We start from the raw sequence: 247,570 nt of genomic DNA, 5'->3' as shown, positions 1-247,570 counted from the left end.
GCATCCTTGGAGTTGTTGAGGAAGGCCTTGAAAAAGCTTATTGCTTGCTGCAAATTGAAGCTGTAGTAGCTTTGCTTGTGGCTATTGTTATGGAGTAGAACTGCTGCTGCCTTGTACCTGCAAGGGGATCCAAATAATTTGGTATGGTTGCTGCATGTAGTGGAGGATGTTGGAGGGTGCTTGAGAGCTCCTGGTATGTGGATCTGCACATACAGATAGCCAAGGAAGCAAGCAGTGAAGCTTGCTGCAGTCCTGTAACCAGTTTGTTGTTGCCTCTGTAGCTGAATTGGTAATATGCTTGTTGTAGATCCCTCTTTTGGATTTGAGATACCTGCATAGACAACCAACAACAGAGAAATACACAAACAAGCAAATGTGCATCTCCTTGTTTCTTCCTTTGTGATTAGGTTGCTTGTTGGATCAGGTTCAGCTTCTTGGAGTACATGCACAGCCAAACAAAACCAACAAAACATACAACCAAAGAAGTGTGCAAGCTGCTGTAACCAGTACTATTAGCTTGTATTTGTTCCTTGTCTGCTGCAAGTTGGTGGAGCTGTTGCAGATGTTGATGGAATGCATCTGGTATGCATGGAGAGGTGATTGGAGTAGGTGAGGCCCTTGCATGTGTGGTTGTTGTCTCCCTTTTTCTGAGACTTTGTGTACCTGCACAAACAATTAACCAAAGAGCCACACAAGTATGGGAGCTGTGAGGGTTGTTGCAGTCCTGTAGGCAGCTTCTAGTTGCCTCCAAAGGGGAGTTGATCAGCTCCTTTGAAGGTACCTTATGTGTCAACCAGGATGGGCTTTGAGTACAAGGTTGTCTCCCTCTGTTTGACTCTTTGTGGAACTGTACACAGCTTCTTGTTGCCTCCAAAGAGAGAGTGATAAGCTCCTTTGAAGTGTTCAGCTCATTAAAGTACCTGCACATGTCCACAAAAACAAGACAACATGCTAACAAGAATTGTAGATGGTCCTTCTGAGTTGCAGGGTGAAGTTGTTGAAGTTGTCTAATGCTGCTTCTGGGGCTATTGTTGTGGAAGAAAAAGGACTGAATCATAATGCTGGTGATGCATCCCTGGCTTAAAAGTTTGACTGAAGGTGGCTTGCACTTTGGAAGGATCCAGTGTTGCTGTTTGATGTGCCTGTATACAGCTTCTTCTTTCCTTCTTAGCTGATGTGTTCGACTGCTTGTTGTTACATGTTTCTGTTCCTGCACATAACAAGTGGACATAGCAAGGGGCTCCAGGAATCTTGAGGTGTAAGAGAGCTGTTGCAGGTGCTTCATCAAGGAATTTGGCATGAGAGTTGTGTTTGTGTGTTGGTGAATTCCTAAGCTGCTAGGTTGTTGTCTCCTCAGTTCAGAATATGAAATGGTGAATAAGTTGGTGGGATTATATGGTGATGAATCAATCCAGCAACCTGCAACAATACAACAAACAACCAAAAGCAAAAAAGAATTTGCACCAGCTATCAAAAAAGAAAGTTCTTCCAGGAGTGCTTTGGAGTCTGTCAGAATTTTCAACGACGCTCGACTAACGTCTCCAATTATCCGATTGAGTTGAAACTTCTTGAGATATATCCAAACAGCCCTTTCTTTAGTTCTGCAAGGTTTGGAGATTTTTTTTTTCAAGTTGGAAAAAAGGCCCTCCCTTTAGGCTTAAGGCAGCTGAAATTTTCGATGTCGCTCGCCTAACGCCTCCAATTGTCCGTTTGGGCTGAAACTTCTTGGGCCTTGTCAATATATTATTTTGTAAAACCCTACAAAGATTGGAGCCATTTGGACAGGTCCACATGCTGCATCTCACCCTACACATGCTGCCCTGCTGAAGCTTAGATGTTGCAGGGTGGTTGGAAGTTGTATTTGTGCTTTTCTCTATGTATTTGTTGTTAAAGAATGTTGATACATCACTCCAGGGACCTGAAATAATACAACAACCAAAAACAAACAAAACAAGGCTTGCACAAACTAGGAAAAAGGAAGGGACCTCAGTAAGAACTTTGGAGACTATTATCTTTTTCCAAGTCGCTCGACTAACGTCTTCAATTATCCTTTTGACCTGAAACTTCATGATGTTTGCATATATGGCCTTTTCTTTATCCCTGCAAATTTTGAAGGCTTTTTGCCCAAGTTGGAAGTTCCAAAAGGCAAAATGCATTCTCTTTAGACTTAAGGCAGCTGAATTTTTCAATGTTGCTCGCCTAACGCTTCCAGGCTTTGGACAGGTCCACATGGTGCAACTCACCCTGCACATGTTGCCCTGCTGAAGCTTAGATATAGATGTTGTAGTTGTAGTGTTGTTGCTGTATCTTCTGAACTCCAAGATGCTGTGAGTGATTGCAACTCCTCTTGTGGATGATGTTTGTATCTGCTGAATTCCCTGCTTTACTTCTAGCATTGTGTTTTTATTTCTACTGAAGCAATAAACAAGGGAGACTATCCCCTTACAATAGGAAATAACTAGGTGGAATAAGAAGAAGTGAAACAAATTACAGGTAAGTAGTCTATTATACATTGGGAATGAGATCAGTCAAGAGGGTAGTTTGATTCTTTTCAGAGTTTTCCTTCTGAAACTTGCCATTCCTAGCTTGTCCATCCTGATGTAACCTTTTGTTTCCTGTGGTAGCTGCTGGATGTTGTAGAAGTGTTGTGTATCCTTGAACCTGTGGCTGCATTTTGATAAGGTATCTGCAGGATGGTTTGCTTCTCTGAATATATGTTTACACTGAAAGAATTCCAATTGTTGGACCAGGGATTGTAACTTTGTAACATATCTGTGAATGCTCCAAGGTGGCTTAAGGTCTTGTTTCAGCCACTTAGTCAATAGTTGAGAATCAACTTCCAATATCACTCTATTATGTCCATGTTGAATACACCAAGTGAGGCCAATAGTTGCTGCCTGCACCTCTGCTTGGTTATTAGTACCCATTCCCAATGGAGTTGCAAAGGCATATATTAAGTTACCATTGTGGTCTCTTAGTATTCCCCCTGCTCCAATTTTCCCAGGGTTGTCTAATGCACTCCCATCAGTATTCAATTTCACAATGGAAGATGGAGGTCTGATCCACATAACTTTGGACACTCTCATGTCTTGTTGACACTGTTCTATCATAGGGACCAGTTCCTTCCAGCTCTGTGGCCACTTAATGTAGGGGAAAGCATTGTGTATCAGCATGTAAAGGTCCTTGACTATGGAGAATTTAACTCTAATAGTACTAGATTTCTTTCCTCCATACTTACTTGCACATCTATTCTTCCATATATGCCAACATACAAAGATAGGAGTGGCCTGCAACATGAGCTTCTGAGCCTCATTACTGGACTTGGCAGTCCACCACTTCATTAGTATGCTTCTCAGTGAGCAGGACCCTTGCATTATCCCCCATGATCTAGAGAAGTGTTGCCAAATATGCTTGGCAAAATTTCCTGAAGCAAATATGTGATCTACATTGTCCAATCCTGGCCTGTAACAACAAGAACATGCTGCTGGTACTATTCCAAATTGGACAAGTTTATCATTAGTAGGGAGTTTCTGTCTCAGAGCTCTCCATAGTAGAAAAGACACTTTGAATGGAATGTTAGTGTGCCAAGTGCACCTATCAGTCAGGGTCTTGGCTCTTTTCTTTCTAACTAATTCCCATGCTGAATTAGAAGTAAAGTTGCCATGTGAAGTCAACTTCCAGCATGCTTGATCAGCTGTGTTAGGGTGATAGTCTATCTCAGTGTCTAGTATCTGCTGCACCAGCTGAGGTGGGGCATATTTTCTGATTTTCTGCACATTCCACTCCCCATTCTCAATATATTCAGATACTCTAGTATTGTTGAGTCTAGGTAGATGGTTGTTATGGTAAGCTAGGGGGCCAATACCCAACCAATCATCCCACCAGAAACTACTTGTACCTGAGTTGATGTGCCAGTGTATATGTGGCTCAATATCAATTTTATTAGCCATCATGTGCTTCCACATAATAGACTTACCTGTGTGCCATTTTTTTATCACGGGATGAGCCCTCTGGCAGTACTTAGCCTTCAGAAATTCTCCCCATAAAGTCTTCTTAGACCTGAAGGTCCACCATTGTTTGTATTGCAAAGCTAAGCACACATCTTGTATTTTCTTCATACCAATACCCCCTTCTTCCACAGGATAGCTGAGGGTCTCCCATGATGCCCAATGATATTTCTTCTTCTCCTTGTCCCACCCCCAGAAAAAGTCAGCTATAAGGCCCCTGATCTGATTCATAGTGGTAGCAGTAGGTCTGATTGCAGACAGCAAGTGGATTGGTAGTGATTGCAGGACTGATTTCACCAATGTTGCTCTGCCTCCATAGCCCAACACTTTAGTCTGCCATCCTCTGATTTTGCTTAAAACTTTGGACACCATACTTGTATAGTAAATGATTCTCTGCCTTCCAATGTAGAGTGGACAGCCCAGGTAAGTAATGGGACCATGTGTCCACTTGAAGCCTGTGATCCTGCTTATCCTATCAATAACATCTGGATTGGTATTAAGAGGAAGCATGAACTGGCTCTTGTCCTTGTTGATTAGCTGGCCTGAAGTTGTTTCATAAACCTTCAAAGTCTTAGTAATAAGAGTCATGGAGAAGTTGTTGGTAGCAGTGAAGATGATTACATCATCTGCAAAGCTCAAGTGGTTCACTTGGGGGCCCTTTCTTTCCATGTGAAATCCAGTATATAGGTAGTGTTGGTTAAGATTATTCAGCATCCTGGATAGTACTTCTGCTCCTATAATGAATAAGGCAGGTGACAAGGGGTCTCCTTGCTTGAGACCTCTTGTGGAATGAAAAAATCCATGCCTTACCCCATTGATGATGACTGAATACCAGTTGTTAGACATGATCCTCCACACCATATCAATAATGACTTCTCCAAATCCCATCCTTCTCATGACCATACAAGTGAAGGACCAGGAGACCCTGTCATATGCCTTAGCCATATCCAACTTAATCACTACATTGTCCCCTACATTGGGTTTCTTAATGTTGTGAATAATTTCCTGTGCTAGCATTATATTTTCTGATATGCTCCTACCTTTAACAAATCCTGACTGATTATCTGAAATGAGCTGAGGTAGAATAGGAGCAAGTCTGAGACAGAGTAGTTTAGATATGATCTTGCTAGTGAAATTGCTGAGGGAGATGGGCCTGTACTCTGACAGTTTGTTGGGGTGCTCAGTTTTAGGAAGTAGAACCAAACATGCATGAGATATGTACCTAGGAATACAGTGTCCATTGAAGAAGTGTTGCACTAGCTTCAACAGATCATCACTAATGATAGTATGACTTTGTCTTTCAGTACATTCCATCAGGAGAGGGCAATGATCAGAACCTGTAGAGGCCAAGTGATTAAGAATGCTCACAGGCATGACCTCCAACCAAGCATCATTGACCATGGCCCTGTCAAGTCTCTTCCATATTCTGGCATCTGCATCTCTCTTGTTGCACCATGTGAATTGTTGTCCATGAAAACCAAGATCAATGAGTCCACAAGCTTCTATGACACTAATGAAATCAAGGCTCTTCTTCATGTTGTAAGGTTGGCCCCCCATCTTCTCTTCAACATGAGTAATTACATTGAAGTCTCCAATGGTGCACCAAGGTTCTTCCATATCAGAGAATTGTAGCATCTTGTCCCATAATTCTCTTCTCATGTATTCTTTGCATTTGGCATATACAAAGGTAATGAGATATTGTTTAGGCCAAGCTGCATGTCTGATCTTATAGGTAAGCTGTTGTTCATCCTGATCCACAAGATTGCACACACAGTCTTTGTTCCAAAATAGCCATATTTTGTTGTTGGGATTAGATATGGCATTATCCATACCTAACTGAATTCTGTAGAAGTGGAGTTGAGATTTGTTGGAGAAAGGTTCCAGCACTGCAATCATAGAGAGCTTGTGATAGTCTTTCAACCTTTGTAGTCTGTCTAAGGCTCCTTGAGTATCAATACTCCTTGCATTCCAACAGAGTGTGTTGATCATCATAACTTGTAGGATTTAGACCTTGTGTTGATGTTGCTTTTGACTGCAACATTATCTGATCTGCTGATTAAGCTTTGTTTACTCCTCTTCCTTTCCTGCTTACTTTTGGAAGGTGGCTCTTTCTTCTTCTTTTCTTGCTGAGTTTCCTTCTGCAATAAGGCTGCCATATTAGATCTGAATGTCTCTAATTGGTTTTCCTGTTGTTCATCCTCCCATTGGTCAGGGTCTTCCTCATCTTCAGAATGAGTGACCCTATATTCATCAGATAAGTTTTCTGTATTGTCTTCTTTACTAAGCTCCTGCCTCTCATTGGATGCATCATAAATTTGCAGAGGTGTGTCATGGTCAGTAACTGTGTACTCCTCTTCAAAACCATCTGATATGGTTTTCTGACTAAGTTTACTCTGTTCTGCAGACTGCATCTGGATTACTGCTTGTTCTGGTATCAGGACATAGTTCTCACTTGTTTGCTCTGATTGTCTCTCCTAGATAAGTTTCTTGTTAATAACATCCCTTTTCTTCTTGCTTAGAGATAATGTGGCCTTGTTGTTGAGTGTCTGAGAATGTATACTATTGTTTGTTATACTGATATTAGGAGTTTGATCCTTTCCCATATTTGGTTCAGCAGCCTGTACCTCAGTTTGTTGCCTCTGACCCTTATTGGCCTGAATATTAGCCACCTTACCCTGTATTGTATCATTAGGCTTGTTCCTTCTGATCTCATCTTCTTGTTGGGTATCAATTTGCTGTTCTTGTACCCTAGACCTGCTAGTATTTGGATGAGTGGTTGCATTGGCTTTATAGTCTTTCCTAGGGTCAACCAACAGAGGTTCCCTCCCCCTGGTATCCCCTTCCTGCATGTTAGTAATTTTCTCCTGACTTGCCCCTTCCTCAACCCCACAGACTTCTTCAGCCAGCACAATAAAATTGTTTAACACATTTAAATTATTGGGGGAGCCATGGGGGTGTGGGATTGGTAAGTCAATACCTGTGCTTTTGACATTGTTGCCTTCAACAGTATTCAAGCCAGAACTTGGTTCTTCTCTGGCAGTAATATTTTTATCTTTTTCATTGTCTGCAGATCTGCTAGTTCCAACCTGCTGAGTGGGATTATGGGAAGTGGAATGTACTATTTTTTGGAGAAGGGGGGGTTGAGTCTAGACTCTAGATTCAACATTACAAGTTTGGACATTACAACTATTAACTTTGGAGTTATTAGGCATACCTGACTGTTGCTGGTTTCTTTCATCATTGCTGTTGGTGCCATTGTGTTGATGAGGTACTGAACCTTCCCCTTTTGACCTGTATACTTGTGTTTTTTGCTGCTGTGTTTGATGCTGTTGGTGTTGCCCATCTTTCTTGCCTCTTCTCCTTTGGATTTGCCACCCTGTATGCTCTTGATTTCTTTTTTCAGTTTCAGCCTTGTTAGTGTTTTGTTGTTCCTTAATGTGTTGGTCTTCTTGGTGCTGAGTTTCCTTGTGCTGATCAGTAGCAGGTTGCAGAGCCTTTCTCTTATCAGTGATGATCCTGTCTGTGTTCCTGACCTCCTCTTCTTGATCATTCTTTTTCTTATTCTCCTCATCTCTTTTTTTAACAGTACAAACTTGTAAGGTGTGACCCTGATGCTTGCAGTAAGGACAGTAGTCTGGCATTCCCTCATATTGAATGGATTGCCACCTGCCATCTCCATTTTCATCTTCATCAAAGCCCATCCAGATGTGCTGGGGTCTTTGTTTAGTTAGATCAATTTGGATTTTGACTTTGGCCACACTACCCCTAGTTTTTTTGTATGTGGCCAAGTCCAAGAACAAAACCTTGCCAATAGGGGATAGTAAAGGGGTTACTACTTTAAGCCTATAACAATGCCATGGTAGCTCAGGTAATATAGCCCAAATAGGGACCAGAGGGGTTTCTTCTTCTGGCTTGAAGGTGGGAGTCCATAATTGAAGTCTCATCAGCTGCCCATTGATATGCATTTTCCCTTTGGACCATACAGTAGAATGGTCATATTCATTGTCCAAGTCTATGTAGATGTGTCTAGAGTTAAAGTGAGTAAGTTTCACTCCTCCTCTAAGTTCAGTTTGAATGATGAATTCCTTTCTGATGATTTCCATCTTAGGCATGGTGTTGGTGAATTTGCCAATTAGTGTATACCTACAGTCAGTGGCTAGATTCACCATGAAGTCTTCTTTTGTAAACACCACAGCAGGATATCCCTATTTTGTTGTGATTTTTGGAGGAGTAATATCAATATCATCAGCTTTCATAGCCTCCTGTGCTCTCAACTTGGTAGCTAAAGTGTGGGGGATGACAGGGTTAGGAGGGGCCAGGTTAGGATTTGTGTGGCTATCGGCTTGTTTCTAATGTTAGCCCAGGCTTGAGGTATCACATGATTAATAGAATTAGGGACAGTTAGGTTGGTTCTATTAACTTGGGTTCTAGTGGGATCAATTCTACCAGCCTTGGTTTTCACAGGTTCAAAGTTGTTGGAAACTACCAAAGGTTGGTTATTGGGAATGTATGGAGTATGTTTGGCTTGGTTATGAGACTGCTGTTGGACAGTATCCTGGTGTTCTTGAACTTGGCCCTTGCCTTTTAACTTAGTTATCTCAGCAGCAGCTGTTTGAGTACTAGGTGGTTGATCATTTATATCAACTTTAGCCATGTTCAGCTCACCACAATCTTGAATATTATCCAATTCTATATGCTGCAGCACAAAGTTGTTATGAATAATATCATGATTATTATGAGTAGTCAAGTTAAGAGACTTACCTGTTGCTCCTTGTGCAGACAGTCTGAAATTCTGAAAGCTGTGGTCACTTCCTGTAGCCTTGTCACCTGTAATCGAATTATTTCTCACATGTTCCTGATTATGTTCATCATTTGTAGTTTGAGAGACAAGTCCATGCAGTTGAGCCTTGTCCTGAGGCAGGTTCACTTCCTCATCTGCAGCACAGTGTTCTTTCCTCCTTTGGTCGTCTTGACGACTTTTCGAATTTGAGCTTTTTGGGGAAGTTTCACTATAACCTGGATATTTTGTTGGGATTGTAACACCAATATGAACATTTTGGTCTGTTTGTTGCTGCAATTGATTCAGTAGAACTCCGGCAAGCCCACTTTGACAGTCGTCTTGACGACTTTTCGAATTTGAGCTTTTTGGTTGTAATTCGAGGCATTCAGTATGGCTGGGAGTCCTCTCCACATTGTTGCCTACCTGTTGACATTAATTGTGCCTCCATTGGATCTCCGGAGCTCCGGCGACTTCATGATTGTCAGGGTTGGAAGGTAAATTCGAAGCTCCTGGTGTTGATTCGAAATGGCACTCCGGTCCTGGAAGATGTACCTCAACATACAGATCATTTTGGCATTCAATTTGATCAATTTGGGTTACCGTAGTTCTGTCGACACCATTGTTGTCAGCGGTTGACTGGAAATTCGAAGCTGCTGGTAATGATTCGAACTGAAGCTTGGTGCTTGAGTGGTGCTCCTCATCATGTTGAACAACTTGGCATTGTTTTTGTTCCATTTGGGACGCCGGAGCTCCGGCAAATACCACTCTCTCTTCGCCGGAGATGGTTTTTCCGGTGAACGTTGTTCCTATAGCTGCTTCAGGTGTTTGCGAACAAACCTCAGATGGTACAATGGATCGAATCTCGCCGGAGTTGGTTCGAATTTGAGGGCGGACCGACGAAGGTGCTACGGCTGTTCTTTCAGATTGCGCCTCTTCATTGTGCACACTGATATCAATTTTTTCTTCTGAAATTTGGACTGTATGTTGTCCTGATGAGGATTCATTTCCTCCAATTCCTTTTAGTTGAATCAATCCATGACTTTGAAGATAATTGATTTTTTGAAAATTTTTTATTTCCTCGGTAGTGAGACAAATCGAACCAGCTTCACTTGAAATTGCCGTAGTTTTTTGCAGATTCAGAGTGTCATTAGCTGGCGATGTTTGTTGATCTATATTCGGTGGCCACGGGAGCTTCACCGGCGGCGGTGAAGCCATTTAGAACTGACCGGAGATGAACAGTGTGAGATAGAGAAGTAGGAGATGACCGTTAGAGATGAGAGCTTGTGCCCTAGGCTCTTATAGTTAAATTTAAAATCTAAACTTAAATTATCATTACTACTAAGATGTGAAATGACAATGTTGCCATTATTTTCTTGATGCTCTATTATAAAATTGAAAAGGAAATTTTTTCCCTATTACAGTGTTCTCCCCTATTTATGCTTTCCTAGTTTTTTTGTGTCGAGAGGAGTCCTCTCCTTTAGGTGCATAGTTTTTAGGTTTTCTTTTCGTATGCATGTATCGGGGATGAGTTGGCTGACCTTAGTAGGATGCCGGCTTATGAACCACCATAAGATTGGAGGTTAGGTCTATGCCCCCTCCTTATAATTTTTCTGTTTTATGTATAATACAGCTTGGGGTGAGCGGCTTAACCCCTGGCCGCGCACGAGAGGTGGGAGCCTCGTGTAGGGTCTATTCCCTTAAAAAAAAAAAAAAGGAAAAAAATATTATATATTTATGTTGCGGAAATGAAGTTGTCGTCACGACAAGATAGGAGTTACATATAATTTCGCGCATGCCCTATGGTATCTACATATGCTTAGCATATGTTAAACATGGCAATTTGGAAGACATTCCCTCAAAGAGGATCACACCTTAATTTACCTTGATACAAGTAAGTTTTGATTCATTCAAACATCTTAATTGATCTAGTCAAACAAATATTTAATATAATCAAATGGTATGATTGCCTAGTTTAGTTATTTAATACATGATCTATGTTGAAGTCAACTAAAAAGTCAAAATCAAACTCACATGAAACAAAACTCATGTCACCTATAACCCCATGAGTTTAAGCATATGCTTAGCTTTTCATTTTGAGTCAATTTAAACGTTAAGATCAACAAACTTGCAAGGCAAAATCACAATATAAACTCAAAATTAATATCAATCACGTTTTTAAATGTAAATGAAACCTCTTCCAAACCTGTCAAAACAAAGGTTCTAAGTTCAAAACGCGAAAAAATAAAATAAAATCACAAAACTAAATTATGAATATTATACTTATTTTTGACATTTATAGTGGATTGTGGTTTGCAAAACTGACATATCGTGTGATAGTCCTACACTGTGCACCTAACAATACGCCCAATCTTGTGCAATGGTTGCATAACACATGTACCAAAGCATGCCTTGCATTTTTTTTTTAAAAAATCCAACTTTATCTCATAATGCCATAATCTATTTGAGTGGGACGAATCTCGGATGGGCAAGGCCGCAAGGGTGTTCATGCAAACTTTCTCACTAAAAAATTATATTATATATATAAGGTATTTTATTTATTTTTAGTGCGTATATATAGAGATTTTGAATCCCTTAAAAGCAAGATTAATGGTTAGCTTAGATGTTTAAGAATCACCTTGAGGTTCCAAATTCAAATCCAGGGTACTATATTTTTATTTTTTGAAGTCTCTTAGTCAAATTTTTGAATTCGCCAGTGTAAAACTATATATTTTTCTTTTATTTTTTTGCCTTCGCTACTTCCGTCGGGAACCAAAAGCCATGGTTTCTTTCGATTTCTTCTCTTATAGTTCTTTTTTATTCGCTGGTAAGGCATGACAGTACTTTTCCTTGCAGATCTTACATATGGTGTTAGCTTACAGCAGGTGTTTCAAAGGTGGTGCAAACATTTTATTTTTTATTTCTTTCTTTCAGAGTCAAATTAGTAAAAAACTTTTTTGAGCATATTTGGAATGGCTAAAACTAGGTATTTTAAAACATTTTTGTAAGATAAATAAATGCTTTTAAACACTTGTTTTTAAGTAAAAATATAATAGAAATAAATCAAAAGTCATAAATATTTATTTTATGCTTTATGTTTGTAAGATTAATGCTCGCTTAATCTTACAAAACATTATGCAATCACACTCTCTTATTTAAAAGATGTTTAATCCCTATTAATACTACACAACACTACTTGATGCTATTTATCATAGTTAAGTATCCTAATGTACTTACAAGTACACGACTTTGGGTTACCTATTCTTTGAGTGTCCTTACTCATCATATGTGTGGAGAAAGTTATTGAGTTGGCATAGTGACGGAGTCAGGATTTTCGTCAAGAGTATTTATATTTTAGGATAAGATTAAAAAAATGTCAAATTTATCAAAATGTCTTTTAATCTTATGGTCCAAAGGATGTTCATACTTTAGGACAAAACGAAACTAAAAAGTTTAAATAAAACAACCTAATCAAGGCTTGAACCCAAGACTTTAAGAAAAATTTGCACACCTTTAATCACTATGCTATCTTTCTTTATTATATCAAGGGTGTTCAACAATTAGTATATATCCGACGATATCAATACTTAATATATATACTCGCAAAAAAAATTTGTCGAAGATTGTTCATCTGACCACCCTTAACTAAGTGTAGCTTCGCCCTTGGCAAGGCATAGATAAACATCCCAAGGATTGAAAGAGGAGCTAACCTGGATGACCAGATGGAGAGGGAGATGTCCAATATATAAAGGTTTTTAGAATGTGGCCACGACATGTGTCCGTCACAGAATATTCAAACCCAAGCCAGAGACGTTGATGAACTGATTAAACAATTACAAATAAAAGGTCCCTACATAAAATTTGCCATAGAGGATGCATCAAGAGAAATGTGGAGTTGAAGCTCGACAATCTAAATTTCTATCATGTTTGAGCTAATGCTAATAAATAGATTGTGAGATAAAATTGTATGTTTTTTTGTTTTTACTATACTTCTTTTGAGTCGAGGATTTATCGAAAAGATTCTCTATACCACAGTGATGGGGCCAATTCTAAGTATATTATACCTTTTTCAGACCCTATGTGTGGATTACACTAGTGTGTTATTGTTGTTATTGAAAATCAGTGTTTGATCATGAAAATTTCTAATTTCAACTTAAAGTTATATTTCAGATTTGAAGAATAACTTATAACATATTTTTTCAAATGGGTCAAAATCATCTCCTTCTCCCCACCGAAGTTTGGTTTAAAAATCAACCCCCCCCTCTAATGTCATGATCTGATTCCTCAGGTCATGACGACAACTACTATAACCCACCAGTAAGTAAACCAATCCATCACCCCGAAACTCCAAGTAATGGGTTTGAGGGCAGAAACTAAATAAGAGTGACGAATTATAAAAGTAAACAGAATGAATAGGCGGAAGTAACCCAAAACATGATATAAACAACTAAAGATCTCTTCAAAAACCTGAAAGTCATAAGTACAGAAATGTTACAAAGTAAAAGATGAGTACAAGTCCCGAAAGTGGATCGAAAATATTTACAACAACTGGCTAGTCTCAAAAAGGCAAAAAATGGGTCATACATACTAAAGGAGACAGAAGTGATCCAAAGCGCTAAGTTCTCACCTTGGTCTCCGAAGTTGACCGCAATAAGCTCGATCTATCCACAGTGATAGCTGGTGCTCAGTGCTGCATCACGAAAGTAGATGCAAAGTGCAGTATGAGTACCAAGACTACGGGTGCTCACGGTTCGGTTTGGAACGGTTTTTATTTAAAAAATAATCAAACCAATTGAGTCGGTTTTTAAAATTGTCAAACCAAACCAAACCAAACTATATCGGTTTTTACTATTCGGTTTTTGTCGGTTTTTAAAATACCTTGTAGTCACTATTTGAATAAACAGAAAATAAATTTCAAAAGTATTTTCTTATTACAAATTTTATTGTAGCCAGTAGCTACTAGCCAAGATTGACGCATACATGTTTAATAATAGAGAATGACTCACCTAAAGTTTTACTATTTGTAATTGTGAGTAACTTTTCTATGTATGAAGTCTATATTTTATTTATTTTTACTTTATTTAGTATAATTCAAAAGAATGGCGCAAGATCAAAAATATAAAAACTCAATATAAATTGTATTTTTTTCATAAAAAAATTAAAATACACACACATATATATACAAATTTAATTTTTAAAATATGTATATATAAAGTCGGTTTGGTTCGTTTTTTTGGGGTTTTTTTAGACTTGAAACCAAAACCAAACCAAATATAATCGGTTTTTAAATTTTAAAACCAAACCAAATCAAACCAAATAAATATCGGGTTTTTTTCCCGGTTTGATTTGGTTATCGATTTGGTTCGATTTTTTGATTTTTCGTGTTCAGCCCTAACCAAGACAATAGGTAACCAATATGCATCATAAGCCAATTGAGCAGAAGAGGTAAAAACAATATGAAAATAAGGAATAAGCCTAAATAGGAATCAACATAAACATCTAAAGTGAAAAGAGTACTATCTACGAGAATTACAGCTAACTATATTCAATTGGACCCCCATAAGCCCAACAGGGACACTCGTGCGCAGGTTAAATAAAAATTCAAACGAACTCCCATAAGCCCGCTGAGTACACAAAATAACTACAACTATCAAAGCTGGGAATCAAGAATATGCGATGTCAGGAACCTAAGATCTGCATTATTTTCAATTTTAGAATCTCCAAGAGTCAATGAACTAGGGGTGCCTTAGGGGTCGAGGCCGGGACTAGGACCTAGATGCTCTCCCGAATGTCCAACGTGGCTAAGTCCCGGACTGGATACCCAAATACTCACCATAATACATCGATGCAGTTGAGATCGGGATTGGTACCCGGATGCTCACCATAATGTATCGATATGATCGAGGTCATGACTGGTTACTCGAATGCTCATCATAATAGCAAGTCGACAGAGGCCGGGGCTGGGTACCCGAATGCTCTACAATAATTCAAAATAGAGACCGGGACTAGGTACCTGGATGCTTGCAAATAATTTATCCCATGGTACCAAATATTCTTCTTTACAACTAGACGACAACAGTACCGAGAATATCCTCCCCAATATGCTAACTGATATGCCGTCAAAACTTGAATCGGAGCCAAAGCCAAATGATTACGAAATCTAGTATTGTCGATGCATCTCGAAGTCATGATTACACCGAGTTAAGGATGGGGGTGTTATTAAGAGCACGAGTATCGCCTAGCTAGGGCCAACTACCAAGTGTTATCCCGCTACACCATTCTACAAGGATCTAAGTCTATCGGAGCGACGTTGGGGCAACTAAAGCAGGTATACGACCTATACTAAGGCCAGCATACTCCATAATATCAACAACATGCTTATTCAACTCTCCTAACAATACCGATGAACAATGCCAAGATACACATGCTCCAAATATCTGAAAATTTGATAAAAGCCTAAATATGATTTCTAACACTTAAGATATACTGATAAACTACTCAACCCAAATTTCATCAATCTTAACATGATTTCACACATTCTGACTCAATCTAAAGAAGGGAAAGCTGTAGCCTATCTGTAGGCTGAACGCGCAAGCTCCAAATTACTGTACCAGCGCCTTTTCCTTTTGAAATAGAATGACAATGTTGTTACGATATTTTAGACACTAATTTCATGATTTTTAAAGACAGATCAATTTCGGGGTTTAAAATGGAAAATATGAGACATGCATCTGAAATTTCGAATTTGACCTCGAAAAAATAGGTCCTAAACATCTCCCTAAGTTCACAAATCAATTTGGTAATTGATACGGAGTTGGAAAACTACGCAAAATGTTTATGCAATGAAAATTCACAATATTCAAACTAAAAGATAAAAATGACAGTTTCTTGATTAGTGAATTTTGAAAAAACTAGACTCTCCCAATCCAAACAGATTACACCATGACGTTCCTCGGGAAAACCCTCACAATCTATCCTCAAAAATCATTAAAAATAGAGTTCAAATGATCAAGATACAATCTTTCAAAATTTCACACAATTTCAATCTGACAATGGCCAAAACAGTAACTAGATTCGTAAATTTACCTCACACGAAGCCTCCCCACATGATTTTGAGTTTACCAGCGGATTCTCCATAAAATTCTCTTGAACTTAGTCCCTTGAAACGTCAAAATCAGAGATTTATATAGATCAATAAATAAATTCGCAAAATTCTTCAAAAATTAATTCCAAAAATGGACATTAAAACAACTAAAATCAAGATTTTACCTCAATAGAATGGCCCAAATCAGTTTTCAAGCTCTCCAATGTGTTCTCCTCGAAAATTTTTACAAGTTTGCCTTTTAAAACATCTAATTTGGAGCTTTATAGCTCAAGATATGGTGTTTTAAAGCTGAGAAAAAAATAATCTAAAAATGGGTTTGCACCACATTGGTGCAAAATCCGATTTTGGAAAAATCCAAACTTTCATATGGGTGCTCGGGGTTCGTTCGGAATCTGATAAAAAGAAACCAGATATGCTACTCCACTAAATTCGATGTTTCGGACTCAATGACACTTTTAAAATTCTCATACGAAGTCATTTTAATGAAAAATGGATCTCACACCCAAGCATTATTTTAAGCCACATTTCATAAAGAGCCTCGAGATTAGACTGGAAACCTAGAAAAGCGAACGAAGGGTCGTTCTAGACCAAACTTGACATTTCGAAACTAATCGCGCCGTCAGAATTTTCATCCGAGCGTATTTTCCAAAAATGTTAACCAGAATCAATCATAGTCTAACTTGCAAAATTAAAAAAGCCAAATGGCCCCAAACTCGTATTGATTACCTCGATACTTGTGCCGACCATGCTGTTAGCATAATTTGATTATTTCGGAGCTGATGGAACCTTCACAATTTGAAATCGAGGGCTCCTGACTCAAAACTCAAAAAGTCGTAACTAAATCAACTTAGGCCTTCAAAATACCAAAACGAGCTCGGGACTTCTAAAAATTCCATCAATACTTCTTCTAGACCAAAAATTATCTCCCGAATCCAATAGAGTCATCGAAATTCCATTATGAGTATCGAAACTTCAAAAGTTGAACAAAGTTAAAATTCCTTAAATTTTCAACTCAAACCTCAAATCTTTATTAAAACTGCAAAACTGATTTCGTAAACCCTTTTAGGCCTATTTTGACATTTCGGAGTTGCTGCAATCGACAAAATTCTATTCCGAGACTCATAGCTCCGATTGGCTCTAAATACCACTTTAAAACACTCAAAACTTATGAAAACTCAAAATTTTGAAGGACTTAACTCTAATAGTATTTCTAAAAACCAATATCCGGTACCAATCAGTAAAAAATCGGGGCAACTAAAGGGAGGGGTAAAATGGTCATTTTATAAAGTTTCCAAAAATGACCTTCAGAGTCATTACATCCAAATTCCAACTATAATCACCCCTTCTTTATCCCATGAAATATCTATTTTGCCCTTGATTTTCTATCTTTTATCACCTATTTATACAAATAAAAATAATAGGTAATATAATAACTTTTAAATATATTTCAAAAATAATATAAAATATTAGTAAAAATAATGGTATATCCTATAAAAAATTAAAAGATTATCTATTTGTATTGTGAGTAAATTTTTATTTTTTAATTTAAAAAATACTTAATTATTGACAAACAAAAATCATTTATCTATTTAGACATTTACGAATAACAGAGAATTGAAACATGCATTTATATACATTAACATATTAAATGCATGTAATATTAAAATAATAATCATAAATAATAACATAAATTTTAATGACAAACTAATAAAAAAATGTTTTACCTTTAATTTTAATGTGCTTAAATAAAAATGTATAAATATTTAGATTAAGAAAGATAAATAATATACATTAGAGTTTAGATTATTATTGAAATATTCATTTTTTACTCTACTCATTTATTTCATTATAGAACGTCAATAATTTATATATTCAATTAGGATTTTTTTACTTTAGTTTTTTCGAATAAAAAAAAAAATTTGGGTATTTAATAGAAAATTTGTTACCTAGAATAAAAAATAAAAATAAAAAATCATGATTTTAAAGCAGTAAAGAGAAAAAAGACAAAGGTTGATAATACAAAGGGTAAAATAGACATTTTAAAAAATTAATTAGGATAAAGAGACGGAAATGATTATTGTTGAAAGTTTGGGGGAGGGGAGTTTGATTTTTAAACCAAATTTCGAGAGGGGTGGGGGGGGGGGGGAGAGGAGTGATTTTGATCCCTTTTCAAACTGTCTTTCACCTTTAAAATTGTATTTAAGTACGTTCAATCATGAATATTTTTTTAAATATTGTTTACAAAAAGTATAATTGTAAACGTATAACTAAACACAACCCATCTTCTAACTCCGTAAATTTCAAAAATGATAAAATATATTTGAAATCTATAAACGTCTACTAAAAGTGTGCATGTTTTAGTATATATCAAACATGTCATATTGAAATCTATTTAGTTATTCAAATTAAGTATGATATTTGATATATATTTTAATTATTAAGTGTTGGATATATATTTTTTTTCAAATAAAGATTTTGCATTAGCAGTGAAGAATTACAAAGCAAAAGAAAAAAAAAACCAAAATTACAAGCCAATCTTAGTCGAGCATAGTCTCACTACAATAACAAAACAAACATGATATTATTATGAAAAAAAAAAAAGTGAATAAATTTTATGACCAAACAGACCGTAAAGTCGAGTGAATAGATTTAAGGAGCAAATCATCAAAAACAAAAAGATATGGTGCAAATTAAAGAAATTGAACCAAAGTTAAAGGTGCAAAAAAGCAAAGTACTCTCATCTTAAATCAATTGAACGGCGGAGATGTAATCTGTGAGGAAGAAAGGGGAAAAAGCCCTAACTATATATACATAGCATTCACCACAAATCGTTCCTCTTTATTAGTAAAATCGGAAGAAGCAGCAGCCTTGGCCATTTTTTCTTAGCTTCCAAATCTCTCAGAGTAAACTCTCTCTTTCACCTATTTTTTCTGATTTAATCTGTTGTTGTTGTTGTTTTTGTTCTGATGTGTGTAATTATTATTATTATTTTTGTGTGTATTTGTAGATAAGAAAATGAAGGTTATTGCTGCTTATTTGTTGGCTGTGTTGGGTGGTAACAAATCCCCATCTGGTGCAGATTTGAAGAAGATCCTTGGTTCTGGTATTGTCTTTTTTCTTTTACCTCCTTGTATACACGTAAATTAGTTCATCTGGGATGGATGGGATGGAGGTAAATGATTCATATGAATGCGAATATTCAATAACTGTTGAAATGCAGTATAAGGTTACGTACATTAGATCCGAAAACTTAGTTAATATAGCTGCACTTTATCGTTCGGGGTTATTCGACCAGTGTCGTATGGGAAGGGTGGGATGTATGCAGGGAGGATTTATTGAACACCCATTTCATTTTCATAATCATAAGTTTGTTTTTTTGATGTATGCAAAAGGAATAAAGGAATGGCCAAGCACTCTAATCATGAATAGAAACTCATCTTCCATTGAGTTTTCTGCCCTTGTTTCTATTAGAAACAGTCTCTCTACCTACCTTATGTGGTGCTGTTTTTGTGTTAGTTTATAGTACTGGATCCTTTGAACTTGTTGACACATGGGATTGAAAAGGCATGAAAATTTTATCAAGTTATTGCTTATAGCTATGAAGCACCTACCTGTTAAACTTGATATTAAATTTTCTGGTTTGGTACTAAGAGTAATGAGGGTTATTGTAATATTTAGGTTTTCCGAGCCTGCAGTAGAATAAACACATGTAGATGTATGCAATTGGTTTATTTCTGGATCTAGTTAGAGATGTTTACATGTCTAATGGAGTAATGTGGGTTATTGTAATATTTAGGTTTTACGAGGCTGCAGTAGAATAAATACATGTAGATGCATGCATTTGTTTTAGTTGGGATTGAAAAGGCATGAAAATTTTATCAAGTTATTGCTTATAGCTATGAAGCACCTACCTGTTAAACTTGATATTAAATTTTCTGGTTTGGTACTAAGAGACCTGGTCTTTCTATATTTTCTCTACTGTTTTTTTTATCTTGTCATGTCCTCTTTTAAATAATTGGGGAAATAATGATCGACTACAACAAACATATCCAATGTAATTACCCGAGTGTGGTATGGAGAGGTTGGCGTGTTCCCAATCTTACCTTGGGAGGGTAGATAGGCCATTTTCAATGGACTGTGTTATATAATATCTTGTGAAGGTATTCATGTGAGACTGATTGACTCGATTATGATTACTTTCCTTACATAGAGGATAATCACGTTGTGGATTTGTATTTCATGGATAAGAAACATCATAAACAATATCCCCCTGTTATTAACCTTGACTATTACTCTATGTTGTCTTTAGTATTGCATTCTCAACTTTTTAAAATGCGTGCTGCAGTTGGAGCTGATGCTGATGAGGATAGGATTGAACTCCTCTTGTCCCAAGTCAAGGGCAAGGATATCACTGAGCTGATTGCTGCTGGCAGGGAGAAGTTGGCTTCAGTACCCGCCGGTGGTGGTGGTGGTGTTGCAGTAGCTGCATCTGCTGGTGGCGCTGCTGCAGCACCAGCGGCCGAGGAGAAGAAAGAAGAAAAGAAGGTGGAAGAGAAAGAGGAATCTGATGACGTAAGCTTAATATTTCAGGAGCCTTGGCTTTTTTCTGTTGTGGATAATGTTTCTTGTATATCTACTAACATGGTTGTCTGGTTTTCAATATTGCAGGACATGGGCTTCAGTCTCTTCGATTAGAGGGTGGTTTTACTGGTTTCTATATGAAGGGCCCTGTTCCCCATTTCCCCCCGAGTTTATTCTGGGAGTCTTTTTGTCAACTTACTGATTTCATTTTTAGTTTAGTTAATGAAACCTATATTTTGCTTGGTAAACATTCTAAGGCAATTGGAAATTACTACTAGTATTGTTGGATTTGATTTGCACCGTCTTTTTTTTTGATGTATTTGTTGCCTGTTTCAAGTTATGCTCAACCTATAATGAGGGAGTCAGTTGCTTGTCAAACAGGCCATAACTTTTTTTCCCCGTGTTAATCAGAGATGATTAAAAATAGAAGTTTATTAACCCGCGATATTTGATTAAGAATGAAGTAATCTCATCAAGATAACTCCTTTGGTGGTACAAGAGGAGTTCAATCTTATAAAGGAAGTTTGCATGTTCTTAATGGAAAAAAAAATAGAAACAAGAAATAATATGATATCAAAACAAGGAAACAAGTAACAACGAATAGTTATCTACATTGGGAACAAAAGCAAGAACTTGCGAAAACAGGGCATCAGAAGGGAATTGTATTACTTTCTGAATATTTGAATGCATACTGGTCTTATAAATAATTAAGAAGAGAAACTTAAAAATTGTCAAAAAGGTCTACACTTGTAGTTTAGGCGAGACTATGCACAAAACAGCACATTACAATTGATGCTAGTTTATTGGTATTGCAATGCAATACTAGGTATCAACTCCATAAATTATTGTCCACAACCCCAACAAGAACATTGACAAAAAGCTAGTATTGCTCTGTCCAACTAATGAATCTGCAGTGGAAAAACGCTGCCAATGAGCTAATATATCCGATTAGCCAACAACTCCCAGTCGCTAATCTACCTTTCAACTTGAGTGAAGCAATTCAAGTTCTACATAATGGGTTTGATAAAAGTACCAGAAGTCATAGATTGTGCAGATACATGTCAGAACAGGGTCCACGAGGATTGCAATACTTCCCAACATAAATCGTTGTAATCCTTTCAATTCTCCAGAATAAGTAGATGTAAACCATCCAATAATGGAGTACAGCCACAACAAGAACCCATTTAAGACTTTGGAACAGTCACATTTAATATTTTTACATCCTGGTATGGCTTGTCACCTTTGTCTGTCTTCACTTTCTCTAAAGACTGTCATAATCCAAAAGAAAAGGAATGGTTAATTAGGTCCCAAGAAGTAACCATACATTAAATATCACAGCAGACACACTGCAGCAATTATCATTTCAATTTGAACCAACAGCATATTCACCAACTTTCTTCCTTTCCGGTAAAATAACTAGATATTCTGCTGAAAAGGAGAGAGCTTTGAGTGCTCTATACATTCAGTAATCAATCCATAGCAGAGACGGGAGGGGGAAACTTTAAAAGCTAATACCTGTACAACATCCATTCCTTTCACTACTCTGCCAAAAACTGTGTGCTTATTGTCCAACCATGGAGTGGCGACAGTTGTTATGAAGAATTGGGAGCCATTGGTGTTTGGCCCAGCATTAGCCATTGAGACAGTGAAGGGTCTATCATGTCGCAGACTGCACAGACCAATATAATCATTCAGATAACTTCACTCAGAGAAGCATAAACTAGAAAATGTGTTTATCAGCTATATGTAGGAATTCAAGTTAAAATTAGATGTTATGAGGCTGTGCCAGATGTTATTTCAGGTAAATGACTAAGCTATCCACTCCCTAGACCGTAGAAAAATCTTCTCATTGCCAACAAAGCAAGCAAAATGAATCTCCAGAGTCAATCAAGGAAGAAGACTACAGCACATGTTAATTATTATGATGCGCTCCAGAAGTACACTTGTGGCTTCATAAATGGAGTACAAGCTTCTGATTAGACTCGATCAGAATCATTTGCTTTCATAATCATAAGCATTAGAATTGTATGTTAATATCAAAAGCACAGAAATGCAAGACCCTTCTCATTGGTGGGGAGGAAGGAGATTGTTGGGTCATCTACTAGTTAAAGTCATGGATGGCTCCACCGCTGTTGCCAGGAAGTATTAACAATATTATTATTTGCAACTGAATTTAAAAATTCAAATACTGACGAAATCATGGTCATCAGCATATTAAAGACGAGTAAAGGAAGGCAAGCAAAAGAGATATAATTTTTGGCCAGTCATTAGCTCTAATTTCTAAGCTATGCATTGGCAATCTTCTATTGCATTAGGTGCTGCAAAAGCTGCAGCAACCTTAAGGACACGGATAAAAAATTACACTGTACTATTACTATGAATCTATTTACGCCATGGATTGACTACTTAATGTGTCTTGCCATTTGACTTGGGTTGTTAGTTCACTTTTACTGCTGCAGACACTTAAAAATGGACCGATATTCAAAGAAAAATTAAAAAAATGTGCTCGATTAGACCTAAAACACATTTTACACCCAAATGGAACAATCCTTTATTATGAGCCTAGACTTCCGGTTCCCACGGCCCACCATGTTCATTATTCCAACAAGCAGCATCAGTAAAACAATGGCCCCTCACATGAAATATCTAGGAAGGAGGGAGTCGAGGAAATAAGTTAAGCATGTACAATTATGCTTTTATGCATAAGTATCTGCAAAACAAAACATGAACATACCTTTTATGGAACTCATCTTCAAACTCCCTTCCCCAAATAGATTGGCCACCCGTGCCATCTCCTAGTGGATCTCCTGTCTGAACCATAAAGCCTCTGATGACCCGATGAAATATCAAATTATCATAGTAACCATTTCTGCAGTGTGTTGTAAAGTTCTCCACTGTTTTTGGACACTCTTCAGGGTATAGCTTCATATGAATGTCACCCATACTGGTATGCATGATCTAGGTCAGAGCAAAAGAAAGAAATGAATCAGCAAATTTCTGTCCATTTCTCAGGATTAGTACAAAAAAAATAAAAAGGAAGGGCCTCTACCACTCTATGCAAAGTGGTAATGGAAGAACATAGTTGCTCGGAGCCTCGGACTCTTTAAAAATCCCACCAGGTGCGTGTCGGATGCTCCAAAAGTAGTGCATTTTTGGAGGATCTGACACGGGTGTGGCAACATTTTTGGAGAGTCCGAGCAATATAGACTATAATCTTTTAGGTATACCACAATAATGCAGGAAAAAGTGTCATTCTTCAGTTAAGAAAGGTTGCCCAAGAGCACAAAATAGGTTTGTCCATCTCGTTCCAGCTTATGAAGACCATTCTCAAGGTAGCGGTTTTATAACATGCTATCCTGTTATCTCATTCATTAATTGGTCAGGAATCAGAAATCAGAAGCAGAAGAAAGTAAGTCCTTTATTCAGGATTCATTGACTTGGTGTATACGGACCACAAAAATAAATCTTACTTAAAACTTTTGCACAGTCAATACCAATCATTGTAGCTCACATACAATTCCGTTCCCACAAACTCATGGACAAGGATATCCAGTTTAAAACCTATCTGGAATTTTCTATTTATTTGATACATGCCAAGTAAAACCACAACTTACCACATTATCTGGAAGGGATGTAGTAACGGACTTCCCAATGTCAGATACAGCCAAAAGTTCATCAGGAGATGGCTTTTCATTAAAGACATCTCTTCCCTTGGTAGGATCATCAGGTTCCTCAGGTTCTCTCTGACTGTTATAGAATCACATATGAGCTGTTAATAAGCATAAAATTGAAATTTAAACAAGAAAATGTGTTTTTTCATTCAACAGATGAGATAATAAGACGGTGAGGGCTGATACTTCATGCAAGTATGGAACATCAATTTAAATCACCCAATTTCGAAGAGCGCAGCAGCCAACTGAACTTTTGAACTTTTTCACGGCTCAAGATAGTTTTCATACAACTTTAAAGCCTAATTCTAGTAGAAAAATCGATATTTAAGCATCTATTGAACAATTCATGTTTCATCATACACACGTTCTAGATCTAGTTTGACTAGTTTAGATAAAGCTGTCACCATGTTTCCTTACCATGCCACTAAAGTCTAGACTGAACAGGTCAGTGCAGTGGAGAAGGTCCAAGTTCATCATTGACCAATGGATTGAAAAGCAACAAAGTTCAAGATAGCCTTCTTTTCATTCTCTGTATTATATAACATATCCAGTACCTGAACAAATAGATTCTATGTTTCTTGAAAGCACAGCAAAGAAGAGTGGGATCTATCAGGGGCTCCTTGCTTTCATTTGCATTTGCTGCCGCAGCAGGGATTTTTCTTACTTTTTTACTAGTTCTATCACCTTGATACAAAGCAATTCTTAAAAATCTATCATTGCTCTCCACCTTCCCCAGGATACGAGATACCTTGTTGGTGTGTAGATTTATAACCTGACAATAAGAAAAATTAACCCAAAATAAGAAAATGAACATCAAAGTAGCATGAAACTTATAATAACTCCAGTAAGGCAAAAGTACAAGGAACAGAAATATAATGCAACTTGAAAGTCCAATGAACATTTTCTTACTTTAATTCCTAGGAGAGTTGCATATATAATGAAGTTGGAACTTTCATCAAAAACAGCATTAGGTTGTGGTACATGTTCTGTTTTCTCAATTTCTTTTTCCACAGCCATTCTTCGTCCAAAATCAATAGCTTCAAGTCGGTATAAAGGAACATCACTTCTCTGGAGATCTTGTGCCACCTAAAAGATGGAAAATTTGCGATTATCACCCAAAAATAAAAAAGGAACAGAAGAAGACAAGAACCACATTTTTACATACATAAGTTAATAGATTATTTAAAGGAGTAATCTTTTACCTCAAGAGATTCATCATACACACGTCTTAGTTTACCTGTCTTGAACCAAAATATACGAATCCTGCGATCTGGTGAAGTTACCGAGAACTGTTTACCATCAGGACTTACCTGGAAACAAAGAGAAAAGGATAAAAAGTTTTAGAAGACTCTGTCTACTAATTGGTAAGAATAAGAAATTTGAAACTGCTTATAGCTAACTTGACATGTACATAGTCGACGACTTCTTGTTGTTGTTAAGTAATAGGGTCTGAAGTACACATAATTTCCAGCAAAGGTTTTCCTGTAATACCTCTATAGAAGAAACAGCAGTTTTGCATTTCACAATTTCAAAGAGATCAGTATCACTCTTCAATCTAAAATTCACCCTGCAGGCAGAACATAAGAAGATAAGCATGAGACGTGATTATTTCAATTAGGAGCAAGAGACAAACTCTTGAATATAACAAAGAAAATGAGTGGACATACATATTATATAATCTATGCTTATCTTCTTAGATAGTATAAGATAAACCATAAGCGGTAAGTTTACTACTACTCCATGGAAGTGAATACACACTAAAACAAGATGATCTAATACTAAATGCCATATACGGCCTTTTTTGACAAGGCTCTATTTTAGCTTTTGAAATTGATACTCTTCGCCAACCCCAAAATCCCCCATCCCCAAAACAAAAAAATGTAATAGAGAAAAGGAAAACACAAATTTCTTGGATTCCATACACAGAAATGTAATACCAATATTCAAATGGATCATTCTAAAACTCGGATTGGGATTTGAGCTTCCTGAAATCAATGATTATTGTCTCCACCAAGGGACCAGATACAAGGTAAAATTGGTTTTAATACATGAACACATACACATTCTCTGGGAACTGAAGTGTGGCAGGACTCCAGTACTCAATGATCCCTTTGTCATCTGCTGATATCACAGTATCAAAGACATGATTGTATTTCATGACTTTGATGGGGCACAATTGTACCTGATTACGAGGAAACCCAGTTAGAGATTTGATTCATGTGAAACATCATATTAACATGACAAAGAAGACGAAAGAACTGCACAACAGTCATATCAACCTTCAGTATTGAGTCCAGTACAATGAGAATACCTCTTTAGATATTATAGGATCATTTGTACCAGCTCTTGCATCGTATATATGCACCAATGAGGAGTTACGATCACTAACAGCAAGTTTAGCCTTGACATCCCCTTGTTTATATACCCATTCAACACATCCAGGTATGAATGGAAGACGAATCATGGACATCATGTCAAAATTCACTACGTCATATATTTTCAGAGACTTATCACTTGAGATTGTACAGCAAAGCATACCATCAATACTAACCTGCAAATAAATTTAGGTGAAATTGGGGATTGCTCTGATCAAGCATGCTGATAATAAACCGGAGTAGAGAATACTGCTTCCAGTGAGACTATGGCTACTTACGGCAAGGCCTTCAATTGGTCCAAGATGAGATCTAAAATGTTTTGCAAACTCGATACCAATAGACTTTTTCTTCCAAAATTTTAGGTGACCTGGACAATGAAGAAGAGAAAATTTGGTGAATTAAGCAATATCAAGAATTCATATGTCCAGTCTTACCATCAGTACTCCCACTAATGAAAAAATCTGCTGCTGAAACAGCAACATGAGTAACGACATCTCGGTGCATGTAACTTTTTTCATACCTGCATTAAATAATATGTGGTTTAGTAATATTTCCAACATGATCATATACAGCCTTCCAAAGTTGAGGCGTCATTATCCAATTCAAAGAAAAAATTGAGGAGTCATTATGATAATTCATCTCTTTTTAGTTAATATTTTGGGTTTATTGTCATGCCCAGCCAAAAGAATAGACTGTTCGTGCACACCACGAGGTGGCTAAACAAAGAAAGACAACCAAAAGAGGCCTGGAGCATACACAATACATGTTGAGCGATGGTAGTGTGACTTGTGGTTACGACCGGCAATCGGGTCATGCAGATATGTGCGAGCGTGACATGGAACATATTAGGAGGTGTCTCAACAAGGAAATGTGCCTAATAAATTGGACGAAGCACAATGGAGCACGATAAAGTCAAGTTAAAAGCATGCCAAGATCACTAAGCACACTACACTGCCGGCCCGGAGTTTTAAGAATGTTCCCGAAGATTCACGAAGATAGCGGAAGTTCCCATGGATCCTAGAAAACTCGAGAATATTAAGATATCAAAGAGGATCCAGAAAATCAAGGAAACGCGGGCAAAGGACAGCCAAAGAAAGCTAGCAATTTGAGGAGGATTCTAGAAAAACCTAGAAGGACTTGCCTTGGGTACATGAGATAGCCCTAAGCCCACCAAATTTAGGGGGGTTTCCACCAACTTTGAAGGTTCCAAAGCCTTCCTTAGGATCCTATAAATAGCAGGAGACGGAAGACCACACCTTAGAAGGCATGAGCAGCCAGTTATACAAACCAACACATGACACATCAAAACCCTTGTTCTAGTATCTTAATCTTGTGTGCAGTTTTTCTTGTAAAACTTGTAAGCGCATTAAGGTTTTATAATCAATAAAAGGGGCGTTTCGTTCACTTTCCAAGCTTCTCTCTTGTCTTCCCTTTGCGTTGCCAGACACCACAACCATTCAGCAAAAGCTCTGCACCATACTTGAGGCATACTTCGCCAAGGTGTTGGGGCTTGCTTGAGTCAAGGCAATATGCCTTGAGGAGAGTAGTCGAGCTAAGAGCCACATCGACACTAGTAAAGGACTAGGTCGGTGACATTATGATTTTGGTTTCAACTTGAAGGGTTTCAAATCTTGTTTGTCAAAATCCAAAGTATTGGTGTCATATTCCTATGTTAATTTCGTGTACTTTTACGGTTTTACCTTTGATCTTTTGTGATTTTATTTGAGGTTCAACATTTGATATGCCTTGGGTTACTTGTGAATCCACTTTTTCCTTTTTTTTCTCGTTTATAGTCTAGCTTTAGTATGATTTTCTTTCATTCCAATTTCTATCCTCATCTTTAGTGCTACTAGATATGCTATCAGTAACGATGAAAAGTTGATTGATAAGAGGGAACATGTTGAAAAAAGATCAACTATATAATGATATCTATCATCACAATGCTTACCTCTCTAAACAACTGTTAGAATAGGAATTGGAACAAGAAAAATATATACCATCCTACTTAGAATAGGAATAGAAATACTATATAGAATCCTACTTGGAAAAGGATTATAATATAGTGTCCTAGTTAGAAAAGGAGTCTAATGTAGTGTCTATAAATAAGGTGTCAATGTAATAATGTAGATACACAAATTCAATAATATTATTTTTGATATTTCTCACATGGTATCAGAGTCTCTACGATCTTGGTAGATAATCAAAGAGATTCCGCTGCCAACGGGTGGCTATTACCTATATATGCCGCCCGTTCGGCGAATGGTTATGTTAACAAAAGTATGGCCAATGATATATGCATGAACCTCATATTCAGGGGAAGAAAACTTAGACGAACAGGTCACCGTGCGTCAATTTTCGATGACTTTTTAGGGTTGTTTTGTATCAACCACATATCCATCAGTGTTTGTGTAACACCGTGCGTCCGTGCCATCTTTCCGATGACGATTTTCTTATATCTAATTTGTGTAGCACCATACCATCTTTCAGGTGACAACTTTCTCATATCTGATTTGCATAACACCGTGCATCTTTTCAGTGATTACTTTCTCATATCATATTTGCATAACACAGTTCATCTCTCCAGACTACTTTTCATATTTAATTTGCATAATACCATGAATTTTTCTGAACTACTTTCTCATATCTAAATTGCATGGTACCATGTGTCTTTTCAGTGATTCCTCAAATTTGATTTGCGTAGTTCCATGTGTCTTTACGATAACAAATCTAATTTGCATAGGATCGTGCATCATTCTGACCCTACCTATATAATTTTATTTCTCAGATTGTGACCACTTTCTGCCATCAAATCTAATAATTCAATATATGAGCATGTTTCGGCCAGTTTTACGATGACTGTCTTGTTCAAGATCTACTCATCTCTTGATTTCGAGACGATCCCTATATTTTGTATCAGTTTTTGAGCACTTTCCAACGACTATTGCATTGTTTCCGACAAATATGAGTTTTCCGTCAGTATTTTCTATTTGTTTCAGATTTACTTTTGCCCCCAAAAAAAGGTATACTCAAATATTTGTGCTAGATTATAGTGATAATTTCTCTCCCGTGGCTAAAATAACACATGTCCGCCTTTTTTCTAACTATGGTTGTCATTCTCCATTGGCCATTTAATCAGTTGGACATTAAGAATGTTTTCTCCACGATTATTCGAGGAAGAAGTCTATATGGAGCAACCACCTGATTTTGTTGTTCAGGGGGAATCTGGTAGTCTTGTATGTCAATTGTGTAAGTTACTTGATGATCTGAAACAGTCTTCTCAAGCTTGGTTTGGGAAGTTCAACACTTTAATTCAAGAACTTATCACTTTGCAACATTATGCATCAAATTCAGTATTTCATGAGAAGACCAAGCACATTGAGATTGACTGACGATTTTTTGAAGTCGAGTGATCAACTTACAAATATCTCACCAAACCCCTCATTATTCATTGTATTAATTACATTTGCAACAAGCTAGGCACATAAGACTTATATGGACCAACTTGAGGGGGAGTGTTAGAATAGGAATAGGAACAGGAACAAGAATAATATATCTAATCCTACTTAGAATAGGAATAGGAATAGCATATAGAATCCTACTTGGAAAAGGATTGTAATGTAGTGTCCTAGTTGGAAAAGGAGTCCAATGTAGCGTCTATAAATAGGGTGTCAATGTAATGATGTAGATACACAAATTCAAAAATATTTTTCTCCAATATTTCTCACAACAACATTATCAAATGGGAAGTTGATTAAAAAAAACAAAAAAATCACATAAGAAGATAAGATTACATTGTTTGTCCCAGCTAATAAGCAAGAAAAAATTGTTTCCATATGCTCATTGCAAATTAGAATAATGCCTTTGCTAAGCACTTCATTGAGGTCCTAAGACTTAGAATTGTAACAACCTCGAAATACCAGAATTTGGAAACCCCCAACAGAACAATCTCTGTCCACCAACATGTGTCCACTATATTAATCACCTAGAATATTTGGAGTTGTTTGGTTGGCAGCATAAGAAAAGATAATCCTAACATGAAATTTTGCATAGCTAATTTACATTGGTATACAACATTGCATACCTAATGCTGCCTAGTGTTCAGGTTGTACAGTATTAACCTCCCTTGCTAATATAGACATACCTTATGTAGAACTCTTCCAAGACCACAGGACGGGATAGGGTCCAGTTGAACTATACTTACCCGGTAAACCACCCCACATCGATCTACTCTCCCCGCCTTAACATAGGCCGATTCACATAGTTTTTATAGGCTAACTCAGTCTTCCTTGCAAGCCCACCTACTAGTAGAGTAAGCCCTTCCCACGTGTCTAACTTGATTGTGAATAAATAAATGCACCCTCAACCAGAGAGATCAAACTGCCTCTGGCACATCAACAAGATGTTAAATTTGTGATAATGATGGCAGATAAACCAGATAGCAATATTCTTACTTGTCCCCAAACACGCATTTTCTGGCACTAGCCTCCTTCCACTCTTTGCATTACTTTAAGCAGGATAGAAAGGAACTCTACGAATATACTACAACATACTCGGTGTAATCCCACAAATGCAGTTTGGGGAGTGTATTTGTCTGGGAAGTGTAGAATATTCGCAGACCTTACTTTTATCTCGTAAAGATAGCGTTGTTCCAGCTAGCTTAAATAAAGCATTTCCAAACAGTTTGAAAAAAGTAAATACAGAAATAAGAGTAACAAAAATGAAATAATGCGAAATGGAGCCAGAGTGAGATGATTTGGGCATGTGAAGATGTCTTATCCGTAGTATTAGCACTGTTCTCGTAAAATGTAATAAACCCTAAACCCCCCATAACAAACATTGTGAAGTTAAAACATATCCATAGATGATAGTACTACTACTTACAAGTTAGCTGAAGGAAGTGAATCGAGATAAGCTTGCTCAAATTGGAGAGGGCGTTTCGCACGAGCACGAGGAGCTGGACCCGGTCCAATAACTGCCGTCTCCTCCTCTGTTTCCTCCACCGCCACCGCCGCCGCCGGATTTCCGTTCTCATTCTGAACTGGTTCCTCCATCTCTCCGTTCACTATAAAGTTGATGCTTCTTCTAGGGTTCCGATCTCACTTCTGATTTGTTGCAGAAAAATGCTTTCTGAGAGAAGGAAACTTTTTGTAGTTTTGAAAAGTGCTGAGCATATATAACTGAGTCACCGCCGATTTGACTCGGAACTCTTGGCTCAGCAAGTCACAGGAACTTATAGAAATACCAAGCTAATTAAGTATAATTTGCAATATTACGAATCTTACTAGATTTTGATACATTCTGATATGTGTACGTACATATATCTCGAGATACATGAGGTCAAAATTTGTTCTAAATACACTGCATCTAATTGAATTTAGATGTATCTGATATACATAGACAAATCTCACTCGTCACTCTCCTATATATCTGGTATCGAATCATATCATATACATTATACATTTATCCAGTGTGATTCACATGTATTTGAGATGCGTGACTATCTCGCTCGTCTCTCTCTTTATTTAGCGTATCTGTTAGCAAAATTATATATTTCTAAGTGTATCTTCCTCAATATATAGTAGGAAACTCTTAATTAGTGATAAGATACATAAGTATTTGAAAAATATAGTTAAAATTAGTATATATGATATGGGTGTATGTCTAATAAAGTAATTATCCCTTTATTATATGTGCAAAGTGTGTACATTGACCCTCCTTGACCAAAGGTCTCGGTTAAGAAGCTTTTCCAAATATGTCCTACGTGATGTGAATAAAAATTGATCGGCTTCAATGTGGGTATCAAATATCAAAACCGTATGAAAAAAAATAAATCATTTGACGATTGATTAGGAAGTAAAATACTCATATATTAAAATTAACATAATTATTATCATGTTTGGTAATAGCTATGTACAAAAATCAACATAACAAGTACGATGGTTGATTGTCGATTTACAATTTTGCATAATTAATATATTTATAAAGTTATGAGAAAAATCTATGCATGTCTCTTATATAGGGTAAAAGATGAAATAACTAATATGTATATATAACTATATTCTTGAATTTTCTTGCATTACTAATATATGTATTACTATAACCAATAATTAAACGACCCTTATATATTCCATAAATATACACTTTGAGTTGGGTATCCATTCAATTAAAGCCCAATTTCATGGGCTAATAGGTTCTGAGCCCAGTAAACAAAACCCCACCATTTTCTTCTGAACAATATCTGGTTAGTTCATACTCCATTAGTCATAGTAATTTGTGGTTGATGTATACAATTAAGTTTTTTCTTCTATGATAGTTATTTGTAACCAATATAACTATGGATGTCAAACAAGCGAGTTGATCTAAATTTGAGCACGTAAAAAATAAATTGAGTTAATAAATAAAGAGAAAATTAAAAAAATGACTATAATTTAGGCTTAATTAGAAATCCGTAGATATAGTTTGTTTAGTTATGATTCATACCTACATGTTAAAAAGAGGGGAGTGAAATTGAAAGAAGGAGGAGAGAGACGAGAGAGATTAGGAAGAGAGAGGATAAACATATGTTGTATTTATTGTATCAGGTTGTGTCACGAATATAATTGGTTTGTATTAACGAATACAATTGATATATTGATTTGTATTTACGAATAAAATTGTATCAAGTATATCTATACCTTGTATATTCATTCTATATGAAGTTGATTCGACATCATTATTATAACAAAAAGAGATAATATTTGATAATTGAATAGAAATGAACAGGAAAAAAAAACTTAATAAGTTTTTCACATCTTTTTAAATTTTTGTGGACACATTGTCAATATTTATACTAATAAGAAATAACAAATACTTTAAAAAATTAATCAAAATATACATAAATTAACCCGAACACCATATAAGAAAATATGTGATAATCGAATGTGTACACAATTGATGTGGGAGCTATTTGGGAGTGGTTCATACATCCCCTTCTCCAATTTTGTCTCATTCCTTTTGTAGGAAACAATGACCCTCATGCATAGACCCAACCTTGTCAATTGTAGTAGGCCATTCCTAATTACATCTCCGTTTTAAAATAAGTATCGTTTTAATAAAAAAAAATATATTTTAAAATAAGGATTGTTTTAAACATTTAAAAGTAAAAATATCAATTATTTCTAACTATACATTATATTTTTTTTTTAATAAGCGTAAAAAAAGTTAATAAAACGATAGTTATTTTGAAACTAAGGAAGTAGACATCCTCAAAAGTTAATGACCATAATAACTTCCAATCAAACAGCTCAACATTCCAATTAGAAGCTACAAAATATGTTTTGTTCTCTAATGAAAGCTACAATGATCACAATTAGTCTAAATTGCCCAAAAGGAGCTTTATCCCTTTCTTTTAAAAGTAATTAGATAAGTTGATTACACTTTCCCTCCATAATTAACTCTTGACTCAAGACAGTCAAAATACTGATCATAATCATCAAGACAAACCAATTTACCAAATCAAATCAAGAAAGCACATCAACCACCAATAATAAACAAAACTAATCCTACCAAAATAATTGCCACAGTATAAAAAATAATAATATATCTTTAAGAACATGCTTTATGTCTTTGCCTCTATCTCCACACGATAGATATAAGACTGTTTACATACTACCCTCTCTAAACTTTACTAGTGAGATTACATTGGATAAGAGGATAATGTTTGAAATCCAATCAGCGATAACGAAATAAAGTTGAACAAAGGACTAATAATACCATGATAATTATTTATGTGAAAAATATTTTTATATAATTTATAAAATTCACAAGGCGCCCATGACTATCTACTACCCTACAACCTTGCAAGATACTAAATAAATAAACAATTCACATGGAGACATCATGCTTTTCCACAAGGAAAAGAACAAGATTAGCAAAAACATGATGCTGTCCCATCTCCTTAACCCTCCACCACCCAACCAACCAAATCCTTCATGCCACCAGCCCCTTTGCTTGTGTATCAATTGTCTACATGTATTTTGTCAGGATCCAACGTTTCAGACAAAGGCATTGACTTATAAAAGATTTAGAAAATGAACCTTCCTTCCTTTGTCCACCTATAATAATAACAATGTACAATAGAGCATTGGCTAGCAAACATTTACAACAAAAACTAATGTCTTAGTTGTATTTCAATACCCTCATATTCATTTTGGTGGGTCAATATTGTAAGATCCAAGAAAAGTCCACCACAAATGATTTCTTCCATTCTTATCTGGTCCAAAAATTGTGACTTCTTTGAGTCTTTATTCACACTAGCTAGTAGTAGCTATGTTGCTTCTTTTGAAGGATCTGATACAAGTGCAACAACATTTTTCGAAGAGTTTGAGCAATATAGGCTAGTAGTATTCCACTGGGGTATCAGGGCAACTTCCATCAGATAGAAATTCTTTACTGAATGGAGGAGGAATGAATGGTGGTGATGTACATCTTAGAAGTGCCCAATTGACTCCTTGGAAGAATGGATGGTGTTTGATTGCTGTGGCACCCATAGTTGACCCCATTCTTCGAGCAGGATCCTTAGTAAGGAGTTGTGATATAAGGTCTTTAACTGGGGCTGGCATTGCTGGTTCCTTTGGGAATTCTAGGGCTCGAGCAACGATGTTAGCTAGAGTTAGTTCATGGTCTATTCCCTTAAAAGGTGTTACTCCATATAACAATTCAAATATGAATATCCCTAGTGTCCACCAATCTACTGCACTACCATGTCCTTCACCTGACACAATCTCTGGTGCCAAATACTCGTGAGTTCCAACGAAGGACATTGAACGAACATCGACTGGTTCAGCTACAAATTCAGGGCCACCAAGATGTCCTGGCTTCTTCTTTCGCTTTCTTTTCGGGTGGAAGCATGAAACAGCAGGTACTATACAGTTTGGGAGGATACATGAAGAAGATGTGAACTTTGGTGGTTCAATTTTGTACTCATTTTGTTGAGGTCCACCATTAGGTGTATTTTGGCTTGAAATCACTTGAGCTGGTGTTGATGTGGAGGTATCGCATTTTAACGAGAGATCAAAGTCTGTGAGCATGATATGACCATCTGATCGGACCAAAACATTTTCAGGTTTCAAATCGCGGTAAACTATTCCCATCATGTGAATGTACTCCAATGCTACCACCACCTCCGACACGTAGAACCTAGAGATAGCACCATGAGATTAGTAAGTGACAGACGAATTCAAAATATAAAAAAATAAATACATAAAGATAAAGACTAATGGATGCATGAGGGAAAGAAAGAAAAGAACCATAGTTAAATGAAGGTACAATAGCTAGGGTCGGTCAAAGGGTCAAGCCACAAAAGCAAGGACTTTAGGACCCAAAATTTTGTGGGGCCCACTTTTTTTAATTCATATTCAATATTTGAATTGATTTTGAGACATACGAGGCCGATTAAAAAAGAAAGTGCTTCCTAGCAAAATTCTTTTCATTCTAAGGTTCGAACTCAAGAAAAGATGTGGTCCAATTTTTGCTCCACAAAGAACTTCGTTTCAACTCTTATTATATGGGGAGGGGGCCAATATGCTTCTTTAATGATAGCAAACTACTCTATACTTTAGTTTGTGGAATATATCATGCCCCCTAATTGTTTTCCCATGCAACGTAGCAAGACTAAAAAAGTAGGTCCTTGAAACATTGTCCCTATATTATGGCGCAACTTTACTGACCTCTTCTCCTTTTTGTGCTCTTCGTTTGGTTGCTTTCCACAAGTGCAACATCATTACATCTTGTACTAGATTAATTAAAATAAAAAAAAAGTCTGGGGGATATCCACAAAAGAGGAAAATATCAAGGACTTTTCATATTATAGTTTTTATCAAATTCTTACGGAAACATATCCGCTCTAATTTTACAACAAGTGGGGTCGTAGTAGAAAGAGTTTCTTTCAGCAGATCCTAAGTTCAAAGAGAGTGTAACCAAAGTAGAATTAAAAGAAAAATGGCGACAATAAAATAGCTAGACGAACAAAGTAAATAAATCAACAAATAGTAGTAAAAAAAGGTTTTTAATAATGGTGGTATCCGAATTAACTTGAGTACACACACCAACTAATTCTACTATATATTTGTTATCTCCCACTGGGACGTGTATGGACTATCTTGGCTGAAAATTTTACTTGAAAATATTATGTGCAATTGAGCAAATTGAAAAGTTAATGCAAGAACATGAGAATAAACTCACCCACAAATTAGTTGAAAAGTATGGCCTACACAAACATGGCATATCTTTATAGGCAAAATATATCCTTGTACTATGTAGGCAGAACAATGAACATGGGAAACAAGAAGGAAAGACTATGTACCCCAATAATTCTGATTAGTTCATTAGGTAGTATTGCATTTTGACAAGAATTAAATTATTACGGGGCATTATTTTCTGGCTGCTATTTTAGGTGTGAATAATTGATCTTTTGGCTCTTACAAACTTGATAGATAGAGTTACCTGAAATATGTGCTGGTATAAAATACTCAGTGTAATCTCATAAGTAGATCTAAAGAGGACAGAATGCATGTTAATCTTATCTCTATCTTTTTGTGGTAGATACGTTATTTCAGATAGACACTCAACTTAAGAAAAATCGTTTTTCAGAACATGTTTGCAAGAAATGTACTAATAAAAAGCTAAGATGAAATAGTAAAAAAAGAAAAGTAATGATAGTAGAAATAGTATTGATAATCAAAGAAAAAGGAACAAACGTAGTGATAAAATTAAAGAATAAACTATTGCTAGCATCTTAATAATAACACTAATAGTTGCTCCACACTATGACTCTGCTCTACCATTAGGAGAAATTGCTTAACTACTTACTAATTATATACTTAGTATAAGATAATAGATATTTTATAAAATTAGTTGAGGTGTACACAAATTAATTCTAATTCAATAGAAGATTATAAAAAAAAAAGAAATTATCCTGAGAGGTCCATCCAAATCATAAAAATCCAAATGTAGGCAGTGAAATGTCAAGTCAGAAAAAGTAATAAGCTTGAGGGCAGGATTTTCTGCACAATCAAAAATTACTTTCTAAACAAAGCTAGAGAAATTAGAGTTGAATCATTACAACTAATTTCCTTCTAAGTCATATTATTATTTTTGGTCTAGCTAGGTTGTCATTATCTGTATAACTTGTGTACCAACATGGCATATTTGTCAATTATAGAAATAGAAATAGGAAAATATATGTATATAGGGCCTCCTACATAATCAATTTATTGTAATGTAATATGGGACCACTTTGATAAAGAAAATATTTTAAGAAAAAAAAAGCTTTCAAAATTAAAATTCCAAATCCCTTATATTAAGGAAAAGTTAAGGCAATTGCAGCTTGATTAATTTTGACAGTTTGACTATTCCTTAATTTTGGGAATGATAACTGGACAAGCTAAAAAAAATTGAAAAAGTTATTTGACAAATTAACTTTGGACTCTTAGTTTATAGAATTTCACCAAAAATAGAATTTAAATATTTGAAGAGTTAACTATCTTGATTTCATCAATAAATTTATACAATATCTTCGAAGACTATCTTTCTTAAGAAAGAAATAAGGTAATAATCTTTTCGAATATGATTCCACATAATATCAATGAGGATTATTGTCGAGTGATAACTAAGTACTTTTTCGTTTTAATTAGAGATAATCATTTTTATTGAAAAGCTTTTTTTCAAATATAAAATTTTCTATCATGAATCTCAATTTAATTTAGATCTCAATATGAATGCACAAACAAACATAAAATCAACACAATTACTCAAAGGGTAGGATATCCCATTTAAGAATGTTCTTGTTTATTCCATTCCGTATGCCAAACGATCTTGAGATCATAAATTTATAATCGATTTTAATATTATAAAATCTTAGTATAAAAAATAAAGATTGAGGAGACGTGATTAGCTCCTTCCTTTTTTCACATGCACCTCATCAAGTCAACTATTAAACGAATTAATGAAAAATGAATAGACAATTAATATATCCCACTTCCATCATGGTCATTAAAAGCTCAACACACTCCGACTAAACGATGATTAATACATCCCAAAACAATTATGACACAAAAGTTATTTTTCCCAAATCAATATGCTTTTAAAATCGACTAATTCGAATTCACACTCACTACTAAATGGTGTAGTTCACATGATACATGTTTCAAATATTATGTGATATAAGCTAATTTAAAAACTTTTTAAAAATATCGATAGATGAAGAAATTTAACACACTTCTAACAACATTTTTGAAAAAAATGAGGCAACCTAATTCTCATTCTCGTAGTATTGTAGTGTAAGTAAAAACCTAGTATTAATCCACGTGTCAATTGCTTATTTGCCTGAACTTAAACTATGACTTTTAAGTTTAAAGTCATATTAGTAAGCACGTGTGGATCACGACTTATAATAAATTAATCATAATTTTATAATTAATCTTTCCTAATTAATTAATACTCTTAGTCTCAATTGATACCATAATTTTCACATTTTGAGATTCAAATAACTCTTTTCCTGGCGGAAATATTTTTATATATCTTTTACATATTTTGAATTATTAAATATTGTGACCTATAATACTTTTAAAATTATTTTCAAATATATATATGAGCTTTATTCCAAAAAACTTAAAAATTTCATCCCCAAATCCACTATCAAAACTAAGTTATTTGACTATTGAAATACAAATGGTATTACAAAAATTGAGATACAGAAAATACAATTTTATTCAATGATCCAATGTGCACAAATCCATCATGGATCCAGTGTTCCCTCAGTAAAAAGAAGAAAGAAGATGACAGAGACCAACTTAGATGGAGCCATAGTACTGACAACAACCAGCTCCTCCGCCAGGTAGTAGGCCCCACATATTCAATGGCGAAATCAAAAATTTTATTATTAAATTATTTTTTACTTGTATATACTGAAATGTTGAATGATTTTAGTTTTTTATTGTGTTTGTTTTTTTATATTTTGAATTTATTAGTAAAAATTTTAATTTTGCAACTGATTACACAGACACGTCACTATCATCATCTTCGAGTTTTACAGAAATTTGAAAAATAGAAGAGATTAGTGTACCTGACAGCGGATTCAGGGAAGCGTTTCGCCGGTTGACGTTGCCGGAGTACGTGTAAGTCACCGCCGGGGCAAAACTCCGTCAACAAACACGACCATTTCGGTGAATCAATAGAAGCATAAAGCGTTGGAAGGAAAGGATGATCCAACATTTCAAGTATTTCTCGTTCAGTCCTCGCTCTTCCTTCCTTATTACGACTAGCAAGTTCCTTCTTATCCATAACTTTCGCAGCAAAGTACGCCGCCTTCTCTGCCGTAGACGACGACTTCGAAATCTCCGTTACTGGAGCTTTGATTTCCGCGAGGAAGACGGAGCCTATATCTCCGGATCCTAACCGATGGAGAAATCGTAGATCAGTTAGAGAAATTGCCGAAGAAGTAGAAGCGGAAATAGCACGTGTAATAGCGTCCCAGTAAGGGTCACCGGAAGGAATGGCGGCGCGTGGCTTAGTGATATGGTGGTGAAGAGAGTTGGAGGAGGAGGAGAAAGCCGTAGCCGTCCATGTGGCTTCGGAGCCGGAACTAGTCGACCGGTTAATGTCAGTCGTGGTAGTAGTGGTGGAGTTGAAGCTGATGCTTTGAAGATCATCGGCTAAGTCGTCAAGCCACGGCTCCATTTTTTTGGGGGAAGAAGAAGAAGAAGAATTGTGAGAGAATAAGGAGATGTAGAGAGCATTTTTATGGTGAATTTTTCTTTTCCTCGGGGAGGGAAATTGACTTTGGGCCGTAAAAAAAGGGGGAATTGGGCCACGTAAAGTCCGTTGTTTGTGTACTAGATTTTGGGTACCATTGGGCCCATAAAATATTTTCTTATTCTGTACTTGCGATATAAAGTCGTGATTTTAAAATCAACGTTTTAATATATAATGTGGGATCATGATAAATCTCAAATTCTCCCGAAAAAAAAAATGATTTTGGATCCTAAATCAATGTGGTACGTTAGTTTTTTGCGCTCATGAAGAAGGATTGCTTTTGACCTTTGCGTTCGTGGAGAAGTATTATTGCTCTTGACCTTAGTGTTTGTGAAATCCACATCTAGTTCGAGAATAAGGTCCATTTGGGATAATTTGTGTTTGGGTCGTGATCGTGATGTGGTGGTCGGGTCAGATGACCGTATTTTGCGATAGCTTATTTATAAACTATGATTTACTTATTTTATAAGATTGTATAAGAATTGAAAATTTTGGATGGTTTAAGGGGGTCTCATGTTTATGGAAATAAATATTATTTAAGAAACTTAAATTGCATGTCCAAACAAAATTTTAACGTTATATCAATATGATTTCATATCATGAATTTCATATTGCATGTCAAAACGGGTCCTCCTAAATCAAGTTTTGCATTGATTCCCTTATTTTGTGGTGGTCTTTAGTTTTATTTTATTTCATTACTTCTCATTTAATGAAAATTTGTGAGTCAAAGTATCTTTAATTATGACATAAGTTTGCAGGGATAAGGTTCAAAGAACTTTTGCCTTGTCCGACATAAGTTGTGTAGTATTTAAATCGCACGACATAAATTTAGAGAATTTCTGCATTGACTGACATAAGTTTTGTAGGAATAAGCTATGTCTTTTAAGATATAACTTTGTAGGTTCAAAAACTGAACTTATGTTAACTTTGTAGGTTCAAAAACTGAACTTATGTCTCTATCAGCTTAAGTTCTTTATGAACTAAGAGGAATAACTTGTGGTTTATGAACTTTTTAAGGCATAATGCTCTTAAACTAAATGTACGCCTTATAATGCATAACTTAAGTTGTGTCTTGCGATTTTTTTAATCCAGTAAGACATAACTTGTGTCTTGCAATTTATTTGCCTAATAAAATTTTTAGTTTTAGTTTTTTTCTTTTCCAGAGATATTTTTTTACCACTTTTTTATTAGTTCGAGTGCTACAGAAAAGATAATAATTAAAAACCATCAATTTAAGAGGTAAAAATTAGAAATCACCCAAAATAAGAGCATTATTATATGTTAAAAATATTGAGTTCAATTGAACAAATAAATCAAAACTCAATCCCCTATAAGTAGGCTTTGTGGTTATACTTATGTCTTGAACCGAAAGCATATTTACACCAATTTTTTGAATTCACGTGATCTAACAATTTTTACTCAAACTATGTATATATATCAAATCTTTTTACTATATATCTATAAATATTAAACCTTAAATTCATTTTTATCGCAACGTCGATTGGTCGTGCTCTAATCAAACCATCAAATTATTCAAATCAAAGGAGAAAATATTAAACGAGAAAACGATAGTAAGAAAGAGTTAAAAAGGATAAGGGAATAAATTCGAAAATGAGTATGATGGATCATACATTTATTAGCCCCTTAGTTTGAATTTTGAAATTGTTGCATTTATTGTTGTTCAAGGAATAAAAATTAAAAGTGTGGAGATGTTGGTTCAATTTTTTTGGTGGTAATAATGGTGTGAATTTAATAGATATTTAGATGTGAGTTGAGTGATTTTTTGGTGCAGGAAATAAAGTCATTAATATAAAATAGATATTTAGATGTGAGTTGAGTGATTTTTTGAAATAAAATAACAATATTTGAAGATAAAGTTGAAGTTGGATATTGCAAGTTAAAGTTTTGATTGAACATGCAAGGACAACTCACTAAAATCAAAGGCGTAAAGTTGATTTTAACGAAAACTCTTTTTTTTTGTGCTCAATACTTCTTAAAAGAAAAATAAACTTAGAAATCTATTATAGGTAAAAAAGATTGAGTTTCACTGTTCCTTAACAAGAGGTCTTGCGTTCAAGTCTCAAAATAAAATAAATCTTGCTAGGAAGCTCTTTTCGTTTTTAAGCGTTCTTGTATGTCTTAAAATCGAATTAATTAAAAATTTCAATACAAATATCAAACACTAGATGAAAATGTAAACCTCTCATTTTGGTCTATCAATGTACATGCAATTCACTTGAATTATTATCCTTTTTTTTTTGGAAAAAAATCACCTTCAAAAGCTAACCAAAAAATCATTTCAATATATGACCAAACAATATTTTGAAAAAAGGAATAATTCAAATAATTCCCTATCTATTCAGTCTTGTCCTACTTCATATGTCCCACAAATTTATAAAGATAGAAAAAATGCTCATCTACCTAGAATATATATCTTGTTACGTGGAGTGTCCACATATAAGTGGAATGCCCACCACATTTTTATATTAAAGTGGGGCCCACTAAAAGTGGGCATCCCACTAAATTAACACCTATATATACATTGCCATGAATTGGCAATTGACAGTCGTGAAGAAAAAAAAACAAATATTCTGCTTTGCTTCTTCTTCTGTTCTCCTATTTACTCTCTCTTTCACTATTAAATTGTTAATTTAGTCTCATTTTACAACACGTTATCAGCACGAGGCTCCGGCTAATTTTTCAAGGTAACAAAAAGTGGTAAGAGTTTTATTTAAATTTATTTTCATAAAATGGCAAATATTTCAAAAATTGAATTTGTTGCTTTGGATATCTCTGGAAAAGATTACTCTTCATGGGCACTAGATGCCGAAATTCATCTTGAATCGATGGGTCTGGCAGACACCATCAAAGATGATAACAGGCATCTAGTCAAGACCGTGCAAAAGCTATGATTTTCCTCCGCCACCATCTTGACGAGGGTCTTAAATTACAATATCTTACATTAAAAGATCCCTTGAAATTGTGGAAAAATTTAAAAGAAAGGTATGACCACCTGAAGTTGGTCATGCTTCCACAAGCACGTTATGACTGGTTAAATCTGAGACTGATGGACTTTAAAAATATAACTGAATATAATTCTGCTTTATTTAGAATTATAGCTCAGTTAACTTTATGCGGAGATGAAATCACGGAACAAGATAAACTTGAAAAAACATACTCCACATTTCCACCCGCGAATATGCTCCTGCAGCAGCAATATCGCGAAAAAGGCTTTACAAAATATTCTGAATTATTATCTCACTTACTTATTGCTGAACGCCATAATGAATTATTAATGAAAAATCATGATAGTCGGCCCGTTGGTTCTTTGCCACTCCCTGAAGTGAATCAGGCAAATTCTAACCAACGAGAAAGAGGCCATGGCCCAGTCGTGGTCGTGGTCGTGGTCGTAATCAAAGAAGAAATTTTAATCATGATGCTCGGCTGGCACCGAGAAATAACCAGCAATATAAAAGGCAAGGTAAAAAGCCAGAAGCTTTACCGAAGAATAATTCAGAAACAATATGTCATAGATGTGGAGGTGTGGGGCACTGGTCGCGGATTTGCCGGTCATCAAAACGCTTGGTTCAGCTATATCAGGCATCGTTAAAGAGGGCAGAAAATAATCCAGAGACAAATTTGATCTCTGAGGACAATATTGAGCCCATGCATCTGGATGTAGCTGATTTCTTTAATTTTCCAGAAGTAAATATGAATGTTGATAAGCCAGATAATATTTAAAAAATTATCTTTGTTGTTGTATTTATTAAATATTATGTTTGTATTTTTCTAGATCCATGTAATAAAATAAAATTTTGTATAATAAATTATGTATTAATTATAATATTTACTTTATTTCTTTGTGAAGAAAATATGGAAATGCGTCAAATCTTGTTTGGATCAATGATAAATCACGAGGATATTTGTGTAATTGATAGTGGAACAACCCATGCTATATTTAAAGACGAGAAATATTTTTCCAATTTACTTAGAAGAAAAGCTAATGTTACTACAATTTCTGGTAATTCAAAAATGATAGAAGGCTCCGGAAGAGCTACTATAATTCTGCCTAAGGGAACAAAAATTGTTATAGAAGATGCACTATTTTCTTCTAAATCCTCACGAAACTTGTTAAGTTTTAAAGATATCCGCAGAAATGGATATCATGTTGAGACACTAAATGAAATGAATATTGAATATCTTGGTATAACCAAGAGTGTCTCAGGCCTGAAATATATTTTGGAAAAATTACCAACTCTGTCATCTGGCCTATATTATGCAAAAATTAGTGCAATTGAAGCAAATATGATCGTAAACCAGAAGTTTACTGATCCAAATATATTTGTGCTATGGCATGATCGAATAGGTCATCCTGGATCAATAATGATGAGACGAATTCTTGAAAATTCAACTGGACATCCGTTAAAGAACCAGAAGATTCTTACAAATGATGAATTTTCATGTGCTGCTTGTTATCAAGGCAAATTAATTGCCAGACCATCGACCCTGAAGGTTGGCATCGAATCTCCTGGCTTTTTAGAGCGTATACATGGAGATATATGTGGACCTATTCATCCACTTAGTGGATTGTTTAGATATTTTATGGTCCTAATAGATGCATCATCTAGATGGTCTCATGTGTGCTTATTATCATCTCGCAACCTGGCGTTTGCGAAATTGTTAGCACAAATAATAAGATTGAGAGCGCAATTCCCAGATTATTCAATTAAGGCCATTCGCCTTGATAATGCTGGAGAATTTACATCCCAAGCATTTAATGATTATTGTTTATCAATTGGGATAAAAATTGAACATCCTGTTGCTCATGTTCATACTCAAAATGGCCTTGCAGAGTCATTTATTAAGCGCCTACAATTAATAGCAAGACCTCTACTAATGAAAACAAAATTGCCAATTACTGTTTGGGGTCATGCTATCTTACATGCAGCAGCACTTGTACGTCTCAGACCGACTCATTATAATAAATACTCCCCGTCACAATTAGTATTTGGTCATGAACCAAATATAGCCCATTTAAGAATTTTTGGTTGTGCGGTATACGTGCCTGTAGCACCACCACAACGTACAAAAATGGGCCCTCAACGAAGGTTGGGCATATATGTTGGGTTTGACTCACCCTCCATAATTCGATACCTTGAACCGTTGACTGGAGATTTATTCACTGCTCGATTTGCAGATTGTCGGTTTGATGAAACAATTTTCCCGCCATTAGGGGGAGAGAAAAAGGAACCCGAAAAAGAAAAAGAAATTGCGTGGAAAGTTTCATCACTATCACATTTTGATCCACGCACCAGCACATGTGAGCAGGAGGTCCAGAAGATCATCCACTTACAGAAAATAGCAAATCAAATGCCAGATGCATTTACTGATTTGAAACGGATAACTAAGTCACATATCCCTGCAGTGAATGTACCTATCCGAATTGATGTCCCAAAAGGATCATCTACAAGTATCATAGCTTCTGAATCTCAAACACGCCAGAAGCGTGGTAGACCGTTGGGTTCAAAGGATAAAAATCCTAGAAAAAGAAGCGTAAGAAATAATAAAGATGATACTACACACGAACTTCCTGAAGAAGGTCAAGGTTTGAGTGATCCTGATATTCCTGAAGAAATCAGTGAACCCGAGACTCAAATGAATGAGGAACTTTCAATAAGTTCTACCGGTGATGAGATAAATTTAGATCGATCAAAAATTACGGTGGATAATGTTTTTGCATATAATGTTGCAATTAACCTCATGCAAGATAGTGAAAGTCTTGAACCTAAATCCGTCGAAGATTGTCGACGTAGATGTGATTGGCCAGAATGGCAAAAGGCAATTCAATCAGAATTAGACTCACTTGCTAAACGTGAGGTTTTTGGACCTATAGTCCAAACCCCTGAAGGTGTAAAACCAGTTGGTTATAAATGGGTTTTTGTTAGAAAACGAAATGAGAGAAATGAAATTGTAAGATATAAGGCACGCCTTGTTGCACAAGGATTCTCTCAAAGACCCGGAGTCAACTATGAAGAAACATATTCACCGGTTATGGATGGGATAACATTTCGATATCTCATCAGTTTAGCTGTACATAAAAATCTTGAAATACACCTAATGGATGTGGTTACAGCTTACCTTTATGGTTCACTTGATAATGAAATTTACATGAAAATTCCAGAAGGATTAAAATTGCCTGAAGCATGTAAAAAGTCTCGGGAAGTATACTCAATAAAACTCGAAAGATCATTATATGGTCTGAAACAATCAGGGCTTATGTGGTATAATCGCCTAAGTGAGTACTTAATAAATGAAGGTTATATTAATGATGTTATTTGTCCATGTGTTTTTATTAAGAAAACGGAATCAGAGTTTGTTATACTCGCCGTTTATGTTGATGACATAAATCTCATTGGAACCCCTGAAGAGGTCCAAAAGGCAATTGAATATCTAAAGAAAGAATTTGAAATGAAAGACCTTGGAAAGACAAAACTTTGTCTAGGTCTGCAAATTGAACATTTAGCAGACGGAGTTTTTGTCCATCAATCTGCCTATACTGAGAAAATCTTAAAAAGATTTTACATGGACAAGGCACATCCATTAAGTACTCCAATGGTTGTTCGATCACTTGAAGTAGAAAAAGATCAATTTCGACCTCCAGAAGAGGATGAAGAAATTCTTGGTCCTGAAGTACCATATCTCAGTGCTATTGGTGCACTTATGTATCTTGCTAACGCAACTAGGCCTGATATAACATTTTCTGTTAATTTGCTAGCAAGGTATAGTTCTTCCCCAACGCGAAGGCATTAGAACGGTATCAAACACATTTTGCGATACCTGAAGGGTACGATTGATATGGGTTTGTTTTATACTAACAAAGGTTGCGCAGACCTTATTGGTTATGCAGATGCAGGTTATTTATCGGACCCACATAAAGCCCGATCTCAAACAGGCTATCTATTTACACACGGAGGAACTGCTATATCATGGCGATCTACAAAACAGTCCATTGTTGCTACTTCTTCAAATCATGCTGAAATAATAGCAATTCATGAAGCAAGTAGAGAATGTGTGTGGTTGAGATCGATGATACAGTTCATCAAAGAAAGATGTGGTCTAGAAAATAATGTTAAAATACCCACAATTATATTTGAAGACAATGCCGCGTGTATAGCTCAATTGAAAGGTGGCTTCATAAAAGGAGACAGAACGAAACACATTTCACCAAAATTATTCTTCACACATGATCTTTAGAAGAATGGTGAAATTGATGTACAACAAGTTCGTTCAAGTGATAATCTTGCAGATTTATTCACAAAGGCATTACCAACATCAACTTTTGAGAAGCTAAGGCATAAGGTTGGAATGCGCCGTCTCCAAAATATCATATGAAGCTTTCATCAGGGGGAGTAAATACGCGCTGCACTCTTTTTTCCTTCACCAAGGTTTTGTCCCATTGGGTTTTCCTGGTAAGGTTTTTAATGAGGCAGCAATCAAGACGTATTATCAGATATGTAGACACAACATCAGAATAACTTAGTATATTATTTCTTGTAAAGTGTTTTTATGTAAACACATTACACGTGGACATCCAAGGGGGAGTGTTAAGTGGAGTGTCCACATATAAGTGGAATGCCCACCACATTTTTATATTAAAGTGGGGCCCACTAAAAGTGGGCATCCCACTAAATTAACACCTATATATACATTGCCATGAATTGGCAATTGACAGTCGTGAAGAAAAAAAAACAAATATTCTGCTTTGCTTCTTCTTCTGTTCTCCTATTTACTCTCTCTTTCACTATTAAATTGTTAATTTAGTCTCATTTTACAACATATCTCAATAATTATATAAACTTATAGTATTAGAGTAAACAAAAACTTCTAACTTGCCTCCTAAAGTTATATCAAATCCACAATAATGGCATATACCAATAATAGAGGACCACAACTATAAATTTAATTAAAGAGTTTCTAGCTATTACTTTATTATTCATAATTAAACGTTGTATAAATAAGGATCATGTATACTTTATTTTTTCAGCTAGTATTGTTTTCCAACCACCAATAATTATTTGTTCATCTGTATTAATTAATTCAAAGAAATTACTATTTTTGGGGACATTGAAAAATACATTATCAATCAATAAAGTTTATTTCTTTGTTGTTCGAAAGATCAAACATGAGTCTAGGAAGTATCATCGAAAAAGGTTCTAGGAAATATCGTCCCATTTTTATTTATCTAAACTTAAGATGTTATTTCTTAAATCATGTGATATATTATAGATAATTATATCATTTTTATTTTTACAAAAAAAAGGTGACAACTTATCTCATCATCATCTTCAAGAAGCTCACATCGAAAAAAAACTTCCTTTGTCATCAAGTTAGTGATGCAACTTCGCGGTAAGTGATAGTGAAGAAGCCCCTCTCTCCCCCATAATCATCGTTATCACACTCAATTACTACTAATTATTAAATTGTTTATCTAAAATTGCATGTATATATCAATAACCTAAAATACATATTAAAAAGTGGCCTTCTAAAAAAAATAAAGACATTATTTATGTTATCTATTTATTGAGCAAGAGAATACAAAAAACACACAAAATATAACTTAATGAAAAGCTTTCATAATCTAAAAGTAGTAACTTGGGCTAATTAGATTGGGCTGTTTATTTGACTTGAGAAAAAGAGTGGGCCTCAACTCAATAAATCAGAATAGAAATTGATTGATAGGCCAAGCCCAAATAGCTTTCAAACAAAATTATGTTTTTTAAAAAAGGGCCGGAGCCCAAATAGATTTCAATGGGGCAAGGGCGGAGCGGGTTTAGACATATGCGGAGAGGGTGGGTTTAAACATATGCGGGTGCAAAACGAGTTAAAACTAAATTTTCTAACCCCTAAATGGGTGCAGGGCATGGGGATCGTGGTGATGGTAGTCAAAGAACCCATAGCTCGATAGGGACAAGAAAGGGCATAAACACCCATAAAAGTAGAATTTGGAAATTGTAAATGTAAGTGAGTTCGACTTCGAGTGAAGCTTTGGCACGACCAGGCTATTTATCATTTTAATTTCTATTTTTTTTTGTCTCTCTTGAGACCCAACAAAAGTAAAAGCTTAAAATTTAATTAACTTTGATCCTATTACTATTTTATTTTCAATATTTTTGATACTTGTCAAAGTAGAATATCTGAATAAAATTGTTGTAGAAGGGTAATTTTATTTAAAAAATCGTATTACTATGATAAATTTATTGCTATTATAGGTAGAATATTGTTATAAAAAATAAAATATAACTTAAAAAATAATTTTTTTTTTTAAAAAATATATCATTATAGTGAAATATTATTATAAGAAGATTTGAACGTCAAATAATTTTCTTTTACTTGGGCAAGTACTCAAGTTTGAGTTATTGCGAAACTTTCCCAAGTGAATCTGAATTTAGTTAGATATAATACAATTGGATGTAACACCGCCGATTGTTTCTCGTCCGCCATTTTTGAGCTCCTCAATACAAGAAAAGCAAAATATAGTGTCACTTCTCGTGAAATTTTCCCCACAAATACAACTCTTTCTTCCATTTTTTCCATCTCTTTCTTCATTCAATTTCACCTTTCTTTTCCCGTGATCTCCAAAGTTTTTGTAATAATCACTTGTGGGGTTTCGTTATTTTCAATTTTATCCTTGTACCCACTTCAATTTTCTCTATTTTATACGTATTTACAGTTGAAAGAACCTTACTTGTTTCCATTTTAATGGAGTTTTGAGCTCTCCGGTTGCTTTTGATCACTTTTTCAGGTTTCTGCTTCTACCCTCTCTGTATCCCTTTATGTATTTTTTTTTCTTCAAAAAATTTATGCACATATATCTTTTTCCTCATTCAATTTTACCCCTCTTTCTTCTGTTCCCTGCAAAGTTTTTGTAATAATCACTTGTGGGTATTCGTTATTTTTTCATTTTTTTTTCAACTTTATCTTTGTGGGTTTTCGTTATTGTTTTAAAAAAATCATCTTTTTCCTTGTACCCACTTCAATTTTTTCTTTTTTTATACTCATTTACAGTTGAAAGAAACTTAATTGTTTCCATTTCAAATGGAGTTTTGAGCTCTTCCTTTGCTTTTGATCCTTTTTTCAGGTTGCTTCTTCTAACCTTTATATTTCCCTTGTATGTATGTCTTTTTTCCTTCAAAAAAGTCATGCAACTATATGTTTCTGGAGTTATTATATATGGTGGATTAAGTTTAGGTTGTTACTCCTTTTTTAAATATTTACAAGAAGTTGCAAATTCGTCCTGTTATATTGTGTTTTTTTTTTGCTCTTCTGCTTTTTGTTAATTGCTGATGAAGGTTATTTGGTGATGCCATGGTGCATCTCTAGATTACTGAAAGACATGACCTAAGATAGGAAGTTATGGAGCTCGCGGATTAGGGTGGTAGGTTAGTAGGTAGTTGAGCATATCTCGTTGTTCCAGTGGGATAGGTTTCTCCTTGCATACAGGTTGTCCAGCATTAGTAAGATATGAGCTAACTAATTTATCAACATTTATTTGCTTTTAACTTGTGAAAAGCTGGTTGTTCATGCTCTAAAAGATGAACCATGGTAGACGAGATTAATCATGTACTCTACGGACTTGCAATCCAAGAAACTGCATGATGCTTTTATTCAGCTTTTAATGCAGTAATACTAGCAACAATAATGGAGAGGAAATAACTTATTGCAATCAATAATGTTGACGCTTACAATGTTTTAACGTGCCCATAGTATTTCTGACATTCATCGTTTGTATCAGGTGTTGGATGCTGGATTCAAGAAGCAAGTACCGAGGACGGTCGTTCTTGTTCATCTTTGGAGTTGAACATGATCGCTCTCCATTTCGGAGAGTTTCTGATGTACTGTTTGATTTGTGTATTGCTTCCTCTTCATATTGCTTTGTTGGAAATGGGTTAGAGAGTTACTGGCGGACGCGTTAAACTTTGTTTTTCTCGGTCTTATATATATATATTTTTCTAGGAATAATGGCTAGACTGCGTGGTAGTAGTGAGATTACAGAGTTACTAGAGGATCATGCATCTAAAATTAATAAAGGTGCACAAAAACATCATAACGTGAAGCATATAAAAAAGTTTTGTATTGAAAATGATATTAATAAAATGTTTGAGGCGATAGAGATTAGGAATTCCAGTAGGGGTGTCAAAGATGTGACGAGTAAAAGTGCGATGAAGAGGCCAATGAGATCTAGCCCCTCTCGTGCATCTGGAATAGGAATTTCTGAGCCTGTAAGTTTGAAGCAGGCCTTGAGAGGATTATGCATCTCTCAGGCATCAGAGCTGGCTGCTGTGAAGAAGCAGTTGTCAAAAGCATCCAGGTTGTCTACAGTTTCAGAAACAGGAGCTGTGAAGAGACTGTACAGTGCTGTTATAGTTGAGGCCAATGATTCTGAACATCACGATGATGGAGGTATACAGAATCTGGTGGAGATATCCCTAGTCCCGGAAAGGAGTATGGTGAATTCTTTGCATAAGAGTCCCGAATCTGAAAATGTTCCAGGGCAAGAACACTGTACTTTTGAAGATGTATTGAAACATCCGGAACGGAGTATGGTGAATTCTTTGCATAAGAGTCCTGAATCTGAAAATGTTCCAGGGCAAGAACACTATACTTTTGAAGATGCATTGGAACATAAGGCAAGTGAAATAGCAGCAGAAAGTGATGCCCTTTATCAGTCAACTGATGGTTACGAGTACTTAAAAGAAGTGTCTGGCCAGAAAACGACATTGGAGTTGCCAAATTCTTCAACTGGAAAGTGTACTGATAAAGTGGAACTAGTACTAGATCAGATGGTGCCTTCTGTAAATGAAGCTGCAGCAGCTGCAATTGTAGCAGACAAGGAGCTCAAGCAAGATTTAAATTTTGTGTCTTGCTCCTCCTTTTTTGGTGCAGGAAATAAAGTCATTAATCCTACCTCTAACAGTCCCAGTCTGATGAAACCAGTTTTCACAAGCAAAACCTTTTTTAAGAAGAAAGGTTTATCTTCTTTCACCAGCCGTCCGAAGCATTCTAGTGGTGGAATTGATAGTGATTTGTCTTGTAGCACAAGTGAGTTTCCTCGTCAGACACTTGCATGTGCTCCGAGGAATAATCAGAAAGAAGAGGTAGAAGTTAGTTCATCTTCTCTGAAGTCTGGTTTTGCCAAACTAGGTCTGAGCTCAAACAACTGTAACAAAACAAGAAGTATACTAACCCAAGCTGATGAAAGATCAAGTTCAAAGGAAAAGGGGCAAATGTCTCAAAGTTCGAAGAGTAGTATTGGGGATTATAGCAGCACCACAAGCCTAACTGATGAAAGCTATCTCAGTGGGTCTAGTCGCAGTGGTTACCGGCCTCATATGTCAAAAGATTTGAGATGGGAAGCTATTGCTTGTGTTCAAAAGCAGCATGGAACTATTGGCTTAAAGCGTTTTAAACTGCTCAGAAAACTTGGAGGTGGAGATATTGGGAATGTTTATCTTTCTGAGCTAATGGGCACAAACTGTCTGTTTGCTGTGAAAGTCATGGATAATGACTTCCTGACCAGCAAGAGGAAGATGACGAGAGCTCAGACTGAAATAGAAATTCTTCAAATACTCGATCATCCGTTTCTCCCAACTCTCTTTGCCCATTTTACCAATGACAAATACTCATGTTTAGTGATGGAGTATTGTCCAGGTGGTGATCTGCATGTACTGCGACAAAAACAACCAAGCAAGAGTTTCTCTGAACAAGCTGCCAGGTAATTTTTCCTAAATAGTGTACTTATCGCTGAAATTGTTTCTTTTTGCCCAATTCTCAATATGGATTACGAAAATAAAGGTAAATAAATGGGCCTATGAAATAAAAAAAATTCCAATAAAAACATCAGTCCGGCGTTTATTTTTTCTCAAGGTATAGAGTATTCTCTTTTGGACTGAATGGCATCGTGCACATGTTGGAGCCAATATGTTAAAAAATGTCTATGCTCACAGTGTAAAGGAATCTCATTCCATGTACCACAAAATTACTTTTACTGATAATTTGCTGATGAATATTAGCTTGGATTTTGCTATCACAATTATTTTTATTCAATAGATAAGAGCTCCAGTTGTGTTAATGTGCTGTTCTAAATCGTGTTTTATAACCCAGCACAAGCAAGAAAACAAGACAAAATTGGAAACTCATCTATTTTCTTTGAATTTGAAGAGGTTAAAAACTTGTAGTAATTGTTAAAATTGCTTTTTTTTATAAGCGAAATTTTTTCTCCTTAATCCACAGGGCTTGGATAAGTGATTAAAATTTTTTCAAAATCCTCTTTGCCACTTCTATAAAATAATTGGTCAATCAAACTATCAAAGTAATTAGTTTGTGTCACAGCTATATGCTTTTTCTGCTATTTGATTGAATCAAAAAGTGATTTATTATAAAAATGAGACGAAGATATTCATTCCCTATAATTTGGATCTTCATACAAATTGTGACTTTGTCATGGGAGGTTAATGAGACTATAAAGTTCAAACGAGGGAGTTTCTCCATCTTTAAAATTTGTAAGGGCCAGTGGGCAATATTGAATCCTCAATGTTCCAACATTGACTGCTCCTTCCCTTAATGTTTTCACTTTTGTATCTTCACCTTTTTGGTTTTCCCGTTTTTCTTCCTTTTGCATTGATCTTATGTGTTTGGCAAAAACTCTGTGAATTTCTGGTAAATGTTGCTCTCAGTAGAAGACGATAACTAGAGATTGCTAAATGATAGCTAATGACAGGGTGGGTGCATACTATCAGTTGATTCAGTTCGATGTAAAGAGGGGGAAAGGATGAAAATGTAGGAAAACAAATGCTGAAGAAGTGTAGTGAATAAATGGAAGTAATGAAAATGAGCTTCCATTTCACTTGCATCCCTTCTTATAACAACACTATATAAGGAGACTTTTCTTGTTAATTAATTTGGGGATAGATGAGTTGGGATATGCAACCTTTGTTTAGAGTCTATTTTGTTTCACATTTTAAGACGAGATATTCAAAATTAGTCTTAATATTTTAACCTATGGATGTTATTTCAATTTATTGTGCAGATTTTATGTTGCTGAAGTTCTTCTTGCGTTGGAATATCTTCACCTGCTTGGAGTTGTCTACCGGGACTTAAAACCCGAGAATGTGTTGGTTCGAGAAGACGGTCATATCATGCTCTCTGATTTTGATTTATCTCTTAGGTGTGCTGTTAATCCTACCTTGGTGAAATCATCTTCTCCCATCATTGAGCTTCCAAAAAAGTCTAGTCCGTGCTCAGCTAGCTGCATAGGTCCCTTTTGCCTAAATCCATCGTGGCAAGTATCTTGCTTTGGCCCCAGGTTTCTATCTACAGAAGCAAAGACGCGTAAAGCAAAGGCTGACCTAGCTGCACAAGTCTCACCTTTAACGCAACTTGTTGTGGAGCCAACCAGCGCTCGATCCAACTCATTTGTAGGAACTCACGAGTATCTAGCTCCGGAGATTATCAAAGGTGAAGGTCATGGCAGCGCTGTAGATTGGTGGACCTTCGGAATCTTTCTGTACGAGCTTTTATACGGAAGGACTCCATTCAAAGGGCCAGGAAATGAGGATACACTAGCCAATGTGGTTTCTCAATGTCTTAACTTCCCAGCTAGTCCTACAGTTAGCTCTCATGCAAGAGACTTAATCAGAAGGTTGTTGCAGAAGGAACCCGAGAATAGGTTAGGAGCTGTGAGAGGGGCAGCAGAGATAAAGCAGCAACCGTTCTTCGAGGGACTTAACTGGGCGTTAATTCGTTGCTCTACACCTCCAGAAATGCCGAGATCCTATGACTTGACAAATGTTGTCGTTCCAGATGCCAATCGACAAAATAAGGAACGCGACAAGTGTCAAAATGAGTTGAAAAACATAGGAGAGGATACTGAGTTTAACATGTTTTAGCAACACTAGTCTCTAGTATGTGAAAGGATAGGTTTGGTTTTACATATAACACAATGTGTCTGATCTATGTAACTAATAGGTTGTATAACATATATTATAGTGTACATGTTCCACAAAGTGCAACACATGAAGAGCATATAATGTAACCATGTTTCATAAAATTGTTAATTCGTGTGCTATGTATCAAAGGGATATAACCTTATCAGCCCAATTAGAATTGAAAACTGGAATATACAAGCTGTGGTGGTTAGGTATATCTTGGGAGATAGTTGGTCTTTCGTGAAATTAGTTTAGGTATATGCAAGTTAGTTCAGACATCACAATTGTAAAAAGAGAAAAAATGAAATGTAAAGCAACTCCAACAAGTTCTCAAATTTTCCATTTTGGTCAGTAGACCAAATGCAATCAACCATTTACACCCCTTTATATTGTGGAAATATTAGGCACATATGAGTAGCAACAACAAAATAACAAGATGAAAAAGTAAATAAAACACAAATAGTAGTAAAAATTGAAGACTATATTAAGACACTCCGCTATCTGCTATCCTTTTGTCCTAATTCTCGATTTTCATATCTTTTTTTTATTTAAGATCATATTCTTGAAAACAAAATCAAATAACTAAATGACAAATCAAATATCTTTTAGCTATATTCTTGCATTACCTGAACCAACCACCATTGGGGTTTTGAGTGATGAGGTCCTTATTCTATAGTACAGTGACAATTCCAACCCCTTCAAAATTACCAAACTGCCATCACTCCCTCCATGCTGCTCACTCTCTGAAACTCCCATTTCTCAATTTTCTTGTTCCTTCTAAATACCCATTTCTTCTAAAAGAAAGCCATAAAAGAGTGAAAATCAAAGCTTCAATGGAATCAAGAACGGACCCAAGTACAAAACCATTCTCTGTTCTCTTTGTGTGCCTTGGAAATATATGCAGAAGCCCAGCTGCTGAAGGTGTTTTTACAGATTTGGTCAAGAAAAGGGGTCTTGATTCTAAGTTTAAGATTGATTCTGCTGGTACTATTAATTATCATGAGGTATTTCCACTTGGGGGTCTGCAAAATTTGTAATTTATGATTGATTCTACTGGTACTATTCATTAGCATGAGGTATTTCTACTTGGTTGTCTGCAAAATTGGTAATTTATGATTGGTTATGCTGGTAGTATTGATTATCATGAGGTATTTCCACTTGGGGGTCTGCAAACTTGTGATTTAAGATTGGTTATGCTGGTAGTATTGATTACCATGAGGTGTTTCCACTTGGGTGTCTGTAAGATTTGTAATTTATGATTGATTCTGCTGGTAGTGCTGATTATCATGAGGTGTTTCCACTTGGGTGTATGTAAAATTTGTCATTTATGATTGATTCTGCTGGTAGTATTGATTATCATGAGGTATTGCCATTTGGGTGTCTGTAAAATTTGTAATTTATGATTGATAATGCTGGTAGTGCTGATTATCATGAGGTGTTTCCACTTGGGTGTCTGTAAAATTTGTCATTTATGATTGATTCTGCTGGTAGTATTGATTATCATGAGGTATTGCCATTTGGGTGTCTGTAAAATTTGTAATTTATGATTGATAATGCTGGTAGTGATTATCATAATGTATTTCCACTTGGGGGTCTGTAAAGTTTGTAATTTATGATTGATTCTGCTGGTGTTATTGATTATCATGAGGTATTTCCACTTGGGGGTCTGTAAAGTTTGTAGTTTATGATTGATTCTGCTGGTAGTATTGATTATCATGAGGAATTTCCACTTGGGGGTCTGTAAAATTTGTAATTATGATTGATTCTGCTGGTAGTATTGATTATCATGAGGTATTTCCACTTAGGGGTCTGTAAAATTTGTAACTTTTTAATGGCTTTGGAATTTCTTGGAGTTGATCATGTTAGTATTGGTGTTGTTGTTGTTTGTCTTAAAGGGGAATGAAGCTGACCCAAGAATGAGGGCTGCTGCTAAAAGGCGTGGAATTGCGATAACGTCTATATCTAGGCCGATTAAGCCTTCTGATTTCAAAGATTTTGATCTCATTCTTGCTATGGACGAGCAAAACAAAGGTGGGTTATTTCACAATCCTTTGTCAAATTCTGTGTCGTGGTCTTTTAGCTTTCTTTATATTAGTTCTCCTCTTTTTTTAATAACCATGGTGTCGGGTCAGTTTGCGCATACTCGGACTAATTCCATATGTACCCGTTACCTTCCACCAACACATATATCTGGTAATCTGTCCACCAAGTTTTGCTTCCGCTGGAATTTGAACCAGAGACCTCATGGTTAAGGGCCTATCTTGTTTTTCCTATTTCAAGTACAGCTTCACAACTTCTTGGTATAATCTTTGATGGTTTGAACATATGTACTGTATCAAGAACTGATTTGTTTTTTTAACTCACAGCTGATATACTTGGGGCTCTGGAGAGGTGGATCCACAGAGTGCCATTGCCAGCTGATGCAGCTGAAAAGGTTTTTTCATCTATAAGTCTAATACTGTACTGGTTATCAAGTGCAATTCTTAAGTCTTCTATCCTCATAGTGCATTTAACATTCAGGTCCGCTTGATGTGTTCCTATTGTAAGAAGCATGATGAAACTGAAGTCCCAGACCCTTACTACGGTGGAGCTCAAGGTTTTGAGAAGGTAATGTCTGATAATCTCATAATCCGTCTATCTTGTCACGACATGACAAGTAACCCAAAAGCTGCCTGATTTTCACATTTTAGATGGCGGAAGTCTTCTTGCTCCTAGCTATACAGGAGAATCTCAATTCTTACAGTGCTTATTTTGTTAACTTGAGTGTTGAGCATTATGATAGTTATAGCACAAAGGTCATGTTCTGTTGGCTTGAATTAAGAAGTTAATTTTACAAGACTGCCAATTTATGCCTCAAATAATACATCAGCATAATGGTTTTAAAGACCCAATGTTCTAAATACACACTTACTAACCACATTTTCATGGAAAGAATGGATAATAAACAGGAGAGATCATTGAGTTTGTCCTCAATCCTTTTGGAGAATGAAGAGAAAACTATAGTTTATGTGTTATCCAAATTTATGAGCCAGTGACGTACTATGTTTAGTTTATATATTTAATACAGCCTGCTGTCCTTTTCTTATACAAGAAGACTGTTCTTGAAAAACTAGTTCCATTTGAAAGGTGCACACAACAGCCACCCTACTTATTTTTACATGCATTAAAGCCCAATGCATCGAAACTTATCCAGCTTCTCACCTCATATTCCCTTCCCTCTTAATATCTTAGGCCGCACAGAGGTAAAAAAAAACAAGGAATGGTTTCTCGAGTTATGGCCCTCATAGCTAACTCTCCCTTCACTTTATACCTCCTTTCCAGTCCCTCAATCTCCCTGAAGTCATTCATTAACTTCCTTATCCTGACCTCAACCCTCCCCAACAGGTCTTATGAACTAAGTCCTACATATGAATCCTGATGTTTGTCTTATCATCAGCCTTAGTTATAGGTATCTTCAAGAAAGTACATAGGACAAAATAGTCCTAAAACTTAGGCTATCAACAAGGATCATTTTGGAATATTTGGTTCGGAAAAAATCCAAGGAGGTATTTTGGAGAACTTCTGCTAAGTCCTTGAATGTTGTAACAAGTACTTTATATCTAGAAGAATATCTTGAATTTGATGTTGGGCAGTGCATGGCAATTTGGATACCTTAGTAGTTTCCCAAGGTCTTCTCAATAAGCCAAGCACAAATTATCTTTTAATTCCTGTTGAATGATCTCTACAGAAAATGCTAGAAAAGGTCCATCTTAAAAAAGCAAAGGCTCTTTTACAATGAGGAGTTTCTGCAAGAGGTCATTTCTGAAGTTCTTAGAAGACCCTATTAATTTACTAAGATGGTGTTTTGCTGCTGCTGCCTATATATTATGTGTCGACACTATCCATTTTGGATGAGTCATAGTTTGCTTTTGTTCGCCATTAATCTTGTGCTTGATGCTTACTTTCCGAAATATGCATCTAATACTCAACTCCATCACTTCTTGCTCACAGGTACTAGATCTGCTTGAAGATGCTTGTGATTCACTATTGGAAAGCATTGTGGCAGAGAAAAAAATTTAGGTTCATAGATTTACTTTTATCACCAGTTTTCTTACTGCCAACTAGGCAATTGGTTATTCATAGCATATACCATGCACTCTACGGCTCATTGTTTCAACTACTGCGACTTGTATAGCCAGTCTGGTTCTGGCCCATGGTATGCACTGATGTGTTTATTGTTTACCTGGCAAGTTAAGCAAAGATCTCTATAAATACAAATTTAAATGTGAATCATGAACCTCCTTGACATTAGTCCATGTACTTTGTCTTGTTTCCCACCTCCCTCCTTCTTGTCTCTTTCGCAAAAAAGATCTTGAAGAAAAAATGATCCACTAACCACCTGCCATGAAACATTTTCTTTGCACATGCTATTTTCTTATGTGGTAGGAAGCAGTGGCAAAGCTAATGAATCCCTCTTGCTGAAAAGTTAAATTGTGCAAATAGGGTAAAAATTTGGTTGTATATAAGATGTTGAATCCCCTCGACATGCGGTAAAATTCCACTGAAGTGGCAAAGGGGGTTAAAAAATTGCTTTTGATCATAGATTCCAGTCCCGGGTTTGACATTGTTGAATCCCTATGTATAAAATCTTGGTTCCGCCATTGGTTTTAGTAGAAAGCCCCATGTTGAAGAGGTGTGCACTAACTGGTTCAGAGACCACGTTATTTTTTTTAAAAAAGTAGACATGCTGTAAAGCTACTGAACAAAACTATCAGAGCAAATGTATTTATGAATCTTCTTATCCTGTCAAGAGAGAGAGAGAGAGAACTTCATCCAGGTGGCAACATTAGCACAATGTTTCTTTTGTTTTATTATCACAGCTTGACCATCTTTATGGTAAAGGAGTTAACTCAATGACAACTATTAAGTTTGTGCTTCAGCTCCCTAGCATACTTGCTTGTTATGAGGTCCTTATTTCACTTGAAATACCCTTCAAACAAGTTTTAAGACTTCAAATCCTATATTTCAAGTTAATGTTTGGAAAGCGTTCGAACTCCAAATAGCCGCGTCAGAAGTTCCATGTAAATTACTTCTCAATACAATTTCTTTCAAATGCTGACCTAATCGAGGCTTGTCTATGCCCAATCATGCCTTTCTTGGTCAGACCAACCCAACCGGCGATTTCCATGAATAGGTATCCTACAAGGACCAAACCAACAAAAAGAGTGGGAGAAAAAAAGGAAGAATTTACAAAATTTAAAGCAAGAGACCATCTACAAGGACCAAACCGTCTTTGAGAAACTAGGGGTCCCAAGCGGGATAGAATAAGACATGCTTTCATTTGAATAGTTTTTTTTTCTGAATAGTGGGCAAAGTTATCAAACAAACAATTTGCAAATAATATTTTCAATATTTTCACATAATATATGTCTAAACACCTACTTAAAGATTCATGTAATTCTTATAGTAGAGGGGTGGGTGGTGTGTGTGTGGGAGGAGGGAGGGGGGGAGACTATAGCTAATTTTGCATGATGGAAAGTTGATACAGTACAGCACCTTCACATGGCATGCTGCTACAAAATTTTCAACACTAGTATGTATATCACACAGAGTAACTACACAGAGGCTTTAAGTAACAACAGGTATGCTTCAATCTCAAGCATTTTAGAGTTGACTATATGAATCTTCATTGACCATATCGTTCAATTTGAGCTCATCTCAGGCCAATATTACACACAAAGGCTTAAGTAACAAAAAGAAAACTTTCATATGATGAAAGACTGCTTCAATCCTTTTCGTGAACGTTTTCGCCTTGGGTTTGAACTCAGTATGCTTGAAAAGGCACTTAGAAGTTCTGTATCCTCCACATTGATTACCATCTTTGCAGCCTCTGGATTGGCAATAAGCAGCTTTGCCACTAGATATCCTGCAATAGTCCAAGTCTGAAAGAGACGTGCCTGTTTCCCGATGAACCCTCCTCGCCTTGTATCATAGTATTCGGGCCACCTGTCTCTGGATAAGCGTCTTTCTGCAATCTTAATTGCTTTTTCAGCAATTTCGGGCCTCTTCATTTTTATGCATGCCACAGTGAGCTGAAAACGGTTCACATTTAAGATTAATCAACTCATCTTTTCTGTTGTCAATGGATCTCTTCACATGTTTGATTCTACTCTATGTTGGAACATTTCTGTGAATGCGAATACGAGATAACATCATATTATTTTGGTATGAGTGCTTCTTATATTACATCTAACAAATGTATAACTCATCTATTGCACAAAATGACAGAGCATGACTTCAGTGACAAAAGATTCATTTCAAGTAGATAATCCAAAAGGACATGAGATCAATAAAATGAGTAAATACAGTACAATCTGGTTTTTGTCACTATAGTTTGATGCTTATTCAATTTTATCATCTATGGATTTATCGCAAGATTGTTGATAACTCTATCTGGTGCTAAAGGCATCTTTAAACTTAAACCTCTAACAAATAGAACAGACACTTACCACACCAAATTTGAAAATTTCCTTCTAACAAAATGCAGTATATCAAGGTTGTGAACGTCATGCTTGTACATTTGTGGCTGAAATTCATATTGGTTACTCCTTAAATCGGAATAAATTGACAGAACACACGCGGAAGAAGTGTTTGAGACGTCGACACGAGTTTTTGATATGGCGTTTTTATGGATTTCACCCCTATAGATTTTAATGTTCGCGCCACTCCTCTCTATACTAAAGTTCACCTCCAATATTTTAAAAGGTGAAGCTAAGACTCATCTCCAGGCTCACTCGATTGTGACACCACGCTCTAAATGCCACTAAACAGTCATCAGGGCAAAAATCTATGCTGTTAATGCCTCAACACGTTTTGTGCATGGGGGAATCTGCCTCTTGCACCCGCGCCAATTTTCTGTCTTAAAACTTTTTTTATTAGATATTTAAACACACACAAATTATACTTATACATATACACAAGTATATACATGCACTTTTTTTTAATGGTAACGTATATACACTTACATGCATTGTTATATCCATACAAACATATATTATATTACATACATACATGTGTGTGTGTGTGTGCAATACAGTTGTATGCAATTAGATTCGCATAGGAAGCAACGGAAGCTATACATGCTGACAGCATGAAATCAGAGGTCTGCATAATGAATAAGGGTAACGTACCTGCCAGAGTAAAGTTGGCCAGGATCCTCCATTATGGTAAGACCAAGGCCTGCACCAGGTATTCAAAAACATCAGCGAGGTAAATTACGATGAGATAGAAAACAATATACACATTAGCAAAAAAAGGCATTACGTGTTTTTCGGATCACCACCAGTAATAATGCGCCATTCCTGGCCCTCAAGAGCAGGATAACATATCTTCAGTGGCATATCAGCTACTAAGTCCTCCCATTTGGCTTCAATAAGATCTAAAATGGCATGTGACTGATCTATATTAGCAAGACTACTTACAATGGACCAAACGTTCCCAAGTGAAAAGAACCGGAAATCCATGTGAGCTGGCTGCAGGTTTCCTATAAGATAACCCCCTTCACTAGGCATCCAGTCCACCAGCCAGGGAGGAATTTGATCTGGATATATATTAAACTTATTGATTGCGTCATAAGAATATTCCTCTGTTTTGTATCTATATATCTCGTTCAATTTTTTTACATCGATCCAGTAGTATTCCCTAATATGAAATGACAATGCTAGCAAGCGATTGTTAAGTGCCCTAACAAGGTCTGTTGATGCCTCCTCTGGAGCAAGCATCTCCCGTGCACCAAGTAAGGCTGAATAATATAACGCCTGCAAAGCATGAAATGTCATGCGCATAATTATGCAGAATCTTTTTGGAAGAAAAGAAGAGACACAAACGATGGAATGAAAAAAAGAGTTTGTAACATATAACCAGCATATGTACAACCAATAGACATTCTGTAGTTACAGCAAGACAACCTATCAAGCTTTATTGGGTATACAAAAAAAAGAGTTTCCTGAATGCTCTCCTTATTAGTTGCTATGGTTTCTTCCCTGTTGTTTTTCCTTTTCATAACTACTTTGAGTTGCTGCACTTCAGCTGAGGATCCTTCGAAAACAACCTTTCTACCTCCACGAGGTAGGGATAAGGTCCGGGTACAGTCTACCCTCCCTAGACCCTACTTGTGGGATTTCACTGAGTATGTTGTCTTTGTTGTTAATATGATTAGCTTAGAACCTACAGTGAGTATCTTAACATGAATAATTTCACCTTTCCATTTGTCTCCCCATCCGCCTTAATTGTTAATAAGGAGTTGCACTTGTGTATATATTCCGGTGATAAACTTGAACTCTTTGTTGAGATCATTCAATGATGGTCCCCTCAACAATGAATATCTTTACCCGAAGAAAGGATAAGGAGAAAAAAAGAGGCTTCGTTGACAAGATGATATAAGAGAAGCAACGTAAAATCAGGCATCCGCTCAATGGGAAAGTAAAATTAATAAATGAAGAAAAAATATAAAAAAAATGACAAGCTTGTTGCAGACAGGAAAAGGAAAAGACCTGAATTTCCAGAGGGTGGCCATGGATTCCCATGCGACGATCTATCATGCAAGAACCATCAGTCACCAACAAAGTCGGAAACATATCAAAACCATCTGCAAGACATAGCCTGAGTATCATCTTCATTCCAGTTTGGACATCAACCCTCTCCTGAAGAGAAAGATCTCCAGAGCATTTCCCATATGCTCGCAGCAATATAATCCACCATAATCCTGGAATCAGTACATGGAGTCAAAAATCTTCGGATATACATCAAAATTTGCTATAGAAAAGACATGCATCAAAAGTTACCAAAGATCACCTGAATCAACAGGAGCAACTCGACCAATTGCTGCCTCACCGAAGTCTGGATCCAGTACATCTTCTGTTGCAGATTCGTCATTATCAAGTGGAACTGTACGCACTTTGAAGCTGGCAGGCATAAGTCCTTGACCTGGACTATAGCAATCCATTGTTTTCTCCCAACTCTGTTTGAAATAGAAGAAGATGCTTAACAGGAAAAAACTAATGGCGGTGAGACTTTTTTAACTTCACCGAGTTAAGAAAAGTGAATCTCATGAATGAGTTCACATGTGTCAAATAGCATTTTTCTTACAAATTGTACTGGAGAACTATTTTTAATGGCAACCTAAGGTTCAAAAACCACTTCTCACAGGAATTATCAAATTTCAATGCAGCTAATGACACAACATGCAACGCATGGAAGTTATAGACTATGTTGCTCGGACTCTTTGAAAATATCGACAGGTGTGTGTCGGTACTCCAAAGTAGTGCATTTTTGGAGAATCCGACGTGGGTGCAGCAATATTTTTGGAGAGTCCAAGCAACATAGGTTATAGATTATGCATGTTAAAAGAGTATGTGGGTACAAACTAAGTAACTAGGGAAGAGCTAAAAAAGTTAACTTGTGCATACCACGGGCCAGCAGAGTGGAAGATATTACACATAATTGCTTAATTGGAGGGAAATTTGCCCGCAGAGACTCTGCACATCTTCTATAATAATAAGGGGGCTATTTTGGTGATCATAACAAGCCAAAATTGTTATTATGAACACAAACATGTGATGCTACTGAAAGGAATCAAATCACATGCTGAATCACCCTCATAAGTAAATAGAACAAAGTTATGTGCATTACAACAGACATGAATTCCATTATGAAAGCAGGCGAAACTGAACGCGGAACAGAGTAGTTGTTTGAGATAACTTGAGTCAGTTTACCTGCAACTGAAGTGTGTGAAGTATAAAGTTCCTCACGATATCATATTCTCCTTTTAGAAGGAATGCTATACCAGAAGGTATAAAATCACGTATAAATACTTGATCATAGTTTAGCATAGTTGCTTCACTTGGATCATTCGCAGCTATAGTTCCAACTGGGGTGCTACAGTAATAAACCATAGCAGCTCGCAAAAAATGCCACGCTTCATCCTCAATAGACTCCGTATTGGTTCTAGGCTTACTATTAACTGAGGCAGCAGTTTTAAAACCTTCACTGAAAGGCCTAGCTCCATTTTCCTGCTTCATGTTCTGTTCATCTGGAGTATGATTTGGAATCTTTGGAGAAACAGTGTGCATCAACTTTCCATTTCCACCTTTAATGATTGTCTCACTGACTCTTTCAGGATGTTGGCAATTGCAGATCAATAAATTGGACCGACTACTAAGCTTTTCTCCGCGGAAAACACTATGTAAGACACCAAAAGCATGTAACCTCGAGCAATTTTGCAGTCTTTTTAAGCCCTTTATCTGCTTATACCTCCAGTCCCCGCAATTTCTAGTTTTAAACCAATGCTCATAACAAAGGAAAGAGTTTGACTTCGCAAAGATTGAACTTGTCCGGACTTGACATGAAAGCTCACCGGATAATAGTTGTAGGGCAGCTTCTGAAGCCCCCATTGTCAGTAAGTATCTGAAATTGATGATGCCTTCAGCTTTGCAGCTATTGTAGTAATTTCTTGATTTAATCAATGCATTTACATGAAATAACATAGTTCAATACAGAACTGAATAAGCTAAACAGACATAACCCAAATTTGTTGCAGCCACAAGAACTGAATAAGCTAAACAGACATAACCCAAATTTGTTGCAGCCACAACAGCTGCTTTTCTAAATAAACTCAGAGTGACAACTGCAAATGGCAATCATCCTCCCTTAAAAAGAAAACCCTTTTTAATGGACATTTCAGCAAAATGATGGAGAAAACTGAAACCATCTTATCAGTTTAGAAACTAAGAAAATCTTCAATAAGGCCTAAGAAAAAATCCCATCTTTCTCAAAGATTTTAACTTAGCAAAACAAAGAGATACATTCACTGAGCTAACTGCAAATTGTCATCATCCCTTAACAAGAAGACCCCTTTGAATGGACTTTTCAGCAAAATGATGGATAAAACTGGAACCATCTAGAAACCAAGAAAAGCTTCAATAATCACAAGAAAAGATCCAATCTTTCTGATATTCACTGAGCGAACTGCAAATGGTCATCATCCCTTAACAAAAAGACCCTTTTCAATGAACATTTCAGCAAAATGATGGGGAAAACAGTAAACCAAGAAAGCTTCAACAATGCATAAGAAAAGACCCCATCTTTCTCAAACATCTTAACTTTGCAAAATAAATAGATATTCACTAAGCTAACTACAAAGGGTCATCTGCATCCTTAACAAAAAGACTCTTTTCATTTGGACATTTCAGTAAAAGGATAGAGAAAACTAGAACCATATTATCAGATTAGAGACCAAGAAAGCATAAAAAAAGAGCACATCTTTCTCAAAGATCTTAACTTTTCAACAAAGAAAGATTCTTGAGCTTGCTCAGTAAATAGTGAAGATAAAAATACTGTGTTTTCCAGAAGAGGAGAGAATAAGAGAGCACTAACACAATGATATATGGTGACAAGAAAAGGGTTGTTGAATTTGCTTACCTAAGTTTACAAGATTGGAATATAATTTGTGAAGATGCTGTTCACTTTATTATTTGATTTAAAGGTAAAATCTTGCAGAAAAATAACTTGGGGGTTTTTATGATTTTTCTGGGGAAATTCTTGAAACTTTGCTATACTTTACAGTGACAACTCCGGTAGGCCTTGAAGCCCACGGCAATTAGGGGACACGTATAACCATTTACTATATTACAATTCATGTTAAAAGATTTTTTTGATTGTAGTGACATAATAAATAATTTTGTAACAGTATTTGATAAACACAAATTTTACAAGTACTTCTATTATTATAAAATAAAATGAATGAAGGGATTAATCCATTTATTTTCTATTTTGAGAATTGGATTTATCATTAGTAAAGATTGAGATGAAATGAAAAGTATTTAATAAGAAGTTTCATGTTCAAATTTTTTTGAGTTACTTTCAACCTATTATCACTAATACAACAATAATAGCATACTCAATGAAATTTCACACGTAAAGCTATTATCACTAATACTTATGAAAAAATTAATGATGTAAGTAACTTTTTACCTTATCCGCAGTTGCGGAGCCACCTTGTGCCGAGGGGTTCATCCGACCCTCCTTCGGCAGACAATTATACTATTTATACATGATTAAAATAATTTTTTATGTATATAAAGTAGATGCCGAACCTTCTTCGACTAATTTATGTGTCCACTTATTTAGATTTTGAACCCCTTATTTAAAATTCTGGCTTCGTCACTGCCTATCCGTATACAAAACATAAACTCATATTAATATATTCAAACAGAGGTGTTGCATCAAAATTTAAGAAAACATTAATTATTGTTATTTTCAAATTTATTCTTGTTCCAATAAATCAAAAGCTAAAAGCTAAATCAAAATTTATAATTTCGAGAGTCGAATTTTAAAATAAAATTGAGTTGATACTATCTGATTGCTCAACATGCCACAAAATTTCTTAAAATAGAGAGGTGCCTTTAGCCATCTCGCACAGTAAGATGTAGGGTTAAGTTTCACAATAAACGCAACCCCCATATTTATCTTTAATCATTGAGTTTAAAATCTGCACTTCATTCATATATATAAATGAAATTAACTGTTACTTAAAAATCGAATACTCTACCGTTGAGTTAGTAATGCAAAAAAAATATTAAAAAAATTATGTAAATCTAATCCTACTCGTAACTCGTATTCTAGCTCCGCCTTGCACATACCCAAAAGGGGGCCAAATTCTCAAAATGAGAAAGGAAAATAAAGTTTGTAAAAATAAAATAAAATTAAAAAAAAAAAAAAAACGACACCGTTTATTAGAGTCACCTATTTTATCTCTCCTCTCAAAATCCTCTAAAGTTCAAAGCTTTGTTGTCAATGGCGCGAGGCTTTATGATTTTTCCATACACCAAAAACTCTTCACAATTTCTCCTAAATTCCATTTCTGTACCTTCAAGATTCACAAAATTACTGTATTACCCTTCTTCATCTCTCCATTTCTCTCTTTCAAATCCTCCTCCTCGATTTCTGTGCAGTTGTTGCAGTCATCTCCAAGAAAATGGCACAATTGACATGTCAGCTTACTCAAAAACATTTGGAAAGCGTATGGCTATGGTGGGTCTCAAACCCCATCATCCTATTGGTCAGTTTTACCCTCCATTGCTTCTGTTTTTTTTTTTTAAAAAAAATTAAATTGTATGGGGTGGGTACAATGAAAGAACAGCTGAAAGTGTAAAAAATCTCAATATCATGAGAAACTGGTTTATGGGTGTTATGAAGTGGCTGAGCTGGAATTTTTAGTAATGGGTTCAAAATATAAAGAGTAAGTACACTAAGAAATTAAGGGATTCACCATCTACTATATAGTGTAATTTTTCGATGAACCCCCCTGGCTCTGCCCATGGTTTCATGGGGTGATAAGTTACACTCCATCCTTAGCTAGTAGTGTGTGAAAGATTGCAGCTTTATGGTAAAGCTGTTTATCCGGATACGTTTTAGCTTCTATAGCGAAATGTTGGTACAGAGAATATGTTGATATATAAAGAGTAAACACACTAAGAAATCAAGGGTATTCAACATTTACTATGTATACGTAAAAAGTAATTTTGACCTTATATATAGAGCATAATTTTTTGATGAACCCCCTTACTGTGCCCTGGCTCTGCCACTGGTTTCATGGGGTGATAATTTACACTCCATTCTTAGCCAGAACTGTGTAAAATATTGCAGCTTTATGGTAAAGTTGTTTATCCAGATACTTTTTAGCTGCTATAGCGAAATGTTGTTACAGAGAATATGTTGATACTCCGCATCTTCATGGAGAATTCAATTTCACCGGTTTCATGTAGGAGATATTATATAAGATGAAAAAGTTGGTTTAGAAAAAGACTTGGTGTTATAATGAAATGTTGTTAGAGAGGATGAGTGTTATGGAGAGGTCTCACTATGCAGCTAACTAAGAACAATCTATTATTTCTTGGATGGTCTTTATTGTGACCATGGAAATGAGCTTTCTTCTTAACCTTTTTTGTAGTTTTGGGTGTTTCTGGTGGCCCTGATAGCATGGCCCTCTGTGTCTTAACTGCTGCATGGAAATCCAATAGCCTCGGCATTGCTGCTCAAAAGAATGGGTTTGTTGACGGGCTTTTAGCAGTGGTAGTTGATCATGGACTTCGTGCTGAGAGTAAAGATGAGGCTCACCTTGTTCACCATCGAGTCACAAGCATGGGTATATAGTCCTTTTAACTTTTTCTTTGTCTTGAATGTAGCAACATTTCTTAACACCTTTTAATAGAGATATAATGTAGGCCTTGTATAGGAATCAAATGCGAGATTGCTTGCTGTGAATGGTCAGAAGGCAAGCCAAAGCAGGGTCATTTGCAAGAAGCAGCTCGTCAGAAAAGGTCATTACCAGAGTTCCAAATTATTCAGCAAAATAATATTTCTGAGCCTTTTCATATCTGGGCATGCTGGTTTTTGACTGACTATATGTTATATAGCCATCCTGATGTTAATAATCTCATCATTATTGTGAGAATAAGTTGCCCCTTTTCATTTGTTCAGGTATGAAATTCTCCAAAGTGCTTGCATCCGGCATCAGATTGGTGTATTGATGACTGCACACCATGCAGATGACCAGGTATTGTCATAATAGCGTCTACTCTGTGAATTTTTATATTTTATATTTCTGAAAAATTAGCACCTATCAGATGGCTATCCGTTTAGTTTTTGTCAATACATTAAAAAGAGATAATGGTGTTTGAATACGATTGATGTTGCCTCATGCAAATCTATTTGAACATTATTGGTTTTGACACCATAGATGATAGATTTAGCAGTTTCTAATAGGATTAGTACAGGCGGAACTATTCATTCTCAGGTTGTCTCGTAATAGTGGCGTGCTTGGACTCGCTGGAATGGCATCTGTTTCACAGCTGTTCTCTACATGTCCAGATTTAAGTACTGAAGTGAGTAGGAATGGACTTTTATTGGTGAGACCTCTGCTGGAGTATTCTAAAGAAGATATGTACAAGGTATGTTTTTTTCAGTTTGCCTGTTTGGAGGATTTTCATAGTAGCCTTTGAACCTGAACGGCTTCTAATCTGTAAGTAGAGTTTTTCAGGGTAATGTTTCATTAGGATCTTAAAATGATTAAACTACATCTGCACATTTTGCTTAAAAGATTCAGATGGTTATTCCTTTTCCTAGTTCATTGCAAGCTTCTAACTTGCATTACCTTGTATTGCAGATATGTCTAGCTGCCAATCAAGAATGGGTTGAAGATCCCACGAACAGAAGTGCATTATTTGCTCGTAATAGAATTCGGATGATATTGACTGACTTGGCATCACGTGAGTAGTTTTTGTGCATTCGACTTAATTATGATCCTAATGTTTACGATGAACCTTGTTAATAGAACCTGTATTTACTATATCTTGATCATAATTTTTTTCTGCAGCTATATTCAGATCCGAGTTACAAGCACTTATTGCTGCTTGTCGGAGAACAAGGTTTCATATTGACAAAATTTGTTCCAACCTCATGCATCAAGCTGTGACTATCATGCCTGTAAGTTTAACAGTTTAGCTGGGAATGCATTCTATCAACGATCCATTGTTCCATTATTGATACTTGATAGCCTTCATAACAGTGCACTACGTGTTTGAGAAATGACATCTATCTGCATTTTCTTTCAAGTTGTGCCTCTTTTTTTTTTTTTTTTTTTTTTTTTGGGGGGGGGGGGGGGTATATTGGTCATCAGTTTGTAGTTTAGTGAGTGTATACCTGTACCTTCTCTTAACCTGACGTTTCCTCTCTCTCTCTCTCTCATTCTCCACCTCTCCCCCTGATATTTTTTTGCGGGAACGCAGGAAGGGTATGTGGTGATTGATGTAGGAATCCTCAGTCCTTCAGAATTGAAGGACATAGTTCTCTCCAAGTTTATTGCTTTGTTATTGCAGGTATTGCCACTTTTAGCTTTTACTAGAATCAATTTTTTTCAGGCAAGGTATTTTGTCGTGGAAAGTTTTTCTCGACCTTATCTAATGGTAGATACCTAACTCGCTCCTCTTGTTTTCGGTATAGTTTGTTTCACAAAGGCAAAGGCCTGTCAGAGGCAGTGCATCAAAATTGTTATTAGACTACATTCGAACTTCCCAATGCAAGGTGAATATAAGCCAATTTAACTTGTCCATTGCACACACAAATGGGAAAAACTTTAATGGGCAAGAAATTCCTTTTTTTTGAAGTTAGACTGATGATTTTCAATAACACATTGTCGAATGTATATCACTTTTGGCACCTTGCAGACTGCTGTTACTGCATCCGGTTGTTACCTTTGTCCTGCTCCTGGCTCCAAAGGTACTAAAGTATTGGTTTGCTGCTCTACTGATGCTAATTTGACACTAGAGTTGCTAAATCCATTCTCGACTGAAGGAAATAACAGCACAATTTCAGATGAGGTAGAACAAATTGTAGCAAATGGGAGGTCATACTCAGATCAGTTCCCTCAAAGTACAATAGGAATGCAATTTTTGAACCTAACATTTTCCGATTCCATTCTATCTGAAGCCAAAAGGGAAGGCATTATTGGTGAATCAACCTACAAGAGTATTATTTGTCTACAGAGAGAGGAAAGCAATAATTTCACGTCCAAAACTAATATTGCGCTCGAAAACAAGGTGGAACACAGAGTCGAAAACACAGCTTCTGCTCCAAGCAAAGTACTCCATCCTGAAAAAGTTGGGTACTTCATGAACAGATTTTTAGTGAAGTGGTATCTGAGCAAGCAAAACACTTACACTTCATTTTCCATGAAAAATTCTGATGAACTCCAAGATTTTGGAGAACAAAGATGGAACTTTTGCAATTCTTGCGTCCTTGGCCATGATTGGGTGGCCAGGGTCCGTTACATGGTTGATGCTGATTGGTTGTACCTAGCAACGTTATCAAAGAGAGAGGATAGAAGCATTGTTCATGAAGAAGAACTCTCTCTTTCAGCGGACTCACGAGTAATGAGCAACATAAATTTGTGTTCTGCTTGTACAAAGAAATCAGCTGAAAGAGCTCTCCTCTTATTGAAGTCCATTCCAGTTGCTGCAAGAAGAGCTTTACCTGTCTTGGTCAATGTGGATGGGGTGTTGCTAAGCATACCAGTAAGTCAATATCTGTTTTTACATCTGCCTTTGTGATACTTATCTGATAGTATTCTTCCTATAGGTAATAAACTTCCCTGATACAGCTTTTCTTTATCAGTTGTTATGTTTAGCTTAAAGGTTGAGGCTTCCATTTCCAGCTCATCGCTATATGAACCCGATAAATGAACAGGCTTGTTCAATCACAAACAAGTTACTCATTTGATTTAGTTTCCTGGAGATACTGGTCAAAAACAGTTTAGACCAAAATTTCTGGTCGATCCTAGGGGGACTGGATCAACCAATGTTCTATTACTGTTTTTGTTAAAACCTTTACTGCATCACTGAACAAAGACAAAAGGCGTGATAGCAGAAAACTTTCTGGTTATAGCTTCTCTTCCACTCTGCAGCCCTTTGTCTTCCCTCCCTTTTCTTTTTCTGGTTCTTTCCATGATTGAGTGCACTCGATCAATTACCATGTCATGTTGTAAGATAAAAAGTCAACTGAAAGAGCACCAAATTCATTACTACAAATGTTTAAACAACCTGTCTGTATATATATAAGGGAGAAAAAGAGAGTGAATGACAACGTTTGATAGTTGACCCCAGTGGTTCACTAGACTGGTTAACATGTGCATGCTTGACCGTTCCTTCCATTTCTATGTTTCCTGCCATTTTTCTCATCAACCTTTCTCGCGATCTATCTGATATCTGTGAATAATATGGTTATTACTATTCTTGTGATTCACAGCCAATCCAAAGTCAGGCTGATTATATATAGATTTACTAGTTTTGATGTGTCAATTTCTGTTTCGCTCGCGCAGTTTTTCTTCTCATCTCAGTAGATAAACTGATAGTAAGAACTAACTTTTTTTTTTGGTTCCTGTTTCCTCAGAGTGTGGGTTTCCAGCACTGTCCTTGCTTGGTAGCATCTGCGATATTTAAGCCAAAAATACCTCTGGGTGGAGGTTACAGTTCATTCCTCTAGTTGTTTTACAATGTAACCAATGTGAACTTGTTCAGTAACTAATCCTATGATCAGTGTAGCTGGCCTGGCCCTCTGCAGTATCCAAGGGGAGATATTTTCTCTGTTCGAGACTACTTAATGTAGAAAGGTAAGGTCGAGGATGAAGGTAGAAGTTAGTAGGTAGCGAGTGTTGACTTTATGTGGGAGAATCACGGGGCTAGATTCCCTCCTCTTATCCTTGTTTGTAGTATTAGTTTCTTGTTCTTTAATGTATATTAATATATGTTGCTTCATTTTTGCTTTATATTTCGCTATCGTGCTGTCACATTTTCTAACAACACTGCTTCAAAATTTTGAGGCAAGGAGCTATCGAAAACAGTCTCTCGATCTCTCAAAGGTAGGGGTAAGACCAAAATACATCCTTCTTTCTCCAGACCCTACTTGTAGGGTTACATTGGGTATGTTGTTGTCGTTAATGTCTTGTAATTAACATCTATGAGTGACGTGGTGGTCAATATTGTGGGTTGAGAACCATGAGGTCTCAAGTTTAAATTTCCATCTTCATTTGAAATCTATAAAATTGCAATAACAGAACTAAGAATATATCAATTTTGAATCTTGTGAAAAGTCTAGCATAATAAAACATTAGATTTCTAAGTCCAAAATTTCAAATCCTTGGAACATGGATCCTTATGTTCGGGCCAATTTCCATGCACCTTGACTATCATTAGGTATTGCTACCTCCCATCAATATCAAAAGAAGGCAACACTGTGTTTTTACACCCATTGAATTTGAACCTAAAATTTCATAGTTCTCCGATGGATTTGAACTTGAAACTTAATAATTCTAAACTCACTCCATGACAACGAGGTCACAACCTTGGGTGCAATTCAAGGTGTGGTTCAATGTAATTCTACAAATAAGATCTGAAAAAAACAGTGTACACAAACCTTACTCTTAATTGGTGCACACAGAGAGACTATTTTCACTTGGGTGCAATTGACAAACAGAAATAAAGATATGATTAAACTGTAGGTAGAAAAAACACAAATGATTTTTAAGCAGAATTTGTAAGGAAAAAAAATTCTGAAGCAAGCCATAATCCATCGAAAGAGCTAATAGAAGTACAGCATATTCACAACTTACCATGCCCATGACACAGTTTACTGAAGTTCAGATAGCCTCTAAAATGGAGGCAAAAACATATGCCTCCATTGACAATCTAAACCAAGAATCCTATCAGGCTGTCACATCCCAATATATTTTACATGAAAAGGGGTATCAAAATGTAAAATTAACATGGGGCAATAAACTAGTTTTACACTGCCTTTTCTATAATAGCCGAAAGAATATACATTTACCCTAAACCAACTACAGCAAACTATAGTGTTTAGGCATCATCAGTGTGGTTATCATTGTCATGGTCACCATCATAATACTCATCGTCACGTTGGATATGCTTATCTTGGGTATGCTCTGTGAATTCAAGACGGTAACAGAAAGAAAGCAAAATCAGAGTTAGATCACTGTAGTTCCACATTTGAGAATGTTGTGTGCTTATAGTCAGATTTCTACTTACGATCCACACGTTCATCTGGATTTTGTTCATCGTCATCAAAATCAGGAATATAAAAGTCAGGCGGTACCTACAAAAATAAGAAAATTTTCAGATCCAGGCAAGTCACTATCTTCCCCAGATACCTTCAGAAACCAATCATAATCATTGCTAGATGCATTAAATGCACTTCTAATGACAGTTAAGGCACATAGAAAATGCAGGTTGCTCTTTTTATGCATTGGAGAAGTATTCTCACAATGGCAAGTGTATTGAATGATTGTAGGATGTGTAGCAAGCTGAAACTGCGTTTTACATGTGTATTTTCAAAATCAACATAAATCGTCGAAGAGGCAATCACTTAAAGGGGCAAAACGCATCTCAAGTGCAGTTCTTAAGCAATCAGAGTACATATAAACATAAAACATAGCATGCAATTATGTACACAGCTTCTCACATAGCTAGTATGTGTGTGTTCTTGATTATATGGCGACACAAAACTCCAAAAGATGCACTTGACTTACCTCTTGCATCTGTACACCGGGAGCATGCTGGAGGCAACGAAGATTTTCCATCACTTGCATTTTTATGGTGCCAATGTATGATTTGCTATTCAGATTCTCCTGTTCAATCAACGAAATAGGTGATTAGAGCAAGATCATGATGCCAATTCGTTATTCTTTTTATTTGAAAATGCTTAATGAGACATGACATCACTGGATCAAGCAATCGGTCATCTTATGGATATAATATTACATGTATCAACAAAATTTTGAGGAAAAAGACTCCACACCTTTAGTCACGAAGATGATGACATGCAGGATAAGTAAAAAAAAGCAACAAAAGAATTCAACTTACTATGTGTCCACCAGGAAGCTTCAGTGTATAATCAGGGGCAAAATACTTGATGTAATCATTGTCTGGTATTTCTGCAATTATTTATAAATTAATTGTGTTAAATAAAATTATTTCTAAAAAATAAAACCATTCAGCTCATTTAATAACATCGTACAAGCAGATAACTTGAACTTCTTTCTAGAAAATGTGAACCATGAAGCAAATTTCAGATAATAACATTATAAGCTGATATTTTCTTATTCTAAGTAAAAATCAATTGTTTAAACAGCTCAAGAAGTCCAAAGGAAGGAGTCAATTTCAAGAACTCCCGCTTCCATATAAACCTAACAAAGTTATTATCTAGTCATGCCTTTGACCAAAATCATCAAATATTAATGTGAATGGTTGACACTAATACATTTTCTATTATTATTATTGAAAGCACAAGAGGCAGTGTGAAAGCATTGAACAAAAATAAAGGCCTGCTCATCATACCATTAGGAAGCTCTGTGTCTAAAAGAACTCCAGTTTCCAGAGCCCAACAACGGGCAACATTCTCTTTTGTGTATCCCCCACCTCCAGTTACCTGTAAAAGGCCCCATGCAATCAAACAGATGCAGGTAACTTGTTATGAACCAGAAATGGAATTTGAATTGAGAAACACCCACCAGCAGCGGCAAATTAAATTTCTTCACAAACCTTACACATTCAGCATGTCCTGTAAGAAGCAAAATCACCAGAAGACAAACCAATACATTCAATCTCACCAAGAGCTGAATATTAAGAGATTGAACAACAATCCTGAAAGTGTTTAAAATAAGAAACCAACTACAAGTAGAATAGCACCATCAATGGAGAGGTTGAAGCAGCCCAGACGGTCTCCAGCAAGCGAATCTGCCCCACATTGCAGAACTATTGCGCCAGGTAAATATGTTTCAACAACCTTTGAAATAATCTATGAAATAACATGTTGCAAGTGAGATGCTTTAATAAATAATCAGAACATAGTAAAACTAATATGATAGAAACTTTCTTTACAAACTTACTGTTTTGAAGAGTCTAGTGAAACTGCCATCATCTATTCCATCCTTTAGAGGCACATTTATGGAATAGAATCTTCCATCTCTTTCCCCTGTATCCTTCAGAATAAAACCACGGTAAGCATAGCTAGAGGTGTTCATAAGAGGGTCCTTCCCTAAATGCAAGGGGTAGGAGTTCCATCCAAACGGGTGAATTTACACTATCAAGAGCATACATGAAATTCATATGCTCTTGCGGTACAAATGTATTTCAATTTTTCCCTAGGCTGGGAGTAGCAACTAAAAAGCCAACAATGATTCCAAGTTTATGAAATTTTTGCCATAAATGGAAGGCAGTACATGTGCTTTCTCAGGAAAACTCATGTTAGTTATTGGTTTAAGAATTTGGAATAGCACAGACTTTAATGGCAAAACCTAAGTAGACCAAAGCCCCATTTTTCGAAGCTTCCCTTCTTTAGCCCTTTATGATTACATTAAGTTTGGCATGAATGATGGCATAAAACTACATAACTTGAGAATTGATGACATAAATAGTGTTATTAGGGTCCGTGTGGTTTGCTGCATAAGCTAATATAATACATGTATTAAACAATGTTTAAGTTATTCATTGTTCGGTTACTTGTTTTTGTTATTTTCATAAACTCTGAACTGAAGTAGTTATACGTTGTTTGGTTACTTATTTGATTGTCCTAAACAATAATACCCATATAACTTATGCAGAGATTTATGTATTATTTTATGCAGGATAGAATGTGGAATAAGAATGAGGAGATTAACAATACATGGAGTCATGGATTAAAGCTACTAAATGGCAAAAATACCCTTCATGTATGAAGGAACCAAAATTTTATTTTGTAAAAAAATTAAAACATATTTAATATATACGCACTATATAATTATCTTAATACAAAAACAAAAAACCTAAACATTCAATAATAAACAATCTCTACGTGGCAATCTTTGTATTATAAACCTTGCATTACCATCCTTCATTAGTATCATTAATAATACCTACATTACAATCCTTTGCATCATCAATTCATGTATTACCATACATTACAATCCCTGCATCGTTAATCCATACATAACTTGCTTCTAAACAAAACGACTCCTTAATGCGAAGACAAAAGATCTTGCATACAAGGTGTACACAAAGCTGCATATCTTGAGAAGTATCAATGTTTTCTCTCCTTTCAAACCTTGGATTAGTACAAGATATCAATAATTACTTAACATCCAAGAGGACAACCAATAATGTACACCCCCACCCACCGACCAAATTTCCTTTTCAATTATTCTCATTTTTTTATGCTTCTTTTGAGCCGAGGGTCTCTCGGAAATAGCCGTCCTACCTTGGTAGGAGTAAGGTCTACGTACACTTTACCCTCCCCAGACCCCACGTTGTGGGATTTCACTGGGTTGTTGTTGTTGTTGTTGTTGTTCCTAAATGGCTGAGTTCTCCGAAATTTGAATAGATTTTTCAAGCTCTTTGCCTTGATATTAGATTCTAATGACAAGCTGCCTAATATTTTATAGCAACTACTCCGTTTGCCACTTTACTTCTTTGGCGACAAATTATTTCACCTTTTATCCTTGAAGGAAAACACAAGATATCAAAACTCATACACACTACGCATGTTATATTTATTTATTTTAATTTTGATATGAGATATTTTACTTTATAACGTTTATGTCCTACTCACTTTGACATCTGTCAAAGACCTGATACCTTCCACCAATACAACTATCAAGGCTTAGGCAGATGAAAATAATTTATCTATTGTCACCATTGTTGGGATTCGAATCTTTGTCCTCAAGGTTGTTACTCCAACTCTTTGACTAAGGCCATCCCCAAGGGCTTGATATAACATCCAGCTATTTCAAGTTTTGACATTTCAAAGATTCTTCTCCTAAATCTTAATCTCTAAACTAGTTAATCTCTTTCGGGATGGAAGAATTTTTCACCAACTTGCACGCGCTTCGACTAATCTACTACGTACCTAATACCTCCCCGACACAGGTGTTGGGTGTGGAGTGAGTAATCCCACACCTCTATATTGAATAAATAAGCTTCTTAGTTCTTAATCTCTATATATCCAAGAGGATCGTAGAATACGGTACAATCGCATTAATAAATAGCACAAAAAGTCAATGAAATTCAAGTGAACCCAGGCGAAATTAGCTCATGCTAGGTTGTCGAAGTAAAAGGAAAAATCTAGAGAACAAAAAGAAGAATAAACTGTCAATGTAGAAGTACCTTCATATCACCAGTTCCAGGAAAGAACTTATCCCCATACTTGTGGAAACTAACGGTCATAACCCTGCAAAAAAATCTAATATTAGAAACTTATAATTCCAGTGACTGTCTAATAATATTTTTTTGGTAAAATATTTATCCCCAATTTAAACACGTCACGGGGAAAAGTGTACTTTCTACACCAAAAAGAATTATACAAGGCTGACCTTTACCAAGCACCTAGCAGAGCATTAATGCACTTACTAAAATGCTCATCAATATATAGCATTTGACAATAATGTCAAAGCTCTAGAACATAGTAGCAGCAAAAATCATACCAGACAAAAATGTTCCAACTGTGCAGTAAGCAAACAAATCAACTGGTTAGATGCCAAATTTTTTGAAAATTAAAGTATTCAAATTGTGCCAAGGTGGAAGCTTCATACTCACAGCTACTCAATAAACAAGCAATTTAATAATCAAGTGAAAATGTGAAGCTTTAATTCATTCCTATGTTTGACACAACGATTATATTACTGGCAAAGTCGATCATCATTCAGCTTCTCGGAGTCTCACTCTAGACTCAATAGCTACTACTTTAAACCTTCATAATGATTTAAGATTTATCCTCAGGTTTGACATTAGAGAGAGAAAAAACAGAGTACGCAAAAATGAAAAATTGGAGAAAAACTCCAGAAAATAATGCCACCTGTCAGTGAAATAAAAGGCCTCTTCTACACCATCACCGTGATGCACATCAATATCAATATAGAGCACCCGCGGATGATACTTTAGAAGCTCCAATATCCCCAGAACTAGGTCATTGATATAGCAAAATCCTGAAGCCGCACACTTCTTGGCATGATGCAGTCCACCAGCCCAATTTATTGCAATATCACAAAGCTGATTATTCAATCTACGTGCAGCATCTGCCCCTAAATCTTTGTTAGCAAGTGAATTTGCGACTTAAACAGAAATAACATGTTAACAAGGCTGATTTTACCTATTGTTCCACCAGCATATATTTGACAAAACTCGAATAAGTTGTCAAATACAGGGCAATCTTCTCCAAGATTATCTGATAAGTAAACAGATAAGCAACAGTTCAACATCACATTATCCTAACAAATCATCAAAAAAGATGTGATGCCAAAAAGCATACTCTTTAAAAAGGATATGATATCGAAATTAGTCACCATTTTGATCTTATAGTGAGTTGTTAACTACACCTCTTCACCATAGAAAAGAAAAGTTGGAAAAAGACCAATCAACCAAGACATAGACGAAAATATAGGAAGGAAACTAGAGACGGTATGAAGGAAAAGCTGACAATAATTAGGATGAAATCAAAATATAGATTTTTGATGGCTACTTAGAGTAACTCAGAATATATATGTGAAGTTGAAAAACTGTTATTCATTAGGTCCCAGCATTAGTAGAAGGGACTACTTTTGTACATTGTTATAAAATTTAGCACTCTCTCAGTGCTGCAAACAATTAAACTTATTTACCAATAAAGTTGAGTTGGAGGTAATTGTGGTCTATCTGCTCCCCCCCCCCCCCCCACTTTCAATCTCTAGAAATCCATTAAGACAGCGAAAATAGAGCACATGAAAAACATTCATATAGGTAATACCAATTACTTGGGATTAGGGTCTAGTCATGTTCGTACATTCTCTATAAGAGAACTTTTTGTGCTAGAGAACCTAATTTTTCAATACTCATTGAGACAAGTCTAAGTAGAGTAACCTGAATACTGAGGATTGAACTAGCTTCGGATTTAGATTTAGCTGTTGGTGGTGGTGAAGTGCTTGTTTTATCGAAGATGATGAGTACTAGTATAAGCTAGATTCCTATGAATAAGTATGCAGCTCAAAGGTGATATTTCAATGGTAAAGAGATAAAATAAGACGAAGTTCAACACTTACATCTTGCCATTTCACTAGGGAACAAATTCTGGGTATCTGGGGTTATTCGGTTCAAGAATTCTACATAATCAGCAGAATGAAACTGCGCTAACTCCACTGGATATGCTTTGTGAGGCCTCTACATAGTGCAATCAAAAAAGGTAAACCAAAAAAGGCAACAAAAAAAGAAAGAAAGAGTGAAGGGTCAAAAACACACTTAAAGTATCCCAATTTTTCGAGTTTTATACCTGAACTATCACCAACTATTTATCAAAACATACCTCAACTATTAATTGTTCCCAAAACACACCCGAATGATGGTGATATTTCAAGTAGGAAAAGGGTGATATTTCAAGTAAGAAAAGGGATAGATGATACTTAAAGTGTGTTTTGATAAATAGTTCACGATAATATTCATGTAGTAAACTCACACACCTCCTCATGATACAGGTATAAAACTCGAAAAAACAGGATACTTCTAGCGTGTACCTCGTAATTCTGGTATAAAACTTGAAAAAACGAGATACGTTTAGGCATGTTTTTGACCATTAACTTTTAAAAAAACGAAAAACTTTACAAATAACAAAAGAGGAAAGGAAAGAGTAACAAACATAAACTTCCATCTTGCTGTGAAGACCATAAGCTAGAACCAGATGATGAGTCATACACAACCTGTGCGGTTTCATTGGATGATTCGGACCAAAGTATACGCTTCCAACATCACCTGTAACAAAAATTCAGCTTACATAAACAACATAAACACTCGCATACAGAGTGAACAGAACCTAGGGTTTGAGATTTCTCGAGTGTGAAGTGAGAAAGGAGAAGAAGAGAAAACTCTACCGTCGTAGAAATAGGAGATTTTGTCCTTGGACCGCATTGTAGATGGAATATTTATGCAGAGACGAGACTACCGGAGCAGTTTGCAGGAACTTCGCCGGTGGGAGAGCTTCTCCGGCTTGCCGTCGGCGATTGCTGTGAAATGAACAATGGATAACTTCGTGGACTTATATGTATCTTTTTGTAATTCGGAAAAAAAAAATAATACCTCAATTATTATTTTTTTCGAAATTCATATTATAATTAAGCATATTTTTGACAATCATCTCCATAAAAATTATGGAAAATTACGCGATATGGCAAACCTTACTATTATATTACGTATTTAGGGTATAATTTAAAAATAATTACGGCTCGCAGCAAACATAGCTATCTATTTACGCGGTATAGCAAATCTCGCTTGTCAGATATACAATCAGTTACCATTATACAATTTTTCTAACAAATATACATATACAATTCGACAGATAAACATATACAATTCGCCTCTTCCCTTTCTGGATCTCGCTCGCCTCTCTCTCAATCTCGCTTGGCAGATATACAAATACATATGTATACCAGTTACATATATACAATTTTTTGACAAAATATATAAATACAATTCGACAGATATACATATACAATTCGCCTCTCTCGATCTCGCTCACCTCTCTCATCCTCTCTCTCAATCTTGCTTGCCAGATATACAAATACATATGTATATCAGTGTTTGTATAATTTGGTATATAAATAATTCGTGGGTATAACGTTTGTATAATTCGCTAAAATTTTTGTATAATTCTCTAATCCTCTCTCGTCCTCTCTCTCAATCTTGCTTGCCAGATATACAAATACATATGTATATCAATGTTTGTATAATTTGGTATACAAATAATTCGTGGGTATAACGTTTGTATAATTCGCTAAAATTTTTGTATAATTCTCTAAAGCATTTGTGTAATGACAAATTTCATGTTGGCCATTATAAGTAATTAGGGAAACTATACTCATATAGAGTAATTATGCTTCAAAGGTTTGCCATATCTGAAAATTCCCCAAAAATTACTCTCTCCGTTCACTTTTACTTATCAAGTAGTTTTACGAAAGTTAATTTGACTAATAATTAAATTTAAATTTAGAGGTTCAAAAACTATACAATATTCATATAATGAAAAATATATCTTAAAATATTGATCAAAGTCTATATATATAGTTTGACTCGACTCTTTAAAATCAAGACTTGACAAGAAAAAGTGAATCGAGAGACTAATCGCATATTTACTAATAAATGAATTGCATATTATATCGATTAATAATATTAATTGAAGTATAGTTTTAATGGACTTGAAAAATGATTTAGAATTATAATTAATACTAAGCGTACAATAAAAGAAATTCTCGAGTCTCACAACAACATATTTGTGAGATCTAACGAGAGTAGATTGTATGCGAACTTTACCCCCACCTTAAATGTAGAGAGGTAGATTTCTGATAGACCTTGGCGCAAGGAAAGACAGTGGGAAAAAAGCAACAGGCAATAGTTGAAGCAGTTGCGGGCACACTTTCACAAAGACGACATCAAGTGCCTATATTTATAGTCATTTGAATAGACAATTGGTGTCACACAAGTTTGACAAAGGGGAACATAATTCCACTCTTCTTTCATTGTTAAACAGTAACATCTCATCAAAAAATAGAGCAATGTCTCAAATTGCGGCAGATAATAGATGGAAAAAAAACTGATTATTAGCTTCAGAACATCAAATATTTCAATGTGCAGGCTGCATTGTCTGCATCTAACCAATTATTAGCTTCACAACATCAAAAAATTTCAATGTGGAAAACACAAACAATCTCTTTTATGCTGGAGTTTCCCTAGGAATGATCGCATAGAAGCCACCATTTTATTCCTTCTTGCCAATGCCATGAGACATATTGTAGATCCCCCTGGCCTGAAACATTATCGAAAAACTGATTAAAGTTGATTCTAGAGAACAAAGAAATAACTCAACAATTTAATATGATAGAAACTCACAATCATGAAGGTAGCTGTAGTTGCTAAAGCAAGTGGAATGGCAACTGAGGTAATCTTATCTACGGGACCTTTCAGGTGTGTATACTTTGTGAACATTCTGGAAATACTTTTGCTTCTCAACAAGCTTTTCTCGGGGATAGAAGGGTGTTTCTGACATCCTGCATTATTCAGTAACTTGTAAATGGAGAATCTCATGACAAATATAATATCATAGGCGTTTAGGATGGTTAATAAACATAGAAGAGGTTCTTTAGCATACATCTGTTTCTCTTTGTTACAAGTGCAACCTGAGTGATTTCCAGTTCTTATTTTCCACTTCAAAGACATATTGATCTTTCATCACTTTTGTGGCACACAAAGAGAGAGGGGAGAGAAGAAGTGAAAAACAAAGTGTTCCTCTAATGCAAGAAAGATGTCAATCGAACCCATACCACTAAAGAAGATGGCAACAACTCAAGACTATTTAACGCAAGAAAGATGTCAATAAAACACATATTTGGGAAGAAGATGGCCAAGACTCAAGACTATGACCAATCAATCAGAAAATAGAAAATGAACCACATTGTTAATGTTCAGAATGTACTAGAAAAAGACCTTTCATTTTAATAATGCTAATAGGGATGGATAATAACCAAAAATAAATAAATCAACAGTACACTGAGAAGGAGTGATAGTCCGACTCTTCTTTCCCACCCTCCACCCCTTTTCCTTTTAATATTAGAAGTTATTGTATTAAGAAATGTCATGAAGGTGATGCTTGCCCAGTACAACACGTCCAAAAGATAAAAAAAAGACCATGCAAAAGAAAGAAGAGGAAAAACATGCATAGAATAAGCTAACCATAAGTTCACAGAAAGATAAACCGACTTGGATGCGATTTGCACATAAATTTAGGCTCTATAGACTACTATAAGCTCCATTTTTTCCCCATCTTTGCATCAAATAGGTTCATGTATCAACAGTTCAAGCAAGAATTATTACAACAACAAAAAATGGATACATCCTGCATCTTGAAACATGTCTCACAAACATCCAATATACCGACATTATTTACCAAGCTTGCTGATAATATTCAGTCCAACAATTCGAGTGCCGAATAATTTTACATGCTGATAATTTCCCAAAGATAAATGTTAAGCAGCATTTCTTTTTATTGGTAAAGAAAAGGAGAAGTGTAGAAGGAGAAAGGAAAAGGAAACAACGCTTATCAAGACATACTGAGAAAATTTCAGATATGTGTTCAGCAGCCTTTCTCCTAGCACACGGTTTCAATATCTAACAGGCATAAGAACTGTTAGCATTTCGAGCACAGTACGTGTCCAATTCTTATTTTTTTTAAAAACGACGTATGTGTAATTATGATCTCTAGTTGCAAGTCTAGAACTTCTACGAAAGAACAAAAGACTACACTCCAATTCATATTTACTCAACAAAGAGAATCAACTCATAACCATTTGAAGAAAAAGAGTTCTTAACTAAATCATACCCACAGCTTTGTCTCCAAAATTTATATTCACACGCTAATTTATACCTTCTCGACCAATTGACTCCACCCAGTCATTAATATGAAATGTGCAGCAGAAATTGACATTCCAACAACATGTATTGATTTCATGGCATACTTGAACCAGAAAAACTAAATGTAAGATCAGCAGGAGCTGCTCACATAAATGAAGCTCGACGTCTTCCACTACCATTCCCGAAATATCTAATCCTTGTGCCAATTAGCTTCATAACATGCACCTTTAGGCATCAAATGGCAGTGGAAATCACTTGACTAACAGAAAAAGAATACAAATTCCCTCTATTGGCATTGACAATCAGATAGGAATTCTCTTGTTTGAGTGACTTAGCTAGCTAACGATACATTCCACTATCAAAGCCTCCAACCCTACCCCCAAAAAAACTATCAGGGTACCTTCTTTGTCATTGTCATTATTGACAAAGAATTAAGACAACCCTGAGTATCAAATACCAACATTATAGCACTCAATGTTCGATGAATTGGGTTGGAAACATTAGGTCCATGTGATTTTCCTATCTGTTCAAGCTTTGATTGACAGAAGTCACAGAACTACCATACGGAGCCAGGGGCAGATCTAGATGGGCGGGAGGGTGTTCACCCAAACCCCCTCGACAAAAAATTACACTTAATATATATATATATATATATATATATATATATATATATATATATATATATATATATATATATATATATGGTAGATTTTCTGTGTTTTAGCTCAACAATCTAAGACATTCCAAATGTACCCCCACAACGTCCAATGTTCGATTCCCAAGGACTCCATTATCTTTTACATATTTATTTGTCAAAGCTGAATGAAAATCATGAATTCCCCACTAATCCGTAGCAGATCAATCCAAAATAGATCAAATCAAACACACCCATCAATCAAAACTAGCCACACATACAAAATGAACAAAACAAGATCTAATCAATCAATCAAGCACCAATCCAAACATCATAATAACAAAAAATTGAATCAAAGAATAATAAAGGGTCAATGAAAAAAACCAATTCAAATAGAGAAATCAACTTACTTGAAAAGCAAGAGCTAATTTCGATGAAAGGCAACGAGTGAGAGAAGAATAGACGCAAAGGGAAATCAATTTGTTGAGTCGAGGCTAGAAGATTAAAGCTACTTCCTATTTTACTGCCACTCCATTCGACAATGTGGGACTAAAATAATCTTAGGAACTAATTAATATTATTAATTAAATGTAAAGTAAAATAATTTTTAAATTAAATAATGTTTATTATTAAATATAAAATAAAATAATTTTATGTCATATTTTTGAGGTGGTTATTTAATTTATAGAGAAGTTATTTTCTATTTAATTTTACCTATACTTTTAAATAATTATGTATCTTAAAACTAATTAAGAGTTTCCTACCATATATTTTTTGTTACAAGATATACTAATAATAGGGAGGAAAACGAGCGACATGTATTTGAATACCAAAATATAGGAGAGTGGCGAGCGAAATGAGAAAGGCGAGCGAGATTTGCCTATATATCTCATATACATGCGAATACACTTGGATACAGTGCAGAACAAATTATACCTAATTTTGATCTCATGTATCCGATATACATTTAGACGTATATGGACGTACTAAAATCTAGTTAAGATTCGTAATATTGCAAGTTAGAGTGTATTTAAGTAATTGACTCCTAAACTAGAAAAATTTCTGTAAGTTTTCCATTATTTATTTACAATGCAAGGCCCATATAGGGAAAAGGTTTCCTATCAAAAATTTGGTACGAGGGACCATTCAGAAAAACACTCTCTATCAATATTTTATTTATATTTATGACTCGAAATCGACACATCTGATTAAGAGAAGAGCAACATTATACACTGCTTTATATCCATTAATGGTGAGAGTAGACACTAGAAATGTTGGTGTTACAACTTTCTACAAAGAACTCAAGAATTTTTATATTAACGTTTGAAATAATATGAACAATTGAAAATGAGAATTAAACCTCAGCTTATTAATATCAATATATAATTTTAATAAATATCAAAAACAACATCATTACTTCATGAAGATTGGCGTACAATTAGCGGACAACCCACTATTTCTAAACCTCACTTACAAAATTATATTTGATTTTTCACGAGTTTACCCTACGATTATGTTTTGTCCCAAAAGGAAAAGAAAAAAAGGACGGGTACTCCATTGTTTGTTATAATAAGGAGTAGGGAGTGTTCTACAATTATGACAAGTTATGGGGATATCCATGTAATTTGCTCCCAGTTTTTCTCTTCCTCGCCGAACACAGAAAACGGAGCAGCACACTTGCCGCAGTTTTGTAGCAGCTGCCGGAGCCGGCGATTGGAGACATTACCGTCAATAACCGAAGGTAAGGAACCACCTTCTCTACTTGCGAAAATCTTCTATCTCAATAGGAATAAGTCGTGTGCACAAGAATGAGACTTGCTATTCACTGCCATTGTTAAATTTACTAGTATGTTTCGGTTACTCGATAATGATTATTTTTGTGTTGCAATCATGCTTCAAAGACATTTATTTTGAGCGGAGAGTCTATAGAATACAACTTCTCTAGCTAGGGTAAGGTTTGCGTACTCTATCCAGACTCAACTTATGAGATACATTGAATATGTTGTTGTTTATAGTTTCTCTAGTTGCCAAGTATCTATTGGAAACAACTCTCTACCTCAAGGTCTGCGTACATTCTACCTTGTCAGACTCCACTTTGTGGTACCTTGTCAGACTACACTGGGTATGTTGTTACCACTATGTGATACCTTTGCAGGTGATGGTAGTGGAACAAAACTTAATTGAACATGGATAGTGGTGGAATCAGGAATTTATAAAAGAGGATTCGAAAGTAGTAGCAATTTTAGAACCCTTTTGGCACCTCAATAAAATTATCTTATGTCTAGGGGATTCAATTGTTTTTATAACAACAACTACGACATACCCACCAAGTGTAATTGTAATCCCACATGTGGGATTTGGGGAGGGTAGTGTGTATGTAGACCTTACCCTTACCTTGGGAGGTAGATGATTTCTGTAATTAAACGTTCCGGCATGAAATCGAATTGGTTCTCGGAAATAGACATGTTCCTCCTCACCCTCATCTCCACTACCCTCTCCCAAATTGGCCTAGCAACTTGTTACCCTTATAGTTGTTGAAATTCTAGAAAATTCGACTCATTTTATAGAACTGAAAAATTTATTCTAGGCCCTATTTGCATGGGATAGTGTTTTCATGAAATGGCCAATGCTCATAGTAGGTATAGCAATATAGACAGACAGGAGATTATTGAGGAAACTGTGGAAGATTTAAAAGAGATGAAGAGTGATCTTTAGAATTCTAGGAGTAACCAGAGAATGCTTTCGAATATCGTTTCTTTGTTTATTTTTGGGCAGCCCGGATTGGAAGGAGGCGTAAATGTTTCAGGATAAAACGTAATCCTTACCGGGAACTTTCAGATTCTTACAGAATATGTACTTATGTAGTGTAAATGATCCCATCAATATGGTGGAATTCATGGGCTCCTCTGCTTTCTTACAGGGAATGATCCCTCACTCATTTTGTACTGATGTAGCACCTTCTTGGTGCTGATTATTGACGATAAAAATTTAATTTACCTATATAAAAAAATGCTTTTATGTGCATGTTTTGGGTATATAAATTAGGAGGGCGGTAACTACTTCTCTCTTCATGTTGTCTTGTAGATGAAATAACTCTCTTTATATTTTTTTATTTGCAGCTGAAAAATGCCTAGAGTTAAGACAAATCGTATAAAATACCCTGAGGGTTGGGAGCTGATTGAGCCAACCTTAGCTGAACTGGATGCTAAAATGAGAGAAGGTGAGTAATTTGATGCTAGGTGGAATTCAGCAATGTCATTTTGTCTATTTATGTGATTGAAATTTCCAGACCATTAACTTCTGTTTTTTTGGGTTTTGGAAGCTGGTAATGACTCTAATGATGGTAAAAGAAAGTGTGAAGCACTCTGGCCCATATTCAAGGTTGCACATCAGAGGAGCAGATATGTATATGACCTTTACTATGGAAGGAATGAAATATCTAAAGAGCTGTACGAGTTCTGTTTGGAACAAGGTTATGCAGATCGCAACCTGATTGCAAAGTGGAAAAAGGTGATTGAATTCAACTTCCTTTAGAACTTATAAAATCTGTCTGTTCCAATTGCCAGCCTACCGTCCTGCTCATCTAAAGTCAAAGTGAAAAAAGAAGTAAAGAGGGTGAAAATTTGTGATAGCTACGGTTTTCTCTCTTTACTTCTTTGGAATGCATACAAAATGCCTTCATCTTTTTAGTTCTTTTTGACAATTAGTCCATCACAAGAGAACAAGAGAAAATGCCCAAAAGCACACTACAAAATGAAAAACTAAAAAAGGTTTTCTTTTCTTCCTAGTCTGCCGACTTCATTTGTGTTTGTTAGATTTTAATATCCTTTCAACGCAAATATTCACATAGTTGATGAATCTTTCAACATTTTATCCATATTAAACATTATTTTACTCTTAGATGCTAGTTAATGGATGGAAAGGTTTGGAAGATAGGAGGCTGATTTTATTTCTGAAACTTGAAGCTTACCAAGATTTAGCATGTTTTGCCTCTGGATACAGATTCATAGGCATTCTAGGAAAAATGATTCTTCTTCTTTTTCTTGAAGAGTGAGACAATTTTTTTTAAATACCTGCTCTCTTCTATTGAACTGCATTTTGACACTTTGCTTCTTACCACCCATCAGATAATTTTCTTGCTGAGATGCTAAACAATCGCTTTCAGGCTTATAGCTTATTTACAGGCATTAAAAGCCGTCTTTCTTTCCTTTGTGTTTAGTCGCTTATATTTAATTCTTTCCTGTTTCCTGGGATTCAACTTGCAGCCTGGATACGAGCGTCTCTGCTGCTTGCACTGCATACAGCCGCGGGATCACAACTTTGCAACTACTTGTGCATGTCGTGTCCCCAAGCATCTTAGAGAAGCTTCTGTAATAGAGTGTGTACATTGTGGATGTCAAGGTTGTGCAAGTGGTGACTAATTTGCTTTCCCATAGCTGTTTGTTATGAGATCAGATATATCTTGAAACACCTTAGGTTTTTCTATCTTTCTGCCTTTTTAAACCATTAGAAACCTAGTTGATATGGTTAACTTGCTTTATTGGAAATGCTCTCATGTGTCCTTTTATGTGATCTTGTACAAGAACTAGTTTTTGACATTGAGTTAAACCTTGTCCATTTCCAAAGTCAGATTCATTTCAATTCTTGGTTTATCCGATGTTGGGGCCTCATATTAAAATTATACTCGCCTCATCTGATAGTCCTGGCGTGTAGAGGATGTTGAGTTCCCACATCGGCTCTTGTAGAGATGAAATAGTCTCTGGTCTTAAAAATAATTTTCTCCTCTCCTGAGCTAGATTTTAAGATTGAGTTAGATTCCGAATTTACTGCCTTGCTATTTTCTCAATTGGCTTCTTATGGTCCAGTGCTAAGAGGACCAAGGATAGTGATGGACTATTCAATCTTCAACCTTTTATCCTACCAGACTTTCAGACTATTTTTTTTTCCACCTGCTGTTCCATACTCACATTGAGACTTCGACTAATCTAAATTTGTGCTGCATAAATCACTTTTTAATAGGATTTTCTTGTAATACCTAATATTCAAACTCAAAATGTCTGATTAAGAACGGAATAATTATATCCATCTCACTACAATCCTTGTTGGTGCGCAACTTAACGAGTCAACAATAGAATTAACTGTAGACTTGGAAAAGAAAAGCTTCACAACAAGTAAAAGTAAACAGAACATTAGCTCTTATTTTCCAAGAACTACTTTAAATTATTTTAGCTGAAAGGTAAAATCTAAGTGACCCTAAAATCATTTATTATACATTAATTTACAGGAGATCGATTTTATGACTCATTATAAATGTTCTTTTAGTTATACAATCAATTTCACATGAAATCGATAAATAAAATTTTTCTTCCGTCTAATTATAACTAGTCATATGAGATCATATCCTGATAATGTAGTGATAGTGATTAGCACCGCGAAAAACGAGCATCGTGACTATTGTACTCTGTATCTAAACAGTTGTACCTTTGCTCTGCCATGATTAATATTGCTCTAAAATACTTAAAGTTAAGCAGAAATACACTATGTAGGATGCGTTTAGTAAGTGTTTTTCCAACTAATCAACTTTATAACCTTAATGATTATAAAAGAAAAATAACTCAAAGTGGAACATAACCTTTCTATCCACAAGTCCACAAGCCATCTAAGTTTGACTAATCTCCATTTAGCTCTCAAATATTTTCTCTTTTTTTTAAATCTTAATCTCACCTATTTAAAATTTTATATATAGAATTTGTGGGATAACACAAATATGTTGTTGTATACCGAACGTGTAAAACTTTTTATACCATCGATATAATTTTTTTATTTTTTTTTACTTTTTAAGTATCGTTTAGGTTTGCTATGAAGAGTTGCGTTTTGCTATAAGTCAATTCAAGGACAGATATGTTTAGCCAAATTCAGTATGTATTTAAAAATCAATTAAATATATAAAAATATAAAATTTTGAACCCAATAGCTCAAACGGTCCATAGGTTCAATGACATTTCAAACCAATAAAGTTTAAATTTTAAATTTGATTATGAGTATGTATTGTTAGTCAACGTCAGAGCTACAATATTAGTTATGGATTCATTTTTGCTAAAACCAACTATTTGTGTTAAGGAAAATCATTGAATATGTATAAATATCTAATTACGAACTCAGTAATTAAAATAAGTTATTCAATTCGATAGCTAATTCAAAACTCATAAACTTTAAATCTTTTACTCGCCAGTTTTGACATAACTTAAAATCTCATCTACCATTCCTCTTATCAAATGGCAAGATAACAGTTTTGAAGAGAGAAAAAAAAGCTAAACTCTCCTAATTTGACCAGAATTTTTAAGAAAAATTGTTCACTTTTTACTTTTTTGGTTCATCTTCAACCTCATCATTTCTCCCCCACCCCACTATCCTATATGGGGTTGGGGGAAAATAAGAAGACATTGCCTAGTCCAGCATGAAGAAAAAAAACAAGTTATATAAATATAAGAAATTTTTCTCTTTTATAGTATCTCAAGAAACTTAAAAAGTTACATTCTTGAATTGAACATTTCTTGATAGTCCTGCATGTAACATCCAAAATATTGCTGTTTCTTTTTGTTTTTTAATCTTACCCTCCAAAAATCTTGGATCAAGAATTCATTTGATCATTGGTTTATGAATAACTCTCCAAAATCTTGATCATTCTGAACACTTTTTGTCGAAAAATTACATTGTATATATAATGTCAAAATTATTTTTTATGTCTAATAGTGGACGTTGAATCCTCTTAGCTTCTTCGTGAGTTCACTTCCTTGAATTTTGAATATCGTTCGCTCTTGATCATTCTTTGGGAACCCTTCAAAGATTTGATCTTTTCTTTGTTCTTGATGTGTTGCTAGTAGTGGTAATAACAAATTTGAGGAAGAAGAGGAAAAGGGAGTGTGAAAAAAGATTGAAAATGATGGAGGGGGCATTTGTGGGGAGTGAGTTAGCAAGATTGAGGAGTAGTAATAGTAGGACAAGTTGGAGGTCATCTCAAAGCATTAAGGAAGTGTTTGGAGGACAAAGGGATGATTTTTTCATGAATAGTTATAGTACGCGATGGCGGGAGATGGCAGAGGAGGAGGAGAAGGAGCTGAAATGGGCTGCTATAGATCGGTTGCCAACATACGATAGAATGAGAAAAGGGATGATGAAAGAGGTGATGGGAAATGGAAGGGTAGTTCATCATGAAGTTGACATGACTAACCTTGGTAATCAAGATAGGAAGGTACTCATGGAGAGTATTCTTAAGGTTGTTGAAGATGATAATGAGAAATTTCTTAGAAGACTCAGAAATAGGACAGACAGGTGATTTCTCGTTCTAGTTACTAATTTCACTTATTATGAATAGTTACATGTAATCCTCTTGTAAATGACATGATAACGTAAAGACCTTTTACACTATCAACGTACAAAAGTTTAACTCGATGCATAATATAAGTACTCTTCCATTTTTTCTTCCTCTTTTGATCAATTTTGAGTTTTGGATGTGATAAAGTTGCTACATGTTCTTTTCTGGTTACTAATTTCACTTATTATGAATAGTTACATGTAATTATCTTTAGTAAACTCAATGCTACAGCGTACAAAAGTTAAACTCGATGCACATATTAGTACTCTTTCCATTTTTTCTTCTTTTTTTTTGATCATTTTAGAGTTTAGGTATAATGAATATGCTGCATGTTATGCTATACTGATGTAAAAGTTTACGCTGAAAACAGGGTAGGAATAGAGATCCCAAAGATTGAAGTGAGATTTCAGAACTTAAGTGTAGAAGGATATGCATATGTTGGGACAAGAGCACTTCCAACTCTGCTGAATTCCACCTTGAATACCATAGAGGTAACTGTTTTTCCTCCTTTTCTCAAAATTGTATTCGTCGTACTAAAAGCTATGTTGCTCGTACTCCAAAAATATTGCCTCATCCGTGTTGGATCCTTCAAAAATATACTAGTTTTGGAGGATCCGACCTGGAGTACCAGACGACATTTTTGAAGAGTCAGAGCAACATAGACTAAAAAGAAGAACAACACCAAAACAAGGATGAATGGCATGAGGTTGTCCCTCGAATGGCACGTGTCTGTTATTTTCGGAAAAGATAGAAAGAAGTTGAAAGAGCAGAAAGAAATCTGCAATAGAGTTATAATTGACCTTCGATAAGCTATGTTGCTCGGATTCTCCAAACATGTCGCCACACCTCATGTCGGATCCGACATGCACGTGTAGACATTTTTGAAGAGTCTGAGCTACATAGACAAGATATATCATTCTTTTCTTTGTTCTTAAATTGAACTTATGACATGAACAGGCTGTTCTTGGATTGATTAATCTTTCTCCATCCAAGAAAAGGGTTGTAAAAATTCTTGAAGATGTGAGTGGATTTATAAGGCCATCAAGGTATGCTGTTCACATCCTAAAAAACTTGCCTTTGTTTCATTCAATAAAGATAGTTGTGTTCCTTCCTAATTTAGTTGTTGATTAATAATTTTCCCTATAAGCGGGATGAAGCATGTCGCCCCCGAAGCAGAACCCCGTATTTCTTCTAAAGAATCTCCTAATTGTTCCAGAGCAACTAGAAAGAGATACTTTAACCAAAAATAATTATGTTCAGATGCATGATACCTATTCAGAAGTTTTTGCAACTCTATAGTAGATGATGGAATCATTAAAGATTTGACCTTTCTTAAGAGTCATATTTTGCTTCAGATGTCCTTTAGCTTGTTGCTTATCACTTATGCTGAGTTGATTTCAGGATGACATTACTCCTAGGGCCTCCTGGTTCAGGAAAAACTACATTATTGAAAGCACTTGCAGGAAAGAGCGAAGACGATCTGAGGGTACGTTCATGCTGCTGCTCCGCTTTTTAGATATTGTTTACTCATATGCCAATGAATCCTCCTTGATTTCCCCAAAAATACTGGTTTAAAATAAAAATAAAATAGCTTTGTGACACTTCTGGAGTTATATCTTTCCTTGACTGAATCGTGAATCAGGACATGCCTCAGTTGCACCTTACCGAGGACATGGCCTTAGATAGGAGGTTGTTTCTGGAGTTATATCTTTCCTTGACTGAATCGTGAATCAGGACATGTCTCAGTTGCACCTTACCGAGGACATGGCCTTAGATAGGAGGTTGTGGAGGAAAAAAATTAGGGTAGAAGGTTTGTAGGTAGTGTTGGAAATCTTACGGAAAATACTTCATCATAACGAACACGAACACTTCATCACGAACACGACCACTTCATCATTGACACTTGTAAGGAATTCACATAGCTTGAGGCGTGCTTCTGTCACTGTCCTTAAGGGTATTTCACCCGGTATAGGTGTATCCCTCAAGATTCAACAAGCTCTTCTAGTATGAAATTAGGAGCCAGAATCTAACAAAGATTAAATAATATAAACCCAGCCAACAAAAAGAGAAGGAAAAGATAAGGATTTCTCACTGGTTTTTCTACTGGCTCTACACAAGAACACATGAGTAATATATACCCAAAAAAGAGAAGCTGCTAACGTTTCAATAACAACAATTTAAATTATGAGAATGAATGCCATCAAATACATTGAAGACAATTAATTTTGGACAATTGAAAACAATTAATTTTGGTCAAAAAGAGACGTTGCAACAGCCATATTTTTGTCTAACTTTTATGTTAAAATATGGGATAATTAAAAAGATATTAAGACTCATTTAATAGAATGAATATAGATAATAATATGAATACTTCTTTTAGAGATACTAAAATCATTTTTCCAACAGGGTGTTATCTTGCTTATCCTTCCATACAAGTAGTCGTAGTATTTCTCCAGTAGTTTCTTGTCCTTCGATTTCTGCTGCTATCTATTACCTCTCGTACTTCGATTGTTGCACTGTTTTGTTTTAGTTTCTGATCCTTCCATACTAATAGGGGTAAGGTTTGTGTACACCCTACCCTTACACTAAGTATGTTGTTGTTGTTGTTAAATCGTGAGTTATATTTTACAGGTGACAGGAAAAATTACATATTGTGGGCATGAATTTCATGAATTTGTTCCTCAAAGAACAAGTGCTTATATTAGCCAACATGATCTGCATCATGGAGAGATGACAGTTCGTGAAACGTTGGATTTTGCTGGAAGATGTTTGGGTGTTGGAACCAGGTATGATTTATTGGTGGAATTGTCGAGACGAGAAAAAGAAGCAGGTATAATGCCAGATCCTCAGATTGATGCATTTATGAAAGCCACAGCTATGGAGGGCCAAGAGACAAGTTTAATTACAGATTATGTACTCAAGGTCTGTAACTTTCTGTTTGTTAAGGTGTCGGCTTTCTTGCTTGTGCCAAAGCTCTTACATTAACGTAACCGGAATGTCCGTTTCCAAACAGATTCTTGGATTAGATATTTGTGCTGATATCATGGTTGGAGATGATATGAGAAGAGGCATTTCTGGTGGACAAAAGAAGCGCGTCACTACTGGTATATATTTCTTAAGGCATAATACATAAATAGACACTCAAATTTGGCATCAACTGACAAGGAAACGCTCTAACTTTTAATATGCACATCTACAACACCTCAACTCATTTCCATAGTGTCATTTAAACACTCCAACTTACAAAATGATCATCAAGGTACCTTCAAAATTTATATGTCACGTTAACATCGGGTGTCCACGAGCAGTGGGGACAAGTTGGAGTATTTAATTGCCAGTTGAGACCAAGTTGAGGTGTCTAGATGTGCATTATCAAAGTTGGAGTACTTACTTGTCAGCTAAAGCCAAGTTTAAGTGTTTTGTATTATGTCATTTCTTAGTCTCTCTTTCTTTGTTGTTTTGATGTTTTTTCTGTGTTTGATTTCTATGAACTCATCATTTTTCATAATATTTCCTTAATGGTCTGTCTTTTTTTTGCTGAAATGAAGGGGAAATGTTGGTTGGACCAGCGAAAGCGTTTTTCATGGATGAAATATCAAAGGGGCTGGACAGTTCCACCACCTATCAGATTGTCAAGCTTATGAGACAGATGGTTCACGTTAACGATATAACAATGGTTATCTCCCTCTTACAGCCTGATCCTGAGACATTTGATCTATTCGATGATGTTATCCTTCTGTCAGAAGGTCAAATTGTTTACCAAGGTCCTCGCGAAAACGTTCTTGAATTCTTCGAGTACATGGGATTTAGATGTCCAGAAAGGAAAGGAATTGCAGATTTTCTAGTGGAAGTTACTTCCAAGAAAGACCAAGAACAGTATTGGTTCAGAAATAGCAGGCCTTATGTATATATATCTGTTCCCGAGTTTGCTGAGTCCTTCAATTCTTTTCAGATTGGTGAACAAATTTGTGTAGAACTTACAATTCCATATGATAAGTTCAGCGTCCATCGCGCAGCATTGGTGAAAAATAAGTATGGTATCTCCAACTTGGAACTCTTCAAGGCATGTTTTTCAAGGGAATGGCTGCTGATGAAACGAAGTTCGTTCTTGTACATCTTTAAAACTGCTCAAATCACTATCATGGCAACAATTGCCTTGACAGTGTTTTTAAGAACACAAATGAAAGCTGGAAGTGTAAGAGATTCCGCTAAGTTCTGGGGCGCGTTGTTTTTCAGTCTCATCAACGTGATGTTCAATGGGATGCAAGAGCTTGCGATGACAGTTTTTAGGCTTCCCGTGTTTTTCAAGCAAAGAGATAGCTTATTTTATCCAGCATGGGCATTTGCCTTGCCAATTTGGGTGCTAAAAATTCCTATTTCATTAGTGGAATCTTCAATATGGATCATCCTTACATACTACACCATTGGCTTTGCTCCTGCAGCCAGCAGGCAAGTTGCACATTTACTCGAAATGTGAAGCTTCATTCATTTTAGTACTACTATAGTGTGTAGTTTACTGATCTTTGTTTGCTTTCAGGTTTTTCAAGCAGTTACTGGCATTTGTTGGGGTCCATCAGATGGCTCTCGCTTTGTTCCGTTTTATTGCAGCAGCAGGAAGAACACAAGTAGTTGCAAATACACTCGGCACCTTCACTTTGCTTCTGGTGTTTATACTTGGAGGCTTCATTGTCTCGAAAGGTCACAATTCCATTGCTTTAGCTCTATGCCTCACATCATTTTTAACATTTTCCGGCTAGACTTTAGAAGTACTGAAATACTAGACTATGTTTTATACAGATGACATCCAAGATTGGATGATTTGGGGCTACTATGTGTCCCCTATGATGTATGGACAGAATGCAATTGCCATAAACGAGTTTCTAGATGATCGATGGAGTGCTGTAAGATCTTATTTTCCGCTCACCTTCAGTTGAACACATCAAGGATAACGGATTCTAACTTTTTCGTTCTTTTGTCAAAGCCAACTAATGGTTCTCAACCAACAGTAGGAAAGACTCTTCTACATGACAGAGGCTTATTTACCACAGAAACTTGGTATTGGATATGCATTGCAGCACTTTTTGGATTTTCACTTCTCTTCAATGTCCTCTTCATTGCAGCTCTGACGTTTTTAAATCGTATGTTACCTTTTTATAATTTCAACTTTCACAACTCAATTGTAAATAGATCGTGGTATATTAACTCAAAGGATGATCAATCTCAGCTCTCGGAAATATTAAAGCTGTCAGTGTTGAGGATGATGACAAAAACAATAGTAGACCACAAGAAAAAGCAACAGTTGGAGGTAAGTAACTCTTCTAGATTTCTGTTCTATTGTACATTTTCAATCAGCAATTTCTTCAGTTATCTTGTTGTAATGGCAGTAAAATGATTGAAGTAATCAAAGAGACATAAAGGCTGTAGTAAATTGATTTAATCAATAAAACTAAATAAATTACTCCATTTCAATTTTTTTTGTCTTACTTCCGTTTTTAGTCCGTTTAAAAACTTTTTTCTTTTGGCAACTCTTTAATTTTAACTTTCCACCTAGCATGTTTAAGACCACAAAATTCAAAAGTATTCTTTGCTTTTTAAAACTTCGTGTCAAGTCAAAACCATACAAACAAACTGAAACGGAGGGAGTTTTTATATCGTCTGAAGTTTGGACTTCTATACAAGCCATCAAAAGTCTTCAAATTTATCGTTGTTGCATTCCTGAATTGTCATCCTTTTAAGTGTCAATTCTTAAAGGTTAATCTATAGAGCTAGAATAATAAACACACAGATTGAGACTAAATCGCCATGTAATAACTACCACAGATATTCAGATGGCTCCAACATGTTCTCAAGTAGACACCAGCTCTGTTGTTCCTTTCCCAAATAAGGAATCAAGAAAACAGATGGTCTTACCGTTCCAGAAACTTTCGCTAGCATTCAACCATGTGAATTACTTTGTCGATATGCCTGCTGTAAGTTGTTTTTCCTATCTTACTGATGATTCTCACTGTTTCTTCGTTATGAGGCTCATCATGAATAGTTGAACTTAAATGGAATAGTGAGGATTCATATAGGCGACCACAACTTGTTTGGGACTCAGGCGTAGTTGTTGTATTCTCACTGTAGCTCTCTAAACATGGAAGTTTTGTTTTATCAGGAAATGAAAACTCAAGGAATTGAAGAAGATAGATTGCAACTTCTACGAGACGTTAGTGGTGTCTTTAGGCCGGGAATTCTAACAGCCTTAGTCGGTGTCAGTGGTGCTGGAAAGACCACTTTGATGGATGTCTTAGCAGGTAGAAAGACAGGTGGATACATTGAAGGAGGCATAAAGATTTCAGGTCATCCAAAGAATCAAACAACATTTTCTCGAGTCAGCGGTTACTGTGAACAAAATGACATTCATTCACCATATGTTACTATCTACGAGTCTCTCCTCTACTCGGCCTGGCTACGTCTACCCTCTGATGTAAAGACAGAAACACGCAAGGCAAGATAGTACTCCCTCCATTTCAATTTGTTTTACTTTCCATTTGAGTTCGTTTCAAAAAGAATGCATTTTTCTTTTTTGGCAACTCTTTAGTTCTAATTTTCCACATGGCATATTTAACACCACAAGATTAAAGGGTGCATTTTTTTGGTAATCACTAACCTTGCTTCTTCCCAAGTGCAGATGTTTGTGGAAGAAGTAATGGAATTGGTAGAGCTCAAACCATTGAGGAATGCTCTTGTTGGGCTCCCTGGGATAAACGGTCTTTCTACTGAACAGAGAAAGAGGCTGACCACTGCTGTCGAATTAGTTGCAAATCCATCCATCATCTTTATGGATGAGCCCACATCAGGACTTGATGCTAGAGCTGCAGCTATTGTTATGCGTACTGTCAGAAAGACTGTGGATACAGGAAGAACAGTCGTCTGCACGATCCACCAGCCTAGCATAGATATTTTTGAAGCTTTCGATGAGGTATCTATCGACTCTATCCATTATGCATTTATAGGAATAATTCCACTTTTTTGTAAAATAAGTCATGATAAAACCAAATTTCTTGCTTTAAGCTACTTTTGATGAAAAGAGGAGGCCAAGTCATATATGCTGGATTTCTTGGCGTTCGTTCTCAAACGATGGTTGCATATTTTGAGGTTAGTTCTCTTTCTATTCTCTGCCCTTTTTAAAGGTGAAATTTGGAAATAGAACACTTCCTTCTGTCATGTATCCTCAATTAATGCAACCTCAGATGGTATGTTTCAATTCTCGATGCTAGTTCTAGTATTATGCCTACATGTTCTGCATTACGGGCTAATTCTACTTTACTAGCGCTAATAGACAGCATAGGGGAAGAAGCACTACACCTAGGAATCAACAACATGACAACTTTGTTCTAAGTCAGCCTTTTCATTATCGGGCTTGGGACTAAAAGATGAGGCTGTATGTTAGAGCTCTTCTCTCAGAATTCAAAAGGTTTTTAATTTTAACTTCATGTTTTTCGTTCTGCAGGCCATACGAGGGGTTCCTAAAATCAGAGAGTGCGATAATCCAGCTACGTGGATGCTTGATGTCAGCTCATCTTCTATGGAAGCAAAACTTGATGTCGATTTTGCTGAAGTATATGCCAAGTCTGATCTTCATCAGTAAGTTCTTGTGGATACTGCTAAGTGCTAAGCTATAATCTGTTGTCCTAATTGTAATGATCAACTAATCTTTACTCTTTCTGTTTCAATTTGTTTGTCTGGTTTTGACTTGACATGAAGTTTAAGAAAGTAAAGAAGACTTTTAAATCATGTGGTCTAATCATACCACGTGGGAAGTTAGAATTAAAGAATTGCCAAAAAAGAAAAAGACACATCCTTTTTGAAACGGAGTAAAAATGAAAGTAAGACAAACAAATGGAAACAGAGGGAGTACCAAATGCACTTTAATCTTGTGGTCTTAAACTTGCCATGTGGAAAGTTAGAATTAAAGAGTTGCCAAAAAAGGAAAGACGCGTTCTTTTTGAAACGGACTAAAAAGGAAAGTAAGACAAGCAAATTGAAACGGGAGGGAGTATTAACCAGAGTCTCAATTCGTATTGCAGGAGAAATCAACTACTAATCAAGGAACATAGCACACCAGCACCGCGCTCGAAGGATCTCTACTTCCCTACTCAATATTCCCAATCTTTCATAACTCAGTGCAAGGCTTGTTTCTGGAAACAACATTGGTCATACTGGAGGAATTCACAATACAATGCAATCAGATTCTTCATGACAGTAACCGTAGGGATTATGTTTGGTGTCATCTTTTGGGATAAAGGGAACAAAATGTAATCCTGAACTTCTTTCTTATAATCTCGTATTATGTTGGCGAATTTCAAACTGAAAAGTGTGTTTTGACTTCTATTTTATCTGTGTTTAAACAGATACAGACAACAAGACTTGCTTAATCTGCTTGGAGCTACTTATGCAGCTGTCATGTTTCTTGGAGCCACAAATGCTTCTGCAGTACAATCTGTTGTGGCTGTTGAAAGAACAGTTTTCTATCGCGAACGGGCTGCTGGGATGTATTCAGAGTTGCCTTATGCATTTTCTCAGGTATCAAATAAACTTTCTGGAATACATGCTTCATCTTCACCAATCTTCTCAGTCCAGGAATTTTAGGAAAGTCTAAAGTAAACACATGAAAAAGCCTAAAATTCAACACAGAGTACATATACATAAAAAAGAATCATTTATCTACACAGTGTAATTTTCCCGTGACCCTTGGACAAGGATGGATCCGCCACTAACTTATAGCCTGTTTGACCAAGCTTCTGGAAGCCAAAAGTTTTTGGCCATGCTTTTAAGAAAAAACATTAAGTGTTATTGAGTGGTAGCAGAAGTTTTTCATAAGCTGGAAAAAAAAAGTAACTTTTCCCCATAAGCACTTTTGGAACCTCTAATATTGACAAAAGTACTTTACAAATTGATTAGCTAAACAGAAAGTGTTACTCTCCAAAATTACTGTTTTTATAAAGCACTTTTCCAAATAAGCATATTTTGGAAGCTTAGACAATTAGTCGTATTGAGTATACACAAGAAATCTATCGGAAACAACCTCTATGCTCCAAAAAGGCAGAGGTAAGGTCTGCGTACATCCTACCATCTGCAGACCCCACTTGATTACACTTGGTATGTTGTTGTTGAGTATTCACAAGAAACAACAACAACAACAACAACCCAGTGGAATCCCACTACGTGGGTCTGGGGAGGGTAGAGTGTACGCAGACCTTACCTCTGCCTTTTTGGAGATAGAGAGGCTGTTTCCGAAAGACCTTCGGCTCAAGTGCCTCAAACCCAAGTATTCACAAGAAAATTAGACATTTTTCAAGTTTCTCAAGTATAACAGTTGGTTATGAGATTTTTTGGTTTTTATGGTCTGCAGGTGGCAATAGAGACTATATATGTTGCAGTACAGACTTTTATTTATTCTCTTCTATTGTTTTCAATGATTGGATACCAATGGACAGGAGCAAAGTTCTTCTATTTCTACTACTTCATATTCATGTGCTTCACCTACTTCTCCATGTATGGCATGATGGTTGTTGCTTTGACTCCTGGTTATCAAATTGCTGCCATTGTCATGTCCTTCTTCCTCAGCTTCTGGAACTTATTCTCCGGTTTCCTTGTTCCTCGTCCGGTAGGCAAAACCATAAACCAGACAAATAGAACCATTTCTTAAAAATTTTCTTGATTTAGTTAAAAACTCACAAGGTGTTTGGTTATTTTGGTTATAACTTCTACAGTTAATTCCAGTGTGGTGGAGATGGTACTATTGGGGTTCTCCGGTTGCTTGGACAATATATGGGATTTTCGTGTCTCAGGTGGGAGACAGAACCGATGAACTTGCTCTCCCCGGTGAAACTGTGAAAATACAGGTGAATCAGTTCCTGAAAGAATATTTGGGATATGATCATGACTTTCTTGTAGCTGTGGTGTTTGCCCATGTGGGTTGGGTTCTTCTATTTTTCTTTGTTTTTGCTTATGGAATCAAGTTCTTGAACCACCAAACAAGGTAGAAGGGGAGAAATTTCTCTTAATACCCTTAAATTTCCCTTAGATACTAAGGTATATGTTTATTCCATGAGCCCAAGACCTCCCCAATTGTGGGATTACACTGAGTTGTCAATGTTGATGTACTAAAGTATATGTTTTACACCTCCAAACAAAAAATTGTGTAGTGCTATAGCTTGCTTCTTATTTCTCATTACTATGAGAAATTATGCATCCTTGATGTGCACATGCTACCTCCCACCCACACAACTACTGGCCAACTCTGCCCAGCAGATGAAATGGAATCACAAAGCACTGTCTTTGTGCACCATCAATGCTACTATATACATAACTGCTCTAGCAACGTGATTATCGCACAAGCATTAATCAATCGCTTTGATGAAATGAAATATTGCCATAGTTAAGCAATAAGCAAGAATGGGCAAATATATTTAAAATATATCCATTTCAAAGCTTGTGATTTAAAGACATATTTGGGTGTATCCACTTTCATCAAGTTAGATAGCAAAATATAATTAGCTACAAGCAAAAACCAAAGTGCCTAGAGTTCAGTCAAAACATATATTTTTGCCCTGCCAAGCTAAAACTTGGTCTTCCTTCTTAAGGTGCAACTGCTATATCCTTGATCTGCTTCTTGCTCCTCACAGAACTTCGTTTCTTCATGTCAAAATCTATTTTATCCAGGTCTTCCGCAATTCCAAGGTAACCATACAGGATTTTACCTACCTTGTCTGTCAATGGTTCTTTAGTTTCATCATCATTGTTTCCAGAGTGACCAGAACTGATACGCTGGAACTCAGCCCTTCCATGCTTCCTATGGGCATATATATCAGCGAGTCTTACTGCTTCTTCCAAACCTGAGAGAGTAGCACTAAACTTCACCATAAGAATACTCTGATTTGCAGGCTTACCACGAGAAACCTTGGCCTTCTCCCCAAAGCCCATATCTGTAACAAAGAGATGATCAGAACCAAAGATTCAGAGAATAAAATAATTATGACCAATACCTGTTCAGATAAACTAGCAGATACAAGGATAAGAGCAAAGGGACATCTGAAAATCTCATCAAGCAGCAAATCAATTAAACAATTGAATTGAGGAGATTTATTAGTCCCTAGAGGAAGTACAGTAAAATAAATGCCTTCATCAAAAATAAAATATGCCAGGGTGCTTAAACGAGTTTGAGGGTAGAAGTCCATAAGCAAAGGAACTTGAACCAGTACAACTATACACTTTTCTAATTGTTTGGCCTTTTCAAGGGGAGGGGGCGAGGGGGTGGTTAGCTTTTTATTAACCCCCCCCTCCCCCTCCCCCATTTCATGTGACGCACTACACACCTTCCTTTTTAGTTTGTACCAAAACGAATGACACATATGTATATTTAGAAACAATTTAACTTTAAACTTCTCATTTTACTTTTAATAACATGATTTTATAACCAAACAAATATATGGCATATTTTAGACCACCAAAAGTCTCCCTATCTTTAAGTTAGGTGCCAAATCAAACACTGTAACATAAAATGGGACGGTAGGAGTTGTAAAAACAAAGGGCTGTTTCAATATAATATCATCTACCGGAAAGAAAAGAGGGAAACTGACCTCTCAGCTTAGATTCGAGCTCTTCAGCTGATACAACCACACGCTGATCAGGATTGCTGCTAGTTATGGAACTGTTATGGATGATAACAACTGGAGGCCAGATAATTAGATCTTCCTTCAAAGCCACAGTTTCAGTATTGGATAGCTTTTCACGAACCCAACTATCTTCATGAGCATCTGCACTCTTCCATCCCATCAAAACACATAAAGCCTTGTGAAGGCCCAAGTGCTGTGATCTGAGACCAACCTTAGAGGATGTTAATGCATGACGCACGAGGCTTTCTGAGTCTGCAAACTCTTCTGAGTCTCTGAAACAACATAGAAGATGAGAAAAAGAAAAAAGTCCAGTAAACTTCTAGATGAAGAAAAGGTCCAATAAAGTTTTGAGAAGCATAACAACATCAATACAAAGCTGCACGAGAAGAAAATAAGCTATATAGTTCTCCGAGTTAACAGTAAGGATAGCTGGAATTTAGGAGGGAAAAGGCAAGAGACAACATGCTAGATACTTAAACTGCCAAATCGACTGTTACTCGACTTACCAACTAAAAACATCTCTAACATGACTTTATTTTTCATAAAAGACAACAGATCTTCAGGCGTGAACTTAAGTTCTTCATTCAGGTGGCCCCTACAACAGACTGATTATCTTTAAACAAGACTGATCAAGAAAAATTTCCCACCTCAACCAATAAACATAAGCCAGTGAGAGAAAAGCAAAATCCAAAGTCAACATAGATTAACTGGATGTGCAAAGACTAGGCTAAAAATATGGCCGCCCAACAAGGTCTAGAATTGGTCACTCAAAAGCGCAAATGCCTGTAGGCGTGTACACATGTAAACAAATTCTCCTATTTGATCATGCACTAGGCTCAACATCGACTATGGTTAGGTGGAGACACTATTAATCATCAGACTGAAAAACAGAAACATGCAAACTGTTATAGCTACTATTTAAACCCAATTATCAAATGAACTGCTTCACCTATTGCCCCTTCCCCAAGCAACCACACCACATGAACATCTGGTGTGTTAAATCAAGTTTAGTGTCAGATCTGATTTTCCCACGGATGGAAATAGCAGAAGAGGTTTTCTTTTGCAACTCATTCAACTTTTCTCCTTTTCATTTCCTTAAATCATGGTTGTTTGAACAACCAAGGTATTTGATCTTCTTTGTAAGCACCATTTCAAGATAAGGGCAAACATACTAACACAAACAATATATTTGCTCTTCTTAATAAGCACCATATAGACAATGGTAGCAACTAGCCAGATGGAGAGGAAATGCTCCTACGCTTCCGGTTATAATATTTCCCTGGATAATAAGACCTCCCGACCTACATAATTGAACTTTTTCTCCAACTCCAGAGTTTCCATGGATCAATGGAGTAATCCTTGAACCCACACTACTTAGAGCCAACTATACAAAAATCCTTATATATATCCTTACAGCCATTCGACTCTATCAGGCCCATTTCATTCCATCTGCGCAGGAAAAAAAATCAGTCCAACAGACTTCATGGATTGAAGCAGCATGGAATGAAAAAGTCTCATGGAAGTCCAGCTAGTCTCATTATTTACCTTAGCCAAATGAGTCCTCATATAACCATTAATATGAATTACTGCCACTTACTTGATCGCAGCAACAAAGTTATGAATAAGTTCAATTGAAAGAGAAGGAGTTTACTCCATCTATGAAAACATTTCATGATGTAAAAGACAACCTACCTGCCACACACAAGGCACTTTAAACTACCAGCTTGCTCACTGTATTTTCTTCTTTTAGCTGGAGTCTCATTCAAGTGCCTCACGAACCTGAAGAAGGCATTCTGGACCAGCTGCTTAAAATCCTTAGAGTTCTCAGGAGGTTCAGTTTTTGTTGTAGTAGGAATACCTTCTTTGGGGTCATCACCTTGTTCAGCAACACTTTCATCCAAAATATCTTGATTTCTAGAGAGCTCATGAGAATTGAACTTTTTCACCCATGGTGGAGGAGCATGATTCTTCACTAGACGGGGTCCCAAACGCTTCTTCAGTGAAGGTTTATATTTTGTTCCTAGTGGGCGCTCAATATCAAGATTCTGGTAACGTGGACCCAGCCGCTTCTTTATATCACTTCCACCAGATTTACTAAATTTGCTTGTCCGACTCAACATTGACACTGAAAGGTTTCTGGTGGAACTACTAGTGGCAGCGGCTTTGTGTGGCCTACCATTCTTCACATATTTGGAGCAGGAGACATTTGGCTTTCTAGACATAACTACAGAATCCAAATCCCTGCTAATCCGCATTTCATCAGCACCTCCACGGTCATGGGTTATGTGTGCACTCCTTATATCACTTGAAATCATAATTCCAGCACCACAATTGCTCGTTGTGCCATGTTTTTCTCTAAGAGAGAGATTCGATGATCCAGGCAAGTCCCTTGAAATAAATCTTTCACGAGAACGTGCCTCTATCTTCTCTAAATGGGGGTCATGTTCTCTATACAAGGCATCAGATCTTTCCAGAAGATCATCATCCATCTGATACTTATGAAGCTCTCTTTTACGGGAGCTTTCATAGCCTCGATGTGTTTCATTTTCATACTGTAGACGATTAGCCCCATAATCCAATATGTCCACATCTGGCTTTCTTTGGTCTAGTGCTCTGCGGGACTCAAAATAATCCGGCGTTAGCCGTCTTTGTGAAGAAAAAAGAGATCCCCGTGGCTTATCTTCCATTAAGATCTCCCGATGAGAAAATTCATCATATTTTCCCAATCCCATGTTACTCCTTGGAACATCTTGAAAATGTGCTTCTCCTGAACCCACCCTCTTCCCATAGAATTCACTAGACAGGGTATTAGGACTACCAACTTCACCTCTTCGAATGTCAGAATAACCGTATGTTTCACGCCTATCCTCAGCTCGACCAAAGTAAGACTCCGTGTAGTTCCTAAATCCACTAACTTGCTTTCCAGGGTTCACAGAAGATATGGTCCCAGGATTTTTATCATATCCATCATGGCCAATAGACTCAATATCCTTTCCACTATTGAGTCTACCTCCATGAGAACGAATTTGGCCCTCTATACCATATGAAGTGGCGCTATCATCCTTATTAACTCCGGACACCAAGGGCAGCATGTTAGAGTGAGATGACGATATCATGTAATCAGTACTGAATTCTGAATATCGTCTGGTCTTCAAGGAGTCCTCCGTGTATGGGTCCATTGATGCCGGCACTCCTGCTGCTGCTTTATGGGAATGGAACCCGTCTTGTAAAAGTATTTCCTCATCTTTGAGAGGATCAGCATCCAAATAACGTGATGGCAATGGGTAGCCACCACTATTTCCAATGCCGGAGATTCTTGGCTCTACACCAACATCAGGCAGATGAGATTCATATGAAGAGTATAACGTCCTCTTATCAGCTTCTGAAGATATGCTACCATCCACAAAACCCAGATACGGCCTTCCACTATTTTCTCTCTCGCTGCTTACTCTACTACCACTAACTCCATAGTCTCTGGAGCCCTTAACAGTATCAAACTTTCTGGGCTTATCTAACAAATGACTCCATGGATACTTCATAGAAGTTGAGTCCTCATTCCTTGAGCCCTCCTTTATCTCATGTAACCTGTGTGAATGTTCAGCAAGAATGTCAGTATTTCCTCTATCACGATCAGGTATTCTCAAGCTCTGAGATGGCCCATAGTCTCCATCTCCAGTAACATAATCCAAGGGTCGGGCATTCTGCAACTCTCCAAAGTCTCCACCACCATCAATTCCCATCCTTCTTGACCTCTCAAGCTCGTGAAAGTACTCACCTCGCTGTTCACCAATCATCTGGCCACTTGGTGAAAGGTGACGCTCCCTACTCCGTCCACGAGGTGAGTGCTGCTCCCAATTCCTAGTCCTTGCTGCCGGCGAAATCTCCCTGTTCCTATTCCTTCCTGGTGGCGAATATTCCTGGTTCCGATTCCTTACTGGTGGTGAGCGATCGCGATTCCTGCTAGTTTCCAAGGGTGAGTATTCACGCCCCTGATACCTCCTCAGAGGCGAGTTCTTCCGCTCTTGAATCCTCATTGGGGGTGAGCCCCTAATCCTCCGTGGAGACACATAATCCCTGTCTCTTATCCTCCGTCTAGGCGAGTAACCCCCATCCCTTATCCTCCGTGGAGAAGAGTAATCCCTGTTCCTATTCCTTTGTCGAGGCGAGTAACCACGATCCTTTCTCCTTTCAGGCAAACGTGGTGGACCTCTAGCATCTCCTCCAAACCTCCTCTCCCCCCTCATTATCAACAAAAAACTATACTTCAGCAATTTCCAACCTAAATCAACCCAAACTTATACAGCAAGTGAAACAGCTTACCACTTTCAATCACCAAAAATTTTCACAGAAGAACATCAAAACTAACCTGCTAATCAACAGAATAACGACAGATCCGAAACCCTAACCCTAAAATAAATTATATATTACAGGCCAAGTCTCGCCTGTTTACTTCTTTCTACAGTAAATTTTTATTCGATTCAAGCAAAAGGGTATTCAAAAATACCTCTTTCAGATCAAACAATCCACAAAAACGCGATCTATAGACTATCAAATTCAAACCTTTTTGAGATGATAAGATGGAGAAAACTCCATTTTTTTCTCTTCTGATGATGATGATGATACGATTAGTGCAAAGTTACGAAGGTGAAGAACTGTGTATGCGTCTGTAATGGCGTCAAATTGGAAGATTGACAATGGCGGATTTATGGGAAAGGGGGAAAAATTGATGGATATGTGTGTCCAGTATTGGGCCGGGTTATATTGCAAAAGGCTATCTATAAAGTGCTCAGTTGGATTTGGTTTGTACTTGAGTTAAGGCCCAGCCCAACCTACTTTGAGAGAATTGGACAAATAGCCATTTTAACATCGCCAATAAAAAACTAGTCCTTTGGTAAAAGAGTATTAGATAGTCGAGTGTTGTCATACAAAGTAACATGATTTACATAGTCTAGTTTTTTTTTCTCCAATGTGTATTAGTATTTGTTGGTACACTTGTTTTGTACATTGTTGTCTCTTTTTCTTTCTTACTTATCTTTTTTTTTCAATCGAGGGTATCTCAGAAACAACTTCTATAGTCTGCAAAGGTAGAGGTAAAGTTTGCGTACATCCTATCCTCTCCAAATTACACTTGTGAGATTACACTGGATATGTTGTTGCTGTTTTTTAATGAGAAATATTTGAACAAATATACCATGCTAAAAATACAACCAAAAAAAACTCCAATACAATATGTTAGAATTTAAAACTTTTACAAGTGAAACTTCATTGTATTGTGTTGGAGTTCGAAATTCCCGGTATTTGAACCTGAAAGAGGATAAATAAGACGAACAACGAATTTCATTGAACAGAAAAAGGCAAATAAAAAAATTTATATTAAATTTCACTTGTAAAAATTCCAAAGTTTCACATCTAAGAGGTCGGAAAGAGTCCTAAAGTTTGTGGTTCTACAACCGAAAAGGATTTCATCATGGCATTCGTGGTGAATTTAAAGAAAGAATGTGGAGTTTATGATTCTAGAATTGAGAACTCAAGAATTTTGTCCTTGAATTCGAAACTCCAACACACTGTACTAAAAAAAATCATATTTTAGTTAGGAATATATTTATTCAAATGTTATCTTCGCATTAAAATTGACTCTCTCTCAATTACATTTTAAATAATCACTAAACTTTAAATATTGATCTAAATAATGATAATTCATCCCAATTTTCACTTTATAGTGTGTGTCATCATTATCCATGACCTATAATTATAGTCTTATTATCACTAAGCAAAACCAAGAACAAGTGTAGAAATAGGTTGCTGTGTAGATGGATTTACGATATTATCATATTAAGTCAGTGAGTGTGAATTATGATTACATCCTTTAAAAAAAATAGTTTGATGCACAAAGTATTTATATTTATGTAAATTTTGAGAAAAAGTTATAACTTAAGAAGGTATAATACAAATAGTTTACCCTAATATACACATTAATAATTAATTGTACGAGTCAAGTATTTTTTATGGTTCCTATAATGGTTATATCGTAGCCTCTTATTTTATTTTTGATTTTTTTGCTATGTAACATAGCACATTCCAAAATTTATTAATTTTAGGTTATATTAAATATTTTTTAACATGAGAAATTAAGCTAAAATTATCAAATTATGCCAAACTTGTAACTATAATGATAGTTCCCGCCTCCTACCATGATCTTATATCCTCACTTGGAACTATAGACGCTTAAAAGAATGACCTTGTACATGAATTTTTCAAGACATGTTTTTTTTTCTCATTCGGTGTCCGATATTCATATTGAAACTCGACTAAATTCGAATTTATAATGAAAATTCCATATGTGTGTGGGGGGGGGGGGGGGGAGGGGGAGGGGGAAATGCTCTTTAACATAGATGACTCCGTACTTAAAAAGACTCGAATCCGAGGTCAACCTCTGATTAAAAATAAAAAAGGACTTATAATCACTCCACCACAAATCTGATTGATTCCCAGACATGTTGTAGCTATATTTCATTAAGTACTGAAAATGATTGAGAAGTTCATTATTTATCCAAGTATGACTACACATAATTACTTGAAAATAACGATTATTGTACTATATAGTAATCTCATCATCTCTTTATTTCCTTTTAGTATGTCTTCAAGTTAAAAGCTTATATATTTTTTGTGCCATAAGTAGTAATTTCTCTATCTCAATTTATATTATGATGTTCGATTATATACGATTTTTTTTAAAAAACAGATAAATTTAGAATTTGTGATAAAAAATAAATCATAAATATTAATATAGCTTTAGAAATCATATCATTGAAGATACATAAAAAGAGAAGTATAAAATTAAATAGTTTCTAGTTAAGGAGTACAAATATATTATTTGTAAGAAAGGCATAAAAAAAATATGGCACATAAATTTGAATAAAGAAAGTAAATATCTCGCTTCAAAGTTTGATGTCAAATCATGATATTTAATATAACTTATAAGTCATGATATTTAATATAAATTTAAATTAATCAAATTTTAAAACGAATTTCAAAACTATTCAATACTTATCCACTTACAAAAGTATTAATGTTGGAGTGCAAATTTTTCAATAATAAACCAAAGGTGGCCCTACATTATTCCTAGCCTAAACATTTATTTTTCAATATTTTTCATTTTCACCATTATGCTCTCAATGGTTCATAATTAGAAACATATTCATTGTAAAGAATAAAACTACTTTAAATTATTTTAGTCCTCAATTGGTCCCTAGTCCCTACCTTAAAAGAAAAGGGAAATCAAACATGAAAAAAAAAAGTTGTCATTAACCTTAATCATGATAGTTTAATTTTTAAAAGAAGATTCATTAAACAAAATACCACTTTTAAAAAATAAAGAAACACAAAAAAAGAATAGTTAGGAAAAAGAAATATATAAGATCTTTCAAACTTGTTTCATAGTCTTTTATCTCTTTTTTTTAATCATTATCTGTTTAGACATGACTTAAATAAATATCAAATTCTAAACAAAGTTAATTTCCTACTCCAACTTTAAATTATTCTTTCAATATTGGACAATTTAATTAGGGGCGAAACTGTATTTTATCTCTAAACTTTTATAACTAGAATACGAGAGTTCCCCGACTGATTTTACTATAGAGATCAATACTAAACAATAACTTCCTCTCCTACAATGGATTATCCATTTTAAGGGGTTTGAAGCTGAAAATTCTGATAAAAAACATACAGATTGATCTTATTCATTCCGCCACACAACATTATGAAATAAAGTATAGTCAAACTTATGAAATGGTCCAATTTCGTTTGCCTTTTTTCTCTAAACACCTGTCAAAAAGGAGGTGTGAAATTGAAAATATATGAAAGGAAAAAAGGTATATAGGAACAATCATATCTCAAAAAAGGCAGCCAGCAATTTACACTTATCTCCTACTCTGTCTTGGACCCTAAGGCTCATGCAAAAAAATATTATTATTTTGTTTTGTAATTAGGTAAAGACTTACTATCCAATTTGTAAGGAAATCTTGTAGGCCAACCACACAAATCTTTGTAGGAAAAAAAAGAATATTTCACCAAATACTTTTCAAGACCCCTCAACCAATACACTACTTTTAAAAAAACAGCCCGATTCACTAAAGCTCCCGCTATGCACAGGGTCCGAGGAACCAATACACTACTTAATTTTAACTTTTAAGGTCCACCATTAGAAATTTTGATTTCATTCTGTGTTGTTAGAACTCTTTAAAAATTTCAGTGAGTGCATATTAAATTCTCTAAAAATAATATATTTTTAGAGAATTCAACATGAATGCATATTGAATATGAAGAGTCTGCACAATTTAGATTTCATCTTTTCAAAAAATTTGTTACACAATTAATTAGTTTGTTGAGATTCAAATTGTGATTAAAATTTAAGTTGTTTTCACTTTCAGAAAGTATAATTATGTCACAACTCGTACAATCTATAAAGGCCAGATCAGCTCCGCTAGCAAGGAGCGAAAGAACCAAGTTTTCTGTGGTGATGTCAGAATTTGCACCTATTCATCTCGTACTCACCTAAGGTCAAATGGACTGCATTTTGTAAACAACCTACTTTGATGTAAGGATAAATATATGACTAATTTCATAGCTCAAACAAGTGATATATAGGTGAATATTTGGAATTCTTGACATGCATAAATTTGATAGATATGGAAGTGAAGTTTAACAATAGTATAATTTTATTAATTTGAGAAAAAACTATAGTAGTTACATGATTTGCCAATGCACCAAACTGTGGAAAACAGTAGTCTAACCAAAACAAGTCTAGTAGCTAGGCAAGATCATCCATGAAGCTTTTTCTATATAGAATTTAAAGTAATATACATCACTTGTATATTTATTTTGTTTATTTTTATATCATTAGGCCATTTAAATGATATCTATTGGTAGTCTTCCTTGAAAAAAGGGGTTGTTTGCATTTTGAAAATAAAATATGACCTAATATAACATGTAAAACCGACTTGTTGATATAAAATTTATTAATTTATACTAAAATTATATAAAACATGAACTCTTTCTATATAATATCCAACCCTAAAAGAAGAAGAAAACAAGCATTTCCAAATTAGTCAGTGGCGGAGCCAAGATTTTAATTAAGGGAGTTTAAAATCTAATAAAGTAGACACACGAAATAGTCGAAGGAGGGACGACATCTACTATATATACATAAAAAAAATACTCTAACCATGCATAAATAGTATAATTTTCCGTCGAAGGGAGTTCAGATAAATCCCTGATCACAAGATGGCTTCGCCACTGCCCAAAGTGCAAAAAAATCCTTTCTACTAAGCCGAAGCTTATCAGAGATAACTTTTTATTCCGAAAAGATAGAAGTAAGTTCCGAGTATTTTCAAATTAGGTATGTTGTTGTTTTATAAATGCAAAAAAGTACCAAGTTTTCTTAGGCATTAGTGAAGATAACACTAAATAGAATAATCTTTTAGATGGCATTGACGTAATTTCACTTCAATTAAGATTTGTTATAAAGAAAGCAAGATGTTATAGGTTACCTTTAAAGTCCAATCTATATGATAAAGCATCTTATAATAGTACCAACATTTCATTATTCCAAAGCATAAAAAGGCCTAACAAGACACACACAAAAAAAACTTAGGCTAAAAAAAATGACAACTCCTAAGCAAACGGAGCAACAACAACAAATTGTAAAGATGAAGAGCTCAGGGATGATGAGCTACAATGGAAGCCCTATGATCGATGATCGAGACGAAGAAATGACATTATCAGCATTGTCTACATTTCGAGCTAAGGAAGAAGAGATAGAGAGGAAGAGAAAAGAAGTTTCTGATAAGGTTCAAGCTCAATTAGGACGCGTTGAGGAAGAAACTAAGCGTTTAGCTGAAATACGCGAGGTAAGGAAGGATTCAGACTCCACTGATAGAATTACGCTAAATACGTTTGTTATTATAGTATTACTATGTTACAATTAGTTAGTTTATGACATATGTATTATTTTTATTTTATTTTTTTGATGTGATGTTGAAATGGAAAATCAAGTAGAAGCTTGAAACATTTGTTGATCCAGCTGGGAAGGAAGTAACAATTGTGAGGAAGAAGATTGACTTAATAAATCGTGAATTAAAGCCAATGGGGCAGAACTGCCAGAGAAAGGTGAAGCATTTGACTAAACTGTTAGTATTTTTTTACTTTACAGGAATTTTTTTTTAAACTGACTCGATGATCTATAAAAAATACTTTTTTTTTTATGAGATAAAAATAAGATTGTGTATATAACAATCTCCTCAGACTGTGCTCGTTAGATTATAGTAAATATGTTAATGGTTGTTTTACTTTGAGCCGAGTCTGTAAAAAGCTTATAGAATGGGTAAGAAAGACTAAGCGCTACTTGACCCTTCTTCAGTCTAAACTTGGCGCAAATTATTAATTTCATCTCTGACACACCTCTCTAATTAACTAATTAAATTTAGATACATCCCAAAAACGCAACATGACATTACAAGTGACCTCAAATTATTGTAAGATAATAAGACTCTTAATAAAAATCAGTGTTCTCATCTTGATAAAAACTATGGAGTTTATTTTCTTCATGTTGCAAGATAGCTGATGTATTTAAGTTTAGTTAGTTAAATAAAAAAATATTTATAAAACTATTAATAATTCAAAAATAAAATTAATTATTCCCATAAAATTTATAAGATATTTTTTAGTACTTCTTTTCTGCTTTAGAAAAATTAATATTACTTTACTAAAAGACAAGGGACAGAGATAGATAGACATGTTTGTTTTATAGTAGTTGGTATTCTAAAAAGTCATTGGATTCTATGTTTGAACAAGAATCTCTCTCACATACACAGTTTTCAAGATTATGGTGATTAGCACCACCAATACTATTGTTTATTATTGTCAGTACTAGCAGTAGAGAAGAAAAAGAATACATTATTGAATCGAGAATTTATTAAAAATTGTCTTTTAAAATTATATTAATTATATTATTGTTATTGTAATAAAATAAAAAAACTGGGGAAGCATCTATAGTTTTTTTGGGGTGTAGGGGTAGGGATTCGATCATTGAAGAGAGGAGGGCGTCAACCAACTGAGCAATCCTCACATCTCTTATACATTTAATGTTGTTCATATTTTTTTAAAGATGGTCTCATATATATATATATATTGGATTCTTAAAAGGAAAAAAGTTTAAATATGTAATTGAATTTTGAGAAAAAGTTTATTCATGTCATTCATTCAAAATTTGATTCATTTATGTCATTTTTATTTGAAAAAATGCTCATTCATGCTATTATTTGTTAACTGAAATGACATAGATGAGCCAAGCTTTTAACGGATGGCATAGATGAGCCTTTTCTCAAAGTTCGATGATATATTTAAACCTTTTTAATTTTAAAAAATAATTTAGTTAATGACATGCCCAAATTATAATTGATCACGTGTACAAAATAGTTTTGTAAAAAGAAAAATATTTTTAGCTTACAAATAATGTCATTGATGAGCCTTTTCTCAAACGGAAATGACATAAATGAGCCAAACTTTTAATGGATGACATAGATGAGCCTTTTCTCAAATTTTGATCGCATGTTTGAGCCTTTTCCCTTCTTAAAAAATACATTTTTTTTTTTGAAAATTTGGCACATATCGATTAGTATTTTGAAAGAATTAATAGTTCCACTGAACGAATAAGCGAATTCAAGATCTTAAGTTAGCGGTTCAGAAAGAGTACTATAGTCTTATATCTTGGAATTATAATTTATTTATTTTCTTCAGGAAAAGGAATACAAGGAAGCACTTGATGCATTCAATGCAAAAAGCAAGGAAAAAGCTCAGCTAGTTACCAAATTAATGGAGGTAAGCCTTTTTGCTTCTTGTCTACTGTAAGTAAGCTAACGTTTGATTATAATTTTATAAAATTTATCTTTAAATAACTGTTTGATCTGATCTTCATCAAGTATTTTCAAGTTCCAAAAAAATTGGCTCATATCAGCTTTTTTTTTTTTTTTTTTTTGAGACTTTCACTTATAAAACGTCTAATTTTTTAAAAAAAGTAAAATGCACGTCTAAATACGACTTCAAAAACTCAAAATTTTCAATTTTTAACTTCAAAATCTATAGCTAAACAAGAGCCAACTCTATTCAGCACAAGAAAAACATAAATCAGCAATGGACAAATTCTATTGCATGCATAACAACAAATTCTGTCATTAATCCTATTTAATGATGAATTAATCAAAAAAATTATGTTGGCTACGTTCTATTCGCGATCATATATCTAAGTTAATTTGTTTATAGTTTTGATATATTTCCATTTTTTTTTCTTGTGAACAAATGGACAGTTGGTAAGTGAAAGTGAAAAACTGAGGATGAAGAAATTGGAGGAGCTGAGCAAGCATATAGAAGCCTTGCACTAATATCACTTTTATATAGCCAAGAATTTGATGTATTGATCAATTGAAACTCTCACATTGGACTTTTTTAGTTTGTTATATCTTTTTTTATTATGTTTGTTGTACTTTTAAACCTCACTTTTTTGTTTTGGGTTTTAAGTTTGACAAGTCAGGTCTAATTTGACATCCTTAAAAAGGATCAATGATGTTTGGTAATTTTCTAATTTGGATTTCAGATGTAAATTGTGGAGATCTGTCTTCTTTGTATGATTATAATTCCTGGACTTTTCCTTCATGAATTTCACTATATTGAACTGATATTTTTGTTTTTTCAATTCTCTTCATGGTATTTGTTTTACCAACTTTAAGCTATGACGCCCTAACTAAGGGCGAATCAAGAAGGACTGATAAATTTATAGACTGATACAACTTTTGAAGATGAGGTATATATGATATTTTAATTAGACGAATTTTATAATGGAATGAAAGAGAAAAGTGAAGAGTATTATAAGGTACAACTCAAATTCATATAATATAATACGGACGCTTGTGAAGATTGATATGGCATAGCCTGATTGAAGCAAAAATATTTTAACAAACAAAGAGGTATGGTTGAAAGATTCATGGTAAATAACCAACTGTTTTCTAGACAATCTATTACATATCATTGTATAAATATCGTTCAAGGCTAAATATTTAAGCAAAAATATTAGTGTGATATTTCACCGCTAAAGATGTATCTTTCTGGTATTCACTTGTTTTTTTAGGACCATTTCTTATGTGCTCGAGTTTTTTTTTTATCCAAACGGAATTTTGCAAGAAAATAAAATTTCGTGCATATCATAACTATAGAAAATGAGGTTTCATAGAGGAGTAAAAGTGAGTTTATATGAGGCATTACCAAAAGAATTTGAGAAGAGGAAATGCTCGTTAAGACAGTATATAATAGATCTTCATACGTCAATGCACTATCAGGGGCGGAGCCACAGGGGTGCGAGGGGTAGCGACCGAACCCCCTTCGTCGGAAAATTACACTATATATATACTGCGAATTTTTTTATTCATGTACAAATATTATTTTTGCATCCCCTTAACAAATGAAGATTGTGGTTCAGTGGATAAGATGTCTGTTATTGAGCCCATGGTTGCGTGTTCGATTCTCAGCAATGACATGTTTTTTTCTGTTTTCATCAGTCCCTTAATTTTCTTGAACCCCCTTATCAAATATTCTGGTTCCGCCCCTGTGCACTATGCTGTCATTTTTTAAAATGGTGATAAGAAAGATGGGCAAACTATTTGAGATTTGTTTTGCAAACAAGTCTTTTCTTTTTTGCATATGATTCATTAAGATTATAATTTTTAAACAAAATTAAACTTTCATAAATACTTTTTCTCAAAACGAATTTCTTCCAAAGGTTTGTCCAAATGACCTCTAAAATTAGGATGGAAGGAGTGAAAATAGTCAGAACTAGAAACAAGAAAACCTATTTTTCGTTCATGTTTTGTTTTTCGCTTGATGTTAGGTACTTGTGACATGCACTTTCTATCAAAGGGACTTCATTTTCATGTTTCTGCTGGTTGATTTTTGAAATTGAAAAAATAATTGGATCGAAAACCACAAATGAATAGAAAGCGAGACTCGAACTCGAAAATTCAGATTAATGATGAAAAGATACTATATTTACTATCCATTACAACCTTTCGTGGTAGAAAACCTAATTTTAGAAAAGATAGAGCATAAAATTTGCAAATAGAAAACATTGAGATGCTAAACTATTAATTACCTAAACATAATGAACTAAAGTGACAAAAAACATTTTATTATAATTATTATTATTATTATTATTATTCCTCTTTTCCTCCCCCTAACTTCTTGTCAGTGAAAACATTAACCCAAAGAGAAGCTCAGCAATGGAAATTGTTGAAAAACTGCAAAACCCTAACAATGGAGGTGAAATTAAACTCAATCCCACATCAAATTCAAAGCCAAAAGTAGTAGTAATAATGGGAGCAACAGGTTCTGGAAAATCAAAACTTGCTATTGATTTGGCTTCTTACTTCCCTATTGAAATCATCAACGCTGATTCTATGCAGGTATTTAATTATATCTCTGTGTATTCTCATAAAGTTGAAAGCTTTTTGTATTTACTGGTAACCCTTTTTGTTTCTTGATTAGGTTTATCAAGGATTGGATGTTCTTACTAATAAAGTTACTCCCCAAGAGCAAAAAGGTACTTTGTGTCTCTGTTTTTTCAGTGTAATTATTCGTCTATGTTAGCATCAAATGCTTATCATTATGTCAAAAACTATATCTGATAGGCAAAGTACAACTTTATTTTTTAACTAAGTTCACCACGTAAACGAAATGTTGGATCATCACTCTGACCTAGCCACCCCAGTCCCACGTAGGCCTTGCCATAGGCAGGATGTTGGTGTTACCCAACAATCTGTATAATTTTAGATGTTGGTGTTTCTAGACTAGAAGTTAATAGTTTGTTTGGATGGTTGTGACCAGGGGCAGAGCTAGAGTGTCAGCTACGGATTCAGCTGAACCCAGCAACTATAGTTCAAAATTTTGTATTTGTTTAAAAATTCATTGACTATGTACATATTATCTAATTTAGAACCAACTTAAAAATATTGAAATCCAGAACCCATAGGCTTCGAATTCTGATTTCACCTCATGTTACCTATTGTATTGTATATTATTGTTACATTAATGTAATGTCGGTTATAATTGGTACTTGTAACTTTTATTGTATTTGTATTGTCAAATTCGTTTTTATGTAACAACGAAAAATACTAGGAACAACCCATTGGGTGGTGTCGTGTCGTTACCTTAGTTTCTTTTCATCTTACTTTTATTATTTAAAATTCTTGTTTTACCATTGTCCCTATTTTTTTTAATAATAACTCTATCATGTGCTCTATTTTTTCTCTGTAATACTATAAGCTTATTCTTCAGATTGCTGGTGTGTGGTATTGTAAAACGAAGGGAAGCGATACATCTAGCCAAATGTTATATTCATCAAAACAGTACAATACAATACAATATATATGAAACAATATATAACAACCATCCAAACATGCTATTAAGAAAGTGAAGAGAGACTCTTGACACATATGTAAAATATCTATCTATGTATATATATACCAAAGGTATCCTTTGTTTTTTAACTTGAATGTTATTAATAGTAAAATAGAATACCAATAGTATTGAAGAGTTCTCAAGTGTATATTTTGAATGGACCAAAACAGAAAGGTGCTGTATAAAATGCAACAGAGTGTTTTTTTTTTTTTTTTGCATGACTTTGTGAGTGTGATTTTTTTTTTTGGTTGTTGTTTCACTGACAGGAGTGCCTCATCATCTTCTTGGTACTATCAACCCCTGTGTTGAATTTACTGCCAAGGATTTTCGTGACTCAGCTATCTCTGTGAGGCCTCTTTATTGATGATCTCAGTTCTTGTATTTATGTACGAAGCTAATAGTATGTTGATGGGCATTGGATGCTGAAGTACTGATATTATAGTTACCATCAAAGCTGCATCTTCAATAATGGGTCTAATGCTCATTCCTTGGCTTTTCAAATGAGTAATTATGGTGTTGCCTTTTGCCTTGTTGCTTGAAATTTCCCCGGTAGACAAGAAAACCGTCTCTACCTGCACCTAGATGTAGATATTCCCTTCATACATACCACCCCACCCCCATGCACCAATTTTAGTGACTACAAAAGAGATTCCTCATTGTTTAATTAGTCAAGCAAATGGACATATACTCAAGTCATTAATTCACTTTGTATGGGAACGAATATGCTGAAAAAGTTTACGACTAATTGTCTACAATTAAGTTTTTTAAAAAGTGACTTTATCCAAAAAAGTTACAGAAAGTTATTCTCAGAATGATCAGGAATTTTTATATGGGCCAGCTTAAAGGTCAGGCCTCTGTCTCACCTGATAACAAGTATAGCCTCCTTTGTCCTTAACGGCACTCTTCCCTTCTTTTTCAAGAGGCTTCTGTGAAGAATGTGGTTCTTCTTCAATTGAACAAATGTTAGTGGTGTTAGTGAAACAAACTAACTTTGGTGGCTTTTGTCACTAGGCTACATAACTAGCCTATCTTTCTCTATAGTAAGTTTGATTTCTGTTTTCAGCTATCTATCTAGGAGAATAATATTGTGTGGAAGAAAAGTTCGTGAAACGTATATATGCATCAATGGTCATATCTGTCTACTTTTTCTGCTAATGTGATTTCTCCTTTTATTTGTATTTTCAGATAATAAATGAGGTATGGTCCCGCAAAAGGTTGCCAGTTATAGTTGGAGGAACAAATTATTATATTCAGGTACATTCTTATGCGATCTCCACTCTCCAGTTTCTTGTTTGTGTGTGCATGAGTCCATCATGATAGGAATTCCCAAAGACACTAGGAGAAAAATGATAGTTGATGCAGAAATTGTCTACCCCAATAGTTTGCATTATTCAGAAACTTACTTTTCTCCTGAATGAATCACAAGGTTAGTTAAAGAGTTAGATTCGCCGGGTGCTGCCCCTTAACTGCCAGTGTTTTTAAAAACGATAAGCCCAAAAGTGCGACAAGATCCATGAGGCTTGAAGCAAAAAGCGAGAAGTGAGGCCCACTTTTCTTTAAAGTGAAGCACACAATTTATAGATAATTTAAATATATTAATACATATAACATGACCAATTTCAGTATCTAATATGCAATAATGTCGATATTAACCCAACTCAAAGTTGAGATTTAAATAACGACAACTTTTCATTTTGATCATTTCTTACGTCATGATTTGAAGTGCACATTCCTCTGAAGTGCAAGTAGCTGTACCTATGACGCGATAGCCCTCGCTTCATCGCTTTAAACGACGAAGCGTTAGCTTTTAATAACACTGTTAACTGCTAGTAACATCCTTCTCTTAGAATATGAGCTTTCCTAAAATCTGCAATAGACTCCTTGTCAGCATTCTTTTTATCTGTTTATAAATATGTTGGCAAGCAGGTAAATCTTTTGGTTTTTATTTCTTTTTTGCTATTTTACTAAATTCTGTTTTTCAGCGTTCCTGAACTTCTTCCTAAGTATGAGTGTTAGTTATAGTTTTCTGGATTTGTTTTGCTTGCATTCAGGCTCTTGTGAGCCCATTCCTTCTTGATGATTCTGTTGAAGATGCAGAGGCTAATTGCTTAAGCGACTCTCAAGGTAAACAATAAGTTGTCTGTGTTTTTTGTCTAAATTTATTTCCTCGGGATCAAAGATTTATAGGTGCTATTATCTTTCCTTCTCTGCAGAAGATGAGCAATCTGATCTTGCAGTTGAACTTATGCGTGAGGATTATGATTGTGCTTACAACCGTCTTAAAGATATTGATCCAGTTGCAGCTAACAGAATTCATCCAAATAATGGCAGAAAGGTGTGGTGATGTTTGGCTTCATATGACATAAATTATTTGCATGATGCAATCAGCTGAATCCTTTCAGCCAGACACGTTGATTTTGACTATCTAACAGGAATTGCTTTTTTATTCTAAGATGTAACAACTACAATGACATTGATCTAACATGAATTCGGTTTGAGTTTGCACGTTGCTTCAAGTTGCAAGCTACGGACCCACATTTTAATACGTAACAACTTCATGTGTAGTCTGGCATTGTTAAATTTTTTATAGGACTGATTCAATTTGTACTGAAGACTTCTCTGTCTGGGAATGCACGTTGAGCATTTCTTGTGATTTCTGGTCTCCAAAACCTATATATTCAGACTTCAAAGCTGTTATGGCAATGCTTTGTTTGTCTGAACATCTGGTTACTAGTGACAGAATGTTAAAACTAATTGCTTTTATCCTACAAAGTGGAATGAAAGTAATAATGCTTCATATAGACTTATGATTCCTATCTATTGTATAGAGGTTCTGATTGATGTATCTATTGTCATAACCTGCAGATCAACCAATACCTGAGTCTGTATGCACGATTTGGTGTTATTCCAAGCAAACTTCTTCAAGAGAGGACTGTAGAGGTGCGTGCTTCTTGTTCATCATTGATTTTAGTAATTTTATTTTCCATTAATTGTATTGATTTCTAATGAGAGTAAGATTTGGATTTTGCAAATAGTTTTAATTGTTTTCAGCTACTATACACGACGGGACAAGATTGTTCCTTTAGGACTCTCTTCAGAAGATATTTGCATTAGAAAGGTCAGTCTGGTGCCCAAAGCATCCCGCTTTCACGTAGGGTCCAGGGAAGGGTGATGTAGACAGCCTACCCTAATGCAAGCATTAGTGGCTGCTTCCATGGCTCGAACATGACCTATAGGTCACATGGAGACAACTTTACCGTTGCTCCAAGGCTCCCCTTCTTTAGAAGATATTTGCATTGAAGTCTTATTACAGAAAAAGGGAATAGGGTGCAGGGAATTGCTATATATGCATCAGTTCATCATATTGGTCCCTTGTCTGTCAACCTTCTTCTAAGCAGTTGATAGAGCTTTCCCATCACTTTGCTAAACCTCAAAAAAAAATTCAGTTTACAGTGCTCTTTCTTTTATCCCTTTCCATTCTTCCATCTGTGTATTTCGGTGCTACCGTAAGTCGTCATAATTCCATATTTTGTATTGGAAAATATGAGCAGTCGGTATAGCCTGTTGGATTGATGAAATTGCCATAGCATACCTCTTCATGTTATTTTGTTGCTTGTGGCAGGGCAGAACTGGGGTCAAGTTGATAATTCAAGACATGATTTTTGCTTCTTATGCGTGAATGCATCACTTTTGACTTTGGATCCATTTGTCGATAGAAGAGTTGATCACATGGTTGATGCTGGTCTACTGAACGAAGTTCTTGACATCTACAATATGAATGCAGACTATACAAAAGGCTTGAGGCAGGCCATTGGTGTTAGGGAATTCGAGCCGTTTCTTAGGCGTTACATACTGGAACATCAAAAACCTTGCGGTGAATCTCACGATCAGACACTAAATGACCAGATATTGAAGCAAAATATACAGCATATTGTGGATTCCCCTGATGATAATGAATGGAAAGCTCTTCTAACTGAAGCGATTCAACAAGTCAAATTGAACACACGGAGACTAGTTCGACGTCAAGTAAGTACTACTCCCTTTTACGGTAGGTAGTTGTATGTTTAAACAAGGTATATAACCAAGGAGAAATGTTTATGTGGAGAATTTCCGGTTTTTCAAGTCAGCCTCCATGGGGTTTGGCAAGTGCTCGATTCTGGCAAAACCAGATTTAGCTGAACTGAATATTGAATTTTGCAAAGCTCTGGTTAAAAGGTGCAGAAATTGGTTGAAATGTTTATAGCAGAAATTTCTTGAAACCAATTGCTGTCGTAAATACACATTTTCTCAAACATTATTTGGAAGATATAAAGCATTTCAAAGTTCCTAAAAAGATAGAGCATGTAACTCCTAATACTCTATTACTCTTCATTAGTGAACAAAGCCTTCTTACTTCATACTACACCATTTAATACAAGAACGAGGAAATACTTGCAAAATTTCTTGCTTAAGGCGTACACTAGCTGTTACTGGATACTGAGTTTCTTTGAGTTGCATTTTTTTTTGAAATGTTTATGGTTGTCTGGTTGTTGTCAGAGGAGAAGACTTAATCGTCTGCAGATGCTATATGGATGGAACATACATTATGTTGATGCCACGAAGTCCATCATAAGTATGTGATCGGGCTTTATACTTTAATGAAATTTGGCTTCAATTTCGTAGACCTTATCCATAGTATGACTGTTCTGGTTTGATTGTTGTCCATATATCTCTGCATTGATTTGCATTTTTGAGTAGGTGGCGCTGATGATATATGGACAGTAGAAGTGGTGAAACCCTCTGTAGGAATAATCAAATCCTTTCTCACCGGGGAATCCAGTACAGAAAATGGCAGCAATGCTTCTGAAGAAACGAAGATGATTCAAAAGGATCTCTGGACTCAGCATGTTTGCGAGGTTAGTAGCTAGCTGCTACATTCCTCCATCCCCCCTTTTCTGATGAAAAGAAGGAAAGAGTTGAAAGTAGAAATGTTCCTGTATTATCAATTTGATGATTACTACCAATCATTTTCCCAATATTACATGTTTATCGTTCGTTTGATCATAGGCATGCGGGAATAAGGTCCTTCGAGGCGCGCATGAGTGGAAACAGCATCGACAGGGTCGTGGCCATCGAAAACGAATTTCTCGGCTTAACAAGTCTGCAAGCTTGTGTTTGTGAAGCAAAACATATGTATACCACCTCTGCTTATAGCACACTTCTTTACTTTTACCTTTTGAGTTTCATATTACCTAGTTAAATGATATGCATTCTCACTTGTTATGATTTTGGGGCAATGTTCAACTAGTGAACTTAGCTTTAAAGTTAACTTAGACCCAAAATCCATACTTTTGACATGATATTAGAGTCAGATTCATTTGAATTCACAATTTAGCCGATATTGGGACCCCAGACATTACTCATGGGATCAGAAATAACCTCCCTACCCCACAAAGGTAGGATAAGGTTGTGTAGATTCTACCTTCTTAGACTTCACTCGTAGGATAACACATAATTTGTTGTTTATAGGGACTTCATATTATGAGCCCGTTTGGATGGGCTTAAAAAAGTAATTTTTATGTATGAAGTGTTTTTAGAACTTTGAAGTGTTGAAAGTTATTTTTATAAATAAACAGTTGAGTGTTTGGATAAAAGTGCTTAAATGAGGAAAATGATGTGAATTTTAGGGTTAAAAGAATAAAAAGGGTAGTTTGGGAATTTAGTTAAAATATAAGGGATATAAAAAAAAATTCATGGTTAAAAAAAATGCCATTAAGCACTTAGAATTTTTTTTTTTAGGAATCTTAACTTTTTATTTTTGAATGACTTTAAAAATTTTATAGCTTAAAGTTAGCAGGCTAACACGTCTAAAAGCTAAAAAAAGGCTTTAAATTGATTCTGACCAATTTAAAGTTCATCCAAACAGATTCTATATTATATTATCTAAAGTGCATCAGTGGGGTATATTGAAGCTTACATCGATTGTGGGGAGAGAAAATTAGTCTTTTTATACACTGTCTTCCACTTTGACTCTACTTTTGTTGTCTTTTGATTATTTTAATGTTTAAAAATCGATACTATTACTTCCTCTATTTTAATTTATATGATATTTTTGAAGTAGTTTAAGAAAAAAATAAAGACTTCTGAAATTTGTTGTCTAAAATAATTTTGGCGTTTCAACATGACAATTCTCTTGTCCTACGTGTTTTATGTCGTGTAGGATACATGCATTTACTTAGTCAATTATATATAAGTTAAAGTACTTGTACACCTAAAGTTTAAGGATATAAATATTAGAGGAGACCAAGTAATAAAGCACATTGATGTATTATGTCTTTCATTTAATGTCACTAATGTATTTATTTCATAGTTATATAAATCAGATGATATTTTAGTCATTTGCATCAAAGCTCACCTGCACCCCTCCCCCCCCTCCCACTTCCCCAACCAAGTTTGGAATCCTGAAGGTTAGTGATAGAGGAAAGTGAGGATGATGTGAAGTTATCATGCTTATATTTTAGGTTAAGAAGTCCCACAACCAAGCAACCCTCATATTTAATTGTCACTATTGAATTTGTAGTCTTGAACAGATTGTTGGTGATAGGTTGGAGGATGGGCAAGGATGACGTCAAATTATCATGATCCTAATTATGTCCTAGACGACAGATGTTTTATAATAGCCAAAAATTTTCTATAGAAGACTTCACCTAGTTAATACGCTCCTCACCTCAATGCTATACTTTTACTACTACTATGAAAAGTACATTAAATTTGTATAGTGTATAAGATTATTAAGTATTTCAACATCATACCAATTATTTGAAAGAAAAATCTCTGGTTATATTCCTTAAATTAAGTGATGTTATGTCAAATGGTTTTTCATAAAAAAAATTCAATCATGAATTAGAGACCACATAATATTTGGACATGGATATAAAAGTCCATAAAAATGAACATGGCATGCCCTACTTAAAATAATAAAGCAAAAAAAATGAGTAAATGAAAAGAGAATATCTTTCAAATTCAGCCCCCCACACATGATGAAAATAATTCAGCCCCCACACCTGAAGAAATAATTTTAATTATGACGCATATTATGTAACATGTTTTTCTTTTTAATAGGCGTTTAGCCATATATTCAATATTAAAAACTTGAAAAGAAGAGAGTTTTTGAAATTAAAGTTAAGAAAATGATATTTAAAAATTAAAATGATGTTTGACATGTATTCACTTAAAAAAAGAAAGTAGAGATTTTATGATTGTGAGAAAAATTCACTTGAAAAACTAACAAAAAATCATCAAATGTATAACCAAATAATATTTTTTTAAAAAAATTCATGTCCAAATGGGTCCTTGGTCTATTCCGAAAGATGACCCTTTTTTATATTTGACTATTTCCAATGTCTTATTTTATGTGACTTTATTTAATTTGATACGAAGTTAAAGTAAAAAACAATTTTTTTCAAACTTGTGATATAAAATAAGTCATAAATATGTGTTGCTATAAATTATATTATTAAGGTGAAGTAAAATTTTTAAAGATAAATTATTTATAAATATTTAAAGATATCATTTTGTTTTGGACAAACTAAAAAGAAAATCATGTACCTCACGTAAATTGGGATGATGGGAGTACCAATTTAATCTTATAATACTTCTCAATTTATCTTTAATAAGATGATTTATAGCTATAAATATATCAATAACAACAGATTTTAGATTATAAATTTCAAAAGCCTTATTTTCTTCTTAAACTTCATGTATAACAAATTATTGTCACATAAATTAAGACGAAAAGCAACATAATTTATTATATATATATTTTGAGGAACTCGATAACTTTAGTCCAAACCTTAGATGACAAATGATGACTCATCATAGTACATTCCTCATTTCTCACTATGATGATGTTGCATTGTGAAAACAAGTCCTCAAATTCCAAGAAGAATATGGTTCAGAGTGACCCTACTTCTTTTTGAAAAGCAAATGTTAGGACAATTAATGTGAAGCCATGAAAGTTACAGGTTAGTGGGGACAATTGTCCCATGCAGGTAATGCACCTTTTTCCATAAATTGTTAAAAATTGTGTGGTGTTGTATCTACATAAATAGGTGTGTTTGGGTGAACCATATATTGCTTCATTGGTATAGTAATAATTTAGTTAATTATTAGTAGCTAGCCATGGCTAATGAATTCAAGCATTTGGTTTTGGTTAAGTTCAAGGAAGATGTGGTGGTGGAGGATATTATAAAAGGATTGGAAAAACTTGTCCAAGGAATGGATATTGTCAAGTCATTTGTTTGGTAAGTACTTGAATACATTTTTCTCATTAGTCATTTTAATATTCTGCCATGTTTGTTTGAATTTTTCAAAAATGTTAATAAGTGTATATCGAATTATATGAAAGTTCGATATGAGTGCGGCAATATTTTGAAGAGTCTGAACAATATAGTTATCTCATTAAATGTAAAATGAGAAGCTTAAAGTATGAGTTTTTTCTATTTTTTGAACAGACTAAAAAGAAAAGTATGCCGCGTAAATTGTGATGCATGGAGTTTTAGAAGTACTCAATTGGCAGGAAGTCCGGTTGTTGTGAATTCTATGTTACTCTCAAAAACGATTACCGTATCCGTGTGAGTTCTATGAAAGTTTGGAAAATCCAACACGCACCCAACGATATTTTTAAAGAATCTGAGTAATATAGATTATGATAATGAATGAACTAAGGAGTCGTTTGGTATGAGGTATAAGGTATCATAATCTCGAGATAAAATACATATCCTGTATTTGGTTGAAGGTATTTGATAGTGCTTGGATTATTTATTCCACCATCTATATTATATTGATGGGATAAATTATTCATATACAGGGTGATGATGAAATAACTTATCCTGAGATTAATTAATTCCGGGATAATTTGTTCCCGATTAAACGACTCCTAACTACATTTTTTAAGAGTTAATAGTCAAAACAACATCTGAACTATCATTTTTTCTCAAAGTTTCTGAACGTAACTAAACTGTTCCTTTTCTTTTTGATGATTGTAAAATTAAAATGGTTTTTGTGGCAGGGGAAAAGATGTTGAAAGCAGTGAGATGCTTACACAAGGTTACACTCATGCTATTATAATGACATTCAATAGCAAAGAAGAATATAAAACTTTTGCTAATCAGCCACATCATGTTGAATTTGGAGCCACTTTTGCCTCTGTGATTGACAAGGCTGTGTTGCTGGATTTCCCTGCTATTTCAGTCAAAGCTCCTACTTGATATGATCAATGACACAAAAAAAGAAGAAATAAACTAGTATTATGTGTGTGTCTATGTTTCAATAATATGGTTTGATTTCAATTATATTTATTTCCAAAATTTGTGGATGGTTTAAGACATGTAATGTATCACTACTATCTTGAAATAAAGGCTTTATATAAGACATGTAATGTATATCATTAGGGAAATATATTTGCAAGAGAGTTGATGGGATAGTTTGAATCTCATCACTTTTAATTAGAGGTTTCGAATTTGAGCTTCAACTAAGAAAAAAAAATTATTAAGCAAAAATATATCCTCTGACGCGCCTTGAATATGTGCGCTTTTCTAGTAAGGTGAGTTTGTTGATGTTGAATGCAAACTTTTTTTTTTTTTTTTGATAAATCACAAAAATAATTGTTACTTCGTCCGTTTAAAAAAGAATGATCTAGTTTGACTTGACACGATTTTTTTTTTTAAAAAAAATCTAATGTCGAAATTCAAAGATAAGTTCTATAAAGTAGTGGTTAAATCAACATTGTTGTATGGAGCGGAGTGTTGACCAATCAAACTCTCATATCCAGAAGATATATTTTGTGGAGATGAGAATGCCAACATAGATGTGTGACCATATTAGGAGTAATAAGATTAAAAATGAGAGAAAAAAATTATTAAGCAAAAATATATCCTCTGACTCGCCTTGAATATGTGCGCTTTTCTAGTAAGGTGAGTTTGTTGATGTTGAATGCGAACTTATTTTTTTTTTGATAAATCACAAAAATAATTGTTACTTCGTCCGTTTAAAAAAGAATAATCTAGTTTGACTTGACAAGATTTTTTTTTAAAAAATAATCTACTGTCGAAATTCAAAGGTAAGTTCTATAAAGTAGTGGTTAAACCAACATTGTTGTATGTGGCGGAGCATTGACCAATCAAACTCTCATATCCAGAAGATATATTTTGTGGAGATGAGGATGCCAAGATAGATGTGTGACCATATTAGGAGTAATAAGATTAAAAATGAGGATATTTGAGATATGGAAATAAACAGATGGAACAACTTGCTAATGAAATTGATGTTATCAAGTCTTTTATTTGGTGAGTCCTTGAATACTAGTAGCATTTTTCTCATAAGTTCATTTTAGCCTATTCCGACTTTTTGGAACTGAGGCGTAGTTGTTATTGTTCGTCTTGATGTATACTCACACATTTTTTTTTGTGTGTGAATAATTGGTAAAAAACTTGTTAATGAAATATATGTTGTCAAGTCTTTTGTTTGGTAAGTCCTTGAAACTGAAACGTAGTTATTACTGTTCGTCTTGAGGTTATTTGAGGTTTTCAAGTGTTTTGTATGTGAACATTGTTGTCTTTTAAGACATGTATTGTATCACTATGAAGTATCTTGCAATATATGCTAATATCCCTTCATGAATGGGACATTTCAATAGAACTGGTCTTTTTTTATCAATATCTTGTGACTAAATGTTGATTAGCAAAATATCACTTATTACAAAACAAATCTAACTTTTGACTTTTAATAACCTATGTCTCTGCTATATGTGGTATTTATTATTGCTAATAAAAAGGTAGTTCGATATAGGAAACATCCCACATTCACATAGGATTTGGAAATTGGCCGCACCTGAAATTAAAGCTCATTCTTGATCATATGATCAATGACACAACAAAGCTAGTGTTATGTGTGTGCCTATGTTCCAATATGGTTTGATTTGTTTAGTATGTTTGTGGGATCTTTGAGGTTCAAGTGTTTGTATGTGAACATTCTATTGTATCAGTATGAAGTATCTTGCACTATATAACTTGTCTTTTTTTTCAATATCTTGTGACTAATGTCGATTAGAAAAAAGATCACTTAACTACAAAACAAATCTAGCTTTTGACTTTTCATAAAACCTATGTCTCTGCTATATCTGGCTTCTGCTGTTGCTAATGACAGCCCGGTGAACGAAGCATCTAGCGTTCACATTGGATTCAAGAAAGAGCCGCAGCCCAAATAGGGTATATTGTAGACAACTTACTCTGACATTAACATATCAGTGATTGATTTCACAGCTTGAAATACGTGACAAATAGATCACACGAACACAATTTTATAATTGCTTCAGCACCCCAATGAGGTATAAAGTGGACAATCTACCTTGACAGAAGCATAAGTGGTTGATTCCACAGTTCAAACTCGTAATCAATAGATCACACAAATATAATTTTACGGTTGCTCCAAAGATTAGCTTTCGCTTCTATTGTTCCATATCAGAAAAACAAAAGGGAGGACTTTGAGAGTTTGAAGTCCCAAAGCATATTACATAAAAAAGGTAATTATATTTTATTCTAAAGTTTTATGATGCTGAAAGAATATTACAGTAACAAAAGAGAGATTTTTAACCTGCAAAAATTGGAAAAGTTGATTCTTTGGTTCCTCCTTTTTACAGGCTTTCATCCACTTTTGCATATTCTCATTGCATCACAAAACTCCATTCTTGAAGTGTAGAAAGATCAAATCTTGATCAAGTAAGCAAAACAAAAACATGGAAATCTTTATCAAGAAAGTTCATTTTCTAGTGTTTTTGATCCTTTTTGTGAACTTTTCCTTTTCAAGAACCATTTCTCAAGAATCACAATCAGCACAAAACTACTGTGGAGACATAAAGATTGAAGAGCCATTTGTTTCTCATAACTCAAAAAACTCATCTTTCTTGAAGAACCTGGTCCTTTGTAGATCAAATATTTTATACTTCAAAACTTCTCTTGGCCTTTTCCAAATTTCTTCAATTGATTACAAGAACAAACTTTTAACTATTTCTCATACTTCTTGTTCTTCTTCATCCAACTATGTTTCTCCTAAAGATTTATCTTTAGGATTTCCTAATCCCCCTTATCCTAACTCATTACTCCTATTCAACTGCTTAAATCCTATGCAAAATACATCAAATTGTCCTCATGACTTGAAAAATGAAAAAGATTCTTCTTTTAACTTATGTAAAGGTCTCAACAATAAAGGGTCCTTTTCTTTTTCTTGTTTGATGATTGATGATGTTCAAGATTTGGTCCATCCTAAAGAATTGAAATGTTCACATTATCGAAGAGTTTATAAAAGTAGTACTTCTCAAGATGGTAAAAATGTGAATTTTGAGTTTGGGACACGGATATCTTGGGATATTGATCATGTACCAAATCCTTGTGATGAGTGTAGAAAGCCTCATGGTAATTGTGGAGTTGGATTGAGATGTCTTTGCCATTTACCAGAATGCAGTAAGTTTACATATTTGGCCACTTGGCCCCAAAAATATTTACAGTTGCTAGCTAATATACATGTATTATACATTTAGTATACATATATTGTATATGTGCGGCTATTTTTCGGGGGGTTTTGTTTTAACCATCAAATAATTGTTTTTTTGTTTTTTTTTTTGGGCAGAGGTGGAGGTTTCTGTTGGTGCAATCAAGAGATCTAGTGGTACTATGCTTTTCTCTTTGATTTTCTTGATTGTTCTTTTGGATCTTCTTGAAGGGGTTTTAATGTAGTTAAAATTTTCACTCTCGTGTGTAAAAACAAGAAGTTATTTATTTAACTTTACAATTCCAAAGAATGATATGTTGTTATCTTGTTAAAAGAAAAGGTATGTTGTTTGGACTCTCCATTTGCTGTCTGGAGTCCTCAAGACAGCATTTTTATCAATATATGTCAGTTAAAATTACTAGTGGTGGGGTTCATTTTCCACTTAATTTGTATGAGCATGTGCAAAACTTCACTACTTTGGCACAACTTAAGGAACAAGTAGGGACATGATTTACAGCCCTTTTGATGAATGCATTGTTGAATTTAAGCTTTTCATTATTCTGTAAAGTTAATGTCATTGTTTGCGAGTTATATGAATCCACACTTTTTTATAGAAATATGTGCCAAAAGTTCATGAGGAGGATTGCTCCGCACACCCAGAACTCAATATAAGATGCAGCCCAACATTAGGTGAAACAAGAATTAGATAGGCCTGATCTTGATATTATCTTGAATCTAACTCAATTTTAAAATCTAGATCATGAGACGAGAATTGTCCAATATCATACAAGAAGGATAAATTTGGCTCCAACCAACCAATGTGGTACTCAACAATGTGCATGTGGTAGGGACCAAAATTTGAGGCAACTAAAATGCAAACATCTAGTCTTGTGATCATAGAAGAATTGTCTTGTTGAAAGGTTGAAAACTAGAGAGTTTATTGAGACAAATAACAGAGGATACATTAGTTCAAACAGTGGAAAGATGATAATTTAGAGCCCGTTTGGATTGCTTTAAGTTGGTCAAAACCAACTTAAAGCCCCTTTTCAGCTTTTGGACGTATTTGTATAATGCTAACTTTAAGCCAGAAAGTTCTTAAAGTCAGTCAAAAATGAAAAGTTAGGATTCCTAATTTTTTTTTTTAAGTGCTTAAAGTCATTTTCTTTGACCATGGAAATTACTTTTATATCTCTTATATTTTAACTAAATTCCCAACCCTAAAATTCACATAATTTTCCTCATTTAAGCACTTTTATCCAAACACTCAACTGTTTATTTATAAAAATAACTTTCAGCACTTTAAAGTTCTAAAAGCACTTCATACATAAAAGTTATTTTTTTTAAGCCCATCCAAACGGGCTCTTATTCTTGTTTTAGAACTGGTTCTTTAGATTAGTGCCCAAAGAATTAGTAATTTAATAGAGATAATGGTAAAAAAAATAAAGTGAATTATTACTTTTTCGTAAGTTTCACACTTTAAATATCAATTGTTCTTTTTTTTTCCTACTTGAACTATCATTATCATAGATGATGATAGTTCAAGTAGAAAAAAACGAACAAACTGATAATTGGCCTAATCGATTTCGACATGTGCTTCAATACATAAATGGTGACAGTATAGGTAAAAAAAAAGAAAACAACTGATAGATAGAGTGTGAAACTCGGAAAAAAAAAATCAAATGTGTTTGTAACTATTAACTCTAATTTAATATGTGCGAATCCTTTTGCATCTAATACAACAATATATATTGCTATAAATTTCTCTTTCTTGGCCTCCTGGAATTAGAGACTTGGTGTTGATTTATTGGGCTTGTTGAAATAATATCATAACTTTGAAGGGGTAAAGTACAAAAAATATACAAATATATTTACGAAATCAAATAACATATGATTGTAAGTAAAATCTCTATCAGAAAACTAACTTGTTATAACACGTTAAATTAATGATGTATAAAAAATAATTAAAGAAACAAAATTTGGTGAGAATAATAATGAGTACTTAGTTAAAGGTATGGTTTGTGGTCATCAGGGCAGAGCTAGAAGGGCGTGAAGGTTCATCTAAATCCTTTTGGGTTTATACAAAGTCAAAATCAATTATATATATAGAAGATTTTGAATTTTTTATATATTATACGTTAATTATATACATATTATATATAAATTATATATATAGTTATTTTTAGTTTAATAAGTTGAATGGACAAAGTTAACTGTAATTAATCAGCAAGTCATCTTGATGGCATCAAGTAATTTGTAGTGGAATAAATTTAGATACCGTATAATTGAAGTTGTTATGAAGTGGATTGGTTTATAAACTTTTACGGACTATAAATATGATTTAAACAGTAATCTCATAATTAGGTATATGTGCAATTCAATCGTTAAAATGAATTGAATTAATAAATGACTCATGACCTAACATGTGTAATTCTTGTTACTTATTTTTCAAACTAAAAAATATAGTAATGGTATATAGAATCATAGGGAGAAACTTCTATCTATTTTTTACATTTTTTCCAATTAATCTATTTGGGTTTTTTCCTTTGAGTCAATTTGATGTAAATAACACTGACTGATTTTTAAAAAATGAGAAAAATTAATCTAAACAGTTGTGTATCCAATTGATTAAATTAAAAATAACCAACGTATACAAATCCCCTAAAATAATCATCTATTATGAATAACGTGCCTAAATTGACTTGAAATTATTCCTAGCCCAACTCGTTCAAATGCTAAATTCAAAACATATCTATTAATATCTTATGTCACTGTCTTAGAATTTATAATTCATAAATTTCAAATTCTAATTCTAAACTATGAAAAGTGAGAAATAATTAATAAATTCACTTGTTATTCTACCAATTATGTTATTATCATTTCTTGATTCATTTAATGAAGATAAATATGGTTTTATTTCTGTCTTTAATATTAGGAATTCAATTTCATCTTTTCTTTTTCTTCTCCCTCTTTCGTAATGTTTCCTAGTTGATAGTTTCTTTTTTAATTTTTGGTTGTGGGTGCTCTTTTATTTACGACAACAATATATTTAGTGTAATTCTACAAGTGATGTTTGAGTGGATAAAATATACGCAAATTTTATATTAAATTTTTTTATTTGTATTCAATGTTTGAACCAAATCGATAATGACTTCCCACCTCGTGTATATAATGAAATTTTGAAACCAGTCTGTAAAAAGCTAAGAAAGAATTCTCGTTAATGGTTGATTGAATTTGATAGATTTATACTCAGAAATAAGAAATTTTTGTTTGGGTAATATCAATGACTTAACGCCCATCCGATGCATCCATTATGATTATTTTATATCCTCTTTTGTCTTTTCGTATGATTTTATTTACTATACCTATTGTTAATAAATTCGGTGTTCGATATCTGCGTCGAAGATCCAATTCTTGCATATGTATTAAGAAAGATATTGTTGGGTATTTACTAATAAATCTACCAAATATTTATAATATTTGACGGTTAATTCATTATTGTTATAGATTAATTTGAAATCATTGTTAGAATCTAGAAATTTCAGATCATGAATTTGACTCTGCTCAACTACTCTAAATTCGCGTTGTGTAAGCCTCTTATGTTGGAAAAACAAGTTTTATATATCAAATAAAAATATCTTTTTTCCATGAATAATTGTAACAGAAAATTGATTCTACAATTTAATTAGCTTTAATGGCTTTCCTTATGAGAAAATGTTGTTTTGACAAACATTAATTTTCCTATCCTTAAATATCTTTGATTTTTCCATTATTTTAATAGCATTTTTAATGCTGCAAATTGACTTCTAAAACTGACTACCCTTGCAACATTTGTTTCAATTCTTTAATTGGTATTAATCCTCCTAATTAATTTTTGTTGGATTCTGGTTCATAGTTTAATATTAGAAGAGCTTGATGAATCCTAATGGATACACCTATATCGAGTGAAATATCCTTAAGGATAATGTCTTTTGACACGTCTCAAACTATGAGAATTCTCTACAAATATTCGTGGTAAAGTACTTTCCATAAGATTTCCGACATGTTAAACGACAACATCCAAATATAGAAGTTTAGTATTTTAAGACAATATCTACATGTTGTGTGAAAAATGAGAGATTTCCAGCAGTGGGACAATTATTCCAGCAGTATTGAAGGTGACTCACAAGAAAACTTGTCTTGGTGGCCCATATTGTTATGATGATAGTAGTATTTATTAAGGTGTTCAAGAAAAATAGAAGAATTTCATAAAATAGAAAAATCAATTCACAACCAACTACTTTGATAAATGATGTGTTCATTCACTAATCAAAGTTAATATGTATATTAATTATTAAGTATGAGGCTTCTTTTGGGTACCAATTTGAATTTATCATGAATTTAATTAGTTTTACGTGGATTATCAGTCAATCACAATCTTTCTTATTTATCTAAACTTGAGATTGGTAATGTTAGCAAGCTGGCACTAGCGGAATTCAAAAGGAAATACCATAGCCGGTGAGTGAACGTGTTAAAAAGGGATAAGGTAAACACCCAAATACTACACATGAAAGAAGTTGTTGTAGCCTAAGTCCATGACACATATTGTCCGTTTGGCCCAATAAGTCGCATAATTCATTAATTGCACGGTTTGCCCCTCAAAATGGACCATTTTTTAATTTTTGTCCATAAAACTCAAACCTATGCCTATCGGGCATAAGTTCTTTAAAAGTGTAGGCATAACTTGTGAGAAATTGTGATTTGAAAATATAACTTTCACACCCTGAAAAAGTCATTTTGCTATAAGGAACAAAAATTAAATACCAACATAAAATAGGGCAAAAGTGCAAATGACCCTCACAGATTTGTCACTCAAGCTACATCATCATTGAGTCGAATAACACATTTACCATGTGAACTTGTATTATAGTATTATATCTTATAAAACTCTTCGCTTCCTATTTCATTTCGACGTGAGATTCGTCTAAGATGTCATATGCACCTCTTCTTCAAAAGCCTGCCAGTTCTTCTTTTTGACCCACTCTCGGTCAGACTTCTATCACAAACGTCACGTAGCCAATCTCGACTTGTTTAAATGAGATGTAACAATTGTTCTAATGGGTACCAATTTGAACATGGAGTTCATGAAAAAAAAATGCAATGTACTTGTACTTTTCTTCTTATCAAGAACAGACTGTCTGATGTATATATTATAACAAGTTGTAATTTAATGAAGGAGAAGCCCCATTTTAGACATGGTCCACCCCCACCCCACCCTCCTTTGTCTCTAGGAGTTGTGTACTTTTTCTTTTTGTTTTTCATCCGGTGTTCGGTATTCATATTGGAACTCGACTAAATCAGAATTCACGTCAGAAAGTCCACACCGTGGGGAGGTAAGCACTCCCTAACAAAGGCGACTCTGTATTCAAAGAAACTCAAACCCGAGACCTCTTAGTTAAGGATGAAGGGGTACTTAACACTCTGACACAAGTTAAAGAGCTGTGTACTAATTTGCCAGTGAAACTATAGTGAGTATTGTTCAGAGTATACTACAAAAAACTTGTGATCCTTCATTATTATTGCTGCTGGATGCAGTACCATTTTTCTTTTTCATATTAAATTTTAGTGTCTACACATACTTTAATATTGTCATGGTATTTTTAAAATAAGACTTTTAAATTATTCCATTTTTCATACATTATTATTAGAAGCGAATTCAAGATTTGAAAAATTTACCTAGTCATTGAATTCCCAACATTTACCTTTTTATATATATATGATAAATTTCTCAATATAAATATTACATCTGTACAAAGGGTGCACCGAAAATTACACTCAAACCCTTAGATCTGCTTCTGCTTACGATCCCTTTTCATACTCCCACGCACCTTGTTCTTTGATAATTTATAAGCAATGATAATGGAGTCAGAATTTTCATCAAGTGAATTAAGATATAAAGAAGTAAACAGTCAAATTAAAGAAGCTCAGGTGATTCAATATTTATGTATATATGTAAGATAGTTTTGACATTATATATACAATATAATATTCCCGCAAAGAAGATTTAGAAGAACCTATTGCGCCCCTAGCTCCGTCCCTAACCATGAGTGTTTCTTGATGTATGATTGAACTACTTTTTAAAAATTTATGGTGATTGTGTCATGTAGCGAATATCTCGACTAATCGAATGAGTATTTATTTATTCTTCCCAACAATTTTATAAATTTAATAGAATTTGAACCCTAGTCTCCCATAATCACGTCTATGGGTGTTTGTTTCAATCAAATTATTTTCTTGAGATATGGTCTACGAATCGAATTTCCCCTTTCCCACCTAGGGGCGGTACTATAGTTTCATTTACAGATTCAACATAACTTAATAGTTTTGAATCAGTACTTATATTTGTGTTTTAAAAAAATTACCTAATATATTTATGAAATATTTATTCAAAACTAGTAAACTATTTTTCTAAAAATCTCAACTCATAATCACAAAATCCTAACTCCGCCTCACATTGTTCAACTTGGGAGAAGATCATTATCAATAGATTCTAAAAACCCTACTTGTCTTCATAAAGCTAATAGTACTCGTGATTTCAAATCAATTGGAACATCAAAAAGCACAAACAACAATCTTGCATTCAAATTTTATACTATTGGTATAAGATGCCTTTTTTTCTTCTTCTTTTTATCTGCACATCCACTTTTGATAAATTCAAAAAAAAAAAAACAATCCATTAGATTCTTAGAATTAATTAAACAGTGAAACGATTAATAATTCTAAAAAAATATGCATATTTATAGGCAAAGGTTAAAAATAAAAAAGTTAAATGTGCTTAATCAGATATTAAGATTAATATTAAAATTTATCAATAATTGAAAGATCAAAAAACTCTATTAACTCTTCAAACTATGCTACATACTTCAAAATACTCTTCAAGTTACATTCATTCTAACTAGGTCAATCAAAAGAATAAGTCTTTCTCCCTTCTTCTATGTTTTTTTTTCTTTTTCTTACATGAGAGATTTAATGTAAATTCAGACAAATCTATAAGTTTAAAACAAAAAATCTAAACCAAAAAAAAAAATGGGCTAAGAGGGGAAAAATAAGAAGAAATTATCTAACCAAAAAAAATGAAAGAGAAGAAATTAACACCTTTCAATTATGTGCTCTTACAGTTGGAGAATTGCAGTGAGATGGATAGGATCCCTTCAGTTTTATTAGAGATTTCAGGTTCAGGTTCAGAGAATAGAATTAATCAAAAATATAAAATGAGTATTAAATATCAAGAACGCAGAACGAGCACCGGGCATTGGATAGAAAGAAACAGAAGAAATCATGTGCTCTTACATGCATAGATCATCAATGAGAACTCAACTTTATCTTGATTCTTGGGCATCAACTTGTCTTGATCTTCTAACCACAATCTACTCTCCAATCCACTTCTTGTCCTAAACATAAAAACAGCACAACTTGAAGTTGAATTAAAGAACCAATCATGAACATCCCACATAAGATCCACAAACAAACCATCCAAGAAAATACTTTGATTTCCCCTAAAATTCCATTGTAACCTCTTAACTCTAATCACCATCTTCTTATCAATACAAATTGATAAAACAGGATAATTATGTTGATGATGATTTTGTCCTTCATTTTCACCCCTACAACTTATCAAAATATCATGTTTTGACCCATTGTCACAAAATTGTGCCTTTGTTGAATAAAGGGTGTTGCCTGAAAAATGTTCTTGTCTTGAAATTAGACTAAATTTAGCCATTTGATTGTAATTCTTGAACTTTTTTTTTTCTTCCATGTCACCAAGAATTAAGCCAAGTTCAGAATCAAATGTAACAACAACATAGTACTTATCAATTGGTTCAGGACCAGACATGTTGTTGTACCTAGCATCACATAAATCCCAAAAAACTTCAACTTTTGTATGATCATCAAATTCAATTGCTTTCTTCCCCTTTTTCTTCTTGAAAATCGCGCTAATTTTGAAAGAATTTGAAGGGTTATCACCAAATTGTATGTACAAACTTTGTGACACATTTGTTTTGGACCATGATACTGTTATCAAGAACTGCTTTTTATTGGACAAAATTACTTTGTACAAACATGTAACATTGTTTTGTGTTGAAGGGATATTTGAAGAATTTTGAGGGAAACAAGAAGTGTTTGAATAATTAGAACAAGAAGTAGTTTCAGATACTACTTGTAATGCATATTCACTAAAACAAGAAGCAAAATCCCTCATTCTTGAAAAGAAAAAAAAAAAAAAGGGAACTTGGAAGAAAATGAAGAGAGTGTTTTTATTTTTTTTGGAATTATTTTAAATGGGAAGTTTTAGAGGAAAATGAAGTATAAATTCACTTCTCTGACAAGCACATGTAAAGTATTAAAGACAATTTTTTTTTTCCTCTCTCTCTTACACCTTTTGAAACTTATGAGAAGGAAGAATGTCTAGAAGTTTTAATTTTTTTAAAAAAATTCAAGTCATGATATTATTTTTGGTCTTTTAGTTATTGACAAATTTTAATTTTAGTCAATTCGATATATGATTTAACATATTTCATTTTTTTCTTAATTTTTGATCCCTTCGTGTAGAAAATTTATTATATTTGGACTATTTTATTAAAATTAGAAGAAAAAAAAACATCTCAGTATTTCAGAGGTGGAATTTTGAAAAAATAATGTGTACTCAACTTTACATCTATCTCGTGAAGGTGGACATAATATTTTCGATATATTTTCAACTCAAGTAAAGCATAATAAAAATAAATATAGAAAAAAAATATAATAGTGAAATAGTCATGCTGAAACATAATGAAAAAGATAACAGTAACAACACATAATACAATAATCGAAGCAAATGAAATAATAAATTATAACTCAAAAAGTTTGCAAAGATTCACAAGCAAAAGAATAAAAAATACAAGTAATTTATAGTTGTTTGATCGAATATTATAAGAATTAAAATTAAAACTTAAATAATTGAGGGATGAAAAATGTTGTTAGCCCTTAATTTATTCTCTGTCTGGCAGTTCATTTGAGATACTATATCAATTAAAAAATGAAAAAAAAATGTGATTATTTTATAGTGTATGGGATTTAATAACTGTTTACTATATTTAAGTACAATGCTAATGAAAGTTTGACCAAGTAGAATTGTTAAGTTACTAATTTATTAGTTTCTTGTAACCTTGGAATTGATGATTGACTAAGACAATTAATTAAGATATATAATTCATATACATTTAATTCTCAGTTTCTAAGAAGTTATCTGTCAAGGAATATATATAATTAAATTTAAATTTAGCTTAGTTTCTATTTAAATAAAGTTTACTTAATAAGTATCCAAAACCTTATAAGCAAAAAGAAATTTTGATTTAGAATTTATTATTTTAATTCAAATTCATTTCTACTTGTAATTACATAATAAATAATTTGATTGTGTTAATATTTTTTACACCATCAATACATGATTTTAATCTCTACATAGTAGATGAATCACTTAATTGGTAGTAACTAATAATTTTTTGACAATATAGCTAATTCATCATTAAATAGAATTATCGATTAAATTTTATTGTTTAGCTACAAAATATATTTTTAGTGGTGACTTATATTTACCTTATATTTATTTTCTTTGAAAAAAAACTAGACCATGTAGAATTTGAACTCTTCTACTTTTATTCTTAGAAGTCGTTTGGTAAAGTGTAAAATAAGCTTACTACTGAATAAAGCGTATTGATAATGTTGTCATTATTTTTTATTCACTGTTTGATTTTCGACATGTATTCGAGGCCAATTCTATCTTTAATGTATATTCATGTATTAGTAAATCTAGTATTGTCAATACTATAATTTATTATCTATTATTATATAGTGTATAATTAATACATATTCTATTTTTTCTAATGCATCGTGTCAAATGACCGCTCAGTAAAAAAAAGAAGGTGAATGGGTGGAAAAAAAATATTAAAAGGATATATTGGAACTGGTCCTACAAAATTAAAACCAAACTACTGTTGACCCACCAACTTCTATCACTAAATAGTTACTACAAAAAGATGAATGATAATAACACTTTTGGTCCCTTTTTAGTATTATTTTTTTAAAAAAAATGAATTGGCAAAAGAAAATTGGTTTCATTATTAATATGTTAATTAATAGCAATAAGTAATCTTTTTTAATGTTGGTATGCATAAATTTATAGCAATGTTGTAGGTAGAAGAAGGAAACATTAAATTCTTTTGTAACCCTCTTGAATCTATTAAATTTTTAGATGAATAGAGTCCTTTCATGTTACTCTAGACTACAACCTCCCCATCCATCCCCACCCCCACCCCACCTCACCCATCTCCTAGTTTTTCATAATATTAAAAAATATCCATATATTATCTGAGATGGAATAACGTTATCTTCCGTTGAGAAAAAATGTTTTGTTTGTACCATTATTGTTACCAAAGTGGCTCGAGTTTGTCCTTGTATGCTAACGGTAACAACAAAGGTAGTACATTTTTTAAACAAAGGGTAAATTTGTTCCATTGTTCAAATTGTTTAGGGTCAATTTTAACCTTTCACCAAAATAATATAATTGAAAACGCGCAAAAAGATATTCAAGTGTTAATTTCGCACAAATATTAATTTTTTTAAAAAAAATAATTCAAAACAGCAAGGATTTTAGAATGTATTAAGTTTATTAAAAATTTTGCTGAAAAATATTCATCACAAAAGAGAAAAAGAAAGTTAAAAGGGAAAGCGAAGATTTAATTTAAATATTTAATAGAGGGATATGATAAGGTAAAAGGCTGCATAGTTCAAGAAAGAAGTTAAATTTGTAATGATAAAAGTGTACAAAGGCATTAGTCATGTTTCAAAAAATAAAGTTGCAAGTGTAATGATTAATCTTTAAGCCTATAATTAGATTCTAATCATAATTACTTTTCATGCTTATTCTAAAACAAGATGAATTCATAGAGGCATATAAAAAACCAGTTTTTCAAGGGACCATAGATATGTCCTCTTATTTTACGACGGTAGGGACGATTGCTTCCATTACTGACCAAAAAGATACCAAAAACATTCTATGCTTGGGATTGGTCCAAAACTATTGTTTTATGTACTATATATCTCATTCACGCTAGCCTATTTTATAAAACACTGATTAATTTGTTTATCATAAAATTTGTTGCATCCTCTTCCCCTCTCTCGAAATTGTCTTTCTCCTCTCTTACCTCTCTCCTCTTTGCATCTTTAAAGTCTTTTGTCGAGTCTCAATTAAATGCTTAATAAAATGAAGATAATTTTTAAAAATAAAATGAGTAGAATAATACAAGATTGTGATCTTAAAAAGATAGAATACAAAAGGTATTTTAAAATGAATATGCGATCGAGATTACACTGCATAAGTACATGTGCAGAGGTGAGGCCTCAGTTGATCCTAAAAAGGACATATCATAATAATCGAGGTTCAAAATAAACATTCAAAAAAAAAAAAGAACAACTAGAGAGAAAGAATATAATATGAAGAGATGGACCCCAAAATTGTCATTTCAAAGGTATTGTCCTACCACCATGAACATCAAGAATATAATGCACTAGAAAAAAAAAGAAGAGGAAAATTAGTACTAAAGAATAATGTACTCAAAAATTGGTTTGAATTAGGAATAAAGAGAATCAAATTCATTGGATGAATTACTTTGTTATTGATTCACTAGACATAGCATAAGGCCCAAAAATTATTATTTTTTTTGTTTTCTAATCGGTAATCTAGTAACTGCTTTGGAGTCTGATATATTAATATGAATTCACGTTGAAAAATATCATTTTTGAGGTAGAGCGTTTTCTACCAGCCAATATAACCTTTTAACCATGACTTTAAGTTGGGGCAAGTGGGGCCCTATATTATTTTGGATTAATCCTGATTAATTCGGTGTTCGTGTTTGATGTCCGTTATTCGTTGTTCATTTTAGGGTTTGATTAACTTAAGTTCTTAACAAAAAGTCTCACGTTGAAGAATAAAGTATTTTTGATTAAAACAACTTTATTCGTAAAGCTCAAATCCGATAATTTAAATTAAAAATAAAGCGATATTTATCACTCACAGCTACCTTCAGTAGTTTCCCTCATCAATATTTGAAAAACTAGTAATGTTATATTCGTTGATATTTAAAGTTGGATTTAATTTATATATAGTGATCGTTTACAAACCTTTTACAATTTTAGTACGTTTTATCGTGTTAAAACAATCTATTATAATCTAAACAAAGGCCTAGATCATGAATATTTCGATGAACTGGCTTCTGGCCAAAAAAAAATTCAAAACATATATATGACCCTCCATAAGTATCGTGGGACCAGTATGTGTAGCCTCGGCACGATCCACGACACATTCATAGCATTTAGGGTACGCACAAGCGAAATTAGGTGATTTTCTAATTTTTTGTATATGTTAGCCCATAAATATTTTGGTGAACAAGCTTCAAGACAATTGTTTTTCGAAATCTATATGGGACCCTTCTTAATAACCCGAGGGATCAATACATGTAGTCTCGGCATGATCCACATCACATTCATAGCATTTTGAAGCCGCATAAGCAAAATTAGGCAATTTTCTCATTTTTCATGTGTGTTAGCCCATGAATATTTTAGTGAAGTAGCTTTTGGATAATTTTTTTCCGAAACCTATATGGGTTCCTCCATAAGTATTTAGGGATCAATACGTGTAGTCTCGGCATGATCCACAACGCATTCATAGCATTTAGAAACCGCACAAGCAATATTAAGCGATTTTCTCATTTTTCGTGTCCGTTAACTTATGAATATTTTGGTGAACTAGCTTTCGGATAATTTTTTTTCGAAGCCTATATGGGATCCTCCGTAAATACCTAGAGATCAATACGTATAGGCTCGGCACGATCCATTGACATTCATAGCATTCAGGGGGCGCACAAGCAGAATTAGGCGATTTTCTTATGTGCACGATTCGTGGTGCATTCATAATATTTAAGGGTAGCACAAGCGAAATTAGGCGATTTTCTCCTTTTTCGTGTGTGTTAGCCCATGAATATTTTGGTGAACTGCTTCCGATCGATTTGTGTTGGAAACATATATTGGACCCTCTGTAAATACTCGAGGGATCAATACATTTATCCTTGGCACTATCCATGGCGAATTCATAACATTTAGGGGCCGCACAAACGGATTAGGCAATTTTCTCATTTTTTTGTGTTAGCCCATGAATATTTTGATGGACTAGCTTCTAGACAATTTTTTTCCAAAATCTATATGGGACCCTCCGTAAGTACCCATTGTGATCAGTACGTGTAGTGTTGCCACGGCTCATTCATAGTATTCAGGGACCGCACAAGCGGAATTAGGCGATTTTTCTCATTTTTCGTGTATGTTAGCCCATGAATATTTTTGTGAATTTGCTTCCTGTCAATATTTTTCTGAAACCTATATGGGACCCTTCGTAAATATCCGGGGGATCAGTACGTGTAGCTTTGGCACAATTCACGGTGCATTCATAATATTTAAGGGCCGCACAAACAAAATTAGACGATTTTCTCATTTTTCGTGTATGTTACCCCATGAATATTTTGTTGAATTGGATTTCGGTCAATTTTATTCTGAAACCTATATGGGGCCCTCCGTAAGTACCTGGGAGATTAGTATGTGTAGCCTCAGCACGATCCACGATGCATTCATAGCATTTAAGGGCCGCACAAGCGGAATTAGATGATTTTCTCAATTTTCGTATATGTTAGCCAATGAATATTTTGGTGAACTGACTTCCGGTCAAATTATTTTAGAAACCTATAGGGGACCCTCCGTAAGTACCCGGGGGATCAGTACATGTAGCCTTGACACGATCCACAGTGCATTCATAGCATTTAGGGGCCGCACAAGCGAAATTATGCGGTTTTCTTCTCATTTTTCGTGTGTTAGCCCATGAATATTTTGTTGAAGTAGCTTCCAATCAAAAAAAATTGAAAACATATATGGAACCCTCTGTAAGTATTCGGGGGATCGGTACGTGTAGCTTCGGCACGATCCTATGTAAATTCATAGCATTTAAGGGTCAAACAGATTAGGCGATTTTCTCATTTTTCGTGTGTGTTAGCTATGAATATTTTGATGAACTGACTTTCAATCAAAAAAATTTCAAAACCTATATAGAACCTTCCGTAAGTATTAATGGGATCAGTACGTATAGCGTCGGCATTCATAGTATGTGTATATGATGAATGATTGTACATAGTGTAGATAGTCCTTTATGTGTCTAAACTGCTATCTTTTGTTTTAGCTGAACGACACTATGAATGATATATGACATTATAGTCTCTTGTTTGTTGATTAAGTTGTCTTCCTTGTCTTTTACTTTTTGAAATCTCAGCCTGAAAATTAGTAACTTGTCAATGTTTAGTTTCTAGACACCTGTTGATAGATATAGATCTTGATGATGACAGCATAAACAATGTCTCTCCTACTAATTCTAATGCAAAAGGCCCAAGAAATAGGCCATATCATGTGTTGCATTTGAACATCCTATTAAGAGGACACTTCCAACCAATGGCTTTGTAGATTAGTTGAGAAGTGTGCCCTTCTATATGGAAGGGAGCCCAAACAAAACATATAATATTGTTCATTGTATTAAAGATTAATACAATGAAAAAAGAGAGAATATATGAATTGATTTATCCTTGTTTTCTTTGTGAATACATAATGTATTACTATTGTATTACAAAAGAAATGATATATTATTAGTTCTCTTTATTTTTCCATGTATTATTTTTGAGTATATATCAATTCACAAATACTAACCAATTTACATTTCGAGTCAAACAACCCCCCCCTCCCCGAAAAGTTAGCTTGAAGGAAGACGATTGTTCAAGCCATATAATTAAGAAGCTCAAAGTTCTCGTCCTTCACCAATGTGGAAATCATTTCATTCATCATATCGCACGCATTCAGTTAGGTTGTCTAAATGAAAATTACTGACAAATTTAAGAAATCGTCAATATAATGTTAAAAGGGTATTATGGTCATTAAAGAACTCTCCTTAAGGATAGGGAAAATTATAAACTCTTACACTCTCCCCTTAGCTTCATTTTTCCTTGTCTCTCTCTCAATGGCTTTCGCCATGGAAATATCAACAATGGCGCAAGCCATGCAGCTCCATGCCCGAATAGTCAAATCGGGTCCTGAAGACCAAACCCATTTCCAAAATCTCAGCAAACTCTTCACTTTCTCTGCTCTTTCTCCTTCCGGTGACCTCACCTACGCCCGCCATATCTTAACCAATCTCCCAACCCCAAATTCATACTACTACAACACCATGATTCGTGCATATTCGGATTCTCCAGACCCGACCCGATCCATCAACCTCTTCCTCTCTATGCACTGCAGAGAAGAACCCGGGGTTGTACCCGGACCCGATAAGTTTACTTACCCGTTTGTACTGAAAGCTTGCTCGAAGTTACGGAATATCCAGATGGGGAAACAGATTCATGGGTTGATTTTGAAATCGGGTTTGATATCGGATCGTTATGTGAACAATGCCCTTATCCATATGTATGCAGGTTGTAGTAATTCGGGTCTTGCTTTGAAGGTGTTTGATGAAATGTCTGAGAGAGATGTTGTTTCTTGGACTTCAATGATTGATGGTTTTGTTGATAATAATAGACCTATTGAAGCTATTAAGCTGTTTGAGGTGATGATGGAGAATGGCGTGGATCCGAATGAAGCTACTCTCGTTTCAGTTTTGAGAGCTTGTGCTGATACTGGAGCTTTAAGTATTGGGAGGAAAGTTCATAGCTTAGTTAAGGAGAGAACTCTTAGTACGAAGGCTAATGTTGGCACTGCCCTTATTGACATGTACGCGAAATGTGGGTGTATAGATGATGCAAGACGAGTGTTTAATGAAACAAAGGATAAGGATGTTTATGCTTGGACAGCAATGATATCTGGTCTAGCAAGTCATGGGCTATCGGAAGAGGCTATGGAACATTTTGAGTTGATGAAGAGTTGTAGTGTAAAACCGGATGAAAGAACGATGACTGCTGTTTTATCAGCTTGTAGGAATGCTGGTTGGATTGGTAAAGGATTGTATCATATAAGGAGTATGAAGAAGTATAAGATAAGACCGACAATTCAGCATTATGGATGCATTGTAGACACTTTTGTGCGTGCTGGACAGTTAGAGGAGGCAGAGCAGTTTATCAGGAAGATGATGCCAATTGATCCTGATGTAGTGATGTGGAGGACGTTGTTATGGGGTTGTAAAGTTCACGGAGATGTTGAAAGGAGTGAACGCTTAGTAAAGGATGTTGAACTTTTGAAAATGGACTCTCGTGATTGTGGGAGTTATGTACTTCTTGGGAACGTCTATGCAGCCACAGGGAATTGGAAGGAGAAGGCGACAATGAGAGAGTTGATGAATCAAAGAGGGTTAGTGAAGACACCGGGGTCTAGCAGGATTGAGATTGATGGCAACGTCCATGAATTTACAGCTGGAGACTCCAGACATGTTGAAGCAGAGAATATCTACGAAAAATTGGATGAAATGGAACAAAATGTTAGAAGAGAAGGTTATGATCCTAAAATTTCCGAGGTATTACTTGAAATAGATGATGACGAGAAAGCATCTCAGCTTCTCCACCACAGTGAGAAACTCGCGGTGTCCTTTGGACTTATCAGAACTAATCCAGGAACTGTTATTAGGATAGTGAAGAACCTAAGGTCTTGCGAGGACTGTCATTTTTTCATGAAACTAATCTCAAAGTTATACCAAAGAGAGATCATCATTAGGGATCGTATCCGTTACCATCATTTCAAGGATGGTGAATGTTCTTGTGGAGATAGATGGTGATTGTAGTTGCCGTTGAGAAAATGTACCAACAGTTTGTTTTTCACAATTTTGAAGGACTCGATCTTGAACTTTCTGCAACTGTTGTGTGTTGCATCAATGACGGAGACCTCTGATTAAGAATGAAGGAGTACTTACCACTCCACCATAATCCTTGTTGATGTTAAAGAAATGCTCCTTTTGTCATTTGACCATACAGCAGTAATTGGTACTGGTTACCTGCCTTCTTCAAAGTTCTGTTATCAATTCTTTTCCTTTAAACAGCTGCATTTAAGATAGTAACTTCCATGGTTTCTAACAACAATAATAAAGAGAATTATTTACATTTGGATGCTGATGATAAGAAGTATTTCGTTGCACGTAAATACAAAAAAACTGTTTACTTCTTATTGACAAACCTGTTATAGTGTCATTACAAAGCAGAAACATACCTTGCAACAACACCAAATTTACAATATTAAACACAAGGCCTGTCTCCCCCTCCTCCTCCCCCCCAGAGAGGTAACAAAACTTCGTTTTTTTTTTGTATGACCAAGGATTCGAGGCAGCACAATTTTACGCCGAGCCACCTTCAAACAACTTAAGTCACAAAGATCTCTTCAGTTTTCACTGTTTAACGGAGTTTAGGATCCCTCTCTATATCTCAAATCAGGCTGCAAGTACTATGATAACAATAAGGAGCACGATTCCAAAAATCACCAGTAGTAAGCAGGTCTGCAGAAAGTACAATATGTCAATAAATTATTCAGTTTGAGGAAAATAAGGTGGAAAAAAAATATGGTGCGCACGAAGTGAGCGAATTTGCAGATACCAGGTAGCAGATGAGGATGATGTAAAACTGGAGTGTAATTGCATGACTGAATATTAAAAACTTCACAATACAACCTGAAACTTTCTCAAAACTTTGGAACACATAACCTAACCACTAATTCCTTGCACATATTTCGTCCCTTCTCACTTTCTGATCCATCAAAAACTCAAGTAATTACATGACTTGACTTATTATAATAAAAGAATGATGAAATTTCAAACTCAATCACTGTCTGAATGGTCTTATTCATTACATTACTTTTCTACATCTTTTTTTTTTGAGAAGGATTCCTTTTCTACATCTAACCACCAATATTCATAATTATATTCCTCAAAAGTCGACGAACCCTTTATCAAGCAAAGCAAACAACAACATAATACCAAGTGTAGTCCCACAAGTCTAGGGAGGGGAGGGTGTACACACACCTTATCAAGTAAAGCACCTAAAAGAAAAACTACCCTCTCCTTCCCAAAGAATGGCAGTGTACAAAATATGAAGCCAATACATTAATTATTGGCATTAATTTGAACATATATTTTGTAACTTTTTATACAATAAAACTGAACCAATGGCAACTTGTTGCTAACAGAACTTCTGGAAGGATATATGGTGTGGTCAATGGCCTTTGAAACAGATTTTTCCTGAGCTATACAACTTATGCCAACTTCAGGATGCTACTGTGGCAGATTTATGGATAGGACAAGGTTGGAATCTCCATCTTAGAAGGAACCTCAATGGTTGGGAAATGACCATGTAGCAGATTTTCAGAATTCAGTCCCTCAGAGCTTCAATCTTACTGCAGAGAAAGACAGTTTGGTGTGGACGGTGGATAGCAAAGGTATTTTTACTGTCTGTTCAGCTTACAAAGACTTGACAGGAACAAATACAAGAGATAGGGTGGCCATGGAGAATGATCTGGAAGACCAAAGTGCCTGATAAGATAAACTATTTTACCTGGTTATTGGCAAAGGAAACAGTTCTCACTCATGAAAACCTGAACAAGAGGAAATTCAACCTCTGCTCTAGATGCTACCTATGTAAAGAACAGGTAGAGACTGTCAACCATCTCTTTTTGCATTGCAAATGGACAGACCAACTGTGGCAGATGTTCATTCACAAAAGGAAGATCAGGTGGGTGAAGCCTGGGAGAATTAAAGAAGTGTTAAGAAGCTGGAATAGAGATGGCAATGCAGTGAAGGAGGAGAAAAGATGGAAGTTGGTCCCTGCATGTATATGGTGGACTATTTGGAAAGAGAGGAACCAGAGGTGTTTTAAAGGCAAAAAGAGCAATATACACAAGATCAAGAGAGACTGCTTAGGCCTTTATTATTTTTGGTGTAATCAAGTAGTTATAGATTGTACAGAAGAGGCTTTTAATGCAATTAACTAGCTGAAACTAGAATTACTAGGATTCTGTAAAGTGACAACTTTTGTGATGGGGGACTACACTTTGTTGTACTATACCTGTGGATATATAGAAGGAAAGTTACCATTCTCAAAAAAATAAAATAATAGTGCCATTATTTGTGGGGAAGGAAGGAGTAACAGACATGCTTCACAATAAGGTACAACATACTTAAGCACGCCAAACTCGCACTTTTATCTTCAGGATGAAGAAGGGTGAAATATGTCAAATTTACCAGAGATGAATTTGATCTTTGGGTCTTTGCAGCTTTAGCCAGTTGTGTTCTCCCTTGTGCAGTTGCAGCATGAGAATTCTCAATGTTGGAACCAATATCATCTGAGAAAGAACAGCAACATCAAAATATGTTTCCCTTGGTGCCTGATTGTTAAGATGAAGGAGAGTGATTTTACCGATCATTGTTCCTTGCTCGTGAACAAGCACAGCAAGATCCTTGAAAATCTCATTCACTTCACCTATCTGTTGTTGTACTTGTTGTATTCCCTGCTCTCTTTCCTCTATAATAGCTTCATTAAAGGAAATCTCATTGTCCAAAAGAACAACCTCTTGTCTGCAGCAGAGGTACATGGAGGATAAAACAGAAACTAAGTATCACCAAGCCAAAAGCTGTAATGAAAGAAGATATGTTGAAGGGGGGTAAATCGTTGATCTTATATGACATTTGCTTCACAATATAATTTCATTTGAGGTGCCTGAGATCAAAGAAATGTAAATTCAGCAGATACAAGAAATTGGAAGTTCAGATATGTTCCCATGCAAGCAAATAACACTGGAAGTCAGTGCCCATTATAAGGGTGAATTACAGTTATCATCCTCCGACTTCCCTCCATTGATGTTTGTGACAAATTAACCTTTGTAGTTCGCAGATGGAAGAATAACTATAGCTTGTTTAGGAAAGAAAAAAAAAGGAATAGCATACCTTGTCAGTGTTAGGAGCCCCATTCACATTCCAACTACAATGGATAACGAGTCGGTATTTTGAAACACATCACATTAACATCAACTTTGCCTTAAGTGCGTTTTCAAAAGAGTTAAAGTTTGTTTCAGAAAAATCTCAGTTCGATTCAATCATATTTGACAGCTCTTCCAAACAATTTGTCTTCGCAGAAAACCGACACAAGAAAATTCACACTAATTTACGTCGTATTGCAGAAATGTAAATCACCAAAGTCCCAACCCCTAATCCCAAAGCTTGAAATGTCATCTGATTTCTCTACACACCAAACAATCCTCCATCTTATTTACATCAGACCAAAAAGTCACCTTGAATCCAAATTTAAAGGCCAATTTCATTTCCATGTGCATCAAGAAAGTGAAAACAATCTTGCTGGTAAATTTTAGCAATTAATTAAAACGTCGGCACAATAACAATTATGATTAAGAGAGCATAGAGAAGTACTAATATTAGGTTATTTTACCTTCTAGATTCCACAAGCAGAGCTCGCTGTTCTTGACCATTATCTGAGGAGACATCTATCTCACTGTCCGTGTAACTGTTTACCAAAAGAGGATGAACTAGAATTGAGAGGTGACAAAAGAACGTGAAGGTACAAAGTTTTATTTGAGAATATCAAACGACAAGATCAATTATTGAGAACACGAGTTGCTTTTAATGTACTTCTTCATATTTCTAACTAAATTCCTATATGTAAATTCCATTGAAGTATAACCCATCACTTACCTAGAATTAAAAACTGCTTGGGGAACGAAAGGTGTATATGCTGTCTCCCTCTCAGCTGCAAGCCTTTGAGACTTTTGAAACTCCTTCAATACAGCTTGAAAATCTTTAGCAAGTTTAGCATCTGTAATTTTCTTGCTAGTCTGAGAGCAAAGGAACGAATTCACAGTTATAAGCAAAAGAGATAAGTGTGACAGAAGAAGAGCAAGAAATAGGCATAAGGCTGGCAAATGTTTAAAACATAAACAAATTGTGATGAGAGAAGATCAATAAATGTTTTGCACATACATATCAAAGTGTAGAACCACCAAGACAAACACAGAGAAACAGAGGAGAGCACTTTTTGAAACTTACACTGACTTCAACTCGATGATCTGTTTCGCTGGCTTGCTTAAGTTTTGCAGAAGTATCTTTCACTAATTGCCCAATATGTAGTCTTGTCTTGTGCCTGCAGTTAAGACAATCAGCACAAGTACTAAACAATCTTGAAATTCTTTTAATCTAGTGATACCCATTATGGAACTACAACCTAAAAGGTAGTTGCCACCTTTCAGCTCATCAACACACTATAATTGTTGCTGCAGCATTAAGTTGAGCTTGGGGTTACAATCATTATACTGCAAAGCTGGTATTAGTTTTCTGCTTAAGCAATGATTCAACACGTAATCTCAATTACCAAAGATCAATACATTGCCTTAATCCACCCTACCACTGCTTCTTTTTCCTTGTTACACCAACCCATGACTTAGTCCTCTATTTGCCCTGGGAAAAGGATGAGGTACATTCAACTTGTTCAAGGCAAAGGCAATTGATAGGCAAACTTGAAGTGCTATCCCACTTTTTTTTAAAATTATTTTGGTGTGGCAGGGCCATCCCACCTATTCAATTACCTAAATGATGTTTCGAAAAGAGACTGCTAGGACAAAAGGCATCACCATACACATATGAATACATGAAACAATTATTCGTATCAGCTAATAGAAGCACTGTGCTTTTATTAGACAGATCTAGACTATGTTTCTTACTATTTGGGTGTGTGCTCTGGGTCATACCATGATGCATAAAACTTGCCCTATGCAGTTCGTATGAATAGTCAAATATCAAAGGATAACAGGCACTACTGTATTGCTATTCCTGGTCCCTGCTTGTATTTTCTGCTTTACTTGAATGGAGAGGAACAATAGATGTTCTAATAACAAGAGAGAAGCATAGAACAGGGTTAAATCTAGGTGTTCGAAATATATGTACCTATGGTATAGGGAGGCTCATGTATCAGATCTTGACTCACTACTAGATCTCTCATCTCTCTTTTTTTTTAATAACCATGGTATCCAAGCCAGCTTGCGCACACTTCAACTAATTCCAAGGGGTACCTTTTACCTCCCACTAGCATAGGTACTGGCCTGCGGGGTAACTCTGTCTACCGAGGCTAGGACAAATGAGAAGAAATTGCCTAGTGTTTTTGCTTAGGCTATGATTGAACCCGAGATTTCACGATTCTCAACCCACTTTATTGACTCACTATTAGATCTCTTGTGCTCCTTCAGTATTTGGAAGGATGTTCCTCTTTCTGATATACTTATTTTGGTATCTTCTAGGTACTTACTAATAAAATTTTCTACCTTGTCATCAGAAATAATAATAATAGCATTTTCTAGTGCCGTATATATTGAATTTAAAATGGTAAAAGGATTTTGAAGAGACAACATTTCACTAATATTGTCATTATTACTAAGGGAAATTCACTATTGTTTCTTAGAATCAATTACTCAACTTGCATGCTTTACTTGAGTGAAGCCATATGCACTTTTGGAGCAACATGAAACCTCCATGTTTTTTTTTGTTTCATGCTCGACTTCTATAAGGCATATGCATTTCAAATTAAAACTCCATTTCATACTATCTCCTTAGACCAGAAAACATGCTTTATCATTCATCACTAAACGTATATCCTGCACATGCATTTGTTTTCCTGATAAAAAGAAACCAAGATAGATGGTCCATTGCTTCTATCTACAGTAAGTTCATCACCCTCATATATAATGGTTCCCAGGTTTTTTCGTTGATCTTCTCCTTCCAAGTGTCTCCCTCCAGACTGTCTATTTCCCAAGCATACCAGATATTACCTCATAAATTTTCCTAGATAAGTAAGACACTGCCATTCCACATGTATGTCAGTGAGCTCTTTTAGACAAGTTTCTTTGAACTATATATCACCATGCATACTGATGCCTCTCTGTTGAAGCTGATAAATGCATCCATCCTATTGCACATGTAATTCCTAAATAAGCCCATGGAGACCAAATCACCAGCAAAGTTGGCTGTAAAAATAGTATCATTTTGACTAATTTTATCCCCAAAAAAAAAAAAAAGATTGCAACTGCAACACCTTAATGTCAAGCTGTATCAAAACTTCCTCATTACGACATGACAATACTGTCTTTCAGAAATAGTCTCTCTGCCACAACGAGGTAGGGGTAAGGTCTGTGTACCCCCTACATTCCCAAAACCCACCCAATGGGATTACATTGGGTATGTTGTTAATGATTTGCTGTTTATGATGTGACAACGCTACGTGTCTTTAAACCACAAGAACCAACAGAATGTCAGCAATGCATAAACATCAACCCAAACAGTACAAATCCAATTCTAGTTCTGTTCACCTACACAACAACAATAACAAAACAACATACCCATTGTAATCACACAAGTGGGTCTAACGAGGTTACGATGTATGCGGACTCACCCCTACCTTTGTAGACCACACATTGCAAATAATTCTTAAGAGGCTATAAACCCCAAAACACACAACAACAACAACAATGTAACAACACAAGCAGGGTCCGGAGAGGATAGGATGTACGTAGACCTTACCCTTATTTTTTTTCCTGTACACAACAACAACATACCCAATGTCATCACACAAGTTTGTGAGGTCTAGTGAAAACCTTACCCCTACCTTTGTACATGTACACAACATCAACAACATACCCAGTGTAGATGTACACAGACTTTTACCCTTACCTTAGTTCACCTACCACATTGCTAAAAAATCAACACAACTGTATCTCAACAATCAAAATCAATCATGGAATTTAAATTTAAAATAAAATAAAATAAATCAACTTTACTAATAAAATGCGAGATATAATAACTCACAACTTGTCACGTAGCTCCGGGGTATCCTTAGGGGTACCTAAGGTGTTAACCAGCCTCTGAAAAGTGGAGACGGCGGTGTTGATCTGAAAAATTCCCGAAGCCACAGCTTGAGTCGGGTCTTGCTTCCCGTTGACATTGCCCCGACGAGGACCCAATGATCGACCCGAATGTAGATCTTGAAAGCTCATTTCTTTCCCTTAATTCTTCGAATTTTGATCAAAATTCAGAAATTCGAAGCCTAAATGCATGTGTTCAAGAGAGGAGAAATTGGGCGAAAATGGAGGAAGAAATTGGGAAATTGTTTCACAATGTATGGAATTGTATTATGTGTTATTATATCATATTATATTCTTCTCCGTTATTACATTAATAATTTAAATAATAAATCTATAAAAAAATTAGAACACAAATTAGAGCTATAATAAAAATATAGTGTAAAGGATAAAATAAAATAATTAAATAATAAGTAAAAAGCAAAATGAGATGAAAATATTTAGAAAATAATGTGAATATACCAAATCAATCGTTACACAAAACAAACTACTTTAGCACAATTTTGTTCCCTTTTTTTTTCTTTCTTGAAAGTGAACTAAAACAAGAAGAAATTAGCCCAAAATTAAAAAAAAAAATCCCAATTTTGTTCCTTACTTTTCTCAAGATGGAGATATTTATGATATGTATTTGAATTGAGTTAGCACTTTTCAGATCAGATTAGGCCTTTAGTTGAACTGCACGTCGAGACCTTAGATTCTAGCAATTCACATATTTTTTATTGTTTAGTAAGTAAGTAAAAAGATACTATCTCACGAGCATTTATATGTAAACTAACAAAATACAATGTAGACGAAATGCGATAAGGAGTGAGATTCGGGGCTAAAATGGTGAAGGGGTGGGGATTGAAGATGTCGATCGGATAGAGAGGAAACAATAAATTTAGAATGTTATTTATAATACTTCTTTTTTCTACTTTTATTAGAGAAGCTTATTCAAAATCATACAGCCAAATCAATTGAACGAGACACTACATGCTTGTTGTGGGAAACTTTCACAATATTTTTCAATCAAAACTAAGAACCAACACAAACTCAAGCTACGTTAACAAGAGTTATTATTTTTTTCTCAATTGAAACATAGTTATTTTAAAAGAAAAAAAAGTATTATTACACCAATTTCAAATTGTGCGTAAGCATATTCAACGAAAAATCTCCAATTATTATTTATATCTCCCTTAAATTTAGACATTAAATTCTCCAACGTCAATTTTGACAACTTGAAATAAGACTGTTCATTAAGAAAAATGATAAAATTAAAGGACAATTCTACTTATATTTTACATGAACTTAAATAACAATAATCTCAAAACGTAGTTAATTAAAAGAGTAATTTTAAAATTTATCTACAACAAGGGAAATGTGACAATCATTTAAGTATAGTGAGAATATTTATTGTTTTTCTATTTTTAGTTTGCATTTTTAAATTTTTTTATTTTGTCCTTTTGTATTGGATTTGGTTTTACTTGCAAAATCCGTGCCTTCAATTACTATGATCCAGTGTATCATAACATTAAATGTTGGTCTCAAATAATACTCCCCTTGTCCCATTTTTTATATGTACAATATACTAAAAATAATTATTTAATTTTATTTATTTAAATTAAAAATTTAAAATATAATCATTTTTCATTTATTGTATCTTTGATATTAAATATTTAAATGACTTATAATTAATTAAAATGATATAGTAAAAAAAGGGCAGTCCGGTGCACTTAAGCTCCCGCTATGCGCAGGGTCCGGGGAAGGGCCCGACCACAAGGGTCTATTGTACGCAGCCTTACCTTGCATTTCTGCCAGAGGCTGTTTCCAAGGCTTGAACCCGTGACATAGTAAATTTTTTTTATTGTATCGTAAGAATGTGTAAAGACAAATATAAATAAATAAATAAATAACGGAGGAAATATGTTCTATTATTTTTCATCTGTAGTTCAATATTTATATTGAATTTTTAAATAATCTAAATTCACATCACATAAGAAAGTAGGTTGTAATTGTCATGATTATCTCTTCACTAATGAATTCCCAACCTTAAAATAATTTTATTACTCACAATAAATAATAAAAAGAAAGGCATTTGATAGAAAATAAGACAATAACATTCAATTTTACTAAAGGAAATTGACATAACTACTTAATGTATGCCTTTTTAGTTCCAACAAAGAAACTCGTTATTTTTTTTGTTTAACTATTTGACTGAACCTATTAGGTTAATTTAGATTCCCGCTTTGTTTGACCTATTATATTTTTTATTATCAAAAAATAATCTCTAAATAAGTTATCTTGTGAAATTATTCTAATCAAATATGAATAAATTCACCTTAAAATTAATTATAATATTAGTCATCTCTTATCTCTCGTACCAAATGAGCGCTAATAATATAATACATAAACATATTTTTTAACTTGACCTCAATTAATATTTACGTTTTTTAACTTTATATGCACATAAATAAATAATTAAATTTATATAAAATTTAAACAAATAAACATATGTGTTTTACATAAAAATTCATATCTAACAGACCAACATACTATCTTACATATATTATGTCACGTAAAATGCGTATCTCCATATTTCTAAGAAGAACGTTAGAAACAAAAAGGATAAGGGTGACATCATTTTTTGTGGAGAACAGAAAGAAACCATACGGTACCGTTTCATCTCTTTGTCTCTCTAAATTCTCTCCTTGCATCTCTCTCCATTGTCTTCTTCTGTCACTCTTTCTCTCTCTTCTTTCTCTCTCTACACAAGCTTAGCTAATTAGGTAGCTCAAGTACTGGACTAGTACAGTTCTCATTCTCACATTTTCTATTTATCTCTCACACACCAACACCTTCACTGTGTGTAAAAAGTAGTGAAAAAGTTCATTGCTTTATGTGAATTTTATTGTTTTTTTCTGTTGCTCTTCTTGAAAGTTGAAAAACCCTAGCTAGAAGTTAGATCCAAGAATACCCATTTGGGTAAAAGTTCGTTTAGTGTAGTTTTATTTGAGCTATGCATTCATAAAAAAAAACCTCAAAAAATGGCTAGCTCCGACCCGAATAAGCGTCCTCGACCCGGTCCATGGCCACCTGCACCGGAATCTACAGCAATGCCGCCTACTTCCTGGGCAAAGAAAACTGGGTTTCGCCCAAAATTCTCTGGGGAGACGAATGCTAGTGATTCTGGGCAAATTGGGATACAGCAACAGCAGTCGACCCGGAGGAGAGAGTCCGACCCGAATTTGGATCTTGAAGCGGGTCGGGTTAGGCCTAGACAGGAGAAGGTTAATGGGGAAACAACAGGTGAGAAGGATAAGTTGCCTGTGAGGAAAAGGAGAGACTCTGATGGTGGTGGTGGTGGTGGAGGAGTGGTTAGGAGTACTAATGGACAAGCAGCTGCTACTACTACTACTACAGCTGCTGCTGCTGAGCCAGCTGGTGCAGTTACTACTGTAGCTGCAGCTGGGGCTCAGCAGCCAGCCCGAAGAGTTTCGAGGAATGAAGAGGTTGTGGATGTGTTGCCACAAATAGTTGATGATGATGGTTTTATGTCTAGACATTCTCATATGAAATATGAGCTTAGAGATACTCCTGGTCTTGGTGAGCTGATTTTTGAATATGTTGTTGTTACCGTTCTTTTCGTTCCGTTGTTTGTTGTGTAATGCTCTACAATTCACATTATTTCGTTGTTGTTATTGCTCCCATACCAAATATGTTAGTGTCTTTCGGAAACAACCTTTGTATCTCTATGAGTTAGGGGTAACATCTGTGAACACTCACCCGGAGACCCCACTTGTGGGATTACATTTGGTATGTAGTTGGTGTATTATTTGAATATGTTAGTTCGGTGGTGTCTGGCCAGTTTGTGCTCACTTTGATTAGTTCACTACCAGGCAGCCTACATTTCCACCGAGTTTTTATTTGAATATGTTAGTTAATCGAAAAGGCTAGCATTTTTCACTGAATTCCTTGTTGATAGGATGATGAGATGCCATGTGTTTGTGGTTTTTGGTCTTTTTTTTCTGTTTTGGGCATGTAATTGTGATATTGAGTATTGGCAAATGTATTTAGGTTGAATTTAAGATGAGTTACACCTATTCATGTGAAAAAGATTTGATCTTTAAGTCTTTAACTGTTGAAATTACTGATGTATGTTAATATGTAGTAGTTCCTATTGGACTCTATGGATTTCAACATTCTTTTTGAATGTTTGGATCGTTGATACTAATTTCGCTTGTGATAGAAAAATCTGTCATTTTTCACTGAATTGCTTGTTGATAGGATAATCAAATGCCATCTGTTTGTGTTTTTTTTGGACTTCACTGTTTTGAGCATGTAATTACAATATTGACTATTGAGTATTGCCAAATGTAATTAGGTTGAAATTAATATCAGTTACACCAGTCCATGTGGAAAAGATTTAATCTTTTGGTCTAATAATCAAATTAATGAAGTATGTTCATATGTTGCAGTTCCAATTGGACTCTATGGATTTCAACATTATCTTTCAATATTGGGATCGTTGATATTAATTCCGCTTGTGATAGTTCCAGCAATGGGTGGTAACTATGTGAGTACTTTACTTTCTTTTTATTCTTTTTCATGTTATGTTTACTACAGTATTAGCTTTGTTTTATTTAACTGATGTGAACTGATAAAAGTTAGTACTTATAGGAGGATACATCAAATGTCGTCTCCACTGTGCTCCTTGTGTCAGGAGTGACGACTCTGTTGCACACGTCGTTTGGCTCGAGGTTGCCTCTAATACAGGGCCCTTCATTTGTTTATCTCGCTCCTGCTCTTGCAATAATTAACTCCCCAGAGTTCTTGGCATTGAATGGAAATGTATGTTTCAAAGCTCCTTCTTGCTATGTTATCGAGTAGTACTTTGCGAGTATCCATGTGTATCCGTGATTTCTCAGAATCTTGTTGAATGGCAGAGTTTCTTTCCCTTCCGACTAAATGGAAAGATGTTGCTTTAGATATTGCATTTTGCTTTAGTACTTTGCACTTTATTGATGATTAGAAGCACACCTCTTCTATCCATAGATAGTGGGATATGAATTCTTGTCCCATCACGGAATTTAACAAAAGCACTAATTATTGGTTGCCTATCAACTATCAAGTCATTATTCATGTCAAAACATAGTAGTAAGAAGGTTTCCTACTTGCAGAATTTCAAGCATATCATGAAGGAGTTGCAGGGAGCTTTAATAATTTCTTCAGCTTTTCAAGCAATTCTTGGATACAGTGGGCTGATGTCAGTATTACTGAGGTAAGTAATTCTAGTCCGACATTTGTATGTATCTTCTCCGTTGTCATGCTGTGCTGCCAATATATGCTTTCATAATTATGTAGCTAATATTTGGAACCTCATAGGTGCTAATAAAACTGAGTAGTCGTTTCTGTTGCTTATTGGATCTTTTCATTATCACATATTGTTTCATGGCGTTATTAGCTTGGTTCTCAGCTAAGATATTTCTCTGCACTCTATTCTACTGGTCAAATTATACGCAGTAGATAGATTAGTACAACCTATGTATGATCTTCTTCTTTTTTTCATTTATTGGTATGTCCTACAAACAATCTTTAGTGCTAGGATAAAGCAATATCCCCACTGTGCTTACGACACTATATGATGTTGGATGGTATTAGGGAATATCTGGATTTAGTTTAAATTGACTACAACGGGGTGGGCTTTTGGGTGCTAATTGAAGGACAATGAAAAGATTTCCACATAGTTAGTAAGTCTAGTAGTTTGGATTGGTTAGACTGAGCCACCTACTTCTTTGAGAAGGTAATCACTTCTCCTACTCCCTCCCCCAAAGGCCAAACACATTTTTCTACTTTCTTTGGTACTTTGTGTATCATGATCATCGAGAGGCCTATTTTAGTTTGGTAGGTGCCATATCATTCTTGTTTAGTTGCCTTTTATCTTTTTCTTGTTGGGCAATAGGAAATGCTACGAATCACTTGAAAACAATATGAGCTTTAACAATGTTGTGTTATAGAGAAGGGTGTTCTACACTTAGTACCTGTTTAGTGTACTTAGTATTTTCAATCTATTGTTATTACTAAAAAAATAATCATTCAGTCTATGGGTAATGGGATAGTCTCAAACTTTCTTGCCTCCAGATGATTGATCAATTGGAATGAAACTATAGACAATGACAATAACAAATAATCTTGAAAGTCTCGTATTTAGATCTTGACTACCAGGCTATAAAGATGGCTTATGGAGTTATGGACTTGATTCCCCTGCTGTGACATATTAACAGAGGACTTTCTAATTAGCGGGAACACAGAAAAAGAAGGGAACTCCTATTGTGTGCAATGTTGTTCTTCTTATAACCAATCTACCACAACTATTTCCTCTAGGTTAAGTGGACTTTAATTACTATATAAGTTCTTTAGTCGTAAGTGGTGTATCTTATGTAAGAAGAGCTATGTGACTCACTTCTAAGATTCTGCGGCACAAAAGAACAAGGAAAATTTACGAGTGGAGGTTTGGTTCTTATAGAAAAATGATATTTTCTTGGTCAATTTAGCTGCTTCTTGTCCGAAGATCATTGGATAATGGCAACACAACCAAAAACATAGTGATATATGTTGGAAACTTTGGGTATGGGCCTCCTCCGACCTTTCTTCACTTGAATACCAAGTCATGTTTCCTACTCGTGACATGCACCTACCACAGATCCCGAGCCGTACTACCTTTCCAGTTGAGCCAAATGTATTCTAGTCTCTAGAGAGACATGTCTGGAATAAAATTTTACTGCCACTCATAGTCTTCTGTTTCTCTTTGCTCCTCCCTTCTCATTACAGTTTTCTCTGGAACTCTTTTGTAAAGGTCGTACTGAAAATTTAAATTTCTAACTTAATAGTTATGCTGGTCATAGGAAATAAATGATTTGAGTGATTTGAACTCCACGGTTATAAAATTAAAACTAAAAACACTAATGAATGATGTCACACTGAAATATGAATTAATCTCGTCCTTTATTTGGCATTCTCTATCATAACCTTTATAACATTGTTTTTGTGCTTTGGAGGCTTTTGTTTTCAACTGTAAGCTTTCTGCTTCTTTTCATTGTTCAATATTCTTATTTTTGGACTCAAACATGGCGTGCTAATATAAATCTAAACACTGTTTTTCCCTTTTCTGGTCTAGGTTGATCAATCCTGTGGTTGTGGCTCCTACCGTTGCTGCTGTTGGACTTTCATTCTACAGTTACGGTTTCCCACAAATTGGTACATGTCTTGAAATTGGAGCGGTGCAGATATTGCTGGTTATTATATTCTCTCTTGTAAGTTTCCACAAGTTCTTGTTTAGGTTTCTTCCTGTATCACGTAAAACAACTGAAATGTCTGGTTTTGTGCTTATTTGCCATTTTCTTTGTATTTGTTCACTCTGGTCACAACAGTTTCCTTTATTTTATTAGATTAACATTTTCTTTTGCAAGTATATTATGTCTAACTTCTTCAATGTTAATATTTTCTTGTCATGCAGTACCTCCGTAAGATATCTGTTCTTGGTCATCGCGTGTTTCTCATCTACGCGGTAAATCTATGGTTTACTTTTTAGCTTTATTCTTTTCTCTGTTTGCTCACCTTCCTGTAACCATGCATTCATGTTCATGTGCAGGTTCCATTGGGTCTAGCAATAACATGGGCCGTAGCTTTCCTTCTGACGGCAGTGGGAGCATATAGCTATAAAGGCTGTGATTTGAATGTACCAGTATCAAATATAATATCCGATCACTGCAGAAAGAATATCTCTAGGATGAAGCACTGTCGTGTTGATGCTTCACATGCATTAGGATCTGCTCCGTGGTTTAGATTCCCTTATCCATTGCAATGGGGTATGCCTGTCTTCCACTGGAAAATGGCTCTTGTAATGTGTGTGGTATCCATAATTTCATCTGTGGATTCGGTGAGTTGTTTTCCTGTTGAGTTTTAATTTTCTTATCTTTGTAAAAAATTAAATTTGTTTGTCGTGCTTTCCTTTTTAGTCCATTTTTTTTGGCAACTCTTTAATTCTAACTTTCCACCTGACATGTTTAAGACCAATAGATTTTAAATTCTTCTTTAATTTCTCAAACTCCGTGCCAACTCAAAACCAATCAAACAAATTGAAACGGAGGGATTATTGCATTTTCAGTAGTGTCATCTTGTGAGCTGAGAATTATTTTAAGAGCTGTCTGGCATTAATATAGACCTCAACTCATTTGCATCACTGTGCCTCGAGTCAATTTGAGGGAAATATATTGGACAAGAAGAATTTTAACTCTTCAGTAAGGTCATTGAGATAGTAAGACACTTAGGGGTCATTTGGCAGTGTGTATAAGAATAGTATTGAATAGGGTGTATTAGTAATGACGAGATTAGTTATGCGGGGACTATTTCTTATCCATTGTTTGGTTTGGTGTATTAAGAGTAGTTTTGTCCTACCTAGGCTTGGTATCTTAGTTGGGTAAAAATATTTTGTTAGGTTGATTCTCAAGACTAATTTCCTTTTGCCTACGATGTAACTTGTTATTGTCATTTTAATGCATTCATCCTCTTTTCTAAAAGGACTTCAGCAAGGCTCAAGTTATTCTATAGGTATCTTTCTCTTTCTAAATTTTGTTCTAGTGAAATTTCAAAATGGCAAGAGTTTGTTCAGTTAACTTGAAAGAAATATTAAGTGTAATTTTTTCACTTTTTGCTTGTAGACACACTCAGATACTTGCATTAGATATATTCTCAAACTTCCAAGCTTGTAAATTTGAACTTGTTTTTACCGGACTGCATCTTGGTTTAGTATTTCTCTTCTCAAATATTGGGCGATATATAGAATGAGTGTTCTTTTTCTTCTAATTATTGTCTTCTCGACTTTTAGGTTGGGTCATATCATGCATCATCATTGTTGGTTGCGTCCAGACCGCCAACACCTGGTGTTTTAAGTCGAGGAATTGGTCTTGAAGGTCTTTGTAGCCTCTTGGCTAGTCTATGGGGCACAGGAACTGGATCTGCAACTTTAACTGAAAATGTGCACACAATTGCTGTTACCAAAATGGGAAGCCGCAGAGTGATCGAATTGGGGGCATGTGTTTTAATTGTCCTGTCTCTTATAGGTATGCTTCTAGAGGTAACCTTAATGAATTTATAAAATTTGCATAAATATCCCTCATAGGTAGGCCTTTCTGGAAACTGTTAACATTTCTCAACTCCCAAAAATTAAACCATGTTTCATGTCAGGAGGTAAATTCTACTTGTTACTGATATATATATATATATATATATATATATATTCTGATTACTTGGGAAATGGGACATACAATGAAGAGAAAATGGGAAATATATTCTGTGTTTTTTTTATTAAAGAGGTAAGGTCTGTGTACACAGTACACACTACCCTCCCCAGACCACACTTTTGGAATTACATTCGGTATGTTGTTGTATTACTATGTTTTCATCCGCTTCATTCTTTGGGTTTGTGGCACTTGCACCTAAACTACTATCTCCTCAAGGTTATGGGCAGAAGTAAAACAATTGTTTTTCCTTCTAAACTGTCAAATATCAAGGCTCACTAAAGATATGAATCGACTGGTTCTAGCATTATCTTCGGCACCTAGGTTTGTCATTATGCAAAAAGAAAGGGATGAAGAAAATGTTAACGAAGAGAAATACAAGTTTAGGTTGTGAGGGGACTTTTCCCATAATAGAGAACTTTGAAAAACTAACTATTTCACTGTAGTCAACAGCCTTGAAGAGTTTTTCTTTAGTTTCAAAGGTCAGGAGCATTATGATAGACCTAAGGGGTAATTTGTATTAATTCTGTTCTTAATTGGTTAGAGAGGACTAAAATTTGTTACCCCTTTTTCATTATCTTGATCAACCTGATTATGTCAACCTAGGAAAACAAGTTGGAAACTTTTATCATGATTTATTGTCCCCTCCTCCCTCTCAAGAAACCCCCCACATCTTACAGCATTTCGAAGAGAATTATGTTTTTAAGGAATCCCAAAGAAATTTAGGAGCAGACCCATACTCCCTCGAGTTCAAAACCTGTGCGCCATCTGGCGTTTTAACGTATTTCTTGGTTATTTAAAAAATGGCAGGCCTTTGGTTTAGTGGTAAAGGAAGTACAGCACAGGATGTGTGTAGGCAAACATCGTGAGTTCGAAGCTCCTCGAAAACTAAGCTCGGTGTTAGTAAGAGGAGGATAAGGATGCGGACCCATATTCCTCCGAATCTCATACCTTTACGCTAACTTGGGCTGTGCCAGCTAACACACAGGGAATTTGAAAGGAAAATTCAAAAGAAATAAGATCTTCTCCCTTTTTAGAAAGTCATGTACTGGGGTGTAATTGATGCCTATTTGCATATATCGAGTCACCTATTGTCATAGGGACATAATGGTAACCATGCTCCTTTCTGACTTGCAAACAGGTAAAGTAGGGGGCTTTATTGCGTCAATACCGGATGTCATCGTTGCAGGCCTATTATGCTTTATGTGGACAATGCTTACGGCCCTGGGCTTGTCAAATTTACGTTATAGTGAAGCAGGAAGCTCAAGGAACATTATCATAGTTGGCTTGTCTTTGTTCCTATCCCTTTCTATACCAGCCTACTTCCAGCAGTATGGCATCTCTCCAAATAGCAACTTGCCTGTTCCGAGTTATTTTCAACCGTTTGTCGTGGCTTCTCACGGTCCAATCCGCACCAATTTTGGAGGGGTATGCACCTTCGGCTAAATCACATGAAGTAAAGTTGTCTTGAATCTATCCTAAATTATTTCTTTTGCAGCTAAACTACGTCTTGAATACATTATTATCACTCCACATGGTGATAGCATTCTTGGTAGCTGTGATCCTCGACAACACTGTGCCAGGGAGTCTGCAGGAGCGTGGGGTGTACGTTTGGTCCGACCCCGAAACAGCAAAAAGGGAGCCTGCTGTAGCCAAAGACTATGGATTACCTTTCAGAGTTGGCAAACTCTTCAGATGGGTGAAATGGGTTGGATTATAAGGCAGAGTTTCAGGTAGCAACATTTTTTCAAGCTCGTCAGGGAAGTCTCGCGGAAAAGAGCATCTCAGATTGATGAGGCAACATGGAATTATGACTTCTCCACACGCGATGCGAGTTTATGCTCTTATAGAGAGGGAGATACTTGTGTACATGTAATATGATGTTTGTATAAACTTGTTATGTAGTTTAGTTGAAACGTCCATTTCAGGGAGTTGAGAAATTTGTTTTGCATGAACTTCTATGTATGTACACCACACAAGAGATTAATATTATTCTTTGTTACATTAAATGTCAGCTGAACTCTAGAAAATAGTGTTCATCAATCATTAGTTTTCTTATCGTTTATTCAGATATTTTTTTAGCTATTATAATAAACTGAATGTGTAATTCAGCAATTGGAGTATGAATATCCAAACTTTATTCCTATCTTGTAGGGGATAGAGAGACTATTTTTAATAGATTCGCAGCTTAAAATAAAATATTTTCAAGCAGTTTGAAAGGGAAAACAAAAATGAGAGCAGTAACAACAACAGTACATATAAATATAACATGAAAATGAAAATTATAGTAACAAGAAAATATTAATTAATGGCACAATACATAAACATATTATTTAACTTGATTTTAGTTGAAATTTATGCGCTTCAATTTAAGTGTGCACAAATACATACTTAAATTTGTATAAAATTGAACAAATAGACATGCGTGTCCTAAATGACAATTGCGTTATATACATTTGAACTGATTTATATTATGCCACATATATGACAAAAAAATTGAGCACATAATTTTTTAGATTAATAGAGTTTCATTTACAGTAGCATACCCCGACTACATTCAGTGTATTTAAGTCTAATGCACTACCAAAATCTAATTCACATACCTGTATATATTATATGATAAAGTAAAAATAAAATAAAATGATGCACTAATTTCTTATTATATGCGGGATTTTTTTTAAAAAAAGGCTGAATCACAGAGATTGATTTGTCCACAAAGTCAAATTCATTCAAAATTAATATCTACATCAAGTCACCAACAATGATTAAACGCATAAAATTTGAATTTTAAAATCAGATTCTGCATACACAAATTATATTATACAACGTCGAGATATTTCTATTGATATTTATTTTTTCCTTTTATTCCATGCTTTTTATAAATTTATGGTTCTAATTAAAAGAGGGTTTATACAAGGACTTATCTATTTTCCAGTACTGAGATCTATCGTCAATATTTGTAGAAAATATCAATTAAAATTGACATGTAGAAATATCACAGGTAGAATATCAAGATTTATTTTTATTTTTTGTCGCTGAATATGGAGCGAAATGCTTTCGATGTATTATCTCTCCCAAAAGAAAAAGCATGCAAAGAAGCAGCACCTCAAAACAATAAAATATAAATTTATAAAAAAGCGAAGAGAAAATAATTTCCAACACATGATTAGAAGCATGATTATGACAAACAAAAAATCAAATTATTTATAAGTAGTTCACATGCATATTTTTTTAAAAAGAATTAAAAAATTACGTGCATTCATTAAAAAAAAAAGAGTTCACAGGTTGAAAAAGGTTAAAATTACAAGAGAAATCAAGTATTTTTAATATTATTTTAAAAAATATAAATTTTTTTAACTGTTAAAAGAGTCTAATAATCTTTAAAAATAGAGAAAAAAATTCAAATTTAAAAGATTTTTTAATTTTTAGAAGTGTAATTTTTTTTTTACGCGTGTAAGTAATAATTTATAAAAATTATTTACAGAATTAAATTTTTATGATAGTCTAAATCAATGCCAACTATGCTATTTTTCAATCACCGTTTTATCTACAATTCTCTTATTTATACCCAATCTTTCTTCTTTCAATTACTTCATACATTTTTTCAATGCAAGTACCTCGTCGATTGAAATAAACAACACCTAAAGATAGTACACGTCGAAACGGCAATTGAAAGAAGAAAGATTAGGTATAAATAAGAGAATTATAGGTGAAACGACAATTTTAAAAAAGCATGATTGACATCGATTTAGATTGTTTAATTCTGTAAATAATTTTTATAAATTACTTGCACACGGATTATTTTTTTTGTCATAATCATGTGTTGGAAATTATTTATCTGTTTTCTCTTCACTTTTTTATAAATTTATATTTTATTGTTGTGATGTGTTGCTTCTTTGCATCCAGAGCATTTCGCTCCATGTTCAGTGACAAATAATAATAATAAAAAAAGTATTTCGCTTCTAATGCACCGAAAAAAATAAAAGAAAAAATAAAAAAGAGCAATTTGCTGATGGTGCAGCCACAAATATTTTTTAAAAAAAATTACACTCAATTTCACTTTACTTCCAGCAAAATGTCCTTTTTGGTTAACTCTAAAGTTGAGTGGCCATTTTGAAGGAAAAAAGTAGCCCTTTTGACTCCGAACTCATCTATTACTCTTCTATCCTAATTTTCGACTTTCATATCTTCCTATCTAGAATGTCAGTTGAAGTTGATCAAAAACCACCAACTTCAAATGTATTTAAATTACCATGGTTTCTTCTTATTTGTTTGTCAATAAATTTCATATACTTATCCTATAGTTGTGCGAACTTTTTTTCATTCTTTTTTAGTTAGATAAATTAATAATCAACACCATTTTATCATCGTCATAAGAAGACAACTCCAAGATTTAATATTTGATTAAGTGCACCACTAAGCTAAGCTTAAATAATTAACTTTCACGCATACAAATTCTTTTGAAAAAAGTTACCTCATATTGTAGTTTTATTTTTCAAAATACAACAAAACTTCTTTTTACATTTAAAAACAGTCCTTGACGAATTTCTCATGAAAAAAGTTCTTCGGGAATGAAACAAAATTCTACAAAACTAACAATTACACGTTGAAAATTTAAAAAGTATTTCAAAAAACATTGAGAATCCTATCGCAATATATGGAAATCACTTAAATATTAGATATAGCAAAGTTATTATTAGCTACGAGTTTGACAGAATTCAATAACTTATGTCATAACCTGATAGGGATTTGCTTACTTGAATTGCAATTGAGAAAAGATGGGTTAGTAATAAGTTTGAGCAAGAATAGGAAACACTTCTACTTCTTACCTTTCTCTTTCTTTTCCCCTTTTTTAAGTTACCACCTAAAAATAATAGTAAAATTATACTCATCTATACACTACGATGTGCGATGGAATTATTAGAATTTAATCACTCTTAAATATAGATTCAGCTATTTAGTATGATATATGATGAATATAATATGAGCTTAAATAAAAGTGAGAATGCATATAGTCAATTTTAATTTGTCGAATTTGAACTCATCAATAATTTTTCAATAAAAAACACTCTACCTCGAGTTTTGTCAAGATTGCTCACACGATGAAAGAGCCTTTCACAAGCGGTATTGTTGGATCATTTATTCATTCCAAGATTTTCCACTCCCAACCATAATTCTTTTTTTAGGTATTTCACTGCGAAAAAAGATAGAAATAAGAAATTGTAATTTTGTGGGTATCAAAATTCTAATAAATAATAATAATAACAAAGTGTTAAAAACTTTACAACATTATGTTAGTGTGTGAACATTTTAACATTTTATTAAATTGCAATTTTAGCAATTGTTCATTGATGACATTTAATGTCATCTTTATTATTCTTTCTTTAGTGCATAAAAATGTCTTTCATTATCATCTTTATTTAGTGCAAGACTAAATCATTCCATTATGTATTTTTAATCTAATTATCACTAATAAGTGGTGCACTAAATCATATTATTATGTATTTTTAATCTAATTATCACTAATAAGTGGTGCACTAAATCATAATGGTGCACTAAATCATAATGGTACACTAAATGATGATAATGATGGCATTCTATTATTTTTTCATCTTTGAATGATTTTCTCTCCTATAAATAGAGATGTCTTCTTTGTTTTGAAATGGAAGAAAATGATAAGAAAAAATTGAGAGAGTTAAGTTTATATAAAAAGAGAGAGTTCTTATTAGTTGAAGGGAGGTATTCTTTGTGAAGAGCTTTAAACTCAACTCTTGTCCAGAGTTTGTTGAGTTACATTTTTGTGATAAGGCTGTTGTATCCTGGAGGGGACAAGTCAAGAGGACTACTGCTGGACCAGTGAAAAGATTTACTGCAGTGGGCTTGAATCTCCTTAAAGAGAGCGAGATATCCGCGCCTCAGCCAAGAAGTGAAGTTAATTTCTTCATTTTATTTTTCAATTGTAATTTGTAATCTTATAATTTCACCAACACATTATAATAAACTTCAGGACATAATAACTATCCCAGATCGGACGAATTATTCGAAGAGGATCATTTACTCGTAGAAAAAGTATTAAGTCTTAATCCTACTTTTATTTCTACGACTTCTATTATATTTCATAAAATTCCGTCTTCTAAGCGATCAAGATAATCGGTAGAATCATGTGAAACCATTTATAGAAGTTCTTCGGTCTCAATATAGTAAATCATTTGAATAGGTATTTACTCGGGGGAAATTCAATGGTTAAACCAAAACCAAAGTTAAATGGCACATCTTTCGAATTTTGAGAATCAAACAAGTCTTTTTCTAATCATAATTTTTCATATATTTTTTAAATATCATGAATTATAAATTGTTGTGACTTGTAGATTTTTTCTAAAGTAGTTTCTAAACATGCATTTTTTTTGAATTTAATATCCTAATTCATAATCAAATTAATTTGTTTATGTGTCAAAATTCATACGGTGCCACATAAATTGAGATAAAAAGAGATTAAAAAAAAGGAGAAATTTCACAAATAGCTATTATAAGTATCTTAATTATGCTCCTTAGCTACAATTTGCATATTTACGGGATGCAGCTATAGTTTAAGTTGTCTCGTTTGTATAATTCGCAGGTTTGTATAATTCATGGGTGAGTTTGTGTAATTAAGTCATTTTTATGTAAACTCGAAATAACGAATTTATACAAATATAAACATATGAACTTTAAACGGTTATACAAATTACATTATACAAAAGTTATACAAATTATACTATACAAATTTTGAATTATACAAACATGCGAATTATACAAACTTGAATCGTAATCAACACTAAATGTTTGTGGGGAATTGAAAATTAACTAAACTATAATTATATTAACTAATTAACTAATATATATTTGTTTATGCACGTAGTTCTCCGTCCAAATAAATGATATTTTCTGCGCTTGATTTGAAAGATTTTTTTGAAAGGTTGAATCTCCTTCAATTCAATGGGTATAGTTTACAAATAATTACTTTTTAAATTTACGACCTTATAATTTTATAAATAATTAATATCGTAAAACTTTACCTGTAAAATTTTAAATTCAATAATAGTAATTATTTTTCCCAGATATGACCGAAAAGTGGTTGGTGGCGCTATTTCTACGAAATTCTTTTATCTCATGAAATTCTACTACGTAGGGCAGAATAAAATTTCAACCCCTTTTAACTTTTTTTCCTTTGTTAGACTAAATCTTACAGAATTTAATAATATACATAAAAAGAAAAAAAATTAACAACAGTTGAATACCTGTCTCTATCTTATTTATATTAAAAGAAACCACACTACATATTCACATGTATATGTGTGGATGTCAGATAGAATCGTGTGTGTATCTTTATGCATCATATCACCAACTATGTATAATAATAAAATAATACTTTCCCCCGTTTTAATTTGTTCATCATATTTTTATTTTTAATATGTTTAAAATCTTTTTTTTGATAATTTTTAAATTTTAATTTTTCATATAATATATTTAATACTACAATATTAAATAATAATCTGATACATTTGACATATTTTTACTTTAAGATCATAAATTTTTAAAAAAATTACTTTACTTTTTTAAATTTCATGCCCAATCAAAAGAAAACAAATAAATTAAAATGAAAAAAGTAAAATACCCATCATTTTGAAAACTTAAAAATAAAATTTTGAAAATATAGTAAGGTAAATAACAGCGGAACAACCTTATACTAAGGGGTGTCATTTGAGTCAAAGGTATTTCGAAAACAGTCTCTCTATTTCCATGAAATGGGAAACGTCATACACTATATCATCTTCAAACCCCACTTATGAGATTTCACTAGGTATATTATTATTGTTGTTGTTTTTTGCGTCTATTTTAGTTTATACACGACACTTCTTACTTCCTTCATTTTATTTTCAGTTCATTTTTAAAAAATCATCTTATTATAATTAGAAATAATTTAACTATAAATTATTATTTTTACTTTTAATGATTAATTTACAATCATATAAATATTTAAAAATTATTTTAAATTATAAGTTTCAACACTATACCAAATTAAACGATGGGACATAAATGTGACGAAAGGGAGTAATAAATTTTTTGGTTCCAACATGGAAAGTAATCTCACATGTAAATTTTAAAAGTTTAATGTGTAAAGTAATCTTAATTTTATAGAGACCGTTTCCAGAATTTAATAAGAGAAGAAAAAAAGATGGTAGGTATGAGATTGACCAAACCTCCTTCACCCACCCACTCCCACAATATAAATATACCTTTCATTTCTTTCATTTCTCAGCTTGGACGTTCCCTTAGAACTACAAGCTTCAAACAAACTTCTCTCTTTTTTTATTTTTTTCCCTTTTACCCCCTAATTATATAGAGTAATTGCAATTTGCACCCGAGAAAAATGCAATCGCTTACTCCATCATCGTCGGGGATAAATCTCAAATCCTTAATCCGGACGAAGATACAGTCGAACCGGGTTAACCCGAATCGACCGATTATCAGATGTGTTTACCGGTTTGACTCGGCTAACGCCGCCGCCAACACCGGTACCGTGAGTATAAACTCCGCCGGGAACGGCGGCGGTTCGAGAGCCGACTGGCAGAGTTCCTGTGCGATTTTAGCAAGTAAAGTTGTATCGCAGCAGCAGAAAGCTGAGAAGAGTGGTGGCGCTGGTAACATCACCGCCGTGAACGGCCATAAGGCGTTGATAGATCTCGATTTGGTTCCAATCGATAATCAACCTAAGCCGCTCACCATCACTGACCTCTCTCCAGCGCCGATGCACGGTGCTCAGCTTCGCGTCGCCTACCAAGGTGTACCTGGAGCGTACAGCGAAGCTGCCGCCGGTAAAGCTTATCCAAAATGTGAAGCCATACCTTGTGATCAATTCGAGGTTGCATTCCAAGCTGTTGAACTCTGGATAGCTGACCGTGCAGTTCTCCCTGTTGAAAACTCTCTCGGAGGATCCATTCACCGAAACTACGACCTCCTCCTCCGTCACCGCCTCCACATCGTCGGAGAAGTTCAACTCCCGGTTCACCACTGCCTCTTAGCACTTCCAGGCGTTCGAAAAGAGTATCTCAACAGAGTCATAAGCCATCCACAAGCCTTAGCACAGTGCGAACTCACACTCACAAAACTCAGTTTAAACGTAGCTCGTGAAGCTGTAGACGATACCGCCGGCGCCGCCGAATACATAGCTTCCAACAACCTCCGTGACACAGCCGCAATTGCATCCGCACGCGCCGCCGATCTATACGGTCTTCAGATCTTAGCAGAAGGAATCCAGGATGATTCAAGCAACGTAACTCGATTCGTTATGCTAGCGCGTGAACCAATAATTCCACGAACCGATCGGCCATTCAAAACAAGCATCGTCTTCGCACATGATAAAGGAACAAGCGTTCTATTCAAAGTGTTATCAGCTTTCGCATTCAGAAACATCAGTTTAACGAAAATCGAGTCACGGCCTCACCGGAATCGTCCGATCCGGCTGGTCGACGATGCGAACGTTGGAACGGCGAAGCATTTTGAGTACATGTTCTATGTAGATTTCGAAGCTTCAATGGCGGATGTTAGAGCTCAGAATGCATTAGCTGAAGTTCAGGAGTTCACGTCTTTTTTGAGGGTTTTGGGAAGTTATCCAATGGATATGACTCCATGGTGTCCTTCTCGTGAAGATTAACAACCACCCCCACACCCCTTTACCCCCCCCCCCCTTCCCCACACCTCAAGAAAAATAAATAAATTATATTAAATATGTTTTATTTTAGGATTCATTTTTATTATCATAGTTGAATTTTACATTTCATAATCTTTTGGTGAATGTGTAATTGTTTATACTCAATTTTTCCAATATGTGATAAATTTGTTTTATTTCTAATTTGATACTTATAGTTATTATTGTTTGAGAGAATAACCTGATAAATATTCTTTCAACGGGGGTCTTAGGTTTGATTCTCTCTGATTAAAGCGTTGTATTTGTTAGGAAGCGATTTACTTCTCAATATGAATTCAGATTTAATCGAGTTTTAATGCGGATATCGAACACCGGGTGAAAAACTAAAAAAAAAAAAAGAATAACTTGATAGATAATTCTCTACTTATTCGATTTTAACACTATTTTCTACTTGCAAAAATAAAATGATAATCTACACTCTTAAACTTAAAATCCATACATCTACAATTATGATTTAGAAATTCATCTAGATTCAATCATATTCTTCGATCTTCGGAATGATGGGTTCATCCTTTATTATTTTGATTTAAATATTGAAATTAATTTGTTTCTACTTAAATATTGGACTTAATTTGTTTAGTGTAGGATTTGAACTTGTGACTTGGTTCAATTGTGTCTCTTTTTCTCTTATTTCTTGTTTAGGTTTAATCATCTAATAAATAGTATTTATTAATGTGATTCATTTAATTTGTGTTATATAAACCTATTTAAGAAAAACGCTTCCTATCAAAAACTTCTTTAATATTCTTTTAATTGACACTACTAGTGCTTTTCAAACAATTGTACAAATAGGATCAAATAAAAAGAATATACTTTCTTTTTATTCTTTGAAGTTATAAGATCCAAGAAATTAGATATTCTGAGAAGTTTTAGGTGGCACAAGAGAATCTACTTTTTAGGTTAATAATTAGTGTCGTAGTAGAGAGGAAATTCAAATTTTTGTTTACGAATTCTAAATCATAATATTTTCTGATTACTTCTAACACAAATATAATATATGGTTTCAATCAATTTTACTAAGTTTTGTCTTTATGTAATAATAACTATGGGTTGTCCCTGAATTGTTATGGGATGGATACGATCATTTCACTCATTATGAATTTCGAGTTTGAATATAAAAAAAGTAATTGATAGAGAATGTTTTTTCTTTACAAGGATCTTACATCGCGAAAAATTGATTCAATCGAGATCTTCTTTAAGTTAGCGTTTAGTCATAGATTTCATTAAAAAAAAATTGAAAAATTAAATTTGGGTGAAGTTTCAAAATGCATTTGATCATATTTCTTGAAACATATTTCTCTTCATTTTAAAACAAAACATTACTTAAATCCATAAGTTCTAAAAACTATCAAAAATATTCATAAGTTTGGCATAAAATTATTATTTTATAATGAACTAGATAATACATTATCCTAAAATCATAATATAATATTTTTAATAAAAACTACAATAATCCAATTACTAGCTACTATAATTCGTCAAATTACAAAAGTTACAAAGATTTATCAAGACAAAATAATAAATAATCACAACTGTAATAACTAGCTACCTAATATAATCTTCCCACATTCTATGAATAATCTCTTCATGCTGAGCATGTATTTTTGGATCAGATAATCGAAATGAGTAAATAGAAATTAGTTAGAGTCATAAATAGATGAACATTTTTAAAAAAAATATATTAAAACTTGAGGTAAAATTAATATTTAAATAGAATTTAACAACTATATTTTGGCCAAAAATTTGATGGGCTAGAAAAACAAACACATGAGTTGTGGTGCAGTGGCTGTCCATTCTCTTTGTATGAAAAGTAGGAGTAGGACTGTTGTATTGCTCCATTTTTAATTAGAGATCTCGAATTTGAATCTTAGATATGAAAAAATAATTATTGAGAGTGTCACCCTCAAATAAATTCTGCGGTGCACAATTTGAATCTAGTGGGGAAAAAATGAGATAGACAAGAAAAAAAAGTAATGGCTGTTCTCTCTACCCCACCCCTCTTTCTTTTTTTTTGGCATTATATTTCTCCAAAACTTGTGCTCTTTAACAACTTTTTATTGACTTCTTTACGAACTTTACCTTCATGTGATGTCCCCACAAGGCATCTTGCTTTCTTTTTAAATATTTTTGGAGTCAATTCAATAAATTATCACTCATGTTAACTTCATCTATTTAATTATACTATTTCAAAATATTTAAAACTTTAAAATCACCTAAAATCATTATAAAGTTGTTGCCCATCACATTTATGCCATCTAAAATAATTTTATCATATGATGAAAATATTTCTGATTTGTTATTCCAATACTATCAACATCAATATATAAATATATTATCAAACCATAATTAGTAGGTCATATAGAGTTTTCATGAAATTAAGTTCCTAACTAAATTTTTGGCTTGGGATTTAGCATACATAAATTGAGTACCTAACATCTAACACTATTAATGCTTAAAAAAAATCATTCATAGAAGTTTAAGCTCAAAACTTTTAATTAAACATAGATCAAATTTTTCATCATAACATGCATTGATATTAAATGATTCGTTAAATATACTCACTTTATTTCATGATAAAATTTTAATCTACACTACATTTTAAAAAGAAATATCATAGCACACAAGTATAATTTTCAAAAAATTTATGACCTTACATAATAATATTTGGTATGATTATAAAACTTTTCCTCAAGAGCAAACTAAAAAAAAGTGACAAAAGAGCTACTCACGATTAAAATTATTGAGATTTGCTACTTTTGTACGGCCAAAAAAAAATATAGAATTGAGGACCATAGTCTATAAGCCATTTGTATATATTCCGTTTGATCTAAAGTTTTTTTATTATTATTTTGTGATGATAAATTTGTCCTTTTTGTTGTGGCATCTATCTTTTAAAAGTTATGTACCACGTTGTCCTTTTCGAGATCATTTGATAGAGTATATAAAATAATATTAAATATGATATGTTATAATATTAATATTATTATTAGTTAGGTTGATATTAGTTATATAAAAATTATTTTTTATATAATATTTAATTTGGTATATAAGAAAATAACAAGTATTATATGATTTTTTTAGAATTAGTTGTTTACAAAAATATCTTTCATGAACATGATGAAAAGGATGTGAAACCGATTTGGGAGACAATTATGTCTTTAATCATGATGCATGTATTAAAAACTCTGCATTAATAATACTATGATTTGTCATGCATTGTTACGTTGAGTTTGAATTTTTTTAAAGAAAATGATATATCGCGTCTCAATTTGAAAACTTCGCTTATTTTATTTTTATTTTTCAACTGTAATTATATTTTCACATAAAAATAATTTAACGATCTTTTATGTTCGGCAAAATTTTGCGTGTTGAACCCCCAAATATTTTATTTTAGATTTTCTTTTAATTATTTAACTATAACTTATACAGCATATAATATGTATAAAGTAAAAACTTGATGTGTTGTAATAGTATTTCATCTAAACATTTGAAATTAGGAAGAGAAAGGGTTGGTGAACAAAAGCAGTAAAATGTTGAAATAGGTTGTTTTTTTTTAAAAGAATTTGACTGTAATTTATTTTATATTAGGAATATTTAAACCTTAATTCTAGGGGTAGGTGGGAAATATAACTTTTCAATGGTTTACTATTATTATTTCTATTTTGTAATATTAATATTATTATTAATGATGTCATTTATGCATCAGTAGTAGGGGCAGAGCTAGCTGATTGGTTGCGGGTTCGAGTGAACTCCATAACTTTGATTTAAAATTTGCACGTTGTTAATGATTATAAAGAATAATTATTTTTGCTCCTTCAATATTGATATATTTTTTATATTTTAATCCTTGAAATATCTAATTAAATATATTTAATCTTGAATTAATCAAAATATATATTTTTAGGACTGTATTACTGTTAAATACAGAGCAAATAGTACATATTCCAACACAACAATGACTATATAGGAAAACTGGTCCACTTGCTAATTATTAGTATTAAGCTGGTTTAGTTACTAATCTCCCACTAAATATATTTTTCTATTGCTAATCAAAACAAAATGCTAAAATATATTCTTTAAAGCATCGCGATATACTTTTCGATTAGTGTCTAAAATAGATAAAATAGATACTTTATAGGAAGAAATCGACAATCGTTATCCTTCGATTACGTTCTCCAATGAAATAGCTTGCAAAAACTAAAAAAAAAAAAAAGGAAGCAAATTGTACTAAATAAGTCGTGTGCGACGACCTCGAAAAAAACACAAAGAATGTTTCGAACTTGATATGGTGGATTATACTTATATATTTAAAGTTAGGTCTAAATGGTTATAAAGTTTACATTACAAAAGAAAGTACATTATGGAGCTAAAACAACTTTTACCTAATTAATTTCCATGAAATAATATTACGTCTAATCAAAGTTGTTGATATGTCTAATCAAGTAATATTAGCTCTAATTAATTTCCACGAGTTCTTTTTAAAAAAAAAATCATATCGATATGATATTTCACAACTCACATAAAAGTGACTATTAAAAAAGTATGTGAACGAATTATATAGGCGTTTTTAAAAATATTTATTCTTAGTTACTCCGGAAAAAAAAAGAAAAAGATATGAATGTATTAATAAATTGTTTCATCTCATTTCACTTTAGGAAAACAAATGTGCAGTGTACTCTTATATTTAATTAGTTTAGAGTACATGTTTTGCACGTGTATCTCACCTCAATCAATAAAACTATATATAAGAACAAAATTATTAAAAAATAGCAATTGAAGTTAAAATAAATGGTATATCTATCTAAATTATAAGAATTTCATATAGGAAGGTTAAAATTATTTTTAAAAAACATGAACATCTTTCTTTAATATTTAAATTATTTTTATTTATTTATTTTATCATAATTTAAATAAAATTTCGACCAATATTATAGTTAATTATAAAGATAATTCAATAATAATTTGAGAAAAATAGTAAATCACAGTTTTGTATATTGTAGAATCTTTTAATGAAGGGACAAAAAATTCAATCAGTATTTTAAAATATGTTGTTCTCTTATCATATATTTTAGGACCTCTTAATTAATATTTTGAATTCAACAAATAAGTTTAATTAGAGATTTAACTACAAAACTAACGAACAATATACAAAAATATAGCTAAACAATATAATCAAAATTATGTCACGATTAAAAAAAAGAGACAAACCTTTAAAAAAAAAATTACTACTTCACTCGGCGGCACTATGCTTGTTTCGTACAAATTCTTGATTAGAAATTTCAACAGAAAGAGAAAACACGAGGAATTATTAAAAGGTGAGAATCTAGAGAAATTATCAAAAGGAGAGAATCTATTGTCAATTATCAATTATGTATAATTTTTACCATATATTTTATGATTCTTTTATTTTTTGTTCACATATATATTAGGAGTCAATATTATAAAGATAATTAAATAATACTTTAATGAAAATGGTGAAAATACAATTTTGTCTAAAGCAAAATTTTTTAATGAAGGAAAAAAAATTTAATCAACATTTTAAGGGTCTAATTCATACTTTTAATATAGTATAGATTATATAAATTGTATAGTGAAGTTGTAAGTACTCCTTCGATCTTCATCCTCAACAAAAGATCTTTGGTTTGAACCCTCTTATGAAGTCGTCTTTATTAGAAACAGAAAACAAAAATGATATGTTGAGAGTGGGATTTGAACCCACGCCCTTTCGGACCAGAACCTTAATCTGGCGCCTTAGACCAACTCGGCCATCTCAACATTGGTTAGTATTGTTTTTATAATTATTTATATTATAAAATCTCCATTGAAGGTCTAAAATTATATAACTTGTAGCAAAAAATGATCTCATATTATAAAATTCTTTTACACTCACGTATGTAGTTGAATATATATTATATTAAAATTTTTCATACGAGAAGTTACAGTCTTTTTTTTTTTTACGGCAATTAACTAAAACATACACAAAGTATATATCATAAGAACATGTTTATTCAATTCCTTAATTTAGTCGAACCTCTTTCAAATTACATCATGGCTTCTCATTTAATTCCAGTTGGTTCTCTCCATTGATAGTTAAAGTAACGTGCTATAAATAATATAGTGTGTTTATTCTAATTTCACATGTACGATAAATTATCATAAATATAATGATAGTTGGTAATACAACGAATAATATTATAATAATGTCATGAATAGAGTTAGTGTGTCATATCATAGGCAAATTATTTCTCATGGTTTGAGAACACTCTAATATGCAAATTTAAAATTTGGATTTGATCTTAATTAATATGAGGTCATTTGGTTAATATTTAAGATTCCTATATAATCTATAATCCAAAGATCATATAAATGTTTATTCTTATGAGGGAGAAGACTTTAATGATCATTGACAATTGTCAAGATGTGACAATCCAAACTATAAAAAAGTGTCTTTCATTTTATTTATTTTTTCATTTTTTTGGAAAAAAAGACACCAGTTCCACTTATTTAAAATAGTTAATATTGACAAATTTTTGGTGAAACTCTAAAAAAAGGACACCTATGCATATTTTTGACAAGCTCATGGAAATCTATTATTACTCACTGATTATATTATTTTTTAAGTGGTGAAATAAATAAGATTTTCATTCTTAATTAGAAGTTTTTGAGGCGACATTTGGATAAGAAAAAAAAAATGGCAAGGAGTGCTTCCCTTTCTAACAAGTCATACGCCGAGCGAATTTAAATCAATTGCGACTTCAATAAACCACCGGATGGGAAATCAAATAAAAAAACTAATTTCTTTTTAAATTCAAAATGGCCCTTACCCACCACCCCACTCGTCTGATTAATTCAACTACCCTTTTGTGCATGACAAAGTATTCCTTTTTTGAATTTTTTTTAAAAAGAAATCAAATCAAATAAAAATAGTTAAGAGTTCTTCTTTCAAGATATATCATTAAGCAAATGAATAATTTACAAAAAAAAAAAAAAAATGTTGATTTTTGAACAAAGTGAAACGAGAATTATAAAAGAAAAAGTCATTGTTTAACAATTCAAGGATTCTTTAAAAACTATTAAGGAGGACATTTTTTTGCAATAAAATTGGCCAAAATATTAAGAAATCTTGATTATATTATTAAGGACTTTTTTTTAAAATTATTGAAGTTGATTATGTAATGAATAAGAAATCTTCAACTAACATGGGTTGTAGTGCAATAGTGAAACTGTTTCATCCTTAATCAGAGCTCTCGAGTTCAAGTCCTGGGTATGAAAAAAATCTGTTGGAAGCGCCGCCTCCGAATGGATCCTACGAAGCACGATCTAAATTTGATATCAGGATTCCAATGCGAGCTCCGATCACCGAGTGGAAGGGCAAAAAAAATAAATCTTGACTATATTTGATGCTTGGTTGTTGAAGAAAAAGTAGGTGGAAATTAAGTCCACACATGGCATGTTGGTTAGAATTTTCCTTATACAAGTTGTACAAGAGAAAGAAAATAAACAAAGTCAAATAAATACTTATTACTACACTATTACGACATAAATAATATATATTTGTTTTAGTTTTGCAAACTCAAGTTTAATTGTTTAAATGAGTGACCATTTCTTTTCTCTTTTTGTTTTCTAATCCTTTTTATTTCATAACCAAGTTGATCTTTTCTTTTTTATTTCATATGTACTAGCTTTTATATAATATTACATAAACCATTTCCAAAAGGCAAGAAAGAAAGAAAAAGAAGAAATATAAAATGATATTTTTTAATAAAAGGAGAGGAATAAGTGGTAATTTGCACTAGTAATCACATTTAGGATTGTTATTTAAAACATAATCAACCTTTGCAATATATTCAAAATTTAGCCACAATGGCTAAATCTCAAACTCGCTCCTCCTCCTCTTCCTCCTCCTTCATAAGAACAAAGAAACACTCGGAAATGACATATGGACAGCAACAATTGAACTTTGTAACACATGACTAAAGTTTGAACTGTGAAGTTCCAACTTTAAGATATAGATTTTGAGTTCAAATTCCAGGACACTAGTTGTAAAGTTCAAACTTAGGCATACATGTCTAACGTTTAAACTTATTTCGGCCCAAAGTCCTTGTTTAAACCCATTATCACAAAGCTCACAAGTAGTGGCAGAGCTAGGAGGCGCAATTTGAATATCCTTTACTAGAAAATTATGTTGTATATATAAGATTCAAATTATTATATAGTAGATATTGAATTTTCTTAATTTTTTCCTATATTCAAAGTTTTTTTGACTCCTCCGCTGATCACAAGCTCACAGTCAATTTTAGGGCATTGAATTCAAAACAAGGTTATCTCAAGATTATAATTAGAATTATAAATCGAGAAAAAAGAATTTGACCTTCTACATAAACTAGATAATTCAATGATTTTGTTATAAATTCATATCCATCTTTTACTAATATCTTAATTAAATATCGAACAAATTTAATTTCAAATTTTATACTAAAATGATCCTCCTAATTTCAAAAGGAGGATATGGGCCCATGAAGTCCAGTCCAAAAAATGGCACTATGTCCCTTTTTAAGCCATCCTTTATATGTTGTCCACATTTTGGAAATTATTGCAAATATAGACTTAGCTGTAAACGACCAGTTTCTATCTCCACATTTTTCTTCTCCTCGTCCTCGTCCTCGTCCTCGTCCTCGTCCTAATTGGAACGTTACTTAATTGTAATTTAAAGTGGTCACTATCCTACCGTTTCAAATTTCACAATTGAAACTTCAGGCTACCATTGAAAATTTAGGAGATTGGCTATTTTAAAAAAAATAGGCTCAAAAAGTAATCAGTTGACGCTATTTTTACAATTTTGCACCGTCAATCGGGCTATTTTTTGAAAACAATTATATAATATTGACTCACGACGAAAATTTCTCTTTATTAAAACAATTGAATTAGTTCAGAACTCAATAAACTACTAGTAGAGCCCAATAACTTAGAAATGTCTTTGCATTTGCTTTTTGCTTATTGATGAGATTTTTATACCGTAAATCGTTCACCAAAATAATAATCGATAATATACATTATACACATAATATAGATATATATTAACTAGTATAAATTTGTATATATAGTTAGTGGCTGTAATTGTTTTTGGTAGGCGGGTAAATATGTAACTTTTCCTTTATTGACCCCTTCATAAAATAGGGATCAAAGTCAATTAGCAAACAATTATATTATTTATAATCCATGTTATACATTAGTGTTAGGGTATTGGGTGTGGATTCTTCGAAATATATATATATTGAGAATTCAATAACAAAGTAAGTTTTTTACCCAACGACAAAAATAAAACCTATTTACGCTTTGTTTCCTTTCTCAGTGAGAGTTTGATTTTTTAAAATTTGTCGCTGAAAATTCATAAATTTTAAATTCTGAATTCGTCTTTTGCCTAATGTTTTTAACTTTTTCATTTTTTTTTTCCTCTAAAAAAATGTTAGAATATAATTTACAAATAGATGACCTTAATTACTTTTTAGAAAGTTGCTAGATAAACGTGTGGCATGCAAGAATAAAATTTGAAGCAAGAGGATTCTATAAAGCAAACACAACCTTGATTTTCTATTTTTATGATGGATTAGATATTGCTAACTTTGGATTATAAAATAAGTACAAATTTTTCAGAATATGCAACTTTGATGCCAAAGATATTAGCCACCACAACCACCAAGTAATATAATAAATAATGGCTTAAAGCTTTAGTGCCTTTTCTTTAAGGAACACAAACCCTTAGTGGCACTATGTTTGATAGTGTAATGAATTTATAATGTTATTATAATTTTATAGGTATAACATGTTAGTGTTTGTTGTAGAAATAAACAATAGTGTACTTAGGAAAAGAAGGAAATTTTATTTTGTATATTTGGTATTTAATATTTTGATATATTTTATACTCTAATATAGACTTGTTCGCTGAGACAAAACTCTGCATAAATTAGGAGGTTATTTTGTGAATACGAGCAAGGTTTTTCCCTGACTGATGGTACTAAGATTTTTTGGAAAAAAATATGTAAACTTAATGCAAAACGAACAATATCACATTATGAGCCCGTTTGGATTGGCTTTAAGTTGGTCAAAACCAACTTAAAGCTCTTTTTTAGCTTTTGGACGTGTTTGTCTAATGATAACTTTAAGCCATAAAGTTCTTAACGTCAGTCAAAAATGAAAAGTTAGGATTTCTAATTTTTTTTTTCTAAGTGCTTAAAGTCATTTTGTTTGACCATAGAAATTACTTTTATATCCCTTATATTTTAACTAAATTCCCAAACTACCCTCTTTATTCTTTTAACCCTAAAATTCAAACACTTATTTTCAACATAAGCACTTTTATCCAAACACTCAACTGTTTATTTATAAAAATAACTTTCAGCACTTCAAAATTCTAAAAACAATTCATATATAAAAGTTATTTTTTTAAGCCCATCCAAACGGACTCTATATTAGGTACGTTTTACCAACATTGTATCTCATCAACTAGTGCTAAGATATTTTTCTTTATATAAAAAAAGGGAACCCTTCTTAAGCAGCTAGATGTTTTCTTCTTAGTTCCAAGATATTCTTTTTTCTTAGAAATTCGTCCAAAATAAAATAGCAATATTATTAATGTTTCCCAAGAGAGTGGATCATGTCAGTACTCTTTTTGTTGCAATAAATTAAGTAATAATGGGATGATATGTGAGTGTCTTGTAAGAAAGCACTCATAATTGCAACCAAACAATTCCTTAAAATAGCTATTGTCATCTATGAAGGTGGAATTCCCACCACTTTAATTGGTTGCTTACATGTGGGAAGCAATGTAACTTGGTGCTTCCATGAGTTAAACTCTAAAATAGTTTTTCATTCTTACTTATTTTCATATTTGAGTTTTAAGTATGAAGTTGTCTATGCATAATGCATGTCAGAGTATTTTATCTCTAATATAAGACTCTATATCGTGAATCTACATTTTATCGAATCACAATATATATATATCAAACATCAGGTAAGGAAAAAAAAAATCTAGCTAGTTTAAATAAAGGGCACAGTTATGGTATTAGGAATTGAACGAACTCAGTAACTTTTATTTAAATTTTATAGTTGTATTAAAAAATAAATTATTAATATTTAATTATTATTGGATTTTAAAGGTGTGAATGAGAAATAAAGGGTTGTGACATTTACGAAAAATTGTGTCTTTTCTAAAATATTGTGACTGTTCTGAAACGTTGTACCTTTTCCAAAGGGTTGTGACCTTTTCGAAAAGTTGTGACTTTTGCGAAGGGTTGTGACTTTTCCAAAAAGTTGTGACTTTTTTTAAAGAGTTGCGGCTTTTTTGAAAAATTGTGACTTTTGCGAAGGGTTATGACTTTTTCAAAGGGTTGTGACCTTTTCAATAAGACACAATAAACACTTGTTCACACTACCCTTTATTGTCTATAAATAGAGAATTTTGTCTCATTTTTTAATATTGAATTTCTTCTTTTTTTGCATATATTTTCATACAAACAAAATTGAGACTTTGTGTGATTTCGTTGCTGGCTTTTGAGTTCGCTGAAATTATTGAAGTTTGAAATACCGTTACTTCTTTAATAGGTTATCAGTTTTTTTATTCTGGGAGAAAATAATTCATAACTTCGGATACAGTGAGAGGATTAAATTATTTAAGGACACACAATAATTTTTATGAATTCGAATAATTTCATTTCTTTTCATCATAAAAATATTTTTGTTTTACTATATTAAATATAGAAACAACAATTATAAATTCAATAACTAAAATGAGATATGAGTTTAAAGGTACCTAGGTAAGTTCAAAATTCATAAACTTTCAACCTAGCTTTACTTCTAAACTTAAATGGTTTCATCATTCTTTTTTTTTTCCTCTTTAACTTCCACTTCTTGTATTTTCATAGGCTAAAAATATATCAAAAGTTGTGAATCTTGTCTATAGATTGTGAAAGTTAAAAGTTAAAACAAGACCAAAAAATTAAACAAGTGTTGTCATGGGAAACAGTTGTTTGCATGTCTAAAAGGTTGGCTTCTTGGTCTTGTTAGCCACTATCACACATTGATTTTGGAGGCTTTTAAATTTATTTGAACCACTAATGTGATGACACATGACTAAACCAAAGGAAAGAGTTTCCTTCTTCCCTCTAACCCCTCCCCCCTTCCAACCTACGCACACATTCGCCCCATCATACAAAGCCACTTGACGATAAGAAAAGAATTTTGAACGATTTTCTTCTTTGTTCTTAGACAATCTTAATAAGTCACTTGAAGCTCTACCCTTTACTTTGCTTCATGCTGTCTTCCTCTACTTGCTCCCACTCAATAGCCAATAGATTGAAAAAAGTTGTAGTCGATGGCCCTTTTCGTTTTCATCAAATAAAAAATTACCATAAACTTTATATCCTTACTCGCAATAATTATGACCTCTTACAAGAATCAACGACGACTTTATCAAAGATAAAGTTTTAGTACGTACATCTAAAACTTCTTAATTGACATCCGCTCTCTCCCCCCACAAAATAGTGAGATATTTATTTTTCCCTCGATCTATATGTATCTCAAAAAAATAACAAAAGTAATTTCATATATTTAAGGATAGATTCAGAATAATTCTTAAATATTTTTTCATTTAATAAGTCATTCATAATAGAAAATCAAATATTCATATCAATAAATTTTGAATATTGAATTGAAAAAAATCACACTTAGCGGTGTTGTAGGTAGGGGCTTCATCCGAACCCTCTTCGATAAAAAATTATATCATTTATATATAATTAAAATAATTTTTTATATATATAAAGTAGATATTGAACCTCTTTCGATTTGTTCGTGCGTATACTTCTGCGGATTTTCAACCCCTTATCCGCCACTAGTCACATGACCATATATCTATGATATTGTGCTTGGGGCCCAGTAAATAATTAAGGTATTTCTGTGTCTACAATACCATGGGGAATAATTCACCTTTTTGTATGTATATATATTTGACATACCTCCATAACACAACCAGCAAAACACAACAAAGTTCCTTTTTTTTTTTCTCTCACACAAATTATTAGAACCAAAAATATGATGAAACAAAATGTATATTTTCTGCTACTTCTTTTTGTTTCCATGATCATATATTCACAAGCATCTGGTCGTTTCTTAGCAAACAACCTGCAAGGTAATTATATGGATAATTTTCATAATTATATGATATTTTATTTATCTAATTATTAAGTTTGCATAGTCAAGAGTTATTCGGTATTTGTGTTGATGAGACATATATATATATATATATATATATAGCATATACTAGATGAATTAAGGGTCGTTTGGTTGTTGTTTTGAAGGCGAGTCATGTTACGTGTGTATTAAATCATGTCTAAGTAATATTATGTTTGGTAGTTGATTAGGAGGTGAATTGTTCATGTATAAGATTAATACGGTGTTTGGTTTACAATATAGAAACTTCAATAACTAATACATGTATAAGTTATGAGGAAATCTAATGTATTATTTTATGCAGAATAGAAGATGGAATAACTAATACATGAATAACTAATCCCTGCATAATTATTATCTGCATAAAATAATACATAAATTCTCTTATAACTAATCACAACTAGTTATTTAGCATTGTAACTGAAAAGTTGATTGTCCAAAGACATGGCCTAAAAGTGGTCAGTGAACGCTAATGCTATTTCTAAGATGAATTAGTGGACGATGTCCGCACAAGTTAACTTAAACACCACATATAGAAAAAAGAGTTTGAGTTAAATGCATGCATTTTCACTGTAAATAATTTTTTACACTATGATCAAATTATTTAAAGAGTATATCTATAGATAAGTTTGAGAAATTTGTAATCTTAAAAATAAGATAAATCATCTGCTATATTAATAAGTGTCGAGGGTTTATCGAAAAATAGCCTTTTTACCCTATTAAAAGTAGGGATAAATTACATCTTAACATTTTTAAATTCCACTTAATATATTGTTATAGTTATTGTATCAGCTAAAAGTAAGGACGACTTGATTGTATAAATTAAAAGTTTCTTGTAACTTAAACTTATAATTTAAGAAATTATATTATATTGTACTTATAAAGCTTGGTTGATGAGTAAATTAAACAAAAGTTTTGAATGATTGCAGTGGAAGAGGAAGTAAAGCTTCCTAAAAAAACCAATGATGGAGACTCAATTGACAAGATGGGAACAACTAATTTAAATGTAATTTTCTAGCCTCTTTTTATTTATTTATTTTCTATTTATTTCTACTTTCATATTTTTATTATCATTATATATTTATTGGGTTATTTTATTTTATTTTTTGCAATTTTGTGTAGAGGTTGATGGGACTAGAGGAATATTCATGTGGGGATGAAAATGATCAAGAATGCATTAAGAGAAGAGTTCTTGAAGAAGTTCACTTGGACTATATCTACACTCAACACCATAATCACCCTTAATTAAGAGAGATTAATACTTACTTATAGTTCAAGGATTAATTAATATCAAGGTATAACCTTCAAGTAACGGTAAAGTTGTCTCCATATAATCTATAGGTCATAGATTCGAGTCATGAAAACAACCATTAATACTTGTATAGTATTATATGGTATAGATTCGTCTACATTACATGAGGCCCATCCCTGAACCCTGGATAAATATCAAATATTTTGTGTACCAGACTGCCTTTTTTAAGGATTAATTAATATGAAACCTTTCAATTAATATCACACAATAATGTTTCTGGTGTATTTGTTCTCTAAGAATTATTTTCCACATCTTCCACAAAGAGAAAGGGCCAATTGGGTTTATGCAATTAGCATATAGAATTTAGTACTACTTGATTCATATGTGGTCCATGGTTGTTGCCTATTGGGCCTATGTTTAACATATATTTGTTTCATTTTATGTGATATGGTTTACAAAATTAAAGGAGTTTTATTTTCGTTTTATGTAATTTAGTTAGAGCTTATACTAGTTTCTTCTTTGAATACATTTTTCATGTTTGGGAGGTTATTTTACTTGAACACAATGATTTTATTAGGAAGGGTAACACAAGGCATTGTTCCACTAAATGGACACATTTTTTTAAAGATCAAATTGTGTTTATTTCGATTATTTCATTAAATATTTATTAATTTCTATCAAAATATATGTATCAAATAACTCCATCACTAAAATTTAAATAAATAAGAAGTAATGTACCTAACTACAAGCATACATTGTTGTGTTGACTTCATCCAATCAAGTGAATGATGAACGTAGTTATTAAACCTGATATTTGAATTGTTAGTACATACCTCAACATTCCATTCAAAAATCTTATTCTAGAGGGAGCCGAGCTTCCTTCCACCCCTTTGAAAAAACAGTTTCCATGTGCATCAAGCACAACTATGATTATGGAGAAATAACTAAATTTTGTGTTGTTGTTTGAGAAGAGAGATTTCAATTTATTGGGTTCCAAAATTTTAAGAATAACTAAATATGGAATAGAATTATATTTTTCTTACAGAAAAAAGTTAAAGAATTTATGGTAATACTTTGACTTTTGAAGGCAAATTAGCTTCATAATTCACAAAAAAATTGTTAAATGATGGTGTGTGGTTGGTAGAGATAAAAAAATCAGACTTTGTAATTTCTCTAAGAAAGAGAAGATGAAAGTCCTAATAAAAGACCTCAACGACTTCAAAAAAAATTATTGACAAATCAATAGAACAACATCAAAAAATATACTCGACTTTTGTACCAAAACACGATTGAATTTTTTCCTTTATTTGTATGAGCGAAGAATGCAATTTAAATCTAGACACGTTTTTTTTGACCATGCTAAGTGGTATCAGAGCTTATGGTTCAATGATCACGTGGCCTAATGGTCCAACGATTTGTCGAGGTTGAAGGGTTGAAGACATGTTTAAGCAGTTTCCAATTAATTTGCAACCAATTTGATGATAATGAAGATTTTTGTTCAGCTACACGTGGATAAAAGATATAAGACATATTTTCAATATTCCTGTTGGTGCTTCTTTTAAAATAAAAATAAAATAATTTTTAATTATTTTTAAATTATATATTTTAAACTTTATTTTTAATCATGATAAGCACCAGTGACAAAGATTACGTGAAAAACAAAGATTATCATGCATGTGAGGAAAGTTGATCAAGTTTTATCAAGAAAATCCAGCTAAAAAGAGAGATTTTTTTAGGATTTGGCCCCGATTTTCTTACCATCTTTGAGTTTTACTTTTTCGTGGAAGAAAAATCAAGGTACTATCATAATTTTTTATTAGTTTTCCTCGAAAGAAAATATGATTCTCTTTCATATGTAGTTGTTTTCATTAGAGGAAAAGTTTGGAGCTCCATAAATTGAAGATCCCTCTTCTCATAGCATAACAAAAATAACATACACAATGTAAACGTGTAAGAGTATTATTTATGGAGAGATTTTTCCTCTTCAATTTTTATGTTTTTTTATTAATTTTTAAATATGTATGACAATTGGCCAATTCATATAATAATATTATGTTTCTTTTATTATAGTTTTATGTGTCGTCTGATTTATCGCCGACATGATTTACAATTATAAATTTTCGCATCGCGCCTTGATTCTTTCGAACCCAACAAGAAAAATCAGGACAAAACCCTAACACTTCTTAGTCCTTAGAGAATTTAAAAAAAAAATATATATATATATATATATATATATATATATATATATTACAAGGGAGTACAATCTAAAGCCTAGTCGAACCACATTGACATATATTTTGATGATAATAGTGTTTGTTGCAGAGTTAAAATATTCACTAAAAAAAGCAAAAATATATTTGGCTTACTTGTAGAAACAAATTTGATAGGATGTTTTGGCTATAGTAAGCATGTATTACAATAGTAACCTATATTGCACAAACTCTTTATTGGCTATATCTCAACACCTTTAGTCAAGTTCAAATTCATATCCTCAAATCCTATATAAAAATTATGTGATAAAATAATGATATTCTCCCTCCACCCCACACTTAATCACTCAAAAAGCTAAAAAAATGCAAGTAACTTTATGAATTGCATGTATTAATCAAGATTCAACAAAAAGGTTAAAAGATTCAATCTTCATTCTAACATTTATTTTTTATTTTTTATTTGTATTTTAAATTGAAATATTTTTGTATGTCTTTTCTTTTCTAATTAATATAAAGGTGATATATTTCAAATATAGGCTAAACTTTAATGGGGAAATTACACCCAGTGGCCATTCGGCCAAAACAATTATAAAAAAAATGATCATTCGTTGTATAAGTATGTATAATCAATGTATATTTCATGTATAGTCAAGTTATATTCGGTTTTTGAGTGTATCAGAATGTATATTCAGTATATAATTTATGTACAAGTAATATATACTATATAGTCAGTGTATAGTCACTGTATATTTCTATAATTTTGGTTATTCTTTATGTAAATAAAATATAACTATATTTATTGTAAACTAATTAGTTTATTATATATATTTGAAATTATCCAATTTTAAATTTGGTCCAACAAAATGGCTTAGCCCATCAATTTTGGCCTGCAGCATTGTTCGTACAATACATAATCCCATACGTACAACCATTTTCTGCATATATATAAACAATCGAAAGCAAAAAAAATTCTCACACCTTATCTTCATCTTCTTCTCAGTCTTACTCTCTACTCTCCAATGGCGGACCCAAAAGAAGTTAACTCAAACAGTTCAGGAAATGAGCTCAACCCAGAAGAGGAATACGACGACGACGAAGAAGAAGATGATGAAGAAGAAGAAATTGAAGAAGAATCTTCTTCACCTTCTGAATCGGACGAGTCGTCCGATTCTGAGTCGGAAAACGAAAAGGGTTTCCGACCAATTACTCGTTCGGGTGAACCCGACACAGATGATGAAGAAAATATTACTCCAGAAGCAAATGTGAAGCGTTTTATGAGAATCCTCAATTCGAAAAGCAGGAAGAAGGAGTTAGATGAGGAAGAAAAAGGGTATACTTATCATGAAGATTTGTTTGATTTTCCTTATGACCCGGAAAATTGGAGGGAAGAGGATTTGAAAGAGCTATGGGGAGATGCTCCGATTGAGATGACGAAACCCGGTTGGGACCCGAATTGGGTTGATGAAGAAGAAGATGATATTATTGGGGAAGAAATTAAAGCGGGTCGAGACCCACCAATTGCCCCGTTTTATGTACCATATAGGAAACCATATCCTGTGATACCTGATAATAACTATGATATTTCGAATCCGAAATCTGTGATTGAAGAGTTTGATAGGATTGAGGAGTTCTTGAATTGGGTTAGCTTCATTTTTGCTGATGGTAGCACGTAAGTCTTTTGCTCTTTCTTTTGGATTTTGCGCCTTTGCTTAATGGTTTTTGAGGTAAAGATTGATTTTTTCCCTCCAAGAATGGTGAACTTTGAATATGAATATACTTGGCTATATGGTTTTAGCTGCTCCTTGAGTTGAGGTTGTTAAGATTTGCGTATACTCTATCTTGTGGGATTACACGGGGTATGTTGTTGTTGTTGAATGTGGTCTTAGCTGCTAATGTCACTATTCATAATCATAGGCATTGAGCTGAATAGTGGATTGTGTTGTTGATGGTAGCGTGAGTCTTTTGCTCTTTCTTTTTTGATTTATCGCCTTTGCTTTATGGGTTTGTATTTGCTTTACAATTGAGGTAAAGATTGTTTTTTAACCCTCCAAGAATGGTGAACCTTGAATATGAATATAATTGGCTCTATGGTTTTAGCTGCTCCTTGAGTTGAGGGTGATAAGGTGACCCCACTGAATAGTGAATTGTGTGCTTGTATTTTCCGTGCTAATGTAAAGGAGTTCTTGAATTGGATTAGCTTCATTTTTGTTGGTGGTAACTCGTGAGTCTTTTGCTCTTTTTTTGCCTTTTCTTGATGGGTTTTGTATTTGCTTTACAATTGAGTTAAAGATTGTTTTTTTCACTTAGAAGAATGGCGAATTTTGACTATGAATATAATTTGCTGCATGGTTTTAGCTGCTAGTGTTACTATTCATAATCATAGACCTTGGAATTGAATAGTGGACTGTGTGCTTGTATTCTCTGTGCTAATGTAGAGGAGTTCTTGAAATGGGTTAGCTACATTTTTGCTGATGGTAGCTCGTGAGTCTTTTCCTCTTTCTTTTCGACTTTTTCGCCTTTGCTTTATTGGTTTGCTTTACAATTGAGGTAAAGATTGTTTTTTTCCCTTACAAGAATGGTGAACTTTAAATACGAATGTAATTGGCTATATGGTTTTAGCTGCTTCTTGAGTTGAGGGTGTATTGGAAACAACCTCTCCTCCCAAGGTAGGGTTAAGGTCTGTGTAGACTCTAGCTACTGGGTATGTTGTTGTATATGGTTTAAGTTGCTAGTGTTACTAGTTATAATCATAGGCATTGAGTTGAATACTAGATTGTGTGCTTGTATTCTCCGTGCTATTGTAGAGGAGTTCTTGAAATGGGTTAGCTACGTTTTTTGTTACTGGTAGTTCGTGAGTCTTTTGCTCTTTCTACCTATGCTTAATGGGTTTTGTATTTGCTTTATAATTGAGGTAAAGATTGTCTTTTTCCCCTCCAGGAATGGTGAACTTTGAATATGAATGTAATAAGATATAGGGTTTTAGCTGTTAGTGTTACTATTCATTATCATAGGCATTGGAGCTTAAAAGTGGATTGTGTGCTAGTGTTCTGTGTGCTAATGTAGAGGAGTTCTTGAAATGGCTTAACTACATTTTTGCTGATGGTAGCTCGTGAGTTTTGCTCTTTCTTTTTCGATTTTTTGCCTGTTGCTTAATGGATTTTGTATTAGCTTTATAATTGAGGTAAATATTGTCTTCCCCCCTCAAAGAATAGTGAACTTTGAATATAATATAATTGGGTATATGGTTTTAGCTGCTTCCTTAAGCTGAGGGTCTATCAGAAACAACATCTCTACCTCCCCTCCCAAAGTAGGGGTAAGGTATGCGAAGACTCTGCCTTCCCCATACCTTCTTTGTGGGATTACACTGGGTATGCTGTTGTTGTATATGGTTTAGCTGCTAGTGTTACTATTCATAATCATAGGCATTGCGGAGCTGAATAGTGGATTGCGTGCTTGTATTCTCTGTGTTAATGTGGATGAGTTCTTTTACCAAACTAAAATTGTTTGTGTGCTATAGTTTTCAAGTGACATTGACTAGCACTGTCCTATATAGTTTAGCTTTAGTGATTTCCATACTCTAATGTAGTGTCTAGTTAATCGTCTTCTGTTTCACTCCATAAATTTGGTTAAAGTATCTTGAATAGAGAAATTGGATGTAAATGAGATGGAGGAGATTTTTCATTGTAAACAGAGCTTGTTGTTTGAAGTTGGAGATTTTTAATAAGTTAAAAATTCTCTGTTCCCATGATAATGGAAATGCTTATACTTATCGAATGCTATGTGTAACTTGGGATAAAGAGGAGTGGAAGTAAAAATGGATATGTGTCATCCTTCCCAAGTTTGGTAGTGAAATAAATTAGGGAATTGAAATAACAACAGGATGGCTGGGTAATCGTTCATTTGGCTTTTTCAATCTTCCTTCTCCCTTACTCTCCTCAAGGAACCAAAAATGGCCTATTTTGCTTAGACTCTCCAAAAATGTTGTCTCACCCATGTTGGGTCTTCCAAAAATGCACTATTCTTGGAGGACCCCGACACGCACCTAACTATATTTTTGAAGAGTCCGAGCAACATAGAACATTATCTGCCAAAATTGATTAGTTTCCCACTTACCATGAAAATCACTTGCTAAAGTTAGCCACCATATCAGCAGTAAAGCCTATCATGGTCAAGCTCAAATTAGCTGGTTTGAAGATGCATTGCGTTTGCTGCATATTCCTTAAGGTTCACCAAGAAGAGTTAGTTCGGTCAAGGGGCGGGGAAAAGCAATAAAAGGTGGCATGCGTATATGCATTTGAAAATATAATTAAAACCAATGAAGGTGTGGATATGCAAAAGATCTCCTTTTTTCTATGTGTCCTTATATAATATTCAGAAATGCACCACAAATCTATATAACTAGAACAGTAGGTCTCAGATTGTTAATACATTGAAATTTGGTAAGGGTAGTAGCCCTCTACTCAGTAATTTGCCATAAACTTTAAAGTGAACAAAGATTTTACAAGCAAAAGTTTGGCCTAAGCCCTTGCAATTATAATTCTTATGTCTCTCCTTCTACAAGGCACCAGATATGCTAGAAAATATAGCTGATGGCTAACTCCATTTGAGCAACTCAGCTAAAAGGTTTTCTTTTGATGAAGCTCTCAGTTGGAGGTTGTTTAAAGTTGTGTAGCTTTGGAATCTGGTTTAAACTGGAATAGGTCTTCATAATGAAGCTCAGTACTCGTAGATGAACAATTGGAAATTGGAATATAACTTGGTGTCTAAATAAAAGAAGTAAATGATAATTTTGATTGAAACAGAAAAACAACTTCTTCTAATGGCTACTTGTAAGAAGTATCTTAAACTGGTAGAGCATTTCTCATATCATAAGTAGGTGGTTTCTGATTATTACTCCCTCCGGTCCAAAATAAGTGAATTTTTGGGGTGTGGTACACCCTTTAAGAAAGTTAAATTAAATACACCAGTCAAGTTTTTTTTTTTTTGACACTATTACCCTTTTGCTTTTCCCCAAACTTTTCTTAAAAAGTAGAAGTAGTCAGTGTTGAGATTTGAAAAATAGTTGAAAACCCAACTAGAGAGAAGAGTAACTGGAAAAAATTAATTAATAACTTCTTTGGACTTTGAAAAGTTTATTTATTTTGGATGAAAGAAGAAGTGTTAGAAATTCGCTTATTTTCGACGTGAGGGAGTATATTGTTGGACATGTTCAATGATTATGATTAACACATCTGCAAGTTTACAGCCCTGTTCATTCTTTGCTGACACAATCAGAATCCTTTTATTGTTGGTTTAAAGAGTGCATAATTTTGGAGGATCCCATTTGTGGCTATGTGTTCAGAAGATGCTAGGTATCAGATACTCAGATTAATATCAAATTTTTTTCTTGGATTATCTCTAATGTTGGGTTTATTTTTGAATCCTTTTGGCTGAGGATGTTCATTTGAGTAAATACTAACTTTAGATTCATCACTTGGTGTATTCGCTTACATCATTGTTTTCCAAAGCGTGTATTTTATTGTCATTTATATCACTTCCTCAAGAAATTTAATGTTTTCACAGAACATCTAGGTAGGTCTCATGGATCGTTTCCAAACTTTGATCTATCCATATTCTTTACAAGGTTGATGTTTTGTGATTTTGACCTTCCAACTTCTCAATGATGAGAAACACGAGAGATGTCCTTTTACTTTATTCTTCTGAAAGTATATATCTCGTTGCATCTTTGTTAGGCCTCCAACTTTGCATTGTTTTACACGTACTCCATGTTTACATGATTGCATTTCCTTATTGTTGTTTGGAAATGTTTGCCTATTCGTGTTGGCATTCTGTATAAACTAGGTTCTACTTTATTGCCATGATTGCAGTTTCACTTTGTATTAGGGAATACAATGTATTGTTAGGTTTCGCTTCCCCATCTTGGGATCTCTATCAAATTAATGTTGACTTATGTCTAACTACTCCAAACTCCAGTAATATATGCTATATTGACATTAAGCAACACCCATGTGACAATTAATTGCTACCATTGGGTCACGATTTAGCTTTTCTACCCTTTTTTTTCTGTTGTTTTACATGATGTTATCAGTAAAACGGATGACCTTTCATGTTTGAAGGTATGAAGGCACCGTTTGGGATGACTTGGCACATGGAAAAGGTGTTTATGTCGCTGAGCAAGGGCTGGTCAGGTTTGTCAGTATTATTTTTACTAGTTGTCACTCTACCATTTGCTTGGTGTGTTTAATTCATATCACGTTGTTTGTCAGGATTTCTTTAACTTTACGTCTGCATCACTGCGTCATTTGTTATTTCTTTTTGCTTCCTACAGGTATGAAGGTGAATGGCTTCAAAACAACATGGAAGGTCATGGAGTAGTTGAGGTTGAGATACCCCACATAGAACCCATCCCAGGATCCAAGTATGTTAACGCTCCAAAATGTTGCCCGTAGATAATTTTTTGCTTTGATGTTCTAGCTTTTGTATTAAGTAGTGTAATTGTTTCCCAGACTTGAAGCCAAGATGAGAGCTGAAGGCAAGATTATAAAGAGAGACTTCATGTCCCCAGAAGACAGAGAATGGCTGGAGAAGGATATTGAAGATGCTGTGGAGCTAACAAGCGGAAGTTATGAAATTCCTTTCTATGAGAATGATGAATGGATCAGGCAATTCGGCAAGAAACCGTAAGTTTTACGTGCAAACTGAGAATTGATGGGTGTGGGAAATCTCGTCTTTTTGCGTTATTTATCTGAAGCGCAGCCTATGTTAGTTGCAACTGATACTGTGTCTCGTGCATGACTTGACTTTTGATATTTCTCTGTCATTGAAGTATATATGTTTTCCCCCTTAATTCCAGTAAAGTCTTTTTTATTATCGTGTTTTCTTGGTCACACTCCGTAACATGTAGAATTCTTTTAATTTGAGTGATGGAGTTAATGTATCCTTGTTCTCTTGCTAATCTACTGTTATCTCTACTATGTATAAAATGAGTATAAGTGGTGATTGTAACTCAAGGACACAAACTTACATATTAAACTCGGTTATCTTATCATGTTCTTCTGTTAGGGAGAAGGGGCGATATCGCTATGCTGGCCAATGGAAGCATGGGAGAATGCATGGTTGTGGTTTATATGAAGTTAATGAACGCACAATTTACGTAAGTGCCTGCAAACCTTCATTCTCGTGTTTGAGATCAGAAATTTATTTATCCAATATGAAACTTTAACAAATTGCAGAAGACTCTCATTCTAACTAGATAATCTCCAATCTTATAGGAAATCATGGCCTATGGTTTTGACATGAGGAGAATATATTTAACTCTTAAAAACAGAGACCTGGTAGTTTAAACAAGATATTAGTCAATGAATTTATCTGTAGGTCTTACTGCAAAATTTGTCCATCCTTTGTTCAACTGGTGGAAGTTAGGTTTGTCTCATAAAGGTTGAGAAAAATCAAATAAGAACTTTCAACAAAAGAGGCAGAAAAAGGGGCAAAAACTGGTGAAGAAGACAATTTTCAAGCTAAACATGGGTTCTCTCTCTGTTCATACAAGGCTGTATATGGATTATCTTCTGAGCAGTTTATGAGTATAGGTTGCTGAAATATGAAGAAAGAGAACTCTAGAAACCCTATTCCTACTCCAGCTAATGAAAAAATGCCATTGAATGGTCGTAATCGTTGACAACCTGTGCTCGAGATATAGCTGTCCATACACTGACTAAGAAGGGATGTATGGATTCTTGTCAATGCTCTGGTAGAACCTAACCCCCTTGGATTTGGTTGTGCAGGAAACATGAAAAACTCGTAAAAGCTTTATCACTAACAATACAATCATCAGCTTATAGTCCTCGCATTGCAGGAAACATCTAACAACTCATAAAAGCTTTGCCACTAACAACTCAATCAGCTTATAGTCCTCACATATTGACTAAATTTCTATAAGCTACCGATGACTCATTAGCAGCAAGATTTATGACAAAAGCTAGTTACCAGAAAATGACTCTTTCTTGTAATTTTTTTCAATAACTACTTGTAAAATTAAATAGAAGCAATAGTTTTAAGCTGAACATGGCAAAATAAGCTCAAAGCTATGGAAGGAAGAGTAACTTTCTGACTGTGTTTTCATAGACTCATCATTTCTGGTTTCAATTCACAATTTTTGATGCACATACATCTATAGTGGCTTTGAGAATCTAGGCCCGATGATAGAGATCAAGTTAACGTTCTCATATTGTGCTGCAGGGTCGTTTTTATTTTGGAGAACATGTGAGGGATACTTATGGATGTGATGCAGAAATTTCAGCGGTAATTTGAAGACTAAGCATATGCTGCTTAGGTTTTTAGCTGAAGCTTATGAAATATTTACAGCATTTATTTCAGATGCATGCAGGTATAGCTGAAGTTGCAGCTGCTAAGGCCCGGATGTTTATTAACAAGCCTGATGGAAGTATGTAGTGTTTTCTTATTTATCTGATTTATGTGCTCCCCCCCCCCCCCATGATTAGTTACACTATCATCAACTGCCCTACTATTATCATCGTTCATGAACTTGTGAGTTTGTTCAAGGGCTAACGACTTTTCTAACCTACTTTGCCTGTTCCCTGGTAGTGGTGAGAGAAGAGAGAGGCCCCTATAGTGATCCTCAACATCCATATTTATATGAAGAAGATGATGTGTGGATGGCACCAGGTTTCATCAACCAGTTTTATGAAGTGCGTTGAAATCAAACTTCAGTCTGTTTATTATCTTTGCTGTTATAAATCCAAGGAAACTTAATAGTTTAAAAAAACTGTAAGGAAAGTTCACTGATTCACTTGTTACGCAGGTTCCCGATTATTGGAAAGCATATGTGCATGATGTGGATGAAGAGAGAGAAATGTGGTTGAACTCATTTTACAAAGCTCCTTTGCGATTACCTATGCCTGCAGAACTTGAACATTGGTGGTCCAAAGGTATGATTCTTTTAGTCATTTTATATCTATCAGGGATGGTCATGGGAATTTTTTTTGTTGCAGATGTATGTTCATTGCTTTCAAATAGTCAACCTTCTGCTGTCAACATCATTGAGTAACATCTATGAACAGTCGTAGTTTAAGGCTTTCTACCTTTTGATATTAGTGTGTCACTGGTTATCTTTAAGAATGTTACAAGAAACACGTGTACTTCACAGTGCATAAAGGCTGTGTTAGAATTTGAACGGGGATTCAATTGGGAAGAATTTAGCTAAAGGAGAATAAGTGTTTGGTTTCCTATGTTTGAAACAGATGCTATGTTCCATTATCTTTGGCAGAAAGAATGATTTCACTTTGAGTATGAACATCTAGACCCCTCAACTTGTCTCCACCGTGCCAGTTGAACACTCCAACTTACAACATGATCATCTAGACATCTCCGAAATTTTTATGTCACGTCAGCGTCTGGTGTCCACGAGATACATTGTGGACGAGTTGGAGTGTTTAGTTGCCCGTTGAGACCAAGTAGAGGTGTCTAGATGTGCACTCTCAAAGTTGGAGTGCTTACTTGCCAATTGAGGTCAAGTTTGAGTGTCTGTTTATATATTATGCCATCATATTACTTTGTAAACAGAACATCTATTTTCGTGTTCCCTTTGACCTAAAATAGACACTTCCCTTAAATAATAAGTTTCGCCTCCAACAATTCGAATTAAAAATAAACCATTACTACTATACATCATTTCAAATTTGATTTTTCTTTTCAACCCAATTAATTCCCCACTTCGATAGATACTGAGTATCATAAAGAAGATATACCGGCAGTTAGTACTTCTCAGCACTTATTTTTCTGTCATATTATCTCAATCGACCTGATAACTAGTCTCTCTTCTGAAGCCCCTGAATTTGACTTACCTTTTCTTCCCCTTTATTAGATGAAAAGCCGGAGTTTGTTTTACTTAACAAGGAACCAGAACCTGATCCTGAAGATCCTTCTAAACTCGTATATACTGAAGAACCTGTCATCCTGCACACTCCGACTGGAAGGATTATCAACTATGTGGAAGATGAGGAACATGGGGTACGATTGTTTTGGCAACCTCCTGTAAAAGAGGGTGAAGATGTCGATCCTGATAAAGTTGAATTCCTTCCCCTAGGATTTGATGAGTTTTATGGGCGAGGTGGGGCTGTCAAATCAGATAATGTGTGGAAGCGGTTTGTTACCTCTGTGGAAAATGCATGCAAACCGATGTTTGACAAGCTTGAGAAATGGACTGAAGAGAAGAAGAAAGCAGGTGAGATGAAGATAGAGCTGTTGAAAAAAGAGTTAGAATTAGCAGAAGCTGAATTGTCTCTGAAGGAAGCATTGGAAGACATGGATGATGAATTAAAAAGAATGCAAGAAGAGGAGGAAAAGAAAGCCGAAATGGGAACCCAAGAAGAAGATGATATTGTACCTTCTGAACCAACAGATAAACTTGAGAAAACTTGGACGGAAAAGAAGGAAGATGAGGAGGAGGACGACGAGGAGGAAGACGAAGAGGAGGTTACTGCATCAAGTTTTGGATCTGTAGACAATCAAAGCTCAGCTAAAAGTGATAAGAAGGATAGCAAATCTGGAAAGGCTCCATTTGGAGCATCCTCTTTGTCATTTGCTGCCTGTAGTCTGGTTCCCACTGTAAGTTTGAAAATCACTCAAGTTTGGTTAGCGAAGCTTCGTCTACAGGAATTACGTTACAGTTAGAATTAGTTTCCTAAGATGAATCTAATAATGTTTATTATCTGAGCATGCAGCTTTGATAAACAGCAGTGAATTATCATTAGTATCGCTCAACATATCACAATACATAATATTAGCTTATATCTAACTCCTGCAATGTGAACAGAGTTATTTGAGAAATTTGAATAATGATGTCTGGAGAAAGATAGATGCTTTAAGGGATATCAGACAATATTCATCTTGTGTAAGGACTCTCTGAAAATGCTGTAGCAGCCATGTCGGATCCTCCAAAGTGTACTACTTTTGGAGGATTTGATATGCACCAAACTACATTTTTTGAGAGTCCGATCAACATAGCTTTGTAACTATAGAATAAACAACATCCAGGTACTTTGGAACTCTTTACCTTCGTTACAATTTTCTTTTTTTCTTTTGGCTTGCAGGTGCCACCTAAGCTACAACATACATTTACGGCTTGGAAGGGGAAGTTGAGGCCTAAGCCGTCATCTCCATTGTCCAACGCTCCATCTAATGTTCATGAATTTCCAAAGGAGCCACACACTCCAGCCTCAATTACCTTCCCTTATGCTATTGCGCAAAATGGAAGATTAAGAGCTGTGAGTCAAGCATGGTGGCCAGTGAAGTACATCAGCAAGTCGGGTACCAGAAAACACTCAAAGCAGAAGACGTCTTCACAAATCCTAGGATATCAAGGAGAGCTTTGCTTCAACATATTATCATTACACACACCATTACCCTTGTAGTGAAGCTAATTTTTCCTTCCTCTTCCTCTCCCTTCTCATTCATTGATGAAAAACTTCGATCAATTTTGCAGTGCAGCGGTGAATTGTTTGATTCGAGCTAGGCATATCCATGTCATACATTTTTTCCACCATGGTTGGTGATTGTAACATGGAATTGTTCCTCTTTGTTTATTTGTAACATGTATTATTCTCATCAGTAGTAGTTGTTCTTATCATTGCAGTCCATATTGCTTGCACATTCATCTTTTAGGATAGTAATGAGCTGAGTTTGTGTTCCAGGTCCATAACAAAGGAGCTTTCATAATTGATGAGCCACTACCCACAGAGTCATTCAGTATGTGTGCTGGTAGGAGAGAACACGTACTTATGAAATTAGTCGAGGTGTCTATATATTTTTCTTAACTAAGAGATAAACATCATGACACAAGTGGTGATAAGGGAATGTCTCCCTTCATTTTCCTCACAAATTTGGTATATTATGACATATTATGTCCCATGATGAATGAACAAAGGAGCTTTCATAATTGATGAGCCACTACCCATAGAGTCATTCAGTATGTGTGCTGATAGGAGATAATATGTACTTTGTGAAATTAGTCGAGGTGTCTATATATTTTTCTTAACTAAGGGATAAACATCATGACACAAGTAGTGATAAGGGAGTCTCTCCCTTCATTTTCCTCATAAATTTGGCATATTATGACATATTGTGTCCCATGATGAATTTCATTTAGGACCACTTAAAATACAAAGACAACAGAAAAAATAAAATAAAATAAAAATATTCATGGGCAAATGCATTTACGGAGCAACAATTGAATAAAGACTTATTTGAATTTTTGGGACTAAATTTAGCATTTTTGTCTTTGTTTGTTTTTTCGTATGATTATATAAGCATAATTGAAATTTTATTTTTGTTACAAAAAAAATAATTCTATAACTTTGATGCAATAAATTGACAGTTAGATAATCCCATGTGATATTAAGTGTGAGTTATTTTTCAATATTTGGGAACTCAACATTAAGTTAGATAAAAGTTTTTGACTTGTCCTTCTAGTTTTAGTCCACCAAATAATAGTCAATTCAAGGACATTTTTTTGGTTACTTGAGTATTTTGACTTGTTTTTTTTCACACATTTTTAAAGCCACTTGACAATTAAGACAAATGGTGTGCTAAGAATTGCAATTTTTTGAACAATTTGAAGCAAAATGTCAAGCTGAAATTGGAAGTTTTGAACTGAGTGATGTAACAACTTAATTTGAGACCACCTAAAGTTGTGGTAAGATAATAAATATTTCTGATTTTTTTATTAGAAGTCTCGAATTTGAGTTATGAGAATGAAGTTTGTCTTTGAAAGAAAAGTGTTTCACCCTCCAAGCTTGAATTTTTTGACGTGAATCTGAATTAATCCAAACTTAAACTAAATACTGAATATCGAAAATATCAATCTCAAAAATATCACTTGACTTTGAATCTATCCAATTCATCTTTATCTAACTAGCTCATAACAAAATGTAAGACCAATCTCAGGATTAGCACAATTAAATTGGTAGAGGAAAAAAAATTCTAACGACCAAACACTCTCGCCCCAAAAAATAAAAATAAAAAAACTATTAAGTTATCAAGAACATATCTAAAGAGAAGACGATCGTTCTCTAATTAGTTGATCACTCTACTATTAATGAACTTTGAAAAGAGAAAACGAATAAGAATCGATCGAAAATCGAATCGCTAAAAAAATTATCAACCTAATTAGAGTGTCATGATATATCTCATTCCAATTGAATGCTAATTCCGGAATATTCTACCAAAAAAGAAATACAAAACAGACAAAATTTAGGACTTTACCTAACAAAAATGTATAGACCAAACTCCTTAATTATTTATTCCACGTGGCATTTGAGTCAAACCTTCTTAGAACCCACTTCCACCAGCTATGCTTTAAGAGGTGAGTTTCGAATTTGAATCATGTAAAAAAAAATATAATTAATAAATTATATTTTATTTTTTAAAATTTACTTTTTAGCTATTTGAATTAGTAGAGTTTCAGAATAAATATACTAAATTATAAAAAAAATTAAAATATATAATGATTACTGAGACATAATTGAGATTTCTTTAGCATTAATTGAAGATCTTGAATTTGATGGTGATAAGAAAATTTTTTATTCAACTATTTCGATTTATTATCACAATTCAATTTGTATATGAGTTTGAAGTATAAAGTTCATGTGGAGGTTAGAAAGGTTATAAGATTTGATTATGACCTAAATTCATCCACTTTTTTTCAGAAAACAAATTCATTGAATTAATATTGTTAAATGATCACATCATACTAATAATACAAGTAATCTCTATTGAATTTAAGTTTTAAATTTTTCCTATTGTTAATTTCTATATTAACCACAATTTTAAAAGTGTAATGAATCTAGTGGTAAATTCCTAATGTTGCATAAATAAATTTCGTAGGGTTATTGTTTTACATTCATGAATTTGATAGTTTCTATTTGTTCATTTATTATTGGCCTATTTTATTTAATTTTTGGAAAATTATTTTAATAAGTATTCAAAATTATTTGGTAGAGTTTCTTTTCCTTGATTAAAAGGTTAATAGTGTTTTTGATTTCAAAGTTATTGATAAATTCTAATGTTAGTCCTTGTGATATCTGATTAAACATACTTGATCTTTAATTAATTGAAATATGCATTTTTATCTCATTTGCTTGTGATTATTCACAAATTTCACCATAATTATCAATTATTCATATAGTATGTTAATCTTCACAAATTTTACCATAATTATCAATTATTCATATAGTATGTTAATCTTGTATTGTTACTTCATATTTAACAATAATATTATTCTAAAATAATTGAACTATTACACATCTTTTACATAAAGCTAAGAGACAAAAATGAACTATTTTAATCAATTATTACAATTATTAGAGTTAGAATAATATAATCCTTTATTAATTGGAAAAGTAGCCAATAACATTGACAGACAATTATATGCATGTAATTACATCATAATTATCAGAAACTATCTGATAGAATGTCAATTTCAAGAATCAAATTTTAAAGAAAATCAGAAGAAAAAAAATATGAATCACCTTAATACCAGAAAAATAAGAATTAAATTATCTTAAAACTGCATTCAATTATATATATTCTTCTTTCTATTTTATTTTAATTCAATGATTGGACAGTAGTCGATAAACTGCAGATTCCAATCAAATGGGGAATATATGTTCAACATTAATTGAATCTCATGAAAAAAAACCTTATTAATTTTAAAGTCAATTGTGTGAAATTCTTTATTATTCTTTTCCAATCCATTTCCATTTATGAATGTTCTTTTTTTTTTCCTTTTGTAAGAAAATCTATTTCATTTGATACACAACTAGAAACATAGGTTTTTTCCATCGAAAATCAACGGAGAATTTATGTTAAAAAACATGACTTTGTCGTCTATTTTTCATAGAATCAAGTCACTAAAAAATTGTATTGTAAAAATAAATTCTCACTGAAATATTGAAAAGTTTTCTAATTTTTTCGTATGAAAACACTATTATTGATTAGTGAGAATTTCAATGAGAAAATAGTATTTTTTTTAGCCGTGCAAGTTACTCATACATAATAATGAAAGAGACTAGGTTCAGACGACAAATAAAGAAAGTAATTAAGAGAAAACATTGAAATTATCATAAAGGGGTAAAAACTTATATGTATGAGATGTTACGTCAAGTCAATAAATATAAGATATGTATCTTGCATATAAATATTTTTAAATATTTAATTATAGTTAAATAATATATATTTTCACTTTAATTTATTAATTTTTAAGATTAATTATTTAGTTAGATATAAACACTATGTTTAATATTGTGAGTTTTCAAACTTGAATGTAGAGTCCTATCGATTGACAAATTCATAATCTGACAAAAAATAAAATATACACAAATCTTACTCTTAACTTACAGAATAGAGTGGAATTTATTTGTTATACTCTTGACTAAAAATTTTAATATAGCTATTACTATTTTCTTTTTCTTAAAATACTAAATTTCATTATGGACAAGGATTTCAAGACAAGGAGTTTGTCTTCTAGGTCACGCTTATCGCATCGGACTTATCTAGTACTGATTACCATTCCTGTGTGATTTGCAAGATTGTATAAAAGCGAAATTTTATCCTGTGCACACCTAAAAGATGACGATGTTGTCATAAAAAATAAAAATAAAAATAAAAATAAAAATAAAAATAAAAATAAAATATCATTGATGTTACTAGAGGAATGTTTTGAAATAAATATTATTGTACACATGTCATTATTTTAGTGGGCCACAAAGCTGCCATAACTGAAATGTTTTTATACCACATACAGTTAAGTACTCTCGCGAAGGAATGGTTCCGTTTACCACGTGTCATCTAATTATGGGTCCCACTGCTATAACCCGACCCGTTTCCACCCCTCAAATTTGTTTTCTTTCCTTCAATTTTCATATTGATGGATTTTCCTCTCCTATTTATTTAATATGTTTTATTTAAAGCGACGATCTACCATAAACAACTTTTCTATCCTTATAAGCAGGAGTAAGGATATGTAGTACATTTTAGGGAAACTTACATAAATATACAATACTAAAAAAATATTATCATTTATAGCAATAATTTTTTTTTTTACTGAACACTTATAATACATTTATAATACAGTTTTAATACATATTACAGAGAACTATTTATAAAACATATATAATACAAGTTTTATAGATAGATAATATATTTATCACATACTTTGATAGATTTATAATATATTATGTCTATTTCTTACTACACAAACATGATATATATTTTAAAATACTTATAATACATTTATATTGTATGCATAATTCACTTTTAATACAAGTGTAGATTTATCATAATATTGCTATGTATTGCTATAAATTGTAATAAATAAAAAATATCGCTAAAATCAGTAATTAATTTTTAAAAAGCACTCAATTGAGTAATTTTTCCTACATTTTACCCTTAAAACCCCTTTTTAGCTTTTGGACGTGTTGTTTCTAATGCTAACTTTAAGCCATAAAATTCTTAAAGTCAGTCAAAAATAAAAAGTTAGGATTTTTAACTTTTTTTCTAACTGCTTAAAGTCATTTTGTTTAACCATGGAAATTACTTTTATATCCCTTATATTTTAACTAAATTTCCAAACTACCCTTTTTATTCTTTTAACCCTAAAATTCAAACACCTATTTTCAGCATAACCACTTTTATCCAAACACTCAACTGCTTATTTATAAAAATAACTTTCAGCACTTCAAAGTTCTAAAAGCACTTCATACATAAAAGTTACTTTTTTTAAGCTCATCCAAACGGGCTCTTACTCAATTTTACTTGAGAGATTTCACTAGAAATATTCTCATTGTTACAGTATCAGAACTTCAAATTAACTCAAATAAATGATGATTGTTCAAGCTTTATAGGGAGACTATACATCTTATATGACTTTTTTAAAAATTTCTTTTAACACTATTTTGAGGGCCCAATATCGGGCGAGATCTGTCATGTTATGATACCATGTGAAATTAATTATTGAGACTAGCTCACGCCTCAAAATTTACGTCCAAGAGAGGATGATTGTTCAATCCTTGTATTATAAGGAGATTACTAATCTCATTAATCACCGATATAAAATAAAAAATTATTCTTTCACAATTATCAAATAAATAAATCATAGTTTATAAATAAGGTCTCCAAATATATTAAGACAATGTATTGATAAATTACATCTCCATATTTTATTTATAATTGTATGATATTACAAACTTTCAATAAATATATAATTTCATAAAAACACTCTAATTCAATAAATTAATAATAATAATAATAACTAATTATTTCGTGATGCAAATAATCTCTTCACGTTTAACCTGCCACAAAATTATTTTGTCCTTATTGACGGGAATTACCGGTTGTAGGTTCACCCAATCAACCTTCTTATCTTCTTCATTCCCCATATAAATAGGAGTAACCCGGGCCGCCATTTTCTTCATTACATTCTTCTTCAATTGTAAATTAGCTCCTCTATTTCATCTGAATTTCGCTTCTGCCACTCTGGTTATGTTCACTGCCGGTCGCCGGAAAACTGAGAGCCACCTCTCCGTACCTGCTCTCCGCTACCGCCGCATCAGTTAAGTTTATAATCTCTACTTATATATATATATATATCTATAGCGTTAATGCCTTCTCCGAGAAATCACCGGAGAGGAGGTAGTGAGGAGAAGAATCGGAAAGGAAAGTTATCGGAGAAATCCATGTCGTTTCATGGACAGAGCTCGGAGAGCAGTACGTCGGAGTTGCTACGAAGGCCTAGAACAGTACCGGATTTGCTCTCCACCGGTAGAATTTCAGCCGGAACCGGTTCATCGCCGGAAGTGAAGGACAAATTGAAGCTAACGAAGTTACTGTTGAATGTTACGATTCAGAGAAGTACCGGTCCTGTACAGGTTCTGATTTCGCTTGAATCGACGGTTCAGGATCTTATCTCCGCCGCACTCCGGCAGTACTCGAAAGAAGGAAGACGTCCGGTTCTTACCTCTGTCAATCCCACCGATTACGATCTTCATTACTCGCAATTCAGCTTAGAAAGTAAGAACCGTTCGATTGAATATTCTTCGCTGAATCTGAACCGTTGATTTTCACGGCGAACTGATATACTTTTCGTTCCAGGTTTGGATAGAGAGGAGAAACTGATCGGATTAGGTTCTAGAAACTTCTTTCTGTGCCCAAAATCGTCAAATTCCGCCGGTGCCGGTGCTGGTACCGGAACGACGTCGTCTTCATCTTCTTCAAGCTGTGCAAAGCAAGCTGATAAAGCTACTGCTACAAAGATTTCATTGCCTTGGCTCAAATTCATGGATTTCATGCGGTGAAGAAATTATACTCCAATTTTGTCACTGTAAGTTCGAAATCCTCGTCAACAAATTAAAAATTCACGTAGCCAATTAATTGAGCTACTACAATTCTTCGTAAGTTCGAGATTATTGTATAACATATATTATATTTACCTCAGTATTTAGAATAATGTTTTGAAGTATGAGCACAGAAAATAAACATTGTTGTGGCTTCTTTTACGTTTGTCATGTCACTTTTTTTTTATAAAAAAATTAGTGTAAGGTTACCGAGTTTCGGAAATAGCCTTACTATCTAATGAGATAATGATAAGGTTTGTGTAAACTCTACCTTTTCAGACCCTATTTGTGAAATTTCAGTTTGTATATTGTTATTGTTGCATCGATAAGTTTGACTAAATTTACATGAGTGCATTATCAAGTTCATTATTTAGGGTGACGTTTTTCATTCATTTTCAGAACTTGAATCTGAAATTTTTAGTTAAAAGATAAAGAAATTCTAACTATTCTATCACAATTCATGTGGATCGTTTGCCACGTTATACACACAACATATTGCAGAATTATTTTATGCATATTATATATTTTTCGATCTAGATTTTGTGAAATTGAGATTGGGATTTATTTATTTTTGAAAAAACAAGAAGAAGAAGAAGCCAACAATATTTTCAAGTTGTTTTTAAGCAATAATGTGTCAAATAATTGAGTGCATTATTAATCGAGGAGGTTTGCGTGGAAACTTGAAGCTGATTAATAAATGGATGCAGCCAACTTTGTGCGGCTCGTCCGAACTGAGACCATCAAAAGTGTGGCATAAGAACCATCAGGATTTTTTTTTATCTATCTATTTTGTCCGAATCAAGTAGATAGGCTCCATCTTATTCTATTTTTCCACTGTGCCGTACCCTGCAGAACAAGGCCTTCTCTTTCGGTGCTAGGCGAGGTTTGGAACCCTACCATCTATTCTATATGCATCTCAATTGCTTCGCACCTCTGCTTGAAAACCTCCATACAACGTCCCTTGTTTTGTTCTAGCCGCTGGGGAAATCAGAATTTTAATTCTATTGATTCTGAAATTTATAACGACAATTTCAAATATTAATAATTGAGTTTTAAACTTAATATTTGTACATATTTAATAAAATTTTAATACAAATATATTAATTGAGCAAAAGTTAGTGAATTCTATTGAATCTGTATCCAAACTTCTAGCTCTGCTACTAAATTTTCAGACATTTTTGTGAAATTTAGAGATAAAAGCTTGGAGACATGTATGTCGGGACTCTGAAGCTTTTTGAATCTTCATACATGCGTGTTTGAAGTTGATTTTAAAGTAGCTAAACTTACTAAAATTTATGAAATTCCAATGTAAAATTTGTCTAAAATATCATATGCTTCATAGAAAGTTTGTCAATAAAAGTCTGTAATTTTTTTTTGACTCACCAGTCACCTATCTTCATAAAAAAATAATTTAAATATCTTGCAATGTAATGTTCTTTATTTTGGAGAGATACTTTGTAGAATATAAATTTTACTACTAGATATTAAAATTTTGAATCCAAAGTTGTTGACTTCTTGTGTCTACTACGAAAATGTTTTAAAGATTCTATAAAATTATTGTATTCTACTCAAAAGAATTTGATATTTGTGCTTCCACGTGATAAATGTGGGACTATTTGGGCTTTTTAATATCTACAATTGTAAGTTGTAAGCAAGCAGTGAACATTACATGAGCTCATAAGTAAAGTATGGAACAAGCCTTATCTAGAAAGCAGAGCAGAGCAACCTTATCTTGCTATGTAAAGCTTCTAACAATAATAGGAATATCGCGTATGACAGGAATATTGTTGACCATTACGAGCCATAACTAGACCAAGCTGCATAAAGCTGTTCTTGGCATAGCCCACTTCAATCCCAACAAATAAAGGAACATCTGCTAAATCTGTGTAGATATAGAGCAATGTAGGAAAATATGGTCAGCCTCTATTCAGCACATGTAGCAGACTAGCTGTATCCGTCTTCTTTGTAGATTGTCTCAAGTCAAACATGCTTCTTTGATGACCAAACCACACAAAACACGTGACTTTTATCGATGCCTTACTTTTCCATATCCTCTTCCATGGGCCAAAAGTAAGCTGATTAGTACCTGTGAGTAGCATCTTGTAACAGGAGCTGTGAATGAACCACTGTCCTGCTGTCTACAAATTAACTGATCGTTACTGTTGTGCAAACCAGAAACTGAGGATAAAAGGTTGGAAAAGTACTATTTTCATGTAGAATCAACATGAAACACAGGAAGCACTATCTATACATGAAAATCAAAAGGAACGAAGAATTGTAGCTTTCTGCTCCCACATCAGTTTTATTATGACAGTTGCTGCTACTTATGAGAAGCAAAAGGTGATTAGAGTTTCAACTTATATGTCAAAGGTGATTAGAGTTGTGTACCAAGATGCGTTATACCCTATGCTTTCAACTTATGCCAATTCTCAAAGAATGTGCTATATACCAGAGGAATATGTACAAAGGTTATTCTAGAGCTACTTTACATATATGGTTTTAAACCTAAGATTAGACATATCACAACAGATAGTGTTGAGGTAATGATACCTATAAGAAGAAGATGCTCCACCACCTTATTAGCTACAAACTTTTGCAGCAATAACAGGCCAATACATCTGAGTCCAATACATTAATCAGACAAGGTGTCAGCTTCGCTATATACTGAATTCTTCTCGTTAGACTCCAACCCACTGTCAAAATTGATACATTGGATTTCTAGGGATCCATCTGAGTCGCCACCTGCTTTAAGGAGTTCCTTTAATTCATTAAGAATAAAGGGCTCCACCACCTTCCAGAAGAATGTGGCATTGTCCCCTAGAAAACCTATCCAAAAGGCCCTCCCCCTCTTTTTTACTCGGCAGTCTAATGATTTGGCTTTCAGTGCTTTAAGAATACTCACAACACCCTCTGAACTTCCCTTTACTCTCAATAGAATATCACCAGATGATGTCCGGTAACCACCATACATATACCAATAAGCAAGAACACGAGGTGACAACCATCTATGTATAAGTTTTGGTATACAAGGACGTCCATTTGGCCAGAACTGATCAGCATAGAAAGTAAAACAAGAATGTGAAATGGTAGTAAAAGAACTAGGAATGTCAGCAGTGCTATCCACCATCATATCATGAGAGCCTAACCACTCGTGAAATTCATCATGTATGTGTCTCTTAAAAATGGAATGGATCCTCGACTCTTCATTAAACTCAAAATGGATTGCATGCAATCTCCTCTGTCCATCTGATTTAATTTGCACACCTCCAAGAAGCAACCCCGTCAAAACCTCTCGTTGTTCTGGTTTGAGCTTCAGCCTAATAGGTTCTTCAACTACTTTCTCTCGCAAGCTGAGAACATAATCAAGTCTTTCCATCAACGAAGATTCAATCTCAATGTCGTATTTCTTTTGGCACATCCAATTGTATATCTTTTCTGCCTTCACATACTCTCCAGAGGTCATATAGCCTCTCAAAATACTGTTGCAAGAACGAGAATTAACACCAATAGCCACATTACGACGCATTTCATTGAAGATTTCTTCAGCCAGGTTCAGATTGCCAGTATCCACCAATGAATCCATATAAATGTTAAATACTGTCAGATTCGGATGGCAGACTTCACGGCACCGGAGAAAGGTAGATTCCAGTTTCTCATGTAAACCTGCTACGGAGTACATCCCCATCAAATCAATGAATGATGGGATCAGCTGTTTCATACCACTGTTTATGAATTCGGACATGATAGAATCTGCAAGGTCAAATTTTTGAGATTTAGACAACACCTTTATTATTTTATGGTATGCTGCAACGGAGGTGGAACCCAGTTGTTCCTGCATCCTCCTAAATACTTCCAAAGATTTTGTAGGTTCTCCAATCTTTGCATAGACTTCCATACGATAGACAAAAGCTTGAGAAGGAGGATTGCCATCGATGGAGAGGAGTTTTGACCAAGTTCTTTCGGCTTCCTCCACATTCCCATCCTTTGAGCAAGCTCTTAAAACTGACATAAGTACCTCTTTGCTCTCTTTAATTCCTCTTGACCGCATCTCTGCTCTTAGTGCAACTATTCTTTCCATATCCACCACATCTTGATAACTGTGAAGCCATATAAGACCACCAAAAATATCACTGTGTATTTCCAATCTGGAGGAAGTCAAGTTCTGATATATAAATTCAGCCTGTTTCAGAAAGTGTTTACTAGAGCCCCGTGTCTTTCCCAAAAGTGCTTTAAACAGAGAATTGTGTAAGTTAAGCCGAGGCTTATAACCTCCCAAGTGCACCATGCGATTGTAGATGCTACAGGCTTCATCTAACACTAATGGTCCAGGTGCACTAAGATAGGCAATAATGAGAATATGGAAAGTAGATTCACAAGGCACTCGACCCTGATTAATTATGTCATCAAAAATCTCCCGGCACTTCAAGTGCTTTCGTTCCTTTCCCAAGTAATCTGCTAGCTTCGTAGCTAGAGCGAAATCAAATCGAAACCAATGTTGTTGCATCATCCATTTGTAAACCTGCTATTTGCAACACACACTTTTAGATCTTTGTGATTTAGAGTTTAAACCCTATTATTTTAAATACATGATATGAGTAATTGGGTATCTGACATATGGAAAAATAATTTGTTTAACAAAGTGGAGGCAATTAAATGTAAAAGCTTTAGATTTCAATTTGAGGAAGCAAGTAAAATGCAGATAGCTACACTTCCTTAGTCATTCCAAATGAAAAAAAAACTCGGTACGATGGAGTGGCAAACCTATTGAGCAATTTTCTTAACACCGCTTAAAGTGCAAAAAAAGAGGAAATACTAAACCTTGACAAGACTGGCTAGTACAGATACTTAAACGTATTTATAAGTATATAAACCAAAACAAGCACAGTATAAACTTCACCAAGGTTCAGTTTAAATACAAGCTGCAAGTCTTAAGAAGCACAAGTACCTTACCAGAAAAAATCAACCAAACACAGATAAACAGCAATATCTTCATATTCTCCAAAATTTATAGCAAATTTCTTCGACATAATAGTTAGTGATAAGAGAAACCACTAATGATCAACCGAAATAATTTTACCAACATAACCAAAAAAACAACCTTTTCTAAATATAGAATTGACTAAACTAAATGAAAAGAACACATTACCCTAAAAGCAGCTTCATTTTTGTGAATACACATACAGTTAAACAGAATTTTTCTCCACATTCTCCAAAATTTATAGCAAATTCCTTCCACATAATAGCTACTGATAAGTGAGGCAACTAATGATCAGTCCAAATACTTTTACCAACTTACTAAAAGACATATGCCCTTAAATTTGTATAAAGGTGACCAAGTAGACACACGCGTCCTACGTGACATAATATGCGTAGGAGCCCACATAGGAAATGCATTGCCACATAAGATGCATTGTATCTCAACTCTCTACAAGTTTAAGTGCATACTTGTGCAAACCCAAAGTTGAGTTAAATGGCACATTTATGTATTAGGCTTAACCAAAAACACAAAAGATAGCAACTTTTTAAAAACTAAAGGGAAATGAACACAATTACCCTAAACGCAGCTTCATTTTCGCGAATTCGCATACAATGAACAGCAATATAAATCCCATCTTCTTGCCTAAACCACTTCCTCTGTGCATTAAGAATCCTAACCATAGTAGGTGTCTTATGTGCAGGAAGCTCTTTACAAAGCCAAGCTAATCTAGCCCTACGCCATTGATCAGGAATGTCCTCTAATTCACTAACCTCAACAGCTGGGGTTTCAAACTTCTTCAACTCTGTAGAGTCGAAAGATTCGTCAAAATTGAAACTTTCAGCTACCCCAGAAGTAGAAATGGAGTCATATTTATCGTCTTCGACATGGTTTTCTTGGGAATCGAGCAGAAGTTGTTGGGGTGAAGTGGAAGATGAAGAAAAGGGGTTGTAGAGTGATATGGAAGGAGATAATGAAAGGGGTTTTACGGGAAGGAAAAAGGGCGATGAAGGTAAGAGGTGGCGATGATGCCGGCGGACTCCGTGGTGGTGGCGGAGTGGGGAGGAGGGAGGGTGGAGGGCCGTGGGCATGGAGGATTGGATAAGGGAAGTATCATATAACAGAGAAATGAACATGAAAGAGGAGAGTGGGAATTGGGAGATTGTCTAAACAAAACACAGAGCTTTAAGTTTTTTTTTTTTTTTTTAAAGCTAACTTTAAGTATTTTATTTGATCATAAAAATTATTTTTATATTTTTTTATTAAATTTTCAAATTATTCTTTTTATTTTTTTAAGTCTAAAATTCAAACACTTATTTTTAACATAAGCATTTTTATTCAAACATTCAACTTTTTATTTATAAAAATAACTTTCAACACTTCAAAATTTTAAAAATACTTCATACATAAAAATTACTTTTTTTAAGCTCATCCAAACGGGCTGTGTAAATATAAAGAACAAAACTTAAAAACTATCCAACTCTTAAATGCAAGCCACAGAATTGTCAATAAAGAGTTCAAAATATTGGCCCATAATGGTATATTGGGCTACCTCAAACAAGGCCCATCAAATTTTCTAACTATACAGAAATTGAAATATTTTTTTGTCAAATTTGGAGAACCATAAACCCTAGTTAAGCGGCAACTTTTTCTATATAAACCCTCTAAAACCCTTCAATATTCCGCCCTCTCTAATCTTTGCTCTTCGCGTAGCAGCAGTCTTTATTGCTCTCTTCCTTCGCCCTCCACCCCCCCTCGCCGGTCCAATTTTTGAGCTTTCAAACAAACAAATCATCAATGGAGTTTTGGGGTATGCTTAAAATTCATTTTTCTTCTTCTCTATTGGTTGATTATTTGAAAAGAAAGAAATGAACTATGTGGGATTTTAGTGGGTATGTTGAGCTTTTTGTGTTTTCTTCTTGTTTTTGTTTCTCGTAGAGTTTTGGGTTATTCTTGAATTCAATTTCTGTGTGCTTTATGCGGTTCCCTCTAGCTGTCTGTTTGCTCTCCTCTTTTTGTCCCCAGTATATGAGCTTTTCAAACAACAATCATCAATGGAGTTTTGGGGTATGCTCAAAATTCAATCTTTATTGTGTTTTTATCTGTTTTTCTTCTTATTTATTAAAGATTATTTGAAAAGAAAGTGATATATTTTATGGGATTTTAGTGTGTATGTTGTTGCTGTTGATCTTATTTTTTGTGTTCTCTGGTTTTAGTTTCTCGTAGAGTTTTGGGTTATTCTTGAAGTTCAATTTCTGTGTGTTTTATGCGGTTTCCTCTAGCTGTCTGTTTGCTCTCCTCCTTTTTGTCCCCAATATATGATCTTTTCAATCAACAATCATCAATGGAGTTTTGGGGTATGCTTAAAATTCAATTTTCTCGTGTTTTTATGTGTTCCCTTGTTTTATTTTTCTGTTTTTCATCTTCTTCATTGGTTATTATTTGAAAAGAAAGTAAGAAACTTTGTGGGATTGCAAAAGGTATGTAGTTGTTGTTGAACTTTTTGGTCCTTTCTTATTATGTTAGTTTCTCTTAAGAGTATTGGGTTATACTTGAAATTCAATTTCTGTGTGTTTTATATGGGTTTCCTTGTTTATTGGTGATTATCCAAAAAGAAAATAATAAATTATCAGGGTCATGGAGCTTCTTTTGTTAGTTTTTACTAGCTAATATGTTGTTCAATTTTGTTCTGGTTTTCTTTTGGGGTATGTTTGAAGTTCAAATTCTGTGTTTTTATTGTTTGTTTTACTAATTGGTGATTATTTGGAAAGGAAGTAAAAAAAATTGAGCGTTGTGGAGCTTTTTTGTTTTCTTCTTATGTTAGTTTCTAACTGATATGTTGTACTGTTATATACTTTGTTTCTGGTCGTGTTATTGTATGTCAGAGATATTTTATTAGTTATATTACATGTATATATAAATTGAACCACAAACACCCGTGCTTATTTCTTGATATGTTTTTATTTTTTGGGGCGAGAGTGTTTGGTCGTTAGAACCGATAATAAATATCTCTGATTTTTTTTATTAGAAGTTTCGAATTTGAGTTCTGAGAATGAAGTTTGTCTTCTTATGTTAGTTTCTAACTGATATGTTGTACTGTTATATACTTTGTTTCTGGTCGTGTTATTGTATGTCAGAGATATTTTATTAGTTATATTACATGTATATATAAATTGAACCACAAACACCCGTGCTTATTTCTTGATATGTTTTTATTTTTTGGGGCGAGAGTGTTTGGTCGTTAGAACCGATAATAAATATCTCTGATTTTTTTTATTAGAAGTTTCGAATTTGAGTTCTGAGAATGAAGTTTGTCTTCTTATGTTAGTTTCTAACTGATATGTTGTACTGTTATATACTTTGTTTCTGGTCGTGTTTTTGTATGTCAGAGATATTTTATTAGTTATATTACATGTATATATAAATTGAACCACAAACACCCGTGCTTATTTCTTGATATTCAACCTTGCACCTTAATATGTTTGTGAGCCTCCCACTTCTTGCTCATACACAATTACTACCTCAAGAAGGTTGCCCCCATCTCTAAAGGGGCTAATGCATTGCCTTGCTTCTTTTTTGGCCAAATCCTGATTTCTTTTTGCTTCTCCCTATTGTCATGAATTGCTTCCATGATGCAGAAATTAATTCTGACACCATATGCAGTGTAATTTATTAAGATGTGACATCTTTTTCACATGAACTATGTGTAGGTGTTGAAGTGAAAGCAGGAGAATCTCTAAAGGTCAAGCCTGAGCTTTTCAAGCTCATTCATGTTTCCCAGGTTAGCTATATCCCTTTTGTTTATATCCTTTCTTATACTAGCATAATGCCTCTTCGTTCTTCAATGGATATTAGGACAGTTTTAATGTTGGAATCTTGATTTTATAGGCTGCCATAGGTGAAGTGAAGGATGTCAAAGAAGCCAAACATGTTCCACTACGCCTAACTGTTGGGGAAAACAGTTATGTCATTGGAACTCTATCGGCCGAGGATAGACCTCAGTTGATGTTTGACTTGGTCTTTGAGAAGGAGTTTGAACTTTCACATGGCTGGAAGAATGGGAGTGTGTTTTTCATTGGATACACTGCTGACGACCCGAGCACTGATGAAATAGACTCTGGAGATGATGTTTTTTCGGATGAGGAGAATGTTTTGGAGGCACTGAATGGGAAACATGAGGCTGATGTGAAGGATGTAAAGCCTGATGCAAAGAAGTCTGCACTTGTTAAGGATGAGAAAAATGCTAAGGTAGCTGAACCAAAGAAAAAGGCGGAGTCTGAAGATGATGACGATTCTGAAGATGACTCTGATGATGAAGACGATAGTGAAGATGACTCTGAAGATGTGCCTCTAGGCATGGTAAGAATCATAAAGACTTCTGTGATGCTTATTCTGCATATTTTATCTTTTAATACGAGGAAAAATGATATTCCTTATATTCTGTTTCTGTCTGGGTGTATTGAACATTTTTCTCCTTTGGATCCAACTAGGATGGTCCAGAAGGAATGGATTTTTCTGATGGTTCTGAGGATGATTCCGAGGAAGATGATGATTCAGAAGAAGAGACGCCCAAAAAGGTACTAAATTTTGGATCTCTATGTGATCGTGCTCAACTTTTTTGACAGACTTGTAAGTTGATCCAATTGGCTTAATTAGATTAGTGTTATGTCTAATCGAGTGTTTTATGATAAAGGTTGAGCAGAAGAAGAGACCAGCTCCATCTCCTAAAGTAGCTCCTGGTTCTGGCAAAAAAGCTAAACAAGCAACACCCGACAAGAAGTCAGGTGTGATATATATTTCATGCTTCATTTCTTTGATGTATACATTCTCCATGGAATGTCAATATACAAGCTTGGTCGGTCATTTACACCCTTTATTTTTTCTTCAGGCGATAAGAAAGGTCCAGCCACCCCTTTTGCTAAGCAAAATGGTAAACCTGCATTCAATGGTAACAACAAACCGAAAACTCAGTCCCCAAAATCTGGTGGCCAGTTCTCTGGCAACAAATCGAACAACAAGTATGTACAACAAACACCACAAAGCCCCGTCCCCCTTTCTTACACCACACCCTTATCTGGAAACGACTAATTTTTGATTGGCGGTACTTTAAATGCAGGAACTTTAGTGGCCAAAAGAATTTCAAGGGTAAGCAAGGAAGGAAGTAGAATGCCAGAAAGACTACTTACCTATCAAGAAAAATGGGATATCATACAGTGAAGTGGAGTGTTTTTGAAGAGCAAAGAGTTTGTATTTTTATTTTTTAATTTATAGATGGTTGGTCTCTATGTTTTAAGCTATTTTCCTTAGTTTTAGTAGGTCAATTTTTGATGAATGTTTTTGTTACCGGAAAGTTTTGCTGCTATATTCATTACTATTTTGAACACCTTTCTTTATATGTTCTTGGTTCTTAGCTTTATTGTTATATAGCATATTGGTGCTTTGATTAAACTTATGTTTGAGCCGAGTTTTTATTAAAAACTCTCTCTTCCAAAGAGGATGAGGTCTATGTTCATTTTATACTCTTTAGGCCTCACGGAAGCACATATTCCTTTGAACTTGGAGAATGTGTGTTTGTTGGGTTGGAATTGAGACAGGGAGGAGAGGCGAAAGAGAGATTGAGTGTGGTGAACCAACTCATAAAAAGGACTTTTCCCCCCTTAAGAATATGTTATTATGAAAAATGTTTGGAATTTATCTCGAGACAAGTATTCTGGTAAATTTTTTTTTTATCAATGGAATATCCTGACATATTAATGCATTGTCCTATTTTCTCTCAAGCTTATTACAACTACTTTACAATTTAAAATAGTAATATGCTAGTCTAATCTCATGACCTTTATGGAATTGTTTGATATAAGCTATAATAGTTCCTTAATAAAAAGCTTGATTATTTTATCCAATATTAGGTAGTTCTTGAATTATTTATCCCACTACTTTTGCCATAGTGAAATGATGAAATGTAACTTTATCTCAAAATAACTTGTTTCCACCTAAACGAACACCTAAACGAAAAGGAATTATTTAGTGCCAAATTATTATTCCTGAAAAAACAATTTAAGCCAAGAAGAGTTCCAAAACACTTGGCATCCCGTTACATCCCATCAAGGTTGAGTCACGCTGGAAAAAGGTTGGTGGAAACACAATTGATCCTCTCCCAATAAGGTGTGGGGAAAAACCTTGGCATAATAAACTCAGTTGTCTAATTTGGGAAGTTGATAAAAATGCAATGCATACGTACACATAGCACAAGCCAAAATCAAGAAGTAAAATCTAAAATACCTAAACAATATCAAGATTGACTTCCAGAAAAGTCACAGACTAAAGCATCCACAACCTTTAATAGGTCTCATACAAGTTCACCACCATACATAATAGCAAACACTAGTCTGGAGAATGCAAAACTAGCAGTTCCATCTTCCTAAGTTGCATTACCCTAAAAAAAAGAAGAAGAAAGGAATAAGAATTTGAACATTGTCATCTCCAGCTGCAGCTCGGTCATTCTTCTCTCGTCCCCTGCAATTCTGCAAATGCCTGAGAAATCAAACCTGTTGGTATATACCCTCTGACTTGGCTCCACAACCTGTACACAGTTCACGGTAAGCAGTAATAAAAATGAAGTAAAAAGCCAAACAACAGTTTGAAAGCTACTAGCCTGGATGAGCTCTGATCATAAGAAACCTGACTGCACAAACAAACACACAATGCATTTGCAAAAGATTATACAAGAATACATGATGCATGTTATCAACTATAAGACATCTCTTACATGGTTCCTGAAATACAAGATCTAATCCTAGAGCCGGAAAATGGGACATTTCAGCTGGACAGCCTAGAAGAACGAATGGATGACCAAGAAATGTATGAAACGGAAATGTTAATAAAGTAAGATAAAAGTTTTTTTTTAATACAAAATCTAATCCTACCTAATAATAATGGAGAAGTTTATGCAGAGAAAGCCCCTGTAACAGAAGTGTTACACAACAATGTTTTTGGAAAAGCAACACTTTAATGAATCGTTTTAAAAGGAAAATTACTCATGAGCATGACAGTTACCAATTGTTTCTTTAAAAGATCAAATCGATAACACATGTAGAAGTGGTATGATATTCAGAGTTAATCAGGACAAAATGCAATTGCACCTTGGATTTCTGGCACTCCATCACCTAATTTAAATTTAATTCCTACTCTACAGAGAGATATTGCACAAATATGTTCTGATATATGAGCAAAGAACAAAACAAAACAACATGCATCAGTTAGTTATTTTCTCCCGAACAATAAAACAATCGTTTGTGGAATTTGAACAATGTCACATAGGATAATGCTGAGGAACTTCACTTTATAACAATAAAATGTCAAAAAGAGAACTGTATACACCCTAAAACCATAAGAGAGAAAAAAAACGACACTCAGAAAAAAGTTCAAAATTGAAAAAGAAAGTGAAATGATACAAACATTTAGGGCACGTGGTTGATTAGCTATGTTCCGATAGCTAAGTTTTTTGGATAAGAAGTTTGTGAAAGTTGAAGATCGCAGGTGGAAGTTCAAGTCTGAAAATTCACGTGAAATATATGTTCAAACCACTATTTCAACTTGAAATAATAATTTCGAAGGGTAGATACGATAGTAAAGAATGAATGATTCACAGGAAAAAGCATAACTAAAGCTAGAACACCATAAAAAAAAAAGATTCGAAAACTTTTCAGATTGCTTATCAAAGAATTGAAAACCTGCACCACCTGCAAGTGGAAAATGCGGATTAAGCTTTATTTCATGGCAGGTGGCCCTCTCAGAGGACAATGCATTAGGACAGAACAAAAGAATCAATAATCATAAGGGATAAGGACACAAACCAGCACGATATTTTCATTAGTTATCCATATGCACTTCCTTGTCATTGCTGATTATAATACTGATCTTGGTTTTGAGCAGATCCATTCTCATTGCTTTCATTTTTGTAATTACTGTCTGCATTAGTCCTATTAGCAAGTTCTGCCTGTTCTTTTTCCCGGTTCCACTGCTCTATTCTTGCACGCCTCTCTTCACTGCCATCCCTAACTGGACTTCGGTCTCTCCTGCTACCAGGACTCCTGCTCCTACCCCTCCTGTGTTCAGGGCTTGTACTTCGATTCCTCCTGCTCCGACTCTCATAATAATGATCCCTTTCATCATACTTTCTACTATGACTCCTGTGAGAGCGCTCTTCATGGCTGCGATGCCTATAAGGACTTCGGCTCCTGCTTCTGCTATGCCGCCTTCTATACCTTCCAAACAACTGACGTCGCAATTCCCTAAATAGTCAGTATAAAAGACAAGTCAGTTACAACTGAATTTCTAAGACTACTGTTTGTAGTTGAATTGTTCTTTATTTTTACATAGAGCGGAGATAACCTGCTGATCTTTTTGAGGTGCATAAAGTTGCAGTATCCACCGCGGTTGCAGACATTTTCCTCGTACTGTCGACAGGTGGCTTCACGAAAATCAGTCACAGGAGAGAAATCAACAATGATGGGCCTTCCTGCAGAATTTATTACCAAAGGGAGTATAAGGTAATAGTCACATTATGAACTATTGGTGACAAACTGAAAACATGATGGGCTATATGTTCCAATCAGGGCCAGAGACTCTTTGCTATAAATTATGGTAAAATTGTTATTGATACATACTAAACATAGAACACACTTTACACAACTAAGAGTAAAGTGTGGCGGAAAAGGGTGTTAAGAAAACATTTAGGTGCTGCCTTGGAACTTGCACACTACAAAATAATTTTTGCTTCATTAGCCATTTCAATTTTGAAGAAAATAGAAGACTACTGACCACATTGATTTGGCCTAATTAACATTTTCTTGGAAAAATGTGTGGAATTCAGATAGAGCATTTAACTTTTTCCAACAAAAACGTGTGGGATTGGGTTACAACATAATTTTAACATTCAAAAGTCAAAATTTATTCAAACAAATCACTTGCTGCTCTCACTCCTCTCTGCCGCGAAGGGTGTTCAATTGAAAACTCTTGGTTGGGTGTAGTTATGCCCCTGGTCCCAATGATACGAATTCATACATGACACGTTCTTTTATCATTTTGAATTCTTTCTCCTCTATTCAAAAATTTTACTACTGAAATGGTTTGTAAGAACAAAAACTTACCGGCATAGAATCTCCCAGTAAGATTCTTCAGTGCATTTGCAGCCTGTTCTTCCTCTCTAAACTGAACATAAACATTACCAACCTGCACAGGGTACATTATTACATAGTTGAACCACCAGTCTCAATCAATGAATGACTACAAGAAAGCACAGAAATCCTACCATGTGATCAGCCAGATTGTCACAAATATTCAGGCTCTCAATCTCTCCATACTTGTTCAGTTCTTCAAACAAGTCTTCATAAAAATCCTGCCACAGTACCATCATAATCATATTCCAAATTTCCAATTAGTTACCTCTCCACAAATATTTTCCAAGAACACAAAGCACAAAGCTATTTGCCAACTACTATTATGAACCACTAAAAAGCAACGGCCAGCTTCCAATTCCAATTTCAAAATAAAACTTACTCAAAAGAAGCAATCATATCATAAAACATATCAAATCCAAGATCATTCCTTACTATAATACCTACAACAACGATCTTTTTACACGGAACACACAAATAGTGGCAACAATGGTCAATAAAGCAGAAGAACCTAACTTGGTATACCTCACAAGAAGCACTCATATCATAAAACATGTCAAATCCAAGATCATTCCTTACTATAATACCTACAAAACGGTCTTTTTACACGGAACACACATATAGTGGCAACAATGATCAATAAAGCAGAAGAACCTAACTGGGTATACCTTAAAGAAGCAATCATATCATCGAACATGTCAAATCACGGATCATTCATACTATAATACCTCTACAACAACAATCTTTTGTTTTTTTCATGAAATGCACAAATAGTGGCAACAATGACCAATAAAACATACAAGTAAAGCAGAAAAAACTAACTGGGTATACCTCAAAGGAAGCAATCATATCATAAAACACACAGAATTCACTATCATTCGTACTAAAATACCTCTAAAACAAGAGTCCTTTTTTTCATGAAACAGACAAATAGTGGCAACAATGACCAATAAAACAGACAAGTAGAGCAGAAAAAACTAACTGGACATACCTCAAAAGAAGCAATCATATCACGGAACACGTCAAATCACACTCTACAACAACAATCTTTTTTCCATGAAGCCCACAAATAGTGGCAACGATGACCAATAAAACAGACAAGTAAAGCAGCAAAAACTAACTGGGTATACCTCAAATGAAGCAATTATATCATAAACACACACAAAATTCACTATCATTCATACTAAACTACCTACAGCAAACCTCTTTTTTTCATGAAACCCACAAATAGTTGACCAATAAAACAGACAAGTAAAGCAAAAAAACTAACTGCGTATACCTCAAAAAGAAGCAATCATATCATATAACATATCAAATCCATAATCATTCCTTACTATAATACCAACAATAGTCAATACAATAGACAAGCAAAGCAGAAAAAAACTAACTGGGTATACCTTAAAAAGAAGCAATCATAACACACAAAATTCTTGATCATTCATACTAAAATACCTAAAGCAAAGGTCTTTTTACATGAAATAAACAAATTGTAGCAACAATAGACAAGTAAAGCAGAAAAGACTAACTGGGTATACCTCAAAAATAAGCAATCATATCACCAAACATGTCAAATCGTCGCAACAATAGACAACAAGATGGACATGAAAACCAGAAAAAATTATCTGGGTATACCTCAAAAGCAGCAATCATATCATAAACCATGTCAAATCATGGCAAAAATAGTGATTTACAGCAGAAAAACTTAATGGGTATACCTCAAAATGTTCCTGGATTTTGCGAGGATCAATGGGTTGTCCTTGAGCATCAACACCAGGTGTAATTGAATCAGGTCTTTGATACATATTTGAAAGGAGAATAGTAGGACTAATACTGGGTTTCGTATGAAGCCTCGAACATCGATCGCCATGTCTACAAGCACCGATCTTGAAATAGAAAGGGCAATTCACTCTATCTTTTTCAGTACCGAAAATTGAAGCTAAGTGCTCTGCCATTACGAATTTGGGATTCTGGAAAGTTCCTTTTCTTCTGGGATTGTTGAGATGAAGATGTAGAGAAAATATATGGAACGGGACGATGATGAAGAAGGTTCTGGAAAGTTCTACACAATAGTTTTGTATTAGATGAAGTAGAGGAAAGTTGGAAGAACAATAGGGTGGTTTGCCCGAGTGGTTAAGGGGGAAGACTTAAGATCTTCTGCACATAAGTGCGCGTGGGTTCGAACCCCACAGCCACCATAGATTTTTTATTTCTCCGTCACGACGACGATGATGAATATATTTGATCGTTCAAAACGCGTGGCGTGGAATATGTAAAAGCTACTTATCTTTTAGTTACAACTTTTATATTACATAAACTGATTAACCTGTAACTCAATCGATAGTTGACGAATAATTATCAAATTAGATCGAATCAATTTGATATGTTATTGATTTGATAGTTGTTTAAAACATATAAAAATCAATAACGTTAAGTGCAAAAATCAAACTCCACTATGGACGACGATGACTATGGATTCAGATTGTTCACTTTTTATATTGACTAATGATAGTCCATCTCTCTCTTTTTATAGACCCAACATCCATATATATAACCAATGTGTCGTTGAACACACTTCTCCCTATTTGTAATGATGATGATTACATTGTTGATTCATCTTTCACTTTTATACTCTCGATAATCATGTAACTAATGTGTCATTTGAGCACACTTTGAAACATTTCATTCTTATATAACGGTAGATACGAATTTTACGTCGTGTACAAGTCTCCTATAAGAAGATAGTTAAGAAAATTATATTATAGGAATATAATCACTAATGTTTTTCTCCCCAACCTTACTTTTTGTAATGTCTAATGGCCATACTATTGGCTCATCTCTCACTTTTATACTCTCAAGGATCATGTAACTAATGCCTAATGTGCCATTTGAACACCTTTGAAACATTTCCTTGATACATTGTGTATGAATCTCCTATATGAAGATAATTAACGAAAAATCTATAATAAAAATGTAATCATTAATATGTTTCCCCCGATCTTGCTTTTTACAGTGACTAGTAATCATATTGATACTCTCGACAATTATTTAACCAAATGTTTGAGCACCCTTCTCTCTATATATGACATTATTAACTAAACAAACAACAATAACATACCCAGTAAAATCCCACAAATGGGGTCTGGGGAGGGAAGGATGTACGCAGACCTTACCACTACTTCATGGAGATAGAGAGGCTGTTTCCGAAAGCCATTCGGCTCAAAAGTCACAACCCATATTATTAACTAAACATGATGTATAATAGTTTCAATCAAGAAAAATAGAAGAAGCCAAACTTCCAACTTAATCATTTCCTTTTATCAATTTTGTTGCACCATTGGACTACAAACAATGTTATTGTTTATTGTTATTGTTTTATTATTTAATTCAATTACCATACAATATCCAATAATGTGTTCATTTCTTTACTTTCTATAGCATAACATGGTTTAATTTGTAAATCAAAAGTAGTCCTAATTTCTTTTAATCTTGTAAGCTTGTCATAGTAATTGTAGATTTCATTTTGAGATAGTTGAAAAACTACTATATACTCCATTCATTTTTACTTTTTTGCTTTGAATTTTAACTTGCACGCCCCTTGAAAAATAATGATTAATATGAGTATTTAACTACAGTCTTAGATTTTGAGAGATGATTTAAATATATAATTCAAATTAAAGTAATGAAACTTACTTACAAAGGATGAACAAATCACAATATGTCATGGTAATTAATGACTCTTCTCTCTTTATAAAAAGGACCCTATACAATAATAATACTAAATTGTAAGACTTCCTTAGCCATTGGAGTAATTTTGTGTATAGTTCAAAAGCCAAAGTTTTCCAAAGTTGATACTTTTGGATTTATATTTCAAATACTATGTCTTTTTCAACTTCTGACAAAAATTGCCAATGACTTTTGGGTCCATTTCCTGCAAAAAACTCATAATGTGGCTATAAAGTTAAAGGTAACAACTCAAGCATCCTAAGCGTTAGTCTGCCGACAATTATCCGGAGCGATTTTTAATCAAAGATTTCGAATTTAAATCTTGACTATGCTGTAATTTTTGTTAGAAAATATTTTATTCTTCAATATTGAAATTCCGATGGGAATTCAAATTTAACTTTGTCCCCGATATAGGATAAAGTTAGTAAAAGAATAGTTACATTAGAAGATTGACATAAACTTAGAAATTTTGTGAAATGCATGACATAGGAATTGCATAAGATTCCTTTCAAAGTGTAAACACATAAATTCTCTTGTATGAAATTTATGGGTTTAGAATTTGTTATCGAACCTATAACATAGTTACTGAGTGCGCCATTGAGTATTTATATATAAATACATAATCTTAGCAAAAGATATTGAATTTGTTGAAACATGTAAGTAATACGCTACTCAACTACTGGATTCGTTGTTGGCTTATGATGTAGGGGGGTGTATCGGTCGGTTCGCTTCGATTTTAAGTATTATCCGTTCGGTTTATCTGTCAATGGTTTTTTTAAATATGCTAAACCGATAACCAAATCAATAAGATATTTGTTATCGGTTTTTAATTTATCGGTTTTTGGTCTTTAACGGTTCGGATTTCGGTTTATCCAATAAGAAAATGCTTTCAAAACAAATATACGACTTCTCCAACAATTTTTGGAAATCTTGAACATTACTAAAAAAGAAAAAAGAGTTTCTTAAGGAAAATATTCAAATGCTCATCAGATTTAACTCCAATTAGGATGAAATAATCTTCTAATTGTTTACTAGCGAAGTCAAATTTTTTAAGAAAGTAGGTATACGGAGAAGAAGAGAAATTAGAAAAGGGAAAAGAAGAGAAGTAAAAAAGGAGAGAAATTAAACTCACAATTCTCAACCCTAGTGGTCGCCTAACCCTTAACGCCGTCATTGCAACTTGCAAATCATAGCCAACGCCGTTATTAGTTCTTTAGATTTTGAGTTTTGATTTTGTAAACCTAAAGCAGCAAAACCTAAAAGGTAAATACGGTGTGAACTGTGGAGTAGTGTGAATTGCGAATTGTGTAGGACATTGATAGTATGATATAGTGATTATATATTTATATTAATATTTTTTGTTTGATATTTGTGTATGAGTAAATAGTAAATTGTTATAAACTTAATGGATTATCGGTTTATCCAATAACCCAATATTAAAAAATCAATACCGAACAGATAATCCAATACTTTTTTTTATAAAACCATTAAATAATTGTTAACTCAATAACCCAACAACGATAAATTAATAACACACTTTTTTCGATTCGATTTATCGGTTCGACTTAGTTTTTGTACCCCTATTATGATGCATTATTTACTCCGTCATGGCCCAACACATCTCAACTAAGTAATTTTTGGACGATAAATTCATTTTGACACGTTCAAATTTGATAAATAAATAATTTTCTTACTTATCATAGAAATAAGTTACACATACACACTCAAAAGTACTTTCTTCCCATGTGCTATTAGTCAGAGATATATGAATAATGTCTTACTCATTTCTTCTGATTCCTTTACTTTCTTTCTGACTTATTAGTGTCATGAAAGTAGGCCTGTCAATTAGATCGGGTCAGCCCATGTTCGACTTGAATAGGCTTGATAAGAATCTGGACCGGATTGTGGTAGCCAAACGAGACACTGGGCTGGATTGATCCGATCCAAATAGTATTTCGAGTCTTGATGGATCGATGCACCGACACATATCGACCCTATTAAATGTAGTAAAATAAAAGATTTGACCACGACCAATGACTACAAATGACCGAAATGACCTCCTAATAACCCCCAAAACACCCCCTATCCTTATTTAAAAAATTATTTTTAACCTTCAATAAAATTATATTTTGGCTCTAGCAAATTGATATGATATAGTGTAAACAAGGGATACTGATAAATTAATATATATATATATATATATATATATATATATATATATATATACATTCAAGTGGTTAATGTCATGAAAATGACTCCACATAATTGATACCAAACCTTGTCTCAAAGAAAAGTATCTATCTTTTCTTCTTTCTTGTACTATTACTAGTATAATTTGTGATTTACTTTTTTATTTTGCTAAATTTCTTATGGTTTTTCTCTGTTATATTTTGCCCAAAAGATAAATGACATACACCAAATAAAAAATTACTCCCTCTGTTTCAATCTGATTGTCATGTTTTGACTTACCACGAAGTTTAAGAAAGTAAAGATTTTTGAATTTTGTAGTCTTAAATTAAAGATATGTAGAATGTACCATAATATCTTTTAATCTTCTGATCTTAATTGTGTCACGTGGAAGTTGTAAATTAAGAGTTGTCAGGAAAGGAAAGACACATTCTTTTTGAAACGAACTAAAAGAGAAAGTAAGACAAATAAATTAAAACAAAGGAAAAAGTGGGGGAAAAAAATCCCTCGCCCTAGAAGCTCACATCTTTTTGCTCTCTTGATGACCGAAACCACAGTTTTAAGATGAACAACCAGAAAAAAGTGGCCTAATTAAGTAGTCAAAAGCAACAAATTTATAAACCTATCTACCTTTAATATTTCACTTCATTGGTATGAGCAAAAGGTAAAAGGGTGCACTCCATTATAAACCATTGGTTAGACAACCAATTAGAAGCATTTTTGTAGCACATATATTTGCTTGAAAGGTGAAAACATTAGTTGGCATATTAATACTTCTAATTTATTTCCATTGTCTAAATTATCTTTGTTGTTCAAAGCAATGATGACAATACAAACATGTCCCGTGAAATCTTACAAGTGGTTCAAAATGATGGAATGTACACATACTTACCCTTAAAACTCTAGGATAGAAAAGTTCATTGAATCACTTACACCTATATATTGAAAGAGTCTTGATAATAATACATCCATGACCAAAGTAAAAGAATTGACAAAAAAAATCTGATTACAGAATTGGCCATTGTTGCCATATCTAGAGAGCTGAGAAATACAACAATAAGTTAAAAAAACAAAACAAAAAAAATGACTTAATATAATTTCACACAACTAAAAAAAGCACTCTAACAATAGAAACAAAAGTAAAATCTATCTATTTGCTATTTTTTCTGCTTCAATGTTCCCTTTTTGCGTCTATTTTAAGTTCTCCGTCTGAGTCCGAGGAAAATTCTTCGGAGTCTAGAGTTTGTTCTGCCTTAACATGGATGATTTTCTTGAAATAACCATCCGAAATGTTGCAGGGGAAGTACTTCATATAACTTATATTTCTGTGTAGACGTTGAAATAAACAATGCTGTTGATGCTGGTGCTGGTGTTGCTAAGAGGGGACTATAGTGCCAATGTAGCCAAATCCAGCAATGGTAAAGGTTATAACTTGGAGAAAGACGTAGACGAAGTACTGTCGTTTACCATAAAGGATATCATATAAACCACAGAAGAAAAGGAATGCTGCAAATCCTAATTCTTGTGGAAGAATCCTGAACAAATTAGAGTATAGTTTATTGTTAACGAGTGAGGCAAATTTAGGGCGAGTTCCAATCATTCTCAATATGCAAAAAAGTTTTAAACTTTTAGCGCTATTGAAGTTTCTTTACCTGTCTCCAAATAGAGATCCTCGGGTTTTCTTGGCAGGTTTCGACTTGTCCTTGTTCTTGAGAGCATCACCTAGTTTCTCAGTGACAACCCATTCGTTAGCCCTTTTTGCTTCGAGCAAGCCAATGAATGTAGCCTTGGTTCGGTGGTAAGCCATAACGTTCTCGAAGAGAATCCAATAGAACAGTAAATGTATCGACCTGCAAAAAACCATAAGGATATTAGAACATTGTGGAAAATGTTAAAACGGGGACGAAAAGAGTGGACATTGCTAGGATATGATATGATTTTAGACGGACCTTGGCGTTCCAACAGAGTTGAGAGTGGTGATAATGCAAGGGATGTAAATGGCAGCCCATATTGGGACTTCAACTTCAGGTACCAAAAGTGTCAATGGAAGAACGACGCAAAAGAAGAAAAAAGTAACCATGTGAGCTATGATCTTCCTGACGAAAAAGAAGCTGTAGATCACATAAAACTTCTTCCAAAAATCAACTCTCTGCAAAAGAAAAAACAATACATCAAAAAAGTTGTTCATGTCAATTTTTTTAGCTTGTTCTCAAGTTGAATGTAACAATATAGTAACACCAACAGACTATGTTGCTCAGACTCTATAAAAATGTCGACATGTAAGTGTTGGATCCAACAATAGTGCAGCAGCATTGTTAACTTGTTCTCCAGTTGAATGTAACAATGTAGTAACACACACAATAGTGCATTTTTTGGCTACTATGGGTGTCGGATCCTCCAAAAAAAGTGATTTTTTGGAGAATCAGACAGGCGTGTGACAACATTTTCGAAGAGTTCGAGTAACATAGCCCACAGTAGTGCATTTTTGGCTATTGTGGGTGTCGAATCCTATGTAAGTAGTGAGTGCATTTTTTGTTACTTTTGGAGTATCCGACAGGGGTGTGACAACATTTTCAGAGAGTCCAAGCAATATAGCCCACAATAGTACATTGTTAGCTACTGTAGGTGTTAGATCATCGAAAGTAGTTCATTGTTGGCTACTTTTGGAGGATCAGACACTGGCGTCTGGCGCAACAACATTTTTGTAAAGTCCGAGCAACATAGTCTATAGACAGACAACTGACCTTGTTCCTGACAATTTCCATCACCATTTTCCTGAACAAATTCGCAGGGCCACACGACCAACGATGCTGCTGAAAACGGAACGCTTTGAAGGTACTTGGAAGTTCACTTTTCACCTAAGACAACAAGAAAGAAATTTAACTCATGATTCATCCTAACTGTTCAATTTAAGACCACGACATTCAAAAGTATTCTTTTTCACTTTCTTAAATTCTGTATCACATCAAAAAACCAGACAAACAAATTAATACGTCGGAGAGTGGGAAAGTAGAAAGTTTTATTGAAGGTACTTGGAAGTTCACTTTTCACCTAAGACAACAAAAAAGAAATTCAACTCATGATTCACTCTAACTGTTCAATTTAAGAGCACAACATTTAAAAATCTTCTTTCTAACTTTCTTAAATTCTGTGTCACATCAAAAACCAAACAAACAAATTGAAATGTCAGAAGAGGGAGAGTAGAAAGTTTCATTGAGGAATTTCATCAAATACCTGGAGGTCACCAAGATAAACAAACTTCCATCCTTTAAGACTAGCTCTAACAGCAAGGTCCATATCTTCAACAGTTGTTCTGTCTTTCCATCCACCAGCTTCATTAATGGCTTCTATTCTCCATATTCCACCAGTCCCTGCAAAAATTTAATTCATTTTTTGGTTACTCATTTTTGCTTCATCAACAAGAATGAAATACACATTATGTCTTCTTACCTCTATCCTCCTCACATGTGTTATTTTACACTAGATATATCATTATTGTTGATAGTGTCAATAATCTAGATTCTTTAAAAATGTTGTCGGAAGATATGTTGGATATTCCAAAAGTTCACTACTTTTAAAGAATTCGATATGCAATCAATAAAATTTTAACAGAGACTAAATTGTTAACTTCCATCAATATATGTCAGGTAACTTAGACCACCAAAATTTAAACTATATAAAAAAAAAATCTAATATTTTTGTCTCTGTTTAGAATTAGATTAATTTTTTTTTAAGAGTGCCGTCAAGGTTAGATATTCCATTAGACTCTATAAAAAAGTTGTCACATCTGTATTAGATCATTCAAAAGTTATCTATTTTTTGAGGATTAGACATGCACTCAATAATATTTTTTAAAGAATCAGAAGCAACTTAGATAACTGCTACCTTCCATCGACATATGTCGGATATCTTAGCCCACTAAATTTGGAGAAATACAAAGAGTAACTTTTAACCTTTTGTCTCTAATAAGAAATAAATCATAATCTCTAGTGATTTTTATTTCGCTTTATTGACCAGTAAACTACACCCTAAAATAAAAATTCTATTTATAATCATTTCTTCACATGATGAAATCATTTTTTCCCTTCATAAATTGACATCATTTATTTATGTAATGACTTTTAAAAATATATATTATTATTGAAAATCTCTAGTGATTTTTTTAAAGAGTCAGAAGCAACTTAGATAACTGCTACCTTCCATCGACATATGTCGGATATCTTAGCCCACTAAATTTGGAGAAATACAAAGAGTAACTTTTAACCTTTTGTCTCTAATAAGAAATAAATCATAATCTCTAGTGATTTTTATTTCGCTTTATTGACCAGTAACTACACCCTAAAATAAAAATTCTATTTATAATCATTTCTTCACATGATGAAATCATTTTTTCCCTTCATAAATTGACATCATTTATTTATGTAATGACTTTTAAAAATATATATTATTATTGAAACAAAATCTGACTAAAACATGTGAGAGATACTGCTGGAAATTAAAGTTTCAATTAATAAAGGGTCAGAGTTTTAACTATAGAAGCATATGAGGTAACAGCTTGATTCTTGCATTGCTACAAATGAGTTGTAATTAATTCTGTAAGTTAAAATTAACTACCCAACTCACTTCTGTTTATTAAATGCAGTAGGTAGTATATTTATGCCCGACTAATTGAAATTCATGCCAAAAAATCTTATTTTAAAGATGAAATGTCATAAAAAAAATATTCAATTTTCAGTACTCGAATTTGAAATCTTTAATTTAGGATAAAGAGGTACATTCCTCCTCACTAGATGATATCAACGATAAATTGAACGATGTTGCTCAAACTGCTACCACATTCATGTTGAATTCGTGTCAGGAAGTCCTGTTTCGAAGATAAAATACCACTAAAACTGACACAATTTTCGAAACTCGAAGTTCTTTTATTTAGGGGGATTAGAGAGGTATCTACTGCCGCACTATAACCTTTGGTGGTGTTCATTGATAATATATCTATGTTGCTCGGACTTTTGTCACATTCGTGTTTAAATCTCCAAAAAAAATTGACAAATTCAACACACACATCCAATAATATTCTTGAAAAATTCTAACAACATTAAAGTGCATTTAAAGTCATATTATTCTGACTCTTCAAAAATATTATTGAGTGTGCGTCAAATCCTCATACCTCCTCCATAGCAGATATGTGAGCCTTATGTGGACAACTTAATTGTCTTTTCAAACAAAGTAGTGTTATTTATCTTAATCCAGCATAAATGTGATAACATTTTTAAAAAGTTTGGAGCAACAATCTATAAACTAACAAAAATAATAATAATTCAACTCACCATTGAAACCAAAGAATGCATGAGTAGATGAGCCAACTTCTTGCTCCACTGTAAAATGGTAATCTAGTGACATTTCTTGCATTCTTGTCAATAAACACTCATTTGAATTCACTGCAATAAAAAAACATAAAATAAAATAATAAGTTCAGTATTTTTTAATATATATATATATATATATATATAATCATAACAATTCAAAAAAAAGGAGATTGGACATTAACTTAATAAAACAATGATGAAATTATTTAGATTCCAACATTGCATTATAATTCCAGCTGTCAAATTGTTCTATTCAATAATGGATCCAATCATAGATTAATAATTAAAATAATTATTTCCCAAATTCCAAAAAAGCTCCAATTTTATATTAGCACATCATAACAAATAAAATAAAAGTGAAAAATAAATTTATATCTCATCTACATAGGTCTAACTCTATCATTATATTCCTATCGATGTTTCTAATATATATTCATAAAAAAATTAAGTATAAATAAAATTAAAAATATATATTTCAAAATTCGTCGATTCAGAATTCATAGTATTTAAATTCTAATTTCACCATTAATCCACAGCAATTCATGTAGTGCGTAAATTATTGCATTCAGATGAACTCGTAACTTTTACTCGACCCTTATATGCATAGAAAATAAATCAAATAATATATTTTGAATAGTTTCAAAATTCATAATATTAAAATTCTAAATTCGACGTACGGAATGATTAATAAAAAATAAAATAAAATAAAACAAAGAAAAAACAGAGAGCTGTAAACAGTGTGTGAAGTGTCGGTAGAGTAAAGGAGGAAACAGAAGGGACACGTGGAACTGACACAGTGGAGGTCCACCAAGTGGACCCTGAGGCTCTGAGCAGAGCATCTAGCACGTGGGGACACTTGAAATGACTTACCTACCCCTTCTCCTTTTATGTCACTTCAATTGTTGTTTTTTGGGTATTGAAGCTCAACTAAACTCAAATTTATAAAGTATCATATTTGGTGGTAAAGGCTACTCCGTATATAAGGAATTTGGAATTGAGATCTTTGAGTAAAAATGAAAGAATACTTATCAATTCACTACATTTTACGCTATTGACCGTTGATGTTTGTATTAAAGCTCAACTAAATTCAAAGAAAAGTGTCACATTTGATAGTAAAGACGACATCGTACCTAAGTGATTTGGAACCCAAGATCTCTGAGTAATGATAAAAGAATACTTATCACTTCACTGCATTCTATGCTATTGATCGTTGCGTGTAAAAAAAAAAAGAAGCAAAATCCAATTTCATACACGTTGTTCAACAAAATGACAAAACTACCCCCCTTTTATCTTCCAATTATGCGCCGTTAACTGCGGAGGAATTCAACAAACAGACAGGATAATAACGTCATTACACCCACCGTTAATAACGCTAATTGAAGAAAGGCTAAAATATCCAGTATTCATGCAGAGTCCGTAAAAAGGCCGCAAAAAAGAAGTGTGCAAACATTACTCATGCATATAAAAATATAAAAAAGTGTATTATTATTAGTCAATGGGGTCCTTGCTTTTGGCTGATAGTCTATTTTTGTACTAAGGGAAACTTCATAAAATCAACATCATATAAGCTAAAGAATAAGCAAATCGAATATTAATTTCATACTTTATAAATGACGTAATTGTGCTTTAAGAAAATAATAGTACACAGATTTGATTTTTATATTTTACATTGTGGGTGCATTTTAAAACCATTTAGTAACTTAGTTATTCTATTCATCCAAATTTATGTAAAATTATTTGACTGAATTTTTCTTTAGAAAATTACCTATAATTATCTTATATTTTTTATACATAACTAAACTCATAAAAAAATTAATCGTTTGCTCTAATTATTTTTTAAGAAAAACAAAATAGCGAAGCCCGTGATGTACGTTATTTACTCATAATAAATAATCACAACTCCCGTGACTGATGGATTCTTCTTGGGACCCACAAAAAATAATGCATAAATAATAATCAATAATTTACCCCTTTTAAAAAAATAATAACAAATAATAAGGCATTAATATGACCACCGACACTCTATACCAACACACAAATGCCATATTAATTACGTTTCTGTCTCAAACGAGTTAATAAAACGATACGAGATTTAGAAGTCTTACCAAATCGCCAACGACCTTGAACGAGAGCGATTTCCGGGTTATGTATAAGGAACGGGATCGACCTACGGAGAAAATCGGGTTCGGGTCGGAAATCAGCGTCGAAAATAACGACGTATTCGCAATCTTTAACGTAATTATGTTTTAATCCTTCTTTAAGTGCTCCAGCTTTGTATCCTCCTCTTGTTTCTCTAATTTGATACGTTATATTAAGTCCTTTACTTGCCCATCTTAAACATTCTGTCTCAACCATATCCTAAAAAAAAAAATTAATTCATTAATTAGTATTAATAACAAAACAATAACTAATAAACGTTAAATTTATTTACATTTCTAATTTAGGAGAAAAAATTTGAAGTGAAATAATGTTGGTTTTGGTAGGTGAATGAATGATTTTTGTAATTAAAGTTCAACATTCTCAATTAAAGCTAAATTAATTGCTTAATATTAAAAAAGAAATATCTAATCAAATCAAAATTCATCGTCAAAATTTGATATTTATTAGTTACTGAAATTGAATTTTAAAAATACTGAATTGAATATCGAACAGCAAAGAAGATAATTGAGGGTTGAAAGAATAAATATTTAAGTGTCAACATTAAGTAAAGGTAAAATTTTCAAATCTTATTATATATAATATAAAGATAGGATTACAAAGATCAAGGTAAGAAAAAATATTACTTATTTTTAGGAAGCTTAGGGAATTTTTTATTTATTGTATGAGCTTTTAAGTGTAGTACAGTGTGCTTGGTTGATTGTACTCTCTAATGATTATGATGCCAAAAAAATGGTAAAAAAATTCAAAAAGGTATTTAAAGTACTGTTTGGCTTACCTTAACAATAGGATCAGTAGAATCATCAAGAACTTGAATCACAAGGCGATCAGACGGCCACGAAAGGTTACACGCAGCTCCAATTGAGATCTTATACACCTATACCAAACAAACCATAAGGATTTCAACAACAAACAATTTTTATTTTTTCTCACCCGATATTTGATACCTAGAATCTCGACTATTCTGAATTCACATCATATCAAATTCATTAAAAAAAAAAAAGAAGCTCTCTACTTAAAAATTTTCATTTTTTTGTACTATTTTGAATTCGTGTCTCGTAAGACAATTAAAATGGGAAAAGAGGTTTTTCTTTCCATTCTCAAGCTCAATTCCACCCAGTATCCGATATTAACTCGGATTCACGCCTCGTATGGCTCACTAAAAAGAAAAAAAGATTCCTATTAGACTCAAACTCGAGATATATAGTAAGAATTAAAAGGAATCCTACTCATTCCATCACTAACGAGATGTAAAAAAAAAAAAAAAACTTGAAACAAACTAAACAAAGCTCTACCTTTTCCCTATCAAATCAATAACATACTCAGTAAAATTGTATAAATGTGGTCCGGAGAAGGTAGAATGTAATAAACAACAAACAACTTTGAACAAACTAAAAAAATCTCTACCTTTTTCCTATCAATCATCAACAACAATATACTCAGTAAAATCGTATAAATGAGGTCTGAAGAGAAAACATAATCAATTTTTTTTACCTCTTTCTCATTGAACATGGGAATTTGTACAAGAACTTTTGGAAAATTTCCACTCCCAATTTCCAAATCATCATCAGCCATTGGTTCCCATTTATACCTTTTATCTGGTTTTTTCATAAAAATCTTAACAAGAACAATGACTATTCCCATATATAGCCTTTCAACAAATAACATCAATTCCATTACTATGCAAATGTACACTGCTGCCTTCAACAATGGTACTAATAATGGTGCTTTCAATACTTCCCACATCATCCCAATTTGCCCCGCTATGTCCGAGGCAGTCGCTTGAATGGTCGACATAGCGAGAAAATTATATATACTGACAGTATAAATAATAATAATAATACTGCTCTGTTATGTTCGATGATCGAATTTATTTCGGAGAAAACAAACAGAGCAGTATTATGACATTGTAAAGAAGGGGGGAAATAGTGGTGGAGTGAGTTTAGTGTGAGTGTAGAATGAGTAAAGGGGAGTTTTATAGTCAATTTTTGGACTTAATTTGGATTTTTTTTTATTTCAATAATGATCCCTCTACTTTCTTTTTTTATTTCTTTTATACAACTGGATTTTGAAAAATGAGAAAAAAAATTGTGTTATTTTTTAATAATTAATTAGAGGACCCTATTGGATAGAATAATTCAAGATCTATATGAGTGGAAAAAGAATCAAAATTGAGAAAGTAATTAAAGGAGAAATAAAAGGGAACTCTTTTATAACTTTTCTATAAGAAGTGTAATTAAAATTAGGTGTATATTGAACAATTTATTTATTTTACTGTTTAAGTATTTTTGAATTATCATAAAATTCATGTAAAAATGAGTTAAATATATCCATTTTCATTGTACATAATCTGTCACTAGATTCTCTACGATGAATTGAGAACAAATTTTTGACATGATATATCAAGATCGGAATTTCCAAGCATATGACTCTTGCTCTAAGCAGGTGCGGTTGTAGTTTGTTAGATATGCGTTCAAATCACAACTCATTAAGAAATTTATTAAAACACACAAATCAGAATTCGTTAAGAAATTTATCATATATCATAACTTGTATATAAAATTACACTCCTAGACCTAATTATATAGCTCATTTTCACTTATATTTTTCTCTTTATTCTTGCATATATATACACATCAATGTCAACAAATCAACAATCATCCTTTGTCACAAAATATTCATGATACACTTATAAGAGAATATTCTAAGGTGAAAAAATCACCAAATGTTCAATAACCAAATCTAGAAGATACATATAAATAGAGATGTATGGCTACTAAGGCCATCTCCAACCCATGTCAATTTTTTCACCAAATTTAGTGTGTGAATAGTGTAGTATCAAATTTGGTGCTACACTATTCATCACACCAATTGTTCTTTATTATTATTTTATTATACTATATATTTAATTAAATATTATATAAATTGGTATATTTTAATTAAAACATTTTATTAGATTTACGTAATATTTTTATAATATTAATTTTAGATTAAAATTTTAATTTTTTTATATATTATTTTCCTTTACTTGAATTTTTTTGAAATTATATTTATGTTAATTCTACTATAAATTTGAATTGGATATAAGTACGATTAATCTTGACAAAAATTAAATATGCAAAAATATAAATTGGTGAATATATTAACTTCATGTATTATAATGTACAACATGATAATTGAGAATGAGCGTGATCTTAACGCACCAATTCAAGATACTTTAGATGGTTCAACTTCGACGGTAGAAATAGCAGTAGATAAAAATTATCGATTTCAACAATTTTTTACTCGACATAAAAAATTAAGGACAAAGAAGCTCATTTTGAACTACGTAATGCATTAATAGATCATTTATGGAGCACTGTAGTGATCTTGAAAATTGAATATTCATGTAGGAAGTTAAAATAAAATTTTCAATTGTATAATGTTTATTTAATTATATTTCGTTAATGATTTCACTTTATTTGTGTTATCTATTATTATGTATAATATGTAATATTTGCTAGCAATTTATATTATTTAAAAAATTATGATATAAAATAACTTTATATTAAATGACTATAATTTGAAACAATATGAAAATTATATATAGAGAATGTGATTTTAGAAAGAATTTTGTTTTATGAAATAAGAAAATATAAATGAAATAAGAAATAATAATATACTAATAAAGAGAGAGAAAAAAATTCTTTTTTGATATAAAATTTGATGCAGTTGGTTGGGATTGTTTTGCACCTAGCACCAAATTTGACTCGGTTTGGAGATGCCGTAGAGCTACTACTCTATAACACTGTATAGTGTTTGGTGAATTATTGCATATGCTCCATAGATGGGTAGATCTTGATTTTTGGACCTACCAAGTATACTACTTCTACTTCTTTGTCCTCACATAAAATAAAATAAACTATTGTTCAGTTTGGCGTACGAACCATCTTATTTTCACGCAATTTTTGAGGAAAAATCCAACGCATAGATCCAATGCTTTAAGTCTGGGCTATCAAGAACTTGATAGTTTTTGCTCATATCAGGTACATATATTGAAAAAAATCATCAAAAAACTAAGATTACTGTAGCAGAGCCAAGTAGGATCAAGGATTTATTTAGACCTCCTCAAACACAAAATTAAATTTTTGTCATAAACGTTGAATCTTTCATAATTACTTTGTGTGTTTGTAATAAAAAATTTGATTTTATCATTACTAATTCCGTTTTTGTAGTTTTTGTAAAGACCTAAAGCCAACACCATCAAAATATAAAGTAGACAGTTTATTCTGAAGCAAGTAATGATGACAAATTTCACTATTTATAAACCATAACCTATAAGACACAAAATACTTTCAACTTTTCTCCAAGGCTTTCATTAAAAAAACCAAGAACATTTATGTTAGACACTTTAAAAGTTGTAATAAGAAGTTGAAGAGCAAGATACATGTGGGAAACAAACTAGAAGAGAACAAATGACTGACTCATAAATTGACACCAAGACAATGTAATTATGATGTTATTTGCCCCATCTTAGCTGTATTTTTTAATTATCTAAAATTATGACGAAATAAATTGAATCTTTTTGTTCTTTTAACTAAAAATATCGAATTCCAGCTCTAAAAATTAAAAGAAAAACTTAGTAGAAATAATATTATTTGCCACTTTTCGATCTTATCTTACTATTACTAACTTTTATTTGTGAAACTTAAAACATAATAAGTGGTTGGCCATTCAATTGTGACCATTCTTAAACTTGTACCCTTCTAGTAACAAAGGCTATTTTTAACATAAGTTGAAAAAGATTATTTTCTTTTAATTTTACCCGATACTTCCTCCTGTAACAAATCTTATGCAACGCAAATTTAAATTAATTAAAATATATAATATAAATATTGAATACACGATGAAAAAAAATATGTATTTTTAGTTTTATTTTAATTCTTCTACTTTGATTTTGGGGCAGGGGAACTTTTTTGCCTTAATGCATTAATCATTATTGATAAGACTAGAGGAGGAAATTTCATTTGCATGTCATATTTATATTAAATTAATAAATATAAAATTCTATATTTTATCATACTCTCATTTACAAATTTAACATAATTAAGTATAATATATACTTTCACTTTAATCTTAACTCATAGAGATAAATTCTTTTATAGTACAAACTATGAATAAATATATGGTGATGAAAAAAATAGATTGGACCACCATGTATGGGATTAGCTAGTGAGAAAAATAATCTAATAATATGAAGAAAAAAATTAAACATTGTTAGTATATAAAGTTTAGATTATATTTTAATATAATATAATGTAAAAATGCACTTAAACTCTATTCAATTATACATTACCAATTGACCTAAAAAGGCAAATTGTCATTATATATTGATTTTCTTGCTTTGTTGCTATTGACTTGATTATCTCATCTCACCGAATAGTGTTTTCTAATTATGAAATAAAGAAAGGCTAAAATATATGAATGATTGTGTCCAATAAATTTCATACTAGCTATGTCCACTATAATTACTCTTAAGTATCATATCATTTATGAAATTCATTTGAAGTATAAGATGTAAGTGAAGAAAATAAAAAAAGAGAAATCAGTCTCTTAGCTTGATTTGTATTTATAGTTGACACAATTTTGTGTCGCACGTTCATTCTTATTTTCATTTTTCTTTAATAATAATGACTGATTTTGTAATTTATTGGTCCCCGATATGAAAAGCGAGATGGAAGAGGAGTTGTTTGCGAAACTTTGGGGTTGATGACCAAATATATAATCTCCAACAGAATTAAATTATTAAATTCAAAGGTGATTTTTTTGATAAAACTTATTCACAATTGATGTGTTACATTGATTCACTTAAACACATGATATGATATGTGTCTTAACTTACACTTTTATTGTTTAATCATAAGTAAATAATATACACACTGACTTTTATTTTTAACTTAATCAAATAAAATAATATAATAAATAAATAAATACATAAATTAGCACAAGTTTGGGCGTATTTTAAGGAATTGGCTTTGGTACTTGGTGTTTTCCCCTCGTGGCATTGCCACTTGAAAAAAGTCAAAGAAAATAAATAAATTAAAGAGGATCTCTTTTTTAAGTAATTAAAAAAATATATTTATATTATTTTTTGATTAAAAAGGAAAAGATATAGTACTAATACTTGAGGATTTTCTTTCTTACTCAATATTAGATATCTGTTTTCAGACTTAATTAATTTATTCAGACCCCATATTGTGGGATTATAGTGGATTTGTTGTTGTTGTTGTAGACTTCATTAATTTATATTTTCATTGAAAATTTTGAATTTAAATGATAAAGTATTTCCTATCAAAAGTGAATCGATATACAAAACTCAAACTTAAGGTATTTAATTAAGGATGAAAAAAATATTTATCACTCAATCATAATCTTTAATAAAAATAATTAAAAATATTGATTCACGTTAACTCAACAACTTTCTTGGATCCTGTATACATATTAAGAAATACAATCAAAAATTTATGAATATTTGATCGAAACTGGAGTATTATTATAATATTTACTTGAGATTATTTTAAAACCTATAAACTCCAATTTTCGAATAGGAGTATATAGTAGGGCTCCTTTCCTTTTTTGTATTCTTTTATAGTCGTACCATGAGCATTGAAATTGTGCCTAATTCTAATTAATAAGTGCTCTTCCGTCTAAATATTTTTATCGTGATTCTCTTTTACACATTCTTTAAGAAAATATTAATTAGGAGATTTTTGATCATTTTTTTTAATGTCTTAAAACATGTTTTTCATTAAATATATGTTTTATTTATGTAGCATCATCCTATAATTGAAGTGTTTGTAATATTTTAAGAATGAGATTAAAAAAATTATTAATTTTTATTTTAAATTTCTAAAATAATAATTAATTTTAGAAATTACGATGGATAATTTGCGACCACAGAGTAACAATACAAGCTTGTCTCAGTGTAATTTTGCATTAATATAGCAATTTATGTGCAATGTGGTTGAATACTCAAATTTTTAATCTAGTAAGTTAACGGTTACTTTATGCATTTAATAATGGAAAATGAAGAGAATGGAGTAAAAAAAATCCTTTTTTTTTCAAGTTTTGTGTATTAAAATTATGGGATATAGTAATTTTAGTTCCTCAAATATCGATTAATTTTAATTTTGGCCATTGTAATTATTCGATTAAGTATATTTAATCTTTACTTAATAAAATATATGCATTTTTGGTCCCTCAAACTATCAATATTCAAAAATTTATTAATTATTAAGTACTAAATTATTGGATTATCAAATATATTATTAAATTTATAGTATTACTCTGTATTTGTAAAGTAATACAGAGTATGACTATGATAATATTACAAGGATCAAAATTATAATTCATCAAAATAAAGGGACCAAAAATGTAATTATTCCTAAAATTAAAAATACCAACAAGGACAATGTATATAACTTGACTAACTTTACATTTTTGACTTGTTACCAAAGCGGTAGATTAGGCTCTTTTCCAAAAAATCATTTCTTCATTCCCACGCACATAATTCTTTATTTTGTCACAAATTTTAAAAAATGTGCGGTATATAATTAATGTATAATAAATTTGTTATATACTGAATATGCATATTCAATGATAGCTGCATTCTTTGTAAGTTTGTATTACTGCGACTATTGAAAAAGAGTTAACCAATACTTATTTCCTAAGTATTGTCTTTGCTTTTGCTTCGATAAAAAAAGAAGTTTATGTTCAACGCTTTTTCTATTTTGTCCATCAACTATTATAATACATAGGGGTGGAGGTGGGGTTGGAGGGATTCTTTTAGCTAAAATAGGGGCGAGAGCATAAATTTATGTGTAAAATATCACTAATATTTCAACAAATAATGATATGACCAATCATATATTTAAAAGAAATCAATGGCTTCAAAATTAGGTGTTACTGAGCCGAGGGTCTTTCGGAAACAGCCGTCCTACTTTGGTAGGAGTCAGGTCTGCGTACACTTTACTTTCCCCAGACCCCACGTTGTGGGATTTTACTGGATCGTTGTTGTTGTTGCACTCCTCATATAACAATAAAAATAAGATGTATAGGTGGATTGACTTATCAATTTCTCATTGAAATAGAATTGACACATGAATACCGAACGACAAAGTACTTTAATAGTGATATCTCAAAAATGTCTGAATCAAAATACGATTTTCGAGTTTAGCTTCAATTAGTGGATTTGTCTAAGGAAGTGACAACGCCACACACAAAATGAAGAGATACAGTTTTTATTTCTTTTTTCATCATACATTTTTTTCAGTCAAAAGAAGAAGCAAAAAAATCAAATGTACTCGAAATAGTAATAAGGAAGCGGAAAAATTGGCGTAATTTGCTGATTTATGCTTTTAAATTTATTTATTTATTTAATCTTTTTCTTAAAGAGAGTCGTTTTCAGTTGTTAGTTAATTAATTAATTGCGTGCTAAAGACTGCCTAAGATTATTTGAAAGTGCTATTTTAATTTGTCTTTATTGCCTTTAATCACTGCTATAAATTAAAGATTTTGTGAAAAAAGTGAGTATTACGTTTTTGCTTATATAAGCAAATAAAAAAGTTCATTACCAACCCTTAATTTATGGAATTTTTGATTGCTAAACTTGTGCAACAAAAGCCTACATATGGTTATTGTATTTTATTATTTTTTGTAAAAACATTATGTACTTTTTTTAAAAAACAATCCAAGAAACTCACCGCTGCCTCTTAGTACAAGAATGTATCATGACGAGAATTAAAGCAGTCACTGAATGCCGAATTCTCTTGTCTTCTTCGGGTCCTTAATAGAACTCGATAAATTCCTCTGATGCAATACATCACATATTGAAAATATTAACCGCATTAAACAAACAATATTTC

At 33.8% G+C, this 247,570-nt stretch overlaps 27 protein-coding genes, 1 long non-coding RNA gene and 2 other non-coding genes across 40 annotated transcripts; 18 read left to right on the top strand and 12 right to left on the bottom strand.

Moving 5' to 3' along the window:
• The first annotated feature begins 18,659 nt into the window (after positions 1-18,659).
• LOC129904312 (60S acidic ribosomal protein P2-2) lies at positions 18,660-20,766 on the top strand. Its single transcript, XM_055979870.1, has 4 exons — positions 18,660-18,792; positions 18,897-18,992; positions 20,235-20,461; positions 20,558-20,766. Exons 2-4 carry the CDS (start codon positions 18,905-18,907, stop codon positions 20,582-20,584), a joined length of 342 nt encoding a protein of 113 aa, XP_055835845.1. The 5' UTR covers positions 18,660-18,792; positions 18,897-18,904; the 3' UTR covers positions 20,585-20,766.
• Positions 20,767-21,109: 343 nt separating this feature from the next.
• On the bottom strand, positions 21,110-31,728 carry LOC129903172 (peptidyl-prolyl cis-trans isomerase CYP71). Its single transcript, XM_055978674.1, has 13 exons — positions 31,398-31,728; positions 26,951-27,036; positions 26,795-26,883; positions 26,453-26,692; positions 26,202-26,323; positions 25,633-25,708; positions 25,344-25,451; positions 25,051-25,227; positions 24,696-24,913; positions 24,085-24,217; positions 23,205-23,428; positions 21,986-22,139; positions 21,110-21,738 (listed from the first exon to the last, which is right to left on the bottom strand). The coding sequence occupies exons 1-13, from the start codon at positions 31,565-31,567 to the stop codon at positions 21,655-21,657; spliced, it is 1,881 nt and encodes a 626-aa protein (XP_055834649.1). The 5' UTR covers positions 31,568-31,728; the 3' UTR covers positions 21,110-21,654.
• A 2,576-nt stretch (positions 31,729-34,304) lies between these two features.
• LOC129904243 (serine/threonine-protein kinase D6PK) lies at positions 34,305-40,374 on the bottom strand. The gene is made up of 2 exons (XM_055979785.1): positions 39,619-40,374; positions 34,305-35,693 (listed from the first exon to the last, which is right to left on the bottom strand). The coding sequence occupies exons 1-2, from the start codon at positions 40,230-40,232 to the stop codon at positions 34,892-34,894; spliced, it is 1,416 nt and encodes a 471-aa protein (XP_055835760.1). The 5' UTR covers positions 40,233-40,374; the 3' UTR covers positions 34,305-34,891.
• Positions 40,375-49,732: 9,358 nt separating this feature from the next.
• Positions 49,733-55,413, top strand: LOC129902524 (serine/threonine-protein kinase D6PK-like). Of its 2 annotated transcripts, none has more exons than XM_055977816.1 (3): positions 49,733-50,109; positions 51,100-53,079; positions 54,394-55,413. In XM_055977816.1, exons 2-3 carry the CDS (start codon positions 51,326-51,328, stop codon positions 55,250-55,252), a joined length of 2,613 nt encoding a protein of 870 aa, XP_055833791.1. In that variant the 5' UTR covers positions 49,733-50,109; positions 51,100-51,325; the 3' UTR covers positions 55,253-55,413. The 2 variants fall into 2 exon arrangements, with proteins under 2 accessions (XP_055833791.1, XP_055833792.1); XM_055977817.1 differs by lacking the exon at positions 49,733-50,109 and adding an exon at positions 50,321-50,445.
• A 477-nt stretch (positions 55,414-55,890) lies between these two features.
• On the top strand, positions 55,891-59,560 carry LOC129904259 (uncharacterized). The gene is made up of 5 exons (XM_055979800.1): positions 55,891-56,295; positions 57,187-57,322; positions 57,658-57,725; positions 57,812-57,898; positions 59,282-59,560. The coding sequence occupies exons 1-5, from the start codon at positions 55,948-55,950 to the stop codon at positions 59,348-59,350; spliced, it is 708 nt and encodes a 235-aa protein (XP_055835775.1). The 5' UTR covers positions 55,891-55,947; the 3' UTR covers positions 59,351-59,560.
• Positions 59,561-60,841: 1,281 nt separating this feature from the next.
• Positions 60,842-66,925, bottom strand: LOC129902356 (alkaline/neutral invertase E, chloroplastic-like). Of its 3 annotated transcripts, XM_055977576.1 has the most exons (7): positions 66,749-66,925; positions 65,044-65,734; positions 64,124-64,289; positions 63,823-64,034; positions 62,594-63,087; positions 62,461-62,509; positions 60,842-61,362 (listed from the first exon to the last, which is right to left on the bottom strand). In XM_055977576.1, exons 2-7 carry the CDS (start codon positions 65,719-65,721, stop codon positions 61,036-61,038), a joined length of 1,926 nt encoding a protein of 641 aa, XP_055833551.1. In that variant the 5' UTR covers positions 65,722-65,734; positions 66,749-66,925; the 3' UTR covers positions 60,842-61,035. The 3 variants fall into 3 exon arrangements, with proteins under 3 accessions (XP_055833551.1, XP_055833550.1, XP_055833552.1); XM_055977575.1 differs by lacking the exon at positions 66,749-66,925 and having other exon boundaries at positions 65,044-66,719; XM_055977577.1 differs by lacking the exon at positions 66,749-66,925 and having other exon boundaries at positions 61,341-61,457; positions 65,044-66,723.
• Positions 66,926-68,091: 1,166 nt separating this feature from the next.
• On the top strand, positions 68,092-73,649 carry LOC129904401 (uncharacterized). The gene is made up of 11 exons (XM_055979965.1): positions 68,092-68,387; positions 69,279-69,473; positions 69,564-69,648; positions 69,809-69,884; positions 70,105-70,278; positions 70,494-70,596; positions 70,704-70,813; positions 71,116-71,205; positions 71,330-71,410; positions 71,554-72,399; positions 73,274-73,649. Exons 1-11 carry the CDS (start codon positions 68,123-68,125, stop codon positions 73,364-73,366), a joined length of 2,118 nt encoding a protein of 705 aa, XP_055835940.1. The 5' UTR covers positions 68,092-68,122; the 3' UTR covers positions 73,367-73,649.
• A 796-nt stretch (positions 73,650-74,445) lies between these two features.
• LOC129903126 (histone deacetylase 9) lies at positions 74,446-81,924 on the bottom strand. Its single transcript, XM_055978622.1, has 14 exons — positions 81,765-81,924; positions 81,533-81,645; positions 80,943-81,060; positions 80,018-80,092; positions 79,724-79,943; positions 79,036-79,099; positions 76,785-76,877; positions 76,585-76,693; positions 76,407-76,456; positions 76,234-76,324; positions 75,760-75,830; positions 75,426-75,524; positions 74,926-74,992; positions 74,446-74,822 (listed from the first exon to the last, which is right to left on the bottom strand). The coding sequence occupies exons 1-14, from the start codon at positions 81,799-81,801 to the stop codon at positions 74,737-74,739; spliced, it is 1,293 nt and encodes a 430-aa protein (XP_055834597.1). The 5' UTR covers positions 81,802-81,924; the 3' UTR covers positions 74,446-74,736.
• Positions 81,925-83,386: 1,462 nt separating this feature from the next.
• On the bottom strand, positions 83,387-86,480 carry LOC129904659 (uncharacterized). The gene is made up of 3 exons (XR_008770465.1): positions 86,338-86,480; positions 83,776-83,933; positions 83,387-83,692 (listed from the first exon to the last, which is right to left on the bottom strand). It is a non-coding gene; the product is annotated as an uncharacterized LOC129904659 (long non-coding RNA).
• Positions 86,481-87,515: 1,035 nt separating this feature from the next.
• LOC129902874 (protein BUD31 homolog 1-like) lies at positions 87,516-90,556 on the top strand. The gene is made up of 4 exons (XM_055978309.1): positions 87,516-87,668; positions 89,047-89,147; positions 89,250-89,437; positions 90,193-90,556. Exons 2-4 carry the CDS (start codon positions 89,054-89,056, stop codon positions 90,346-90,348), a joined length of 438 nt encoding a protein of 145 aa, XP_055834284.1. The 5' UTR covers positions 87,516-87,668; positions 89,047-89,053; the 3' UTR covers positions 90,349-90,556.
• A 2,016-nt stretch (positions 90,557-92,572) lies between these two features.
• On the top strand, positions 92,573-103,643 carry LOC129903306 (pleiotropic drug resistance protein 2). Its single transcript, XM_055978827.1, has 20 exons — positions 92,573-93,259; positions 93,673-93,793; positions 94,260-94,348; positions 94,704-94,788; positions 95,934-96,224; positions 96,316-96,406; positions 96,851-97,751; positions 97,840-98,000; positions 98,100-98,203; positions 98,284-98,440; positions 98,527-98,607; positions 99,123-99,271; positions 99,457-99,789; positions 99,973-100,263; positions 100,356-100,439; positions 100,795-100,928; positions 101,372-101,599; positions 101,696-101,867; positions 102,697-102,951; positions 103,058-103,643. The coding sequence occupies exons 1-20, from the start codon at positions 92,868-92,870 to the stop codon at positions 103,328-103,330; spliced, it is 4,392 nt and encodes a 1,463-aa protein (XP_055834802.1). The 5' UTR covers positions 92,573-92,867; the 3' UTR covers positions 103,331-103,643.
• Positions 103,644-103,733: 90 nt separating this feature from the next.
• On the bottom strand, positions 103,734-109,460 carry LOC129903305 (uncharacterized). Of its 3 annotated transcripts, none has more exons than XM_055978825.1 (3): positions 106,655-109,460; positions 104,927-105,234; positions 103,734-104,272 (listed from the first exon to the last, which is right to left on the bottom strand). In XM_055978825.1, the coding sequence occupies exons 1-3, from the start codon at positions 109,204-109,206 to the stop codon at positions 103,926-103,928; spliced, it is 3,207 nt and encodes a 1,068-aa protein (XP_055834800.1). In that variant the 5' UTR covers positions 109,207-109,460; the 3' UTR covers positions 103,734-103,925. The 3 variants fall into 3 exon arrangements, 2 of the variants coding, with proteins under 2 accessions (XP_055834800.1, XP_055834801.1); XR_008770248.1 differs by lacking the exon at positions 103,734-104,272 and adding an exon at positions 105,469-106,411 and having other exon boundaries at positions 105,104-105,234; XM_055978826.1 differs by lacking the exons at positions 103,734-104,272; positions 104,927-105,234 and adding an exon at positions 105,241-106,411.
• Positions 109,461-114,528: 5,068 nt separating this feature from the next.
• LOC129902928 (uncharacterized) lies at positions 114,529-117,618 on the top strand. The gene is made up of 4 exons (XM_055978374.1): positions 114,529-114,870; positions 115,019-115,129; positions 116,759-116,839; positions 117,325-117,618. Exons 1-4 carry the CDS (start codon positions 114,625-114,627, stop codon positions 117,397-117,399), a joined length of 513 nt encoding a protein of 170 aa, XP_055834349.1. The 5' UTR covers positions 114,529-114,624; the 3' UTR covers positions 117,400-117,618.
• A 1,632-nt stretch (positions 117,619-119,250) lies between these two features.
• LOC129904278 (tRNA dimethylallyltransferase 2) lies at positions 119,251-125,728 on the top strand. Its single transcript, XM_055979817.1, has 11 exons — positions 119,251-119,469; positions 119,552-119,606; positions 120,730-120,809; positions 121,649-121,717; positions 122,515-122,587; positions 122,677-122,798; positions 123,329-123,403; positions 124,091-124,489; positions 125,000-125,075; positions 125,201-125,358; positions 125,510-125,728. Exons 1-11 carry the CDS (start codon positions 119,287-119,289, stop codon positions 125,621-125,623), a joined length of 1,404 nt encoding a protein of 467 aa, XP_055835792.1. The 5' UTR covers positions 119,251-119,286; the 3' UTR covers positions 125,624-125,728.
• Positions 125,729-128,528: 2,800 nt separating this feature from the next.
• On the top strand, positions 128,529-129,874 carry LOC129904532 (stress-response A/B barrel domain-containing protein At5g22580). Its single transcript, XM_055980090.1, has 2 exons — positions 128,529-128,745; positions 129,513-129,874. Exons 1-2 carry the CDS (start codon positions 128,624-128,626, stop codon positions 129,709-129,711), a joined length of 321 nt encoding a protein of 106 aa, XP_055836065.1. The 5' UTR covers positions 128,529-128,623; the 3' UTR covers positions 129,712-129,874.
• Positions 129,875-131,774: 1,900 nt separating this feature from the next.
• LOC129903004 (uncharacterized) lies at positions 131,775-133,406 on the top strand. Of its 2 annotated transcripts, XM_055978477.1 has the most exons (3): positions 131,775-132,023; positions 132,141-132,960; positions 133,127-133,406. In XM_055978477.1, the coding sequence occupies exons 2-3, from the start codon at positions 132,237-132,239 to the stop codon at positions 133,231-133,233; spliced, it is 831 nt and encodes a 276-aa protein (XP_055834452.1). In that variant the 5' UTR covers positions 131,775-132,023; positions 132,141-132,236; the 3' UTR covers positions 133,234-133,406. The 2 variants fall into 2 exon arrangements, with proteins under 2 accessions (XP_055834452.1, XP_055834451.1); XM_055978476.1 differs by lacking the exon at positions 131,775-132,023 and having other exon boundaries at positions 132,033-132,960.
• Positions 133,407-140,222: 6,816 nt separating this feature from the next.
• LOC129903323 (uncharacterized) lies at positions 140,223-141,224 on the bottom strand. The gene has a single exon (XM_055978846.1). It carries the CDS (start codon positions 141,222-141,224, stop codon positions 140,301-140,303), a length of 924 nt encoding a protein of 307 aa, XP_055834821.1. The 3' UTR covers positions 140,223-140,300.
• A 6,835-nt stretch (positions 141,225-148,059) lies between these two features.
• On the top strand, positions 148,060-150,166 carry LOC129902607 (pentatricopeptide repeat-containing protein At4g21065-like). The gene has a single exon (XM_055977936.1). It carries the CDS (start codon positions 148,107-148,109, stop codon positions 149,844-149,846), a length of 1,740 nt encoding a protein of 579 aa, XP_055833911.1. The 5' UTR covers positions 148,060-148,106; the 3' UTR covers positions 149,847-150,166.
• A 37-nt stretch (positions 150,167-150,203) lies between these two features.
• On the bottom strand, positions 150,204-157,242 carry LOC129902608 (syntaxin-22-like). The gene is made up of 7 exons (XM_055977937.1): positions 156,915-157,242; positions 154,110-154,203; positions 153,759-153,898; positions 153,496-153,570; positions 152,470-152,627; positions 152,295-152,395; positions 150,204-150,557 (listed from the first exon to the last, which is right to left on the bottom strand). Exons 1-7 carry the CDS (start codon positions 157,100-157,102, stop codon positions 150,492-150,494), a joined length of 822 nt encoding a protein of 273 aa, XP_055833912.1. The 5' UTR covers positions 157,103-157,242; the 3' UTR covers positions 150,204-150,491.
• Positions 157,243-159,627: 2,385 nt separating this feature from the next.
• LOC129902602 (nucleobase-ascorbate transporter 12) lies at positions 159,628-168,251 on the top strand. Its single transcript, XM_055977929.1, has 10 exons — positions 159,628-160,549; positions 161,422-161,519; positions 161,624-161,794; positions 162,124-162,224; positions 164,121-164,256; positions 164,460-164,510; positions 164,595-164,882; positions 165,831-166,065; positions 167,384-167,670; positions 167,741-168,251. Exons 1-10 carry the CDS (start codon positions 159,991-159,993, stop codon positions 167,960-167,962), a joined length of 2,148 nt encoding a protein of 715 aa, XP_055833904.1. The 5' UTR covers positions 159,628-159,990; the 3' UTR covers positions 167,963-168,251.
• Positions 168,252-174,473: 6,222 nt separating this feature from the next.
• Positions 174,474-176,127, top strand: LOC129903926 (arogenate dehydratase 3). Its single transcript, XM_055979447.1, has one exon. It carries the CDS (start codon positions 174,653-174,655, stop codon positions 175,934-175,936), a length of 1,284 nt encoding a protein of 427 aa, XP_055835422.1. The 5' UTR covers positions 174,474-174,652; the 3' UTR covers positions 175,937-176,127.
• A 5,557-nt stretch (positions 176,128-181,684) lies between these two features.
• On the bottom strand, positions 181,685-181,765 carry TRNAL-AAG (transfer RNA leucine (anticodon AAG)). Its single transcript has one exon. It is a non-coding gene; the product is annotated as a tRNA-Leu (tRNA).
• Positions 181,766-189,035: 7,270 nt separating this feature from the next.
• On the top strand, positions 189,036-190,728 carry LOC129904326 (phytosulfokines 2-like). The gene is made up of 3 exons (XM_055979886.1): positions 189,036-189,173; positions 190,144-190,220; positions 190,337-190,728. Exons 1-3 carry the CDS (start codon positions 189,077-189,079, stop codon positions 190,457-190,459), a joined length of 297 nt encoding a protein of 98 aa, XP_055835861.1. The 5' UTR covers positions 189,036-189,076; the 3' UTR covers positions 190,460-190,728.
• A 2,920-nt stretch (positions 190,729-193,648) lies between these two features.
• LOC129902534 (protein TIC 100) lies at positions 193,649-204,331 on the top strand. The gene is made up of 11 exons (XM_055977830.1): positions 193,649-194,345; positions 198,793-198,864; positions 199,005-199,094; positions 199,183-199,356; positions 199,739-199,829; positions 200,915-200,977; positions 201,053-201,119; positions 201,281-201,384; positions 201,498-201,624; positions 202,560-203,302; positions 203,788-204,331. The coding sequence occupies exons 1-11, from the start codon at positions 193,696-193,698 to the stop codon at positions 204,106-204,108; spliced, it is 2,502 nt and encodes an 833-aa protein (XP_055833805.1). The 5' UTR covers positions 193,649-193,695; the 3' UTR covers positions 204,109-204,331.
• A 5,818-nt stretch (positions 204,332-210,149) lies between these two features.
• Positions 210,150-216,890, top strand: LOC129902282 (uncharacterized protein At4g22758). 3 transcript variants are annotated; one of them, XM_055977449.1, is made up of 3 exons: positions 210,150-210,760; positions 210,842-211,070; positions 216,762-216,890. In XM_055977449.1, the coding sequence occupies exons 1-2, from the start codon at positions 210,352-210,354 to the stop codon at positions 211,042-211,044; spliced, it is 612 nt and encodes a 203-aa protein (XP_055833424.1). In that variant the 5' UTR covers positions 210,150-210,351; the 3' UTR covers positions 211,045-211,070; positions 216,762-216,890. The 3 variants fall into 3 exon arrangements, with proteins under 3 accessions (XP_055833424.1, XP_055833425.1, XP_055833423.1); XM_055977450.1 differs by lacking the exon at positions 216,762-216,890 and adding an exon at positions 211,936-212,197; XM_055977448.1 differs by lacking the exon at positions 216,762-216,890 and having other exon boundaries at positions 210,842-211,299.
• Positions 212,691-217,242, bottom strand: LOC129902281 (pentatricopeptide repeat-containing protein At2g15820, chloroplastic). 2 transcript variants are annotated; one of them, XM_055977445.1, is made up of 3 exons: positions 216,637-217,242; positions 213,634-215,602; positions 212,691-213,221 (listed from the first exon to the last, which is right to left on the bottom strand). In XM_055977445.1, exons 1-2 carry the CDS (start codon positions 217,192-217,194, stop codon positions 213,716-213,718), a joined length of 2,445 nt encoding a protein of 814 aa, XP_055833420.1. In that variant the 5' UTR covers positions 217,195-217,242; the 3' UTR covers positions 212,691-213,221; positions 213,634-213,715. The 2 variants fall into 2 exon arrangements, with proteins under 2 accessions (XP_055833420.1, XP_055833421.1); XM_055977446.1 differs by having other exon boundaries at positions 212,691-213,217.
• Positions 217,243-217,692: 450 nt separating this feature from the next.
• On the top strand, positions 217,693-221,441 carry LOC129903094 (histone deacetylase HDT2-like). Of its 2 annotated transcripts, none has more exons than XM_055978583.1 (7): positions 217,693-217,868; positions 219,769-219,839; positions 219,947-220,417; positions 220,549-220,635; positions 220,752-220,842; positions 220,947-221,076; positions 221,175-221,441. In XM_055978583.1, exons 1-7 carry the CDS (start codon positions 217,856-217,858, stop codon positions 221,221-221,223), a joined length of 912 nt encoding a protein of 303 aa, XP_055834558.1. In that variant the 5' UTR covers positions 217,693-217,855; the 3' UTR covers positions 221,224-221,441. The 2 variants fall into 2 exon arrangements, with proteins under 2 accessions (XP_055834558.1, XP_055834557.1); XM_055978582.1 differs by lacking the exon at positions 217,693-217,868 and adding an exon at positions 218,353-218,415.
• An 808-nt stretch (positions 221,442-222,249) lies between these two features.
• Positions 222,250-227,396, bottom strand: LOC129902239 (splicing factor U2af small subunit B-like). Its single transcript, XM_055977381.1, has 6 exons — positions 226,950-227,396; positions 225,369-225,455; positions 225,208-225,289; positions 224,450-224,576; positions 223,912-224,349; positions 222,250-222,638 (listed from the first exon to the last, which is right to left on the bottom strand). Exons 1-5 carry the CDS (start codon positions 227,184-227,186, stop codon positions 223,953-223,955), a joined length of 930 nt encoding a protein of 309 aa, XP_055833356.1. The 5' UTR covers positions 227,187-227,396; the 3' UTR covers positions 222,250-222,638; positions 223,912-223,952.
• Positions 227,347-227,429, top strand: TRNAL-UAA (transfer RNA leucine (anticodon UAA)). Its single transcript has one exon. It is a non-coding gene; the product is annotated as a tRNA-Leu (tRNA).
• A 4,631-nt stretch (positions 227,430-232,060) lies between these two features.
• On the bottom strand, positions 232,061-240,627 carry LOC129902254 (glucomannan 4-beta-mannosyltransferase 2-like). Its single transcript, XM_055977402.1, has 9 exons — positions 240,162-240,627; positions 239,446-239,544; positions 238,616-238,868; positions 236,472-236,582; positions 234,379-234,515; positions 233,889-234,002; positions 233,094-233,293; positions 232,797-232,994; positions 232,061-232,679 (listed from the first exon to the last, which is right to left on the bottom strand). The coding sequence occupies exons 1-9, from the start codon at positions 240,462-240,464 to the stop codon at positions 232,520-232,522; spliced, it is 1,575 nt and encodes a 524-aa protein (XP_055833377.1). The 5' UTR covers positions 240,465-240,627; the 3' UTR covers positions 232,061-232,519.
• Between the last annotated feature and the right edge of the window lie 6,943 nt (positions 240,628-247,570).

The sequence above is a fragment of the Solanum dulcamara genome, chromosome 9 (genome assembly GCF_947179165.1).
Source record: "Solanum dulcamara chromosome 9, daSolDulc1.2, whole genome shotgun sequence".
Taxonomy (NCBI): Eukaryota; Viridiplantae; Streptophyta; class Magnoliopsida; order Solanales; family Solanaceae; genus Solanum; species Solanum dulcamara.
The sequence above is the reverse complement of the archived record's forward strand: the minus strand, read 5'-3'. Positions and strand labels throughout refer to the sequence as shown.

Bases quoted from the DNA above. Each gene is read 5' to 3' on its own strand.
- LOC129904259 (XM_055979800.1), top strand. From the start codon at position 55,948: ATGAGGTCCTTATTCTATAGTACAGTGACAATTCCAACCCCTTCAAAA. The intron at 56,296-57,186 runs GTATTTCCACTT...TTTGTCTTAAAG, and splicing joins GTACTATTAATTATCATGAG to GGGAATGAAGCTGACCCAAG. The intron at 57,726-57,811 runs GTTTTTTCATCT...TTTAACATTCAG, and splicing joins CAGCTGATGCAGCTGAAAAG to GTCCGCTTGATGTGTTCCTA.
- LOC129904401 (XM_055979965.1), top strand. From the start codon at position 68,123: ATGGCGCGAGGCTTTATGATTTTTCCATACACCAAAAACTCTTCACAA. The intron at 68,388-69,278 runs GTCAGTTTTACC...CCTTTTTTGTAG, and splicing joins CAAACCCCATCATCCTATTG to TTTTGGGTGTTTCTGGTGGC. The intron at 71,411-71,553 runs GTGAATATAAGC...GGCACCTTGCAG, and splicing joins TTCGAACTTCCCAATGCAAG to ACTGCTGTTACTGCATCCGG.
- LOC129904326 (XM_055979886.1), top strand. From the start codon at position 189,077: ATGATGAAACAAAATGTATATTTTCTGCTACTTCTTTTTGTTTCCATG. The intron at 189,174-190,143 runs GTAATTATATGG...GAATGATTGCAG, and splicing joins CTTAGCAAACAACCTGCAAG to TGGAAGAGGAAGTAAAGCTT. The intron at 190,221-190,336 runs GTAATTTTCTAG...AATTTTGTGTAG, and splicing joins TGGGAACAACTAATTTAAAT to AGGTTGATGGGACTAGAGGA.
- LOC129903306 (XM_055978827.1), top strand. From the start codon at position 92,868: ATGATGGAGGGGGCATTTGTGGGGAGTGAGTTAGCAAGATTGAGGAGT. The intron at 98,608-99,122 runs GTAAGTAACTCT...TAACTACCACAG, and splicing joins AGAAAAAGCAACAGTTGGAG to ATATTCAGATGGCTCCAACA. The intron at 101,868-102,696 runs GTATCAAATAAA...TATGGTCTGCAG, and splicing joins TGCCTTATGCATTTTCTCAG to GTGGCAATAGAGACTATATA.
- LOC129902607 (XM_055977936.1), top strand. From the start codon at position 148,107: ATGGCTTTCGCCATGGAAATATCAACAATGGCGCAAGCCATGCAGCTC.
- LOC129902534 (XM_055977830.1), top strand. From the start codon at position 193,696: ATGGCGGACCCAAAAGAAGTTAACTCAAACAGTTCAGGAAATGAGCTC. The intron at 201,625-202,559 runs GTATGATTCTTT...CCCCTTTATTAG, and splicing joins TGAACATTGGTGGTCCAAAG to ATGAAAAGCCGGAGTTTGTT. The intron at 203,303-203,787 runs GTAAGTTTGAAA...TTTGGCTTGCAG, and splicing joins CCTGTAGTCTGGTTCCCACT to GTGCCACCTAAGCTACAACA.
- LOC129904532 (XM_055980090.1), top strand. From the start codon at position 128,624: ATGGCTAATGAATTCAAGCATTTGGTTTTGGTTAAGTTCAAGGAAGAT. The intron at 128,746-129,512 runs GTAAGTACTTGA...TTTTTGTGGCAG, and splicing joins ATTGTCAAGTCATTTGTTTG to GGGAAAAGATGTTGAAAGCA.
- LOC129903094 (XM_055978583.1), top strand. The intron at 219,840-219,946 runs GTTAGCTATATC...TTGATTTTATAG, and splicing joins AGCTCATTCATGTTTCCCAG to GCTGCCATAGGTGAAGTGAA. The intron at 220,418-220,548 runs GTAAGAATCATA...GGATCCAACTAG, and splicing joins AAGATGTGCCTCTAGGCATG to GATGGTCCAGAAGGAATGGA.
- LOC129902602 (XM_055977929.1), top strand. From the start codon at position 159,991: ATGGCTAGCTCCGACCCGAATAAGCGTCCTCGACCCGGTCCATGGCCA. The intron at 160,550-161,421 runs GTGAGCTGATTT...CATATGTTGCAG, and splicing joins TAGAGATACTCCTGGTCTTG to TTCCAATTGGACTCTATGGA. The intron at 161,795-162,123 runs GTATGTTTCAAA...TCCTACTTGCAG, and splicing joins TCTTGGCATTGAATGGAAAT to AATTTCAAGCATATCATGAA.
- LOC129903305 (XM_055978825.1), bottom strand. From the start codon at position 109,206: ATGAGGGGGGAGAGGAGGTTTGGAGGAGATGCTAGAGGTCCACCACGT. The intron at 105,235-106,654 runs GTAGGTTGTCTT...ATGTTGTTTCAG, and splicing joins AAGTGCCTTGTGTGTGGCAG to AGACTCAGAAGAGTTTGCAG. The intron at 104,273-104,926 runs GTCAGTTTCCCT...TCTTTGTTACAG, and splicing joins GCTCGAATCTAAGCTGAGAG to ATATGGGCTTTGGGGAGAAG.
- LOC129902608 (XM_055977937.1), bottom strand. From the start codon at position 157,102: ATGAGCTTTCAAGATCTACATTCGGGTCGATCATTGGGTCCTCGTCGG. The intron at 152,628-153,495 runs GTAAAATAACCT...CCTCTGCTGCAG, and splicing joins CTGCTTGTGGAATCTAGAAG to ACAAGAGGTTGTTCTTTTGG. The intron at 150,558-152,294 runs GTAAATTTGACA...TACTTTCTGCAG, and splicing joins AAAGATCAAATTCATCTCTG to ACCTGCTTACTACTGGTGAT.
- LOC129902524 (XM_055977816.1), top strand. From the start codon at position 51,326: ATGGCTAGACTGCGTGGTAGTAGTGAGATTACAGAGTTACTAGAGGAT. The intron at 53,080-54,393 runs GTAATTTTTCCT...TTTATTGTGCAG, and splicing joins TTCTCTGAACAAGCTGCCAG to ATTTTATGTTGCTGAAGTTC.
- LOC129902874 (XM_055978309.1), top strand. From the start codon at position 89,054: ATGCCTAGAGTTAAGACAAATCGTATAAAATACCCTGAGGGTTGGGAG. The intron at 89,148-89,249 runs GTGAGTAATTTG...GGGTTTTGGAAG, and splicing joins GGATGCTAAAATGAGAGAAG to CTGGTAATGACTCTAATGAT. The intron at 89,438-90,192 runs GTGATTGAATTC...TTCAACTTGCAG, and splicing joins TGATTGCAAAGTGGAAAAAG to CCTGGATACGAGCGTCTCTG.
- LOC129902281 (XM_055977445.1), bottom strand. From the start codon at position 217,194: ATGTTCATTTCTCTGTTATATGATACTTCCCTTATCCAATCCTCCATG. The intron at 215,603-216,636 runs GTAATTGTGTTC...TGCAAATAGCAG, and splicing joins AAAATGAAGCTGCGTTTAGG to GTTTACAAATGGATGATGCA.
- LOC129902239 (XM_055977381.1), bottom strand. From the start codon at position 227,186: ATGGCAGAGCACTTAGCTTCAATTTTCGGTACTGAAAAAGATAGAGTG. The intron at 225,290-225,368 runs GTAGGATTTCTG...TACCCTGTGCAG, and splicing joins ACAATCTGGCTGATCACATG to GTTGGTAATGTTTATGTTCA. The intron at 224,577-225,207 runs GTAAGTTTTTGT...TAAATTCTGCAG, and splicing joins TACTGGGAGATTCTATGCCG to GAAGGCCCATCATTGTTGAT.
- LOC129904243 (XM_055979785.1), bottom strand. From the start codon at position 40,232: ATGGAGCCGTGGCTTGACGACTTAGCCGATGATCTTCAAAGCATCAGC. The intron at 35,694-39,618 runs GTACACTAATCT...TGCTATCTCTAG, and splicing joins TTCCCTGAATCCGCTGTCAG to GTTCTACGTGTCGGAGGTGG.
- LOC129903126 (XM_055978622.1), bottom strand. From the start codon at position 81,801: ATGCGGTCCAAGGACAAAATCTCCTATTTCTACGACG. The intron at 80,093-80,942 runs GTAAGTGTTGAA...TTTACTTATCAG, and splicing joins CCCTAGTGAAATGGCAAGAT to ATAATCTTGGAGAAGATTGC. The intron at 76,457-76,584 runs GTGCTATTCTAC...TGCTTCTTACAG, and splicing joins CTTCAACCTCTCCATTGATG to GACATGCTGAATGTGTAAGG.
- LOC129903172 (XM_055978674.1), bottom strand. From the start codon at position 31,567: ATGGAGGAACCAGTTCAGAATGAGAACGGAAATCCGGCGGCGGCGGTG. The intron at 25,452-25,632 runs GTATTACAGGAA...CTTTGTTTCCAG, and splicing joins CTGCTGTTTCTTCTATAGAG to GTAAGTCCTGATGGTAAACA. The intron at 22,140-23,204 runs GTATGTTCATGT...TGGTCTGTGCAG, and splicing joins GAAGATGAGTTCCATAAAAG to TCTGCGACATGATAGACCCT.
- LOC129904312 (XM_055979870.1), top strand. From the start codon at position 18,905: ATGAAGGTTATTGCTGCTTATTTGTTGGCTGTGTTGGGTGGTAACAAA. The intron at 18,993-20,234 runs GTATTGTCTTTT...TGCGTGCTGCAG, and splicing joins GAAGAAGATCCTTGGTTCTG to TTGGAGCTGATGCTGATGAG. The intron at 20,462-20,557 runs GTAAGCTTAATA...TCAATATTGCAG, and splicing joins AGAAAGAGGAATCTGATGAC to GACATGGGCTTCAGTCTCTT.
- LOC129903323 (XM_055978846.1), bottom strand. From the start codon at position 141,224: ATGAGGGATTTTGCTTCTTGTTTTAGTGAATATGCATTACAAGTAGTA.
- LOC129902356 (XM_055977575.1), bottom strand. From the start codon at position 65,814: ATGTTATTTCATGTAAATGCATTGATTAAATCAAGAAATTACTACAAT. The intron at 64,290-65,043 runs GTAAACTGACTC...TATTTCAAACAG, and splicing joins TTCACACACTTCAGTTGCAG to AGTTGGGAGAAAACAATGGA. The intron at 62,510-62,593 runs GTAATGCCTTTT...TACCTGGTGCAG, and splicing joins GGTGGTGATCCGAAAAACAC to GCCTTGGTCTTACCATAATG.
- LOC129903926 (XM_055979447.1), top strand. From the start codon at position 174,653: ATGCAATCGCTTACTCCATCATCGTCGGGGATAAATCTCAAATCCTTA.
- LOC129903004 (XM_055978477.1), top strand. From the start codon at position 132,237: ATGGAAATCTTTATCAAGAAAGTTCATTTTCTAGTGTTTTTGATCCTT. The intron at 132,961-133,126 runs GTAAGTTTACAT...TTTTTTGGGCAG, and splicing joins TTGCCATTTACCAGAATGCA to AGGTGGAGGTTTCTGTTGGT.
- LOC129902928 (XM_055978374.1), top strand. From the start codon at position 114,625: ATGACAACTCCTAAGCAAACGGAGCAACAACAACAAATTGTAAAGATG. The intron at 114,871-115,018 runs GTAAGGAAGGAT...AAAATCAAGTAG, and splicing joins GTTTAGCTGAAATACGCGAG to AAGCTTGAAACATTTGTTGA. The intron at 115,130-116,758 runs GTGAAGCATTTG...TATTTTCTTCAG, and splicing joins GGCAGAACTGCCAGAGAAAG to GAAAAGGAATACAAGGAAGC.
- LOC129902254 (XM_055977402.1), bottom strand. From the start codon at position 240,464: ATGTCGACCATTCAAGCGACTGCCTCGGACATAGCGGGGCAAATTGGG. The intron at 232,995-233,093 runs GTCCGTCTAAAA...GGTTTTTTGCAG, and splicing joins AACTCTGTTGGAACGCCAAG to GTCGATACATTTACTGTTCT. The intron at 232,680-232,796 runs GTAAAGAAACTT...TAATTTGTTCAG, and splicing joins GGATCTCTATTTGGAGACAG to GATTCTTCCACAAGAATTAG.
- LOC129902282 (XM_055977449.1), top strand. From the start codon at position 210,352: ATGCCTTCTCCGAGAAATCACCGGAGAGGAGGTAGTGAGGAGAAGAAT. The intron at 210,761-210,841 runs GTAAGAACCGTT...TTTTCGTTCCAG, and splicing joins CTCGCAATTCAGCTTAGAAA to GTTTGGATAGAGAGGAGAAA.
- LOC129904278 (XM_055979817.1), top strand. From the start codon at position 119,287: ATGGAAATTGTTGAAAAACTGCAAAACCCTAACAATGGAGGTGAAATT. The intron at 123,404-124,090 runs GTGCGTGCTTCT...GTGGCAGGGCAG, and splicing joins TTCAAGAGAGGACTGTAGAG to AACTGGGGTCAAGTTGATAA. The intron at 124,490-124,999 runs GTAAGTACTACT...GGTTGTTGTCAG, and splicing joins GGAGACTAGTTCGACGTCAA to AGGAGAAGACTTAATCGTCT.